Source organism: Phacochoerus africanus, chromosome 3 (genome assembly GCF_016906955.1).
Source record: "Phacochoerus africanus isolate WHEZ1 chromosome 3, ROS_Pafr_v1, whole genome shotgun sequence".
Taxonomy (NCBI): domain Eukaryota; kingdom Metazoa; phylum Chordata; class Mammalia; order Artiodactyla; family Suidae; genus Phacochoerus; species Phacochoerus africanus.
The window spans coordinates 61,985,222-62,231,925 of NC_062546.1; the positions used below are offsets into that span (position 1 = coordinate 61,985,222).

General features: G+C 36.3%; 1 protein-coding gene across 4 annotated transcripts; it reads left to right on the forward strand.

Annotated features, from left to right (window-relative positions):
* Positions 1–33,586: 33,586 nt before the first annotated feature.
* Positions 33,587–225,717, forward strand: LOC125122936 (rho GTPase-activating protein 7-like). Of its 4 annotated transcripts, none has more exons than XM_047771899.1 (5): positions 33,587–33,964; positions 46,387–47,534; positions 135,510–135,659; positions 141,838–141,978; positions 225,013–225,717. In XM_047771899.1, the coding sequence occupies exons 2-5, from the start codon at positions 46,512–46,514 to the stop codon at positions 225,091–225,093; spliced, it is 1,395 nt and encodes a 464-aa protein (XP_047627855.1). In that variant the 5' UTR covers positions 33,587–33,964; positions 46,387–46,511; the 3' UTR covers positions 225,094–225,717. The 4 variants fall into 4 exon arrangements, with proteins under 4 accessions (XP_047627855.1, XP_047627854.1, XP_047627857.1 ...); XM_047771898.1 differs by lacking the exon at positions 33,587–33,964 and adding an exon at positions 34,378–34,684; XM_047771901.1 differs by lacking the exons at positions 33,587–33,964; positions 225,013–225,717 and adding exons at positions 34,384–34,684; positions 166,550–166,836.
* Positions 225,718–246,704: the final 20,987 nt, after the last annotated feature.

The following is a 246,704-nucleotide window of genomic DNA, read 5'->3' on the forward strand; positions in this document are numbered from 1 at the left end:
ACTTAATGCACCTGTCTTCAAGTTGCCTTTGCAAGCTCTAGACTCTTCTCACATTCTTCACTCCCTTTCTTGCTCTCTTCTCCTCCAAATCCTTTCTAAATAACTATCCACACTGCAACCACAATGAGGCACAGCTCAGACTCTGACCCTCCCCCTCAGCTTCTTATTCCTTCTCTTCATTTTCTCTTACCTTAAACCACTGGTTTCAAGTTACTTCCTCCAACATGGACTGGCTTTTTCAGATTGCAAAAAAAGCAAAAACAAAACAAGAAAACAGTGAAGCATTCAGGATAACACAATTACCAAAGAGTTACTGTAAAAACACTTGAGGAAGAAAGAGAAAGGAAATTGTTTAAGCAGCTGAAAATGCTCTTGAGAACTAGAATAAGACTGCGTTCAGCAGCAGCTCCCCCTGTCTCCTACCCAGGTCTCCTAACAGGACCACTCACCCTTCAGGCCTCAGTTTATCTATCTCCTCTTCAGATAAGCCTTTCCCTCAGCCCCTACCCCTCATGATTTCAGTACCCAGAGTGTGTATAGAACATTTACCATGTTATCAATAAATGTGTGATTGGGTAATAAGTTCTTTACTGTTATTCTTAACTAATAACCTGTAAGCCCTACCAGGCCTGGGAAAAGTCTGTCTTCTCCATCATTAAATCATTTATTTTGTACATATTTGATCATCAATATATTTGGAAAATAATAAATGAATAAAATTATTAAATTGTTGATTTTATAGTATAGCAACAGTTCTGGCAAGTCAGCAGCATCTCTCGTAGTTTTCTTCTCATAAGTAAGCATATGTCTTCCCTACTGTTGCATTGTATAAAAGGTAATTCAGGTTCTTGAAATAATTGACCAGCCAGTCCTCATTCAGGAAAAAAACACGCCTGTCAGATGTTCAGCCTAGGTCTCCACTTGTGCCCTCATCCCTGGCACATGGCCTGAAAGGGGCAGCAGCATCAATTCATACAGTCAAGTGACATCTGCCAGAAGATAGCAAGAAGTAGGCATCTCGAAGGAGTCCTCACAAGAGGCAATAGACCAGGAAGGCACCTGGTCTAGACCCCATGCAATGGCTCTCAAATTCTGATGCACTGTAAAATCATTTCTTAGATTATCAGGTGGTAATTAGCCCACACCCAACACCAATTAAATCAAAGTCTTATGGGTTGGACCCAGACATCAGTATTTTCTACAACTCTCCAGGGGATTCCAGTGTGTGGCCAAGGTAGCGATCCCACATTAAAGGACGCTGTCACCAGTGCCCTAGGATCTGGAACCTGGGTATCACATGGAAGTCTTTCAGGGGTTGGAACCACACCTCCTTCCAGAGCAACTGAATTGGAATTTGTGTCTTAAATCCCTCTGTGATTCCTCTGCAGGTTGAGGTTTGAGAAGAACTGCTCTATGATGTTTGTTCTAAATATCCCTTCATAAAATAGCCACACTAAGTACCACTGTTAACTCCTTTATACTTGGCCAGTGTCTTTCTTGTCTCTCCTTTTGCCCTCTGACCCTCTCCCTCTCTCATGCTCCAGCCACGCAGAACTACCATTGCCTGACGTGCCACCTTCCTTTCTCAGTAAACTCTTTTTTAACATTATAAAAGATTTTAAACATTCAGAAATTTCAGAGGAAAAACACAGCCAAAACCCTTGCATCCATCACTAATATGTTATGAGAATAAACTCTTACCATAATAGATTTTGTTTTGTTTTGTTTCATTTTTCTTTTGTTCTTTGCTTTTTAGGGCCACACCCATAGCATATGGAGGTTCCCAGGCTAGGGGTCAAATTGGAGCTTGCAGCTGCCAGCCTACACCCCTGCCACAGCACCATGGGATCTGGGTCACGTCTGAGACCTATACCACAGCTCATAGGAATGCCGGATCCTTAACCCACTGAGTGAAGCCAGGGATCAAGTCCGCATCCTAATGGATACTAGTGTTTGGGTTTGTAACCTGCCGAGCCACAATGGGAACTCTAGGTCTTTTATTATTAAAAAAAAAAAAAATAGCATGTTACTAGCACAAGCTCTTGTGGTCTGGCTGGAGCAGATTCATAGACATGGAAGTTAATAGTGGCAAGTTAGTAAGAACCCAGTCATGTAGGGCCTTATAGGCTGTTGTAAACTCTTCAAGCTTTTCTCTGAGTAAGAAGAATAGCCACTAGAATATTTGAGCAGACATTTTAACAGGACATCTCTGGGTGTCATGACAGGCATTGGATAGAGGATGGGAATGAGGGATGGGAGTTCAAGTCCAAAGATAAAAGCAAAAGTCTAAGAAGAGATGATATTTTCTTGAATCAGAATAATAACATAAATGGTAAGAAATCGTCATTTTTGGAGACATTTTGAAGTTTGAGCTTAAAAGATTTCTCAATGGCATTGGGCATGAGGCGTGAGGAAAGAGAGGAAGAGTCAAGGATGAGAAACTTGCAAGACTGAGTTATCACTAATGGAAACATAAAAAAATGCAAGAAAAACAACTGGAGATGGAATAGAAATGGGGTATTTGGAAATTCTAACTCTGAGATGACTTTTTTCCACTTAAGTAGAGCTATCAAGTCCATATCACAGTAGATAAGTCTGGAGATCCAGAGGGAAAACTGGAGATGGCCAGGTTGAAAGTCATGAGCATAGAGATAGGATTTAAAGCTGTGAGGCCAGAGGCAGTCACATGAGTGTTTATGGATAAGAAGAGAAACAGGGAAGCCCTGTGTCCTCTAATATCAGAGTCCGTGAATATCAAGGACCGAGCAAAGGACACTGGGAAGAAGAAGAAAGGGAAATACAAAGAAAACTAGGAGAAAGAGGTGTTCTGGAAGCTCAGTGAAGAAAGTATTTCAAAGAGAAGGAAGTGATCAACCATAGTAAAGGCCCTCAATTAAGGCAAGGGCTGAGAGTGAACCATTATATTTATTAATGTGGAAGACAGAGATGATCTTGACAAGAGTCTCTTTGACATGATGGAGATCATAGACACAAGACATTAGTTTTTAGAGAATTGGAAGAGAGAAAATAGAAACAATGAGTATAGATAACTCCTGAAATTCATTGCTATAGAGGGGAACAGGAAAAGGAGAAAGAGCTGGAGGAGCAAGTGGAATCAAGGAGGGATTGTTTTTAATATGAGAGAAAATTAGTATGTGTGTATGCTGAAGAGACATGCAATCAAATGGGAAAATATACAGATACAAGAGACAGAGAAAGGCTTCTGTGATACCTACAGCAGGTGCGAAAGGAGAGAGTTTATTACACATATGGAAAGATAGGTCTCAGAGGCATACAGAATTCATCTAAAATAATAGGAAGAAGGGTGATGTACACATACAAAAAAGTCAATGGGGTATTGAATGTTCAATATAATGATTTATACAGGTTATTTTGTTGATCGTTAACAGTCCACGACACATTAGTGGCTAATGCTAACAAAATTTAAATATGTTAACGTTCTGTGGGTGTTGTTAATGATTGCATTAATGAGACCAATACTGTGTAAGCAGAGGTAGCAAAATTTTAGTTTACTATTCCTGTTTCTAATTCTATGGTTAACCAATGACAGCTAGGTAAATTCCATTAAAACATACTGCTTTTCTATAAAGGTAAGTTGTTTTGCCCACTGTATCAAATAAAAAGAAGGCTACCATGAAAGCGGATGTAGGAAAGGTAAGAGCAACCTGCTCCATGATCAACCTATAGACTTGTTCTTAGACAAATCTATATGAAGATATTGATTTGTCTAAGAACAAATATGGAACTAGATTCCCTTAAAACTGCCTGTGCCTACATGTGCCTGGAAATTATGTGTTCCTCAAGATATATGTATGCAAACTGAAGACTCTGATTTAAAAGAATGAGTGCTAATTGAAAATATAAATGCTGGATACTTAGTCTTGGCTCATTATAACTGATTTTTGACTGTGTAAGTCACTTTACCCACTGCATCTTAATTCTGTCTTTGCAAAGTAAAGGAAGTGGGTAAAGGCAATAATTTCTAAAGGCAATATTTCATGGAGAATATTGCCATGAAGTGTTTTTGGAAAGATAGATAGATAGATAGATAGATAGATAGATAGATAGATAGATAGATAGATAGAGTGAGTCAAAGTAGTTTGGGAAATGCTATAAACTAAGCTGTCTATTTGTGGGAAAAAAAAATACACATTGGTAGACCAAAATCACTGAAACTTATTGCAGGAGAAATACCCATTTAACTTCATTTAGCTCATTGGTTTCTAGACTATTTCATGATAAAACAATTTTATTTTGTATTATAGAACACACTTCAAGAATCTCTGAACTAGGGTTGTCCTTGATTCTTTCTAGCTTATGATTCCATGATCAAACTGAAAACATGTAGCTAGATTTGATTCACAACTGCAGTCACCCATCTGATTACATGGTTCATGTATTCAATAGAGTTTAAGCTGATTTTTAAGAGAATTGAAGCTGCTTTAGAAATAGGTAAAAGAATGTACATAATGATATTTTAAGATTCTATTACATCACTTATTTTCTGCTTCTCCAAATTGCTTCTGCAGAAAACCACGTCTCTATATGTATTTCATCACCATTGGATGAGAAGGAGGATTATCCTCATCTTGAATTTTAAAATTCATATTGCCCTGAAACATCTCAAGCAGATCATGCAAAACCTGTCTGAGTTAGAGTCTGTCTATCATGTGGTCAGTATAGTTGCCCGGCTCTTGAACCAGATTCTGGAGTCTCAAGGATGAGGATACATCACTTGTTTCTCTAATCTCAGTACCAGCCTGGCACATAGGCACAATAAATATTTCCTAAATGAATATAAATGTTTCTGTCTATTCACACTGATCTCTGTAACAAGCCAGATCACCATCTTTGAAAGCAATGGAAAGGATAAAATAAAGGATAACACATTGACATACTGACTCTTTAAGCTCCAGTGTTTTTATATGATCCCTGAAAATCCACATGTATTATATCCTTGAACTGCCTTTGTCTATTTTGGCAGCAATACTCTCAAAGTCCTTTTGGAGATTAGTTTAATACAGTATTCTATTCCTAAAACCATGCAGGCCTATTTCAATCAACCTGTTCTTTTCCAGATGTTTTTTTCTACCCCATCCTTTAACATGGTTTAAAATTTTAATTCCTCTGCTGTTTAGTGTATCTGCCTTTTTAGTCTAGTTGTGTCACATACATGAGTTATGTTATGTGAGTTAGCTATGTAGCAATGTTTCTGTGTGATTTCACTGGGAGAATTTGTGGAAATGTGGAAGCACAGAGGGTGGAAATGCAGTCGTAGGGTAAAGCAGTTAAATTTGCTTACCTTGCCTAGTGCTTTGTAGAGAGTTTTTAAAACAATTTTTAGCTCAGATGGAAGTGCTTTCTAATACAGTCTGTAATTTTCTTCAAGATAATGAATTCCTAAAGAAAAGACTTTTAAAAAAGCTATTGAGTCTCTTGTAATACAATCGTTTACCTGCCCTTCAGTGTTTTGTCCTATTACTCATAGAACTATCGCGTCACTGAGACTGATTATTGAACATAACTGACTTTAGAAAGCTTGACTTAAAGCAGTTTCTACTTGAGACATTTATTTTTCTCCTTTGTTTTTTCTGCTAATTTTTGCCAGCCCTGGAATAAGAAAATATCTTTTAAACTCATTTCTTATTTATTTATTTATTTTTTTTAGGGCCTCACCCATAGCATGTGGAGGTTCCCAGGCTAGGGGTTGAATCGGAGCTGCAGCTGCTAGCCTATGCCACGGCCACAGCAACACAGGATCCAAGCCATGTCTTCAACCTACACCACAGCTCACGGCAATGCAAGGATCCTTAACCCACTGAGCAAGGCCAGGGATGGAACCTGTAACCTCATGGATACCAGTCAGATTCCTTTCTGCTGCACCATGACAGGAACTCCTTAACTCATTTCTCGATTTTTAACAAAATTGGTCAATTATCACTAAATTTAACAGAAGGGGAAAAGTCCCAAGATAGGACATATTTCTTATATTTTATAAATTGAGGGAATAGAGTGTAAAAGAGAGAGGAATCTTTACACTAAAATTCAGTAATTATAATTGTCCTCTAACTCGATATATTTCAGTATTTTTCTAGATCCCCTAAAAGTATTTTATAAAGAGAGAAATTCTGTTTTCAAAACAATAATGAGAGGTTCCCTATGATTCAGCTAAAAAAGTAACCAATAATAATAACAATCCATAGAAACTAGATTGTATTGATTACTGGCCATCTTGTTTATTGACATGTTGTCATAGAAATAGATTATATTTCTACACTAACAAGAGGTGGTGTGCTCTTAAGATATGAGGGCAAATAAAGCCATCATATCACTAAGTTCATATCGGAGCTGACCAGGATAAGAATAGTTTCCAAAACCTTCATTATGATTTTTATATCAAACTTCTTTTTCCAGAAGTGATAATATTTGTGCATATTTTTAAAGTTATATTTTTGTTCTTAAGGCAAATACTTGACACTCTTTGTTAAGATACTATTATATGCCAAGTAATGACAATAAAAAGAATTACCCCAGCTTTGAAAGTTTTTTCCTTGAAGAAGATGTAAACAAGGAACAAGACATATTAACTTTGAAAAAGATGTCTTGGCAATTGATGTTAGGCAGTTGAATATCTCTAGTGGAACTAGAGTAAAAAGAGAGGGTAAACTCATTAATTTAAAAATTCTCTGCATTTTCAGATGAATAACACCCTTGAGGGAATCTAAGAAAATGCCTCAAATGCCCCTTCTTTTAATTTCATAAATATTTATTTTATATTCCTCATAGTTTTTAAAATTTCTTTAAAAAATCCAGTAGTATTATCTACTGTCTCTACATCTACCTCTCTATATTCCAGACCCTCATATATCTCTGCAAATCTCATCTCTTATTTTCCCTCTGAAAACTAATTTGTTAATTCAGTTTAATCCTAGATGCTTGGTTTACATTATTAAATGAGATACATGGAAAGACAAATATTAGTTGAGTGTGTAAGTGTTAAAAATGACCAAAATGGGAGTACAGAATGCTATGAAAACATAATAGTGTTAGCTAATCTAGTGTGGTGGGAGGTGAGATGAGGGTAAGGGGAGGAAAATTAAACTTAACAAATATATGTAGAAGCCTATATATATACATGTACATGGTTTTGTATGTATATATGTTTTATTTTGTATACATCTATCTATTTATAAAACCCTATACATATAAACCCTAATATTTTAGGACTTAATATTAGCACTTAATATTAGTATTTCATATTTTAAGTGTTATTTTAGATCAATCTATGTTGAAGTATGGGGTGCTCGAGAAAATTTCAAAAAGGTTTTAACACTTAAATAGAATCTTAAAGATGAAAGAATTTCATCCAGAAGACAAAGAAGCAAGGAAGATTCTAAGAAAGGGAATAACCAGGGTAAAATGAGTGAGAAATAAGGGTGTTTTTAGAAATGGCAGGTGTTTCAGAATACCCAGATAAAGTGTTTAGAGAAAAGAAATTAGGAAGAAAGGAGGAGTCAGATATGTGAGGGTAGAAATTGAGGCCGACAAGAGTTCATATAGAGGCTAAAACTTTAACTTATAAGTCAAGGTAACAAACACTTACATAAAGTATGTTGTATTTTGCAACCTTGACAAATATGCCTTCTTAAAGCATGAGCCAGGTCTGTCTCTGCTGCCAGCAGAGGCAAAACCCATAAACCTTTCCAATACTCAGAGCAATAGCATGTACCTACCTTTCCTTTTCAGACAGAGAAGAAATGGAGAGTATTTCCCTGGAGCCTAAAGAGCATCAGTCAAGAGAGTGGTATCTATGGTTACAGTTGTGCTATGTCAAAGACAGGTGTACCCATAATCTTCTTCAATAAATTTCATAAATGTGACTTGTCAGGAAAGGTCAATAACTGATCAATAATAATTATCGAGAATCTCCAGAAGGTTATAAAAATTTGACTAATTGTTTATCATAGGTTCTGAATTGAAAATACTATTATTGCCGAATTAAACTGCTTTTGATACAAGGTAATACTGTACTTTCATTATATCATCAGCTTTCTATGAGATAATGTGAAATTTTCCTCATTATTTCCTAAAACAGTCTAATGCCATAAAAGTGGTTGATTCATCAAAGGATTTTAGGAATTATTTGTCATATATACTTAATATATGATTATTATTGTGTATTTTTATATACAATTTAATTCAAGAAGAAATAACTTCTAAGATTTCTTCACCCTGGGACACACAGAATGTCTATTTTGGGAAATGTAGGATTGTTTTAACAATATACAGCATTCTAGAGACTCTTGCCAAGTTTTGACAGAAACCATGATTGATGAATAAAGTATGGAAGATGGAAAGTAGCCTAAACTTGGGATATAATATTCCAGAGTAATTAGAACCAATTACTAAGATGTTGACCCCATTGGAAGCATGGCCTATCTTCTAATGCTGGCTTTCATTATCAAAAGGCAGTACAGATTGAGTGAATCCTATAATAAAAGCCCCAAGAGAACAGAGAGCTCTGGTATTTCTTTAGTTTGCATGAAACTTCAATGCAGAAGCAGAATGACATGCTGGTGATTCTTGGATGAACTGGTCATATTCTATAAATGAGACATCTGGAAGGTGATTTCAAGTTGCACCTTGAATCTTAAAACTTTGCAACTAAATATGGCTTTTTAAAAAGTTCCTCTGTTGATTCCAATATAAAGGATGAAATTCAATCCTGTTACGGCTTTTTAAAGTGTTCCAAAGTATTTCATCATATTAAAATACTTTTTCAAGATTGAGATTCCTAAACATTTTACATTGCAACTGATTAAAAGAAAACAAATTCTTGAATTCTTGGTCTATTTTTAATGCTCAGGCATTAAATTGGAGAATAATTTTGGGCCATGAAATTCCATGAGTATTTAGAATTTATGGTGGTCTGTGATCACTGCTGAAATAAAGATTAATGACCAATATGAGAAAACCATTACATCTAACTGACCATGGACCCTATAAATAGCATATCCTTTATAGGACTTTCAAAACTATTTTTGACTTTATAATAGATAAGCATTCCAAGATGCCATAAAAAACATTTCCTTAATCTTCTCTCCTGTTCTCTTCAACATATCTTTAAAGCCAATGCACACATCTAATGACTATATATGAACTCTTGTGAGTGGCGGATCTCCCAAGGTCCCTTTAAAAAAAATCAGTAAACTTAAAGTTGCAAAAATGTTTTAATTTTTAATATGTTTAATATGATTATAGCATTTTATTCATCATTAAAAATGGAAACATTGGATTCCAAATTGCTTAATTGCTAGCCATAACAGTATAATACTGCTGAAGTTTTACTAACTTTGTAGACAAACGAAAGATATCAGGGAAGAACAAAGTTGTTGGTTTTTTTTTTCAAATGTGATATCCCTTATCTTAGCAGAAATGATTCAGCCAGATGTAGAATTTTAATCTCCAGATTCTAAATTCAATATGTTGTCATCATTAGTATCATCATCTGGCTAAATGCTTTCTACATATGGTATGAAACTAGAACTGACAAAGTAAATCAGACTCCAACACCACCACAGAATTAATTTACAATAGACTGAGGTTTTAAGAGCAGAGAATAAGAAGTTAAACCCTGTCCATACCATGCAGCATGATATAATGCTAGGAAGCCACCTTGGGCCACACTCTTGGCCAGGAAAGACAGGGAAACATTGGCAGGCAAAGGTGACTTAGAGGAAAACCTGAATTTTTCTCCAAGACATTCATGAAGCTGAAGGTTTTCCAGTTCTTTCCTTTCCTTTTGAGACACTTCCTTATTATCTTTCAATCGTATGTTCTGCTCTTCTTTAAATAGGATGTCCTGGATATTTTTGTCATTTAATAAATGGGCATTTAATGAAGAATACTAATTTCTTCTGATAATTAGTTCTTCACATATTCTGTTTGTACATGTTATAGTTTAAATTTAGTTGTGTTTTCATTCGTTCATAATTAATTGTTTTAAATTCTATTAAGTACCTACTATGGGTCAGGCATGGTGTCCTAGCACTGAGGTTGCTGACAAAGAACAAAACACAAATGTAAAAATCCCAGCCCCTGTTGACAGGGCTGCAATACCGCACAATTCCGGAGGGGGCGAGCTAGTAAGCTTGAACCCTATGTGAAGAGCGCCCCCTTAGGTTGACAGTGTATCGGACTGTGCGACATGGTGGTGACTGCTCCTGAATATATCAAATTCCTCATTTAAGCAGCATTACTGAACAAAAGGATGCTGAGGTGTTTTGTCCTAGTAAATTTCCCCAAAGAAGTAAAGCTTACTCCAAAAAGGTGCCAAAATATTTTTAACTATTTTAACGGACAGTTTTTAAAATGGACTGTACACTTCCATGCCTTGTTAAACAGAATATACTGATCAGACTTAACTTATTCTTAATGACTCCATTTCATCATCTTGAACATAAGCTATTAGACTGTGCTAAAGTTCTGTGATTATCCTCAGGGGCATGAGTCATGCACAATAGTATGCAATCACTGAGGAGCCCCAGCTGCTTCACTTTTCAGTTCTTTTGTCTGCTTTTTGTAATCTCCCTTTACGCTGTCGGCTCTCAGATCCTCCCTTCTCTGCACCTATTACTAAATTTCATTTTCTCATGCTAAAGTACTGTGTTTAACCTAGTATGTAAGGATTAGCCACATAGCCAAACTTGCTCCAAACAATTATACCTTCTACATTCTCTCTCTCTCTCTCTGAAAGCTTTGGCCTCTGGATTGCAAGTTACTGGGTTTGTCATTTAAGCGACTGATGTATTAAGTTACTTCCTATTTGCCCATATGTGTGTGTCTATGTGTATGTGTTTGTGTCTGTGACAGAAAGAGAGACAAAGAGAAAGAGAGAATGTCAGAGCTGAAAGACAAATTGATTTATGTGTGTATGTATAATTTACATATGTATCTGCTATACATGGGATGCAAATTATATAAAATAATTGTCTTTGTCATTCCATATTCATTCGATAACTGCATTGGCTATTTAGTCTAAATTATCTATTTCTGAGTTTAAGGACACTACAACACAAAAGACCACAATTCTATAACAAAGTACTACCTCAGGAAAGCCTGCAAAGTTATATTTTCTTTCAGTCTAAACTTTTAAAATTTTCTTTCCTACTTTTCATTTAATTTTTAATGGACTCTATTTGAACTAAATATTTACTAAACATAAATCATACACAAGGTATAATAGTCATTAGAACAAGCAATATTACCTTCTTATCTTCAATTTATCACATTTTTCCCAATTAGTGTTTATTCACATGCAAAGCTGGTTTATGATTAGAAAATCAATCAATGTAATTTATGACATCAACAGAAAGAAAAACTGTATCAATATTACAATAAATTATAATAAAGACAAGTGTATATTTGTCATATAAACATTTGAAAAACTTCTTTTGACATTAATAGCAATAACTTACAATATATAACAAGTATATATTTGTCAAATTAACATTTGACAAACATATAATCGACATGTGGCAAATATATATTGAATAAAACTGAAAAGAAGTCAGATCCAAAAGAAAATATAATGTATGATTTCACTTACATGAAAGGTAGAAAAAGAAACCTATAGTGTCATAAGGAGCAGAGGTTTCCATAGCCAGGGGTTAAGACAAAGGAATAGTTGCAAAAGTTACCAGGGAACTTTACGGTGTGACTGTGATGTTCTATTGCATGGTTTTGGTGATGATTACAGGACATGATATATTTATCAAAGCTTAAACTGTACACTTGAAATTGGTGACTTTTATTGTATGTAAGTTGTAACTCAATGAAGCTTAATAATAATAATAATAATAATAATAAAGAAGTATTCCATTAAAGTGTTTATTTGATAGGACAGTAACAGGGAGTATAATTCCATGTTTCTAAGAGAATTGTGATAGTTCTAAACAGTTAACATCCTGTGTTTATTGTATAAAAACTAATAACACGGATTTTGCTAAATTCTGAGAGGATATTCTGAACTCTCTTGTCCTGGTTTTCTTCTGGGATCAGGGTCTAGTCTGATATTCAAAGCCATGTTTGTAGATTGCTATTTGAACAAATCCCCAGATGAGTGATGGTCGTGTCCTGAGGCTTCATTAACTAACTGTTTGGGGTTTCTTATCTTGTCTTAACAGCCTCATTACTAACCTCAGGAATAATTAATTTTTTACTTGTGTCTAACACGCATTTTGATAACAAAAATTGATTGAGCCAAATGCATGCTTTTTGAACAATACTTATAAAGAAAGCATGTGACACAACAAACACCAAAGTTTGTCCAGACACCATATTGTAAGGGAGAGAGCTTATCTGGTATATCCAGTTCAAGAATCAGAATGCTGAGTAGGATTTTCTGTTTAGTACCAGACCTTAATCACCTAACTTTAATCATATCTAAGGAGGCTCATTAAATCTGGGATTTAATAAAGACCACAAAAGTCATGCACTAAGAAATACTGAAATTCTGCTGTGGAGTAGAATATATGGTTGGTTTAAATTGAGACCTATTTTTAATCATGGCAGTACTTTCTCAAGGTGGTAATGAAATGCTTATCTGGGATGCTGGAACCCAGCAAAGTAAATTTTGACCAGATCTTCTACAGCTCTTGTTTCTAAACTATCTGTTCACTTATTTTTGATGTCTGTGTTTTTCAGTATCCCATATTTGCCATTCCATTATATCTTCTTTTTATCAGGACTGATATACTGAGGTCACCACATTCTCAGAATCTGTGTGATTACCTAATATTCAAAGTCCTCCACGACCAGGTTTATAAAGCTCTATTCACTGTTATTTGACTTTGCACACATCTCTGTAAACTGTGTCTCCTCTCAAGTTTTTTAAAATACGCCTGTGGGAGTTCCCTGCTGGTTCAGTGGGTTAAGGATACGGCATTGTCACTGCTGTGTCTTAAATCAGATCCCTGGCCAAGGAACTCCTGCATGCCATGGGCAGAAAAAAAATAAAAATAAAAATATGCCTGTGGCCATTGTTATAAAACACCTTCCTTCTCCTCACTGCTACATCAGAAAAAAATTTTAAAATTTATCCTAGCTTTGGTCAAGAAAATAAAAACGATCATCTAAATCAGTACAACCTGGAATCTTTTTTTCTTTCCTATCACCGCATCCTTCCACACTACTTAGAAATCATTTACTCTACAGATTCTGCCAATGTAACTATAAAATGCAATTCCCCTTCCCACTCCTTAATGCTTCATCTCCCAGAACATAAAGAATAAAACCATCATATTGCTGACCTGAAGAGGTTTCGATATTTAACCTGAAAGACATATCCTGAGCACCCACTTTGCATCAGCCACTGCCTAAAGGCAGAGGCATCCAGCCTCAAGGAGTAAATTGGAGGGAGGTCATTAAACGTGCATGTCTTAAAGTAGCTCTTAGCTTCTTGATCTCATCTGAATTTTCACCAAAATGCATTTAGTAGATCTAGTGAGCAAAAGCAGAATTAAATGTCACTAATACTCCACATAAATAATGATCATGACCAAATGTGATAGTAGGATGTGCAATTATTCAAAAGAATATTATTTTACAAAGATTTAAGAATTAAGACTTTTCTCTGAAAAATAAAAGGATGTAGGAGTTCCCATCATAGCTCAGTGGTTAACAAATCTGACTAGGAACCATGAGGTTGCAGGTTCGATCCCTGGCCTTGCTCATTGGGTTGAGGATCCAGCGTTGCCATGAGCCATGGTGTAGGTCACAGACGTGGCTCAGATCCCATGTTGCTGCGTCTCTGGTGTAGGCCAGCGGCTACAGCTCTGATTAGACCCCTAGCCTGAGAACCTCCGTATGCCACAGGTACAGCCCTAAAAAGGACAAAAGACAAAAAAAAAAGAAAAGAAAAGAAAAAGAAAAGGATATAAATGACTAAATAGAAAAAAAATGACAAGTGTTTAATTGGCCATGTATTTTAAGAGTGAGAGGAAAATGCAAAAATAGGAAAAAAAATTTATGTGATGAAACTATGTTTTGTGGACAAAAGGAAAAGATGTCAATAATATTGTTATCCACTTAACAGGGGAAGGGACCATTTCTTCAACTAGTACTTCATTCATACAAGTGAGGTGAAATAAATGAAGAGTTAGCTACTCTGAGTTTGAAACCTGCCTCTACCACTTATTACCTGAATGACTTTGGACAAGATACAGAGTGACACTAAGTCTCTGATACTCCATCTGTAAAATGGGGCTACGCTGTGTCAGGAGAGGTACTGACTGGAGAGAAGACAACATGTTGTCACACGCATCAATACACCACACACAGAAGCAGTTGGAGTAAGCACCTCATTTAAATGGCCAAGGACCCACTCAAAACATCTCTGAAGAAAAATGGCCACACAGCATGAGAGGAGATGCAACTTAGTATCATATCCGGCTGACTTCAATAGCCCTGATGAGGGCACACAACTGCTTATGACATTATTTGCAAAAGTAGGGTCTCACCAGATATGGTAACCCTAATTCTTGATGTGCTGCTATCGTTTCATACTCAAATGTCTGCAGCACAACTCCTTCTAGAATGTCCTGTATAAAATGAATGTGTTCCCATTTACAAGAATGTTTACAGGAGTTCCTGTTGTGCCTCAGTGGTTAATGAATCCGACTAGAACCACGGGGTTGCGGGTTTGATCCCTGGCCTTGCTCAGTGGGTTAAGGATCCAGCGTTGCTGTGAGCTGTGGTGTAGGTTGCAGGTGCGGCGCGGCTTGGATCCCACATTGCTGTGGCTCTGGCATAAGCCGGCAGCTACAGCTCTAATTCGACCCCTAGCCTGGAAACTTCCATGTGCCATGAGTGTGGCCCTATAAAGCAAAAAAAAAAAAAAAGAATGTTTACAAATATTGGTTTTCTCTTAGTTGTTGATCCACATTTAATCTCAGCAATTCCCCTTCCTCACCTGGAGGGAGAAGGTGGTATTGCTCAAGGGACCCTAATAATTATCTGTGCTTCCACTTGCCAGCACTTGAGACAATAGCTAACTGTACTGTATTGCATATTTGAAGGTTGTTAAGTGAGTAAATCATGAAAGTTCTCATCACACACAAAAAATTTCTGCAATTAGGCTTATTGTGGCAATCATTTCACAATGTATACAAATATGAAATCATTATGTTGTACAACTGAAACTAATATAAGGTTATATGTCAGCTATACCTTGATTTTTTTAAAGAAGCCTATTTCCCCAAAGAACTTTGGAGAAATTTGTGAGAATTAAGTGAGATAATCCTATAAAGTTTTAAACACATAGTGAGCACTCAACTATTTAATAATTATTTCAAAAATAATATCCTATAAAGTTTTAAACACATACTGAGCACTCAATTATTTAATAATTATTTAAATTATTTCAAAAATAATATCAAGTATTTTTATTATACTTCATAGAGCCTTTAAATGTGGTGAACTAGGTGTCATATGCCTAGTTCATAGGCTGGGACATACTAAGCTTTCAAGAGTCAGCTGTTACTGCTGTTAGACATCATGAATTCTTGCTGCTGTTGCTATTATTGTTATCATCATCCATAGTCGCCCTCCCTCTGCACTAATCTTTTGCCTAGATGGGATTCAGTCCCATAGCTTGTGGGACTGTGGTTTGTTGTTTTTTTTTTTCCACTAACATCTTGACTCAAGACTTGATACCATTTCACAGCATAAACAACTTGTACTATTTTTGATAAAGTAACAGAATGGGATCTTCAGCTTTGCAAACATTTTCAGTGTTTAATTATGCCCCAGGTGACAAAAGGACAAACAATGAAATTCAGTGTTGCCATTCACACTATCTGACAACAGTGTGTGTTAGAATGATTAAGCCTACCAAACATTAAATGAACCATGTGGTCACAGTTTATTGTGGAGGATATAAATAACAGAACTAGAATGCAACTACAGACAGTGATTCTTGGTGGGTTATTGGAAAGAGAGAGATTTTACCGTCTGATTTTGTTTTCTTGATCTAATATCAAGTGAGATCTTTTTTAGCTTGAATTTGTGCTAATTTATAATAGACTAGTATCTGTTTAGTTACTGTTATGATTTTTGACTAAATATTTAATGTGCTTAAAACAGAAAGTCAAGATTCAGCGATATACCACCTTATCAACTGCACCACTCCTATTTTTTATAGATCCTATATGTATAATGACTGCTTTACAAGAGATGTTAATAACTTTGGAATTCGAACATAAAATTCTCTTACATCTTTTAATATGTAATAATTCTGTGTTTTCCAAAAATTTGATAACTTTGGAACAGATTCTTGGGTGCACTGAGATGATTTTTGAAGTGCAGATGGCCTAATGCTTCATATTTAACAAACGAGCAAAGTGAAGAAGATTGAAAATTCTCTAAATCATGACTTACTTCATTATCTAATATGGATATGCAATATCCCTTCTTCAAAAGTCATCATTGGCTTGCAGCTAGAGGTTGTTGTTTAAGGCTGGCCTGTTTGTTATTTTGAAATCAAGAGGCAACCTGGGACGTGTGAGGAAACTGTGACCATAGATAAATGTAACCTGGGTTAGGCCTGCCCTGTGACTCACAAAGCACCTGCCAGGGAGCAAGGCACTTCATTTCTCGGAGCCTCACTGCGATTTTTTGTAAAACAGAGCATGGATGTATTTGCTTTGCTGCTCTCAGTAGTTAGTGTAAAGTGCCGGTTGAGTGTTGAATATGAAGAAGTTCGTTCCTTAAGACTTTCATTTCTCCTTCACTGGTCCACTCCTAAAAATACACACACCTCTTACCTATCACTCTGAGCTATATTAAACCAAAACTTTGAATTCTGTAATTCTCAGTGATTTTAACCCTTAGAATCTTCTCTCCCTCCAAGTTCACCTTGTCCTCTCTGGATGGAAACCCTTAACTTCATTTGCCTCTCTGTGGAATCAGATCCGCTTCTCCTACAAGTTATAAATAAAGTGCACCTCTTATTCTTCACTAATCCTCGAGTGCAACTTGCTTGGTTGGACATTATTGGTGTCTAAGGAGGGAGGGGCTGTTTACCATCCTTTTCTCTTACTGTCATTGGTGGTAAAAGAAATCTCCTTTCCCAGATTAATTTATAAGCTACCGGAGCCAGGATCACATTTGTTACCTCTATACAACATTTGATATTGGTAGAGTATCCTGGATGAGTTAAGGGCCAGAAAGTCCTTGCTAATAGTGATGTGGGTCTACACCTCACCCTGCCTGTAAATATACGGCTGGTTCTGTTGGGCTGAGAAGGAATATATAAAATGTTGGGTTGTCAAAATCTATTAACTAGATAAATAAGTTAAATATATGAGCTGATTTTAGAAATGTTAATCATATTCTTCAAAATATAGCACACTTTTATATAATAGTCCTCATTTTTTTTTTGGTTTGTTTTTTAGGGCTGCACCTGCAGCATATGGAAGTTCCCAGGCTAGGGGTCTAATTGGAGCTACAGCTGCTGGCTACAGCCACAGCAACTCAGGAAATGAGCCGCATCTGCAAACTGTGCCACAGCTCACGGCACCACTGTATCCTTAACCCACTGAGTGAGGCCAGGGATAGAATCCATATCCTAGTTGGCTTCATAACCCAATGAGCTGCAACAAGAACTCCCAATAGTTCCCAATATTTAAATCACCATGTATAAGTTTTTGTTTTGGTGGGGGTGGGTTGTTTGTTTATGAGCAATCATACCCACCACCTCATTTAAATCTTGCTATAACCATTTTGATAGTTTCAAGGGACAAATGGGTCTTTCCAACAGCTATGTCCCTGGGGCTCACTTTATACAAATGATTGTTTAGACATATCATGTATTTTTAAATGTTGAAATGTGCCCTTATAAACATTTTCTTGAGATAGCTTATTCCATTTCTTTATAAACCAGGAAACAATGTGCAGCAGAAGACACAGTTTTTGCCTAATATGTGTCCACCCTGAGCTGCAGGGAAATCCATTTACTCCTGCTATGACATTTATGTTTGCTTCTTCCTTAAATGAAACTCCTTTCCCCATACTTCCATTCAATTGCCACTTCTCATAGAGAGCTTCCTTCCTAATGCCCAGTCTAAACTAGTCACATGCAGGCACACAGACACACACAAACACACACACACACACACACACACACACACACACACACGTACAAACAGACCCATTATATTTAGTCCTTTGTTCTGATTTTTTTTAGTAGCAGCTATTATTACAATTAATATATACTCACTTGTTCAGTGTCTGTGTTCCTCTTTAGAATATAAGCTTCAAAGGGGGGAAGGGACTTTGTCTTATTCTTGATCTGTGACCAAAATGACGGTTAGTGCCTGGCACATAATGAACTTTCAATAATTATGTGTTGATTAATTGAATGAATGATTATAAAGAGATAAGGCATCTCCTATAACTTATCAAAAAGTTAGTGAGAGTCAGAGGGACTAGATTAGCAATGGGAATGTGGTCCAGTTTTGCAGGGAGAAACGTGGTATTTGTTCGGTGTAAGGTCACTTAGATTTTTCTTCCATTTATAATCCTCCCCAATTCAGGAAGAGATGCAATAGCAAAATAATTTTAATAAAAACTAAACTCTGTATAATTCTAAGACATAAAAAATAATATAGCATTGGTCCTACAGGTTTTGCACCAAGAGAGAAAAAGCAGTGGCTTAAGGGTTGCCAATGACTGGCTCTGGCTATGACAGTGACAGATAAACATCTCCACGAGCATATTCCATTCCTTGTCAGCAGGACTGATGGCGTTTTTCCTAGAGGTCAGTACCTTAACTTCCACTTAGGACTTGTAGGGCAAAGAGCCACTTTCTCCATCATTTGGAGCAGAAAATGAGGGAGATGGTGCCTGCCACGTAGGCACGGGGAGTTTGCAGAACACACAGGCTACTTTCTTGGGACTTCCACAATAGTTTGTTGCAGTTGTAACCCCCCCCCCCAAGTTTATACAATCTGCAAAACTCCAGTTACACCATACTGACCCACATAGTGATTTACAATTCATGAAGAGTGTGTGTGTTTAAAGGTAGAATACAGTATCAGCAGAAGATATGATCCTTATTATTAATGAAGTTAGAGCAGGCACAACCATGTAAAGGGTTAACATCCTCATTGTGTGTGAGTCAAAAATGGTGAGGAGGTAGTCAGCTAGGCTGATCAAGGAATGGTTTTTGGAGAAATAGGTAAGATATTCTGGAATTGCTAGTATAAATGGAAAATAATCAATTGAAAAAGACCCCAAAACTTGCAGGGAATTTGGAGGTGATAGTCAAATTAATGATGTGAAGAAAGGAGGTTATAGGTAATAAGAAATATATGAACATAGTATATAAAATAAAATAATTGTGATGGAGGAGATTTTGAATTTGCAAATACATGGTACTGACTCTTGATCCTCACTATCTATTGTTTATTTCTTGAGTGTTCAGAAACTCAATTTCCTCATCCAGAAAAAGCTGGCTAATATTTTCTACTTTTCATGATTATATGCAAATTCAAAACACTAATGTAAGTGAAAGTTACAAGATGATATAGGAGAGTTATAATTAATATTTAGTCCTTTGTGCTACTTTTACAGTGTGGAAACTGAGATCCAGAGAAGTTATTTACCTGAAACCACACAGATATTTGTTGACTAAGACTTCATGATTTCTCAGCTCTTCTACATATACTATTTCTACTACATTTCAAATGTGCTTTATCCTTCCACTACTGAAATATTTTGGGCTCACTACGGAAACCTTGGAAACTACTAAAAATTTGGGAACATGGAAATATCTCATTAAGATGTTATTGCTCAAAGACAATCAGTGTTTTGTTATTTTTTAGTGTTTATCTCCATGGATGGATTTCTGCGAGTTCTTGTTTTTTGCTTCATAATGGTTTTATTGCATCCAGTTTAATTAATCAGTGTTCTAATGTAAGTATTATTAATGGCACACAGCATTTCAACTAATGCTTACTCCAAGCTTATCAACATTTACTGACACTTATTCAACAGGATATTTACACATTTTTACATGGAATTATGCTGTCATAACAAATCTGAACATAGTTTTAAAATAGTTGGCATTTAAAGTATTTAATCTTTCTATTCATCTATTATGCTTTGCAATGTATACAACTAGAAGATTTCAGGCCAATATTGAGAGGAACTTTCTAAATGGACAAGTACAGTAGTTTAGAAATGGAAGGATAAAGGTTAACAGGGTGAGAAAGTGTAATGAGCAGTGTTAACACATACACGGTTAGGCAGGAGTTAAAGAGTGCGTGCTTTGAAGTTCAACACGTTCCAATGTGAGAACTTTGACAAGTTAGTTAAGCACCTCAGCCTCAGTTACCTTATCTATGCAAGGAGCATATTAATAGATCCTAGCTTCTAGAATTGTTGTCAGGTTTAAAGAGCAATCTGGTATAGCCCTGAGAATACAGTCTGACAATTAGTGAACACTCAATGACTATCTATTATGATTCCCAAAGCTTTAGTAACAAAAAGCAGAGTAAGGAATTATAGTTCCAAGTGCAGACAAAATTGAATGATGGCTTCCTTATTTTAGGAGAACTTGCAGTGTATGTAAGTATAGAAAGAAAGAAACAGATGGAGAGGGACGCTAAGAAATAAGTCATCCCTAAATTATCCCTTAGATAGTTTAGGAGAATCATATTCAGAAAAACCTTCTCTCATTCATTTTCGTATTCCCATTCCACTCCGTGGTAGGTGGTTCAGAGGTGGTTCAGAGATAGTTCAGTGCCTATTGCCTTATGGGAAGAAGTAGAAGAAAGCAGGAAAAGAATGCCTCTTCTGGCTTTTGAATGAAGTCCTCAACTCTTTTTAATGTATTTATCTTCTACCTCTTTTAGCTCTAAGCAGGTCTTCATAAATTCAGAGCTAGACAAAATATTTCAAAAAAAATATCACAGGCTAGAGTCAGACTTCTGCTCTGAAACTAAAAAAAAACTTTCCTTGGGCTGGGAGGAGGGAGCTTTGTCAATAATTGGCTGAGTGACAGGTAGCAGAAATATAATGTATTAGAAATATGTAGTGTAGGAGTTCCCATCATGGTTCAGTGGTTAACAAACACCACTAGCAACCATGAGGACATGGGCTCAATCCCTAGCCTCTCTCATTGGGTTAAGGATCCAGCATTGCTGAAAGCTGTGGTGTAGGAGACAGATGTGGTTCGGATCTTGCGTTGTTGTGGCTGTGGTGTAGGCCAGCAACTACAGCTCCAATTGGACACCTAGCCTGGGAAACTCCATACGCCATGGGTACAGCCTTAAAAAGACAAAAGAAAAAGAAATATGTAGTGTTATTTTCCCTTTGTAATATTTAACTCTTTTTAAAAATGAGGGCACAAAATATCGTAATTTATCTTAAAGACAGCAGAGCTCAGAATGGTGCATGTGCTCAATGTACCTAGCACCAATATTGACTTAGAAGGAATTATAAAATTTCAGCAGACATGTATTTCTCATAGTTCTAGAAGTTGGGAAATCTAAGATAAAGGTGCTAGACAATTTAGTTCTTGCTGAGAGTCCTGTGCATCATCAGGTGTGCAAATGACCTGTATGCCCTGTGTCCTCACATGGCAGAGAGAGAACTCTTACAAGGTTTTTAATTCCATCATTATGCCCATTGGTGGTCCCACCTTCATGATTTCATTTAAATCTAATTATCTCCTAAAGGCCTCCAACTCCAAATACCATCATACTGCATGCAGGATTAGGGCTTCAAAATATTAATTTGGAATGGGAGAGGGGACACAATTAAGTTCATAGCAAATGCTAAAAAAACATATAAAGTTTAAAAATAAAAAAAGCAAACTGCATTTGGTGTCCAATATTAAATTCTGTAATACTTTGGATCTGAAACTGGATTTTGTTTTGTATTTAAAATCTTGATAGAACACATTCTTCCTTTCTTTATTAAAATATGAGTACTAATGTAAAATTGGAACAATATGTCATCTGATTTACTATATTTTGGGTCAAGTGGTGAAAGAACTATTCAGACAACCTGCCAGGTTCTGTTAGGTTACACCCAGAGCTTCACGGTTTAAGACAAATGCAGGCTGAAATTTTGACTCATAGGCATGTGGTCTGGCCCAAGAATACACTTCATGTTTCTGGAAACACACACACACAGACACACATACACACACATACACATGCAGAGCCAAGAAACACAGAAATGTCTTCAGAGAATGAAAGCAAAAACCAGAAACCGAGTATCTTGTCCTACCAATTTCCGCCATCCCTTAGAGAAGCAACTAAGTATTTCCTTTGTGGTCTGCATTTCAAGGAATTTTTAAAACTCAGCAGTAACTAAGTTTCTTTTTGTATTATCTCATAATTCTATTTCTCTCAAGAAATAGATGTATTAACCTTGTGATGCCAGTAGGTCGATAGGTAAGCACAAAAACGTAGAAAAATTATTCAAACATGATATAGGAAAAGAAAAGGAACACACTGGTCAGCTCCCAATAAAGTTGCAAAACAGCCTTTCTCTATTTTTTTGCCTTTAATTCAATCCCTCATGTGCCATCATGTTTCACTCCAGTTTCCCATAAGCCCCAAAGTGTCATTACAGACCAACTGTCAATCCCAGTATGCACAGACTTGCCTCTTGTTCTAGATAACCTCCCTTAGTTCTTCTCCAACCCTCCTCCCCACAGTCCACACTGATCAAAATTCCTGTTTCTATGGATAGGAAGAAAAGCCTCTAATGAAACTCATGCTCAAGGGTGATTTCTGGATAACTTTCCATCTCTTCTTTCCCTAGGTCTTAACTGTATAGTGCTAGGATTAGAATTATAAGTCATGACCTTGAACTCAGTAGGAGAGTCAGATGTGATTCATCTTACTATGTAGGACAGTAACATATATTTACAATACAGGAAAAACTAAGCCTTTGGCAGTGACATCCCATTAATTTCTAGAATTTTGTTGTTTCATCTTCCTGGCAGGATAGATGTTCCCTTTTTTCTTATTTATTTGCCTTCCACCCAGAAAGTTTTCTTTCAGTTATGAGGAATGACCTTCCTAAATGAAAGAGATAAGTCTTTAAGTTAGGGTATTACTTTAGCAAATCTCCCTTATAAAGATCCCCAAATAAAAGACATGTTTGAAAAGAGGTATAAATAAAGTGTTAAGACAAAACAGAGAAGAGAGTAGCTACATGTAATTTTGGAGTCATCTAGGAAGGCATTTACAGACATTAGAATTAGATCTTAGGAAAACAAAAATTTAAAGAGAACTATTAAAATGGCTTTCACTTAAAATGGAAAATAAAACAGCACCAAATGCTTACAGAGTACATGTTTCCAAATATTTATTATCAGATTATAAATAATTGTTTCAATTTTCTTTAAATTGTCACATTTACGACTGAACCCCTAGCCTGGGAACCTCCATATGCCACAGGAGTGGCCCTAGAAAAGGTAAAAAGACAAAAAGACAAAAAAAATGTCACATTTACCTTTAAAAACATTAAGAACACTAAGCCTTGCTGTAGGTGTCAAAAACATCTGTTGAGTTTAATTGATCTTTTTTTTCCCTAATTACCACTTGTTATATTAATGCTAACAAAACTACTTGATCAATTTATTTGAAAAACTATTACTTCTAATTCTCTTATTCTATTTGCTTATATATCCTATATATTCTGTGGTTTCTATCCAATTGGTTTTTAGCAGTAATTATCATTATAATCATCATTTTCCCTTTAGAAGAGGAGCAAATATAATCATCTTGGCATAGCTATTCAAACCTAAGGTAAAATAATATTTCTTACATGCAAATGTTTGAGTGTGTGGGCTAGTGATTAAAAAAAAAAAAAAAAAAAAAAACTCTTATCCCATGAGCTTCAGTATCATCAGACTGGTTTCCTTGATGCATAGCCCAAAGAAAACAGTCCTGGATCTTATCACTCAGGGAATTCTGTCTCCAAGTTCAGTGTATCTGTTGCTCAAGATGAGTTTGCATGTGGAGTTGTTTTTATCCTAAATTTTAAAGTCAAATGTCTGTGTTTTTGATAGTTCACACACTTTGGCCTCAAAGCCCAAAGTATTATTTTAACTCATTAAAAAGCTTGCAGCTCAGCAAGGCCCCAAATAAAATAGCTACTGTTTTTCTGTGATTCATTTGTCTACATAGGAACTTGGCAACTATAATTGACACTTGATTTTGGCCCATGAATAACGAATATAAGGAGAGAAAACTCTTCTATATTTTATTCCACAATAGGATGACTTTAGCTGTGAAATTTAACCTTCCAACATTAGGGTGGAAGAAACCTATTATGATACATGTTTACAAACTCTTTCAAATTGTTTTTATAACATTTGAATTTTGGCAAAGTTATTGCTCCATTCTGTCCAACATACATTTCAGCAAATTAAAACAAAATATACAATTTCATGAAAACATTAATTTTAAAGTTTTCAAAATTTTTTCTTTTCTCATACAAAATAAGAACCTGGTCACTGAAATTCATGAAAGAAAACACTGTCAGGTGTTACTTTATCCAAGAAAATAATTAAGACCAGGCTGTAGAAGTGATACTATATAAATGTGAATATATCCTATTGGATACTGAAAAAAAAATCAATATTTTTCAAGAATTCGAGAAAGAATTACATCCTTTCAGTACTAATTGTTCTTTATTTTTAATGGATTACATACCATTTCTATCAAGGCTGATAACCATAAGCAAAATTGTGATTTCCACTGGGTACGCAAACAGGCACATGTATTGATATGTTTGCACTATAAAATTGGCTGGATTCAATTGTCAAAGCTTTGGCTAATACCCAGCTAATACTCATTTCAAGTATAAATGACTACCCTAATAATGCTTAAAAACTCCAGGAGCAGAATAACCTCTGTTCTAAAAACATATTAGGTTGCTCAGTGAGAATTCATTGAAACTAAGGGCTCTCTAAAAATATACCTCCAGTTTATATATAATGGATGCTATTTATTTCTTGCTAAAAAGAAGAGTGGTGAAATTTTTTCAGTTCTCTGAATTGATATCAGATACTTCATCTCTAAAAACTTCACCAAAAATATTAGAAACCACACATTTTTTTCAAATGTGTCTACCAAAAGGCAAAAATCTAGAAGAGATAATTGAAAAATAAAAATAAGGAAATTAGCAAAAGGACTCAACTAGTAAACAACAGCAAAAATGTACTACCTAAAGATGAGAGGAAACACAGAAGCAATTAAAATATGGAAACTGGACTGCACAGAGGCAGGGGAAGAAGTCCCCCTGCACCTGCTGTTGCATCAGAGGTTGCATCCGAGAAAAACAGGAGTTGGGAATATACAAAGACCCACAAGGACAGGCGTATTTGAAAAATTTTTGGTTTTGTTTTAGATATCATCAGTTTAGGCAATTACCTATTATAAGTTTTATGTGACTTAGAACAATAAAAATTAATTTCATATTGAATAGAATGAAAACCAAAATAGTGACTAGCTATTTGCTGAATGACTAACTGAATCATGACATCCACAAAAGTTTCAAAATGTGTCATACTCCTACTTAAAATCAGTCTCTCTACTCTAAATTCCAAATAGTCCTCCTCATCAAAAATTCACTCTGACATTTCTCCACTCTCTTCCCTACTTCATCTTTCCTCTCCCTTTGGGAAGATGCTATGCCAACTGAAAAAAAAAAAATTGCAAACATACTGTCATTCTTCCATCCTAATAGAACCTTCTTCTGGATCCAGACAGTTATCATACTATGTATTTGCTTCCCTTTGCTGTAAAATTTCAAGAGTTGACACTACTTGTGTTTTAAGTTCTTTTCTTCAAATTCTCTTTTCAACCATGCTAATCAGGCTTTTGTCCATATGATTCTCTGAACTTATCCCTGTCATAATCAACAGTGGGTTCTACACCATTAAATCCAATGTCCTGTTAGTTCTTTCTCCTCTTACTTTCTCCATTTAGTCAGTCTAATAGTGAGCTCATTTTGGTCTTTGGCTTTAAGTTCCAACTATGTATTTAAGACTCCCAAATTTATTTCTCCGTCTCAAATTTCCCTTCCAAATTTGAATTCATATATCCAACTGACTCCTTGACCTTTATTTTAGAAGTATTTATCAGACATCTCAAATGTAGTATGTCCCAAACTAAAATTCTATTCTCTACCATGCAAAATTTGCTTCAACTCTAGGCTTCTCATTTTCAACTGATAGTAACTCCATCCTTGAGTTGCTCAAGAAACTATCTGACTCTCTTTTCTTCCTACATAACAAATCTAAATTCTTCAGGAAAGACTCTGATGTCAAATACTAAAAAAAAAAGTCCACCATCTCATCACATGCATCTCACCTGGATTCCATAGTAACCTCCTAACTGGTCTTCTTGCTTTGGCCCTTAATTCCTTCTAGCATATTCACACAGCAGCCAGAGTAACCTCGTTAGAAGGTAAAGCAGAACTTGTCACTCCTCTGTTCAAAACCTTGCAGGGCTCTGCTTTTCTTTCTTTCTTTCTTTTTTTTTTTTAATTTTCCCACTGTACAGCAAGGGGATCAAGTTATCCTTACATGTATACATTACAATTACATTTTTTCCCCACCCTTTGTTCTGTTGCAATATGAGTATCTAGACAAAGTTCTCAATGCTATTCAGCAGGATCTCCTTGTAAATCTATTCTAAGTTGTGTCTGATAAGCCCAAGCTCCCGATCCCTCCCACTCCCTCCCCCTCCCATCAGGCAGCCACAAGTCTCTTCTCCAAGTCCATGATTTTCTTTTCTGAGGAGATGTTCATTTGTGCTGGATATTAGATTCCAGTTATAAGGGATATCATATGGTATTTGTCTTTGTCTTTCTGGCTCATTTCACTCAGTATGAGAGTCTCTAGTTCCATCCATGTTGCTGCAAATGGCATTATGTCATTCTTTTTTATGGCTGAGTAGTATTCCATGGTGTATATATACCACATCTTTCGAATCCAATCTGTTAATGGACATTTGGGTTGTTTCCATGTCCTGGCTATTGTGAATAGTGCTGCAATGAACACGCGGGTGCATGTGTCTCTTTTAAGTAGAGTTTTGTCTGGATAGATGCCCAAGAGTGGGATTGTGGGGTCATATGGAAGTTCTATGTATAGATTTCTAAGGTACCTCCAAACTGTTCTCCATAGTGGTTGTACCAGTTTACATTCCCACCAACAGTGCAGGAGGGTTCCCTTTTCTCCATAGCCCCTCCAGCACTTGTTATTTGTGGATTTATTAATGATGGCCATTCTGACTGGTGTGAGGTGGTATCTCATGGTAGTTTTGATTTGCATTTCTCTTATAATCAACGATGTTGAGCATTTTTTCATGTGTTTGCTGGCCATCTGTATATCTTCTTTGGAGAAATGTCTATTCAGGTCTTTTGCCCATTTTTCCATTGGTTGATTGGCTTTTTTGCTGTTGGGTTGTATAAGTTGTTTATATATTCTAGAGATTAAGCCCTTGTCGGTTGCATCATTTGAAACTATTTTCTCCTATTCTGTAAGTTGTCTTTTTGTTTTCTTTTGGGTTTCCTTTGCTGTGCAAAAGCTTTTCAGTTTGATGAGGTCCCATGGGTTTATTTTTGCTCTAATTTCTATTGCTTTGGGAGACTTTTCACTCAGAACCAAACCCAAAGTCCTTACAAGGCACCACTAATGCACTCTTCCTTATCTCCCTGAGTTCATCTTCTCCTTCTCTATCCCTTTCTCCTTCCATCCCAGCTCACTGGTTCTCTTGCTGTTTTTGGAACCTGCAAGGCCCACTCTTTTTTAGGACCTGGTTTATTCTGCCTGGAACTCTGTGACCCCCATATATCTATATGACCATCCCTCTCCCCGTTTTAAATTTTTTTACTGAAAAGTCCCTTGGAGAGACTTCTGCTGATACCTCTTATTTAATTTGGTAACATGATTGCCCCTCACTCCTCATATTCTTTGTCATGCTCTGCCATTTTCTGTTTTCCATAGTAATTATCCATATACTAGATAATTTACATATTCTTGTGTGTGTTGTGGATTACCAACCTTCTACCACCACCACCCCCATTTAAGCTCCATGAAGGCAAAGTTCTTTCATTTTTGTCTGGTTGTGTGAAATGCTGTGTCCCAAATGTGTAGTACCATGAATACAGTGAATACATATTATTTGAATGTATTATTTGAATTTGTGGATATTATTTGAATGTGTGGATGGATATTAAGTATGTCACTTGGTATAAACACTGAGGCTTTGCAGTTCTTCCATTTTAAAGGAAAAAAGATGAAGTGAATAAGTATAGGCTAAGAAGTCAGGTGGAATTACTCTCAAAGAGTAGAGATTTTTTAATTGAATTTTATTTTTTTCCATTATACTTGGTTTACAGTGTTCTGTCCATTTTTACTATATAGCAAAGTGACCCAGTCACACATATATATACATTCTTTTTCTCACATTATCCTCCATCATGTTCCATCATAAGTGACTAGATATAGTTCCCTGTGCTATACAGCAGATGTCATTGCTTATCCATGCCAAATGCAATAGTTAGCATCTATTAACCCCAGACTCACAGTCTATCCTACTCCCTCCCCATCCCCCTTGGTAACCACAAGTCTTTTCTCCAAGTCCTTGAGTTTCTCAAAAGGTAGAGATTTAATTGGAGCAGAGATTTTACCGAGGAAAAGGAATCTGGACACAGGTAGTTTCACGTCTTTTCCCAGATAAACAGGGACTGCAAACGACAGTATGGAAGAACATTTGAGAGGACAATAGGAGAAACTAGGGGGAGCATGAGCTCTCAGTCACAAGTGAAGAAAAAATATTTTTTTGAATATACTGAAGATACAGAGAAATGAGAATTTCAGAGAAAATTATGGTAACATTAACAAGGATGCTGAAGAGTACCACATGGCAATGTTAGCTTAAGTTTTCATATAGAACAAATATTTGTGTGACATAGAATGAAACTCAGCCTCCAATAGCTGGGCTCACCTAGACCACTCTAAAACATCTTTCTTTGCTTGGAATCTTCATGCTTCTGAGAGTGTCCTGGCCCTTTGGAACATACAGGGAAATTCCTCCATTTCTAAGACCATATACACTCTAATGTCTGTGCCAATATATTTTTTTTAATACTTACAAAGTTTGTTTTCATTTCTATTTGAAATTTACCAATACTTTTTTCATAATTATTCTTGAGCTGTAATCATTTTTAGCGAAGGGGAGCAATGGACATAATAATCCAAGAAGCAGGTATAATCGATTTTGGAGAATTTCTATGATTTTTATCTTTTGGTTAAACGTTAAACTTTATTTTGTTCCTTTAATAAATTCTTCTGGATGAATACTCAATATTTATCGAAAGTGAGGTGTCAAAAGCATGACAAAGTTGATCAAAAAGCTAATCCTGCACATGCAAATTATTAAATAAAAGGTATAAATTACATTTTTGTCCTAAGTATGTATGTGTCTATCAAAATGAACCTGTTGGAAGTACATATAAATATTACTGAAAAAATAACTAGAAATCTGTCAATTACATTCTGTTTTTATCATTTTGACACACATGGGTAACCGGTACATTGCATGCAAAGTACTAAACAAATTTTTAAAGGATCAGTTTTCATTGACAAAGTACTCCTGCATTTGTTATGCTAACTGTACTTGTGTGGACACTTCTAAAAGACTTTAAAGGCATTCAGTTTCTCTATATATTACTTTTAGGTTCATTACTATTAGGACACTTTTATTTCACTGAAACAGAAAGAATGGAGTTCTCTCGTGGTGCAGCAGGTTAAGGATCCAGTATTTTCACTGCCGCAGCTTGTCTTGCTGTTGTAGCACAGGTTCAATCCCTGACCAGGGAATTTACACATGCCATGGGCATGGCCCCAAAAATACAGAAAGAATAAAAGCCTACTTATACCCACAATATCAAAAATGTTCAATATGAGTGCTGATTTATCGATATCTACTACCCAATTTATTTATTTATTTGTCTTTCTGCCTTTTCTAGGGCTGCTTCCCGCGGCATATGGAGGTTTCCAGGCTAGGGATCGAATCAGAGCTGTAGTCACCGGCCTACACCAGAGCCACAGCAACGCGGGATCCGAGCTGCATCTGCAATCTACACGACAGCTCTCAGCTCACGGCAACGCCAGAACCCACTGAGCAAGGCCAGGGATCGAACTCGCAACCTCATGGTTCCTATTTGGATTCGTTAACCACTGCGCCACGACAGGAACTCCTATACTACCCAATTTAAAGAGTAAAACATTCTTTTCAAAGAATAGGTCCCACAAGCAAAAGGTTGTCGGAGTATCTTAGAGTCATCAAACAATTCTGTGAAATTCTAGATTCAAATTTCCTAAAGATGGCTAGGGATGCACTAGTCAATTATAGCCAATTTAGATCATAGCATATGGGGAGAAAGTTGATCTTCACAATAGCTTCTAATCCTCATTCTGCTACTTCTTTTTTTTTAAAAAATTGTTATAGTTGATTTACAATGTTCTGTCCATTTCTGCTGTACAGCAAAGTGACACAGTTATACATTTACATACATTTTTTTTTCACATTATCCTCCATCATGTTCCTTCACAAGTGATTAGATATAGTTCCCTGTGCTATACAGCAGGATCTCATTGCTTACCCACGCCAAATACAATAGTTAGCATCTACTAACCCCAAACTCCCAGTCCATCCCACTCCCTCCCCCTTCCCTTTGGCAACCACAAGTCTGTTCTCCATGTCCACGAGTTTGTTTCTTTTATGTAGATAGATTCATTTGTGCCATACTTTAGATTCCAGATATAAGTGATATCAGATGGTATTTACCTTTCTCTTTCTGACTTCTCTAGTTCCAACCATGTTGGGGCAAATGGCATTATTTTGTTCTTTTTTATGGATGAGTTGTATTCCACTGTGTATATGTATAACATCTTCTTAATCCATTCACCTGTCACGGACATTTAGTTTGTTTCCATGTCTTGACTATTGTGAATAGCGCTGAAATGAACATAGGGGTGCATGTACTTCTTCTTATTAAAAAAAATAGTCCTTAGTTGCTCCACCAGTAAAATTGTTCCAAATGCATACATTTAACTGAGCTCAATAGAAGCTAGATTCTTCAGAAAAACAATCATGGAAGAAAGATATAAACATTAAAAGGGCAGTGATTAAAATGGTAAAAAATAATTTCAGTTAACAGTGAATACAACACCAGCCATGAAGTTTAATGGCTTGGACTATTATCTCTAAATTTGAAAAACCCTTAGATCCAAAGGCTAAATCTGAGGTTTATGCAGGTTAAGTAACTTGCATGGGGTCATCATGATTGTTAATTTTGGAGCCAGACTGGTATACTGACACTTTGTCTTCAACTTTTTAACTGCCTCTATACCATATTTTATTAGCTGATTTAGTATAGAGTAATAGGCAAACATTTGAGGGGGAGTTAGGTGTTGAGATTTACAAGTGGAAAGGAGAAGAGAACAAATATTTTGGACCCCTCCTATGGTCCTGACACCATGTTAAATATTTAGCAAACGATCTCATTAGTTAACTTTTTACTCATATTTGGTAAAGCCTTTATGAGAATATAAGTTCTGGGGTTTGTTTGGAGTGAGGCAACTGAAGGACAAAAAATAAATAAAAATGATTAAAGATTTGGGAAGTAATCCTCCTAATAATAGAATTAATCAAGAAGTCTTATTTATTTGGAGAAGAGAAATGTTAAGGAGAAAATTACTAATAAGGGTGTCTAGATATCTAAAAAAGCATTTATAAATCCATGTGAATAGGGTTTTGTTGTTTCCCCAGGCCAATCTAAACAGAAACAAGGCTAAATTTACAAGGGGGGAATTACAGTATTCATAAGGAGTATCTGGCTAAGAAGAATTAGCAGAGTGCAAATGTTTATTGAGTGCCCTATATATACTTGAAGCAGAGCTAGAGGCAGATAGAGATAGAGATATACAAGTTATTTTAGGAAAGAAGTTACATCAATTTTCATTCCATTCTGCTCCAGTGTTTTCCTAAGGGAAAGAGATACAAATTTATAAATATATCTGTATATAAAGTTAATCCTGCTTTCCAATCTGTGAGTTAAGTGGAATTGCCCTTTTTTATAAGGAGGATTTGAAACTCAGAAAATTTAAGAAGTCCATCTAATTTCACACAGCAATGAAGTGAGAGACAATTGAGTTCATATTAGGAGTAAGAGTTAGAAAATTTGGGTTCTAATATAGACTTGGCCACTCTCCATCATTTGATTGTGAAAAATTACTTCCATAAATTTCTAATACTTTATCTGTAAAATAAAAATAAGAGAACACACAAAGATGGTTGGGAAGATTAAATGAACAATGGTTTCAGTGGAAGTATTTTGCATATGAACATAAATAACTCTTTGAAGAATTTATGAAATTATAGACTTCCTTCTTGCCATATGGTTGAAGGTTAATTTAAAGGAATCTAAATGCTCATCTTTTAATCAGTAATGTTATGAAACAAACTTCTAAAACTTGCTCTGCCTCCATGTTTTTATTCAAATGCTTCTCATATGAAAACCATGTGTAATATGTTATTCTCGCCATTTTACGTTAACCATATTTAACATATAAATTAGATATGAAACATAAGGTTTAATACTTCTAATAGTTCATGCTTTGCACTAACTTTGAGATATTTTAGTTATCCAATAGGAGAAGAAATAATAGCTATAATACTTCTCTGAGTTATCACCTACTTCACATTCTCAGGAAGTACTTAAAAGGTGACCTTTGTGATATTTAAGTGTCTGTCAGCCTGTCCGTCTTTATAAAAACTAGAGTCAACTGAGAATAAGTGTGAATATGTAAAAACTGCTTACTGTTTCAGAGATGTACAGCATAGATCTTAGGGCTAGCAGGTTTAATATTTCTTGTACCTCTTCATAGGTTACTCATTTATATTGAAATTGGAATTGTTCTTGTACCTCCTATTATTGGAGATCTCTGGATATCTGCAAGCCCCACTTAGACCCAATAATCAGACTTAATCTGATCACTAATCATTGAAACAGTGCCTAAGTCATAAACAGCAAAAGAATCCATTGATCCATTGTAAGTAAAGTAGAAGGGAGACATTACTGAGTAATTTCAACCAAGCAAGGTAATTAAACACAGAGAAGCTGTTTCCTGTCTCTCTGCTATAAACAACCATGTTGCTCCACTGGCCTCTCACAACCTGGATGTCCCAAGGCCACATCTCTCTTCTCTCCTTCCACTTTCCCTAAAGAGAATTATGGGTCATAAAGGAAGGAGAATTGGTGCAACTTCTTTCTTGAAGGGAATTGAGCTTCCTCTGCGTTTATATTTGTGTCATCTTATTATAAGACGAGCTAACATCTATTATTAATTGATGCACTAATTAAAGCCATACTTGCAGTTTCCATTAGCTTATTCCCTAAATTCTCCAGAGTTGGCTGTCTGGTTTTAATCAAAACCAAATGGTAGTCCAAGTTCCCAGCCTAGAGCAGCTAGGAGGAAGTCATCCAGTGGAGGCACAAGAAAGCAGAAAAGATAAACAGATGAGAGTTCACAACATTTGAGTCGGAAGAAGTATGCAGATATTGTGAGCTGCTTTAGAGATGTGATTCAGGGACCCTGTCCTGCTGGATGGAAGCAGTTGCAAATGGTTAATGTCAGCAAGACTGTAATAGGATCAAGATGGAGTCTGTCTTCTGCTTTTCCAGCACTGATGTGTCTAACTGGAGGATTCTGACTAGAGGTAATGCTGCCTATGCCATGACACAAACTGCTTTAGTTCCGTGAAGGATTCCTGGGATCGGCGAGCTCTTGAAGAAAACGTTCCATTTGCTGGATTCCTGGGATTTTACTTACAGATCTTCTCAGGTACGGTATAGCCAGCTGCAGCACTTTAAATGACAGAACTTTAAAAAGGTTTTCAAGTTTAGAAGAATTACAGCATTAAAACTCTAAATGCATCTTGCTCTCTTAAATGATCTTTGGAAAGGAGCACTGCAAAGGTATTTTGATTACATTGCTTTTATACATTGAATATAGTGGAAAAGTTGTGGAGGAAGGCGGGAACTATGTTTTCTTTCTTTCTTTCTTTTTTCCATAAGCAGTGTGGGATAGAAAAAGCTCTACGGCTTTATGACTCTCTGGCTAATCACCTCAAGGGTTTTGACAAACTCACTTCAGTTCTGTGTAAAATCAGAACTCCTAAAACGCCTGGGCGGCCTCTGCTCCCCCCTCCCCTCCTCTCCGTCCAGTCTTTCTCACTTGCACACCACTCAGAGGCAGGAAATGCTTCCCAGGCAATCTGGGCCTGGTTGTGGAGGCCCCTTTTGCAAAACATCAGTCTGAATTTACTAGACAGAAGTCACTAGGAACGCCTTGACAGACTCCTGCTCCAGCTAAGGCTCCCTCCAGCTGCCGAGGGTGTTTTTGTTAGAATCACACACTGCGTAGAACTGCTTAGAATAGAGCCATGATCTCAACCACGAAATGGGAACTTATATTTTGGAGAAACTAACGGGGACGGACTCCTTTCCTAGCCTGAGTGTTGAACCAGGTCATGCCTTGGCGTTTCAGCAACTCCTTGTCTAGGTAAGACGCTGTGGACTATCTATCTTTATGCTCTGAGGCAATCTTGGAAGAGGCAGAAAGATTGAGAGAAATGTTAGCATCTTGCACGGAGTGGTGATTTCCTAGGTTTAGAGCTGAGCCATGAAATCAGAAGTAGAAGAAGTTTAGCAAGTAGAAAACTGGGAGTCGAATTGTTTTAGCAAAATGTCATTTCTAAAATAGATTCCATGGAGATTTTACTCTTTTTGTCCATAAACTAAGATCTTGTTTTCCTCCCTTTTCAATCCTTAATTTATTTATGAATGGTGCCAGAAGACCGGTTTTCTTATTACATGTCTTATATGAAACAAATACCTATTCTCACACATAAGTTTGAGGTGTAAATGATTTTTTTCCTTTCCTAGTCTTTTGCCAACAGAAAGAGTCGATTCCATTAGAGTGACTTTTCTTAATAATGAATCTCCAAAGAAAATTTTGTGTCTCATTTAAAATATGAAGATTGGATTCCTCAATATTTCCCCACCCAGTTTCTACCACGTCAAACTGCCAACATTTTTTTAAAAGAGTAAACGCATGACATTTTACAAATTATTTCTCACCTACATAGTATCTAATCTGATTCTTTAAAATTTAAATATCAGAATTGGATTTAATTTATATTAACTTTCCTAAATTCACTATTACTGCTCAGACAATATGTTGCATGAATATTTTTAATAAAGTAAATCTCAATGACAATGACATTCATTATTACTCTTTTAAGGCAAGTGGAAATCACTACAATCATGTGAAAAGCTGATCTGTGCTTATAATTCATGTAATCATAAAATTATATTTTCACTGGGCTGTAGTGTCTATAGGTTATCTTAAATGTTTACATGTACAATATATTAGGAAAGAAATTTATAATGACTAAAATAGCATAGACTGTTAATTCATAACATACTGTTATATTTATATTTCTGAATATCTAGAATGAAAATCATTATTTTATAGCAATAATATGGAATGGTATGTGAGGAGAATAAATATCCATGCAAATTTCCAAATCTATTAGATTAACACAAAATATGCCAAATGAAATATGAAAGCTGTTTAACAGTTGGATCATAAGAAATCAGTGTTTTAATCATAAGCTTTTACATAGTATAAGGTGACAAATTGCTGTATTAGCTAATTACCCTTAGATTTAATGCTGGAATAACTTATATGGACAAATTTTAACTAACTCACTAACAATTTAAGTCATGATAAGACTTTTAAAATGATCTAAAAAGAATCGTTTTTAAGTATGTTAAAAATTAAATACTTGACTTATCTAAATTATGAGTTAATAAAATCCTTCAATAAAATTTTAAGGAAGGAAAGAATATGAGGTCGCCTCTTCTAACACAGTTCTAAAGTTGCCAAAAAGGGAGCTGAAGAATGGCATTCAAAAATGACCTGTCCAAGGTCACAATGCTAGTTAGAAGAGGAGGTGATAGTGGAACCACAACACCGTGTATCATAATTCAAATAACTTTATATTGCATCACCTTGTTCTCAAATAATAATTATGCGTAATAATGTATGAACATATCAATATCTGGCAGAAGGCTACCTTTAAACAGAAAATTGGAATGCTTCTTTAAAAAAAAGGCTCACAGCTGCCACCAGTGTTATAGCATGGAAAAAAAATCATGATTTTAGAAAAGAATCAAATTTACAAAGTAATGAAATTTTCTCAAATGCAAAAGTTTTCTTATGCCTTCAACAAACACTTTAAAGTAGGTAACTTGTTTGTGACTGTTTTGTTACTTTCCATGTTTATGCCAAGGAAATTAATCCATTTGCTAATAATTATATTAATATTTAGCTGACGTTTCTTAAAAACAGAGCTAAAAAGGAGATTTTTGATTCATAGCCTTGTATCCAAATGGTATCATTATAAAAAACCTAAGAAGTGATGCTCAGAAAAGATTTTACTGCCCGCCATTGGAATGGGTTTTAAAATCTTATGTGCACAGACATTCTTTTATTTGTCCAACCTAAATCTCTACTGCTGCAGCCTATTTCCAGTTCTATGGGTTTCTACCTCAGTGGAAATGTAAAAACCCAAAATGGACATATGAAAGCGTAAGTGTACATTTCTAAGCCAAATACACCCACTTCCTTTTATCTTCCTCTCTACAACTTATTTTCAGTGCTTTAATTGGTTCGTATACCTTCTCTGAGCTTTTCTTAAAGTCCTTTAGTTGTAGAGAATGCAGAACTGGTTACAGTATATAAATAAATGGCTGACCAGTCCAGAGTAAAATGGAAGAGTTGGCTATTTCATCCGTGCCATTCTTCATATATGACAATATATGTTTCTGTGCATGTTGAAACAGTGCACTCTCCACACAAGAGCCTTTCTAATGAAACTAATATATGTCATTTCTAGTACATCCCGTTTCTTTAGAGAAAATGTGACTCATGATGCTTTTTTCTTCCATTTTTATGAACCTGATCGGATTTCCTGATGCTACTCCCACTTAAAAGATATGCTATTCAACACTCCCTATGTCTCCACACTTTGTTATTGGTATGAGGAATAAATGCTGTAAAGCCATAGCCTATATAAAGTGGTCACCTAATTACTAGAAGGCCCAATAAAAGAGAATAAATCCTTTCATTTACTTTTTCTTGAGAACATCACAGTAAAAGAATTTTTCTGGACCTATCCAAACCTGCCTATATTATACACCTCACTACAAATACTTAAAACGTGGTTTAATCTTAATTATGGAGGGTGGGCCTTATAGTATTAAAATAATATAAATTGAAATAATATAATAGTATTATTATACTATTATAGTATTAAAATAATATAGTATTAAAATAATATAAATATTTTATATTAAAATAATATAAATTTTATTTTATTTTGTTTTTAATCTTTTTAGGGCCGTACCCGTGGCATATGGAGGTTCCCAGGCTAGGGGTCAAATCAGAGCTGTATCCGCTGGCCTACACCACAGCCACAGCAATGCAGGATCTGAGCCACATCTGTGATCTACACCACAGCTCACAGCAATGCCGGATCCTTAGCCCAGTGAGTGAGGCCAGGAATCGAATCTTCATCTTCATGGATGCTAGTCAGCTTCATTTCTGCTGAGCCACAACAGGAACTCCAAGGGACATTTTAAATGTGTCTTTTGTTTTTATTTTATCTGTTTCCTCTTGGAGAATGAATGAATTGGTGTCAGTATCATCTTACAACAAGAATTCTCTCTGTAGAAATCACTGTTGATGGCAAAGTTCCAAATGAGAGATGATTTAGATCTGGATCAGAAAATTTTATCATCACAATAGAGAAATGTCAAGAATTGTACATGAGAATTTAAAGAGGATGAGGGAAAATTCCTCCAGATTAGAAGGAAGTAGCATAAATATTGTACCTTCTTCCCCCACATAAATGATAAACCACATGAATGATACGCAGAATTAAATCAAACAGGTTTACAGAGAAGCTCAAATCCAGATTGACTTTAGTGTGGATATAGAAATGCAATATTTACCTCTGCGGTCCTAGTTTGGCATTAAACTGCTAGTCAGTTCATAGAGTTTTGAGAAGTAGATGAGTTCAGGTTTTGAGGAAGTTAAATAATATAAAGGTGAAGTGTAGATCTAGAGACCTAGTTTAAAAGAGACTGTTGTTTTTGATTCAGTAGATTATAGAGTATTCGAATGAACTTCAAAAGATTGAATAGGAACTCCATGCCAAAAAAAAGTTGAAGGCAATGTAAACAACATGCACATGAACTTACTCATGAATTAAGATAAAGGACTAAAAAAAGCAGTTGTAGCTGCTTGTATGTGTGAAAAATTTCACATTTCAAGTTACATATTGAAATAGCAGAATCATTTAGCAACACAACTCAGATAATCCAGAGGAAATCAGTCCTTTAACAGAAATGAGAAAGAAAGGAAGGAAGAAGATCAGAAAGCAAGTTTAGAAATTCAATGCGTATTTCTTTTTATTCCCAGCAATTGGCAAAAATACCTAACATGGCAGGTATTGTCAATACCTGTTTGTCAATAAATATTTGTGGAGTAAATAGGAGGGAAAGAGCAAAGAAAGGAAAGTAAAACCATAGTTAAAGAGTGGGCATTGTGAGACTTTAGAAAAAATTTCCAGACATCCTGTAAAGATAGAATAATACTTTTTAAAGGAGAAGGAAAATAAGAGGTTGGCAAGAGTCATTAGAGCCTGAGGCCAGAGGTTAACAACACTCTCATAAGATGACATTACAAGTTCATTAAGAACCAGAAGGAAGTGTAAGTATCCAAAAATAGTTCAAAATTAAAAGTTACACAAGGCCAGTGAGAGCAGAGCCCTAGCGAATTTTCCACAATTTAAACAGGGCGGTGTACTAGAAAGCTCATGGACAGAGACAGAAAGCTAGCTCTGATTTGCATCTTTACCATTGGATGCTCTGTGGTTTTAAGCATGCCCCATACCTACTTTGAGCTTCTGTTTTTCATTGGTAAAATTGGGAAGGTAATGCAAATATTTATATCTCCATGTCATTTTGAGCATCAGATGAGATTTTTGTACATGTAAATTGTGTTGCAGACAGTATAACAAACAAATCCTTGTTTTTTTTAAAAAAAAAAAAGTTTAGCTCAAATCAAGAAAAAGAATCATGATATTTCTCATTGTGGTCAAATCACTCATCTGTATTGAAGTAACATGGGCTTCTAAAGGACAGACCCTATAGCTCTTACTCAGCCATGGATTCTGTAGCTAAGATCTGCCACAAACTAAAGGAGTCATTGCCATCATCATGCTCATCATCAACGTCATTGTCATTATCATTTAACACCTAGTGAGTTCTTGCAACATGTCATGGATTAGAGTTCTACATATATTATCAGCTCACTATTAATATAGCTAAATATTATTCTCTATGTATATTTTTAATTATTCCCATTATAGAAGCGAAAAAAACTATGGAACACAAAATCTAAGCAACTAATGCAAATCAGCAGGAAGAAAAAAAGATTCTTTAACAGACATCTTGCCTTCACTAAAAACAGAGATAATAATCACTGCTCACCAATAGGTGTTAGAGATTGGGCTGGTTACTTAGTCCTGCCAAAATTTATCCCTATTAAATTAGGACAATGATAGTACCCACTTCATAAAGTATTTGTGATAATTATTATTGAAGGAGATGATGTAAGTACAACAGCAAATACATGGCCTGATCCATAGTAAATGCCAAATAAATGGGAGCTTTTTTGTTTTTACTATTACTGTAACCATGGTCATCAAAAGTTTCTAATGTACTACTATTACTTGGGTATAGAGGACACTTGGTAGTAAAAAGAAACTCAAATTTACATAGGCAGATGACAAAATAAGATGGGAATTACAGATGTTAAATACAGAAGACAAAAGTTGATATGAGAGGTATCAATCCCTGATAGGATACTAACCTAACAAAAGTAGCTAAATTCTCAATGAATTCATGTTCCTGATTTCAGTGAAAGTTGTACTTATTGAATGACTGAAATCTCTGTAACCTGTTGTCACCTAGCTGTCTGAGCACCTGTGCTGGTGTAGACCTATCTCTTATTTACATTTAGTGATTACTGTGTCTACTGCTAGAGTATTCTTAGAAATGATAGCAAAGCTAAAAATAGAAAGACACTTAAAGCTAAACCACATTTTACCACACTGACGATAAAGCTTTATAATTCATGTCCCTTGTGGAATAGAAGTATCTTTCTGTAATAAGGCTATTGCTTTGCTACAGGAGAAAAAAAAAGACAACAAAATTTTTGACATCAAATTTAACTCTAAGGTATTTACTATTGCATGAAAAATTCCAAGTGAAACAAATTTGGGGCAAAAACAATACTTTTCTTTGGTTATAAGGGAATTTGCTGGAAAAAGCTATCAAATCAAAAACCCAAATGATTAATTATTCATTAATGAATTTATTTACAGAAATATCTAAGATACAAGGTAGCTCTAGATGCTCAAAGAGTTCTGCAAAGGATGGAACACTGTTATTGAGAAGACTGTGTATTTAAGAAACATAAAACATGAGAGCCCAACAGAAATAGAGAAATCTAGAAATTACCACATCCATGATTCACTATTGTTCCCTAAGATTGTGTTAACTTTGTGATCTCTTAGAAAATTATCCCCAGGAAGGTCTTAGTTTTCAGGCAAATATCATAACGTGTTTTCAAGATTTCTTCAAATTACATATTATTTAAGAAAATGTTCCAAGAATTTACAAACCTGGTTGACCTGAACTATGAAGTAGTGATAAATCAAACACTGCCAGTATCTGGGTTTCTCCCTGCAAGGGCGTTAGAAACTACTGAGGCTACATTAAAAAGCGTGAAGCTGGAGGTAAAAACAAGACACCTCAGAAATAATAACTTGCAATTTTGTAACACCTTACTCTTTCCTGATGAGCTGACTTTTAGTGGATTGACAGAGTTAATGTTCAGATTTACTTAATTTCAGGAACATATTTGACTCTTGAGAGCTAAGAAGGAGAAAAAATTTTCTAAGCTCAGTAAAACTAATATATCTGCATAAAAATAGGTAAACATTTAAAGAATATTTTCATTGGGTACCTACTTCTATATTCTTCTTCTAAAGACCAAAAATGATGAAAGCTTGGATGCGTCTTTTGGAAAAAATGATGTACTACTTACTCCACTGACTCAGTCCATTATAGATGGGGTTTTTTTTTTTCTGTAATTGACTGAGCCTTTTGATAATTTCCAGACAGCCTAAAGACCTGGAAGCTTTTTCATATATCATATTTTAAGCTTCGTTAAGCAATTTACCAGTAAAGGATTTTAGCAGGAGTTTGTTTTTCTCCACAGACAGCTAATGGGGCATAATGAGTAAATTCCAACCTTTGACAAAGTATGTAAAAGTAGATGGATAATGATTTTGTGAAGGATTAAGACACAGATTGCCACTAAAGAAAGGAAGTCTGCATGAAATCATGCAGAGATAGATTCTTGCATCATGTTATTAAAGGTTTCTCTCTCCTACTCCCTAATTCTAGCCCTGTTGAATTTGAATTAAGTAGCACTAACATGTTAAAGAAAAAGTGCTAATTGTTTTTTACTAAAAGTTGGCTACCTTGATTAGACTCATAAAAATGCTTTTTAAAGTGTATTATCTTTTTTTATTTTTTATTTTTTGCTATTTGTCCATGCATGTACATAAAGTGATCAAGAATAACCATATCAATCCTAGGCTTTATTGATGATTCTAAGAATCTTGAATATGTGACATCAATTTTGCATTGAAAAGCATTCCTCTCATGTTATAATTGAAGAGTCGGTGCTGGTGGAAGATGCCCAAATGTGCACAATTTATTTGGTTAGACAATTTGTTCTTTGACAGCTCCATCAAGAAAATGAATTTAATTTTGACTTCCACAAATGCTCACTGTTAGGAAATATAATTTGCCATTAGCGAATACACATTTGAGAGACTCTATTAAGCTGTGATCATGTCTATTTATATGTTATTGATTCTGTTCTAATTGTCCAATTCAGTAAGTGAGTGGCAATTAATATATGCAAAGGTGACTCCCTGAGCATAGTCCAAAATACATTATAATATCAAATCCCCCTAGGAAGCTGAAGCTCCCCATCTCTCCATCTCACCAACTTGACCCTTATCATGTTGGTAACAAAGTGGGCCAATGAAGAAATGTCCTTTTCTTTGTTCAGCTGGATTCTCTGTTACTGCAAGAGTGCATGTTAGAGAGTTTAACCCAGTTTAATTAAAAGGAGATTATTTCCCTTATTCTTCTCTTCCTTCTCCCAGTGACTGAGTACATGCTTTGTGGTAGCTATTACACATAGGTAAGCATTAAATCAGTAGTAGAAGAAGAACATGACCTAGAAATTTAATATGGGATGGGCAGTTAAGAAGAAAGACATGAAGGGAAGAGTTTCTGTTGTTGATCAATGATAATGAGTCTGACTAGTATCCATGAGGATGCAGGTTCGATCCCTGGCTTTGCTCAGTGGGTTAAGGATCTGGCATTGCTGTGAGCTGTGGTGCAGGTTGCATATGCAGCTCAGATCTGGCGTTGCAGTGGCTGTGGCATAGGGCTGTAGCTGCACCTCCCATTCGACCCCTAGCCAGTGTGACCCTAAAAAGAAAAAAAAAATGCCAATGAAAGGAAATCAGAAATAACTCCAGCCACCTAAGAAGAAATTAGGAAAATAAAGAGAAACAGGCAGTACAATTATTATGGCTTCATTTTCTCTTCTATTAAATATGCAGCATCTGTGAGAAGGTGTTGAAAAATAACTCAGGAGTCAGTCATGTGTGAGTGTGTGTATGTGTGTGTGTTTAGTTATACATATGTATATATATATGTGCACATATCTATATATATCATCTGTGTTCTGAAAAGATAAAACGAGATGATACATACTTAGGTTTATATTCCCCATGTTTAGCAGAGTGTCTGCATCTCATTTAGCACTAAACAAATACTTGTTGAGTAAATGATTATGAGTGGGCAGTGTTGCTCTCAGTTCTAAGGTACCGCCCACTTGATTTCAGCCACAAGTACTTCGTTTGCTATAGAAATATTCTCCCAAGCTATAGAATCAGCAACAATGATTACCATCAGGCTCTTCTTCCCTTAGGACAAGTGTAAGGTCAAAATACAAGGTGCATGTTCAGGAGCAAGTGCAAAGGAGAGCATTATCACTTGATATAAGAAATAGGTCAGGAATTGCCACACTAGAAGATCTTCAATTGTTTTTTTTTTAGTACAATAATATCAATTTTGATTAATTTTAAAATATACACTGTATGCCACAAAATGTTTATGTTAAAGAATTGTGTTACAAAATTAACCCAAACAATAAATTTTAAATCACTCTGTGTATAAACGTCCTATGCACTAATATCACAATAAGCAAATGTAGACATTTCACAAATATTTTTCAGAATCATTCTGTAATTGGAGGTACATAGAGTGTCTTGTAATATTGACGCAGTAGTGTTTCAACACATGCATTTAAGAAGTGAAAAATCCCCATGGAAATTCACTTCATAAAATCAACACCCTGGAATGACCTACACTTTTCCAGGTCCTTCATCCAAATCCTCAGCAGTTGAGCTCATTCTGAATGAAACTGCATAAAAATGATTACAAAAAAAGTAATAGAAGTTTGCAAAATAAGTAGTAAATAGTTAGAAATACAATTTTCAATAAGGCAGCCTGGTGAGAAGGCTCAAAAAAAGTCAAGTCTTTTACAAAGACTTGTCAATCTTACAGGACAAATTCTAGTTAATTCAGATGACAGAAAATGAGGGCAATATACTCAGATGCTCAGATGTGATGAACAATAATTCAATGCTTCTTTTAACTTGATCCTGAAGGAAGATTTCAACCATAAATCTTACAGAGTTTAAGTAGTAAGTATGAAAAGGAAATCTTGTTGAGATAATTTTTTTTCAATCTATCAGACCACAAGATGTGAAATGAGCATTCAAACTGTAATGGCGACGGTCACAATGAGAGTTAGGAAATTTTAAATCTTCAAAATAAAGACAGTATAAATTCATGGGAATGATTTGGAAATGTCCAAAGAACCTAGATTAGAAGTAAGAACAGAAGAGTTGTGTCTGTTGAATCTACCTAATTTACAATCTCTCTGTGCGGCTAGATTGTCTCAGACCTTATTGAATTGTTTTCCTTTGACCTTATAAAAATACATACCTACTTGCCAAAGTTTGAGTGCAATAGGTTAATTAATATTATGGTAAAGACTTAAAGGGAAAAATCTTATGTAATCTGTTCCCCAAGTGATTAATAAAACTCTTTCTCCTTCTTCATAAAAGAAATAAAACCAGAATTCAATCTCAGCTTAAATGTAAATGTGGCTTAGGAATTACACAGTAATACCACGTGGCATTTCTTAAGTTAGCCTGGTCTTTCTACACTGGATAAAAATAAAGAAAGCATCTAAAACAGAACCACCCTATTACAACCCAAATTTGCCCATGAAAGCAGAAATTTTCTGGCCTGCATCTATGCGTTTTTTCCACTTTCCGTAGCCTCCCACATTATAATGACTTATGCATGGAATTCAGGGACTTTATATTTTCTTTTGAATGCAAAATGAATACCAATATGGAAAATGTGAAAGCTGACCATTTTCAAAGATACTCACAGACCTTTAAGGAAACCAAACAGTATCCAGAATGATAATCCGTCAGCATTAGGTACCAAAATTCTAGTGCATTCCTTAATTTCACTGTTTTTTACAGGATTGGGAATATTTAACTTCCTGACATATGTTCAGTCAGAATCCTCTGAAATTTGGGGTGGGGAGTCAGAGTTCTTTTCAATAGACTGAAGTGACCCAAAGCCAGCGTAGTAGTTAATTTCGTTTATAGCTGAAATCAGTAAGCCAGTCCATGGTATGTGTTGATAGTTCTTGTGTTAAAACTAGAAATGTTGCTCTTGAATGGGATTTTTCTTTTGCAGTACAGTCATTTAGTTTCATTATAGGGCAACATCAGGGCTAGTAATTTTTATGGGGTTGAGTTTACATGAGTATAATTTTTTGCCTCTAACTAAGGCTTTGAATAATTCAAGGAAAATGATGGATACCTGGAATGTGTTTATATTCTGACCTTATCTTATATCCGGTTTTCTTGTTTACCTAAAATTTTATGACTAAATTCTAACAGAAGTATGCAAACTAAACGCCTTAGAAGCCAAAAAGAATGAGATTGAAATTTCTGAAGAATTTTTTAATTTGTCTTCTCATGCTCATATCTTTTTTGGTGCACCTGAATTCCTGACTGAAGAGTTTAGATTTTATACCTACTAGAGATACGTGGAGGGAAGAAGTGGAAGTGGAATATCATTCCATAGAGAGAAGGACATTTGTTGGCTATTTGAGCCTGGGTCTTAGAACCAGGGAACACTTTGAATCCAGGCTTGCATCCTAGGTGCATAAAACGTTGGGCAATTTATCTAATTTCTCTAAGCTTCAACAACACTAGCTTGCTGGCTGGTAGAAGCAGCAGTTAGATATATGAAAATGTATTTATCCTAAGGCATTGTAAATGGTGTGTGTTATGCTTTCTTATCCATGACTTATGTGTTAATATGAGCTAAACTGGATTACTCCATGTTTCTTAGTCACTCCCTGGTGTATATACACCCTGGTAGTTTGGGATCTGTATTAGCTCTTTCACACACTAATACCTTACATGTGCTGTCTGTATAGCTCAAGTTTTGCATGAACAGTTCCCTGGTGGTCTTCAGCGCAATTCAAACCAAATAGCCATTGGATTTCTATAACAATTTGTGTCCACAAAAGTAAATCTGGAAAGCATGTAAGCTAGAACATCTAGTTTCTTCCAATGAATTTTATTAGGTATAGCAATCCAAATATTTTCCTAACAGAATTTTAAATGTGTAATAGATATATCTTTACTCATTAACAGATCAATCAATCCAGATGCATTTAAAAGTATTGTCAATTTTTGACCAGAAATATTAAATATGAAATTTTGTTCTAATATTAGGCTGCTTCTTAAAGAAATAACCCTATTAAGCTTTATAAAATTCTTACTTAATTTTTCATAGCACAAATTAAGTACTTTTTTCCAAGATATAGATTGACTTTAGAATTATATCCTGAACTATATATTTTTAAAAATTTTTTAATAGGTGCAGAAATGACAAAACTTACTCTCATCTTCAATCAGTGGTTGTGAAGTAAACTTTCATCAAGTTTCATCTCCTTTAGTCTCATATGGAATGTATCTCTCTATCTGTAGTTAAACTATGATGACATGTCTGTAGCTATCAGAAAGAGAAGCTGGGAAGAACATGTGACCCAATGGATGGGACAGCCTTTTAATTCTGATGATTATAACATAGCATGTCATCATGGACTAGTGGCTGACAGCTTGAAGGCAAGTATGGAAAAAGATGCAACTCCAAATGTGGACCGCAAAGAGAGGTGTGTTTCCCTACCAGACTGCTGTCATGGCTCAGAGCTGAGAGATATTCCTGGGAGGCCAATGGGTCACATTTCAAAGGAGGTGGGTGAACATGACAGCCATGAAGTTGAAGATCAATTTCTTTCCCTGGAGGCCAGCACAGAAACACTTGTGCATGTTTCTGATGAGGATACCAACTCTGATCTATACCTTACAGATGACAAACAGATACTAACCACTCAAGGGCCTAAAACATCAGACCAACAGAGCATCAAAGGAACAGGCTCCTTAGTAAAGACACTTCCCATCATGGAGAGTAATCAAGATTCTTATGACTCTTGGGAAATGGCTGGTAGAGCTGATTTAGTGTTGGAAGAAGAAAAGGGGGAGAGGAAAGTTGGTGACATGGTGAGTAAAAGCCTGGAGCTTTGTAATGATATAAGCTTAAGTGAAATAAAAGATGCATCCAAAATAAATGAATGCAATTCTTTGAATGTGAAAGATATTGTGCCAGAAAAGCAATTGCTTAGTTCTGCTGTAATTGCTCAGCATCGAAGGAAATCTGACTTCCCTAAAGATGAACATGAAAGAAACACCTGCAATACAGTACAAGATGAATTCTTGGCTATTCCTTCTACGGACACAGGACTACCATTATTAAAAACAGATTCTGGAAGCTGCCTTCTGCAGCCTCCTTCTTGTGCTGGTGGAATGTCAGCTGAAAATGGCCTGGAGAAGAGTGGTTTCTCAGAAAATCAAAACAAAAGTCTTCCAAAGGTCAGCTCAGGAGATGGCATGCAGTGTTTACACTTAAAGGAGACTCTGGCCACCCAGGAACCTGCAGAGAATCAAGTCAGACTTCGTAAAAAGAAGGTAAGACACATGCACCAATTATCTGGCTTTTGGAATTTTATAAATAGCCTTATTTCCATCACTTATTATTTTGCTAGGCTTAAAAAGACATGTAGGTGTTTCTTTTGTCCAGGAGTATAGCCATGTGACTCAAAGAGCATCTTCTTTGGGAAATCATCGAAATCTGTAAAAATTAAAGAAGGATAACCTGTCCATTTCACTAATGATATTTATAATGGATCATGAACATTCTACTTTAGAATTGTTGAAGATAGAACTGATTTCACTTTCTTCAGTTGGAATTAAAAAGCCTGCAAATAGCTTATAGTTCAAGGCCTATCTTCTGAAGAATAATCTCTAATTGGAAAGAATGTCATGGTATTTTTAAGTAAAATTAATGACTTTTTAAATTAAAACCATTTATTTCAGCTTATTATTCCCTTTAAAAAGTATATTTGATGATAATTAAGATGATGTAAATCACATATTTAAAATGAGGCTTTTGCATACACCAAAGCAATAGTACCCCCTCTGCTTAAATATGCTGATGCAATTCAAAGGATACCCTGCACATTCGCTATCAGTAGTTATACCGACTTTTTTTTTAAACTCTTGACTGAAAAGGAATAATAACTGAAATAAATTTTTATGCTGAGTCACCTTTGACTAATCCTGTAGAAGCCATGCTCCCTAAGAACTTTCCAAGTGAGAGACAGGACTGGAGTGGAATTACATGAAGCATATGCAATGAAGCATGAAGCATAGTTAGGCAACTCCTGGCCAAACTTTGTCATCTCTTTAAGATTTCCCCAATATTCTTCCAACCATGTAGTACTCTATAATCCTGATATAAATACAATTTCTTTTTATAAATGCAACATGCCCATTGGCGTTGGAAAAAAAAACCTGCAGATTGGACACTTTAGTGTAATATCTCTGCCCTTCTCTTGATATAATATTAATCCGCTATTCAAATTCTCCTAAGACAAAACTAAGGTTCTTAGTTCTGTTCAACTGGGGCTATCTACATTGAGGAAAAAACCTCCAACTCTCTTTGTGGTGGAGAAATCTGGTTTCCATAAACTATGGTTTTGCTAGCAAACTAGATCAGTAACATGTCATAAGTTAGTTTAAGTGAAGTCAAAGACCTTACAGCAAAGATCAATGTGCTCAAACTACACACCAATGGAGCATTTCTATGCTTCTGGCAAACTCTTCCTTCCTTACATAAATTGTATTAAAATGTTAATGCTCCATAAAGTTGTTATGATTGGAATGCTCAGGTCACTTTTCCAGAACTGTCCATATATTCTATCAAATCTATTGGAGGAAATGCAATAACGACATAAGAAAGTATTAACTGACCTATGACATAGCTTCCCTAAAATAAGACAAACCCTGACCAACTGCCAATAGAATCGTTAAACATTCCAGAAACATATGCTCACCACTTGGACATTTATATCAATACTAAGAATGCTGGAAAGAATTTGTTCTTGGACATGTCACTATAGCATGGTTGCATTACAAGAGCTGTAATTATATCTCATTTACAAGTTCTAACTTAAAAATTCTATTTTAAGCATTTCATCATTCTAAAGTGTTATGGTATTGTCTGGCAGAGTATTTGTTTTGACTCTACAACTCATTTGGGATGCTTTGGGATAAAGAGATTAAATGCAAATTTTCAGGGTTGGGATTTACTTTGGAAAAGTACCATTATGGGAAAAGCCACTAGAATCAAAATGTGTAGGAATTTTTGTTCTATTTGATATTGAACAAGTGTTAAAATACCTTTGAATGGCCCACTAGCCATTTTAGAATGTTACCAAAAGAAATAATAAAACAAATGCATAAAAATATATGTACATGATGTATGTATTGTATGTTATTGACAAAAAAAGAGATACAACCCAAATTTCTATCAAGAAATAATGTACAATTGTTTATCTATGGTTGGAGTGATATACAGCTGTTAAAAAGATGGAATGAGATCCATGTGCTTTAAATGAATAGTGGTTATGATATAGCAAAACACAGTGGCAGACTAATATTATAGCACGTCCCAACTGTGTATGATGAATATAATTTTAGTGAGAGAACTTTAATCAGCTCAATATCTGATGGTCACGGAACGAACCAACTCCTTCACTGAATTTATGAACATGAATTTTTTTGGGGAAGGGGTCAGAATATAATCATGTTCTAAAACAAAAACAGAGTTTTGTTTTGTTTCGTTCTTGAAAAAAACAAAAACAGAGTTTATAAGGTTAATCCTCAGAATGCACTGAAATACTACTCTAGAGATAGCATTGTACTTTAGAAAAAATCATCATTCCTTGAAGCCTATAAATATTGGCAGACATTTGTTGTTTAGCATGATTTTTTTTTCTTACTTTCCAATGATATTTCTGGCCATCAAGGATAGCCACACATACTTATTAGGAGTCTCAATTGGAGATGACTGCATTTGTAGTATATGAAAATATTGACTTTTTAAGCTAATAGCTCCCTTAAATATGATGAAATATATCATTAAATTTAAGCCACTGAAATCAAAGGATAACCAAATAGATCATGAGCAGACATTAGTAAATGAGCCAAGAAAGCCAAGTGGCATATGACCAGAGCTTACAGGGCGTGGGTGGGTCTTTGGGGTAGGGCAGCTGGTTAAGAGCAATTCTCAGAGATAAATTCCAAAGAAATGTGGAGGAAGGAGACAGTCTAAGAAGTGGTCTCTTCAAACCAAATGAGATGTGAAGATGGAAAATATGAAGCGAAAGACTTGAGGTTAGACATTTTTTTTTTAAAGAATGAGTGTATCTGTTTTTGATGGTGGTTTACTAATTAAAGAGTCCAAAACTCAGTCTTTTCTACAGACAATTTAAATAGTTCTCAAATTTTTGAATAGCCATAATCATTGTATAAATATATAAAAATATCTCATATGGCTCTCATAAGACATACTCCATATTACCAAGCAAATAAACCACAAAAGATAATGCAAAAAAATGATCTGAAGTTTGAGATAACACCTAATTTCACATTTTAACCAAAAAACCTCACATCTCAGTGGTAAACTAAACATTATCATTTTTGCTTCAGATGGACTTCTATCACAGAAAGCCAGTATAAAAGTGGCTTAACCATTGCCTTTCTCTCACACATACATAATGATTGGGTATAAGCCAATGCATAGGCCCTATGTTTTCAAAAACCTTAGATCCACTTATCCAACCACTCTGCCACCATGAGCCAGTTTTCATATTCAAATCAGAAAGAAGAAGAAAGGGTGTAGGGATGGCCACTCTCCTGAGTAAAGACAGGACCCATAAGAAACACACTTCTTTTGTCCTTATGTTTCAAGAACTTAGTTGTATGGCTACACAACTATTGTATGGCTAGCAATAAGTGCTGATAAAAGGAGCCTGGGTCCTGAGCAAGCAGATGCCTGGTAAAAAATTCTATTATCAAAGAAGAAGGAAAAAATTATATTGAAGGATAACTCATAACATGACTATGTTGAGGTACAACACCTAATGTAAATATATTTCAGTATATCATGGTATGTTGTGAATGAAATAAACAGGCTGAGTATATGTTCTGCGGTAGTCTACATAAATCCCTGGAGTTCCCATCGCGTCTCAGTGGTTAACGAATCCGACTAGGAACCATGAGGTTGTGGGTGTGATCCCTGGCCTCGCTCAGTGGGTTAAGGATCCGGCATTGCAGTGAGCTGTGGTGTAAGTTGCAGACACGGCTAGGATCTGGCGTTGCTGTGGCTCTGGCATAGGCTGGCGGCTACAGCTCTGATTAGACCCCTAGCCTGGGAACCTCCATGTGCCATGGGTGTGGCCCTAGAAAAGACAAAAAGACCAAAAAAAAATACATATATATATATATTTATAAATCTCTGCTGCTTAAACTTCACACTACATAATATCTTTCCATGTTAGGAAACTATTTTATATGTTGTAGGGCTGTTGATCAAATGCAATACTCTTTCTTACGGAAAAATTGTCCAGGACCAAAACATTATTCTGTACACATGGGACTTTATCTCTGTGCAAATGTGATACATTAATTAGCAGTGACTGAAGAAATCAAATATTTTCTCTTACCCTATCTTTAAAATATGTATAGATTTGGTAAAAGCACACCTGTACCTAAAATGACTTTCTCATTTCTTTCTATGACCTTCTTGATCCTTTTTAGCTCCTGAATGACTATATGGGAGCCTTGTAGCATGGGAGAGCTAACATTGACCAATGTGGTGACTTGAAGAACAGTAAATTATGCAGAGGATAAAATGGACCAATATAGGAAGCCGACTGGAAGAATATTAAAAGGGCAGGTGGAAATTGTCTAAGAATAAAAACCAAAAATATGGTTATGCTGTGGCCCCAAGATATATTGATTGAAAGCAAGAACTAGTAAAAGAATTAGAGTTTGTTCAGGAGCTTAGTGTCAGTCGATAAAGAGGGAAGGAGTGGGAAGCGGAGTTAAGTATATACAGATCTGCAGGTAGAGTCATAATGACAGTATGATTTTATATGAAGGTCTCACTGGCTTTAATGACACAAGATTATGGAACAGACTTTATTGTTTTGCAACCTTTTCCTCTAGCTTTAGCATTGGCCCTGGCAGAGAAAAGTTGCTACCACGTGGCAAGTTGATGTGTCCCAGGTAAATCTTGTAGCTTTGTGCATAGCTCATTTTGTGTGTTAGGCTACCAAAAACCATCAAATTATTTCATGCCATTTAAACTGGGTTTTATCTCATAAACAACTGGGAAACCAAAAACATATTTGCAGGTATTTGGGGCTCAGATATTTTGCTTCATAGTATACATGATTCCCCTAAATCCAACCAGACATGCAAAAACACTCAGTTGTATGATAAAAGATAACACTAGAAATAGCATCTGGTAAAAAGAATCAGTAATTAATATTGAACATCTTCCATATCCCAGGTACACCATGAGCCAGACACTAGAGTTCCTCGCTCTGTGAAGCATATAGTCCCTGAAATACTGCTGGAATCCTCAGATAAGGCTTCTATTGGACTAAGACATAAGGCAAGCACTGAGGAAGGGAACAGTAGTGAGAGAGAAAGAGGGAAGGGGAGCCAGGGCACAGGTAGTATATGGTTGGGGAGAAGAAGGCAAACAGGAAGAGAGAGGGACAGAGAGACAGAGAGGGACACACAGAGGGAGAGGATGGGCTAAAGTAAGGTACCAAGGGAAGTACCTATCAATTGTAAGAAAAAGCAATGGTACAATTCCTTGACAAAAAGCTGATTTGTGGTAGGCTGGAAACAGATTCTATTTCAACATGGTAGAGTTACCGTTATCACCAGCATAAGCTTAGCAAGGAGGCAAGGAATATGATTTCGATTCCAGTGATTACAGAAAAGGTGGAGACAATAGTTCCTGCCATTTCACAGGAGGAACTCTGCCAACTAGGCTAGTCCTCCTGGGCTTGTGTCTCCACTAGGCTGAATCCCTGATAAATTCATCATTCTAGATCCTCAAAGTCCCTAGGAGGGACTTTCTTCAATTTCCTTGGCCGAGTTAGTTGCTTGATTCTCTCTTCATCCATAGAGGACTTACTCCTATCAGAATGTTTACTGCAAATTCATGATCATGCCACTTATTTGGGGACAGTTTTGTGTCTGTAGCAGTTCAATTTTGTGCCTGTAGCATCTAGCTCAGTGCTTTTAATCCTGTTCATAAGTGTTTAAATCAATGAATAGCCATGTCATGATAAAGGATTTATTTTCAGAGGACACTATCAGGTGTCAAGAACCCAAGTCATAAGGATGCAGAATAAATGAAGTCATACAACCAAAATCAGTGACCAGTTATCCCATACTTTATATCGTAATCTCCTGTCTGTTCTCCCTGCTAGTTCCATGCTATAACAGGGCATGATGGGACAAGAGGGAACAAGGAATTATATAAATTCTGGGTCTTGGAGGAAACCTTCAAATTTAATATGATTATTAACCTTTGCTACAAAACAATTAATTGTTGCCAAATAGTTACACAGCAATCTGAGCAGTAAATATTACTTAGAAACTATTCAGTTGTCTCCAGAAAGGAGGGGGCAAGGGTGCGCATAAAGAAGAAAACATTAGAATATCCAATGTGTTTATTTGTAAATAACCCTTTAATTTTGGATGTATTTTATAAGATAAATGATACATTAATACAAAATTCTGTTATAATTTATAAATAAATAATATGCTACTGAAAAAAGTACATAATCCAAAATGTTAGGAGCCCACTAGTTTAGAAATCTCTAGCTTTTCTGGTTAATTTCATTGTGAGGAAGTTGGGAGTGGACAAGAGATGACAGGAATAATGGAGTAAGAAATTAAAAGACAAATGAGTCAGGGAGGTTGAAGGATTTTTGTTTAGGAAGTGTCAGACAATAAAATAAAATTTCTTTTTTATTTCTATTGTGGGAACTACATAAAGTAGGGAGGTTTGATGCCAGGTGCCTTTAAGGCAGAAAAATATATTCTGAATGAGAGTAATTAGATCTGAAACATTTCTTGTTCCAGATATTTTTGGGAAAAAAAAGTAGTTATGATGTGTGATGGGCCTCTGATCCAAGCAGTGACTTGGACCAAAACTGCAAACTTATATTATTAGTAACAAGATCATTAATAAGTTTACATTAACCCAACATCAGCTTTCATAGGAGCAAGAATTAATATATTTTATGGTGTTATTTAAATAATTAATGGGTATTTCAGAGCCAGTTGCACATTAGAGGCTATTGTAATAGTGAAACTGATTTAGTTTCTTCCTGATGGATTTCTGTTACCATAAACCAGGATCAACTTATTAATCTTTTAATACCAACAAAACTACCATAGGTTTTGGCTGCTTCCTGTGAAGAAATGCCAGTGTCCACAAAAGTTGGGATAACTAACAAAACCTACATAACAGAGCCCTGCCTCTGTTATCTGGGCACTAAACAAACCATGCTGCCAATGGAATCTGTTCATTTTCTGGCTCATGTTCTTAGAAATAAAGTACTTATGCCTGCTGCCAACAAGATCTCTAGTCCACAAATAATTTTCTGTCAAGAAAATTACAGCACTACTTTAGAGATAACCCCACAAATTTCGAAGGAAATATAAACAAATAGGAAAGTCCATTTTTTTTTCAGTTCTATTTCTACATTGGCATAGGAATAAAACTAGTGGTTAATGAACCTCTTCCATTTGGGGGTTCTATTTTTGAACCAGTTAAATTTCAAAAGGACATAATGCTTTTTATATACATTAAAAGTTAACCAAGAGGTTTTTTTTTTTTTTTAAGTTGAAATAGCATTATTATTTGGTCTAGGAAATGAAAGCTTAGTCTGAATATGATTTTCTAGCTGAGAAATTAAGCTGTAAGGAGCATTATCTAAATCGAGGAGTGCTATTTAATCTGTCTGAGCCTTATACATCCCTGAAAACTGGAGACAATGATCCCTACATCACAAGGTTGTTAGGGATGTTAAATGAGATAGAAGATGTGGTTCAATGCCACATACAAAAACCACTAGAACAATCCATTATTTAACCAAAATTCAAGGTGAAATTTCAATAGATAAATAACTGAACAATTGCAGAATAAGATCTGGAAATTGGTCAAATTCTAGTGGAACCTATATTCACTGTATATACAGCAAACCAGGGTATAGTAGCTACTTTAGTTGGAGATTTCTAGAACACTTCACAGACTATGGTAAACCTCCACAGCCTCTGCACTATGGTGCCATACATAGAAAAAAGCCAGTGGGCTCTAAAAGCAAACCACTTTCCTCACTCACAGCTTTATAATCATGTAGGTTACTTATTTTCTCTGCACCTTAATTTTTTTCACCTTTATGATGGGATGCTTCACTTCATTATTGGGAAGATTAGGTAAGTTAATTTATGTAAAATAATCAGAACAGTGCCTGACACATTGTAAACATGTGACTGCAGCTATTAGGAATAAGAGTTGCTATTTTCTGTTTGTTTTGCTAAATTGCCCTGGTTACAGATCTAAGTAAGCTGAACTTTCTGGGAATAATTGTGGGAAAAGAGTGACAACATTTAAGAGAGGATTAACACATGTACACATGTACGTCTTTGCTATCTAATTATTATCATAGAATCTGGAATATGCATTCATTAGCTAAGTAAATATTAAGCACCTTCTCTTCCCCCATGCACTTTGCCATGTAAGATGTAGTATTAGCAGGGGTGATGTAAAATAACAAAATATTCAGATAAACTAACTCTAATAGCTATTACTATTACAATCTAAGGTAACATTATGTTTCAAACCATAAGAACAGTAGCATCCTGGTTCAACCTAATATAATAATATAACCTAGGATATATTAAGATCTCTGGAGCTAGAGTGTTAAAGGCCCTGGCAGGATAGGGATCCCATCCACATGAGATCAGGGACGGCTTCACCAGGGTGGTGGGGGGGCTGAGCTGAGTTTTGAAAGACACCAATGCCTTTCATTTGTGAGAATGAAAGACGGGATGTCCCTGTGCCTGTTTTAACTATTCTTAGTAAACGCAATTTTATTTTTAAATACACAGACTTAAATTTTAGGAAATGAATGAAATAAGCAAATACTTCAAAAAGAGCATTTTGTAAACAGACACTTTTAAATGATGGGGTATTTTTTAACAAAATATTTCATGGTGATATGAAAACCAAAAGATGATGATACTTTATATGTCAGACATTAGCATGGGCAAAGCAGCTTTCTATTTTCCAGCTTAAATTTTTAGCTAAGTAATTTATGGGCTCACTTTACCTAAAATAAATAAATAATCTAGATTTCAACACACTAATGAGTTCTGAAAAAAAAAAAATGTTAGCCATGTTAATTTTCTCCCCAGCTAGTGTCTGGTTAGTTAGCAGAAAAGTAAAGTAAATCATGGGCATTTACTTAACGACTAAAGCATCAACAAAATAGTTCAACTATAAACTAGTGATGAGATAGTAATCCCCACTAACTTTTATACCCTCTTGGATATATAAAAATCATCTATGGAATGCTATTAATTTTTTTATAATCATGGACAGTTGTCTCAAAGTGATTTAACAGCATAACTGATGAAAAGCATGAAAAGCAAAAGAATGCTTTGTGGTTTTCTGAAAATTTAATTCCTTTTTTTTTTTTGGTCTTTATAGGGCCACACTGGCGGCATATGGAGGTTCCCAGGGTAGGGGTCCAATCAGATCTGTGGCCACTGGCCTATGCCACAGCCACAGTAATGTGGGATCCAAACCACATCTGCAATATACACTGCAGCTCATGGCAATGCTAGATCCCAGACCCACTGAGCTAGGCCAGGGATGGAACCCGCAAACTCATGGTTCCTAGTCATATTCATTTCCATGGTGCCATGTACATACTAGTCTAAAGCACAATTGGACATTTTCTTTAGAAAGTCACTTTGAAGAGGTATCCAAAGGTGATTCAGTCAGAATATCTCAGATGAGAAATGTGCTGTATAAATATCTAAAAACAGAAGAAATTTCTATTTTAATCGTACTTGAAGCACAAATCAAGAAATTCTTTAATAACACAATCCCATAGGTTTATGAGTGATGTGAATTCTTGGACAGATGACAATGAATTCAGAGGACAGCATTCAACCACCATGCTGTTCATCTGTTGTTACGTGACAGACACTGAATGGGAAAGACAATTGCTCAGGTTCAGTGTGCTGTGTAATAACCTTCATTTCCAACATTATTACTTAGATGTTATTTAGATTAAATGTCAGTTTATACCACAAAATCCATTTATGAATTTCTAAATGAGTTAAACTTTTTCCTAGTAAAATTGTGAAATGGATAAAGTAGAAAATCTAAGTATAAAATAAGTCCACTTAACCAAAAAAAAATTTTTTTTGGTCTTTTTAGGGCCGCACTCATGACATATAGAGATTCCCAAGCTAGTGGTCGAATCTAAGCTGTAGCTGCCTGCCTACACCACAGCCATAGCAATGCCAGATCTAAGCTACATCTGCGACCTAAACCACAGCTCACAGTAACACCAGATCCTTAACCCACTGAGTAAGGCCAGGAATCGAACCTGCGTCCTCATGGACACCAATCAGATTAGTTTCTGCTGACCCATGACGGGAACTCCATCTTTTTTTCTAGCAAAAATATTTTACATAAAATTAATAATTATATAGTATAGACATATATGATTACACAGATATACATATATATACATTAGTTCTCAATATCTGCAATAATTGAGTACAATCCAAGATGCAGTCTTTGGCTGCCTGCTGTAAGTACAGTCTTTACCATAGAAGACAAAACACACAGGAACTGAGTGGTTGCTATTGCAGGGAGGTTAGTAAATCAGCTGATGGTGCTCAGTAGCAGGCTAGCTTGGTGAATCTGGTAAATACCACCTTTCAGGCCTATAGACCATTTCTTCACACCCTCACCCCTCAAAGGCAGAGGGAAACTGAATTTGAGTCAATACAGCCAATCAGAGTCAGCATTAAGAAACATACAGCTGACCCCTTGGTGCAAAGTAATTTCTCGTAATATGTATTTACCTTTGTGTAGATGGGACTTTAATTTTCAGTCCATCCCTCAATAACACACCTTTCCTTTTTTCTTCATTTTGCTGTAAAGGGTCAGATGATGTTAAATGTCTTGTCATGTGTTCATTTACCCAACAAGCAAGATGTTGTTCAGATGAGTCAACTGTTGTAGGAAGTATCCTACAAACAGATAAGGGGTGAGAGAATATTTGCTTTGTATAAGTCCATGGAAGCTTCCAACAGGAAGAGACTTTAAATATCCTTGCATTTTACTTTAACTGGAATAATGTGTGCGTCTTGACAAGGCCAAGGAGCTGTAATTTGGAGTGTTAATAGTGGTATGTCCTGTGACCAGTGCAAAGTTTCTGCCCTACAGGAAAGATGCTGACTTGCATATTATGGTGGAAAAGCTGTAATTTAAAAGTAATCAGAAAGAACTGGCCAACACTGAAATGCAACACAAACCTAATATTAAGGGTTTTTTGAACGATGAAAAGAAATGTTTTATCCTCCTATTTCAGACATTTGTGTGCTGAAAAAACACACATACACACACACAGCTTTGAGAATTTAACTACCATTTCAGGTATATGCTGACAAAAATGTACAATAAATTTTAGAAACAGAAAATAGAGCATAAAATGAAGTTTGGTTGTTTTTTCTCAGCTTATCCTGCTTTCTAGTTTAATAATTTAAAAAGTTGCTCTTTCCTGAAGCATGCATTTTCATTTAATTCAGTTATTCTGTATTCTTTCTCTGTATTCAACCTAGTCTTTTATCATAAATATTATCTATGTCCACTTAGAAGTTACAAAGTGCTTTCTCTCACACGTCCACAGTGTTTGGTTTGAGGCATGATAAATTTTAAACAAGCTGAAAAGTAATTCAAACAACTTCCATACTGTGAGCAATTCTTAAGGAGGCCAGAGAGGAAAAGAAGCTTGCCAGCAATTTCAGTATCCTCTTCATTGCAAATTTTCCCTAAACATATTAGTAATCATGTAAAGCACTACATTTTTATATTTAAAATTCTATCTAGACTAGAAACAAAACAGCATGCTAAATTATACCTCAGCCTATCCTGGGAAACTTACAATAGAAATAAATCTATTTTTCCACATGCAATACCTTTTAGTTATTGTAATCCAGTTTCCAAACCTGACCACTGAGAAAATGTGTTTTTGATAGAGAATGAATGGGCAATCATCGTATTGCTTACATGAAAACAGTTGATGAGGACATTTGGTTTCTAACTTTCACATAAATCTTTTCCTTCTTAAGAGGACCACATTCACTCAGGATGTAAGATAAGTCAGAGCACTGATAGAATGAGTGGTACCTTTGAGCTGCTGCTCAATGTGTGTGCCCTCAGCATTCCCTGCTGAGGTCAGAGGACTATATAAAGCTGAGCTGGAGCTCTGTTTATTGTGCAGGTTATCACAGCAAAAATTTGTGCGCAACACATTATTTGAGGTGGGGAAGAATGGGTAGGGATGGTATATAAGAACAAGGAGGGTGCAGGCTCAATGAGGGAAGGAACATTTTCAGGCTCCTCATCAATCCTCTTTATCAATCTACATTGAAGTCATTTTAAATCTACAGTTTATGCTGAAAGACTAACACAGAATATTGTGACTAATCAAAATGGCCACACAATGGTTTCCTACACAATGTGGGAAAAAATAAAGTTCAGTCTCTCCTAAGGAGGACATAGTTGATGTGTATTAATGGAATCCAGGACCCCTCTTACTGGAAGGGAATATAAAGCAGCCACAAAGTCATGCTTAAAATACCAGAGAGCTGTAGCCAACACAGTTAGGGTGAATCATAACCTTGTCTAAGGGTTTTTGATGCTGTTATTCTACATTTCAAATCCATGGGAATTACATAACACACAACATTTTTAACATTGCTAGCATTTCCACCACTTAACAATAAAATTCTATTCTGGAAGAATTATTAGCAAACTAGCCAATATTTCCTCCTGAGGTTGCTGGCCAGGCCATTTTCCAGATGCCTGGAAATCTCTCCTGCAGGTCAGTTTTTATTCAACCCCTGTCCTGGCCAGTGGGCACCCAGGTGAGAAGGAGCATACAGGCCTTCTTATGTTCCAAGTGACATATTCACCATCCCCCACTTCTGCTGCCTTGGTCCCTGCATCACAGAATTCCATTGTCACCTTGATAATACCCTTCTGCCTTCCTCACTGTCTTCTCATGCAACTTTTTGAAACTAACAGCTAAACAGGTACATCCAATTAAGAGTAAGCCATTGCTTATGAGCAGTATTCACCACCCAAACATACTCCCATCATTTCATATATGCAGAAGTTTAAATTTACTTTGAAGCAAGGTGAATTAAAGTATACCCATAGCCCTAAGAACTACAGAATCAAAGGTGTGTTTCAGAAATTCAAAATGTCTCTTAACGACTGCTGTTGGATGCATATTGTTCCATGTCTATGTATACCTGTTGACTAATCATAGTTCTAGGAAATTCAGGTGAAAATTTAGAGATTTAGAATCCACTTGACTTTAGAAACACTGTAGAAAAGCACCTGTGAGTTCAGCAGTAATGAGCAATTCCTATGGAAATTATAATTCTTTCTCATCCCTATCCCCTTTATCCTCCCATTTCTTGCTCAAATTACAAATACATCATCCTAACAGGTTTCTTTGACTCCAGTTCTAATTTCTGTCAGTCTACCATCTATACCACAAACCAAATTATCTTTATATGATGAAGCTCTGTCACACTCCCACTCATAGCTCTATTTATTTATTTATTTTTGTCTTTTTAGGGCTGCACCCAAGGCATATGGAGGTTCCCAGACTAGGGGTCGAATTGGAGCTGTAGCCATTGGCCTACACCACAGCCACAGCAGCGCTAGATCTGAGCCATGTCTGCAAACTACACCACAGCTCACAGCAATGCCTGATCCTTAACCCACTGAGTAAGGCCAGGGGTCCAACCTGTGTCCTCATGGGTACTAGTCAGATTTGTTTCTGCTGAGCCATGACAGGAACTCCCTCAACCATAGCTTTAAAACCCCAATGTGCTAGGTGAGGTCTTTAACGACAGTCATGCTCTGGGCTCTGCTTACCTACATAGTCTCATTCTGTGCTTCTGCTCATCTCATATTTCATAGTCACATTCAACATCTCCTAGTTACCTAAGCTCACCATACTCTCTCTCCACAGAAAGCTCCCCCCAGCCCTGCTTCCTGCCCTTGCTGTTCTTCAGGTTTTATCTTACATGTTGCTTTACTCACAAAGCCTTCTCTGAACCCGTCAGACTGAACTGGGACCTCCCTCCAGGTGTCCTCTATGCACTGAAACCCCCTATGTACCCTTGTATAGCACTTATCTTGCTGTGCTGGGATTATCTATTCACCTAGCCATCCTGCAATAGTTTAATTATGGCCCATAAAAAGTATGTGCATGTCCTGTAATACTTAGAACCTGTGAATGTGACCTTATTTGGAAAAATGATCTTTGCAGATGTGATTAAGTTAAGGATGTCAAGATAAAATCATCCTGGATTACCTAGGTGAGCCCTAAATTCAATGCCAAGTATTCTATAAGAGACAGAAGAGGAAAAAACACAGACCCAAAGGGGAAGCCATGTGAAGATAGAAGCAGAGTGGAAGAATGTGGCCATCAGCCAGGAAAGACCTATAGCCACCAGAAGCTGGAACAGGCAAGGAAGGAACCTCCCCTAGAGCCTTCTAGGAGCATGGCTCTGCCAACACATTTGTTTTTTTGGCCCCAGGAACTGGGAGAGAAAAAAAAGTCTCTAGTTTAAGACACTGAGTTTTTGGTCCTTCATTACAGCAATTTCAGAAAACTAGAACACATGCCTATACTTCAAACCAAGTTCCTTGAAGGCAGGGTCTAGGATATTCACAATTTATTCACCATTCCCTCATAATGCCTGACATGTGCTTGGCATATAGCATGCACTTATCACATTTCTATAGAATGAGTGATTGAGTGAAGACAAGCACGGTATTTCAAGCATTATCTTAATGCATGGTAATGGTTAATACTATTCTCTTCACTCTCTTCTTTTTCCAATTCAGTCTCTTAATCAATAATACTTCATGTCCTCATCTTTAATACTACCTGCAGAAATTATAATAAAACAACTATAAACTACAGGAAATAGTGTGAGGATTTTCTATATAAAATGTGCCTTATTTTGTTTGATAAACATCATGCTTCCCTAAGCTATAAGCTATATGATGTCAAAATTCCTGAATTAATTTCAAAGCTCTAAATTGTCTCACTGTTTAACTCAAAATAAAGATACTTTCAGTAAAATAACATTGGTCTAGTGATCAACCACCTATGTTTATCTTTTTATTTTATCTTTTTTTTATGTAAGTGATAACATGTACATGGCCAAAAAAAATTATAAGATGAGAAAATAAATTTCCTCTCTAACTAGTCTCAAAAGACTACCATCACCAATATTTTCCAATTTTGCTTCATTACCTAGATAACTATTAATACATGCTTTTACTTATAGTTATTAATTAATGACATTACATAGCATGTGATATCTGTTTGTGAAAGATGAGGTACTTTAAGCATCTCTTTTGTTTTGGTTTGGTTTGGTTTGGTTTGGTTTGGTTTTTTGCCTTTTCTAGGGCCGCTCCTGCAGCACATGGAGAACTCCTAAATGTCTCTTTTACAACTATTCTTTGACTGCTGTATTACTTTGCAAAGGCTACTGTAACAAAGAACCTTAAACAGTGTGCCTAAATAACAGAAATTTATTGTCACTGTTCTGAAGGCTAGAAGTAGAATATCAAAATGTCCGCAGAGTTCGTTCCTTTGGTTTGCTGTGATAGTCTCTCTCCTAGCGTCTGGTGGTTTATCTGCTGTTAATCATCAGCATTCCCTGTCTTACATGAACATTATCTTATTCTCTGCCTTTATGTTCACATGTTAGCGTGTGTGTGCGTGTGTCCAGATTTCCTCTTTTTATAAGGACACATCATATTGGAGGCCCACCCTACTCCAATATGACTTCCTAGATTTTCAGCATATGAATTTGTAGGGTGGAGGGAGATAGAATTCGGTTTATAACAATTGTTTATGTTGTACCAAGCATCATTGAGGTAAGGGGCTAGAACAATCGGCTGACAAATTTTCTGTCACCAAAAACTTACATTTCAATAGAATTTAGCATTTTCTTTTCTTTTCTTTCTGTCTTTTTCTCTCTTTCTTTCTTTCTTTCTCTCTTTCTCTCTTTCCTTCCTTCTTTCTTTTCTTTCTTTCCTTCTTCTTTCTTTCTTTCTTTCTTTCTTTCTTTCTTTCTTTCTTTTTCTTTCTTTCTTTCTCTCTTTCCTTCCTTCCTTCCTTCCTTCCTTCCTTCCTTCTTTTCTTTCTTGTCTTTTGAGGGCATATAGAATTTCCCAGGCTAGAGATTGAATCAAAGCTGTATCTGCCAGCCTATGCCACATCCAAAGCAACGCTGGATCAGAGCCATGTCTGCAGTCTACACCACAGCTCATGGCAATGCCAGATCCTTAACCCACTGAGGGAGGCCAGTGATTGAACCTGCGTCCTCATGGATACTAGTCAGGTTTGTTACCACTGAACCACAACAGGAACTCTGAATTTAGTATTTTCATAGTAGCACAAGGCTTCTCCCCCGCACCTACTAATTTTTATTGTTTATGTTGTTTTGTTTGTTTAATTTTATTTATTCTTATCATTTATGTGTTTATATTCTTCTGGTATTTGCCTTCATGAATATGCTTGCTAAATAAAATACTTGTTTCCTCTATTTGTTGATTTATCTATTTTAATTGTACTTATATTACCATTTCAAAAGTTTAGAAAATTAACCCATATTCATTGATCTGTCTCTTCTTCCCTGCTCTTTTAATTTTTGTTGATAATATTACTTTTATAGTTTCAAGATTTTGCATCTATGTTCTCTCTTATGACTATTATTGTTTCATGCTTCATACACAATTAAATTATGAAAATTCAAAATCTGTAAAAGGCTTTATTATTTGCAAATATCCATTCCAGAACAAAACAGTGAAATTGGACCAATGAGATGCAGATATAACAAATGTCATTAAAAGGGGGATCACCCAGGCCAGGCATCAAGGTGTAAGAGATTTTCTTTTAAATTCCTCCTACTTTGTTTCCATTTTCTATGACATGCAACTTTCTCATATCTATGTTCTTTATTTCTCTTATTTATTTTATGATTGATATATCTTTGAAAAACTTCATCACATAGGGTGCATATTAAGTTTTTTCACATCCATACGAATCATTATTTTGCCAACATTTTAATGATTAAACTGGTTTATAACTCTAAGCTTATTTGAAACCATTTCTAATCTTTCCTGTGACCCTAAATTTAATCTATGACGATCTGTGTTGCACTGATTACTTGTTTTTGGTTTTTGTTTTTAAATCTTGGGTTGTTTTAAATATATCTTCTTTATCCTTGGAGCTATAAAATTTATCAGAATGTAACTAAATCTTAGTTTATCAGGATATAGCTTTGCTTCTTTTGAGTGTAACCTAATGTTTACCAAAATCTTTTAATCTGAAGAGCCATGTTTTTCATCAGTTTAGGAAATACCCCTTCCAATATTTCGTGAGCATTGTCACCTCCCTTTGTTTCTGCTCAGAATTCCTATTAGATGTTTTAAAAATAACCTGTATTAAGTCTCTTAACTTCCATCTATTATTTCACATTTCTTTGTATTTTTTGCTTTATTCACTGTGAGATTTCCTTAACTCACTGGGCCAGATTAGCACCTCGGTCTTCAGTTGTATCAATTTTATCATTCACTTTCTATTAAAATATTTATTGTTTAGATCATGTTTTTAACTTACATAGCTCTCTTTCTGTTTTCATTCAAATACATAGTCAATAAACAGTTATTGAGCACTGACTATATACCAAACACTCTTCTGGACATGAGGGATACAAAATAACATCTTCTCTTTCAAGGACTTACTTTCTAGTGTAAGAAAGCATAAAATAAACCAACAAATGAATAGCAAGCCAATTTAGGATTCAATCGAGCAAATGAAGGGAAAGAATCAGAAAGTAAGACCCTAGAAGCCATGTAAGGAAGCTGTTTCTAAAGAGAGCAGGAAAACCAAACATTTCAAATGCTGTGGGTGGATCATGAAGAAATTCATTTGGCATTGAACAATGTATAGTTCATTGGCCAGCTTGTTCATAGCAGTTTGGGTAGGAACAGATGCATGCTTTCAGTGAGGCTGAGAGAAAAAGGGAGGACAAGAATTGAAGAAAGGAAATACAGCCAACTATTAAATAATGATTTAATATTTGTTATAAAGGAACACGAAGAAATAGGAGGATGTGGAGTCAAGAGAGTTTTTTTTTTTTAATTTATTTTTACTGGGAGATATTTGGACATCATATTTGGAAGCTGATAGAAATGACCCAGAAGAGGAAACATCATTGATAAAAGATAAGAGGCTGCTCTAGGAGTGATGTCCTTGAACTGATGAGAAAGGAAGGGATCCAGCACCCAGTGTAAGGGCTGGGCTTAGACTGAAACTGACCTATATATGACAGAAGGGAAGGTAAAGAATATGAAGTATGTTTTCTTTTTACTCTTTGCTAATAATACATTCATGTTTTATAGATGGGACAGTCTTTCAAATATCTCTGAGAATACCAATTGAACATTTCATGTGAAATTTTGAGGTTTTGGATGTGTTGTTATTATTAGTTGAATTATTCCTATTTGTGCAGCAGTCTGTTTCCATGCCAATGATTTTTCTTACAGATAGAGTCAGTTTGGTTGGCCTTTCAGAGTACGACTAAAGAAAATTAGAAAAATGACCAGTGTTTGATTTCCTGTGATTCTTGGAGGAATATATCATTTACGTGCCTCCACTTCCCATGTGACCACCTTACCCACATGCTCATATCAGCATGGAGAGGGACTATAATAAATTCCTTGCTATCTCCCTGGATCCTGTTTTTTTTTCCCTTATTTTAGCACATTGTACATAATAAAATCAGATTTTTCCTTCCTAAGAAAACATGATCATCAGTTATTTTCCTTCATTAAAACAAGCAAATGAACAACACAATCTCTTCGTTTTTATCAGAAAAAAATCGTACCCCTCAGCATGCATTTTAAAGTCCTCTGTATTTAGTCCCTGTTAAATGTTTAAGCCCTTTCTCACAACTATAATGAGTCCCATAGAAACACTACAGATACATGTTCTTTGGCCACCAAGGGCTCTTAGAGTCTCTTAGTAGTTACTCTGCACAACTACTTGCCTCATTCCAGCGTTTCCACCTAACTGTTCCAAACTCATTCCACTTTCTTTTAATTTCCCAAAACTGTATCTTCCTCCCTCTCTTACTGAGAATGTTTTCAGTGAGAAAGGAAGTAAAATGAAGGAAGATTAACTTCTCATTTATCTTGTTTGAGGATGAATCTAACAGATGCCCTCATTTGGTGCAACTTTATGCTCACTGAGGGCAGAAAATATGTGTTTCCTGTGTAGCCTCAGTTACCAATATGAGATCATGAAAAATAGGAAGTTGTCTAGTGGATGGATGGATGAGTGGGCTGGTGGACAAAGGAATGCATCTGTGCTTCCGCCAACCACAATTGACTGCAGAACTGTCTCTGATTTCAGAAAGGTTGATATAGGAGCAAAATACAGCTTCCCTTACTGTGGAAGAAGGGGAAAAGGATTACTCATCATGCTGTCTGCTCACATCCTTGATTCTGATATTTTCATCATCTTTGATTTCACATACAGGAAGGAATGTATCCCACAATAAAATTATAATTGTTTGCATGAACATATAACTTTTGTTAATTCATTCAACCACTAATTTATTCATTTAGGATTTTTTTTTACCATTTAGCATTTGAGCATTGTATTACTCAATGACAATAATGTATCATTCAATGACAATAACTTATCTTAACAAGATGAATGTTATAATTAATAATGTTATAATTAATTAACTTATAACAAATAAGTTATTATCATTATCCTTAAGAAAACTAAAAAGATGAAGAAAAAACATTCATTAACTCCAATTCTTATGGTACATGTTCCATTAGCTTGGTGACCATTCATCCTTGTTTGGCCAGGCACTCTGGTTATGACGTTGTCTCCACATCCTGCCAGCTAAGCTCCCACTTTGACTTACTGAAATGTTCCATTTAGGTGACAGATTACATAGTTGACTTATGAACTAGCCATACTAAAAAGAATTGTGGCATGAATGTGTATATGAAAAAGTTCCTTATCTCCTCTTCTAAATTTAAACTTTTCATATGCATAAGAAAATTCTGTTGAAATGATTAGACTAAATTTGCTTATGTTTTTAATTTTCCTAATATTTTGAAACTTCAATCCAGTGTTTTTTTGGTTTTTTTTTTGACAAAGATTCAGCTTTGGATAACTGGTATACTGTTTTTAAAACATCATAAAAATAAAGCTCTTACAGCTGGATGTTCACAATAAGCCATGGAAGAGCCAATATTCACAAAGCAATAAATGATTTGCAAAACAATTAGGTTGCTGAAGTAATACTAAAATAATTTATCATTCTATTTAAATTTCAAAAAGTATAACTGCTTGTTGCTTTTAAATGGATACATTTCCTTTATCACAATTGACTCCTACAGCTTCTTTTTGTTCCAAGAGGCAAACTACTCACTTTTCTGATTCACTGAGAAATGGTAAATGTACTGAGAATGGACTCTTGCAGAAGTTTCTGCATCACCCGTTTGTAATTCAAAGGAAACCTGATTATGAAATAACAGCTGAAGCGTGTGGGAACTAAATGGCTTGAAGGAAATAATGAGTTTAGGTTCATTCTCTTTTTAGAGTCCACATCATTTCACTCTTGCTAATTAGTTTTCCAAGATTACATCCTGGTCTCTTTCACATGACAAACTTAATTCCTAATGCCACGTACCCAACACTTGTCAATCACAGTCCTCAGTTCTTACTATGTTCTTCTAAGGATTTGAATAGCAGCCTCAAGGTTTGTATTTCTTCCAGTTTACCTCAGGGCTTAAATACACCCAGGAGTCTCCCTTCTCTGGAAAAGATTTTGTGGTTACAGTTATGTCTTTCTTTTCATTGTAAAACTACTACTGTTTATAATCTTTATTTTCTATGGTTGCTATCCATAATGGAGCCTTTTATTCACTTTCTTTCTTTAATTCACTAAGTATGTCCAAAAATCTCCCTGGCTTCTGGGCACATGCTAAGAATAACAGGAAATTCATTATTTGAGCCGCTATTTTTTAACCAAAGAGCTGATAGGAAAGATGCCCTTTTTCTGGGCCGTCTAAAGCCAGAAGACTCATGTCTTTTTGAATCAAAGTGGAAAATCTAGTTTTTGTTTTTTTGTTTTTTTCCAAAGTGAAGACTTTCATAAAAACTTTAATTATTCAGATGTACTGTACTATCAAAACATTTTTTTAAAGGCTGTTTTAAACAAATTCAACCCTGATGCAACCTGTTCAAGTCAAAAAAAGAAAACTGGCTGCAAATATTAAGAAATTTGCTTCTTTTTAAAACTGAAATCATAGTTTGCTCCTTTTTTGTCTAGAAAAAATGCTAGTATATCATTCTAAAAATATGTTTTCATTCAATTGCGCTTCAATTTAGTATAAAATCACAGGAAACTTAGTGATCTAATGAAAGAAAACAGAAAAAATTGGAGAATTAATCTCAGAGGTATTTTATTCTCAGGAAGCCAGATTCACATATTTTTGAATACCTACTACAGAACAGCAACACAGAATCTGTCATTGCTTCTTAGGTTAGAATGGAGGGGACACAGAGTTAGCAAGAATATTGACAACACCTCTGAGCAAACTGTTCCCACTAGGCTTGAGGCCTCATTATTCAAGGGAAGGTGTTGAATTAAGAGCTTTCCCATTCTTCCCAGCTCCCCACTTCTAAATCCTCACATATTTTTTTGTTAGTAAATTGTGTTTCTGTCTCAACGTAACAATTATTTGATACCCTCAAGCATTAGAATTTATCTCATACACAGAGACCCAAAGTTGCAACTGAAGAGTTTTTACAGAGTCATAAAAAAAGGACTTAAAATTTTCTTTTGGGAGTTCCCGTAGTGGCGCAGTGGTTAACGAATCTGACTAGGAACCATGAGGTTGCGGGTTCGGTCCCTGCCCTTGCTCAGTGGGTTAAGGATCCGCCGTTGCCGTGAGCTGTGGTGTAGGTTGCAGATGCAGAGTGGATCCCGTGTGGCTCTGGCGTAGGCCAGTGGCTACAGCTCTGATTAGACCCCTAGCCTGGGAACCTCCATATGCTGCGGGAGCGGCCCAAGAAATAGCAACAACAACAACAACAACAACAAAGACAAAAAAAAAATTTTCTTTTGGTGTTCCCACTGTGGCTCATCAAGTTAAGAATCCAACATAGTGTCTGCGAGGATGTGGGTTCCATCCCTAGCCAGGCTCAGCGGATTAAGAATCTGGCATTGCCACGAGATGCAGTGTAGGTTGCAGATACATCTCAGATCTGGTGTTGCTGTGCCTGTGGTGTAGGCCGGCAGCTGCAGCTCTGATTTGGCCTCTAGCCTGGGAACTTCCATATGCCACAGATACGGCCCTAAAAAGAAAAAAAAAAAACATCTTTCTGTTTCATCTGGATGTTTACTCATAGATTCCACCTGAGCATAGAGTATCTGTCTTAGTCTACTCAGGTGCTAACCAAATTACAATAGGTTGGGTCCTTAAACAATAGACATTTATTTTCTCACAGTTCTGGAGGCAAGAAGATCATGTGGCACTATGACCAAGTTCTGGTGAAGGCTCTTTTCTAGGCCTTCAGGTGGCCACCTGCTCATCATGTGTTTATACGGTGGAGAGAGGAAGCCCTGGTGTCTCTTCCTCTTCTATGAAGTTACCAATCCTTTTGTGGGGGCTCCAGCCTTGTTAATACTATCTAAACCTAATTATATGATTCCCTGCTATAGGAAAATAGAGCATCTCTATGAAAACTTTGTGAAGATAAAACAGCATACAGCTAAGAAGCAATTACCTTAGGACACATCTTGCTAGTGGAATCACAAAATAAGTCAAGATGAAGCACAGAGGTTCACCAACACAGTTCAGAGCTATGGGGCTTGATGCTGAGTGTAGTTCCTGGGGAAGGAGCTTGGCAGTGCCATCCCACTGCTCTGGGTTCCTCTATAATTGTTGCAAAACCAGGAGTAAAAACTATTTTCACTTTTTTCATAAAAGCAAAAATCTCTTTCCAATTTCTTTCAGTTAGTGAAAACAAGTACTAATATAGGTCTTCCTTAAAAGCAAAGTTGGGTAAATCAAATTTTCAAAAAGCCAGGGCTACCTATACTTCCCCTAGGTCCTCCTCCTAATGCCATCATATTGGGAGTTAGGACTTAAGCACATGAATTAGGAGTGAGGGGCATTCATTTATCAGGTGGGCATATTACACTGTGCTCCACACTGTTCACCATCACATGGTCTGGCCTCTGATGGTTCCTTGGAGATACTGCAGGTTTGGTTCCAGAGAACTGCGATAAAGCAAATATTGCAATGAAGCAAATCACATGAATTTTTTGGTTTCCCAGTGCATGTAAATGTTATGTTTACGCTGTAGAGTAGTCTATTATGTGTGGGATAACATTTAGTCTTTAAAAAAAAATGTACATACCTTCATTTAAAAATGTTTTACTGCTTAAAAATGTCAAAACAATTACAAGAGTAATGTAAAAGATCACTGATCACAGATCCGCATAACAAATACAATAATAAAAAAGCATAGTATCACGAGAATGACAGAAATGTGACAGAGGCAGGAAGTAAGCAGATGCTGTTGGCACAATGGCGCCCATAGGCTTTCTCCACACAGCATTTCCACAGACCTTCAATTTGTTAAAAAACTGCAATATCTGCAAAGAACAAAAAGGCAAAGCACAGTGAAACGAAGTACGCCTGTATTTGTCTTTTCGACTAAAACCTCTTTAAGGTAAAGACAGGTTTTTCTTTTTTCCTTACTCCTACAGTGACTAGTATACAGGCACTCTGTTAATATGTACTTATAGATCGGTAGACTCTTTGTGGTGCTGAGTGAAAGGTTTTACCAAAAAGAAAAAATAAACTTAATGAAAAGGGCTATATGTTAGCAGAGTGCTATAATATCTGCATTAAAACCATCAGTGTGTTACAAGATAATTTAATTTTTTAATAGTCAGTCTTTGTGTTTGTTCTGAATAGGGAATCTCTGTTACTGCAAGAAATGTTTGAATCACCCTTTAGCAAGTGGCATAGTTTTGTTTAACATGCATGCAATCGCTGCCAATTGCTGCCCAGGGATGGCTCTCCCCAATGAAGCATGACCCAGCAAACCCGTAGGGGGTTTCAACTATGTCCTCAGAGACAAATGCTAAAGATTTCTGGGGACAGGCCAAGCCTAACAGTGGGTGAAGAATTCCAAAGAATTAATGGCCATGAATTCAAGATAGTTAATTAATTCCTACACAAGGATATGAGTTAATTTCATACTGTTTGGAGTAAGTTATAGAAAACTAAACATTGAATGAAAACATAAATATTTCTGAAATTCTCCATCTTCTCCCTCCCTCCCTCATTCTCCTCCTCTAAGAAAATGAACAACTACCCCCTTCACTCAGTGTATGTATACATACATGTAAGTCTGTAGTGAGAACAGCTATCGTTTCTTCTGGAAGGAGACTCAGATTCCTAAGGTGAAGGACACTGCTCCCGGCCTCCCAACCATTCCCTGGGAAAGTTAAAAATAAGTTCCGCTGAAAAAAATAAGTTGGCACTTGTTATTTGAGAAAATTACTTTATTCCAGGAACTGCCTCATGTAGCAGAAATTTATTTACCATCTGTGTGGACTTTAAAAATTTTCCATCTTAACTGATACACAACTGAAATAGAAACAGACTTTCCGTGCGTAGGTTTTCCACAGGCCTCAATTTTTTAAAGGGTGTTAGCTAAGAAACTTTGGGGATTTTTGTGGTCCCAGAGTGGGAGAGCTTCATGACTGCCCCTCAGCCCTGAGATCTCCTTCTGGGGAAAGGCCTCGTGCTGATGTCACCCAAGGAAGTGGATGGGAGTAGATGGGGTGAGGGAATCTGCAAGGAGCCTTCCAGGGACTTTGCTGAAAGCCATTCTTTATACTAAATGGCCATTAGCACATAATGCTCAAATAATAAAATAAAAATAAAAGTCCCTTGGGTAATAAATTACCTTTTTCTGACTCACTTTTAAGTGATATCAGATAAAGCAAATGTGCTTTCCTTTTATTCAGCTGTATCAAGGAATTGTTTTATTCAAATATTGCATTAAATTCTTCTACAAGTAGAATTAGCTTTGTTCACTAAGGAAAAAAAATGAAGCTGGATGGATGACTGAACACAAGCTGATTTATCGTTAGGCAGTGCTTTATATAAATGAGAGAAAAATCAAGGGAAATCCAATTGCCACTTTTTATACAAAATAAGCTGCCCTGTCCGGATGTTATCCTAGAATACTGAGCTATTATACCACTATTCTGGTGGATAAAAACTAGAGTCACCTATATATTTAATTCCTTTCACAATTTATGCTTTCCCTTCAGAAAAACTCAAGAGCATTAGATAATTTAAAGATCTGCATAGATTTTAGCAAAGCAATATCATACTTCCATAGACATGCAACTTGAACAACTAAAGTTGTTTAGAAGGTCAAAATCATGTCAAATTAGGAAGGTTATATATTTCAGTAATATTTATCATTATTTCTTATTGAAATATTTCATGTTAATCTTAACATGAAATACAAATTTCATGTTAACAATACAATAACAAATACAAACTTCAATAAAAAGTTTAGGATATTGCAAATCACACTATCTATACTTTATCTTTGAAATTCCTATAATTTCTGCTATTTGAGCATTAGCTATCTGCCGGCACCAGATCCAGACTCTTTATGTGTATTATCTCATTTAATCATCATTAGCAACTTACACATTACATAGAAAGTGGTAGATGAAAAAACTAAGGCATTGACAAATAAGGAACATAATTCCAGGTCACAGAGCAATTAAATATCAGAGCTTTTGTTCAGAACTTGGTGAGTTAGGGCTCCAAATCTCATTATTCTGGACATGGTGTGGGCACTAGGACCAGGCATTAATGTGAAAACCCAATTCTAATGGAATACATAGGATCTTTTAGAAGAGCTATATTGATCTCACTTTTTAAGGCTTTATTTAAAATATAGATGACTTCCAGAACTTCCAAGACTGTGGTTTATTTATAAAATCGAAAAAAAAAAGAAAAAGGAACTTTTACTCTTTGACCTATGCATTGGAATGTGGGCCTATGGAAATCTTACAGACAGCGCTACTCTTCAGAGTATAATCACTGTGCAGTTCTTTCTCACTCCTAGAAAGCTGGGCTGCTGCACAAAATTCATAAAAGATAGAAAGGGTAAGAAAGTGGATTCTGGAAAGAGACAAAATTCAGTTTGATTCTTGGATCTCAGCACATATTAGATTGTGACACTGAGGAAGTTATTTCATCTGCAGTTGCATCTATTGGCAGAGTTAGGGTAACAGTGAGTCCTAAGCATGGAAAATTATTATCACAAAATCTGTCACAAGGGAGACAAATAAATGAATTCCTATGCAAGAACATGCATTAATTTTATACTGTTTAGAGTAAGTTGATGATGATGATCTGACTCATGGGAATTGATAGTGAAAAGAGTTGGTGTTACTAGGAAAATATGAGAAGTAGTATACATGTAACTGAATTCCACATATTCTTTAAAAACAATTGCTTCTGCGAGAACAAAAACTCTGATCACATCCTTATTCTACCTCCCCTCAGCATCAGTGTGTTATTGCTTTGCACAATCATTTTTTATTTTTTTTTTGTTTTACAATCAAAAAGAATATGGGATTGAAGTGAAAAAGCAAAGTTGAGAGGCTAATCTCTTAAACTGCTGCTGTGTCTTGTGTAAGTTGGCCTCTCTGTGTCAAAACTTCTTCAAGGTAAAGATGTAATAATAATTTTTACTTTACTGTATTATTAAAATGGTTGAAAAGGAGACTTCCCTTTAAGCAGGGTGGCCCAAAAGGAACTTCCTGTTTCAGTCCACCTAAACCCTGGAAAGGACTTTTTTAGATGCCATGGGTTTCACGAAGGGTAGGGAAGACCACCAGTGAGCATCTCTTCATGAGCTATGGGCAAAAGAAAGACCTGGAACTTTGATGGGAGCCTGAGTAGTGGGCAGCAGGGAAGAATAGGGTTGCCTGAGGACATGTACTAGGAGCAGCATTGCAGCTGGGAAACTGAGTCTTGAGCCAGCTTTAGGATAGGAAGGGGAGCCCAAGCTAAGCTAAGCCCCTCAAGTTTGTTAGTATCTCCTAGCCCCTGGCATAAGCAAAGCCTCTCCAGCCAAAAAAAACAAATCCCCAGCTCTCAAATTATGAGCACAGAATTCACATCTACTAAGATCAAGAATGATATTCAATTACAAATTATAAAACAGAGAAGACAGCTTCTACAACTGAGGATATATCAGAAGAGGGGAGTTCAGAGTTAAAAAGCTCAAAGTTTCTTGTACGTCTCAGGAAAGTAGGGGTTAAATTAAGATTTTTTTCACCTTTAGATTTTATAACATAAATTTGCCATACTAAAAATAAATGGTAAGATTTCAAGAATGATTACTGAAGGACTGGACTTGGGTGAATAAATTGCAGAGAACAAAATGGGATACAAATAAGTTAAAAAATTCAATCAGTACCCAAATAAATGCAGAATATATTAAATATGGAATAAATAAAATAGAAAAATGTTAAATGTTAACATGGTATGACAGAATCTAATTATTGATTATGTAAGGATGTAGAATAAGGACGTGATATCAATTATATCAATAATCACAATACATGTCAATGGATTTCAATATTCAATTAAAAGTTTATTATATGGGAAAAAATATTCCTACCAAATGCTGTAAAACTAAGTACTTGGAAAGGAAAAGGAAAATATAAAAGATAAATAAAAGAAATAAAGATATTTAAGGCAAAGAAATTATTATAATCACCACACAAAATTGTAAATCACTAATATTGATAAAAGTTTCAGTTCACCCTGAAAATGTAATGGTTGTAAACTACAAAACAAATAAATAGACTAAAAATATGTAAAGAAAACATTAACATAACTAGGTAGAAATTTTGAAAAATCTATAGTTTGGATATTAAGCTATTAGATCTCTTGAATATTGAGAGTGCAAGTAAAAAATTAGTAAAGAATAGGTGATTTAAGCAACACAATAATCAAGCTTAATTTCATGCACATGTAGAACTCTGCACACAATAATTAAAACATACATAATTTTGAAAATTGATATTTGTAGACCATGAAGTATGTTTCAATAAATTTCAAAAAAAATGCTATCACATTTTTATCACACTTTTATCACATTAACAAGTAGGTTAGAATTTAGTAATAGAAATATCCTCGCATTTGTAAATTAAAAGATATTTACATTAATCTTTCAAGAAACAGACTCATAATTAAAATTTTAAAAATAATAACTCAGTGATAATAAGAACAATAATTTACATCTAATCATATGGAATGCAATAAAGAGAAGTGCTTATAGGGAACTATAAAGCATTAAGTGCTTATATTATAAAAGGAGAAAAAAGTTGAAAGGGAATGAAGCAGATGTTTTAAGCAGTAAAAAATGAATGATATAAACCCAATTAAAGAAAAGGGAATAACTAAAATTAAAAACAAAGATCAAGGAAAAAGCAAATACAAAATTGCAAGAACAAAAAAAGTTGATTCTTTGGAAAATCTAAAAATAAATATACCAACTTCTATCAAACCAAGAAGGAGAGAATGCACAAATAGTATTAGAAATAGAAAATAGAATCTAATGATTGGTAAAGATTAATTAGAGAATACAATACAAAACTTTGTCAATAAACTTTAAAAATTAGATAAAATGGATAATTACTAGAAAAACATAACAACTCAACTGAGAAAAAATAAAATTTTATAGCACTTTTTAAAATAAAAAGTCTTAAATTCTCCTCCAAAGAAAACACTAGACCCAGATGGTTTTATAAGCAAATTCTACTCAGCTCTGAAAAAATAAATCATTTCAATCTTTTGTAAACTCTTCAGAAGAATAGGAAAGAGTGAACCTCACTCATGAATATAGATGCAAAACATGAACAAAATATCAGCAAATAGAATCCAATAGCATAAAACAAGATAAAACATCTTAGACATATTGGGTTCATCCCAGAAATAAAGGGGTGGTTTAACACTGGAAAATCTATATATGTCATTTAAATATTCATTTATGGGTTAAAGGAGAAAAAAAAATGTATGATATTCTCAAGAGTTGCAAAGAAAATATTTGGCAAAATCCAACATCCATTTATTTTTTTTAAATTATGAAGATAGGAACAGCCTAGAATTATCTTAAACTAACAAAGTGATATCTATCAAAAAGAAAAAAAAAAAGCCTACAGCAAACAGTATTTCTAATGGAAACACATTTTCATGGCCTCTCTTCAACTTTATGTTGGAGATCCAAACCAATAGAGAAAGGCAACAGAGATAAAAGTCTAGGAATCAGAATTTTTGCAGATGATATCATTGCCTACTCAGAAAATCCCAGAAAAATAGACAAATTATTAAAAATAAGAAAAGGGTTTAGCAAACCCACAAAAATCTAGATAATGTATATTTTAAAATTTGCCCTTTATGGAAGCAAAGCAATAAGTGTACATTACAAAGAAGTAAATATTTAAGTGTTATAATTTTTTATGTTAGATCTTATATAGGAAATTATAAAACAATTGAAAATTTTTATTTTTTTTCTTTTTTTATCATTTATTTATATACATATTTTTTTCTACTGTACAGCATGGTGACTCAGTTACACTTACATGTATACATTCTTTTTTCTCAGATTACATGTTCCATCATAAGTGACTAGACAGAGTTCCCAGTGCTACACAGCAGGATCCCATTACTAATCCATTTTAAAGATGAGCTAAATAAGTAGAGGTAGATCATACAAATAGAAAAACTCAATAAAGATATCAATGTTTCCAAAATTGGTCCATTGTTTCTACGCAATTAAAATCAATTTCAACAGAGTTTTTTAAGAAACTTCGCAAGCTGATTCCAAAAGGTATATGGAAATACAGTGGACAGAGTACAGGCAAGAGGTTATTGAAGAAATAGTACAATGTGAAAGGAATGCCCCACCAAATGTCAAAAAAAAAAAGGGTAAAAGCATTGAATTAACATAATATAATACTTCTGAAGGAATAGATAAATTAACTAATGGAACAGCAGAGGAAGCCCAAAAGAACCCCATGTATACAGAAATTTAATACAGGGTAGACATGTTTTGGGGGGAAAGGATGATGATATCTGGAAAATTGAGTATATATATAGAAAAATTAAATCCATCTCCATTCTCTCTCTCTCTCTCTCTCTCTCTCTCTCACACACACACACACACACACACCCCACAGAGAATTACAGATGATTTAAATGTGAAAAGAGACCTTGCAATATATTAGATGAACGCAAAAAAGATAAATTTATGACCTTGACATAATATAATAAGAAGTTAATTAATGATATAGAAGGAACACTGAGTGGATGGCTATATTTAATATGTAACAATTTAGAAATTCTATTTTCCAAGAAACAGTATAAAGGAAGCATTTTAAAAAGTGCTTTCAAATCAAAGAAATGACAAAATCAGTGATGTAGCATTTTACTCCCTGTAGATTGGCACTAATTAAAAAGCCTAACATACTAAGTGTAAAGAGTTGTTTAGGCTCAATGGAAACTCCTACACATTCTGAGTATCAATATAATTGATATAAAAAGTTTGGAAAACAACTTGGCATTATATTTTAAACATTCACACACTCTAGAAGTAACTAGTCTTACTCCCAGATAGATATCCTTAGAAAAATTCTTGAATTTGTCCTCCAAGAAATGTGCACAAGAATATGCATTATGTTAATGTTCATAATAGCAAAAAGCTAGAAAAATTCAAATATTCACTGATACGAGAATAGATAAATACATTGTAGCTTAGCAACATAATGGCGTATTATACAGATGTAAAATAAATTAAGCATCTCAGCCCACAACATCGGGTGTTTATAAAATAATGTGATGGGAATGAGGAAGTCAAGTTTCAGAAAACTGCATAAAATTCAATACATTTGTAGAGTTTAAAGAAAAACCCTAAATAATATCTTATTTAGTCATACATACCCATGCAATTTAAACTTATGTTTTTTAAAAAGCAAGGAAATGAAAAACAAAAATTTTAGCCAAGTGGAGGAAGGCAAGATAAGATGGAAGAGAAGCATATAAGTGGATTTAAGTCGTTGGTAATGTTCCAGGTCTAGAGTGAGATGGCGGATTCAGAGGGAGTCGTTGTAATACCATGCTTCACGATTTACATGCACCATGTATGTTTCATATATAAATTGATGTATTAATATACAACACAAAGAAATGCTTAAAGATGAAACACCTGTGAGTGTGCTTTAACCATACAGATTTAGAGGGACTTTTATTGCCACGTTTTAAACCCTGTGTTTGAGATCTACTTTCCCTAGTTAAGTTGTAAACTGCTCAAAGGCAAAGATTATGTCTAATTCCAAGTAAGATTTAGTAAAATATGATGCATGAGTTCCTTGAGTTGGTGAAGAATAAAGAGTGTCTACTTTTGCCTTCGGTTTTTATGTTTTGCTTTTGCTTGTGGGAGTCTAGATTACATTGGACCCTGTGCACTTGGTCTTAACACATCTATCCCCAGAATAAGGTTATAACTGTCCCTCTTCCCAAGGTACTCATGGCTTTAGGAAGCTTTATTCTCTGTATCCTCCAGTACCAACTCTACAGGTTGCCCCAAGGCCTCAGTCCCACATCAGTAAGGCTGCAGTTTTTACTCACTTTTAGTTTTAAACATGAGTCTTTCTTTACTGTGGGGGAAAACTTTTCACTGTATTCGAATTTCATCATTTTTCTCTTTTATTATAGTTTATCTCTTTGATTTATTTCATCCCTTGTTCTGCAGAGAAGGAAGCTTTTGAGCTGTCATTTTTCTCCTTCTAGCTCTTCTGAGCTCTTTCATGTCCCCACAAATAGAACTGCAACTCTAATCCCAGATGGCCCTCTTTCCCTAACAGACATCTCTCTGGGGAAGAGTGATAATCCCAGTCTTTAAAGACATAGGTCCTGGGAATCAAGCAAAATGTCAGGCTTCTGTTTCCTCATCAGAGAATAATAAGCCAAAAATAATAGCTCTAAACAACTACTAGAACAATGTTTCTTCCTCATGACCGGAAGTAGCCAGTTCCAATTTGCACACAATCCACCACAAAATCAAGATTAAAAAATTTTTATCTAATCTACATAAAATCTTTACCAAATTCACTAGCTTCGATAGGCCCACTCCAAAAATAAATACAATTAAGGCTTTTTCATAAACAAGTATCTGTAAGAAATCAACAGAGAAAACAAAATAGTGAATATCCAGGTACTCTGAAAATGTATTCAAATTAGACTGTTGCTACTTGAATAGATATGAAGAAACTAATCCATGTTTTTCAGATTTTTTTTTTCTTTTTAGGGCCGCACATGCTGCATATGGAGGTTCCCAGGCTAGGGGTCAAATCAGAGCTACAGCTGCAGGCCTACACTACAGCCACAGCCATAGCAAAGCAGGATCTGAGCCATGTCTGTGACCTACACCACAGCTCACAGCAATGCCAGATCCTTAATCCACTGATTTATGCCAGGACTCAAACCAGCATCCTCATGGGTACTAGCTGTGTTTGTTACTGCTGAGCCACGACAGGAACTCCCTATTAGGTCATATTTTAAAAACATTCCCTTTCCATGATTTCTCCCTGCTATCTTATAGGCTAAGAGGTCAGAGTCACAACCAAGCTGTTATTCTTCTTTGCAGCTAATAGAATCTGAAACTTTCAGTCATAATCAAGACCCAAATTCCAGTGATTATTTTCCCACAGAATGGCAAACCTAATACATATTCGGTCACACCAAGTTGTCATGCTAGATAAGTCTTTTGTGAATTTTCTTGAATGTTGGCAACCAGATAAAAAGCATCCCCCATATGCCTTTGCTTGCTTTTTTAAGAATATATAAGAAGCTATCTTGGATAGTTGAGACATTTCTATTCAAAACTTCCAGATATATGTTGTCTGCAATGACAAAGAAAAAGGCCAGTAACTTTTGATTTATTTTTTATTCTTTGCACAAGTGATACCTATGCATCCTAGTGATCAACAATAAAACCACAGGGATGTGAGAGCTCCAGAAGCAGCTGCAACAACTAATAAAACATGTTCAGTGCTCCTAAGAACTATGGGTAAAGCATGAGCTTCAACACATTGTAAAGCTCTTTGATTACAGCCCTGTTCATTCCTTCTGCTTTCAAAGTTGTATTATATCAAAATGTAGAGAACAGATATGTCTGCAATAAGAACAAGAATGGCAAATATATTTTATTCTTCTTGTTCAGCATAGATTGCCAACTCAACTATAAAAGAAAGGTGCCCAGGTGGAGTCAGGGTTTCTCCATTATTCTTGGCACATAGTATTGTTTCAATAGACTACAAGATGAAATGACAACTGAAGATTTGTTAGATTTTTTAATAGAAGTTGTCTTGAAAAGATTTGGGTAGAATTTGTATGAACTAGGTTGAAAACATATTTGCTGAATGATAAGGTCTGTTTACCCCAGGGCTGTGAAGCCACAAATCTGTGCCCTCCTAGGAAGGGGCTAGAGCAGAAGGACACCAAGAGTCTCTTTCTGCTCCACCTGTCTTTTTCATGTGGCTTTCCACCTGCAGTGCAGATTGGGAGCAGGGTGGTAAAAGAACAGTGCTAGAATTGGGCTTTCTCTCTACTATTGCCAAGGTAAAAAAGCACTAGACTTTAGCAGAGATAAATGCTAATGGCTGTTGCTGTTAGACATAGAGAAGCATCACACTGTATGTCTCAGGCAGAATCCATGCACACCATGCATATTGACTTATATATAAATCAGTAGGATACAACAGGGTGACAAAAGAGTACTTACATTGGAGAGAAGAGTTGAGGCTGACTGTAGCTTTACTTCTACCAAGCTCTGTGATCTTGAGTAAGTTGTTGATCCTGCTGCTTAACCTGTAGAAAAAAAGGGGGAGGGTGTTGAATGTAATGTTTTACAAAGGGGATAAGCAGGGTGCTGCCTCTAAAGGACCACATAATACATCAGTGAGAAATATAATTTTCTATTTTGAGAAAGGGACAAACAACTATTGGGTTTTTAAATTTACTATTATTAAAAACTATGGACGATAAATTCTACAAATATCTGACCTAATAGAGAGTGACTAATACATGGTGCTTATCACCCAAAGGCAGAGGCATGCCCTGGGCAGAGAAGGAGTTAAGGGGGAAAGGCAGGAAGAGGCTGAAGATGTAAATGTTTTTTAAAATGGTGGAGGGGGATGACTGTACATGTACTTTTGGACCCGTATGCTGGGTCTTCATGTAAAGAGATGCTGAAATCATTCTGAGACACATTGGTATGAGAAGCTAATTTACTGGCATGGTAGTTTCCATCACCACATTCCTTCCACACATATTTTTACATCCTTAGGCACCTGTTTTTCCCACACACTGTGAAGCATGAACCACCACATTTCCATGGCAGAAAGGAATCTGTCTTCAGCATTAGCCTTCGCAGCAGTGGTGTTCTCTGTATGTGTTCCGATTCCTAAATATGCCTAGCCTTAATATCAGTCAGTCTACTCCTCACATGTGGTAAGCACTTTTACCCTTTGAATAGAAGGAGTGCACTATAAGGAAACACAGAAAGAACATATCTTCTGGTGCCTCCTAATTTGGGTCCGCATCATCACCTCCCCAAGTGTCACCCTAGGTCTTCTTCTGTTCCATGGCAGAACTCTATACTCCAACAGCTAGACTCCCATACCCTTAGATTGACACTCGTGACCTTCAACTGTCAATGTTTATTAACCTTGTCCCGAACCTAGAAGATTAAATCCTCCAAGGTAAAGATCATTTTTATTTGCCTTTGCAATTCCACCCTATAATCAAGTGTAAATGACTGTCATGATGACTAAATGAATAGATGTATAGAACATTTACAATGAATTGGAGGAAAACCATTCTAGAAGTCTTTTAATTAGATAACCAGCATTCACTGGGCTTTAATCATGAACTAGTCAGGCAATTCACAAGGAGCGCTGAGAGATAAAAATTTGCTAAGAGAAGAAACAGCCCTTTAAATGCCATGAGGCAATTAGACAGACCTATTCAGATGTAAATGAGTACAAGGCAACATATTTTAAAAACTTACAAGGGATATAGACAGTATATATCAGGGTAGGGCAACCCCATTGGCTGCTGGATTCATTTGTTCCTGTGCTCAGCAATCCCTATTTAGTGCTCAGTAAATTTCAAGTCCTGCTCTAGATGCTAATCCTTCAGCAGTGAGAAGAACTGTCTGGAGAAGTTTCAGAAGGATCAAGTAATTTCAATTTAATGGAAGGATAGATCTGTTCAGGAATAGGCAGGGAGGAATCAGGACGGCATTCCAGGCACACATTGGGTGAGTGGAGGGGGTATTCCCCAGGCCATCCTCTTACTCATAAACTTATAAAAAAGTGTTGTGTGCAAAAATCTTTTTATAGAATATGTTATGTGGCATTTGTATCTTTCTGCTTTTATTATGCTTATTCACAGGAAGCAGTTTTTCCATAACATTTCTTTTTTCTAAAGGCCACTCTTTAGACCGGATGGGAGAGGGAAATTATAACAGCGAGCCTTCAGAAACTTCACTGTCCTGTGCAAGTAGGTCCACAGTATTAGCATAGGACACACTGATGCCAGGGAGTCAAGGCTGTGGACCAGAGGGCTTGTCACTGTGCACCCCCAGCCCCCACCCCATCCCTGTCAGGGAGACACAGTGCAGTTTCAATGAACAAAGAGATAATATTTATTTCTCTAAGAGACTAGTGGTTAGTTTCAAAGGAGCCTTTTTTTTAATTTTATTTTACAGCTATGGGAAGGGAGGAGGAAAGAAAATATTTAGAACTCATCTATGGACACAATTATCTGAAAAATAAAATCAAGAAGAAATTCATGATCTGGAATATTTTTGAAGAAACCCCCTTCTGACATGGGGAACAATCCAAATGAGATCAACACCCTCAACTTCCAGTGCCAGAGAAAGAGCTTAAAAAAAAAAAAAAGAAAAAGAAAAAAGAGGAGGAGGGAAAGAAGGAAATCTGAAAAACAGAACTTAGAAATCCTCCAGAGATAAAGCAAGGGGAAAAAAAAGAACTTTCAAGAGAACTGCTCTTTAGAAAACTTTTAGAAGATGTGCTACATTTAGAAAATCAAACTGTAGTTTAAAAATCATATTTTATTAGGAAAGAATTCTTATTGACTAGCTAAGCACAAGAAATACATTCATCTGTGATAATGGAATGCATTAAAAGTTTACATTGGGTTGATGAGTTAGCTGGATTTATTCTACAAAAGAATACTCTATTCTTATGTCATATGAGGCTTTATTTTTAATATTCTAGTTTACAAAATCAGTTACCAACTTAACTGCATGTAAAGTTGGGGGAGGGCGTTTTTACTCAAAGTAGTAAGCAAACCAATTTTTCTAAGTGAAGGAAAACTATGGGCTTGATTTTTAGGGTTCATTAGACATGAGACGGGTAGGAGAGTAGTAGAAATATCACCAAAACTGGCCTGCTGGGGGATGGGAGGGATTGTAATTACAGATTGAGCCCATATTTCAAAATGTCATTTGAAGTACATTCAACTTCTGACTTAGGATGTATCAGCAACATCTGCGATTTCAAAAATTGTAGTAGTGACTTAATATCAGATCACTGTTTTCATATGTTGTACAGTGTGAGCTCTGTGGTAACAGAGAACAGAGTATTATTTTGGAGTTTTCTCAAATGTCAACTTAGCATTTCAAATAGCAAGGGAATTCTTTAACGGGTTCACCCCATGTTAGAACATTTTATTGACTACATCTTATCAAGGTTCCAAGAAAATCAAAATTTCAATTAGTAGAAATAGCAGTGGGCTGAGAGTTAGGAGTTCTTTGTGTTACTTCTTACCCAGTTTGACCCTGGAAAATTCACGTTGTCTTTTTGGACATGTCCCTTATTGAAAAAGCAAGAGTGAGACTAGATGATGGTTAAGGTTCCCTCTAAATCCAAAATTATGGATCTTGCCAAAATGGCTCCACTGAAGTTGTGAATCATACCAACACTCAGATTTTGAGTAAAGACTTCCTATTGTGGCCCAGCGGGTTACAAACCCAACTAGAATCCATGAGGACACAGGTTAGATCCCTGACCTTGATCAATTGATTGGGGGGATCGGACATTGCCGTGAGCTGTGGTGTAGGTCACAGATGCAGCTTGGATCCCATGTTGTGGTTGCTATGGCTGTGGTATAGGCTGGAAGCTGTGGCTCTGACTCAACCCCGAGCCTGAGAACCTCCATATGCCATGGGTGTGGCCTTAAAAAGAAAAAAAAAATTGAATATAATTAAATTTTCCACTCTGATAACACTCTATTGTTTTATATTTATGCATAACTTTAACCTTGTTTCTGTAGTTTCTAGAATCACTTTATTTTCTTTTTTTTTAATTTTCTTTTTTAAAGAAAGAAGGTTTTTGCACTAGCCCTTTCCCAGCATTTAGATGATTTTTCTAGTATTCATGTATCACTTTGAGATTTGTACTGAGGCTCAAAGTTCTCATACAATTATGACTTTATTGTCCAACATTGTGATCTATGTTGGTTCTTCTTTAATCTATTCTATAGTTCAATAAAGTATTTTGGCAAAGACAATAAATGATGATAATTTTGAGAAATGACAAATAATTCCTCTTTTCAACTATTCTCATACTGTACCACAAAACAGAGGTAAAAAGTAAAGATTTAAATCCTTCTTGGCAGGGTAGGAGGGGTGAGTGTGACTAAATCTCATCATTAAACTAAACCACAAGATTTCCAAGGAGACTTTGTGTGAACTTTGTTTTTACTTTCATAGTCTCACTTAGCATTATTTGTTTATACACTGGTTTCCTCTAGAAAACTGCTCATATCTTATGTTTTTATATCCTTAGAATTTCTTATAGCATCAAGTTATTTAAATTAACTGCCCTTGCTTTACTCTCTTAAAAAAAAAACTATTATGCAAGTTTTCCCCTTTTTCCCCTCATGACTAATATATTTATAAAAGAGTGTTTGACTTCATTTTATGTATTTTTTAAGGTACATCTTATTTCTAACGTCATCTCTCCTGATTTAACATCTAAAAAACTTCCAGTCATTAGTCTATAATAGGGCAGGAGTACATTTTATAATATGTATCAATTTTTGTTTGACAGGAGAATACTTTAAATAATTAAACAAGATAAACCTAGAGATGGTGGTTTTAAAACTGTTTTTCTTCATTCTTTTATTTAGTAAACATTTGTCAAATAGTTAACATGAGTGAGGCATAGTCCTAGATTCAGGAAAGGAGTTCACAATACTCTGGGAAGGAGAGTCACATTTTAATTTTTTTCTTCCAGTTTTATTGAGATATAATTGACATAGATTTAAGGCACGCAGCATAATGATTTGATTTGCATACATCATGAAGTGAATACCACAAGTTTAGTTTTTATCCATCATTTCATTTAGTCACAAAATTAAAGAAATAGAAAAAAGCTTTTTGCCTTGTGATGAGAACTCTTAGGATTTAGTCTCAACAACTTTCATATGTTACATAAAACAGTGTTAATTCTATCAAGTTGTACATTACATTTCTAGTACTTATTTATCTTATAACTGGTAGTTTGTACTTTTGACCACCTTCTTCTAATTTCCCCTTCTCCAGCCTCCCACTTCTGATAACCTCAATCTGATGTCTTTTTCTATAAGTTTGTCTGTCTGCTTGTTTCTGAAGTGTAATTGACCTACAATACTATACTAATTCCTGTTACACAACATAGTGATTCAATGCTTCTAGACATTTCAAACTGATGATCACAATGAGTCTAGTTATGCTGTGTCACCATACAAGGATATTACATAGGTATTGATTATATTACCCACACTGTACATTTAATACTCATAACTCATTTATTTTATGGAAAAACTCATTCTTAAAATGCTGATTTTAAACAGTCATGCACAAAAATAGAAATGTGCCAAGAACAAAGATTTTGAATCCAGTTTTTGAGTTGAATGCAGATAGTCTAAGCCACAATTAAAGTTGTAATCTAAAAATGGACAGTGTTTTCAATTACGATAACTATAAAATAATGAGTGCAGCCATTCAAACCCATTGATAACATAACAGACTTGGTCATATCATTGTGAGTTGATTTTACACAGCTTGTTATATAGCCAGAACAGTCTGTGTAAGCACTCAGAACAGTGCTATAACACAAGCTCAATCACCATTTGTGGAATCTGTATTTGGACCTGATTCGCGTTTTCAAACCTGAGGGCCACAAAGGCCACCTTAGCTGGGGGATCCAGTACCTGTCAGGTCTCATTTAAAAGAAAAGGAAGCACATAATTCCTGCTTTCAAGGGCAACATAGACAAGAAAACTTTTACATGCGCAACTATTGGCCTACAAATACTACACAGTATGGTGCTGGACCTGAAAGCAAAACTAATTGAGAAGAAAGGGGCAAGGGCAATGTGAATATAAACAGTAGAGGAAGACAACATAAAAAGAATCATCTACAGATGAAAAAGCTGAAAAGTTTGTAAACTACACAGAGATGTTGTGCAATGCTTCTAAAATTTCATTTTGCCCTGGCTGTTCACCTTTTGCATTGTCCTACATACTTACCTGATAGCACTAAAAAACTCAATAAATGTCTTGAGTGTTAGTGGAATATGATTATTGCTGTATTATGAAGATCCTTGGAATTCTTTCTGGAAGAAGCTCATCAGAAAGTATACACATAGAGTGAAAGAACCTTGAACTTAATTTTGAGAAGTAGGTCAAATCACTTCTCTGCAGCATCAGTTTCTTTGCCAGGGAACAAAGGAGAAGCTCCCTACCTTTACAGGTTTCACTGACCTGCTGAGGTGATGAGATTAAGTGACACTCTATAACCCTGAAAACAACCAGGTGAAATGGTTATCACATTTAGGGGGTCATAGTCCACTGTAGGCAATGAATCTTGATATAAGATTTTGATTAAAAATCGACAGGAAAAATTTGTTGCAAAATATGTTATCCTCGGTATATCCCCCAGAAATTCTGGTTTCAGTATGTCTGGAGAGGGTCCCAGGTATATACAGTTTTTATATGCCCCCCAACCCTGGTTATACCAATATAAATGGTAATGAGACCACACTTTTGTAAACATTGTCTTGGAGTATGTGACAAAGGCTATAGTTTATCTTACAAGAAAAATAAGACAAATTAGCCTAAAAATAAACAGTTTCAGTGACTCCTTCTGAAATTGTTAGGGGTCCATGAACCCCAATTTAGGAACCTCTAAATCTAAGATTTTACTTTTGCAGAAACTTGCTACATAAAATCTACAGAGGAACTGATGTTTTCTTCCTTTTTTAAACATAAAGCTTTTTTTTTTCGCTTCTTAATATTTGTCATTTCACTTAATAACTGTCATTTCAATCAGTCTGCATCTTTAAAAAATTTGGAAATGAAGCAAAAATAGATGAGGAAGTCCATTCAGAAAGCCTCAAAATTTTTGTTCATTTGGTTAATTTACTCATTTATTCATTCATTAATTCAATAGATGCTGTCTTTCAAGCAACATTCTAAAGGTTTAAAATACAAAAAATAAACACAACAGCTGCAAAAGAAGAATCTATACCCTCAGGAAGATTACACTGCGGTGAGAAAGATATAACATAAAAAGTGTTTAAGTAAAATGCTTAAGAAGGTGTATAGTCATATGTGAAAATGAAGCAGGAAAAAAGATAGGAAGTGCAGTTTCAGACAGGGGGGCAAGAGAATGCCCTGTTAAGAAGATGACATTGGAGTCAAGACCTAAAGCAGATGAGGAGGTGGTTGAGCCAAATTACAGGTAGGGGATGTAAAGGAGGAAGAAATTGCTTTGCCCGAAGGTCTAGCCAGCACAAAGGGCTTGAAATAGGATTGTGGCTGGAGCAGAGTGAGATGGATGAAATCTGTAAGCAAAAAGGTCCAAGAAGTAAGGATCTTTGAGGACTTTTCACCTTTACCCTGGATATTATGGGAACCTTTGGAAGGTTTCCCAGGAGAGAAGTAAAATGATCTGATACATTTTAACCTCCTAGACAAGTAGTTTTCTGTGTGGCAACACATGTACCATGTGTACATTTGAACATGTATGGTTCTGTTTATACAACTTCCATCTCCCCCCTTTTCTTCACCAAAGGCACATATTTCCACGCTTGTTTATACTTGCTTGTAGTATTTGCTTTTATAAACAAATGAATCATTTTGCATTATTTGTGCTGAATCTGTCCACAGATTCTGATACCAAATCAATTCTCACATCTTTGTCCTACCAGAGGGTTTGCTATTTACTCATTCATTCAGTTGATACCAGGCACTTAACACATGGGGATTCAGTGATGAATGAAACCAACAGGATCCCAGAATCCACAGAAATCACAGCCATATTTGTCTGTGCCCCATAATCTTTACACCTACATATCTCCCCCACCTTGTCCCTACACTGCCCATTCTATAAACATGGTCAAACTTTCATATCCCCTTCTCATTATGCAACCATCAGGCATTTGTTTCTAGCCTAATTCCTCCCTTCTCTGTAAAAATGCTGGAATTTGACCATTGCCTTCTCAGGAACTTCTTAAAAATGATCTTTTTAAAAAATAATGTACTTTGTGAATGTGTTTTGCCTATGAAATACTATTTTAAGAAGACAGTAACTGTTTTTTCCTTAATAAGATGTTAAGAGCAACAGAATCACATTTTTTTCCCCAGCAACTTCTTTGCTTTCTCATATTACATGCTTATGCATTTTACACGATTTTTTTTTATGCTCACAAAACTATGACCTTGTATAAGTTTCCCAGGAGACACAACTCTCAAGATTTTTGGACAAACATTTGTTTTTTTTAACTACATGAACAAGCCAAACTGCACGTAGTCCAAAAAATAATTCTGCCTTTCACCACGCTTTTTTAAAAATGCTATATTCAAAGAATTTTAATATAATGGCAATTAAAACATTTTAATTTTACCACTTAACCATGAAGAGGATTTTAAAACTTGGCACATAAACTAATTTAATATCTGAGAAAGCTTTTGTAGTGTGTTCAATTTTAGGCTATCAGCTGAGTGGACACGAAAAAAAGCAGTCACGATTTTCAAATAAAGAATGTATTTATTTGCTTAAACAATTAGCAGAAATGAGTATCTTTTACATTCTAAAAACTATTTTAGGAAAAAAGGTATATTTGTGATTAAATTTAATCATAAAATAATATTTCCACAATGGTAATAGTACTATTGAGTTTCAAATTACAGGAAGTTGAATAAAAAGAAAACCTAGCCAGGCTAGTGGCATTTATACAAATCCTTTTGAGGATAATCAGCAGATTTCAATGAAATATGCTTTCTTAATCAAGACAAATGAATTGGCTGCTCAGATTCAACTCAGTAAACATATCTTTCTGAAAAAAACAAAAACAAAAATGTCCTGGGCCATGTATTCTGTTAATAACTACATAGAGAATTTCTATCTATTTTCATAATCATAACAAACAAAAATGGGAATATCTATAAATGACAACTGATTTTTTTATCTTTTTTTATAAAAATGAATTTTAGTTATCGTATATATCTAATTATATTCCATTTCTCTTTATTTTTGTAAATAATTATCTATATTTTAAAAATTTAATCTTTTGTTTCTGGCAAAAATGCTGAAGACAGTGTGATGTGGGCTACTAACTTACCTATTTCTCAGTTCTGTAAAATGAGGATTAAATTGCCTGATAGGGTTATTATGAAGATCAAGTGTGAACTCTTTCTGAAAGGAGCAAAGCAAATAACTGTAAGCCATGACTGTTACTTCCCTATTATTACTCATACCATAGCCATTCTCATCTGGAAGCTCCAAGCAGCTCAGCTGTGGAGGTAGCTGAGCAAATACAGCCACGATAGGCTGTTTTGATGTTAGAATGTCCCAGTGAGGAAACCCCGCAGTCCTGGGCCACCACACGTGTATGATTGTGCTTTAACCCTGAGACGCCAGACTTGGCCACGTGATATCAACATGGTTTGTAAAGATCAGATCCATAGCTGAGGCAGCATTCTCAGATCTAGGTTACTACCATGACTACCAGTATTTTAATTCTAAGATCAGTATATTACTCTGAAGCCATTCAAGTTGAAGAACAGAACAGAACAATAATTTCAAGTATCCACTTTATTTTCTTCTGGTGATTATATGATAGTTATTTATATCTAATGCTTCACCTAATGGTTGAAAAGTAAAAACCTTGTGAAATATAGCAATCACATCATCAATTTGACATGAGGATATCTAGATATTTTGATATTAAGCAGAAAATATTTCAGTATATCCACCAGCCATACATGGATAACATGAGTTGAGTAACCCTTTTACTCTCATTTTATGATGTTTAATTTCTGAAACAGATATAACTACTGAGGTCAGTCAAATTATAGGTAGAGGTAGATATAATCTAACAACTTCAAATTAACTAATTTTATGTATTTATAAACAAATATATATTTATGAAGAAAAATATTTAAAAATATTAATTTTTTTCTTTTTTTTTAAACTCTATACATGCAGCATATAGAAATTCCCAGGCTAGGGGTCGAATCAGAGCTTCAGCTGAGGACTATGCCACAGCCATGGCAACACCAGATCCAAGCCACATCTGTGACCTACGCTGCAGCAATACCACATCCTTAACCCACTGAACGAGGCCAGGGATCAAACCTGACTACGTCAGGTCCTTATCCCACTGAGCCACAATGGAAACTCCTAAAAAATTAAATTTACTTTACCTTTTTTCATTAAATAACTCTTAAAATGTTATTGTAGTCAATGCATTTTTATATAAGATTTCTAAAGACTGTCTCTCAAACAAAATTTGATGCTGGATGCAGCTGAGAACAAGTCAGGCTTAAGGGCAGAACAAGTCAGGCTTAAGGGCAAAACAAGTCTGATTAAGAAATAATTAATTAAAAAAAAGAAACAATAAATAGGGAGTTCTCATTGTGGCTCAGCCGGGTAAGGACCCAAACTTTTCTCTCTGATGATGTGAGTTCCATTCCTGGCCTTACTCAGTGGGTTAAGGATCTGGTGCTGTAGCTGCAGCAATGAGGCTCTGATCCAGTGTTGCCATGGATGGCTGTGAAGGAGGCCCCATTTAAAGCTCTGATTCCACCTCTAGCCTGGGAACTTACATATGCCACAGGTGAGACAGTAAGAAGGAAAAAAAAAATAATTAATTAATTAATTCAATGTGACTTAAACTAGGCAAAAGATAATTTTATACCTTTGTTTTCTCAAATATATTTACTATTTTCCTTCATCTTAAAGATATCTTAAGGAAATTTGACACACACACATACACACACATATATATATATATCTTTTATTTTATTGTGATGATGATATTATTTGGAAAAATTTGTTCTATGGCTGTTAATTTCGCAAGATTATTCAGAAAAACTTTTCCGTGTTAAAATACAAACACTTCAAAATATTAAGTTATGTGCTCAAAAAAGAAAAAATGCTCAGAAAAATAAAGTGTATAATTTCAGTTAAAAATAAATTTACTTTTCAAATTCTAATATTAATTTTATTTTTATGCTAAACCTCCTAACTTTCATTACTTCTAATTTTAATATATTTTATTGCAGAATTTCTCCTTGATTCTTTAAATACATATTTTCCTAAGTTAATAAGAAAATGATGTCAAAAGATGAATTATGTATTATGAATAAGATTCAGGACTAAAAACTGAGAATCCCAGTGGCACATATAATTGCTGAAACTTTCACAGAAATATAAATTTGGTGAAGTTTTTGATTGGGTATTGCAGAGTTATAACTGCCACTAAGTTGAAAAGTATTCCTCAGTTAGACAATACCCTATTGTGTTCTTGATAAGATTTAATTTTTCTTCACATCACATCTCAACTTGCCACTAGCATGCAAAGGGACAACGCAGGATTCACTCTTCCCATGTCAGATTCCTAAATCCTGAACTATGTTTGTCAATATGCATACAATATCCAGTAAATAATAAATTTTGAAAATTATACTTCTTGAGTTAATTAAAACAAATACCAATACATTCTCTTCTTTGAAAGAGACAATTATCCCTCATTTGACACTGGAAATATTGATTCACGAATTTCAAAATGACCTTCCTTTGTTCTTTCTCTAGCAAAGGCAAAGCTTACCTCTATCTCTCTCTATTATATCAACTCCATCAGAGCTGAGCTATCTGCCAATCTCCACATCTCCAAAGACTATTATTTACTCAAGTCCAACTGTATACTTAGCTTTCTACATAAAAAGAGTCTTTGTCAAGCCCACTGATCTTTGATTCTAGGTCATTTCACAATACTGGGATGATTTTTCTTAATTGCTTCGTAAGGTTAACCTCTGGAATGATTGTGGCTTGTAAGGTACAAGATGTTCATTAAATTGGTTTTTTCAGTAATCCATGAAGTGCCAGCAAACTGGCCTTAACTGCATGAGTTCATCTGGGTCTCAAAACAAAATGGCTAAAGGACTCAAGCACAAATGCCCAAAAACCTTGGTCAATCCCAGAAATGGTTGAGAAAAAATGGTGTTGCCTTCGTTGTCAAATCCGTTACTGTGCATTTGTAGCAGTATGTTAGAAATGACATCACCTGTGACCCCAAATGTTCTCAACCAAGATAGAGTGTTTCTGATTTAAAATGAACAAGTAAATACTGAACACTAACGAGAAAGGAGAAGGGTGGGATTCATTTTAAGGATAACGTAGACACTACTCCTGAAAGAAATTTTAAGAGGAGAGAAACTATTCTTTCGATCCTGGGAAATCCCATGAATATCACTTGAAAATACACTTCTATTCCAGGACTTCATGATTCATTACCAAGCTTTTTTCCATGTGAGTGTCAGTGGATACCCACAGTGATGAAGCATAGGCTGAGCAATTGCGAAGGAGAGTGAGTCACCTGGTCAGAGGCCTGCCCAGCCATAATCACTGATGTTGAGCAAGTCCACTAGAGTTAGTTTCCAAGAAGAGTTTTATTTCAAAATTTGGGCTCATCAGAATAAAAAAAATTATTAACGTTTTAGTTATCCATAATGCCAATATCCTGGGCCTTGAATCTTTCACATACGTCACCATCCTGGGAATATGGTTTAGGAGGATTTACACATACACGATTCAAAAATATTTCAGAGCCTGACAGAATGCACATATATGTTTTCTTAAAAATATGACTCATGGCTGCCCGATGGGAGAGGGAGGGAGTGGGAGGGATCCGGAGCTTGGGGTTCTCAGATACAACTTGGAATAGATTTACAAGGAGATCCTGTTGAGTAGCATTGAGAACTATGTCTAGATACTCATATTGCAACAGAACAAAGGGTGGGAAAAAAAATGTATACATGTAAGAGTAACTTGTTCCCCATGCTGTACAGCAAGAAAATAAATAAATATAGAATTTAAAAAAAAGAAAAAATATGAAAGCAACAGGGCATTTTGAAGTTTGAGATTAGTTTGCACAGCATGCTCAAAGGATCAGGAAAACCAATTTGGCAGGTCTCATTGAAAAGAAAAAAAGACATAAAATTTAAAAAATAAAAATAAAAGACAAGCAACTGCAACCACATCATCCATTCCAGAATAGCAGTTAACAATAGAAAAAAAATTATTTTATGACTTGTACCTAAATCTTAGCCTATCCTCTGCATAAACGAAAACTGACAAGCTCTAGGAAGATTATTTTATTGTACTATTTATCACCCAGAAGAAGTAAAGGCAGTATCTAACAAGCAACTTTTTTTTTTCTAAAATAGTATTGAGGGGCAGAAAACAGCAAAGGCTCTGAAGTCAGATAACATGGACAGAAATCCCATCTTCCCACATCTGGTCAATAAAGATGAAAAATTTGAAAATATATGAAAGATAAATGCTTTATAACCACACATTCACCTGAACCAAATCTAAAACATGCCAAATAGATAGCACTCAGTGTCACAAAGAGTTAGTCGTATAAATCATGTACTTAATAAGAAAACATTAGAATTACATGAATGCACAAAAATGTTTTCTAAAAATAATGTTGGAGATGAATTGACTTCCAAGGGCATCATTTTATTTCTAGGGCAAACAAATTGTACTCTGATTCTAAAAAAATCAACATTTGAAAAATAGGTTGCTAGTAAGTTGAATTTATAGCATACATGTTACTCAATGCAGTGAAGCCTGGAGCCCTGAACACAGTAAGAGTTTAGGGAACTGTTTTAAAGTCACAAGAAACATGAGAACTGAGGCCTAGTTGTTTCATTGTTGTTGTTTTCTTTTTCTCTGGCTTTTGTTTTGTTCTAATTTACACGGGGCCGAGATTTTTGCCTCAAGTGCATGATGATTTAAAACTTAGTCATGACTAAATGAACAAACCCAGGCCATGGTTTCCAATAACAGTTCTTCCCATTTGGAAGGGTTTGTAGAAATCAAGAGACAAAAACATAAAATGAATGTTATTTTTTCATTCCTCACAATTTGAAAATAACAGAGAAAGAAAACAAGTAAGTATTTAAAATTCCCCAAAGCACTATATTATGTATGAGATTAAATACTATTACAGTGTTGCTGGAATACTTTATATATTTTTTTATCCTGGGGATTGTTGTTTGAATAGCACTATGACAGTAGAGATGAGCAAGGTAGAAATTTCATTGATCTTGAGGGTAACTGTTATTTTCTGTCATCATTTTTCAGGTTTTTCTGTTCTCATTTGTGGAACATTTGTCCATTTCATTGTTTTACTCTTTTTGGAGGCTATCTTATCATTTTTTCACTGAATATCATAAAGCTAACTTAAATCATCCTGTAACTCTTTGCTTTGGATTCTTTAAGACTTCCTTTGAAATGAAGTATACCGAATATGGGCACAAGGGTTTGAAATTGCATTTCTTTGTATTTCTTAGTTGGAAGTAAAATATGCTGAATTAGATTTGGCTCCTTGGAAAAGTCTTAGGTGCTGAGTATGCAGATTCCTCAGGATTTCAACCTAGAAAAAGAAAGATGTCTAGGTTATTTTTGCTATGTTTTGCTTTCTTTTACAGCTGTTGCACCTCAGGGTAGGATGATATCACTCACAAAAAGAGGCCTCCCTACAGTAATGTCAGGTTAAGTCTGTAGTCACCGGCATGTCATAGATACTAATTCTGTCCCTACTCATTACTGTGGCTTTTGTGGAATTAACGAGATGTTCTGATCTTTGGGTTGTTCTAGGTGATAGCTTTAATAATTGGTGGTTCTTTCCTCTGTGCCTATGTTTATACTGTTGGGTTTAGGGCAGTAAGTCAGATATTCCGAGCCCTGCAGCCGATGTTCCATTCCGTGGTTCACAAGCTCAGTGAAGATCTAGACTGTGTGTTTGTGCTTTTATCTCTGAAATACAGGCTTGAGTTTGTTAGTGCCTAGATCTTCCTGCTTCTGTCTTCAGATCACTCACTTATCGTCCTCCCTCAGTCTCCTCCAAAATAATTCTGCTTTCTGTTCCTGGTTAAAGAGATAATGAGTATAACAATCTGTGGCCAACTGCCTACTGTCTTGTGGACAAAAATGGAAACACACCAAGAATGTGCCCTAAGATCAAATCATGAAGCACTTACTCTCTCTCTCTCTTTCCCCACTTCTTCCCTTCTTTTATGCTTCAATCTTTCTCATTTTCCTTCTTCCTGTCTGCTTTATTCCCCTCTTTATCCCTCCCTCCTTCCCTCTCATCCCTCCTTCCTTCCTTCTTCCCTTCTTTCTTTCCTTCTTTCTTGCCCTCTGCCTTCTTTTTTTCCTATCTTTTAAATATGAAGTTTGGAAAATACAGAACTTTGTACATGAATGTCCTAGCCTTTTCCCTTTTATTTTTGGTGGAATTTATAGACTGAGTGACTACTTTAATTTAGGGAGTGTAGTGCATTTGAAAATTTCATAATTATCTATAGAACTAATAGCCTTAAATGGAACTTCTCCCCAAGGTTGCTCTATGTCACATTCAAGACAGGATGTTTTGTACTGCATTTTCATTTGTCAGATCCTAGTACTTTTTTAAGTCAATCAAGTCCCTTATCACGCATCCATCTTGGAGACAGGCTTTGACTTCCACTTAGTTCAAATACTGTAGTTTCTGTCTTTTCCCCCCAATTTACTGATGTTGATCCAACTGAAACCCCATAAAAACTATTCCAAAATAAAAGTACTGAAAATCATCAATTACATGAGTAGTATCTTGGAAAATGTCAACTAAAAATGTTTTTATCTAAATGAAATTCCATATATTTTTCATATTTTGCTTTTGTCCTCCCTGGATCCATAATTTCCTAGTATATTTTTCCCAAAAAGAATATATTTATTTGTGTTTTAAGTCCCTTTACCACACTTTGTTATTTAGTATGTATATGTTTTGTAGAAATGTCAAATTGATACACCTATGAATGCAACAAGGTTCATTCCAACTTTTTCCACAGCTATGACAGAGAGTTTACTTTCCCAGAGTTTCATGGAGTCTATGAGAATCTGTCAATTTAAAATGAAATATGGATTTTTAAAATTATTGTTGACTTAGAGTTTTGTGCCAATTTCTGTTGTGCAGCAAAGTGACCCAGTCATACATATTTGTATGACTCTCTTATATTACCTTTCATCATTGTCTGCTGGATCTTTAACTTCTTGCTATGATAAAATAACACATAGCAAGAAGCCACCAAAAATAATAGTAATTCCCAAAAATAAATTGTTTAAAAACTCTACATATGAAAACATCTAAGAATTATTGAGGTAAATAGGAACTAGTGCCCAAGATATCAGAAAGAAGGAAACTCCACAGTACATAGAGAAACATCTTCACATACTGTGAGGCGCTATTCTTCTCAGAGTATTTCCTCACCCCTCTAAGTATTTTGCAAGGGAAAAGAAACAGAGAATAAGGCAGAGAGCCACTGCTAAAAGCTAAGAAGTAGGGTAGATTTCAATGGTCTCATAGTTAAAGAAAGACAAATACTGGCATTGAGAGCTGTTATCAGATCCAAGACATGAAGGGATATGACCCATGGAGAAAGAGGCTGAGGGAAATGGGGCTGATACTCAAAGGTTTTTACATTAAAGACATTAATAAATTATAAGGTTGCACAGGGCCCGTCAGTGAGAAGCCAAGAAGAGCATTTAGCACTCACATTGCGTTGAGGGAAAAACTGAAGTTCATGTTTAACCAAGAAAAAGTTGCTTAGTAAATCTCTCAGGTTCTCAGCTGGGACTCATGGAGGGCAACACACTTGAAATAGGACTGAACTACAACCTAGACAAAAGTTAACTCAGTTCCTAATCAGATTATGATTGGTTCCCACAATAACTGTTAGCCAGGAAATAGGCTGAACTCTCTCTGAAGGAAGAACATGTTATCCAGAGTCTCTATGTTTCATGCAAAATTCCTAACAGACAATCAAAAATATCCAGATAAACTAAGAAGCAAGAACAAAGAAAAACAGATAATATAAATAGACCCACAAGTAATCTAGATAATAGAGTTATCAGTTATGGATTTTGTTTTGTTTTGTTTTGTTTTAAGGCTGCACCCATAGCATATGGAAGTTCCCAGGCTAGGGGTCGAATCAGAACTGCAGCTACCATCCTACACCACAGCCACAACAATGCCAGATCTGAGCCATGTCTGTGACCTATACCACAGCTCATGGCAATGCCGGATCCCCAACCCACTGAGAGAGGCCAGGGATTGAACATGCAGCCTCATGGATACTAGTTGGGTTCATTACCACTGAGCCAAAACAGGAACTCAGTTACAGATTTTTAAACACTATGATATTCAAGAAAACAAAAAATAAAATAGAGAATTTTAACAAACATATCTGTGAAATTCACTAGAGGAATCAAATAATAATCAAATGGATATTTTATATATAAAAACTACAATGACTGAATTACAATAGTGAGTTATGCAAAAGATTTACCCATCAGGAGAAATGCTCGGTGACCTGGAAAATCAGTAATAGCCAGATTTATACACAGATTACACAGTGAATATTTTCAATGTGAAATCAGTGCAGAGAAAATACTAGCATACATATAATTTTATTTGCAGAGGTGAGTAAATAGAGAAAAAAGGACAGAAAAAATATTTGAAGAGACAACGGCCAAGGATTTTCCAAAGCAGATGAAAGACGATTTCAAAAACTGATACAAAAACAAATGAATGTAACAATATCTGTCTTGATGGACATTACCATTTAAAAAAAACAATCAAAAAGATAATCTTAAAAAGTAGAGAAAGAGCCATTACTGCTTAAAAGTAAGTATAGAAAAACAGCCATATATTTAAAAGGTAACAATAACACCTAAAGGGATAAAAGTCTCAGCAACAAATAAATATGCAGGTTCCTATATTTTATTAGATTATATGAATCATACATTTGAGGAGAAATAAGGAAAAAGGCTAGAACCATGTGTCAGTATTATGACTAGTAGTTTATTAATGCATATTAATGAAGAAAATGGGACTAGATCTTATACAGTCTCCAGTTGGAGAAGAAGGAAAGGTTTCTGTACACACTAATAAGAAATGTAATTAGAGAGAGAGAGCAAAAGCCTAATGACTACTGAAATGAAATGGCTATTTTAAAAATTGCCTTGAAAACTTGAAAACTTCCATGAACCATAACTGTCACTAAATACTGTAGAAAATCACCATGAATATCATCTAACAGTGAATGATTGTTGCTTGTATTCTTATAATTGTAAAAGACAGTGCACTGAAATATTATTTTATACTAAAAAAAATAACTGGACCAAAACAAATCTATGAGAAGAGAAATATTATAGCTTGTATTAATCAAAAACTCAATATCATTATTTGGGTGTTAAGAATATCCATTAAAGCTTTTAACATAGTAATTTTCTTCATTCACTAGAATGAACCTAAGCTTACCAAATCAATCATTGAAATCTGTCACTGATTTGACACAATCGTCTCAAGACTACGAATTTAAAGCCCATTCTCTGAGCTTATAATTCTGAAATATTTTTGCTTTGCTTCATAAGAAGAATTTGTGCATTATGTATTTACTCAGCCACAAAAAAAAAAGAATGAAATGCCATTTGCAGCAACAGGGATGGATCTAGGGACTATCATACTAAGACAGAGAAAGACAAATATCATATGATATCACTTATGTGTGGAATCTAAAAAGAAATGAAAAAAATGAACTTATTTAAAAAACAGAAACAGACTCACAGACTTCAAAAATACACTTAGAGTTACCAAACGAGAAAGGCAGGAGAGCAGGGATGAATTGAGAGTTTGGGATTGGCATATGCATACTATTATATGTGGAATGGATGGGAAACAAGGACTTGCTGTATGACACCAGACACTCTACCCAATATTCTGAGATAATCTATGTGGATATGCATAACTGACTCACTTTGCTGTATAGCAGAAATTAACACAACATTGTAAATCAAATGTACTTCAACAAAAATTTTTAAAATATTAGCAAAAAGTAAGAAAGATAGTCATACTATCGAACAAGTATGAGAATAGAATGAAGACTTTTTTAGACATGCAAGAATTTGACAATGTACTGGACCCTTTCTTAGGAGGTTACTTAAGGATGTACTCTAGAAACCAGAGGAAGTAAGGAAGAACACCACCATCACCCCCCACCATAATATATATATATATATATATATATATATATATATATATATATATGTACACACACACACACACACACACATGTATATACAACATATAATATACACATATCATTAGGAATTTATATATAAATATAATCAAATATAATTAAATTTTAGAAAGAAAAAAAGAAAGAGTAAATCCTAAGTAGAAGGGATAGATAAAAATGCGAAATATTTGACATTAGTTTAAGAAACAGAGGCACTCATTAGCAAAGACATATTATAGAAATGCCATAAAATAGCTTCCTTTTGAAACTTTACAAAGCTCATGATCACCCAAATTCTTGGAGAAGTAGTAAAACTTCTCTGAGAGGATTTGTTTGCCTATATTTAACGTAATGTTCTCATAGTTAGACCCCAGAATCATTTGTTCCCAGGAAATACCTTTTTAAGCTTGTTTTTTTTTTGAAATTAACATTCAATAGAATACTTGATAAAATACTAAGTAGTCTAGAACTTCAGCTGCCCTGGAAGCTTCTGGTAGTCATGAGGGATGATTTTCATATTAGGTCAGCATAATTTACCAGATCATGGAGGACCAATGTATCTAATAGATGACTCCAAGACACTGGAATTGTAACATTTTTATATATTATTTCTCCAGAGTTTTTTTTAATACTAAAAGGACTGTGAATAATGAGTGTTAAGAGGAAAGCAAAGCTGATCTCAGTGATCCTAACATTTCCTTCGTGTTCTCCTTTGGCTTCAACACAAATTGAGCAATGGAACAAAATGGGGATGAAGGGAATATGTACAGAATACCATGTTTCTTCTGGCTTTCAAACCAGACACATCTGTCCATCTGGGGATTTTAAATATGCTGGAGATGAGTGAAATTCTTCATAACAGTAGTTTGGTAGAATTATCCATGGATATATTTCAAGTTTGAAATTTTTGACTATTAATATCACATATCATAATTAGAATTAACTTTCTGACGAGGTTGAAGAAAGCAGTGTTCTTGCAAAATATTTCTAAGCTTATATGTAGATAGTAAGTAGGGAGTACAAGCAATTCAGCACAAAATGCTAGGTAGGAAATTGTAAAGGAAATTACTGCTTAAAAGACGTCCTCACTATTCTTTCTACTTTTTTAAACTGACTTGCTTCCTTCTATTAGTCCATTATATTCCTTTTGTTTACTTTTTCATCAATAGTTCCATAAACATTATTCCCTCATTAATCTTTTATTTTTGAGGGATCACCACCATGACCTACTTTGAATTATTCCTATATTATATGGAAATAGAACTAGATGCTTCATCTCATAAAAAAATGAACAGGATTCCCTTATTGTTCTTATTAAAATTTTACATATATAAAAGCAACATCTTTATTTCTGGATATCATATTGAGGTATGTAGTTAATCAATAAGTGCTGAGATAAGAAATTTGTGATTTTTATGGGCAAACTGTTTCACATATCTATTTATATTTATTAACAGGTTTTCAAATCATCATCATTGTCATCAAAGCAGTTTGTATCAGTAGCGTTTCCAGGGGTTATTAAATAACTTTTAATAAGTTCAGGACTTGTTTTTCTCAAAGTGGATTCTATGAAACCTTAATTCTGCAAAAATCTTCTATGATTAAAAATAATGAGAAACTTGCACATGCTCTAGTTCCTTCTTGAAAATTCATAATAGATGGAAGTATCCATTGATATTTTTATCCAAGATTCTGAAAACCCTGAAATAATAAAAGTAGTATTTGCGGAGTTCCCGTCGTGGCGCAGTGGTTAACGAATCCGACTAGGAACCATGAGGTTGCGGGTTCGGTCCCTGCCCTTGCTCAGTGGGTTAATGATCCGGCGTTGCCGTGAGCTGTGGTGTAGGTTGCAGAAATGGCTCGGATCCCGCGTTGCTGTGGCTCTGGCGTAGGCTGGTGGCTACAGCTCCGATTCGACCCCTAGCCTGGGAACCTCCATATGCTGCAGGAGCGGCCCAAGAAATAGCAAAAAGACAAAAAAAAAATTAGTATTTGCCAGATTTATGTAACCAAAAAATTTTTCCTCCCTAAAAGCTGTTACAACCTTACAAATCCAATGTTAAGTGGAATACATTTTCAGAAACATTGAATTATTTTTATGAACATTCTATCTTCCTGCTGGGAGGACATTCTTAGAATAAGTTACAAAAGCTGATGGTCCAGAAAAAAATAATGTCTATCAAGTGATTTTGTTTAGAGCCATCATAATCTTCCTCATCAAAGATAAACTGTAAAGAGAAGGACATTCTTTCTTATGCTACACAAGTTTGAGAAGGACAGAGACACCGAGGGACGTTCTAGCAGCTGGTTAATAGTGCTCAGAAGGTGATGTATGTCTTCTTTCTGTGAAATCATAAACAACTAGCTGTAGTCTTGATGTCATATCTGCTACAAACCTGCAAAGTACTGGAGAACAAACAGCTAGTTTGGATTTTTTTTTTTATTCAAAAAGAGCATACAAAGTATATTTCCATTAGAATTTTAAAGAATACCCAGATTCCAAATACCAATTACATTTGAAGTTTGCTAATTTACACTTGGGTGCATTAATTTGGAGCTGTTTTTTTTAAAAACGGAGAAGGTTGTATCAGTAACAGAAAACGCAGTACCTAAACCCAGGTTTATGTTACCTTTAGTCAACTGTAGTCTGAAAATATTAAATTGAAAATTCCAGAAGTAAACAATCCTTACGTTTTAGATTGTGTGCCATTCAGAGTATCGTGGAAATCTCATGTGGTCCAGCTCTGCTCACCCAGGACGTGAATTTTCCCTTTGTCCAGTATATCCGTCTATCACTTAGTAGCCACCTTAGTTATCAGATTGACTGTCATGATATCACAGTGCTTGTGTCCAAGTGACCCTAATTTTACTTAATAATGGCTCCAAAGCTCAAGAGGAGTGATGCAATTTGGATGTGCCAAAGAGAAGCCGTAAAGTGCTTCCTTTAAGTGAAAAGATGAAATTTCTTGACTAAGGACAGAAAAAACATTCATATGCTGAGATTGCTAAGATCTACAGTAAGAAAGAATCTTCTATCCCTTAAGTAGTGAAAAAGGAAAAAGTAATTTGTGTGGTTTTGCTGTTTCCCTGCAAATTATGACTGCATAATTTCTGTAAAACTGCAAAGATTATGGCCACTCTACATAAGTGCTTTAGTTAAGGTAGAAAAGGCATCAAATTTGCATAGTGAGATATTTTGAAAGAGAAAAACAATATTTACATAACTCTTATTACAGTATTATTAGGGTTGTTCCATTTTATTATCAGTTATTTTTGTTAATCTCTTACTCTGCCTAATTTATGAATTAAACTTTATCATAGGGATGTATGTATAGGAAAAACATAGTATATGGAGGGTTGGTACTATCATGGTTTCAGACATGTATTGGGGGTCTTGGAAGTATCCCCCACAGATAAGAGGGGGACTGTTTAAAGTTTTATTGGAACATAATCCCATTCATTTGTTTACATCTTGTCTGCAGCTGCTTTTGCACTATAACAGCAGAGTTGAGTAGCTGTGACAGAGACCATGTGATGTGCAAAACCTAACATATTCATTCTCTGGCCCTTTATGGAAAAGTTTGCTGTCCCCTGTCTTAAAGGGTATTGCTGTTTGTATTGATAAGGGTAATGAATCAGGGTTAGTGAACAAGGAGTAATCATGGAAGAGAGGTGGACAGAAAACATCTCTGTGCAGAGATGACATTTGAGCATTGAACGACCTGAAAAAAAAAAATGATCAAGCCAGCCTATGAAAATTGGGGGAAGTGTTTTCTTAGCAGAGGCATTCCACTTGGCATGTTTGAAAACAGCTGGAAATCCAGTGGGGGAAGAGATGCATGAGTCGTACGAGATGTGATCAGAGAAACAGGCAGATCACAACTTTTTACTATTTAACCATAGTAAATTTGGATGCTGAGTGATAAGAAGGCTTTGAATTGTTTTGAGTTAGGTAAGTAACATAAACTTATTTGTTTTCAGACAATTATTCTGGCTGTTTTGTTGAAAACTGAGTCCAGAGAGACAACCCAGAAGGAAATAAGGTTTTTTTCCAAACTAAAACAAAAAAACAGACAAACAATGGTATTTAGTCTACCATCAGGCAACAAAAACATTATTGTTAAACACCTGTCATCAATAAAAGCCACACATTAGAACAGTGGTTTCAACTCTGATGGCACATTAAAATCTCAGCAGCTTTTTTAAATACCAGTGCTAAAATCACAGAGATTCTGATTTAATTTGATCAGAGTGGGGCTTGAGTATCAGTGTTTTGCTTTTTTTGTTGTGGTTGTTTAAAGCACTCCAGATCTTTCTAACATGCAACTAAGAATTGAAAACCACTGCTTTAGAGAAAAATATTGAAGACAAAAAGAAAGTAAGTTTTATAGGATAGCAAAGAGCAGTTCAATATACAACATAAATTATCTATGAGTTCAATTTTCCTGGAGACTTTATGAGAATTTCAAAATTATTCAGTGTCCTGGACAGTTTTAAAATCAGACTGGGGACCCATTTGTCTGAAGCATGCATAACTCTCCTTAGGACCTGTGTCAATGTTAAATGGTCTTTAGAGGTCCAAGGCAGCCTCCTGGTTCTGTTATTTGAATCAATTTGAACTACCTTTATGACCTGATGGTGTTTACTGGCAGGAGATGGCATAGTTTGGGAGTTTTAAACACCGTCATCTGTACCCAGACCATCCCCTAACAGTTAGCAAAGAGGCCTTTGCAGGTCTGCCTACACAGTGGTCCCTAGGAGCTAGTAACCAGAGTAATACAACAATATTATTTGCTATACATAAGCATGTAGACCTTCTAAGCCTCAGGCATAGCCATTACATGAGGTCATGCGTGCTGATGTGATTTGTTGAAAGAAATAAACATAGATTTAATCACCAGAAAGGAAACCTTATTACTTAATGTGAAAATGATTCACTTGGCTTAGATCATATGTAAGATAGAATTCTGTGTTTTGACTGTAAGAAAATAAAAGACATATTTCAATGTTCGAAAGATGTTCAATGGACTAAAATATCCACAAGCATGTCTAGAAATACAAGAAATCAACGTGGACCTAAAACAAAGCCAGCAGCATGTCTAACGAAAATCAGGGAGCACGGCTTAAAATATACTCTCTTGCTTTCATCTCTTGCCCCTTTTTTTTCTTCACCTTGATTAATGTTTTCATTCAAGGGAAAACTGAGTCTGTTTGCTGAAGCCTTCATTTCTCAACTTGTCAACTTGATAAGCAGAAGGAATGGCAAACAGGAGAGGAAATGAGCAAAAAGAGGTGGAAGCTGAGTAAATTCTGAGGACAATGACAAAGTTCCATGGGCCATGAGAGATTTTGGAAAATCTCTGAGAGACACCCGAACACTATCTTAATGTCTTAGGGCATATACCTCAAGATGATCAACTCAAAAACCATGTGCATATAAATTCAAATATTTTCTATCAAAATTTGCCTTTTAATATATATTTTTAGAAATGTAGATTTTTATAGAATATTTTGTACAAGTAACACTCAATCTTTTTTTTTAACTCCAAGCTGAGTCACATAACTCTAGTCCCCCCGCCCAAAGTACAAAGACATAAGGAAAATTCTTTTTTTAAACCTTAAATCTGTGAGAGTCCAGTGACCAAATATATTCTCACATTTCTGATAGTATGTGAATTTTTTTAATATTCTATACATTTGGCAATAAATCAAATAAATAGGCCATTATAGCATCAAGCTGCTTTCACATGGCACTAGATCTTACAAGATAGATCAAGGAAGCAGGACTCTGTGAAAGCAGGGAAATTAAAAAAAATATTAAAAAAATAAAATAAATAGAAAAAAAGAAAGTACAATTTCCTGCATTGCTCATCTGTTATTTGCATTGTCCAGTTGCTGTGTGTTAAAAAGCTGCTTAAAAATAAGTTTTTTGGTTACTCCTAGAGGAGCTTTTAAATTTGAAAAGCCCCAATTGTTCTGTTTTTATGAGAGAGTCTAGGAAAGTAAAAATAATGAATATTGAAAAAGAATCAGTTCTTTGGTGTACCAATACAAGTTCTCATTTCAAGGATTAGTCGTGATAATTGAATACTGGACAGTAAAATCTGATATGATGCTATTTTCAAGAAAACCACAAAATGAACTAATACAGTAAATCCAACATCAAGAACAGAAGTAGTCTCTTTTTCTGCTATATCTCCACAGAACACAACGTGTTTTCTATGCACCTTTGGACAGTATGAGAAAAAAAAAAAAAAAAAAAGGCGTGAAGGAAGATAACCTGGATTCTGGTTCCTGCTTCCCATTAATCAGTTTGGGGGAGGTAATTGTTATCTCAGTAGCCCCAAATGTCCTCATTTACAATTGAGAAAGTTGTATTAAAGCATTATAATTCCTTATATATATCCTATTCTTGGTAAACTTCACATTTTAACCTTTTGGTGGGTTATCAGATAGTATGCATCAGTTTCCTCGGGCTGCATAACAAAATATCACAAACTGGGTGGCTTATAACAACAGAAATTAATAATTTTTGTTTTGTCTTTTTGTCTTTTAGGGCCACACCCATGGTATGTGGGAAGTTCCCAGGCTAGGAGTCCAATCAGAGCTGTAGCCGCCAGCCTATGCCACAGCCACAGCACCAGATCCCAGCCTCATCTGCGACCTATACCACAGCTCACGCAATGCTAGATCCTTAACCCACTGAGCGAGGTCAGGGATCGAACCCCCGTCCTCATGGATGCTAGTCAGGTTTGCTAACTGCTGAGCCACAATGGGAATGCCCATAAATTAATATTCTTCAGTTCTGGAAGCTAGAAGTCTAAAATCAAGGTGTCAGAGAGGCCCATGTTCCCTTTGAAGGTTCTAGGAAGAAGTCCCTTGCCTCTTCCTAGCTTCTGGTGGTTGTCAGCAGTCCTTGGTGTTCCTTGTCTTGCATTACCCATGTCTCTCCCTTTGTCTTTACAAAGTCTTCTTCCCTGTGTGTCTGGGTCTGTATCCAAACATCCTTCATCTATTTTGTAAAAAGAGCAGTGGCTTAGAAGTCATTATTTTATCTCAACAGTATCACTAGCTAGTTATGGGAGCTCTGTCTGTAATATCATCCTCATTTATAAAACTACAGAATTAAATTAGAGTTTGTCATCAAATCCATGGTTCTTCATGAACATCTATTTTTCTTCCTCCCTTCAGTCAACACATTGTAACTGGGAGAAAGTTTATCATTTTGTTGTATTCATTCGAAAAGAGAGAGAGTTGGTTCATTTTTGGGGGGGTGGGTTGGTTTTTTTTTTCTTGTTGTTTTTTGTTTTGTTTGGTTTTCGAGTCAGCAGAGCATGTCTTGCAAAATTTATAGGACCAAAGTACCCTGACATCATACATAATTGAAGATAACAGCCTGTGTATAATTGTGTAATCTCATTTTAGATTGTAAGTTTTAGAGATAAAATAAAAATGTGTTACTAGCCATTTTTGAGGGAAGGAAGTTGAGTCATACAACTTATATACTTGGATTTATCATTTAGATATTTAACAATTAATCAGAAAAACAGACCTGGTTGTTAATAACTCTCCCCACGTGAGACAGGCTTTTGTTATTGGTTGGTGTAAGAATATCCCTTGACTAGTATCTATGAAGACGTGGGTTCGATCCCTCGCCTCGTTCAGTGGGTTAAGGATCCAGCATTGCCATGAGCTGTGGTGTAGTTCACAGACGCAGCTCAGAGCTGGCATTGCTGTGGCTGTGGTGTAGGCTGGCAGCTGCAACTCTGATTTGACCCCTAGCCTGGGAACTTCCATATGCTGCAGGTGTGTCCCTAAAAAGAAAAATATACATTTGAATTCAAGATAAAGCCTTGAGCCCTAGGCAGCCATGTTTGGCATCACACTGAAAAAACTTACCCAGGAGTTCCCGTCGTGGCGCAATGGTTAACGAATCCAACTAGGAACCATGAGATTGCGGGTTCGGTCCCTGCCATTGCTCAGTGGGTTAACAATCCGGCGTTGCCTTGAGCTGTGGTGTAGGTTGCAGACGCGGCTCGGATCCCGCGTTGCTGTGGCTCTGGCGTAGGCCGGTGGCTACAGCTCTGATTGGACCCCTAGCCTGGGAACCTCCATATGCCGCGGGAGTGGCCCAAAGAAATAGCAAAAAGACAAAAAAAAAAAAAAAAAAAACTTACCTGACATGGAACCATCACAGAGACAAGGAAGATAGAGTTATGATAACTTTGGTTGATTCTTAAGTGTACCTGTGCCTGAATCTACCTCCTGGACTTCTCGTTGATATCCCAAAAAAGTTTTCTTTTTCCTCCAATGAGTTTGAATAGTGTTTCTTTGAGGGACAACTAGAAAAACTAATGCCGTAGCCTAATCAACTCTCACTTAACTGACATGGAAGAAGCAATTGTGGGTCTTAGAGAGTATCCTCACTGTGTTGAGGATTTTATAGCTTATCTTCATTTGTTATCTATATATTCTCTTTTATATTATTTATCCATGTCCTTCAGGCAACTAGTTATGATGGCAATTAACCACACATACCATGTTTTAATGCTTTTAAACAACAACATATATCCTGAATTTTTCTATCTCAGTAATTATTTATCCATAATATAACCCATTGTTGGTGATTTAGAGATTACCAAAATACATTTCACAAAAATCTAATGGTTTATAAAATTATGTATTCATAACATTTAGTTTTAAGAGAGAGAATTTATATATTAAGAAATATAAATGCAATTCTTCTCAGCCTTCCCATCATATAGAATTTCGTTTTTGGTTTTGGGGGTTTTGGGGTTTTTTTGTTTTTTGTTTGTTTGTTTGTTTTGGCTTTTTAGGTTCGCACCTACAGCATATGCTAGGGGTCGAATCAGAGCTACAGCTGCTGGCCTATGCCACAGCCATGCCAGATCTGAGCTGTGTCTGTGATCTACACCGCAGCTCAAGGCAACACCAGATCCTTAACCCACTAAGCGAGGCCAGGGATCAAACCCAAATCCTCATGGATCCTAGTCAGGTTCATTAACCGCTGAGCCACAAAGGCAACTGCTGTGTAGAGTTTTTAAAATTAATTACCAAATTACAAATAAGCCAAAATATTTCAGGTAATTTTCCCAATTTTTTTTTCAATGGAGAAAGTACATTTCTGAGTTGAACTTCTACTTTTTACCTTCAACAGTTCAATAAAAAAAAAAAAAAAACACTGAGCAGCACCTCAAAATACAACCTAAAAGTCATTTTTCAAAAGACTGACTTAAGGTGTCTCTGTGGTACACTCTTGCCCACAAGTGTGTCTCTGACCCCACTTTTATAAGTCAGTCACAGGCTTCCTGGATGCAAATGTGTAATTACAGCCTAGGGTCTATCACAGATTAGAGGTCTCCAGTCATGCCCACTGGTAAAGGGTAATTCAATAGCACTGGAACCGTAGATCACATTTTTACTTCTTATGCCAGAATTTGCTTTTAGATTTCTTTTTACAAGTTGTTTGATTTTTTTTTCCCCCATGGGCTTTGGGTTTCTCAAAGACCACTTACAGCACCCTCACATCTAAATTCTCAAATAAACCTATTGTATTAGAATCTCAGTTGTAGGAGAGAGGAGAATTTGCATTTCTAATAAACTCTCTAGCTTACTGTGCAATCTCTAATTTGAGAACTATTAATCAAAGCTAGAACCTTGGCTTCACATTGGAATTCCTTAGAGAGTTTTATAAATTACTGGAGATAGATCTCATCCCCAGAGATTCTTTTTTGGGGGGTGGAGGGGGATGCGCCCATGGCATATGGAAGTTCCCAGGCCAGGGGTCGAATTGGAGCTGCAGCTGCCAGCCTACACCACAGTTCATAGCAACACTGGATCCTTAACTGCCTGAGTGGGGCCAGGGATAGAACCCCTGTACTCATGGATACTAATCAGGTTTCTTACTGCTGAGCCACTACAGGAACTTCACCCCAGAGATTCTTATGCAGTTAGTCAAGAGTGTGGCCTGGGTATCATTAGGCTTTTTTAAAAAAATATACATTTAGTGCAGGTTGAGAATCACTTATATGCTTATGCAAGCATCAGTTAGCATTTAAATAAGATGTATAACTAAAAATGAAAGCTGTCAAATAACAAATAGGAATTTAACCTTTGGGTTTTGTCTTTTTTTTTTTTTTTTTTTGCCTTTTCTAGGGCCTGGAGGTTCCCAGGCTTGGGGTCTAATCGGAGCTGTAGCCACCAACCTACACCACAGCTCACGGCAATGCTGGATCCTTAACCCACTGAACAAGGCCAGGGATCAAACCCGAAACCTCATGGTTCCTAGTCACCACTGCACCACGATGGGAACTCCTAATCTTTGGGGTTTTTATTCCACATAATTAATAAAAGTATTTGGTCATTATTAATACCAGCATAGTTTCCAAGCAAATATTTTGGCATTCTTAGAATTATACTTAGCTGACAGTATTTTCGTGTGCCTTTTTGAGCAAGTAGAATAAATTTTTTAAATCTATAAGTACTACCACCATAATAAGAGGCACCAAAAAAGAAATTAAGAGTACTTCCAGTAAAAAACATATATATACTAAGTGAGTGTTACTTTATACCCTACACTACAATGAGCATAGCAAAAAAATATATAAAGTAAAACTTTCCCTTTTGTTGCTTTAATTACTAGGAAGCTCAAAGTTAAACTTGCAACTATGTACATCTCAAATTTTGGTATTTTACCTCCCTTTATACTGTATCAGTGATTCTCAGAGGTACACAGAAAAGCATTTCTGAAAGTTTTGTAAAAGTGCAGATGCCTGGACCTCATCCCAACTCTATTAAATCAGAACTTATGGTAGTAGTAGCCAAACATTTATATTGTACAAAACTTAGTATTTGATTCTTATATGCAACCAGAGACCCAATAGATAGAGTGAGGTATCTCTATCATCTCCCAGGGAATATCTTTTCTTCTGAACTCAAGTCACCCTGGAGTGGTTAGGCCAGCATTCCTCAAACCAGTGTTCTGTGAAAAACAAACAAATGGGGAAAAGGATGCCATGCTCAAATATGTTTGAGAAATGCTTTGTTAAGTAAAACTAAATAGTTTTTTTTTTTACTTCAGAAGTTATCAAATCTAATGGACATTATAACAATTCAGTAAACAATTATAAGAAATAAAATTCACAGAAAACAAAATTTCAGGATTTTTTTTGATTATTCAAACATTTTTTCTCAAGTCACAGCTATTAACGTCTCAAGTGAAGAATCCCTGCTAAAATCCTCAAATACAAGTTCGGGGAGCATTAAGGTAGGCCCATATGTGTGCTTGAAACACATTTATGATTAAAGCAGCACACACAGCATCTCTTGCCAGTGACATGTTTTCTTATCCCAAAAGTCCAAGAGACCCACTGAACACGTTTCTAACTTCCGTTCCTCTGTTCTCTTTTGCTACATTATCTTTCTACACCAGCATGCACCCACACAAAAACCTAGAAATGGCTGAGATTAAAAGACCAATACAAAAAACTGAATTCCTTTCTTCTTGAGCCCAAAATTTTAACCATATCCCTTCCCTTTTTCCCAAATTCATTTATACAGAGGGAACTCTGCTCTGGAAACTCTGCTACCAGATTTCTGGCAAGATGGTCAAGCAGTCAGTATAAATAGTGACTGTCGTGTGCTCAACATTTTAGTAAGTACTGTGAGGGGTACAGAGACATAAGACATTGTTCCTTCATCTGAAAGCTTTAGTCTCATAAAGTATCAGAGGTTTGTTTCTAGAAAGGGCAGAAATTCTACAAGGCTCAAGAGGAAACTATACAGTTTAAAGGAACAAGATTTATTCTTGACCCTAAGGAGCTCACAATTTTTTTCAGAAAAATAGACAAAAATTACCATAAGAGAACAAGGGGCCCAAGAGTGCAGGGCAAAAGTGTTGATTAATTCTGGGGGAAAAGGGAATAGGAAAAGAGTCATAGAGGATGACTAATAAATTACTCCCTGGAGAATGAATAGGATTTTCCACGTGGAGTAGGAAATGAGCTGAATTCTGAGCTGAAGAGTAGCATTTAAAGCTGACAGAGACAGAAACAGGTCAAGAAAGATTTGTTAATCTCTCTCTCTCTCTCTCGCTTGCTCTCTTGTGGGCTCTCTCTCTCTCTCTCTCTCTATATATATATATATATTTATATTTATATTTATATTTATATTTATATTTATATATATACACACACATACATATCCCATTCTGTGCAATCACAAACAACCTAGTGTGAAATTATGACACACTACTAAACTAGTGATACAAGTTCAAAGAAAGAAGAAACGACTGAAGAATAGAGTGATTCTTAGGAGCTGAGCCTGCTGTCCTGTGTGGGAACTTAGAGGCCAGAACAGAACAGACCAGTGTCAGGACAGTGCAAGAGTGTAGAATCAAAGCAAAGGCAGGAAGTCCCAAAACACAGATTAAAGTTTGGGCCACATCTGCATCAGAAAAGGCCCTTAGAGGTAGCAAGTTGTAGACTAACGCTGGACCAAGTCAAGAAAAGCCCTATAGCAAAAAACTTTTCAGTAGGGTTTCATTGTAAGTTGTCTTGAGATAAGTTCTAATGACAGCAGGGAGAATTGGAGGAAATCCTAGCAGGAGAGATAAATGTAGGCAATTTTTAAAGAAAAGAAAAAATACATGTAGAGTTAGGCAGTGACACTTTATAGTCAGGAATCCCTCTGAGAAATGAAGTACATAGCGGAATAGTGGTACGCACCTGGATCAATCTTGTCCTGACTAAGCCTCTCCTTGGCTTCAGTTGTCATATGTTTTTAAAGATAAAGATAATCTGAATGGTCTTAAGTTCTCCTTAGAGCTTTAAACTCTATGATCCTCAGAACAAAGATGGTGCAGAGCAAGAAAATGAAGCAGAGACTAAGAACAAGGGTTGCTTGACTATAGACAGTGTGTCAGAAGAATCATATCTGAGATACAAAAAGAATATTTATTGCAATATAGAAGTAAGTATGCAGATAACTGAAAATATTAGTATGTAATTACCACTGAAATTGTTGCTAATATTATGGAAAAAATTCCGTCACATTTTAAGATCAGATATAATTTAGAAAATGCTACTGAAGCTCAGAAAAGAAGGAAAAAGCAATTTGTCAAGTGTATATTACTTGCCAGCTTTATATTAGAAGTTTATATACATAATGCCTGCAAGTTCTTTATGGAAAAAAAATAACTGTTACTTAAAAATTATTTGCTATAGGAGTTCTCTTGTGGCTCAATGGGTTAAGGATCTGACATTGCCACTGCAGCAGCTTGGGTCACTGCTGTGGCACATGTTCCTTTACTGGCCCGGGAACTTCCACATACTGCAGGTGCAGTCAAAAAAGAAAAAAAAAATTGCTTGGAATATTAAGCATAGACAGCTATTCAAATTGCATGCAGTAAGATAGATCCATTCAAAAAACGAGGGGAGACAGTTTTTACGTGATTGAGGGAGCATGGAGATAGGTTGTTTTTTTTGCTTTATATGCATTAAACTAAAATTCAATTTGTTTGACCATGCCAATGTGACATATTTTTGCTACAACACAGTGTAATAATGATATGGACCAAGTACTTCAAAAATTTCCACAAAATACAATTTCTTGATCACCAGGAGGACTTTGTAATACTCCATGTCACCTTCTGCTGAAAAGAGCCCATCTTCCTAACAGGGACTGCATAAATGAGAGGCTGAGATAGTGAACTACCTTCTCACTATACATTAATCTATGGTGAAACCGTTAGTGCTTCTGGTACCACTCCCACTGCTGTTTGTTTGTTTTCTGAGTTTTTCTCTTTGGCTAAATAAAAATACTCCATCCTGTGAACTCTTGACAGCAAGATGTGCCACTCTCTTGACCCCCGCCCCAACATGACTCCATCAATATTGATTTGAAACAAACCCTCTAGGGCTGTCTGTGTTCCTGGCAATGTTTCAACACTAACATGTGGTTAGTTTTTTAGAGGATTTTTCTTTCCCTTCCTGTGCACAAGAGGAGCGGTGGAGTGTGTGGGAAAGAGCAGCTTGATTCGTGCATCTGTGGCGCTTGCATATTTCCCGTAGAGATAGTGACCCTTTCCGCCTAACCTTTCTTCCTTCACTGCAGGCTGTGTTGTAGGAACTCAGAAAAAGATACATATCCTAAATGCTTGGAGGGCTTTCAATACAATATGCTTAATGACATGGTATGTAAGAGTTTACAGAATTCTTAGTACGTCCTTCCTCACAAAATATAGCAATTAATGCATATTATCATATTTATAATCATTTATAGTCAATATGCATTGGTGCATTTGGTTACTTAAATGCAGTGATTGCTATAAATACTTGCTCAAAGGAAAACAGTTCTATTAAATAGCTAATTTCTGACCAAGAGCACAAGAAACATTTTAAGGTAAATAATGGAGATCTTTTTTTTTTTTTTTACCATTATTGTTATCTTTTCCAGGTAGGACAATGAGTTTGTGTTGTTTTCATTTGCAAAGTTCATGAGAACTGCCGCCAGAAAAGTATTGCTGTGTTTCTATTTTCAATGTGAGGAAATACCCGCCTTAAAACCCTAGTATATAAAATAAAGATGTTTCTTAAGATTTTTTAAGAAAGAAATCCTATTGTCCTATTTTTATAGACATACTAAAATTCATATTTGGGTTATATTTTGCTTAGCAAATAAAAGAATCTTAAAAATGAGATCATAATTGTTATTTTCCCTTGGTTAGATTTCTAAGTCTGTAATGGATCAATGCTTTCAATCCAGAAGGAGGCATTTAGAATAAAAACATCCAGTCTTTTTTTAACTTGCTCACAGTAGAAGAATATGTACTTCGAATTATTTTATCAGTAATGGTGCCAGGTTCTACCAAAAGATCTATACTTTCTCATGTATTTCACCTTTTAGTCATCAGCAAACATCTGTGGTTAAATTTTGAAATAATTTGAATAGAATTTTATCAAATTGAATAATGGCACACATCAAAGCAGAAATCCAGTGGAAATGCCATTTTTTATTAAATAGCCACAGAATGTATAAGAAATGCTAGCAATTTGATGAATGTCAAAATATATTATCCCTAATATTTATTCTAGGACTGAACTGTTACCAAAAGAACAGTGAACTGAAACTTTACTCATCTAGCTGAGGACCCTCCTTACCAGCTTATAAAACAAGTCTACTTCTGAATTTAGGTTCACCTTGAAACAAAAAGGGGAAATGTTGTGCCACTAGAGACCCCAGACAGAGGTGACACTACAAGGCAGTGGGGATTTCAGAGAGAGCAGAAAGGGATCATTTGCCTCTTGTACTTTCACATAAATTTACAAAAATACAGTTATTTGCCTTGTGAAAATGCCATAATGAAGACCTGGAAAAGGGAACTTGGTGGAAGAAGATAAGATAATAGAAAGACGTGTGTATGGTAACCATGGGGGACAGGACAGACCTGTGGAGTTCAATTCAAGTCAGCTGCTTCCCATGTGTTTAGTTATCTTTCACTGTGCTTTGCACAAGCCTTTAGCTAGAGCGAGTCTCGCCTCACCCCTCAACTCAATCAATGAAACATGTTTCATGTCCTAAAATGTTCCCAGCACCCCTTGCATTTCCATGTTGTCCATCCTTCTCAGTCTTAGTCAATTGTCAAGGCTCAGTTTACCCAAACAAAGCAAAATATCTCTCTCTCCCCGTCTCCGTCCCTCTACATCCCCCCCCCCCACCGCCCCCATGTTAATAGTTTGCTCTAGCACCAGACTCATACTCATTCCATTTTGTTTTGGCTGCTTTTATGCATAACAATCTGCTAGGTGTAACATAAACTTCTTACACAAAGAGAGGATTTATTTTGTCTTTTGTGTACCATGCAGTGTTATTGATCTAGTTCAATAAATAAGGAGAAAAAAATTACATAGTCCCCTCTCTGAAACCAGGACTAAAGAAAGAGATGGGCCAAATTTGCTCCAAGATTAACATAAGTATCAATCATGCATAGTTTTCCATGGTATAATTTTAACCTTCTCTCCAGATATCCTCCCTTGCAGTCGAAACCTAGCAAGCCATTTTTTTCTTGATTTACTTATCTTAGACAGTTTTTTTCATTGGTAAAAAAGTTGCAAACATCTAAAATAAGTCCTTACCACTCTGTGGTCTGTTTCATAATTTCACCATGAAAATAACAGCTTTTTATCACTAAGTACTATGCCATCTCCCTTGGGCTTCTGAGAAGAGTGATATACTCTGTTGTCTTAAACCTCAAGTTGTGAAAACACAGAAAGTTACTTTATTCATTGGTTCAACCATCATTACCTATGTCTACTATATCATACTTCAAACCATAATATTCTAAGCAAACCCAAATCCCATTTTCAAATGCTATTTAACATTTTTCTTAGGCTAACTCACAAGCCTTATCAGTCATATTTTACTTTGTGCTTATTTATTTTTATACAATTAGTAGCTAAATAATTACTGCTCATTATAGGAAGTAGGTGCAAGTTAACTCCACAGGAGACTCATTATTGAATCTGACCATTTGAATTAAAAATCATAGAAACTTATGGGTCCCTTTCATGGTCACATGGTTTATATGGAGAACAGCAAGATTTGTAGACAAAAATCCCCTTTAGTATGCTGGAGAGATTCCCTAGGCAGAAATTTGGATTAAGAGTTATGGTCATATTGGGAAAGAATGCATTGTTTGGTTTCCTTATGCACAAGAGGAAAGCAATCAAACAGGTCTTAATGATCTTAGGGAATTGGAGGATGAGTAACCTCAATATTTTGGAAGAAAAGGGCTATTTTTCAAATGTCTCTTTCCCTCAGAAAAATTATACCACAAAGACGTTTTTGAATTTTCATAAAGTCTTGTTAGGACACAAACAATGAACCACTCTACTGCCAACACATGTTCTAATCAGTGCATCTGAAAAGTTCACTTCAATTAAAAAGGAAAGGTCTTGTGGTAGCTGTTTATGCTTCGTTTCTGTAGAAACTTTGACTTTTAGAGATTGATAATATTATGTGGATGTTCATTAAAATTGGGACTTAGTAAATAACTAATTGTTACTTAGTCAAAACATACTTTGAGTCATACTATGATCAGTTCCTCTGCTAGGTCCTTCGCTGGTTACAGAGAAGGATGAGGCCCCATCTCTTCTTACACAGGCTTTAAAAATTGATTGAGGAGTTTTTGTTTACATGAAGTATTTGATGATATTAGGGGGCTACTACTGACTTGCTATCCTTTTTTGAAGTAGTAATCGTCACAGCAATCAATGAAAGTAATACCTATGTTAAAGTAAGTGATTATACACCCTGGATTTTTTTCAAGTTTACTGAAGAACAATTGACAAATACGTTTGTATATATTTGATGTATAGAATGTGATGATATGATATTCTTATACATTGTGGAATGATTACCAAGATCAATATAATTAACACATCCATTACCCTACATAGTTAACTCTTATGCATGTGCATGTGTGTGTGTGTGTTGTGAGAAAGCATAAGATGTACTCTGAACAACTTTCAAGTATACAATACCATATTATTAACTATAGTCACCATGTTGTATATTAGATTCTGAGGACTTACTCTTCTTATAACTGAAATTTTATGTACTTTCATTTCCCCCATCTTCTCCTCCCCACAGCCCCTGGGCACCACCATTCTACTCTCTGTTTCTATGAAATCAGCTATTTTTTTTTTTTAAGTTTCCACATCTAAGTGATACTATGCAGTATTTGTCTTTCTCTGGTTTATTGAACTCAGCATAATGCCCTCCAGCTTCATCCTTGCTGTAATAAATGGCAGGATTTCTTTCTATTTGTGGCTGAATAATATTCCATATATATGTAATGTTTTCTTTAGGGATGATCCACCCATCTCGTGATGAATGTTTACATTATTTCCATTATTATGATAATGCTGCTGTGAACATGGGAGAGCAGATATCTCTTCTAGATACTGATTTTCTTCGGATATATTCCCAGAAGTAGGATTGCTGGATCATATATTATTATATTATTTATATTATTTATTTTTTCTTTTTCTTTTTTCTTTATATTATTATTTTTATTATTGTTATTAAAGTATAGGTGATTTACAATGTTTCTTCAAGTTCTGTTGTACAGCAAAGTGACCTAATCAGACAGATTTCCCTGTGCCACTGCCTATCCATCTAAATATAGCAGTTTGCATCCAAAAACCCCCCAAAATGCCCATCCATCCCTCTCCTTCCCCTTTCCCACATGGGAACCCCAAATCTGCTCTCCTTGGCCATGATCTGTTTCTGCTTTTTTTTTTTTTTAGATAGGATCATCTCTTCCATATTTTAGAATCCACAAATAAGTGATACCATACGATATTTGTCCTTTTCTTTCTGGCTTACTTCACTTAATATGAAAATCTCTAGTTCTATCCATGTTGCTGCAAATGGCATTAATTTCTTTGTATATATGTATGTTTGTATACATATATACAAAATAATATTCCATTGCATATGTGTAATCTATACCACATCTTCTTAATCCATTCATCTGCGATGGACACATAGGTTGTTTCCATGCCTTGGATATTGTGAATAGTGCTGCAATGAACATAGGGATACATGTACCTTTTTCAATGAAAGTTTTGTCCAGGAGTTCCCATTGTGGTGCAGCAGCAATGAACCAGACTAGTATCCATGAGGATGTGAGTTTGATCCATGGTCTCACTGAGTGGGTTAAGGATCCAGCATTGCTGTGAGCTGTGGTGTACGCTGGCAGCTACAGCTCTGATTCAACCCCTAGCCTGGGAATTTCCATATACCATGAGTAAGGCCCTAAAAAGACAAAAAAGAAAAAAAAAAAAAGAAAAAGCTTTATCCATATGTATGCCCAGAAATGGGATTTCTGGATCATTATGGTAGTTCTATATTTAGTTTTCTGGATTACCTCCATACTGTTTTCCACAGTGGTTGTACCATTTACATTTTCACCAATGGTGAAAGAGGGTACCTTTTTCTCCACACCCTCTCCGGCATTTTTTATTCGTTGACTTGTTAATGATGGCCATTCTGGCTGTTGTGAGGTGGTACCTCATTGTAGTTGTTGTTGTTTTTTTTTCTCATTGTAGTTTTGATTTGCATTTTTCTAATAATTGGTGATGTTGAGCATTTTTTCATATGTTGGCCATCCATATGTCTTCTTTGGAGAAATGTCTATTTAGGTCTGCTGCCCATTTTTCAATTTGTTTGTTTGTTTGTTTGTTTTTAAATGTTTTGGGGGAACTGTCATACTCTTCTCCATAGTAGCCACATCATTTTACCTTCCCACCAGCAGTGTATAAGCATTCCCTTTTTTCCACATCCTTACCAACATCTGTTAATCTCTGTATAACAATACCCACCTTAACAGGTATGAAGTAATATTTCATTGTGGCTTGATTTGCACTTCCCTGATCATTAGTAATTTTGAGCACCTTTTTTTGTACCTATTGGCTGTTTCAATGTCTTCTTGGAAAAATGTCTATTCAGGTCTTTTGCTCACATTTTAATCAGATTATTTGCTTTTTTGCTAATGAGTTGCATGAGATCTTTATATAGTTTGCATATTAACCCCTGATCAAATATATGGTTTGTAAATATTTTCTCCCATTATGTAAGTTGCCTTTTGAATTTATTGATAGTTTTCTTTCTGGTGCAGCTCTTTGATTTGCTGTAGTCTCACTTGTTTATTTCAGCTTTCATTGCCTCTGCCTTTGACATCATATCTGAGAAATCATTGCCAAGACTGATATCAAGGAGGTTTTCTTATGTTTTCTTCCAGGAATTTTATGGATTTAGGTCTTATAGTTAATTCTTTAATCCACTTTGAGTTAATTTTTGTGAATAATGCAAGATAGGGGTCCAGTTTCATTCTTTTTCATTCTTTTGTATGTATATATATACACAATTTTACCAACACTCTTTATTGAAAAGGTTGTCTTTTCCCCATTGTGTGACCTTGTCAAATATTCAACCCCTAGCCTGGATTTATTTCTGGACTCTCTATTCTGTTACACTGGTTTCTGTGCCTATTTTTATGTTAGTACCACACTGTTACGATTGCTCTAGCTTTGAAATCAGGAAACATGTTTTGTTCTTCTTTCTCAAGATTGCTTTCGCTATTCAGGGTCTTTTGTGCTTCCATATGAATGTTAGGGTTATTTGTTCTATTTCTGTAAGAAACACCCTTGGAGTTTTGACAGAAATTGCACAGAATCTGTAGATCATTTTAAGTAGCATAGACATTTTTACAAAACTAATTCTTCCAATCCAAAGTATTGGATATTTTTTCATTTATTTGTACCTTCAATTACTTTCATCAGTTTTTCATCAGTTTTTCATCAGTTTTTCAGTTGACAGTTTTTCATCCCCTTGGCTAAATTTATTTCTAAGTATTTTATTGTTTTTAATGCTATTGTAAATAAGATTGCTTTCTTAATTTCTCTTTTGGATAGTTCATTGTTAGTGTATAGAAACACAACTGATTTTGTATGTTGATTTTATATCCTGCAGCTTTACTGAATTCATTTATTAGTCCTAACAGTTTTTTGGTGGTGTCTTTAGGGTTTTCTATGTATAAGATTATATCATTTGCAAAGAGTAATAATTTTACTTCTTCCTTTCTGATTTGGATTGTTTTTATTTCTTTTTCTTGCCTAATTTCTGTGGCTAGGATATCCAATACTGTGTTGAATAGAAGTGGTGAGAGTGGGCATCCTTGTCTTGTTCCTGATCTTAGACAAAAAGATTTTAACTTTTGACCATCAAATATGATGTTAGCTGTGGACTTGTCATATACGGCTTTTATTATTTACAATCCTTCAAAACCTATTTTGTCGAGAGTTTTTATTATTGAAAGAATGTTGAATTTTGTCAAATGCTTTTCTGCATCTATTGAAATGATGCTATAACTTTTATCCTTCATTCTGTCAATGTAGTATATCACATTTATTGATTTTCATATGTTAAACTATCCTTGCATCACAGAGACAAATACCACTTGACCAAGGTATAAGACCCTTTTAATGTGAATTCAGTTTACTAATATTTTGCTGAGGATTTTTGCATCTATGTTCATTAAAGATATTGGACTATAATTTTCTTTTCTTAGAGGTTTTTTTTGGGGTCTTTTGTTGTTTTTTTGTTGTTTATTTGCTTGCTTCTTTAGGGCCACACCTGTGGCATATGGAAGTTCCCAGGCTAGGGGTTGAATCAGAACTGCAGCTGCTAGCCTACAGCACAGCTCTAGCAACATGGATCCGAGCTGCGTAATGACAGTGACAGATCCTTAACCTACTGAGCAAGACCAGGGGTCAAACCCCAACCTCAGGGATATGAGTCAGATTCATTTCTGCTGAACTCCTGGAGTGTCCTGTTTTGATGTTGATATTAGTGTAATGCCAGTCTTGTAAAATGTCTTTGGAATTGTTCCTTCCTCTTCATTCTTTGGAAGTGTTTGAGATGAGTTGGTATTAATTCTTTTTTAAATTTTTGGTAGAATTCACCAGTGAAACCATCTTGTCCCGGGCTTTTATTTATTTGTAGAAATTTGATTACTGATCCCATCTCCTTGCTCTTTGTTTTGTTCATATTTTCTATTCATGATTTTGTCTAGGTAAATTGTATGTTTCTAGGAATTTACCATTTATTCTAAGCTATCTAATCTGTTGACATGTAATTACTTATAGTAGTCTCTTATAAACCTGTGTATTTATAATTTTATTAATCTGCATGATCTCTCTTTTTCTTAGTCTAGCCAAAGGTTTGTCACTTTGTTTATCTTTTCAAAAAAACAAGTCATATTTTTGTTGATCTTTTCGATTGGCTTTCTGGTATCTATTTCATTTACTTCTGCTCTAATCTGTATCACTTCTATTTTTCTGCTAACTTTGGGCTTAATCTGTTCTTATTTTGCCTCAATGTGTAAATTTAGATTGCTTTTTGAGATCTTTCTTTTTTTCCTAATATAGGTGTTAATTGTTATAATCTTCCCTCTTGGAATTGCTCTTGATGCATTCCATAAGTTTTGGTATATTGTGTTTCCATTTACATCTGTCTCAAAATACCTTTTTATTTATCCCTTTGCCCCCTCCCAGCTCTACCCCATTCCACCGGAGGGGTACTTCCCAGATATTTTTTTTTTAGCCTTAGGCATGGTCTTTATTCACTTGGACACTGTACAAATATTACAATTTCCTTTTGCTGCAAAAAGTATAAAAATAATCTTTATATAGGAATCCATTTGTTATTGCAAATCTTTCTAAATCTCTGCAAATGGCTCTAACAGGATAAATAAATAAACAAGAGGGTGGCTGGGGGCAGATGGAGATTCAGCCAATCCTCAGGGACTCACTCGCCCAGATTCTGATAGAGCTCTCCACTCCTTCCTGTTAGCAGCCCCACCACCACCTACAGGTCCTCAGGGCCAGGGGCCCAGCAGAAAGGGGCACACAAGAGGACCAGGAGGAGCAGTATGACCCTTTTTTGTACATCTATATGTACGCATATAGAGATACAGAAGTTTGCTTCGAGTGTGTGTATGTGTCTGTGTGTGTCAGCATGTTCATTTGGCACATCAAGGGTTTCATACTATAGATTGTTGTTCTTTACCTTTCTTTCTCTACTTAACAAACCCTCTTGGAGCACTTTTCCAAAGAGCAGCAGGGCCCTAAGTTCAGTTGTGTAAGTCATACACTGAACGAGGACACTACACTAAAGCACTTGTTGGGGCTAATGGACAATTTGAGTTTTACTCATTAAGCAGTGAAACTTGGCGGGAGGCTGCATCCCTCCAAGGGGCACAGTTTTCTAACTCAAACTGAAGTGCTGGACAGGTTATTGGGGCTATGTCAGTGCAAACGAACCTACTCATATTTGCAACTACTGGGTAATGATCTAAGGAATTATGGTACCAAAATGTAATAAATTAAAGTTTTCTATGGATGGCCACATAGGATATTTTCAGTTCTTTGACCATTAGAAAAAAAAAAAAATCTCCATGCCAGGAGTTCCCGTCATGGCGCAGTAGAAATGAATCCCACTGAGTGAGGCCAGGGATCAAACCCTCATCTTCATGGATACTAGTCAGATTCGTTTCTGCTGCACCACAATGGTAGCTCCCTTTGATCATTTTTACCAGGTTTTTAAAATATATATAATTTCTTAGCTCTTCATTATACATGCTCCAAATATTTTTGCTCGGCTTGTCAGTTGTCTTTTAACTTTTATGTCTTGTCATTTGCATATTCTTGTATAGTGTCATGTTTCATAGAATATTTGGATTGTTTTGTTTTGTTTTGATGGTCGTTACGATTAATACTCCTTTCCCCTTGCAAGAAAACTTTCAAATCAATTTGTTGTATGTGAACATTTATGGGTGAAACGTTTTTTTTTTAAGTAGAGAGATAAGGAAAATTGACAATAGACTGACAAATTTTAAGCTGATAGGTACACAGAATTTCTTATATTATCTTTCTCTATTTTCATATATGTTTAAAGATACTCATACTAAAAAAAGGTTTTTTTGTCTATTTCCTTTTGGGTTTTTCCTTATCTTTATTTTTGCTGTTTGAGAATCAGCTTTCCAAGTTTCATTAAAAATCCCATAGGAGTTTTGGGTTAGACTGCTTTGGATTTATAAATTAATTGAAAGACAATTAACATTTCATTCATTCATTCATTCATTCATTCAACAAACCCTCATTGTGTGACGATAATATGCCAACCATTGCTCTAGATTCTTGGGTTACATCAGTGCACCAAACAGTCAGTGATTGTTGCATTCCAGTGGGGAAACAGATAATATATACAACAAATTAGCTGGGAAGCATGTGAGAAAGAATTTTCCTATTCAGAACAATTCTATATCTCCTCATTTATTCAGTATTCTTTTACATCTTTTGGTAACATTTTTGGTTTTCTCCATAAAAGATCTTTATTATTTCTCATTCAGTTACTTCTAGATATTATATAGTCTTTCTTTTACTATGATTTTTTTATTTCATTTTTAAGTGGTCAATGACAGTCGACAAGTATATGCCCCTATGTTCTTTGCTTGGCCAATTCCTTTTTTTTTTTTTTTTTTTGGTTCTAATAGATTATCAGATCATTCCCTGAAATTTTCAAGGCACAAATTCTCATCAATTGTAATATAATCCTCACTCTTTCCTCACTCTTTTGTTTTTGCTGTTGTTGTTTTGCTGTATCAGACAGAACCTCAAGCATAATGTTGAATAGAGTATGTGATAACTAGCATTCTTTATCTTAATATTGTTTCTCGTTTCGTCATTATCCACAGTACTTACTCTAATTTTCTGATACTTTCAATCAAGTAATAATGTTGCCTTCTAAATACTTGCTACCTGAGAGAGTTTTTGTTGTTGTTGTTGTTGTTGTTGTTGTATTTATTAAATCATTAACAAATGGTTTAATATAGGTTTTCAATGTTGTGAATTCCTTTGACATTTTTTTGTTGTATATTTTCCATTAATCTATTACTATAGGGAATTAGTGGATTTCTTATTATGGAATTTCTCTGGGTGAGAACCTAATTTTTATTGTCCTAATATTTGTCTGAATCTATGAAATGGCTTTCTCTGTAATATATTTCAGTGTGCCTCAACATTCATTATGCTTTGAATACATCTGTAGAATTTTTTAAAAAACATACTAGCTTGGTCCTGTGCTACACCAGCTGAATCCAAATTTGATGGATGAAGCCTTAGCATGTAGCAGTTTTCAAAGCAATACAAACGTACTTATAATTAGCCACTGTTGAGAACTGCTGCTCTATCCTGTGTGTGTTCAGAGGTTATCAAAGTGTGGCTTCCAGCAGAAGCATTACCTAGGGACTTGCTAAAAATATGATGCTCCATCTCTATCCCCATTCACACCTACTAAGTCAGCAGCTCGCTGTGTTTAATAAGTTCTTCAGAGATTCTGACATGCACTAATATTTGAGAACCACTGATAGAGTTTGTTGTTGACACACAGAAAGAAGGAAGGGAGGAGTGAAAAGGGAGGACTGGAGGGAATGAGAAAGAAAAGAAAGGGACAGAGAAAGAAAAAGGAAGGAGGGACAGAGGGAGAAAGGGAAGAAAGGAAAAAATCATTAATAAGATAGTTTATCTTCTAAATTTATAGATTAATAAATGTCAGTTGTGTGTGACTAAATCTATTTTTTTAATCTACATGTAGTCAGCCCAGATCTCTCAATGTATGTAAATTTGTATGGGAAATATAAACTTCTGAGTCACTATAGAGTTGAAGAAGGCACCTTTTAGGACTAAAAGTGTTAGTGCCTACCTGGGTAACAGGAAGCAAAGCTGAGTTGAATCAGAAGACTCAGATTTTCCAGTTCTTCCATTAAATAAGTCTGTAGCCTTGGGAAAGTCTTAACTTGCCAAGATTATTATCCCATCAGGAAAAAATAGAGTATTGGGCTAGATAAATCATTCCCATACTTTTTCAGTGTGAGGACTCTTCAGTAACGTCAAAAAAGCCACAAACATCGCATGACGGTAGTTAGAAAATATACAATGGAAAAAAAATTAACTCACTCATGGAAGATTAGTGCAAAATATTAACAATTTAAGTAAATTTGTAATTCTAAAAATATCACTAGTAGCCTTACGCACTTCACATTTAATTTTTCTTTTAAAGGAAAACCAAAGTGTCAAGTCTTTGATTTACTTAGGATTATTATAACACTGAATAAGACACTGAGAAAAAATTTATTAGTTGATTTACAGTGTTTCATCAAGTTCTATTGCAGAACAAAGTGACCTAATCACACAGATTTCCCTGTGCTATACAGTAGGATCCCACTGCCCATCCTTCTAAATATAACAGTTTGCATTCAAAAACCCCCCAAAATGCACATCCATATCACTCCCTTCATTTTCCCACCTGGGAACCCCAAGTCTGCTCTTCTTGGCCATGATCTGTTTCTGTTTTTTCTTTGTTGGTTTATGTGTTTGTTATTTTTAGATAGGATCATCCGTTCCATATTTTAGATTCCACAAATAAGTGATATCATATGATATTTGTCTTTTTCTTTCTGGCTTACTTCACTTAGTATGAGAGTCTCTAGGTCCATCCATGTTGCTGCAAATTGCATTAGTTTGTCTTTTTGTGGCTAATATTCCATTGTATATATGTACCATATCATCTTAATCCATTCATTGGTTGATGGACATTTAGGTTGTTTCCAAAAAATTTCCAGCCTTTGAAGTTGTATAACTAAACTTAAGAGGCAGTTAATGTTTATTATATTCAAGGAAAGAACCTTGTGAAAGACCTCTCCTCTACTCTTTAAGCAACTTTCAAATATACAATAAAATATTATTAACTACATCCACAATGTTGTAATTATATTCCAGGACCTTATTAACTGAAAGTTTGTACCTTTTGATCCCCTTCATATATTTTGCCCACCACAACCAACCTGCCTCTGTCAAGTACCTGTCTGTATTCCGTACCTATGAGTTCAATTTTTGTTTTTATTTTTTCAGATTCCACACTTAAGTAGATCATTTGGTATTTTTATTTGTCTTATTCACTTATCATAATACCACCAAGGTCCATCATGTTGTCACAAATGGCAAGATTCCATTCTTTTTATGGCTGAATAATATCCCATTCTGTATATACCACATTCTCTTTAGTCATCCATCCATCAGTGGACACTAAGCTTGCTTCCATGTCTTGGATGTAAATAATGCTGCAATAAACATGGGATACATTTATCTTTTCCAGTTAGTGATTTTGTTTTCTTCAGATAAAGACCTACAAGTAGAATGGCAGATCATATGGTAATTCAATTTTTTATTTTTTAAGGAACCTCCATACTCTTTTCCACAGTGGTCCTAACAACTGAAATTTCCACCAGCAGTGCACAAATGTTTCCTTTTCTCCATATCCTCACCAACACTTGTTAACTCTTGTATTTTTTATAGTGGCCATTCTGACAGGTGTGAAGCAATATCTGATTGCTGTTTTGATTTGCATTTCTCTTTTCACATACCCGTTGGCCATCTGTATGTCTTATTTGAAAAAAAAAAGTCTGTTCAAATCCTTAAAATACATATTTTGATTGCAAAAAAGTCAGTTAAAGAAAAATATTAAGAAACTTATAGTTGTCCCCAGAATTATTGAATTTGAGGAACACTGGTCAGGATCAAGGAGAGTGATAAGTGATGAAACAGGAAAAGTAGACAAAATCTATGTCAATATAGAGCTTTTTTCCTAAATTAAGTCATATATTTCTGTGGAAAAGGAGTAAATTTTTATTTATGTCTTTCTATATTATCCACACCTAAGGAAAGACCATCCTATTCCCAAAAAAAGGTTATGGAATTTTAATAGTAAATAGTTATTTTTTTTATGTTTTCAAACCAAAAAAAAGCTCTGTCTTCTTAATACCTGAGTCCAAGCAAAGAATTAGTGAGAATTATTTTTTTAAAAAATAAAGAAAGAAAAAGAAGAGGAAAAAACGGCAAGGATTTGCAGGTATCACATGTTGACACATGTGATACAGATGTGTCATGATGACACAGAACAAATAATCAACCCAGAAAAGTTGACTTTGTGTCTATAAATATATTAAGTAACTTTGAATGTCCATCTACAACAGTAGCTCTTGAAGTGAAGACTGGTTTCAGAATGCTTACCAAATTATTTAGGTAGAAATTATGTCCCAGTTAAAAAAGAGCCTTTAAAGCCAGTGGATACAAACTGTTATTTTTGGAATGAATGGGCAATGGGGCCCTACCGCACAGCACAGAGAAATGTGTATGATTGGGTCATTTTGCTGTACAAGAGAACTTGAAGAAACACTGTAAAGCAACTGTACTTTAATAAATAAATAAATATTTTAAAATAAAGGAGTTCCCATTGTGGCACAGCGGAAAGGAATCTGACTAGTGTCCATGAGAATTCAGGTTCAATCCCTGGCCTCACTCAGTGGTTTGGGGATCCGGTGTTGCCATGAGCTGTGGTGTAGGTCACAGACATGGCCCAGATCCTGAGTTGCTATGGCGTAGGCTGGCAGCTGTAACTCCGACTCGACCCCTAGCCTGAGAACTTTCATATTCCGTGGGTGTAGCCCTAAAAAGCAAATAAATAAATAATAAAAAATAAAAATAAAGCCAGTGGAGGAAGTCATCCTCACATTCCCCTGGGATAGAGGAATTGCTGCCCACACAGCTTTCTTCCCATTCACACCTGCCACTTCTAAGCACTCCTTAGGATCAGCTGCATAAATGTCTGAAACCATTCAGGAGACTGTGTAAACAGTTTATAAAGCCCAGCTAAGAAATGCTCCATTTGAAGTCTCACTGGAGTTTAAAAATTGAGCAAAGGTGAGACCAATTTTCTTCACTTGCCTTTTAAATGGAAGGAGACAAGTGGGGGTGAATATTACATTTAAAGTAAAGCCACAATTTGCACATCATTAAAAGATCCCTTATAGCAATTTTAAATGAGGATAATACTTATCTCTCTCCACCATCTAATATTAAAATGATATTGTCATGGGTTATTATTAATTGAAGATAATATTACAAAGGTTTTGTGATTGAACAGACTATATCTAGCAAGTAGGAGATAATTGCTGGGTTTTTTTAAAAAAAAATTACCTCCCAGTCTACATAAATTTCATCTTAAAATGCACTCAAATAAAAGTCAAGACTGACTTATTTAAGTTGCCTAGAAATTCTGACATAAGAATTATTTTTAGTTTCTGTCGGTCAACTCAGATGAAAATCTTCACTGCTTCTGAAGAAACAAAGATTTTAAGTTTCTGTTTCCTTAAGCAGGATATTATATCAAGAAAGGAGATCTAAAATGAAGAATTTATTGTCAAATGAAATTTATAACACTAATATGAGATTTCATACTAGTCCAGCTGGTTGTAGATCAAATAATTCAGAGTGAATTTGAGCCAAGTCTTTTACTAAATAGGTCCCTTTCTTTTAGGGGTGAGTAAGGAGTATTACCAGCCCAGAATAGCCAGTAAGATGCATATGGAATCAAAGACAGTGTAGAACCTTGTATTATGAATCAGAAAGTCTTAGTTCTATTCCTGGGCTGGGCTTTAATTTATTGTGGCTGTCTCTGTGATGCCATAGCCCATTGACAAGCAGAACATTCAGGCCATCCTGTATTTGCTGAGCCAAATATCTACCATTTGGAAGCATCCAAGTATTTCACTGAGTGTTTTGATTCTCTTCCCATGCTTGGCATAAGAAAAACAAACTGTGTGTCTCTAGGGGAAGCATCCTTTCCTCTGGACCTCACATTTGCCCAGTCTGTGAAATGTTCAGTAACTTACACTTCCTCTCCACTCCCTGCATGTGTGCTATGTTCTATGTTGTTCAGTAAAGAGCATCTGGGGAAAGAAGAGGGTCAGAATTATCTTCTTCAGATGGAAAGAAAGAAGGGTCATGGAGGCCTCTGTTCAAAGATTTTCAGTTTATGTCCCTGGAGCAAATGGGACCCCCTAAAAATTATCTTTCTCTGTACCGGATACCATTGTGATCAAAGTGACTTCACTGCCCAGGGACTTAGTAGGTCTTGGGAATGAAGAAGGAGATCTTTCAGATGGCCCAATTAACACCATGTGGCTTGGCCATATTAGGTTTTTGAGAACAAGTCAAATTGTAAACAAGTTTCTCTCCTAATCTGCCTAAGTATCCACTGACTTGTGTCTGAAAAAGATACAACTGGACCTTTCTTTCACAGCAGCCACATATATTATCTATACCTTGACAACAGCTGGTTATGGTCTCAAGACAACAGGATGTTTTATTCTTAGCATGACACAAACACATACTAGGGAAAAGAGCATATATCACACTGTTGACTCAAGGTCAGCTCACAGTCAACGAAATAACCTTTCCTCATTAAAAAAGCAAATTATGCATATGCCATTAAGAATAGCCTGTTCATTTTCTAAACAGGCACTTAATTCTTAGATTGCATTAATAGGGCATACAGAACATGGGGGAATACTTGCCTTCTCTGTCTTCATGGTCAGAGAACATATAGAGTAGTGTATTTAAACCTGAGCACCAACCATTAATTGGGTCATTGACAGAATTATGTCAGATCCAGAGAAGAGTGAACAGAACTAAAAGGATTTGAAAACATGTCATATGAGAATAATTAAAGGAACTAAAGGTGATTTTCCCAGAAAAGGAAGAAAATGGACACAACATACTTTTCCAACTATTTGAAAGGCTGTTTCATGGAATAGACAATACCTATGCTGTCTAGTTCTGGAGGGAGAAACTGTAGCATTAAAGGTAAGCAGAATTTGACTCCATAATATTTCTAAAAATTATAACTGTACAAATATTAAATTGGTTGCTTCCTTGGAAATAATATATAGCACATAGTAGATGGTCAGTAAACATACTCTGAATGATTGTTAAATATAAGTGTAAATAATTGGACAAGATACATCAAGGGATTCTTGCAATAAATTGTGGTCATTGGTGTTCTTCCAAAATGTAGTTTCTGTATGTTGAAGAGAATGGAAACCAGGTTGTGGCAGTTGAAGAAAGAATATATATGCTAAAGTAAGTATTAAATTAGAAATTATACCCATGAAAGGAAATAAATATGAAGCATTAGAAAGAGACTAGGAGCCAGGCTCTAGTCTACTCGGTTTACAAATGGAGGTGAGATCTGAACTTAAAACTCCCTGGAATTCGCTTTCCTCACCTGTAAGGTCTGGACATTGGAACCAGTAACCATTGTCCTATACTTCTAGGCTTCTGAAGCCCAAGTGTTGAACGAAGTAGCCAAGTCACATAATTATTAACTCAAAAGAAATGGGTTTTGACTTATTTAAGTAAAAATACAAACAGATGTGTTCATGATAGTAAATTTTAAAGAATTTTACAAATATAAATAATGGATAGTACCAGGAAGGCAGATAAAGGAGTTGGCAGCTTGAAATAAGCCATGGGAGTATGTACACTACAGGAAAATTGGCATGCACTACAAATTAACTTTATTTTTATTTGGAGATCCAGTTGCTAGACATATACCAACATATCACTGCCTATCCACCCCCTACTTCAAAAAAATGAGTTCTCCAAACAGTTCCTTCTTTTTCACTTTGATGTCAAAATAAGTAGGGTCTTGTCATAAAAGTTTCTGTTATTTCTTTACAATCACTGTAATGTGGGTCCAATTCACTCCTCAGCCAAAAAAGGATTATGGCTAGAACTAGAATAAATTTAGAATAAATTGAATCATTTAGCCTGTATTTGTCGTGTGGCATTGCTAGACATAAAATACTATGAAGTTCCAAAAATATTTGGCTGTCAATAAATGGTAAGCATTCTAAAATTTTTAAAAACACAGCAAATCACTTATCTGCTTACAACCTGCCCATGGCCTCACTGCACAAAGAATAAAGTGACCTCTTTATGTTGACCTTTACAATGGAATATAATTTGGCTCCTATTTACATTCAACCTCATTTTACCCTAGCACCCGCACACACTCCCTCTCACTTTCCCTTTCCAGCTTCCCTAACATTTTTTCAGTTCCTCTTGTTCACCCAACCGGTTCTCACCTCAGACTGGAATCCTGCTTTCCTAGTTCTACTAGCTCCCCCATCTGCCTCCTTCCTGTCCCCACACCTGCCCACATGCCTCTCTTTCTCTTTCACCTCCGTTTCTATCTCAAGTCTATCTCCATCTCCATCCCTAGCTTTCTCTCCTCTACCTTATTTTTTTCATCTCATCATGATTTACTCTCACTTCCACAGAAAGCTCTTCTCTGAGTACCCTCTACAAAGTGGAACACCCCCCCTTCAGTTACTGTTCACTTTGTTATTTATTTTCTTCTTACATATGTTCCTATCTGAAACCATCTCATGTATACATTTGTTAACTTTCATTATGTCTTCGCATGGTTGACTGTCATATTCAGGACAACAAAGATTTTCTCTTATTCACTGATGAACATTTTGCGCCTTTAATAGCGCCTTGGCCCAGAATAGCTGTGACTGCAGGAAAGAAGAAAAGAAAGATGGAAGGGGAGAGAATGTCAAATCTTGGCTTTGATTTAAGTTGCTGAAATACCTAGAACTAAGGCAGCTTTGCTTATTAAGAAGTTCCTCTGCATGGCCTATAGTGACAGCATGAAATGAAAGCACCACTGTAGGATTCGACCTTGCCAGAATCTGCAAATACATAGCTCTGTTTTCAGGCATGAGCTATTTGCTGGAGTTTAGCCATGGATATAGGAACGGTTAGAACTTTGTGAACTAGTCATGCTTAGGCTTTAACGACAAGGACAAAAGATTTATCCAAAGCATCTGATTTGTAGCCAACTCTATTTTGTGATGTTTAATGAATGTGTAGCATACAATACCAGTCTGTGTACTTGACACTTCAAGCCGAATGTTGTAATGGATGGTGAATAAGGAAGCGTCCATGAAGGAAAGGGAAAAGCAAATATTTCTTATTTCTCTAAAGAGATATCTTTTACCAAGGCTGTTTGGTTTTATTCTTTTTGGCAGATAGTTTGCAATAATCTGATGCTCAGCCCACGGATTTGAAACTGTTTTTAAAGCACAGTCTCAGCATCCAGTTAATTCAAGACAAATTGTTTCTGAGGCTACTGCCGACAGGTCTAGGATAGCTGCAGGATATACTGTTTTTATCCAACATTAACTTAGTAGCTGGAAAAATATCAAGACATATTTTCTAGGGCTTTAGGAACTGTTCTTTCACTGGATCCTATTGATTTCATTATTATTATTCCTGACAACATACTGTGTATGAGGTGTAGAACTTGACTCTATGTCTGCCAGGTGGAAAAACTTCATCTTTGTTCTTGAGGATGTTGTTACGAAGGAATGAAAGACAATCACAAAAAACATACGTGGATATATAGGGAGATGCAAAGAACATTATCTTGCCAAACACAACTCTGGTTTAAAAGAGAAGGAAATGATATAAGCAGACACATTACATTAAAGGAGCAATCAAGGCGACTTTGTGTTTTCTGTTCAGTCAAATTCTTCCATTTTATGGATTATTTAGAAGACAATTAAAATGAATAACCTCAAATATTTCTAGGACTCTATTTTAAAGTATAAACAGAGTTTTACTATACATAACATTCTTTTGAATATAACAAAGTTATTTCTGAAGTACTGAGGGATGTGATGTAGAGTAGGGTTCTGCCCTGCTTATTTGCAAATATCCTGGCCCTTCTTCAGTATGGTAAAAGCTTATAATGACAAAAGTTCTATAATTCTCTTTCAGAGCCGCATTAAGTGTTTTAGACAGCAGGGACAATAGAAGAAAATTGAAGAAATAATTACAGCATAGTACTCTACATGAATTAACACAATTCAAATAAACTCTCAAATTATTCTCAGAATTATTGTTTTTGTGCAAACAGGACTATTATTTCAATTTGACATTATTCTTTAAACCACACATAAGCTTAGCTTACCCAAATAACTTATCAGTGTTAGCTGAATTAATGATTTTGACCACCTTAATCCAATAAACCAACTCTTTGACATGTGAAAGATAATTATGATTAATATTAACAGTCTTCTTTAACTGTTTGAGGTACAGAGGCTCCTATGGAATTAGATGTATCCACAAAATTACTCTAATCCTTATTCTTTGGGGTAGCTACTAATGATGAGTAGGGGGATGGGACGGCCTGGGAGTTTGGGGTTAGCAGATTCAAACTATTGCATTTGGAGTGGGTAAGCAATGAGATCCTGCTGTATAGCACAGGGAACTATATCAGGTCACTGTGCTGGAACATGATGGAGGATAAAGTGAGGAAAAGAATGTATATATATAATGTACATGAATGATACAAATGAATGTATAAAATATATAAAATGACTGAGTCATTTTGCTGTACAGCAGAAACTGACAGACAATTATAAAGCAATTATAATAGAAAAAGTAAAAATATAAAGAAAAGAAAAAAAGAAAAAGGCCAAAAACAAAATAAAAGATCTGATTCAGGCAGTCACCTCACTCATGCCACTATTAATCCCATCACCTCATAAAAACCTCCAAATTACCCCCTTGTACTCACTTCCTGAAGGCTTCTGTTGTGATATAGTTCCCTTTAAGATCCCCACTGATGATCCTTTCAAAGGTGATTTCACCCAGGTAAACATCAGACAGATGATAAGGTGGTAGCATGAGTCACAAATGGTGATTTACCACAAAAGCGCTGGTTCTCAGTCCATGAAATCCCTCAGTAAAGAATTTTACAATGTTTTCCATGTTTTGCTATGTTTTTTATTTTACCAAATGCTCTGCTCATCCTTGATACCCTGCACATTACAGAAAATGTAGAAGTTTCTTAATACTAATAGACTAGTTTGACACATACAAACAGTAAACCTGCATGAGAAGATTTAGCTATTTTTATAAGTGAAACTATTTTCATAAATATGTCTATATTATAGAGAATTCAGAGTAAGAAATCATGTCTATGGCCATTCCACACTGAACACACCCAGTCTCATTAGAATAAGTAACCATGGAGTTCCATCATGGCTCAGTGGAAACAAATCTGACTGGAATCCATGAGGACGCAGGTTCGATCCCTGGCCTCACTCAGTGGATTAAGGATCCAGCATTGCCATAACGCTGTGGTGTAGGTCGCAGATGTGGCTCGGATCTGACGTTGCTGTGGCTGTGGCATAAGCTGGCGGCTACAGCTCCAATTCGACCCCTAGACTGGGAACCTCCATATGCCACACATGTGGCCCTAAAAAAAAAAAAGAAAAAACCTGTCATGTTTGATTCTTTTCCTATTTTTTGCTGTACTCAGAAATATTCATCCAAAAATATTATCTTATATGCTTCCTTAAATGTTTAACCCACAAATAATTATTAGTATGCTACAGTTGACTTGTGCTATGACCAAAGGAGAGTAAATATACAACTTTTTCTCAGAATAATCAGTAAGTAGTAAATATGTATCAGTACTCTTTGCTATTACCCTTATTTTTCATTGTGCTTTGCTCTAGAAGATATATATTTAATATTCATGTAAAATGCTTTCTTGGCAGGAGGTCGCTATCTTCCCAATGAAGAGCCCATTGATGGTACAGAATAGAACTTCCCCTCCCCCTTGAATAGAAAATTGCCTATTATTCAGTGTCCTTTTTGTCACATTGAAGAACAGGGAACTTTTTATTCTTTCCAAGAAATGGCCTTTCAGATTGAGTAACAACATGTTCTGTTCCTCAGGAAATAAGAGAAGACCGAGATAGGGCGAGGCTAGACTCAATGGTGTTGCTAATCATGAAACTGGACCAGCTTGATCAGGACATTGAGAACGCTCTCAGCACCAGCTCTTCACCATCCAGCACACCAACCAACCTGCGGCGGCAAGTTCCTGTGAGCTTCCCACTTCTTTGTATATGAGCATGATGTCACTTTATATAGTCCTTCTTGCAGATGAAACATTGTTGATGACACCATCTACCCTCAAGTGACCCTTATAGTTTTCCATAAAGATCACTCACATAATTCTTGGCTTCAAGCAGAGCCCATAAGAGAAGTGCATGATTCATGAGCAAGTGGTTATTAGACAGGAAAGAGGGTCACTTTGGGAAATTATTTTGCTTCCTCGTGATCAAATTCTCTTCATTGCAGTTATTTGCCCAATTGTCAGCATTCTCTGATATGCTGTAAATGCCATTAGTAAAGCTTATTTATCTCAGTTGCTATTTTATTTCCAGGGACCCACAAATTTACATTGCACATAGATGACTAATAAATATCTGGTGGATGGATGGATGGACGGATGGATGGTTGGATGGATGAATGGATGGGTGGATGAGTGTGTGGCTGCTGGTTGAACTAACTCAGAATATTTCCAAGATTAAATCAGTTTGAGAACATCTAAAATTCACTCAGTGAAATATAATAATAGTGGACAGAGGTGAGAATTTTATTTTACTGCATGTTAATTTCATATGACACATTCCTCTGAGATTCTAACACTCAAAGTAGAATTTAGAAGACATAGACTCCAAGATGACTATACATTCTGCATATTTAATAGCTTGGTTTTTGAATATCTAGCAAATATGGTGGTATAACTTACTTATTATTGCCATGCATCTCTTTTCAATTAATTTTATTACTTTTGCTATGCAATAATTGATGTATTAAATTAAGAAATTTCGTAATTACCTAAGATCAAAGGGGTGGACGTGTATGGAAGCTTCGTACTTATTTTCATCAACACTTTTAAAGTCCTACTTTTGAATCAGAGATGCTTCCCAGTACCTTTTTGCCATTAATTTTGGTATGGGATATATCTTCTCTTTTAAAACTTTCTGGTGTGAATTGCTCATCTCTCCTACCTCTTTAATCACTCCCCTTTCCCTCTGTATTGACCGTTCCTCAATCCCATGTATTTAGGAAAAAAATCACAGCCCAGATTTCTGCTAAATACAACTCTCATTGTTGTCTTCATCTCAGAGAACAAAATAGCCATTATATACTAGACATGGTTCTTTGTTAACTAGCAAAGACAGTACAAATAAGAGCTAAGGTGGGTGATGATTTTAGGATTTGCCTACATTTACATCTCTGCCTCCATTTAAAGTATAATCTGGGTATAATCTGGGAGTTCCTTGATAGTCTAGTGGTTAGGATTTGTTGCTTTCACTGCTGCAGCCTGGGTTCAATCCCTGGTCTGGGAACTGAGATTTCACATGAAGCTGCTGCATGCCATGACGAAAGACAAGAGAAAATAAATTAAAAGAAAATAAAATGAAGTGTAAACTGGATTTTGTATTACATGCATTTTCTCTTGGACAATAACCATCCTTGCCAAACAATGGTTGATTCTGTAATTAAAGATCTATTTCTGAGTTGTCAGTTCAAGAGATACTTGAAATAGGCAAAATAATACAGTAGAAACATAAACTTTGGAGCCTGCAGACCTGGGTTCACATGCCAGCTCTACAACTGAATATCTGAGAATGTAAGAAAATTATTTAATTTCTCAACTTCGGGTTCATGTTTAAAAAAAGGAACTATTGTCTCCTACTTAATAGCTTATTGTCAAAAGCAAATAAAAGAACGTGTGTAAGATATGCATTGCAAAGATTTGGCACAGAGTACATATTTAGTATTTGTTAACTCCTTTTCCTTCTCCCATATATTCACTCCTACCAGACATTGGACTAAAGATGAATAAGACATAGCCTGCATGTCTCAAAATTTCTTTTCTAGGTCATCCCTTTTTTTCTAGGTCATCCCTTTTTCTTTATTTCTGTTCTTTGGTATTTAAAGCTACTTAACATTCTCTGTCATCAACATTTTTCCACATTCAGCTTCCATTCCTTTTGATAATTGTGCCATAGAATAAATGGATTATAACATATGATTATAACCTGATTGTCCACCACAGAGCCCTGTCCCAGATTCAGAGGAGAAACTCCCTCTGCCACACCCTCATACTCAACCTCAACCGTGAACATACTGGGCAGTGTGGGCAAGACATACAATGAAACAGTGACCTCAGTATGAGATCATTTGTGAGAAAAGGCTGGAGTGAGTTCTACATGCAATAAAGGGGGTTAATAATAGAAGCTGGAATCTTTAAGAATGGCTTTAAGGTGAAAAAAATATTGGAATGAGGGAAGAGGTCAAAATTTACAGAAAGCTGCCCTGATAGAGACTGACAAGTTAGAGTCAGACAGACGACATTGAGTTTTAAAGCCCCCCCTGCCACAGAATGTGAATTTGGTCAAGTTATTTGCCTTGGGCTTTGGCTTCATCATCTATCAAGTGATGAAAATGATATCTTCCATGTAGAGTTTGTGCACATGGAAGCAGAGAAAAGCTGTACAGAATTGTCTTTAAATGGTAAAAACACAATTAATGGTAGATTTTTTTAATATTTATTATTTTACCGCATAATGATTGTATTGTTAGAAAGATGCTGTTATTTACCTACTCAAATCATAAACAGGAAGGCAAAATTAATGCAAATGATTTCTGATAAACATAAATGTCATATATAAATGGCTTAAAAAGAATAGATGATCACTGATCCGAAATCACACAGGGCAAGAAAAATTGGTTAGTGTTTTACACACACACATACTTAATGAATGTAGTATTAATTTAGTATTGTAATTGTCCCATATGTTTTTTGTAACCTCTCGTTTTTAATCTTTGTTTTTCACTTTTTTCTTTTCTTTTTTCCAACTTCCTTGAGATATGATCAACATATAATGTTAAGTTAAAGATGTATAATGTGATGATGTGACACAGTTATATACTGCAAAATAAGTTTAGTTACATCCATCAACTAATGCAACAGCAATTGTGTGTGTGTGTGTGTGTGTGTGTGTGTGTGCGCACGCACGTGGTGAGAGTATATAATATAATGTTGTTAACTATACACACCAAAGTCAAGTTTAGATCCCCATAATTTACAAAATTTTGCAACTGGAAGTTTGTACCCTCTGACCAAAATCTCCCTATTTCCCCACACCCCTACCCCCACCCCAGACCCAGGCAACCACCATTCAACTCTATTTCCATGAGCTTGGCTTTTTTTTTTAATTCTACATGTAAGTAAGATTGTACAGTATTTGTGTTTCTCTGTCTGTTCATTGATTGATAGACATTTTAGTGGTTTCCATGTCTTGCCTATTGTGAATAATGCAATAGTGAACACAAGAGTGCAGGTATCTTTTCAAGACAGTGATTTCCTTTCCTTTGGATATATATACCCAGAAGAGGAATTACTGGATCATATAGTAGTTCTATTTTTAACTTTCTGAGGAACCTTCTTCATACCTTTCCCTGTGGTGCCTGTACTAATTTACATTCCTACCAACAATGCACTAGGATTCCCTTTTATCCACGTTTTTGTCAACATTTACTATCTCTTGTCTCTTTTATAATAGCCATTCCACAGGTGTAAGATTATATCCCATTGTAGTTTTAACTTTAATTTCCCTGATAACTGGTGATGTTAGGCATCTTTTAATGCATATATTAGCCATTTGTATGTCTTCTTTGGAAAGATATCTGTTCAAGTACTATGCCCATTTTTCAATCAGATTATTTGAATTTTTGCTATTGAGTTGTATAAGTTCCTTACATATTTTGAATATTAATCCCTTGTGTGATATATTGTTTGCAAATATTTTCTCCCAATTCTACAGGCTTCCTCTTCATTCTGTTTATTGTTTCCTTTGCTGTGCTAAAGCCATTTAGTTTGATATAATCCCGCTTATTTATTTTTATTTTATTACTTGTGTTTTTGGTGTCATATCCAAAAAATTGTGGCCAAGATCAATATCAAGAAGTATTCTCTGTGTTTTCTCCTAGGAGTTTTACAGTTTCAGGTTTTAAATTTACATCTTTAGTTCATTTTGGGTTAATTTTCATGAGTGGTGCAATTTCATTCATTAAAGTGTGAATATTCAATTTTCCCAACACCGTTCATTTAAAAGGCTCTTTTTCCACTTTGAGTATTCTTGGCTCCCATGTCAAATGTTAGTTGACCATATATGCATGCCTTTATTTCTGGGCTCTCTGTTCTTTTCCATTGGTCTGTGTGTCTGTTTTTATATGCCAGTACCATACTGTTTTGATTAGTATAGCATAATAATTTGAAATAAGGGAGTGTGAAGCCTCCAGCTTTGTTCTTCTTTCTCAAGATTGCTTTGGCTATCCAGGGACTTTTGTGGTTTCATACACATTTTAGATTTTTTTTTTCCTATTTCTGTGAAAAAAAATGCCTTTGGAATTTTGACAGAGGTTTCACTGATTTTATAGATCACTTTGGGTAGCATGGACATTTTCACCATTTTAATTCTTCCAATTCATGCATATGTGATATCTTTCCATTTATTTGTCTTCTTCAGTTTCTTTCACCAATGTCTTATAGTTTTTAGTGTACAGCTCTTGCATCTCCTCAGGTAATATTAATATTCCTCAGTCTGGTTCTTCTTTCATAAAACAATACTTAGTGAGCATCTTATATGTTCCAGGCACTATTCTTAGCCTTTGGGGATGTATCAATGAATGAGACAAGAAAAGCCCTTGCTCTTATGACACATAGATTCCAACAGAGGGAGACTAATAAGAATTAGAAAAAGAATGAATTGTAGATTTGCATACCTACATGTGCATGTATACCTACATATTTATCTGAAGATAGATAAAGATAATTAGATACATACCTATATAGAGATGATAAATGGGTATATTTCTATTCTACAAATATAGAAGATAATTGTAGAAGATAAATAAGGTAATCAGTTTGTACAATACAGAATGATATGCTGTAGAGGTTGAAGAAAAGAAATTAAAATGTCAAAAGATGCTTCTCTGAGTGATAGTCAAACTGAGAGTTGAGTAACAAGAAAACATCAATGAAGGGAAATACTTGGGCAAGGGACATTGAAGGACATAGCCTTTGCTGTAGAAACCAGCTTGATATACTAGAAGAACTGGCAAATTGCAAGTATGGAGGGAGCACACAGAAATAAGAGAATGGTAAAATGTAAGGCAGAGAGTCAGGGTACAAGGTAGGTAATTTTTAATCATGTGGGCCATGGTGAAGTGGAGGTATAGAAAGACTGGATATAAAGATATTTAACTCATAATTTTCTCAGGTTAAAATTATAGAGTGATGTGTGCCTCTACTGCCTCCACTTTGTGTTCTCCTCACCCTCCTCTGTTTTTGCAGGCCATCGTATCACACTAAGACACCATTTGGTAAATTAAATGCACAGTCTTTGTAGGGATTACTAAGTAATTGCATTCATTCATCAGACATGTCTTATCCAAATATTGTGCGCCAGTTGCTAAGAAGATGTGATAATATTAAAATTAATACTATTTACAGCAGTGCCTAACATTTAATGAAAATAATTATGTGCCTATTATATGCACTTTGTGTATGTCTTGCTTAATCCTCATAAAACTATGATTACGTGCTATTATTATAATTCTCATTTTCAAATGAGGGAATTCAGTCACACATGCAAACATAATTCCTGCCCTCAAATAGCTTATACTTAATTAGATAGACTTGAGCTAAATGATTCCAGGCCGTTATGGTAGGTGTCACCATGGAGAGCTGATGAAAGATCTCAGGTCATAGAAGAAAATGAGGAAAGTAGAAATGAGAACTGTCTTTTCATTTGACATCCATGACCCTGTTGCATGAGGGATGTGAAGTGAGTCACTCAAGGTCACACAACAAGCAAGGGTTGTCTATGGGCTTCTACCTCCTGACTTGTTGCAGTGCCCTAGTTAGCTCCCATTACTACCCCCTTCCAATGTACAATAAGCTGTTAAATTATCAAAGTAGTATACTACCTCTTTGTCAGTATTTGCATTCCCAAATCATTCTCTCTCTAAGGAGTACCATTGTTAATACAAAATAATGTGTGATTATGGATGACATGTCATGACTCTTTGATGTATCCGTGTGTGTTGGGAGAAGGAGAAGGTGGAAAGGTGTTGGAGGCAAGGAGAAAGGCACATACAGAGTGGACATGCCCTTCATATCGATGCATTTGTTTTATAGGATCTGGAATCAGGATCTGAGAGTGGAGCAGATACCACTTCTATAAATCAGACACAAATAAATTTGCCTTCTAACACCGAGTCTACTGACCTACCATTTTCCACCCCAGTAACCAGTTCTGGAACCAAGCCCAAGTCTACGGTAAGTTGTAAATGATAACAGTCAGTTTCAACCTAAAATGTTGATGATTGTCAGGTAAGAGTTGATATCTTATCCATTCAACATAGAAGAAATACTCTTGGATTCTTAGTTGCAGTGACTTTATGGTATTTAATTAAGTACACCTAACATATGCTTTTGTTTTGTAAATGATTATATAATTACTAAAATAGTCACAGTTCCAGAATTATGCTGGAAATATGGCATTAAATTTTGTTCCTGGATACTCAGAACTTTAAAGAACCAGGAATGCAAAATCTTAAGATGATTCTTCTTGTATTATTATCCTGACTACACTTTCCAATTGAAAATTAATGGATGGATGGATAGTTTAAAATGGTATAGATAGGTATATAAGATCACATACATGATAAGTTTTATATGAGTATTAAATGACATAGCACATATCAAGTGCTTAGTGAAATTTTTGGCACAGAAAAAATACTGAACAAATGTAAGCTACTAGCATAATTGTTATGATGTTTCATGGACTTTACAATGCTACAAAAACCAGTGAAAAAGAAAATTACCACATATAATAGTATAGCACAGTGAAGTGTGAATAAAAGACATCTTCCTTTAAGTAAAAAGTTGAACTGCAACAAGAAAGCAATATTTGACTCTAAGGGTAACATTTATGGAGGAAGTAATTACTACTTCAAATATCTAAAGTCCTAGCAGCTCTAAAATAACCTTTCCTAGTTTAGTGAAAATCGTAGTGTCATGTTATTTTTCTAAATGCCCATGTTAGCTTAACACAGAGAAACAATTTTGGACTGCTTTTTTGCCTGCCTTTAAAATAAACAGTAAATCTGAAATAAAATTCAAAAGACAACACTTGAATTTAAAAACAGAGTAGAGAAGTTCCCATCGTGGCTCAATGTTTAACGAATCTGACTAGGAACCGTGAGGTTGTGGGTTCGATCCCTGGCCTTGCTCAGTGGGTTAAGGATCCAGCGTTGCCATGAGCTGTGGTATAGGTTGCAGACACGGCTCAGATCCTTCATTGCTGTGGCTCTGGTGTAGGCCAGCGGCTACAGCTCCAATTTGACCGGGAACCTCCATATGCCTATGCTGTAGGAGCAGCCCAAGAAATGGCAAAAAGACAAAAAAACAAACAAACAAACAAACAAAAAAACAGTAGATACATTCCATTGCAGAATGTCTTGATGGAAAAAAATATTTATTAAACATCTATGACATGCCATGTGCTATGCTAGATGCAAAAGGCTTGGAGAGCAATAAAAAATATATTCTCTGTCTTTAAATATCTCACAGTCTAGCACTGAGGGGGAGGAGGCATGTAAACAGTTAAATGCAAAGACGTGCTCTATGTATTGGAAATAGGAGGAGCCAATGACATACTACTCAATGCTATTTTGTGACACACTAGAAAAATAGGCTCAAAAATAATGTGCACCAGCAGGCAAACTGCAGTGATTTGGTGCTCTTTTTTTTTCCACAATGGGTATAGAAGGTTGAAATGCAAAACTCAAATATGAAATCCAACAATCTCATTTCACCATATCCTTATTAAGAAAAAAGATAAAAGCCTCTTAACAGTTTTAGCTTGACGGTTTAGGAAACTTTGGAGCATTGGTTTTCAGAACACTGGAGACAAGTGTGGGGCTGATATATAAGAAGGCAGTAGAAAGGAAGATGCATTCCTTTTTAAAGGTATTTATGCTAAATTTGCTTTTTTAAGCATCTTCTATTGTCCTAAGGAGTGATATTTTTACTCTAATATTTATTCCATGTTCATCTTTTACTTTAGTTACCTTTGGTATCCACTAGTTTTCCCTTGAAACATACATATTTTGGTATGTGGTCCCCTTATTATTGGTAACAATCACTACAGCTCTGTGTGCAGTTCCTTAGCCTTTCTTCAATACTCCCATGCTTGTACATGTGATCAATATATTTCCATTAAGGCATGTGCATATTTTTATGGTAACCAACTTTAGTAGAATTTTAGAATAAGAACCATAAAGCTATCAGTTTTCCTAGGACTTTAATCCTTTAGAGTACTTTGTGATGGGTTTTTTTCAAATTTTCTCCTCATGTTGCCATATTGACCAAACTCTTCATCCTACAGGCAAAATAAAAACTTAAAATCAATTATTGAACAGAAACATATTTTTGATGCACCACAATCAAGCATCAACTGCAAAGTAAAACTGGATATGAAGACATATCCACTTGTTCAGGTGTGATCCCTTACCTAGATACAAGATCACAGCTTTGTAGTGAGGCCACAGCCCCACTAGTCAGTGAGCAGTGAGAATCATTATGCAATTGACTCAGCCTTAAAACACAGTATTCCACTTCAAAACACCCAAAACCTGCATAATGCAGCCTGACCAAAGCCATAGGTAGAATTAGATAACTGGACACACAACTCTGTTCGGCTACCAAACGGTAATTTAAGTCAAATTCTCTAGCCAGCCATGAGAAGTACTCAGGAGGAGCAGAAAACACTCCATTGGCAAAGGCAGCTGACTTTTAGGAAATTTCTTAAAGAAAACATCGAATAAAAAAATATAACTTGAGAGTTCTCATTGTGGCACAGCGAAAGCGAATCCGACTAGGAACCATGAGGTTGCGGGTTTGATCCCTGGCCTCACTCAGTGGGCTAAGGATACGGTGTTGCCATGAGCTGTGGTGTAAGTCGCAGACGTGGCTCAGATCTGCTGTTGTCTCAGCTCTGGCATAGGCCCGCAGCTGTAGCTCTGATTAGACCCCCTAGCCTGGGAACCTCCATATGCCGTGGGTGCGGCCCTAAAAAAAAGACAAACAAAAATGTAGCTTGAAGAAACAGGCTTTTGTTTTGGAGGAAGGGCTGTTTTAATGTGGGCATATGTATTTTATTTGTTGCTGTTTTTATTATTTTGAGTATTCCCTTTTTACTAACGTTAGAAAATGTCTTGCGTCATGGATTAATTTTGTGTTTTTAGTTTTTCCTGGGTAAAAATATTAAAAGAAAGAATTCTACCTATTTTCATGAGAGATTGAACAGTTACTTCTCCCTTTAATTTGGATCTTAGGGAAGAAATGATGTGCACTGGTGATCTGGTTACCTTGTGAAAAAAGAGAAAACTCTAGTATCCTACAAAGCTGGTCTTTTCACCATGACCTAAAATTCAATTTTACTAAGTAGAAACATTAAATTCAAAGAACATCTACTTTTAACATCCATCTAAAATGAATTAACCTTCTGCTGCATAATGTCACATTTTTACAGAATGCTTACTTTCATTTCAAAATTATTTAATGTTACATTTGATTTGCTGCTGTGAAGTCTATTTATAATGGTGACTAACTACCACAAATATTTGGCTTCCCTTTTGTATGTAAGGTCTCTGGATTTCTGAATACTTATTTTTTCAATAAGATTTCTACTTTTATGTCTATTATTAGAAGATGACCAGTGAACAATCTTCAGGTTTTTCATAAATACCATGTATATGTGATGCTGAAAGTTGATCGTTAATGTAGATTCCTGAGAAGTATTTGACACAAAAAAAATAAAAGGTAGGATATCCACTACCAAAACAAACAAACAAACAAAAAACCACCTAGGACAAACAGGATCTGGAGCTTCATGACAAAAATCTCATTGATTTCTTTTCTTTTCTTTTTTTTTTTTTTTTTTTTTTGATCGTTTTATGTCTCTACCCACAGCATATGGAGATTCCCAGGCTAGGAGTCGAATCCAAGCTGTAGCTGCCTGCCTACACCAGGGCCATAGCACGTGGGATCCGAGCCACATCTGAGACCAACACCACAGCTCACGGCAGCGCCAGATCCTTACCCCACTGATTGAGGCCAGGGATCAAACCTGCATCCTCATAGATACTACTCAGATTCATTTCTGCTGAACCATGATGGGAACTCCTGATTTCTCTCTTAAATTCTTTGTTTTGTCCCTTTTAATCAGTCTCATAATGCCCTTCACACTAGACCCCTCTGAAATAACCCCTGTGTTGTCATCTTTATATAGTGCTTTCATTCACTGTAGAACAACATTCTGACATCCTTCTCACCAGGGTTTTCAGTTGCTTGAGTTGTTCCTGCATTAATTAATAAAATTGTTGTTACATTGTTACAAGAAATATTTTAAAGCTGGGCACTAAAACCTCAGAGGTGTTATATTTGTTGTTTTTCTTATGGATACTGATTATAGAGTTCCCGTTGTGACTCAGCAGGTTAAGATCTCAACTAGCTAGTACTCATGAGGATGTGGGTTTGATCCCTGGCCTCACTCAGTGGGTTAAGGATCCAGCACTGCCACAAACTGTGGTATAGGTTGCAGATGCATCTCCGATTCGACCCCTAGCTTCAGGAACTTCCATATGCCACAGGTGCAGCCCTAAAAAGAAAAAAATAGAAGATACTGATTAGTGTTGGTGATCATTAAATCACTATTAATCATACATATATTAAGAAAGAGACCAAGCCTGAGATAAGTAAACAACATATTTCATTTGTAAAGTAATTACTGGAGGACAAGGGAGGATACTCTGCCATGTAGAGTAACATCAGTTTCATGGAGAAGACAACACCAATTGTCGCCATATGATAGAATTCTGACCACAAGGATGAAATCTTCATAATTTGGCATGTTGCAACCCCAGCTAGACAAAGAAGCTTTAAGGTCATCCTAAAATAGCCAAAGGAATGTTGGAAGATGTTGGCATTCATATCAGAATGTATTGAACACTGGAGTTATTAAAAAAAAAAACCCTCCTTTGAAGATATCAAAACACCAGAAATTATTAACATTTTTTGTTTGTCTCGCCTTTTTAGGGCTACACCCTCGGCATATTGAAGTTCCCAGGCTAGGAGTCAAATAGGATCTGTTGGAGCTGGCCTACACCACAGCCCTAACAACACAGGATCTGAGCCGTGTCCATGACCTACACCACAGCTCACAGCAATGCTGAATCCTTAACCCACTGAGTGAGGCCAGGGATTGAACCCACATCTTCATGGATACTAGTCAGGACTAGTCAGACTGAGCCATGATGAGAACTCCCTAACGTTCATTATTGTAATTGCTACAGGGTAAAAAAAAAAAAGCAGGTATGTCTTATTGCTCAAGTCGGCAGCAGTAGTTCTAATTCCACAGACCAAATACACCCCTAATCTTTCATCATTACCACTAAGATAGCGATGAGCTAGATGAGATGGTGGGGAGCATCAGCTCCTGGAGAGGGTGAGAGCTAAGGGGAGGCAGAATGCCACCCAATCAGAGACCCCCAATTCCTCTCAAGGGTGGTTCAGAATAAATTCTACCTAAACACTGCTGGAGGATGACCGGAATAAAGCTTCAAGGGTATGCCCTGAATTCAAGTTCATGATCATTTCTAGATGACTTTAAAAAAAGAAAGGACTGCAGTGCCACAGTCAGCCTGATATTTTAGCCAGTTTTACCAACAATTCCAAAAATTGCTTGATCAGCGCAATATAGTGAAGAAAAATAAATCTCAATAGAACTCCAAAATACAACTATTTATATTATGGTCAACTTAGTGAGGCATTTTCATATAATCTACCATTTTTCTCCCTTCTGGCATGATGGAAGCAAACTATAATTTTCAGCTCTGACATTCACTTGTCAGTAGTGTTGTCCTCACTAAAAAAGCATAAATGTTTTGAAGTAGAGGTTAAAGGAGGGTAATGATGTTGTGTGTGAATTTTTACATTGTTATTTTTAAATAATGCTAGTTTTCCTTTTATTCATCCAATGAGATGTGGTCTAATTTACATCCTTCTTAAAATTATCAATTTATATTTTGACCATTATGCACATAATAACTGTAAATTATCACTCATAATATTTCTATGAGTCTATTCCTAAACCTGGTAAAAGCAGAGACTATAGGAACATGAACTTTAGGAAATATCCAGAAGCTTAATCAGGATAATAATTATGGAGAAAAAGTATTCTCTGTCCATTTAGTAAAATATCAAAAATAAAAAGAACAAGCAGTTTGGAGTGCATACAATATAGCAAAAACTATATTATGGACTAGTAAGGAATCCTCATCACAGTCTTTGAGGTCAATGTTGTTATTACCTTGAGTTCATAGGTGAGGAAACTGGAACTTGTAATGGCCAATAAAGTTTCCTGTGGTCTCCCTGCTAGTCAGGGCCAGGGTCAGGAGGACACCCAGAACTTCCATGATCCTAAACACTGCTTTATACAGAGATTCACATGCTAACAACCTGGCTTCAGAACCAATATAAATTGATTTAGGACTAGTTATTATGTCAGAAAAAAAATCACTAATGTTTCAATTTTCAAAGTGCAAAAGAACAACTTCATTGAACAATAAGGAATTAGTTCATCAGAGCGTGGTAGCAGTTACATTGTTCTAACATAATTTTCAATTCATCTATCCACCACAGATTATTACATGTGTGTATGTGTATAAATATATATATATATATATATTTGTGTATGTGTGTATCAGATTATGTATACATATGTGGGTAGATGTATATGTGTGTGTGTGTGTGTGTGTGTGTGTGTGTGTGTGTGTGTGTGTATCCATTCCCTGATATTATTTTCCAAAACACTGTGTTGAATACTTCTTAACCATATGGTTAAATTTTAATGAAACCAATTAGTAATTATGAGGTTCATATATACTCATATTATCATTCAGTATGAATTTTAATGACATATTTATTACTTTTGTATAAAACTCTTAACTCAGGATAAACATATAAACCACAAATGCAGACTTAGTCATTGTTACCAGGGTTTGGAGTGTGGTGGCATATGCATCTGGGATAGGAAACTTGAGGTTTGAACAGAGCTGAGAAAGAGTTTCAAAAAGAAATGCTCACCAGGTAGAAGGACAGAGGTTAATGAGCTCCTTTAATAACCAATATCAACTTGTTAAATGGTGCGTGCGTAAAAGGAGAACTTCCATGTAAGACTGCTAAAGAATAAAACATAAATTCCATAACATATTGTTTTGATGGAGAGTTATTTGTAAAGATATCATAGACAATCTGATTAGGGGTCTGCATTAACCCATGATGAATTAGCCACACTCAATTAGAAAAAGAATTCCTAACCTACAATTTATGGATGGATTTAGGACAGCGCCTAAACCCCACAAATTTGTATTTGACATTATGTGTACACATTACCATTTACACACAGGAAGGCTGTCAATATCTTCATCAGATTCTCAGAAGACCCTACAAGGCCCCCATAAAGAAATGCTTATTCAAGTTTTGGTGACTCAATCAGTTATCCAGTGAAGAGAAAGATGAATATGTCAACATATTTATTACAAATAATACACTTCAGTCACTTTCTTGTCAAAGGATCTGAAGCTCCGGTTTATTTCCTAGTGGAAAATTCCACATATCACCTTTGCAATAAATTAGGCCATGTTTCATGGATATGTGAAAACTGATTCTGCTATGAAACTATAACATATTTTTGGCAATTGTCCCCATTATACAGTGTATTAATGAAATTAAAACTGATCCAACAAAAAGAAGAAAAACCATCAGAGGTTTCCCACAATACTTCCAGTGTAAATCAATTTTATCTCTAAATGTAATCGCATACTCATATATATGATCATTAATCTAAAGTTATGTTTGTGACATATTAAATAGTAGGCACTAAAATTGAAAAAAAGCAACATGTAAATTTGGGGGTCCAAATCACATCATTTTCAAGTATCATTTAAAACCCAACTCATATGCAGATTTTAGTGGGTCTCTATTTTGTTTTACCCAGATATTTTGTATTTTTTCTTAAGTGATTATCAGATATTGATTTTTAACAAAGCTAGTAATTTTCTCTAATGATGTCCACTATTTAAAACAAAATACAGGGATAAAGCATTGTCTTTTTTTACAAATAGGAAATACAAATATTCCTTTTTACTGAACTCTTAGGGAAAATGTAAAGTAATACATAAACTGGACTAGAATTTTATGACTATTTGTATTTTGTAATGTCACATATGATAAGTAAAGAAAACACCATACTAAAAGGAAAAGCTATACACATAGAATTCTTTAAAAGGTCAGCTTCTTCTGAAACATCAACAAATTTGAATTAATACAGTTTACCACTAATAAATGCAAACAAAAGTGTAATGGTCTTAGAAAAATGCCTTTAACTGTAATGCTTATGAATGTGGCAATTTAATTTTGACATAGCCAAGCAATAACATTAAAGTATGTAGATTTTTAAAGAAATGTTTTTCTTTGTTCACTAAAATCCTCATTGTTTATGAGAAAGAAAATAAGGCTAGATTCACAGCTTTTTTTTTAAGGAAAACTGAGCTATGGGAGAGCTGGAAGGAATATATCCTAAAAGTAAATCATTCTGTGATTATTATAATATTTCTTAGCATTCTAATTCTAAAGCATAAAAGATTCCATTCACATATTATGGATTTTGAAATAATAAATATGTTGTTCATTAACTGTGGGCTTTGAAAAAGAGAAACATTTTCCATAACCATTTGCTTTTATATTTAAAATAATTCAAAATTCCCTCATTTCTTGTGTGTGAAGATAGGGACATCAGTTTCCAATCCATTCACACCTCAATTTATGACAGTCTTGTTTGAGATGTGTTATTTGGTCTCCACAATGACCTCCTGATGTAAGACTTTTCACTTTGAATCTAGGAGTTTCATTGTGCCGAGAATAAGTATAACTTGCATCCAGATAAACTGATCCTGATCCTTAATGCTAAAGTCTGAACTTATGGTATTCAGGTAATGTTTTGAGTTGGAAAATTGTTTCTCTGTCTTGTTTATGTTTCATTTATAATAACCTGGTTAATTAGACATCTGAAGCAAAATTTCTACAACCAAAAGAAAGATGGGGAAATGATGGGGCAGTTAGAACTGAATAGATTCCATTAGGGCAAGAAATAGTAAAAAAAAAAAAAAAAAAAACTCTGCAACCTAAGATTTGGTCATATGAATAGTAGTTTTGTATGTTATCATCATTACAATGAGAAAAATTTAGTTTTTCCATGTGCTGATGTTACTTCTCAAATCCAGCTCATATTTTCATCCAAGAGAAATAACAACTTCCAGTTATTTCTGAGCAATGTAAAATGGCAAGCCAACAGCATGCCACATCACAGCAACCAAGAATATAATTCACAGTACTGAGCAGAAATAATAACCCGTAAGCCACTTTCACAGAGCTTTCTTCATTTCAAACCAAGTTCTCCCAAAGTTCTAATTACATCTTCAATGTCTCCATTTTTTCTAATTCCCTACTTTGATTTTTTGATTGATAATTAATTCCACCTCTGGCATCTGAATGGCCTCCATACTCACTTTTCCCCCCCTTTCCATTATGGCTGCTTAGAAGACATTGAATGTAGTTCCCTGTGCTATACAGTAGGACCTTGTTGTTCATCCATTCTATATATAATAGTTTGCATCTGCTAGTCCTAAACTCCCAATCCAAACCTCCTCTGGCCCCTCCTCCTTGGCAATCACAAGTCTGTTCTCTGTGTCCATGAGTATGTTTCTGTTTCATAGATAAGTTCATTTGTGTGTGTCACATTTTAGATTCTGCATATAAGTGATATACAGTATTTGTCTTTCTCTTTCTGACTTACTTCACTTTGTATGATAATCTATGTCCATCCACGTTGCTGCAAATGACATCATTTCATTCTTTTTGTGGCTGAATAGTATTCCATTGTGTATACGTACTACATCTTCTTTATCCATTCATCCATTGATGGACATGTAGGTTGTTTCTATGTCTTCGCTATTGTGAATAGTTCTGCTATGAACATAGGGGTACATGTATCTTTTTGAATTATAGTTTTGTCCAGATATATGCCCAGGAGTGGGATTGCTGGACCATATGTCGATTCTAATTTTAGTTTTTTAAGGAACCTCCATACTGTTATCCATTGTGGCTGCATTACCTTACATTCCACCAACAGTGCACTCACTTCTTAAAGACTGTTAAAGTCAGGTGAAGTGTTTAACTGGGGATTCCATATGACTATTCTATAGCTGTTTTACAAAGTTTTCATGGAGGGCTTTTGTGACTATAGTTTTGATCTGTCTACTGCATACCAGATTTCTAAATGAAAAAGTAAAAACAGTAACCAAGCATTTGAGGATTCTGAGTATCACACATCTAAACAATTGGAGTAATATAACAAAAATATGAAAATAAAGGAATCATTTATTCTTTATCTTCATGGTGTCTTAAAACACAATCACTCGGGAGTTCCCGTCGTGGCGCAGAGGTTGACGGGTCCAACTAGGAACCATGAGGTTGCGGTTTCGGTCCCTGCCCTTGCTCGGTGGGTTGGGGATCTGGCGTTGCTGTGGGCTGTGGTGTGGGTTGCCGACACGGCTCGGATCCGGCGTTGCTGTGGCTCTGGCATAGGCTGGCGGCTACAGCTCCGATTGGACCCCTAGCCGGGGAACCTCCATGTGCTGCGGAAACAGACCAAAGAAATAGCAAAAAGCCAAAAGGCCAAAAAATAAAATAAAAAAAATAAAAAAAAGACACAATCACTTGAAAATACCAATATTCTTGATATTTTGGTTATTTAATAAGTATTTTATATGCCAGTTTCTTTTTTATTTTTGAATGAATGAATGAATGAATGAATAATTCATATTCCTTAGATTATTGTTGCCACTGTCACTTTTTAATGATTCTCTACTCTTTCCCCTGTGATAGCTTGGTATAATCAATCCAGTCAACTTTTTTTTTATTACTCAATGAATTTATTACATTTATAGTTGTACAATGATCATAACAATCCAATTTTATAGGATTTCCATCCCACAACCCCAGTGCATCCCCCCACTCCCAAAACTGTTTCCTTTGGAAACCATAAGTTTTTCAAAGTCTGTGAGTCAGTATCTGCTCTGCAAAGAAGTTCATTCTGTCCTTTTTTAAGATTCCACATGTCAGTGATAGCATATGATGTTGGTGTCTTATTGTATGGCTGACTTCACTTAGCATGATAATTTCTAGGTTCATCCATGTTGCTAAAAATGCTGATATTTTGTTCCTTTTAATGGCTGAGTAATATTCCATTGTGTATATGTACCACATCTTCTTGATCCACTCCTGTCGATGGACATTTAGGTTGTTTCCATGTCTTGGCTATTGCAAATAGTGCTGCAATGAACATTGGAGTACATGTGTCTTTTCAAGTCATGGTTTTCTCTGGATAGATGCCCAGGAGTGGGATTACTGGATCAAATGGTGCTGGGAAAACTGGACAGCCACATGTAGAAGAATGAAATTAGAATACTCCCTAACATCGTACACAAAAATAAACTCAGAATGGATTAAAAACCTAGATATAAGACCAGATACTATAAAACTCTTAGAGGAAAACATAGGCCAACACTCTCCAACATAAAGGACAGCTACATGTTCTCAGATCCACCTCTTAGAGTAATGACAGTAAAGTCAAAAATAAACAAATGGGACTTAATTAAACTTAAAAGTTTCTGCACAGCAAAGGAAATCCAGTCAACTTCTTGATTAGTAAATTCCTTCAAAGGAAAATCGATCCATGCTCATGAAAACAACTCCAATTGTTTCCTTTTTACCATAGATTGCTTCATCCATTTTATTTTGTTGTTATGTTGATTCATTTTGAAAATTCTACCTTTGTGTATATACTACAGTAATTTACTGAATGGGTATTTACCAAGTCATTCATACTGTGAAATGCAGAGAATCATACACACAGGAAATAATAACAATCAGTCAGTGCTGTTCAGACTGTGTGTTCTGGGCGTCCCCATAACTGCCTTCCCCCATTTACCCCAGTCAGACTTATTTACTTTAATCCCTTTTATATATTAGCCTTCTGATTAAGATCTTCTTTGATCAATCCATAGGATTAAATTTCTTTAAATCCTTAAACAAATTATGTGGGTGAGAAAAATATTGGGAAATTTTTTCTTGGGTCCAGACAGCCTCTTATTATATATGTCTGCTACATTTCCAAAAGCATCCTGGTGAAACTGCCCCTAGAACTTCTCTGCTGCCGGAGGGGCACGTTCACTGCTAAAGTTTCATCATCACTAAGTCATGAGCTCTGAGTACCAATAAGAAACAAAAACAGGAGTTCCTGTAGTGGTGCAGCGGAAACGAATCCGACTAGGAACCATGAGGTTACTGGTTTGAACCCTGGCCTTGCTCCATGGGTTAAGGATCCAGCGTTGCCATGAGTTGTGGTGTAGGTTGCAGATGTGGCTTGGATCTGGCATTGCTGTGGCTGCAGTGTAGGCCGGCAGCTATGGCTCCGATTAGACTCCTAGCCTGGGAACCTCCATATGCCACAGGTGCAGCCCTACAAAGACAAAAAAAAAAAAAAAAAAAAGAAAGAAAAAGAAAGAAAAGAAAAGAAACAAACACATTTATTTGGGAGAGAGCAGACTCGAGATCAGAGCAACTTGACTTAGCCTGTATCTGGAATTTCTGCTGGTCCAGATCATTACATTCTATAATTCAGACATCAGACTGTAGATAGATAGTTTTACTTTTTTTTTTTTTTACTGTCTACTGGGGAGTCAAATCAGAATTTTAAATAACTTTAGATAGATAAAAACATTTAGAATTCAGAGCTAATTGAATTTCCACTTAAATGTATTTCCTACACAAATATTTACTAACTATTAAATTTTACATTTTGAGCTTCATGAATATATCAAGATTGGGCAATCTTCTCCCTACTTATAGCAAATTTATAGATTTTTCTGTATTAAATGGAATATTATTAACACTATGATGTTAATATATTAACATTATTATTAACAATACTATTAACAATATTATTAATACCATGATGTCTACGTATATTTTTGTCAGCATTTTTAATATTCTCTTATATAGTTACATTGACCAAAAAGGACTTGTATATTTGTTAGAGAGAATTTTTTCATTTCTAGTAAATATGAATTTTTAAAATATGTATTAGACATTTGAACAACTTACCTTAATCAGAATGTAAAGAACATTATTAGCCATGTGTAATATATCTAACAGATATATTCATGTCCTTATGAAATTATTCTACATTTTATTAAACAAAGCCTTTCTAATTTATAATGTAGCTGAACTCTAATTCTTTTAAAGTTATGAACATTAATGTTATGAAACAATTCTTTTTTTTTCAAAATAAAATTAAACTGTAAGAACTCAATATGGCCACTGTGCTAGGCACTAGGATAAAATTTAAGGGAAAAAGATGGGGAAATTACATGATTGGAATCTTTGGAATCAGACTCTGGGGCCAAAAATTGCCCAGAGTAGCTTTTTTGGTGAGTGTTCTTGGGAGATGGACATGCTTGGAAGTGAGGAAGGCAGAGGGCGGAGTTGGTTGAGCTACAATGCAGTAACAATTACAGCCTCAGCTGATTCTCTGGAGCTCTCTGGAGCTTGCGTGGCCCTTCAGGGTTGTCCCAGATTGAGGCAAGGAGGTTGGATCCCTGCACCAGTCAACTTATGCTGCCCCTAGAAAGTGATGTCATATTGAATGAGGCAGTCCTGGCTGTGAAGGGCATTTCTCAGGGGAAACAGCTGCCACCATTGGCAGCCACTTTTCCCAGCAGTAGGGGAATTGATGCATTAGCCCTAGGAGCAGCTGCTTAGACCACACATGTCATGGCCTTCACCTTCACGGGGAGCACTCTGTGATGAAAGAAACAGAGACCCAAATATGTGGTTATGAAAATATGTACTTAGTACCATATTAAAGTTATTAGCAAATCTAAGGTTTGAATGTTAAAAAAAAATGTATTATTTCTTTCAGAGAAGTTGGGAACCCTTAGGTAAGACTACCCAGAGGCATTGACAATGGAATGTGGTCTTTAATAATGACTGGGAGTTTCCCAGATGACCAAAAAGGAAGAGAAATAACATGTAACGAGCATCAGAAAACAAAAATATTAGTCCACTCAGGGTATATTGAGCAATCTAGCTTGAGAAAAGAATGGGATACATAACTACACCTAGCAGAAAAGGCAGCTAGAATAGCCTTTGGACAAATTTGTGGATAACTTTCAATACCCTGACCAAAACATATACCTTAAGAGAAATGTGGGGATGGCTTTTAAACGAGAAAATAAAGTCATTTGATTTATATTTTAAAGAACAAGAATCCCACAAATGCAGGAAAAAAAGCAGAATCAGAGTGTGGGGTTTTAGGAGACATCAGAAGGAGCTGGGAAGAGCAGATAAGCTTTTGTGATAATGATTTAGACCCAGGAGAGTGGTGGCCTGAAGAGAACAGTGATAAGGAGCAGAGAAGATACCCTAGTGGAGGTAGAACTGATAGTGTTTTGCAAAGGAGGAGAGAAGGAAGGATTAAAGGTGGATTCAAAATTTATATCTTGGAAAAGCAAGTAAATGGCAGGGTCACTAAGAGAATAAAGAAGCAGAAGTAGGTATGAGGAGAAAAATCAGTGCTTTTTTAAATAAATCAACCTTATTAAGATATAATTTACATGTAATAAAATGTACCCATTTAAGTATACATGCTTCCAGGATGTTTTTGGCAATAATGGAAGGAAGGAATAACAGAGGTTAGTGGAAGACGTTTTATTGAGGGAAGATTTATTATCTTTTTCTGTATCTTTTTTTTAGGGATGTGATAATGTGTTAAATATGTACCTCCTATTGGAATGAAATCACAAAACAAATTAATTTTTTCTTACCCTTTCCACAACAAGCACCCATAGCAGCTGCTTTTCTCCCTCCCTGCTAAGACAAAAACTCAGGGACTCCCAGAGCTCTTTCTAGATACTGTTAAGTAATGCAGTCATTTTAAATTCCATAATATAGCAGGCTTGAATCAGAAATGAAAAAGTTTGATCCCTTTAATAATCAACATTTCAGTCTTCCTTTATCTGTAAGTCTTCTCCCCATTCCACTAGTCCATCCTGTGAAATGCAGGTGTCTGCCTGCAGCCAGGAAAGATTAGAGATAGAGAGTCAGCTTCCTTTTCCTTTCTAGCTTACCGTATACATCACTTGCTAGCAGCTATGTCATGGGATGTGAAAGGAAGAGGAGAACAGAAAACTCCTACTGCAGAGCATAAGGCTCTGTGGGTCTAGAAGATGTTCAAGAATCTCTCACCCACTGTATCAGTTCTCTTTTGCAATACAAACTTTAGGGTTTAGATCAGAACTTCATTTTAACATGCTATCACAGGGGTCTGTGTCCTGAGATGTGATTAGGACTGCCGGGGAACACACTTCTTCTCTAAAGCTGTCTGAGAAATAAGCATACTGAGCAAGATAAAACCACAAATTCAAGGTTATTGTGGAACTTTTTGGTCATTGACTGAAACTATATTCAGACAGGACTAAAGATAGGTACATACAACCCAAAACTGGATGAGTACCACCCTTCAGTTCCTTGATTGGCCCAACTAAAGGTAGGACTTATATCCCCCTTATGAGGGGAAAATATTTAAAAGTAAGTTTTTTTAAATACATTAAGTCAGAACACATGCTGATTAGGTGACATGTTAAAGTATTACAAAATAGCCTATACGTTGACTTCAGTTGAGCTCTAAATAAACAAATTTGAACACAATAAAAAGAACTGATGATGATAGATGTTTAAAATGAATAATTACATTCTTGCAGAGAGAATTAAAAAAAATGTAAGTGTTTAGAAGTTTGCCTAGACTTTCTTTTTTTGTATTTTGGGGGGTGTACATGACATAAGTTTTTGTCATCATTGGCTTGATTTCTTTCTTCCTCAGTTCCAACAAGTACTGAAGAAACATCCTTCTGTATGAGTCCATTTCTTGGGAATTGTGATGGGGAAGAGGTTTAATGCAGTGACCAGGGATGGATTCTGCCTGGCCAGGGGTTCTGGACATTCAGTTTGGTGCTGAGCTCTAGAAGCTTCAGTAGCTTCTTGGCAGAAAGAAGGAAGATATCAAGAGTTCCCATTTTGGCTCAGCGGGTTACTAACCCGATTAGTATCCATGAGGATGTGGGTTCGATCCATGGCCTTTTTCAGTGGGTTAAGGATCTGGCATTGTCATGAGCTGTGGTGTAGGTCTCAGACTTGGCTCGGATCCCACATTGCTGTGGCTGTGGTGTAGGCTGGCAGCTGCAGCTCTGATTCAACCCCTAGCCTGGGAAGCTCCACATGCCTCAGGTGCAACCCTAAAAAAGCAAAAAAAGAAAGAAGAAGAAGAGGAAGAAGAAGGATGGATTTCAGGGATAAGTACACCTATTGGATCTCAAATGGTCAGATCAAGCGTGGATGAAGGGAATTAAATCAGACTGACTCCAGGGGACTAAAGAGATACATTCTGACTTAGGAGCTGCTTGGGCAGCAGGAAGAGGCCCCATGGGTAACTGCATCAGATTCAGACTAAAATATTATTGTTCTTAAGCTTTTTGAAATAATTGGATACTGAGTGTAAATTTTTTCTTATGAAATACCTGAAAACTTTTATTTAAAAATTGCCATCCAAGCAGAAAATAATTATGTGGCAAAAACTACATGATGACATTTAAAAGCAGGACGCAAAATATAAATTGTTTCAATGTTTTTCATGAGTTACAATCATATATTTATTATTTTTCGCAATTACTCTAGTTATCTCTGAGTTACACAGATAAACCACATTACTCATTAACTGGTTTGAAGAAGATTGTTGTCATGGATTATTCATAATCCCCTTTGCTGTATAAATTGGAAGGGTCATTGCAAGAACATGAGCTATCTGCTCCCCGTGCATCTTTCAGTTCAATTTAATTCAAGTTGTTAGCAAATTAGACACATAAGGGAAGTTCTTTTATGCTTTTAGGCTGATATAGGACCTTTTCCTTTTTTTTAAAGATTTATAAACAAATAAAATTATAACTAGATAGATAGGTATTTTTTTATTTACTTTTTTTAAGGGCCGCACCTGCGGCATATGGAGGTTCCCAAGCTAGGGGTCAAATCAGAGCTGTAGCCACCGGCCTACGCCACAGCCACAGCAATGCCAGATCCAAGCCATGTCTGTAACCTACACCACAGCTCATGGCAACACCAGATCCTTTAACCCACTGAGCAAGTCCAGATATCAAATCTGCATCCTCATGGATGCTAGTCAGATTCATTTCTGCTGAGTCACAATGGGAACTCCATATTTTTTAAATTGTATTTCTATATAATGCATTTTACAATGCACCAAAACATTCCTCCATCCCAAACAGGTATTTTGGAGAAAAATTCTAACACACTTAATATCTTTCTGGATCATAAGTTTGAGTACCACATGCATTTTTTAATATTATTTTTTACTCCAAGAGAAGTTTAATATACTACTGACTTAAAATTCTATCTAATTATTGGGTCTTTCAAAGGACTTTGTTTTTTGATGCAAAAATAGTACAGGTAGGCTCTTACAATTACTCAAGTTATTTTCCTTGGAAAAAGGAAATCTTACACCTTGAAAAGAATAGTATACAAAAAAATTAACACTAATAATATAGTGTCATCATTAAAACCTTGAACAATAAAAAGCGTGGTAATTGCTATATCTTTTTGTTTTCATGTTTGCTTTCTTGTTTTCTTTTTTTTTCCTTCAGAATGCTGCCATCTTCTGGTCAAATTGTATATTGCTTCATACACAAAGTAAGAGATCACATTATGAGGCAATTTAGGTTATATAAATCCACCTTTTATAATTAAGAGTCACCCATTTCAGATTTGTGCCTCCAATCCTCCAAAGCCAGAAAACATTAAGTGACTTTTCAGGAACTTTAAAAATTTAAATACACAGAGGATATTTGAGGACTTCCAATGTTATCAAAACATGTATCGCACAATAGATGCCTATGGAAGTACATATAAGGCAGAGTATCTCTAGGGAATATCTTGCTTTGATGTATTTCTGCAAGAATCTATGGCTTAGAATAATTAATAAATTTTGATATATATTTCCTATTTCTATGCTACAAACGTTTGATGTTCAAAATCCTTCCCTTAGAATATTTTATGGTATGTATCAAACACTTAATAAATGTCCTCATTAAAACAAAGAGGATTTTTGTGGATGAGAAGGCAATCCTTCCTACTTCCACTAGATTTTATTCCTTTTCATTGACTCCTTGAACAAAAAGTGGAGTTTTTACCACATGCCGATCTCTAATAGGCACTGAAAATTGAAGGGGAGGCAAGATGCTATCCCTAGACTTAAAAGCATTCATTTTAATGAGTTCTTTTTAACCAAGTCCTAAGCATCTTTATTGTACCACACTGTCCTTAATTTATCCACTAAAAATGTCTTAATCTAACAAAACCAAAAACCAGTATATCATAGTACAACAGTTTGCAATAACTAAAAGACTCATTAGCTACTGTTTTTTTCACTGATAGTTTCTACCAGTTTTCCTTTTTTCTCCCCTCCCACGGTATTTATAATCTGCTGACACACATAATCCACACCAAATAGCCATGAAATCAGCCACAGTAATCAATATTTGACAGGTGGGGAATCCTGACACGGTGAGACCCACTGTCTTCCTGAGTCACTCAACAGGAACTATGATTAAATATCAGCTAAAAAGAGCAGTCTTGTCTTACTTCCATCATTCAGAAGACTTTTGTAGGTAAAAGTAGGCAGTTACTTTGTCAGAGCTTTGGAATGATATCATGAGACAGAATCCTCAAGAAAGATGAAAAGTTTACTGACAACACTTAATTTCCACTCTCCCTGTGCTCGTCATGAATCCATAAAACAAAGCACTCCTCCTCTCTCCCACATACCTACCTGCCTTATTTCTTAACATTTCTAACTCTGTTATCCCCAAATCACATCTTCTATGCTAACTATATTGTCTTTCCCATTTTCCAAAATTGCCTGAACATAGGGCTGGTTGTGAGCAGGGAAGGGGAAGAAGAGGTGCTAGGTTTCAGAGCTGAGTGTGACCTGGGAGTCACCCTGTGGCCACTCAGGCCAGGTCCCAGGGAGGGCTGCCCTATGAAAGGGACCTTGGAGATGGGAGGAACGCACATCCTTAGCTAATCCTCCCAGCCTCACTGGCAATACCCCGCTGTTCTCTCCTTATTAAAAGAAAACAGGGAAATGATCACATGCATTGTTGAATGGTGTTTACCAGGTGGTGTGAAATCTCGCCCCATATTCTCTGTAAGAGAAAACAGGAGCCAGGGCACAGTCAGTCAGCATGAGAATTCACATGATCGGTTGGTCCTCACAGCCAAACCATCTCTTCATGGGAAGACACAGCTTAGACCACATAGAAACATCTTTCTTCTTTGTGATGCCTTTTCTTGAAACAGTGGCTAGAATACACTGTAAACTTTTTCAGGTTTCATGCTGGTGAAAATATTAGGAGGGAATTAGAAAATCTACAAGACACTCTAACAAGAATCCTAGAGATCAATATTTCCTTATGTCTTTGAGTTGACAATATACATATAACACATAATAATATATTATATATTATAATGTATAATAATACATATTATTTTACATATATACATATATATACATGTGTGTGTGTGTGTGTGTGTGTGTGTGTATTCTCCAAGGTTTTTTAACCCAAGTTTAATACGTGACTCACAGTTACATGTATTTTATACTCTTCTTTGAATTAGAATGGTAGTCAAGCTTTGAAGTATATATTTTTGAAATTTTCATTACACCCTGAAAAAATAGCTGTTGAAGTTTCCAAATTAGATAGTAGATTTAAAGAATTAAGGATTGAATCAGCTTGCCCTTTGGCTTTTGGGGTCAGAAGTTAAGTTGAAGCTTGGATTTGAAGTGCTCACTGTGGAGGTTCTAAATCCATAACAAACTACATGACCACTAACATGGCATTTCTATTCCACTGAGATCTACTTCAAGAGACAAAATTTCAAATATTAAAAATCCAACTTATAAGAAGATATAGTTATTTCATTTACAGCATTTCCACACAAACCTCTTAAGCAGATAGGTAATGTCACATCATAGGGGCATACAATTTGGCCTTCATTAATGTTTTTCTATTTTTTAATTTTTTTAGAACATTATTAGATTTAGGTTAAATTTTGATAAAGCACTTTAATATGGTAAATATTTTCATGAAACAGATTTATTACTTTTAAATACAGATTCATAAAATTATTCTATAGTGATAATTTACACTATTATTATATTAAAACACAGTAATTTAAACATTATGCATGTCATCTTTTTCTTTTTTGTTATGTCGAATAAGCCAGTTTTAAAATATTTTTATTTTAATTAAATAATTTAATGAAACCCTTTAAAAGGTTATTCATGAAGATCAGTGATGTATGGAAGTAAATTTCTTAGCAGAGTGCTCGATGCAGAGTAAGCCCTCTACCAATGACAGCTATTATTAACTGCAATTTATACAATAGATTAAAAATTAGTATACAAAATTATTTTGAAAATAAATTAATATTTTAAATAGCATGATTGCATTTTGCTTAAATTCTGTGGCAAATTATTCTTTGAGTTGAATCAAATTCTGGTATTTTCTGTACTAGGGTGAATTAAAGGAGACACACAAGTGTAACTTAGAAAGAGGCCAAGACAATTGGGTTAAATGAAGCAGATCAACAGCACCATAAAGAACATCCTTGTCCTTCATGTCCTAGCATCAGATGAGAAGCAATTTACAGAGTCAAGTTCCCAGAAAGATTGGAATACCCCAATTCAGGGAAACGTGAAGGAGGAAGGAGCCCCTTTATCATCCGGGGAAGCCCCACAGCGCACTTTTGTATTCAGAATGACACTAATGAATGTGGTCGTTATCTGGGAAGCTGAGGATGATGAGAAAGATTAATAATTCAGTCACCCCTCTCTGCATCCATCTTAATAGTTGTCATTTGGGTTTCAGTTATAGCCATCTTTGCTGCTTTCTCTAGCTATGCTTCTTTGTTGCTGTTCTCTGAGCCAAATCATGGCGAATGCTCGGTCATGGTATTGATGGCGTCTTAACCATCTTACTTCATTGAGAATATTTTAAAGTATATATGTTATAAATTAGGCATACTAATATCCCTGCAAAATTTATCTGGCTTCTTAATAGCTTAACAAATAAGCCCCTTTCTATAAGATCAAAAATCTTGGATGAACAAAATATTGAGAAGTTCTATGTCTTTTAAAGTGAAGCATCTTGTGTCCTGGATGCTTTTAACTGTCCCTTTTCTATTGATGGCATCTTCCTTTGCACTGAAGAACATGAGAAAGTACTTTAGCCTTTGGTCAAAATATGACACAAAGTTCATGAACCTTATTTGTCTTATAATTGTAATAATTCAAATTCCAGCAAGTAAGCATCCACTTTTATCAGTGATGAATACAAACACTTAAAAAAAGAGATTTCTGCCTTTTGTTAGCGCCTCTGAAGAAATGATGTTCTTGCCACATCACCATAGAAGAATTTGTTTGGACATTTTCTTGGAATGCTAGTAAACTGAGTACCAATCTTAGAACAATACTGCTATTTGTGTACAAAATGGTTGTAATCAGGGTACCCATGGAAACAATGATTTATATGGATTACAGTTCTCTCTATAAATGTTTGATATTTATTAGCAATTACTAAGGAAAGCATGACATTGAAACTTTGAACTTGGAATTTTCTGCGACTTTTAAAGTAATCCCTGGTAAAGGTCAATTACATTTATCCCCATATTTTCAGACATTTAATATCCTATTTGCCATTAGCACATGTTTTAAAATGAAGTAATACATGAAATGTAAATAGTAAGGTATTACAATTTCCCAAAAAGTACAATCTCAAATCACAAGTCAAATAAATCATCTTTCAGTCTATGTTAATGTAGCTATTACCTTCCTCCATCACTCTCTGATGAATGATTACAAGAGGATTTTTCTCTTGAAAAGGAATCATTATAGGACCATAGCTCTTATTTGATCTTTTTATAATATACTTGCTCAATAGTGAAGATGATTTTAAATACCAAATTTACCTTTTGTTTATTTACATTTTATTTCTTTATTTGGTAATAATTTATTGAGTACTTAATATGTGTCAAACATGTGCTAGTACTAGAGATAAAATGGACTTCCTCAAGGAGCTCACAGTTAAACAAAAACACACTGATAAACAACCAACTCTAACTTAGGGGTGGGACACCTCAGCTAATTCTGAGGGTGTCAGGGAAAGATGATATGCAGTGAGTGTTCAAAAATATTTCTGAAGTATTAAGGACAGATGGCTCTACCTTGTTGGAGGTGTCAAGAGCCAAAGGAAGGACTTTCCAGGTAGAATGGTCAGTGTGAACAAAGGTGTGGAGGTGAGAAAGCCCATAGCACATCCAGGGAACAGCAGGTGAGTTGGTCTGACTTAAGTGCAAGTGCTTTGAGCTCAGAGGGGGAGCTGCAGAGGCCGGTTACAGTCAGATCCAAATGTGTCCTGCCCCATGACAATGATGAGGGGCTCCATCAAAGGACACTGGAAGGGAGGGTGCCCCTGCAAACTATATGTGCATTTGGGGAAAAATCTTTTTTGAACTGGGAGAAAACACATTGGAATAACTCTAGGGAAGGATGTTATTTTGAAGACTTTTATAGCAATCCAGGCACACAAAAAAATAACTGAAACCTAAACTGAGATAACAGGAATGTGGAGGAGGAAGCCTAGTGGAGCCAAGATATTAATATTATAGGAATTGTAATCTATATAGTGAATAGTATAGATTACAATAATAATATAGTAATTGTATATTATAATAATAATATAGGAATTGTAATCTATATAATAAAGTAACATATTGGATGTAAGGAGTAAAAAAAGGGAGGAAACAAGACCTCTTAAGGACGGAGCAACTAGGAAGGTGATGATACTCAGGCAGGTAATGTCTTTGGCATCCATTTCCCCTTCTGCAAACCACCCCTGATTCTCATTTGAGGATCCCTCTGCAACATCCAGCTTGTATGGCAAGGCTACCCCCAAGAGTACATCATCATATAACTCAGACCAGATCACTAAACATCCTGCAGTTCTCCTGGCCCCAATCATGGGTGAGTGTGTATGTTCCTGCTGCTGATGGCTGAATGAGGGGGCTAGACTACACCCACCCTAAACCAGTTCCATGAAAGACTGAATATCAGGAATTTTGTGGAACCTACTAGAAAAGAGGCTCACTCCTCAGCAATGGATTGAGAGTCACACAAAGATGAGGCTAGGGCTGCTGTAACCATCTTGCCACCCCAGAAGTAGAATTAAGAAGATAGCCCATATAGAAAAGGAGAGCTGAGTGAAGGGACAAGAACAGGCAGGTTTGGTTGATTATTGAGCCCTGCTCTCAGCCACACCTGAACCTAGCCCACAACTGGACTTTTCAATTGTACCTGCCAGTGTGCTTAAGTCATTTGCAAGAGGAAAAGTCCTGTCAAATACAAGTCAAGGACAATGCCTGGGAATTTAAATATACAGGTCTGGAGCTCCAAGGAGGAATATGCCATGGAATTTAATCTTCAGATAGGTGAATTTAAAGATGAGATAATCACCCAAATGACATGAGAAAGGACTGAGAGAAAATTATGGGAAACACCAACAGCAGGTCAATTAGTCACTCAACAAACATTCATTGAACACTGTGTTGGCAAACTATGTCAGAGAAAAAAGGGACAAAATAACAATAATTATTATGAGTCCCTTCTCTTTTTGAGCTGATAGTACATTGGATGAAAAAGCAATAAAATGGCAAATTATATTAGTGTCTTTAATAACAATATATTCTAAGGAGAAAGCAAGGAAGAATGCCTGAGTCATGGGCTTTCAGACAGTGATTAGGGTGGGCCTCACTAAGTTAAAGTTGGTTTTTGGAGTAAAGATTGGAAGGAAGGAGAAAGCAAACTATATAGATTTCTGAGGAAGAGCACCCCAGGTGGGGGTTCAGCAAGTGTGGAAGGCTGGAAGCAGGAGGGAAGCAGGTGTGCTGAGAAACCAAGAAGAGGCAGTGAGCTAGAGATGGGTGAGCAGGAGGGAGGGAGCAGAACATCAAAAGCCTCATGGACCCCTGTGAGGATTTGGGCTTTGATTCTCAGTGAAGTGAAAAGCCTGAGGAAGGTTCTGAGTGAAGATGTTACATGATCCATCTTAGGCTTTATCTCTGCTGTGTTGAGAATACCCTATTGGGGAGTTTCCCTTGTGGCTCAGCAGGTTATAAACCTGACTAGGATCTATGAGGACACAGGTTCAATCCCTGGCCTTGCTCAGTGGGTTGAGGATCCAGCACCACCGTGAGCTGTGGTGTAGGCTGCAGACATGGCTCCAATCGCACATTGCTGTGGCTGTGGTGTAGGCCTGCAGCTGTAGCTCCGATTAGACCCCTATCCTAGGAACTTCCATACGCCACAAGTGCAGCCCTAAAAAGAAAAAAATAAAGAAAGAGAGAGAGAAAATACCCAATTGGCACAGGGAATAATCAGGGAGGCCAGTTAGGAGGCAAGTGTAACAGTCCAGGCAAGAGAGGATAAAGCTGGTCCACGGTGGTAGCAGCAGTGGTAACAAAAACATTCATATTCCAGATATATGTTTAAGGGACAAAAAACATATTCTGATGGATTGAAGGTCATCTGGAAGAGAAAGAAGGAAATCAAGGACATCTTCATAATTTCTGCCTGAGCTACTGCAAGAATCAGAGAAGTCCCCAGAAGAAAGTGAATTGAGGTATGCAAAAAGTTAAAAAAGCACGGTCACAGAATGCAAAAGAGCATTGTTTTAAGAAGGAGGGCAAAATGGTGAAGCATATTAGTGTGAAACCTAAACTGAGATAACAGGAATGTGGAGGAGGAAGCATAGTGGAGCCAAGATATTAATAATATAGGAATTGTAATCTATATAGTGAAGCAACACATCAGATGTAAGGAATAAAGAAGATGGAGGAGACAAGACCGCTTAAGGATGGAGCAACTAGGAAGATGATGATACCTAGATGATGCTTATAATGGTAAAGTATATTAGTGCCAATAATTTTCAATGCCTAAGAAAGGGAAATAAGATAAAGGAAATAATATAAAGAGTAAAAATCACCTATTTGATTAACAACAACAGAAAAAGCAGGTCTTTGTTGACTTTGGTAAGAAAAATCATCTTTTTTTGGCTAAAGTCAGTAATACAAAATTTATTAGGCTATGAAAGGAGTTGTATCTACAGATTGAAAAGAAAGAATGAACCCATTTGACGCTCAAACAAATTCAACACGTCTACTCTATGTACAGCAGGCTGGGAGATGGAAGGAAGTTGAAGACATGGTGCCCACTTTCTGGACATTGAGACCACAGGCTACACCTGTGAATGTGATCAAGGCAGTCATAACCAGCACGGCCCTGCCCTGCAAGCCCCCTTTCTCTAAACACTGTCGGAGAGGAGTTGAGCAGAAGGAGCCTTGCTAACACAAGTACTGCTTATCTTTACTCAGAAAAAAAATCTGTTTGTTCTAAAAACTGTGAACCATTTATATCCAACCCTCACCTGCCCTTCTGTGAGGGCTGTTTAGCCTGAGTTCATGTGTTCACACCAGATCGTCCAGATCCATCTCCCAGGAATCTACTCAGTACGCACATAAGAACAGCTTGCATAGAAGGTGTCCCCACTGGTAAACATTAATATTTTGTAAGAATTTTTTTCCATGTTGGGAAAAATTGTCTTGTATTTTTTTGTTGGATAATATCCCTCTATCTCGTCCTCAGATCCTTTGTGATTTCCCTGCAGCAAATAAGAACTTGACCTTATGACTGTTTTGCTGCATGAAGGATAAAGGCAATGCTTCAATCAGCCAGAGATGCCCTGATCTTGAAGGAGAAGGGGTCAGGGCTCTCTGGCAAGAAATATGGGGAGTTAGGAAGGGAAGAAAGAAAGGGACAGCACGTGAATTTGGCTTTGGTGTCATGGAAAATGTACTTCCTGAGGACATAGATGATGTGGTGTTTAAGGGCACTTTATCACTGTGGGACATTCATCGCTTACTGCTGATGTGGAGATCAATACTTTATCTGTTTGAAAACTCTCTATCATTGCTCCCAACAAAACAGCTCTGAGTCTCTTCCTCTCTGAGTTACTGGGAAAAAAATTCAGCCATTTAAAACACCATGTTCACTTGAGGCCAGGGTCAAAGATTTGGTCTTTGACTGGACTTATCAGCTTTACTCAACAGAAAACCATCCTAAAGCCACAGATACAATTTAAACCCCACAAAATGATTGCTAATTGGGGCGAGAAGACAACATATGTTTATTTCTATAAAATCACTCTCCCAGTTGAAAACCTTCCCAAGCTCTTGTCCTAATAATATCATATCATCCTCCTTTGCAAATGCAACTCAAAAAATCTCTCAACTCAAAACTCAATTCTGTCCTGTCTTCTTTGCACTGGTGTTGGCAGGTAGGTCAAGCACCAAATTCATCCTCAAATAGTTGAATTCAGATGAAGGAATACACAGAAGATAAAAATAAACCATAGAATGTTTCACTTCCACAAAGGATGTTAATTAGATTGTGGAGATTCTGATTTTAGGATTTCAAATGGTACAGGAAAGTCCATGTGCTCCATGTGCTGAACTGTATAAAGAAAACAATCTCTTCTCAAAAACAAACAGGCACTGCTTTGTTTTGTTTTGCACTATAATAAACAACGTTGTACAAAGAAATAATTCATGGGACACTCTTTGGTAGGTAGAAGTTGCTTTTCCCATTCCTTCCATCCTGTATCATGCCCCTAATGAGGACTGAGCTATGGGGACTAACCTGTAAGCAGCTCCCAAGAACAGGAGATGAATGTATTACAGGATCTTTAAGGACAGCATAAGATCAATGCCAGCAATTCTCTGAGTCGTGCGTTTCAGGAGGTCAAGGTCTGGACAGACTGAGTAAGGAACATTCCACATCCTGAATCATAAACACTGTAAGTTGCCCTTTTTCATGTAAAAGCCTGATCAGATGTCACCTTGCCAGAGACAGGACTGAAGATATTTACAGATGCGAAGGGGAAAGAGGCACCACAGGCAGGACCAGTGCTCAGGACTAAAGTTGAAACACAGCATTTTAAAGAGTGAGGGCAAGAGTTCCCATTGTGGCTCAGTGAGTTAAGGATCCAACTTGTATCCAAGGGGATGCAGGTCTGATCTCTGGCCTACCTCAGTGGTGGGGGATCCAGTGTTACCATGAGCTGTGGTGCAGGTCACAGATATGGCTCCGATCCGGCATTGCTGTGGCTGTGGCTGTGGCCGGCAGCTGCAGCTCTGATTAGACCCCTAGCCTGGGAATTTCCATATGCCACAGTGCAGCCGTTAAAAAAGCAAAAGAAAAGAAAGAGTGAGGGCTTTTAAGCAAACATGGAGAAAACAAGGCAGAAGCTCAGAATCAAAAGGAAAACACATTGAATTCTATCCCACCACATCCTGGTTTTCAGCAGTATAAAAGTACAGCAACAGAGCCTCAAGGGAAACAGAGAGAGGAAAGGGAAAGAGGCAAAGGTCATGGCTGGGAGAGTGAACAGCAGCAGGAATGGGGGTTGGAGAGAAAGTATTCCCAGTGCCTACAAGAAAGGAAGGAAGGAAGTGATGCAGGGCAGCAAAGAATGCGAGAGAGCCCCAAGGTTTCCACAGAGAGCTGGCTGTGCAGAAAGGGCTGCTTGAATGGAGAAGGACTGAGGCAAAAGCTTCTGAAACTAACAGCAGGCAGATGACCTCTGATCAAATGCAAGTTGGAGACACCGGTCTGGAAGGAAAAAGGCCCATGTACCTGATCTTCTCCATGTCCAAGAATGGGTGAAGAGCTTTGATTCTATCTTGAGAGAGCACTTGAATGAACAGAAATAGAGATAAGATGTAGTCATGGACCGAAATTCACATCCCCTAGAGTTGAGCAGATTTCTAAGATTTTTTTATGCCTTTTCTTCCTGTCCTAGCTCTGAACATAGGAGGAATAACACTAAAGTCTAAGTCACGGCATCCAGATTCTGTTTCCCAACTTTGCAGTTAATCCTTTGGGGGATTCTGTCAGGACCTCAGTTTATTCATCTTCAATATGAGCATTCTGGAACCCCATTCATGATGTTCACACTCATACCTCCCAACAGCCCACAGGGAACTTTGCAGAGCCTACAGCCTTCACTAGGCCAAGGCCACATCTATCTTGATCACTATCACCTGATCACACTTGAAATAGTACCAGCAGTTTATAGCAGATGCTCAGTGAATGTGCAGTAAGTGAATTTAAGTAGACAACAACCCATGAAGCAGCTCAAAGCAGAGCTGTCCAGCTCCAGCGGTGCAGCACCTACTACTTCAGCTGCCCTCTGCACCCAGGGTCATGGTGGACATACCAAACTGTACGAGACCCCGTGTGCCCACTGCTGGACAGGACCAAGAGGCATCTCCTTACAAATCATGACTCTATAGTCTCTATGCAGCCCATGTTGAATTGAAATGTAGAAATTAATCTGGTTTGGCCCAAATTCACCTGACCGGAGGATCACTTTTCCCATTTCACCCTCCACTTCAAAGTTTTGGTCTTTAAACCTTCTTGCTGGTACAATTCCTCCTCCCTTCACAGAAGATGAAAGCATTTTTCCAGACAGCCCTGCTGTGAGTGACTTCATGGAAATGAATATCTTGTGTCCCTAATGTGTCTCTCACATGAGGAACTCCTTGTATTTATTTATTTTTAAGAATAGGGCTGGGAGGTTGACGTTTCCATTAGCAGTTGAGTGATTTTTTTTTTTTGAAATATAAAAACCCTCCTCCTCAGTGAGACATGCCTCACATTCCCGTCTCCCCACTTCAGGCAGTTATGTGCTACTAAATATGCAGTGGAAATGACACATGTCTGGAAACCCAGAAGCAACACCGTCTCGAGGCTGCTTGCTCAGTGGTATACAATGAAAGTGTTGTAGGAGGTTAATTGAGGAAGGCAGACTCCTGGATTCTCAAAAGTGAAATCTGTGGCACCTTTTGCATTTGGATCTGATGTGCTCGTAGGCACCTTGTGTTTGCAGGCTGATTCCACAGGACAAAGGCACGGATTCACTGATCTTCCAGAGAATCCTGGAAATATCAGAGTGTCTTGAGGGGAGCTGAGACCACTAAGTTCTCCTACAATGAAGGAGAATAGACCACAAAAAAGGATGGATCTGCTCCTCCCACATAACCTTGGGTATCAGCAAGCCACATAGGGCACTGGACTGATTGGATTCTATACCCAGTGTGCTTCTAATTCTAAAGGACAGAGGTAATCAATTTAACTCAAAGTAAATTTTTCTCAGTTTATGTCAACAAATGTATTTCTACAGGGTTCTCTCTTGACCTACTGTGAAAGCTAGTAATAGGATAGAGGTTGAGAAATGGAAATTAAAAATGGAATTGGATGGCTAAGGATTATACTAATGGAATGCAGATTGGATTAAATGTAAATTAATTATCAGAACAGGAGGACATTTGTCCCAATTGAAGAAAGTGTTGAAAGTCTTTGGGCACCAGCTTATCATCCCATCTCAAGCATACTAAGTTTAATCCTTGGCAAAATATGAGGTTAATTAAATAGGAGGGGGAAACTTTTCAATTGCCTTTTAAGAGACTCTAAAGAGATTCTTTGACAACAATTAGTTCTTACTGTTTTGATGGTTTATAGGCCAATGAATTAGAAATATGAGACACATATTCTTAAAATATATATTTTTTATTTAATTAGGGGAAAGATGTTTAGTTTCGATTGATATTTGAAAGGTTTAGAAAGAAGTCTTTAGTATGCGGTAAATTTAAAAATCACGTAACCCTATTCCACAAAGGGAATCTACATAAGCCTAGAGACTTCTGTGCCAGTACTTCGGGCCACCAAACACAAGGGGAGCTAGGAATGGCATTACCCAGAGACCTGGAAACGGGAAAACAATGTTCGCCTTGTGAGGAGGGAAGCAAGCTGGGGGGAACAAATCTGAAGATAAAGCTGGTGGGCTGGCGTCCCACACAAAGTTCAAGGAGTCATCTGAAAATCTAATCAGAAACCACTTTATTAGTGTTTTCTGGCTTCCCCTGAGCTCTTCTTTTCTCTGAAGCTGGAGTCTAGCCCTATATTATCCAAGTTCTGAAAGGAGAGATCTCAGGGGAAAGGGAGGATATAAAAGCAAGTTTGTAAGCAAAATACACACATGCACACACACGCACACATAAACACACACACACACACATGCTTCTCCCTGCTAACACTCAATTCATAATTAACAAACTGTAGGAATTTCTTTCCAATTTCAGAGAACTTAGAGCACAGAAAGAGTTAAGTGAGCATGTACCTTTGTACCTAGTTTCCTTTAGCCAAGTCAAGCAAATACCACAAACGCACACAGCTTTGTTCTTTACAGTTCAAGTTGTCGTTTTGGTGCCAGACATAAAGAGATCCAAATGAAATCCAATTTTGCAATCACCAAACACTAGAAATATTCCAGCCTGCTTGACGAGGTTAGAGTTTGTTGGTCCTGCAGTACTATTGGAAAATAAAGTTGTAGGATTCTTTTGCAAAGGAGTAGGCTTGTTTTTTGGTTTGTTTTGGTTTTTTGCCTTTGATGTTATATGGAGAACCCATGAAAATAATGTAACTGATGAGCTTAGGTTCTACAGTAATTACAGTGAACTTAGGTAATAAAGTAATTTTCGATCATTTATTCTTTGCCTCTCCCATGCCTTTTGTGGAATAGAAAGAAAAATGACTTGGAATAAGAACTAGGTTCAATTTCTGGTTCTGTCACCAGTTTCGTGACCTCAAACTAATTTCTTATCTGAGCTTCAATGCTGTTAATCCATAAAATAGCAATAGTTGTACATGGTTCTCATGGTTACCATGAAGTTTAATCGAAAGAGTTAATGTAAAAGTTTAACATTCATTTATTCAGTGACATCTATTAAATCCCCACAATGTGCATGCTGTGGGACTGCAGTGCAGAACCAGACAAAAAGCATACTCTGCCCTTAGGGAGCACATATTCAAGTAAGAGATAGACAACAAACTACAAAGAAATCCAAAGTCCAATACTTGCAGGTTAGTTCCACAGGCTGTCATTCGTAGATCTTTACAGAATTAGGATTTTGCAATGACTTATGAGATTATATGATGCATGTTTATATCTCCCTCTAAAGTGTAGGCTCCTGGAGGTAAAGGAGCAATTATCATGCACAGAGTAGGCAACTATGCATAATTCCAGAATAAATGAATGACTACATTGCGATAAGGAAAAGAATGGAAAAAAGTAGAGATAAAAGGGAGTTAATCTTTTGGTAGGATAACCTAGAAAGGCCTCTCTAGGATGCTGTAATACTTGCCATCCATGTGGATGAAGAGAGTCAGAAGAGAAGAATTCTAGGTAGGAAATATCCAGGGCAAAGGCACTGAGACGGGAAAGCATGTGGAATGCTAAGGGAAGGGGCCAACACACGAGGTCACAGTGGGCCCGAAGACTGTGGTAAATTTGAGTTTTATTCTAAACATAATGTAAGTTCCCTTTCCCTCTTTTACACCTCTCTTTGTTTATAGTAACAAGATTAATATACACTTAAAAATTAGGCAACAATGCTAGAGGACAGCTAATTAATCACAGATTAGGAGGAATGGATGTCCCTGTTCCAAAATGGAGGAGTGGTGAGCTCATGCCACCAGGAAAGGTGAGCCTGCACAAGTTTATCTCTCAACTTCAGGTTCATCTTTTTTTTTTTTGTCTTTTTTTTTTTTTTTTTTTTTTGTCTTTTTGCCATTTCTCCGGCTGCTCCAGCAGCATATGGAGGTTCCCAGGCTAGGGGTCGAATTGGAGCTGTAGCCGCTGGCCTATGCCAGAGCCACAGCAACACGGGATCCGAGCCGCATCTGCAACCTACACCACAGCTCACGGCAATGCCGGATCCTTAACCCACTGAGCCAGGCCAGGGATCAAACCCGCCACCTCATGGTTCCTAGTTGGATTCGTTATTCACTGTGCCATGACGGGAACTCCCAGGTTCATCCTTGAAATGATTACATTGCCCAGTGCTTGGCCCCCACTTTAGGGAGTGCCAGAAATTTGATGGCACAAAAACAAGTGTTCTAATTTCGTACTTTGTTGCCTCCACTCTGGAAGATCTCAGGGAAATCTTTCCAAGCCAGACCATTTACAATGCCCCCAAACACAGACTCTTTCTCCAATTTTACTGGTTAACTTCTAGCCAACCACTGAAGCTTCATTGTTGGGCTTCCTGTATTCTTTAGTGTTCTGGAGTTCACCTTCCTGCAGATTTTGTCTACAGCTTCTAGACTGACTCCATAGGATTTCCGTGGTGATTCAGTAGGTTAAGGATCCAGCCTTGTTACTGCTATAGCTCGGGTTGCTGCTATGGCATGGGTTCAGTCACTAGCCCAGGAATTTCCACATGTTGCAGACACAGTAAAAAAATAAATAAATAAAATAAAAAAAAAAATTTGACTGAGTCCATAGAGTAGATGAAGTTATTATTAGTTTGTTGTAATTCATCTTTGCCCTATAAGCAGATTCAACTTAAGCCATTACTCAAGATTTTTCTCCTTCAGGACAGGAAACTGGGAAGTTTTGCTGATTTCTCAAAAGCTAAGTGGTTGGCATCTATTGTGACCAGTGACTCTGGCTCTGAGTTTTGATGTATGTCTTTGGTTTTAAAGCATTCTCTGTTCATCTCTTTTCTTCCTGCCTTGACTGTCGGAGGTCTGTCTTAGCTTGGCCCTGCATCCAAGGCCATGGCTTCCTCATGGAAGATTACTGATAAATATGGTTGATGAGGAGGACTTGGGCAGCAATACCGACTGTCAGCGTCTTGAGTTCTGCCTTGAGCAAGAAGCTTGAGGCTACTCCTTCCTCAGGGACATTTGATTTTGGTAGGAGAAGTTTGCCAAAAGCTCCTAGATAATTTGGAATGTTCTTTGAAATATACAAAATAATAAAATGTAATTGAGACTTTTTAAAGATAGTTTACTTTTTAAAAATGATACCTGATATGTATAATAAATGACATTGAAAAATACTGTGTTGTCATGTAAAATAAAAAAAGAGAAGGAATATAATATTTGTTTCACAGCATAAACCCAACCAAGTGAGAAACAAACCAAGAGGGAAACAAAGCAAACTGTTGCCATGTTTATATCCAGGCAGTGAGATTATGGGTTTTTTTAATTATTATTTTCTTCACAGTTTTCTTTTTTTTTACTTAGTAACTTTTTTTTCTATTTAAAATATTATTTTCTTTTTTTAATTTTTTTATTTCCCCAATACATTATTTTTTTTCTACTGTAGAGCATGGTGACCCAGTTACACATACATGTACACATTCTTTTTTCTCACATTATCATGCTCCATCATATGTGACTAGACATAGCTCCCAGCGCTACACAGCAGGATCTCATTGCTAATCCATTACAAAGGCAATAGTCTGCATCTATTTTCTGTTTTTTGAGACATGGGCTACTTGTATAACCAGAAAAACTACACTATTTATGAAAGAAAAAAAATATTATGCAACCAGAATATACAGGATGTGTTATCTTCCTAAGTCTCTGTGGTCCTCAACCTGGGGCACATTAGAATTAACCGGGGAAAAAAATAAAAATAAATAAAGGAGGTGAAGGAAACTCTTGGAGCTGATAGATATGTGTGTGGCCTGGATTATGGTGATGGTGTCAGAGGTGTATACTCATCTCCAAACTCATCAGTTGTGCACATTAACTGGGTACAGCTCTTGTATGTCAATCTTACTTCAGTAAAGTGAGATTTTAAAAAAATAATTAACTAAGGGACTTTTAACACTTACAATTCCCAAGTTGAACCATGTACAAATTAAATCAGAAACAGAAACCCAGGCATTAGTATTTTTAAGTTTCCAGGTGGTTTCAGTGTGCAGCCACTGTTAGACTAATTAGATAGCTCAGATCAGTGATTTGCAACCCTGACTACAATTAGAATCTCCTAGGAAGTTTTCCTAATACCAATGTATGGATGGTCCCTAACCCCAGGTTATGATTTTAATTGGTTTGTAGTGGGGCCCTGGTACTGGTATGTTCTAAATTTTCCCAGGTGATTCTGATGTACAGACAGGGTTCACACATACACACCCATAGGTAAACCAACATGCATTGGGTATTTAATCTGGGCAAGACCCTGTGCTGAGTGTTTCATGTGGGTTAAATTCTCAAAATAATGCAACGAGGTGGGCTTAATACCCTTATTTTACAGAGAGGAAACTAGGGCTCAGAGACATGAAATAAATTGCTCAAGGCAACCTGGTTCCTTTGAACTGAGGTTGTAGCTCCTGAGGGGATAGGCAAAGACTGTTCTCCCAGTTCTGGGACAATGCTAAGTAACCTAACAGAGAATCCGGCAACATAAAATGTCCATGCAGTAGCTCTTCATAAGTTTTTCAGTCAGCAATTGTCACATTCTTGTCAAATTCCATCAAGTATAAACATGTCTGCAGTTTGCTAGGCGTTTCGGTTTATTCTTTCCAAGATGATCTAAATAGCATTAAAATTCATGTATGTTTTGGTACATACAGTAAGGCTTTAGAACTTAAAACCTCCTACTTGTTACAAGCTATAGTGATATCTCCCTTAACTTTATGTCACTGTCCATCTTCTCTCCTGAAATAGTGCCATGATTGATATTTTTATTTTATTTTGTATCATTTTACGGTGGTAAATAGGTAAGAACATTTTAAGAATTCCTTAAAGATTTTTGCAAAACTCTTTAGATCATTGAAAGCACTTTTGGATGTCACAAAACCAGTTTTTGGATTGCTGCTCCACAAAAATTTTGACGTCACTGAATTTGCTGAGATTTCCTCTCCAGTGTTTTATTTAGAATGAGTTGTATTTTGCTAAACTGGCTGAAAATAAACCTCAGCTCTTCCAAAAGTAGCAATTCCCCCTGAGCTCAAGTGGAGTTGTAAGAGCACATAACCAGCAGAAGTGGGCCTTTTTCATTTATAATCTGAGTCCCAGGTCTTTAAAGTAAAACGAATTTGCCCAGATTTATATAGCATTATCTGAGCATAACATAACCTAGTAAAGCCAAATCGATGGGTTAAGCCTACAAAATAAGCCATTTCAATTGCTAGTAATTCTGGATCAGCTTATGGGGCAAGGTTTCATGAGACAGAAAGGAGGAGGACAGAGAACAAATAATGATTTAAAAGATCATTTGCTTTTACGTAATAAAATAGGTATCACCTTTCAAAGAATTTTGCAAACAAAAATCTTCCACAAATTTGCAATGTAACAATCTTATTTTGGGTAACTTAGCCAGTAAATATCTACAATAAGAGAAAAGAAAGTAAATTTAAAAGAAATGGCCATTTGGGGAATCTTTTCTACTCACCACCTCTTTTTCATTTCTCTTCTCTGTTAGATTTTTGTCTGGCTCCTTCCTTAGGAAGAACTTTACGTTGTACTTTCACCATAAAAAAGTGTTTTGTGATTATTGGGGAAAGAGAAACTATAGTAAATAAAATGGAAAGATATTTTAATGTTTATTTCTTAAAAGAAAAAAAAAAGTCTTATTACATTTTTTTCACCTGCCATAGGTTCCTGGAAGATAATGTAAGAGGTAAATCGATACTAGCCTATTCTGCTAAGGAAATACGTAAGAAAGAATACTTACCAGAGAAGTCAAGCACTTTTTGGAGTAAATGCAAATCAAAGGCTCTTCCCCTTTTTTCTGTAGAGACAGCTCACATCCTTTGCAGTCTCACTAAGCTGGAGGGAACAAAACTGACATTTTGAGATCAAAATCTTATTAGAACTTTAACGAAGTTCCTTAGGCTATTTTATTATTTATAAATCAAACCATTTATGTATGTGTATTTCCCTATATTCTGTACCTTATATATTGGAACAAAGGCTTGTTCTGATAATATCAATTGCAGGTGGGAATCTAATTAGGAAGTTATACTCTTCTGACTTACAGATATTAGTCCCAGAAAAACTTAAGGTGGATAGGAGAATGTTTGTTGTAAAGCAAAATAGTATACCAACAATAGTTTTCAAGATTTATCTGGGGGTTTTCTAAAACTTATTTTTTTGAAGATACTACCTGAATTATGAGATTATACACCAGTATTTTTATAAAATGTGTACCCTAAGTGGAATTTATTATTTTTTATTATCATGTAGCCCTCTTCTAATTTTTCCAAACATTTTTACATGTTTAAGGAATGGCAAAATTTCTAATATCTTATTAATTCTGGATAGCCATACAACATTTTTTAAAATATGGGGTTTTTTTTTTTTTTGGTCCATCTCAATTTTCATAAGAATTCAACATATCTGTTGCAAAATATCTCAACTATTATGATTCTCTCAGGAAAGAACATTTTGAAGATGAAAAGAACTGGAATTTCAGTCATGAAAGAGGAATCAACCTGTCTTCTTGTAACTTTATTCAGAATTTCACAATCCCTGCTAAACATTAAGGGAAGGGCCAAAAGCAATAAAAAGGCAGAAACCCAGTAAGAATGTGCCAGAGTTCAGAGAACAATTGCCCCAGGCTTAACTTCATGACCTTTAATCTCTTTGGGGCATCAGTGATTTTTCTATATGGCATCTCACAACGTGACCATGCTCAGTTCCTGCATGATTCTTTCAGTTCTTCCAAAAGCCAGAGTCATAGAAGGAAAATTCAAACTTGGCTTTTGGTGCTGAATTCTCGTGGTAAATTTGCCCCCTGAGAAATATCAGTTTTCTTTGTCATGGTATTTTTGAAACATAGGCATCAGGCAGTGAATTAGGATGTCATATATAACTTGGGAAAGGACTTTTCTGAGGCTTCTCTAACATTTAAAAGCGCTTTGCCTAGAAAAGCATCCAGAACTCTAAAACTAGCATTTGAGGAATGAAGAGTGATCTAGGAGTAAAAATAATACTAATCATGAAGTCAGAAGATCCAGATTTCAGTTATTGATGTATCATTTATGAGCCACATGACTTCCATAAATGATGCTTGGAAATCATTTATTAAGGTCCTATACATAGGTTAGGACTGGCGAATATAAATAGAACCCAACTGCTGACTTCAGTAAGCTCATAATTTAATGAAGAATGTAAATTAACACAAATTTCTTTTACATAATTCAAGAAGTGCTATACAAGCATTTGGGGAAATTCTAGAGAGAGAAGTGGATAATTAATTCTGCCTGGGCAGTGCAGGCAGAATTGTCCCTGGAAAGATTTCAGTCAGGACTTTGAAAATAATGGCCAAGTAATCTGGTATGGTGAAAATATACAGTGCAGGAGAAAGAAGGACAATTTAGATATAAGGTAAATTGAAACAAATCATGAAAGACTTTGACGAACTTGCTAAGGAATTTGGGCAATTCAGGCTCTTTGACCTAAATTTCTTCATCTTAAAATAAAGGAGTTGGACAGAGCGATTTCTGAGTTCACGACCGGGTCTAAAAGTCTAAATAAGATTACATTAAAAAGTTCAAGAGGAAATGCTTTGTATGATATCTGGCAAGATGATATCAATTCCTGTAAGGATAATGCCAAGTCAGTAACTATTATTCCAAACTCCAGAAAAATAACCTCTCTTGCATCATCGTAATAGTGCCTAATTGAAAAAAAAAAGGAATTATTTTTTTTTTAATGAATCAGTACTACTTTGTGTAATACACGCCAAAAGAATTCTTTCCAGGACTTCAGGTTGACTTATTTAAAAAGTCATTCTAGAATAATAAAGCTAAGAACTGAACTGGGTTCCCCCAAAATTCTTATCTAGAAGCCCTAACTCTAGTGTGACTGTATTTAGAATATTGAAGTAATTAAGTGGTTGCCAAGGGGGAGGGGAAGGGAGTGGGATGGATTAGGAGCTTGGGCTAATAGATGCAGACTATTGCCTTGGGAATGGATTAGCAATGAGATCCTGCTGTGTAGCACTGTCTAGTCACTTATGACAGAGTCTGATAATGTGAGAACAAAAGAATGTATACATTTATGTGTAACTGGGTCACTATGCTGTACAGTAGAAAAAAAATTTTAAGTAATTAAATTTATTTGAAATCATAAGGCCAGGGCCCCAATTAGATAGGGTTAATGTCTCAATAGTAGGAAACACAAGAGAGCTTGTTCCCTCTCTTTCCTCCTGTCCTCAGAGGAAAGCCCATGTGAGGATAGGCAAAGTGGCCATCTGTGAACCAAGAAGAGGGTCCTCACCAGAAATCAAATCTGCTGGACCTTGATCTTGGATTACTAGCCTCCAGAACGTGAGAAGTAGACTTCCATTGTTTAAACCACCCAGTCTGTGGTATTTTGTTATGGGAGCCTGTGCTAATACAGATAACCAATAAATGCTTATGTACTGTGGGATAGGTTTTTTTGTTTGTTTGTTTCAGTTCAGATATTAAAGTCTGTTTTTAAAATGTGATTGCAATATTTAGAATAGTTGAATTATTTGTTCTTTATGATAATGTCTGAGCTCTAGAATATAATATATTTTAACTGATTTTGCAACAATGTGGTTATAAATACAAACCTCCCAATTGCCTTATTTCATTTGAAATGAGAACAGTCATTGATTTTTAAACTTCTCGTTTTTTATATATCTGAACTTGTTCAGTGAGCTAAATATTAGCAGTGTTAAAAAATCCAATGGGCTAATGAACTTGGTGCATAAATGAATTTCAAAGCAAATATATTCAATTTTGTTTACTTTTTTCTACTTTTAAGGGAGTTGTAGTTATCTGCATACCTATAGTAATAGTTCTGCTAATTATCTTGGCATTCAACTCAATAAAAATCTTTTCACCAAAGGCAAGAAGACAAAAAAAAAAAAAAAAAGGAGTTCCCATCATGGCTCAGTGGTTAACGAATCCGGACTAGGAACCGTGAGGTTGCAGGTTCGGTCCCTGGCCTTGTTCAGTGGGTTAAGGATCCGTCATTTTCGAGAGCTGTGGTGTAGGTCGCAGACGCGGCTCGGATCCCACGTTGCTGTGGCTCTGGCGTAGGCCAGCGGCTACAGCTCAGATTCGACCCCTAGCCTGGGAATCTCCATGTGCCGCAGGAGCGGCTCAAGAAAAGGCAAAAAGACAGAAAAAAAAAATCTTTTCACAACTGCTTGATGCCAGAGGCTATGTTGGGCCCTGGGAACAGACTAAGGTGAAGATGATAAACCCATTCTCTATTCTCACTAAGCTAACAGTCAAACCCATAACACAATGAAACCGGCAGGAACAGACAATATAAAGTATGTTAAGGGCTATGATAGAAGTAGAGGTTGCTGTGGGAGCATGTAGCAAGAACATCTAATTAGCCAGAAGGGCTAGGAAAGCCCTCCTAGAAAAAGTTTTATTTAAGCAAAGCCTGAAAGGAGGTTGGCATGTGTAAGGTGGCAGAACTATGTCAAATGAAGAAAGTTGAACTTGTAGGAATTAGCAAAGCGAAGAAGCAGAGTATGAGTTTTTAGGCAGAGTAAACATCATATTCAAAGGTCTGAAGTGAAAGAACAATGCCAATTACAATCAAAAGAGGAAGTTCAATGTGGCTGGAGGGCAGAATCCCAAAAGGCTGAAGCATGGAGAAGCAGGTGTCCATGGACAAATCCGTTAGCCTGTTTCACTCTTGACCATCACTGAGTAAACTGAGAGCTGTACCTCTGACTACATAGCATAAAACATTAGAGTTGGAGGGACTTTCAGAAAATAAGCTTTTGTTGTTTTAAGTAAACAAGCAGTAAAATGTTGTGAATATATGAATTCAAACATACTTTTTCCATCTGACTGAAAAAAATGCCACATAAGTCAGTTGAGGAAAGAAATTCTTTAGATGGTCTGAAACCCCTGACCAGAATGCCCATCTCCACCTCCTTTCCCTGGGAGTTCCTCCTCAAGAACTACACAGGGCAAGCCTCCCCTTGGCTTAACTCCTGTAGCCTGTCTGGGTTGCAGCCTCAAAGGGCAAAGCCACCCTGGCCATCATTTAGGGTGCAGGTATCTATGTTAACACAGACAGCTTAGAAGGCAGAGTGATATTGTCTGGGACATGAAAATTTTACAGTATCTTTGAAAAAAGACTGTTTAGTTTTCTAGTAAAATCGATTTGCTATGGGGCTCTGTTTGTTGTTGTTTTGCTAAGATAGATTTTTCTTTAAGTAGATGTCTGTGCATTTCGGCTTTTGTTTATCCTCCTCAGAAAGAGAGGATTACTTTGGTGAGTTAGAATACTGGTATTGCTGATAGGTGTGAGGTCAGTGTTGTAAATGTTCTGGCCACAAGTTTAATTTATTTTTTTAAATCATAGTTATCACAACTGGCTGATGATTCTTCTTCCCCAACAGGCAATATACCATATACATATGAATGACAAAATAATAACTCTTTTGGTTAAAGTTAATTCACATAGGAAGCTTCCTGGACAAAAGAATCCCTTACACTTTCTTTTCCATCTGATGACTTTCTAGGTATGTGTGTGTGTGAATATAAGCCTGTGTCCACAGCATGCCTGTCATGTGAGCACACCTGTGAGTGCACACACACATACACACTATTCAGCAGCCAACACAGATAACAGTGATCTGCCTTTTAATTGAAAAGCTTTTTTAAACAATTGTTTTAACCCAACTACCTCAAGAAGCTGAAGGTTAAAAATATATCGATTGTTTAACAGGGGACATAAACTTTATCTTAAATGAAGGCTCGTGAATATTTTCTCATATAGTATCTTGTTGGTAGTCTAGTAAAAGACTATAAATATTTCAAATTATGACTTTATTAAAATAATTATTTTCACATCACCATCCTATTAATACAATAAATGTTAAAAGTCTAGATGAAAACTGTGTACCCAAGAAAACCTATTATTCATCTCTACCTATCTCTAAATGAATTATGTTTTGAATTGGAGATTAAAGGAGGACTTTCCAACTATTTTGATTTGATAAAAAAATTACTCAGCTTTAACTATAGTTCTGAGCAAGTTGTTTAGGCATTAAACTTATTTCTACTATTATATATTCATCACTTGACTTTGAAAAACGAAAGGACTGATATGCTTATCCACACATGAATGAAGATTCTACTTTTTAAAGGAGGACAAAATAATTCATCTAATAGTAAAAAGCAACAGTTAATGTTTAGCCAGTGGTAAATACTTACTTGACCTTATTCTGATTTCCTTGGTATCTCACATCACACCAAACAATGTCTCTTAATGGAAATATTAAAAATCAAAAACCATCATACCTGTTCATAAAATCCTTGAGACATTACAGATCCTTTCATATCTACAGAAGAGGAAACTGAAGCCAGGGAGAGAGAGTGATCTCCCACCTAAGTGCTTCCTGGTGTAACTTGAATAGGAAGTAGCCCAGCAGAATTTGAAGGCAGGCAGTCTGGCTCCAAGACCTGCCTTCAGCTGCAGTGCTCCATTGCCTCTTTATAGTTCTGTTAATGTTCTACACTTTTTTTCATCATAAAATTGTCTGTATATAATTTCCTTTTATCTCTTCATATGCTTCTGGAGTCATTCAACACATAATGGGAAACACATTCTATGTATAAAAGCAACAAAATTAATTACTAATAAAGATTTACTGATCTCTCAACAGTGTGCAAAGCAGTCTGTAGGTGTTTGTGGGACCATAAGTACTGACAGTAAAATAATGATACTAAATTTTATTTTGTTCCTTTTACTTTCCTGTGTTTTCCAGAAGTAATATCTGGCATATATGAATTAAATATTTGTTGAATGAATGGATATATTTTATATGGCATGAAAATGAATTTAGTCAAAAATAAGGGAAGTCAAACTCACTATCACTACTAAAACAATTTTCTATTGAAATTTCTTTTGAGAAATGTGTTAGAACATAGACATTCACACAATTATTTTTCTAAGTCATGGGTTAGCAAACTTTTTCTATAAAGTGTCAAATAGTAAATACTTTAGGCTTTGCAGATGACTACTCAATTCTGCTATTATATCGCAAAAGTAGCATGGACAATATGAAAACCAACATCTGTGGATGTGTTCCAATAACATTTTATTTATGGACACTAAAATTTCAATTTAATGTAGTTTTTCAGGTGCCAAAATATATTCTTTTGTTGTTTTTTAAACATCAAAAACTATAGTTTACAAGGCTGTAGAAAAACCAAGGGAGGATGGATTTGACTCAAAGGCAGAATCATACAACTGCTTTCTTAGTGAATATGTTGAAAAAATTAACATTGCCATGATAGTATAGCACATTATCAGTGGTACAATAGCTGGATTTGGGCCTGAATCCCAGCTCTATTTCCTAGACTGTGACATTAGTTTTTTAAATTATTTGTGCTTTAATATCTTCATCTATAAAATGAGTATAATAATAATACCTTCCTCATTAGTTTATTGTGGGGATAAATGAGTTAATACATGCAAAGGACTTAGAACAATGCTCTATTCATGTTTACTGAAGAAACAACTTCATTGTTTAAATGCATTTGGGACTTGTCAGAAAGACAGTCAAAGACAATTTACAAATCATGGAAGAAAACATCATTACATTATAGTAAGCTGAAAACATGAAAACTGTCCTTGAATGTGTTCATTTCAAAAATAGACATCAAAATCAAACATCTGCATAAAAAAAATATACTTCAAAAATTCTACTTCATGAAACCGGTGATTGATTTGACTGTTTAAAAATGCAGTTATCTTGAAAAGGACAAATATTTCAAAAGAAGATATCAAAAAATCCAGAACAACCTAGTGGTTACCAGTGGGGAGAAGAAGTGAGGAGAAATGTAGGAGTGGGGGACTGGGAGGCACAAACTATTAGGTGTAAGATAGGCTCAAAGATGTATTACACAACACAAGGAATAAAGCCAATGTCTTATAGTAACTATAAAAGCAAAGTAACCTTTAAAAATTGTATAATCTTTTTAAAATTATCTTAAAAGAATGAGTAGTAAGTTCGAAAACAAATACCAAGGGGGCCTTCTAGATAAGGGGTGAATAGTGGAATCATTAAAATCTTCCAACTTCCCAGTTTACTATTGGACGATTCATTCAGATAAAAACCTTCCAGTGTTTTTCTTTATAGTTACATTTTCCATTTTCATACAGGGAGCTTAAAATCTTAGAGAGGAGATATACACACATGTAAAAATCCAACTAAGTGCAATAAATGATAAAGGATATAAAGGTAATAAAATAAATGGGTGCTGTGAAGGAAAACTAAATGAATTCAAGTTGAAGTGGTTACAACGTCTATCATTAGGGTAGCTTTGGAGGTGGGATTTGAAAGAACGGAATATAATTTTTAAGAAAAGTTATTGATGTGTTGTGTAGTATTTTTCTCTTCTACACATTCTCCTAGTAACAGATCCAGCCTCTGGCCACAGAGGGGAGCATGTCATCCAGCTTGGATTGAGTAATATCTCCAGAAATTTTCAGACATGTTCGACAAGACTATATACTTTAGTTACTGGTCACAAACTGAAGGATGTAATTCCCAAAACACTTACAGCCATATCGCCTCCTGCATGGAGAAGTTGTTTTCAAAGATTAAGATCAGCAAACAAAGCAAGCAAAGAGAAAAGCCAGAGTCCTGAAAGTTAGATCAAATCACCCTGAGACCACATCCACCTTCAAACTCAGGATATCTAAAATGCAACTAATCTCTTTTTCTTCCTCATAGCTCTTGTCCCCAGAACCCTGCTCCTTCCCTAAAATCAGCTTCACACTGCCTCATCTAATAATTCACCTGGAATAATCTGTTTTTGTCACCACCTACCCAGCCAACATCAAATCCAGATAAATTTCCCTCTGTTCCTTTTTGTGATCTTTACTTTTTATTTGTGTGTTCACATTTTAATGGTCAAAGTAGAATGACTATATGTACCACAAAAATTAACAAGTTCCCTACTCCATCTCTCCCAGTCCTGATTTCTGCTCCCAGAAGCAATCATTTTCAAATATGTTTTTTTATATTGATATTTGCTTCTATATTTTTAAATAACATACTGAACTGAGTTTCTTGATTTTTACCTTTTAATTATTTATCTGTGTAAGATAAGACTCTCTCTCTCCTCTACCCACCCCCACACACATACTTCATCTCATATTATAATAAGATTATATTCCCTCATTTAAAACAAAATTTTCCTGCTTAATTAACTCCTTTGAGAGAAACAGGGCTCATTCTCTTCACTCTCCTCAATTATTCATATCCAAACTCTCTGCCAGAGCTGTAAAACTTATTTCAATATGCTGGTGTTATTGATCTAGGAATCTGTCTGGTTTCTTTTGTTTATTTTTTCTTGAATATATTTCTCATGGAGCTTTATATTTTTCTGCTTTCCTGTGGATTATCTGTTATCTATCCCTCTTCCCAGCTGTCAACATGTCAGCAACCTCTGGGGGATTCTCTTTGGCTCATCCTGGGCTGCATCGCCTCTTTCCTGGAATTCATTTACATTCCCCTTTTTGTTTTATTTTCTTGTTATGGTGGTGCTGATTCTCTTATGTCTTGCTGAGGAGTAGTGCATGTAACGTCACTTTTGAAATTAATTTCTATGTCTGAAAAATGCTTTTAATCTGCCCTGACACTTGATTGATAGTTTAGATAGGTATAGAATTATAGGGTGGAAATCATTTTCCTTTAAATTATTACTTGATTGTCTTCTAGCTTGCAGTTTTGCTCTTGAGAAGTCCAATGACACTCTGATTCCCAATTCTATATGTGAACAGTTTTCATCTTCTCTATCAATAATGTATATTCTATATTTATCTCTAATGGAGTGAGAATTTACAGTGATATGCCTTAATGTTAGTCTATTTTTTCTTTTTTTTTCTAGGCAGCTTTTTGTCCCTTTATATCTGAAAAGTCATGTCATTCTTACATTTCTGTGACATCCTTGTATTTTTTAGGGGCTCTCCTGTGGCACAGTGGATCAAAGATATGGTTTGTCATTTTAGCAGCTTGGGTCACTGCTGTGCTGCGGGTTCTATCCCTGGCCTGGGGACTTCCACATGTCACAAGCAGAGAAAAAGAAAGAAAGAAAAGAAAGAAAGAAAGAAAGAAAGAAAGAAAGAAGAAGAAAGAAAAAGAAAGAAAGAAAGAAAGAAAGAAAGAAAGAAAGAAAGAAAGAAAGAAAGGAAAGGGAGGGAAGAAGGAAGGAAAAGAAAGAAGAAAGAAAGGGAAAGGGAGGGAGGAAGGAAGGAAAAGAAAGAAAGAAAGAAAGAAAGAAAGAAAGAAAGAAAGAAAGAAAGAAAGAAGAAAGAAGAGAGAGAGAAAGAGAGAAAGAGAGAGAGAAAGAGAGAAAGAGAGAAAGAAAGAGAAAGAAAGAAAGAGAGAGAAAGAAAGAAAGAAAGAACGAGAGAAAGAAAGAGAAAGAAAGAAAGAAAGAGAGAAAGAAAGAAAGAAAGAAAGAGAAAGAGAGAAAGAAAGAGAGAGAAAGAGAGAAAGAAAGAAAGAAAGAGAGAGAAAGAAAGAAAGAAAGAAAGAGAGAGAGAGAAAGAGAGAAAGAAAGAAAGAGAGAAAGAAAGAAAGAAAGAGAGAAAGAAAGAAAGAAAGAAAGGGAAAGGGAGGGAGGAAGGAAGAGAAAGAAAGAAAGAAAAGAAAAGAAAGAAAGAGAAAGAGAGAAAGAGAGAGAGAGAAAGAAAGAGAAAAGGAGGGAGGAAGGAAAAGAAAGAGAGAGAGAGAAAGAAAGAAAGAAAGAAAGAAAGAAAGAAAGAAAGAAAGAAAGAAAGAAAGAAAGAAAGAAAGAAAGAGAGAGAGAGAGAAAGAAAGGGACCCTTGTATTTTTTAAAAATAATTTCTTCCTCTTGGTTTTCTGTGTTCTCTTTCGGTGATTTAGATATTGGACATCTTTGGCTTATCTTCTACTTTTTAAAATCTTTGTCTTCCATTTTTTTCTCTGCCTTTTTCATTTTTATCTTGTTTCTTAGAAATTTTTTGCTAATTTATTTTCCAAAACTTATACTGAATTTTTAAATTTTTGTTTTAAAAAATAGGTAAGACTATTTGCGTTCTTGCATGGTCCTTTTCTGTGGCATCTTATTCTTATTGTGGTATTTTTTAATCATTTACTTTTTCTTTGATTCTAATTATCGTTTTCTTTGCAGTTTTCTTTCCCTCCTTGCATACCTCTGTTTTCTCCAAATTTCATTTTTTAATTTTTTTGTCTTTTTTTTTTTTTGGTCTTTTTAGAGCCATACCCACAGCATATGGAAGTTCCCATGCTAGGGGACCAATCAGAGCCATAGCTGCCAGCCTACACCACAGCCACAGCCATGCAGGATCTGAGCTGCATCTGTAACCTACAGCACAGCTCATGGCAATACTGGATTCCTAACCCACTGAACAAGGCCAGGGATTGCACCTGCATCCTCATGGATACTAGTCCTGTTTGTTAACCACTGAGCCATGACGGGAGTGCTCAAATTCATTTTTTCATTCATGTTCTTTTGTTGTTGTTGTTGTTCTACCTTTCATGTTATCAGCCTTCCTTATATATCTGGTGAGCATTAGCTATATGTTTATATAAGAAAATAAGACACTAAAAGTTAATGGACTATTCTGCGATGGAATGGAGATGGGAGGGTCCACTCTAGGACCTGCTTATTGTTGAGGAGTGATCTGTGTGAGACTCAGCTCTCTCTGGGAAGTTTGTTAAATGTTTCTCCTCTATTGGTCTTTTCTCTGGCTGACAAGTTAGTTTCTCCAGAAAGAAATTCTCCAATGCTTCCTAGGTGATATCTGATTGTCAAAATCTAAGGGGCTGAGCAGAAGGGACGGTCTGCCTTTCGGTTACTCTCCAAAACCTGTCTACAGAGAGCAAACTTCCTGTCTCCCGTTGAAGTGACAGATGGGCAGTTAACTGGCTGTGCATCATGGGCTTGTGGATCTGGGACTCAACTGCTGCATGTAAGGTGATTCCTCCTGTTTTCATCCCCTCAGTCCCATTCCTAATAAATGGTACTCCATTCCTTGAGCAAGTTCACATTTTTTAAATTCAAGGAATCTGCTTCCTTCTTAGTGACTTCCCCCAAGAAGGCTGAGAATAAAGCTCTCTGTAGCCTCTAAGTAGCTACCATCTACTTTCCAGAATAAAAATGTTTACTGATACGGCTTGCATTGTCTCTGTGTCCTCCTGTCACCTTCAATTCCATTTTTTTCTTTATTTCTCTGTCTCTCTTTTATTACAGTGTGTTTAGGAGAGAAATTCTATCTGAGTGCATGTATTTTGTTCAGTCATATTTGCCCAGAAGTATCTGAATATTTTTTGAATCAAACACAATACCTTCCATTCCTACTATCAACATTCTAACGATGGCCCTCCTAAATCTCTATCATCTTTCTTATAGCCTCCTGCAACAGCCTCCTAACTGGTATACCTTCCAATCTGTTACCCTTAGGTCCAACATTTTGCCAGTTCATTCATCCAAAATGAAAGTCTTTTGGTGTCACTTCTGCTAAACTTTGGTAGCGTCCCATGCACTAAAGAATAATCCAGTCTCCTTAGTGTAGCATGCAGGCCAGAGTGACCCTCTCTCCAACTTGTTTTGCACCCCCTGCCACATAGTGGATCTTAAGCTCCAGTGACACAGAACTGCTTATGCTTAACCATCAGGCACATACACACCACCCTGATGGACACCATGCTCTCTCCCACCTCCTTCCCTTCAGACACACCTTCTCTCTCTCTCTCTCTTTCTCTCTCTCTCTCTCTCTCTCTCTCTCTCTCTCTCTCACCATTTATATAATATTTCTGTAAGTGAGATCTCCAGGAAGCTTTAAAAAAAACAAAACAAAACTTCTCCCTTGAGGATTAGGAACCCCTATTCTATCTTCTTATAGAAAGTAACTTTCCCATACATACTTCATATACTAAAATGAGCTTCTCATGCTTCTGTGCCCATAGGAAAGAGTGTTGCTTATCCATCATTCCTGATTTGCTTGTGACCCAGCCCTCCTGGAAGTAGACAGGGAGATACCAGCCGCCTCTCTTCTCTTTTCCCTCCCCTCTCTGCCATCTCTAACCTTCAAACTGGTTTAACTAAGGGTTCAATTTGCACAGAGAGGGTAGTCCTGAATGAGTGTATATTGCAGAAGAAAGGTTAAATTCCCAGATCTGCACCTTTCTTGTGCCCCTGCCCCCAACACTGCTGCTCCAGCTCTGTCCAGTCCTGCTGCTCTTGGCCTCAGAGTACCTGCACATCCTCAAGCTCCAGTGAGGACACGCTTGGGACTATCTGTATCTGACTTTCCTCAAAAATATAGGTAAAGCTTTCTTCACTATTATTACCGAAATGTGATGTTATTTTTTCGTAAAAAGATTGATTTAATGGACATTTATCTCTTTCTCCTATTGTTTTCTAAAATACTCACAAAATATCAAAAGCAGTATATTCTGGTTCTAGGTATGTTTCCTCTTGTTCTGTACCCAAGAAGAGAGAAAACCCTGTCAGGAATATCTGCTGTGCCTGGAAAGAGAAGCAAGAGAACCAACCATAGGGGCTGTGAACTAAAAAGGAGCATGTGTGCCAGGGAGTTACACTGGCAAGACCAGCCAGACCCTCTGTCACTTCCCTCCTAGACACATCCCCAGGCTGGACAAGGGGAAAATTAGTGAGTTCATACGTTAGAGAAAGTATGCTCTCTGCCATTAAGTTCTTGTATCTGTGGCTTATGTTACAAGGAACAAGAAAAACGGTTAAACTTTAGGTACTGGTGATCTAAAGGGATTTATTGAGCAGACTTGACAATCAGGACTACCTTGTCAGGTTTTGTTTTTTGTCTTTTGAGGTTTTTTTTTTTTTTGGTCTGTAAGAAAATGATTTCAGAACTCCAAACAGCAGACTTAAAAGTGAACATTTAGACCACAATTAGTTTTCAAATTCAAATTAGCCTACATTTCATTCCTGCTGCCCACTGAAAAATCTTAAACTATGATTATGAAAAATTTTTTTCTCTCAAACCCCATAGACTTGAAATATGGTTCAAAATGCTGGCTGAAGTGAAAGAGCCTCTTTTGTTTAATACAATCATGAATCTCTTCACATAAAAAAGTACACTCAAAATTTAGCCAAGTCACACTCAAAATTTTGGCCAAGATGGGTGACAAATTTTCCAAAGGTAATGCTATATAATCCCAAAGTAAAATTCAGGACATATTTTCAGGATAGTTTATCATGTGTCAGATTCCTGTGAAATCTATTCATGATGTGGTAGAAGGTACCTACCTTGTATGACACAATATGACAGGTGCACAGTACAAAATTTCCCAATAACAAATTTGAATGGACTTATGGTATTTATGAATATCTTAAGCAATACTGCCAGAGGTTTTTAAGAAGTGGTCCTCTTCTAAGTTGAAATGAATACTTTATCTTTTTACCCTAATTCATTGCTGAGTTTGAAAGTATGAATGAGAAGCATACTTCAGCTAACCCTCAACCACTTAAGTGGATTATCTTTTCCAAGAAGTCCTACCTCTGAACTCTGGCTCCTTCCCTTCCTCACTCTCAATCCCAAGGTAGCCTTTAACCACTGCTTCAAGGAGATTCATTTCCTTTACTTTCTCTGCAATCATTACTTTCTGTTTTCTCTGTAGGAGGATTAAAATCAACAGTCTTTTTAATCCTCAATTTGCTTATAATTGCAGCAACTCATGACACTTTAGGCACAATACCTGGCAGATGGCTATTGTTGGAGTGGGGACATGTTTACAAGATCCATCCCCAATGTTTCACCCTCAAGCCTTATCCCAAGTTCTTCCCCTGGTTTGTCTATCACACAAAGCATGCGTGTTTTCCATAAGATTATTCTCCTTGTGTGCAAAATTAGGAGGAGGGAAGGTTATAAATTCCTGTCCCACTTCACTGTTCTAGAAATATAAATAGTATTTACATTTTCAGTCTATTAGAATCACTTTTTTTTTCCTTTTGGGGTCTGCACCTGTGGCATAAGGAGTTCCAAAGCTAGGAGTCAAATTGGAGCTACAGCTGCCAGCCTACAGCACAGCCATAGCCACTCAGAATCCCCGATCTACTGAGCGAGGCCAGGGATCAAACCCATATTCTCATGGATACTAGTCGGGTTATTTTCCACTTCGCCACTACAGGAACTCTTAGAATCACTTTTTTACCATTTCTCATTACCCACCTATTATCCAGTTTGGCTAAATAATTAGTTGGAAGTTGGCTAAACTTACTACGTTAGATGTGTGCACATAATTAGACTTTCTTCCTTTCACAACACTTGCAAACTATGCCTAGTTACAAAGTGAAATCCACTTTTATAGTTATTACTTTCTTCTCCACTCATTTACTAGAACTTCTCCTGTAGATTGAAAGTACCTGTAAAAGGAGAACCTGTGGCTTATTCATCTTTTTTTTGAGCCACAAGGGAAAAAAATAATCCAACCAAAGTATTTGTATCTATACTTGTTGTCCTAGCAGATCAATCTGACTTGATTATTATGATCATGGTCTTCAACATGACAGCTCTAGGAGAATAGCACCTATCCTCATGCATTATTTCATCTGTAATCAGTTGCACCACCATTTTACAAGAACTGTTCTGCTGGCAGTGCTGTGGGGCTGACATCAAAAACCACCTGTCTTTTTTATGGCTCAGTAGTATTCCACTGGTTTAATGGAAATATTTTAATTGACATGAATAATTTTTATAAACATAAAAATAAATGCAAAGCATTTTTAAATTAAAAAAAACCCTTGTCACTCTGTGCTCTGTCCTCCACTCATTTACTAGAACTTCTCCTGTAGATTGAAAGTACCTGTAAAAGGAGAACCTGTGGCTTATTCATCTTTGTACTCTCCTAAGTATAAAATACAGAATTTTGGTGTAATAAGTACTCAGCAGTATAGAGTGAAAGAATAAATGAGTAAATTAATGACTGGTTTAGAGGATGCTAATACAGATTTAGAAAATATGAAAGCAAAATAAACCCCAAGATTCTGAGAAACCCTCATCACATTCCCAAAGAAAATGATACTAAATAAATATCTTGATGGCTTGAGCCATCTTGTGCTGTCATTTTGGAGCCTTGAAATCAAGTATTTTGAATCTGGGTCCCTATGTGTATCAAAATGATATACAGTGTTGACTTGGATTCACCTGCTGTATTTATTTTTAGACCAATGTCCAGAAGAAGTGCCTCTCTGCAAAAGATCAGACTGGCATATCCATAAATTGAACTAAAAGCATTAAAACTATGCAAAAATGTAACTTTCACCTAGAGGTAATTCAGGGTAGGAAAAGAGTACAGGCTTTGGGATCAGATATGACAAATTAAATTAATTCCCTTCCTTTGCTAACAGCTTGACTATGAGAGGTCACTTATTATCTCTGACCCTATTTTTCTTACCCAGGAAATGAGACCCATCATCATCATGAACAACATTATCTGCTTTACAAACACATTAAAAAAATCAAAAAAGATTATCCATCTAAATTACCTAGCACAGTGCCTTGCAGAGAATAGATAGTATTTCCCATCTTTTAATTTTTGTTTGAGCACATTTTATCTCTAACTGTACAGACATGTAGTTTTAATGTTTTTTCCCATTCAGTGATCATAATTGACTGGGGACACCACATTTCACAATCTCAGGAGTTGTGCAAAAAGAGAAGCCCTGTACGTGATGTTCCTGTCTCAGGCAATGAGCCATCAATTTTTGGTCAGAATAATGACTTGGTGTCCTACACTTAAGGCTGCAAATTACATGAACTAGCTGGAGAAAACAGTGGTGGATGATCCTATCTCAAATTGATTCAAATCACTGAGGAATAATAAATCTATCTCTCTTGACATCTTCCAAGAAATGAAACTATAGAAAGCACAGATGAACCTCTCTCACAAATGTATCATCCATACACAGCAAATAAGTATCTCTGCTTTTTGACGAGTAAAGGGTGGAGACAATGGAATTTTAAGAGGAAGATCAAATCACCGTCAAGTGATCAAAGTAAAAGATTATTGTGGAGTTCACCAAAGTCACATTAAAAACAGTCTGAAGTCCAACAACTCCAGCCTGACTAGTCTTGTCTTTGATATATAATGCATTTGTCAGTGCTTTCCAGAGAAATAGAATCAATAGATTAGATAGCTAGGTAGATAGATACATAGATAGAAATTGAGATAGAGAGAAAGAGACAGACGGACATTGAGATAGACGCAAGCTGAAACAGAGACAGAGAGATGTATTTTACAGAATTGGCTCATGTGTTTCTGGAGGCTGACAAGTCTGAAATCTATGAAGCAGGCTACCAAGTTGGAAATTCAGGAAAAGGTTGATATTAGTCTTAATTTTAAATTCCATAGGGCAGCTGCTTGGAAAATCAGGCAAGGTTTCTGAGTTGCAGTGTTGAGGCAGAATTCCTTCTTTGGGAAACCTTGGCCTTGGTTCTTAAGGCCTTCAACTGATTGGATGAGGCCCACCCATATTATGAAGGGTTATCTGTTTTACTTACTGATTTAATATTAATCACATCTGAAAAATGTCTTTACAAAATACCTGGACTTGTGTTTTACTGAATACCTGGTACTATAGACAAGCCAAGTTGATACATATAAGTCATTTATTCCTTGTCTTGCTTGACCAAAGTGTTTCCTTTTCTTGCTATTTTAATCAATTTTCCTCCAAATTTCCTATGTATTTTTAAACATTTTTTTCCTGAAATATGATGTAATAGTTTCTTAGTATAAGCATTAAATAGTTTGTTAATAGGGTAGTTCCTGTTACCTGTTGTGGATTACTTCACATTTTTTATACTTAGGAAAAGGTAGGGCATTGCTTTCATTTTGGCATAGTTCATCAATTATATATAGATACTTCAGGATCAGAAATGGTTTTTAGTTTGGAATTCACAGAATGAAAGTAAATCAACTCTTTTAATTCATACTGGTTTTATGTATCCTCTTGATCTGATATACTTCAATTTTAAAAGTCTCCTTATTGCTAGAATAACTACTACCTGACTTATAGAATGGTGAAAAATTTAGGTATTTTATTATTTTACTTGTAAGATTGTTCAGCTGATCTTGTATTCATGTGTGACTAGAGAATTTGATGGATGACTTTGGGATCCTCACACTTTGGATATAGATGTAATCAGTCAGCTCCTGGCTGGCCTTGATGGGGCCTATTCTTCCCTGGGGCACCAACCTAAGAGCTGCACTATGTCTGAAAAATGTCTTGCATCTCAGCAGCTGCATACCAGGAAGATGAGCCTGTCTTTTTCACTTCCTGGAGTCACCATCCTGGCTGCTGTGTTTTAAGGCCTTCTGTAAAGGATTCCTTATGACATTCCAACTGCCATGACAACCTCAGCAGGCCTCAGACCTCAGTGGCAAGTCTCCATTCAGCAGCTATCTGGGAAAATCTCTAAGCCAACAGTTCTCAAAATGTGGTCTAGTAGCATCAGCATCACCTAGAACTGCTAGAAGTAAAAACTTGCAGGCCTGGAGACTACACCTGGGGCACAGCAACCTGTGTTTCAAGAAGTCCTCTAGAGGATCCCCATGCATGCTGAAGATCAAGAACCCAAAAAGTTTCAACACCTACTCTAAGCTAAAAGAGCAGCACATGCCCAAAGTGTGAGTGCCACTCATGGCTGCAGTTTCACCAACTTCATTCCTGTCTGCGAGCTGGTCTCAGTTTTGTGGAAGACAGCAGACAATGGACAGTTCCCAGTGATTCTCTTATTACATGATGGCAGGCATCAAGCTGGCCAACGTCTTGAGGGCTTTCTTTTGCTTTTCTTTCTTTTCTGTTTTTTGTTGGTTTCTAGTTCCTTTTGTACAATGCTAGGCTTTTTATTTTTTTTCTAGTTCCTTTTGTACAATTCTAAACTAGAGAAATCAGTTCAACAAGAAAAGCACTACTTTTGCTGAAATATGATCCTCCACCCAGTGTTTCTACTCCAATCCTACCAAACACACATTTTCCCCCGCATGAGTCTCACAGGAGCACTGTTGATTTTAGACATCCTTGGAGCTTGAAGAGAATATGCCTTTGTCCATGCCACAAGGTGGGGAACTTCAGAGAGACTCGGGTGCTGGTAAAACCACCCCATGAAATAGGAATACATCCCCTGCAATTGGATGCAGGCATAGAGCACAGTTGAACTTCCTAGGAAGTACTTTCCTGGAGTTCCTGTTGTGGCTCAGTGGTTAACAAACCCAACTAGTATCCATGAGGGTGTGGGTTCAATCCCTGGCCTCGCCAAGTGGGTTAACAATCCAGTGTTGCTGTGGTGTAGGTAGAAGATTCAACTCAGATCCCACATTGCTGTAGCTGTGGCATAGGCTGGCAGCTACAGCTCTGATTAGACCCCTAGCCTGTGAACTTCCATATGCCTCAGGTGCGGCCCTAAAAAGAAGAAAGAAAAAAAAAAGCAGAAAGTACTGTCCTGTCAGATTAGGCACTTCAGATGCAAGGACATACATTTTACTTCTTTGTGAATCTTTGATAGATGAATTAATTATGGAATATATGGTTTAAGCCAAATTGTCACCAAGTTTGGGCGAATTCTGAAACATGCAAAGTTTAGAACAATACTAAAACGAAACTTGGCGGCACAATATGTTGACATGTTAAGGACCCAATTGGTCAAACATCTTCATTTTACAGGAGAATAAATGGAAAATTGAAATTCACATCCATTGGGCCTTTGAAAAAAGAACAACCAAAAAAAGGAGCAACAAAAAGCAGGACCATCACAAGAGAAGGCAGCATAAAACTCTGAAGATGATTTCTAGTCTAAAAGATTGCCTGGGATACTCTTCATCAGTTACATGAATGGCTTTCTCCTGCCTTTCTCCCACAACTTTGCTCTGAGGACACCTCACCAAAGAGGTTTTCCCTGAGCCCTTGTCTGAGACCCTAAGACCACACTCCACCCATCACGCTCTACTTGTGTCTCTGCTTTTTTTTCTTTCATAACACTTGTTGCTACCTGATTTTATATTATATTTTTTAATTGCTTTTTGTCCATCTCCCCCCTCTAAGATATAAGTTCCATGAGAACAACAGAAATTTGATATGTTTTATTCACTGCTGTATTCCTGCTGCTTTAAGCACACAGTAGACATTCAATCAACGTTTGTTAAAAGAATGGAAAAGGAAAGAGGGAAGAAATGAAAGTGAACCCTTGAGCCACAAATGAAACACATAATAAACTATTTCATTGTTACAGACTTTGTATACCAATAATTCTTACTTTGGAAAAAATCATATAATCCCTGTGTGTATTTAATGAAAGCTGAGAGATTGGATTCTAAAGAAGTAAATTTGGCGTGCAATTTTAGGGGTTCAAAAATGAGGGGCCCAGGTTAAGAAACCTGCTTCATGTACTTTCAGATTTACTTTTGTAGAGGTAGAGTTTTAAATTTAAATCAGCAATAAGTTCTGATTGTTAGGAAAATTTTCTGGAAATGGGAGTCACCTACCCTTTTTATTTCAGAACAATGAAATGACAGGACATTACTACCCTGTATCAAGTCTGAAAGGAAGGGTGATTTTTAAAGCACACGCAAGCATCAACAAAAGATCTAAAATATTAAGCTGTGGTCTACTGTCTGATGTGATCATTCCTAGAGATGTATCCTATAAAAGTAAACATTGTCAGCTGAGACTGGAGAATTGAAGAGATAATACTTACTGTCCTGGACACTTGTTAATTGCCTGGCACCCTGCTCACTACTTCACAGCACCATCTCATTCTTATGAACACCCTAAAAAGTTGTCACCAGAGGCCAGAAAAGTCACACGCTGTGCCATGTCGATGTATAGAGGCCAATTGCTGCATCATTTGAGCCATTTCATCCCTCTGTATAGCTGTTTTCATTTTGAAAATTGTTCTTATATGCATCATCTCATTGTCTTTTAACCTCACAGCAACTCTGTAATAAATGTAATTTAGTCTGTAAAACTCCTAATAAGCAGGAGAATGATTCAGTTAATTAATTCATTATCAGTCATTCTGCAAATATTTACTGAACTCCCGCTCCTATGGAAATTTCCCTGTTTTGTTACCAAACATATGCATGGTTATATATGAAGTGCTTCTGGTTAAAAAAAAAAAAATCCAAATCTATAAATGTGTTTTGGTTTAATCGCTTGGTTAATTTACAGACATTTTGAGTAGAAAAAAAAAAAAAACAATGTATACAAAAGTAGAATTCTAAATGTCTATAGCTATTGCTGATTCTATGGAACGCTTTGATTTCTGCAAACCAACAATAAAGGCTATTTATCGTTACTTCACTGTTTCAAGAATTGAGTAAGCTGAGGCTTACCAGTTGCTAGTCGACTATTAACTCACTTGCAGTGTGGGTGTAGAGCCATGGCATGTTGTAGAAGGGGGTGAGCAAAAGATTGAGACTTAACTTCTTGACACTAAGGGACTCTCACTTGATCCAGTAATTTAGTTAATACCGTATTAGGTTTTCTTCATTGTTGCTAGCCTATCTCTGTTAAGGTCAGTAATGTTATGCTTTCTAGTCTTACTTTTCCAAATTTATGGGAAAAGTGCTTTGTAGGTCCAATTATGTATAAACATATAGTAATATGTACATTATCTTGGAGATGCAGTTTTTTTATTTTGTCTTATCCTCCTAAAAATTCTGATGTATATGCAATAAAGTTGAACAACATGGCAAGACACCAGAATTCACCCCCTATTTTTACATCTATTTACAATTGGTGATACTAATATGATTATCAAATCAAATCAAGGCATTAAAATTAATTACAAAATGCAAATTTCCTAGAATATGTTATTACCCTGCATCATGACCTTTGAAAATATTGGACCAATTATTTTATGTAACTATGAGTGAATTCATTCCTAATTACAAATGAGGTAATCCATTATTCTGAAATGAAGCAGATAATGAGAAATTTAATTTAAAAATAATTCTAATCAGATCAGATGTATCTTTACTTGAATTCAAAACCCCTATTGCTAATATCTAATTGTATTATAGAAATAATATCCATTTACTACATTCTTTCATACAGACCTTTCATATGTTACATAATCAAGATTTTAGGATAGCAAAAACAAAAAGAAATTAAAAGCTTTTGTATTACTCAATTCAGTTCTATACTAAAGATACTGTCAAGCAAGTATTTGAACAAGTATCCATTCTATTTCTATTTTTTCATCCAGGAAGGAGGTTATACTTACCCTTCTGCCTATGGCCAGAGACAATTGATTTTGTCTATCCTTTGTTTTTATTTTCTATTGTATCTCTTTTAACTAGTGATTTAGTAAATCGTTTGCTTCTATTCCATGATTCATATATCTAATGTATATTAGAAAAAATGACAAATTTGACTCTAGCCTTTTTTTTTTTCTGTCTTTTTGCCATTTCTTGGGCCTCTCCAGAGGCATATGGAGGTTCCCAGGCTAGGGGTCGAATCAGAGCTATAGCTACTGGCCTACACCAGAGCCACAGCAACACGGGATCTGAGCCGTGTCTGCAACCTACACCACAGCTCATGGCAACGCCAGATCCTTAACCCACTGAGCAAGGCCAGGGATGGAACCTGCAAACCTCATGGTTCCTCGTCAGATTCGTTAACCACTGCGCCACAACAAGAACTCCAACTCTAGTCTTAATGTTTTGGTTTTGTCTTCTTGAGGTACCAATAATGTCACATAGTAATATTAGTTTATATTTGAGTGCCCACTACACAGTGTTTTCAAAATTTTATATTTTCACAACAATCCTACAAATTCTGTTGTTATTTTTATTTCATATATGAAGAAGTTGAGGTTAAAACTAAGAGCATGTAGCTAGTAAATGACGGAGCTCATATTCAAAACCCAGCCTTCTGATAAATCCAATTCTTTTGGACCACACAGCAGATTCCCACAATAGAACACATAGCTTAGCTGTGTACACCAACACAGTTGCTTAATCTTGACTGCTTTATCTCTCTAAGGCCTCCGTAACTATATATTTCACTTCAAAGCAAAAGCTAATCTCAGGCATTACAGAAAACAGAGCTTCTCTCTTTTAGAGTTAAAAAACTCTGCCTGGAATTTACGTTTCCTAGTCTAAAAATAATTTAGCAAATATCATAAAATATATTGATATCCTATAATTCCTGCATTGTAATTCTACCTCCAATCTCAATAATAAACCATATTATCTTGCAGTTAAGCAACTTCACCTTAGGACTGTATATTTGTTAGAAAAATATACTTTACTGAAGGATCTGTTTCCTTGGATTTTAGCAGATAATAGAATAGACTTCAGAGGTTTAGAAGAATGACCTTTAGCTCCTATTGGAAGTTTCAGAAGGAAAAGAACTCAGTTAAATTTTCAAAAGAAAGATGAACTTTTGGAAATACTCACTCTAAGACCTGTATATCGCATCTTTTCCTTACCCAGCTAAAGTTCAAGTAAAATAAGTAAAATTACCTTCATAAACAAAAATATAAAGTAAAATTATTTTCATAATTTGCAAAACAATTGTAAAAACCTATCCTCATCAAAAAATCAGGTTGTTTGAATTTAAAGTCATAATTATAATATGTCTTAGTATAGAACCAATGAACAATGATTGATTAATTTCCTTCTTTACAGTGTCATGCACTATGGCACACTTTATAGAGTGTGGATAAATGAACTGATGCTATGGTTTTGTGGATCAATAGATTTAGATTTGGCCTGAACATTTCATTTGCTATCAGTGTTTCCTATAAAGGAGAATGTTTGATACATATTATCCTATACTTCTTGAGGCCCATTACTATTAAAAGCAGGGATTTTCATCAACTTGACCAAGGGATAAATTTACCATGAGGGAAACAGGATATTAGTTTCAAATATGCTCTGAGAAATCCAATCAGGGTTCAAACCGCCCTTCCTTAATTATCTTCTGCCCTACCTCAGAAAGTCTCATGACTTGATAGTAAATACAGAGTTAACTGGAAAAGAGTTTCTTGTGTGCTCATAGTGGTTTTTCTAAAAATATTAATGTTCTATAGAGAAAAAGGTTGGACCTAGACTTTCTTGGTTTCTGTAATCTCTGAATATGATACCTTTCTAAAAAGAAGCCTTATATTTGAACTCCAATGAATTTCAGACAGATTCTATATCCATTTGATGGATGTCCCCCAATCACACTAGCTGCTATTTCTCACATTAGTTTGTTCTTCCTTCTTTGAAAGACCTTTCATCTGTTGAAGGCCCCAAGATGTTATTACCAACCATCTTTTTCTCTCCACCTACACTTTTTCTTTGGGAGAGTTCCTTCTGCCCCATGGTTTGTAGGCTGAGGGCTCTAAAATATGTATGTGAAATTTAGATCTCTCCCCTAAGCCCAGATTTTCCTCTCCTCCTTCAGCTCTGCACAGTGTTGACCAGTTAGGGTCCTAAGGCAGGTTTTCTATGGAATAATTCAGACTATACTTAGCGGTCATAATAGTAGTCCCTACCTGCAGCTTTTGCTAGGACTAAATTAGCCATTGTGCCTACAAGGGCTTAAACCGGTATCTGGTGCAGAGCAGACACTGATAAAACATAGCTATAATTATGACCTATCTCCATTTGCATATCTATCAAGCATCTCATGCTTAACATGCCAAAAGCAGGACAATTAGTTTCTTCTCCATACACTCAGGTTTCTAGCCAATACCCAGAAGCAATCTCTGATTCTTCTCTCTCCTTCTAATGACCCATCCAATTCACGCTTCAGGAAGTCCCTCTCACTTCCCCGACCAAAAAAAAAAAAAAAAAAAAACGCTGATATTTTTCCCCTTACCTTATTCTTGGCGAGAGACAACTGATATTTGTCTCTCACAATCCCAGTTCAATTTTCCATTGTTTCCCATGTCTCAACCTGTCCTCTGCCTTCTCTCCTCCCCTCAAGTGGATCCTGGGCACAGAGTAATCTTTCAATGCACTAATCAGATCAAGCTATTCTTTCTGCTTAAAATCTCCCACGTGCTTTCCACAGCAGCCAGCATAAAATTCCTACAAGGCTCACAAGTCTGGCCTGTGCCCTGCTCCCTGACCTTTCCTTCCTCTCTTCCTCCTTATCTTTCACTCTGCTATGACTCTAGCCTCCTCTTTGTGCCACGAGAACACCAGGCTCTCTTCCATCCCAAGGGCTTTGCCCCTGCAGCTCCACTGCTTCCCTGTATCTGTGCAGAGGTTCTCCTCATTGCTCAGCTTGCAATTCTAATGGCACCTTCCCTGACTACCTTGGCCAAAGCCACTTCCCATCCCCTCTCCCAGCCTACATCACTCAAAATCACAAGGCCTTATTTTATCTTCTTCCTCAAATTTATCTGAGTAAGACATTACCTTTTTTGTTTTGATGTTTTTAGTCAGTCTTCCTTACTACAAAGTTAGCTTCCTGAGAGGAGAGGTTTTCCTGGTTCTGTTTGTCTTTGTTTTCCCAGCACTAAAACAGTGCCTGGCACACAGAAAAAAATGCTCAAAAAATGTTTCGTGTCCGACTAACTCTGGGCTTGCTAAGATCTATCATGCATTCCTTACTCTAATGTGGAGGCTAAGAAAATGTTTGTAGATGTCTGACAAGTGAATGTCAGGTAATGAAGGAGGAGGCACTCTGAACCTTTTAGGAACACTCACTTTGAGTTTGGGTTGCTGTGTATTTTGTTTTTTATATTCTAAACAAAGTTGTATTTTAAATTGAAAGATATGAAGGACATTCTTGTATCAAAGTGGAGAGCCATTTCCCCTACAGCTTTAAATTCAGCTTTGAGCAGTTTCAGTCTTAGAAAATACTTATTCTGCATTTCAAAGAAAAACTCATATAGTATTGGTAAGGTAAGATATTTTACAAGTATTCATGTATTTTAATAATGACAGACAACAAAAATTTTAATTATATATGAAGTGAGAAGTCCTACATGAAAAATATTATAATCTTTTTAAAATACAAATTCAATTATTTTACTTAAATAACTTTTGTTACTTAAATTTTACTTAATTGTGATTTTTCTAGAATAACAGTGCTGTAGAAATTCTGGGGAGATGATGTAATCCATTCCTCTGTCTTCAGGGAGGATAAATAGAGATCTCATATTTGTAAACTTCTGGACAAGAGATTCCAGAATCACACTTATACATTCATTTTAGTGGAGACTTAGTATAATTCAGAAAGTATCACATTTAAATATATTGTTGCAAGTAAGCAATCTTAATTCTCAAAAATATCAGCGAACATGGATTAATTGATGGGTTAATTAGGTTACCTACAATTTACTTCTCAGACAAAAGGCAAACCCAAGAAGATCACCTGCAGTGTGTATTTACTATTTTAAACAGCTTCCAGGGTATGCTGTGTGTACCCTGCTTCACTCCCTGACCCTCAAGGGGACTTCTTGAAACTAGAGGGTGGGGCGTGCAGCTCAGATGATTCAAAACTGGAGGTCCTGCAAGCGCCACATTCTTCAAAGAAAGATCACCTTGTGTTCCTTGTGCTTTATTTTTTAGGGCAGAAAAAATCCTGATCCACTTTCCAATGACTCTCAACAATGGTTGAAATAAACTTCTGCTTTTTAAAATTTAAAGTACATTAAGGAAAAAATGCAAAATTTATGTTCCATTTCTAAAATAGTCTGGTCAATCAAGGTTTTACTGCTTGTGGCTTAAAGTTCATTAAAAATACTGAAGCAAATTCTGAAGTATAAAAAAATTTTGTTGTTGTTTTATGGAAGACAAACTTAATAAGGTTGGAGTCTTCATCCTCAGTAGTTTTATACATTGTCCTGTGGTCACATTCTCAGCGCTTCAATGCTTTATGTCAGGGAACAGACTAGCAAAAAGCAATAAGGCAAGAAAAGGAATATTAAAGGCACTTAAAACAAGAAGCAAGACCTGACTTGATGCCAGTATCAATATTTTACTCTTTGGGGTATGTGAAAATATTTATCTTAGAAATTTTAAAAAAATATCACATTTTTCAACAAAAAGTGGAATATCCTGAGTTTTAGGGTTTTGGCTTTGGGGATTTATTTCTTCTCAGATTTTTTTTTTTGCTGTATCATTTCTGAATTAGAATATAGGCATTTTAAATTTGAAGACATTCTAGGGTGAATACAGCTAAATGACAAAACCAGGCATATTGATTTCTTTCTCCTTCTTAACCCTCCACCTCAATAGCTATTTTAACAAAATAATACCTTATCCTCAGAAGTCCTCAAACTGAATGGTTTTTATTCTCAACCTTCTTTGGAGTGTTACCTTTTAAGAAGTCTGACTTATTAAAATACCATTAGGCTCAGAATTTGTTCTTTGTACACCTAGGCCATGGCTTCATAACCTCATCTCTCAGAGCAAAATAGAATCCTAACAGCTGGAATTGCCACCTAAGGAAAGACAACATTTTCTCCTATCCATCATTATTTTCCACAGACAGAGCAAAGAATGTCTTTTTAACAAGGTCACCATCACTCACAAGGCCTCAGTGTGATGTTTGAGAGGACTTACTTTTTTATCACAGAAAAAATTATATTTGCTAAAAATTGTGCTTCAGAATTGGAGTCTCCCCAGAGATGTGATTGACCCTGGGGGTAGTAGCTTCTGTTGTTTTTAAATACTTTAAGCCAAGATTGAAGCATGCCTATAGGACCTAGATCTTGGGCACCTTACTGAGTATTCTGTAAGCTCTCCTCCTATCCCACCCTTGTCACAGTGGCATCACACTGATGGAGAGGAAACTGTAATCAAACAACCAAGGTGGCCAATTTGGTGCAAGCAGACCTCAGAGATAGTGTGTGTTCGATTCCAGACTGATACAGTAAAGCAAAGACCATAATAAAACAAGACAGAATTTATTATTTCCAAGTGCATATAAAATTTATGTTTCCACTACATTATCAGTCTATTGAATGTGCGATAGCATTACATCTGGAAAAAAAAAACTTTAATATAAAATAGTTTATTGCTAAAAAATGCCAAATGATTAGAATAATAACATCAAAGATCACTGATCACAGATGACTATAGCAAATATAGCAATAATGAAAAAATTTGAAATACAGTGAGAATGACCAAACTGTGACACAGAGATACAAAGTGAGTAAATGCTATGGCAAAAATGGTGCCAATAGACTTGCTCAACACAAGGTTACCACAGACCTTCATTTATTTAAAAAAAAAATGCAATGTCTGAGAAGCACAATAAAAAAGAAGCACAGTAAAATGAGGTCTGCCTGTACTTACAAAATAATAAAAATCAAAAATAAGAGTAAAAGTTTGGGCTTATTTACAACCATTGATCCATATAATTTCCCAGCATAAGCAATGCGAGAATTTGTTGCTAGGAATTTGGTATAATAGCAGCCAGGAAACCACCCAAACCCCTGTAAACTTAGGAACCAGCTCAGAGAATCTTAGGTGAATGAGTGAGTTTTTCTACTGCCTCCTGTATCCTTGAGACTTAGTTCAAGCTTGAGGGGCCATATTCTTTGCTTTCTCTTTTTTCCTTTTAATGTATATTCTTTATGTTCATTTTAAACTAATTTCCAGTATGCAAGCATTTTTCAGAAAGGAAACCTAATTATAAGGCTGACCTGTCTGTAGGCTCGTGATACTCTGCTGATGAGGAAAGTCATTTGGAATAGTTGTTTTCAGCCAGTTGTTGCACAAAGGGTCTGGAGAAAAGTTAAACAAGCTGGGGGTTCCCACTGCAGATCAGCAGGTTAAGAAACACACTGGTATCCATGAGAATGCGGGTTCAATCCCTGGCCTCGCTCAGTGGGTTAAGGATCCAGCATTGCCTTGAGCTGTGGGGTAGGTTGCTGATGCAGCTCAGATCCTGAGTTGCTGTGGCTGTGGCGTAGGCCGGCATCTGCAGCTCTGATTCAACCCCTAGCCTGGGAACTTCCATATGCTACAGGTGCAGGCTTAAAAGAAAAAAAAAAAAGTTAAATAAACAAACAAAAATAAAATTTAAAAGATGAGTAGTGAGGAAAGATGAGTAGTGAGGAAAGATAGATGTATGTAATCATAACCCTTGGCTATATAGTCACCTCATAACCTCTCCCCAGGTGTTGTTACACTCCTGGGATGTGGGGGTCTGGGAACTTGATGAGAAGCATCACCGCCACACAAAATGTCTTTTTGGAAAGAAGACTTGGAAAAAGGTAGCTGGTGACCAGACTAATTTTGCTCAGAGCTAATGGAATTTGCAACATAATACTCAAAAAAGGTGGCACAAAGAAAGAGGCATAGATCCTACCTTTATTTTTAGTAACGGAAACATTCGTGTTCAGTCAAAACTTTACAAGTATTGAGTTAAATACCTAATAATCAATTATTTCAAAATATGTGCTTGATCAGGTTTTCACATTTTCATGCTCATCTTCCTTGACCTCAGTAACACTCTTCTTTCAGACTGCCCTTCTCATTTCAAAAATGTTGCTTCTCTCAGCTTCTATGATATCACATTCTTCAGACTTTTCTCTTCCAGTCCTGGTCAGTTCACTCTGCTGGCTCCTTCTCAACTTGGCCCTTAAATACCAGCTTCTTGGTCCACTCCTTTCCCCTTCCTACTCTGAAGCTCCGTCTCCCTAGTTTTAGGTCCCACCAAACTCATATTCAGCCCAGATCTCTCTTTTGACCTCCGCACACCTGTAACCAGTGATTTAAAAGAGTCTAATTGAGCTCAACCGAAACCAAAATCAGCTCCTGCTACCACCCAGCCCACTCTCCCTCTGGTTTCCTCTACCTCCACTAGTCCATCTTCTCAGCCTTTGGACAGAAGGCTGATTGTCTTCTTTGGCATCTACCTCTCTGGTACTCCTGCAATTAATCCATCACCACACATCTGCTGATGATGTGCCCTCCAAAGTGTAAGTGATGTCTGACCACTTCTCCCCTTCTTTATCACCAGCTCCACAGTCCAAGCAGCAGTCAATTCTCTTTCCTCAACTGTCGCCTGTTACTTGTTAATACCACCTCCAGTTCTCTTCTTCCCAAGACATTCTCCTCAGAGATGCTGGCGTGATCTTTGAAAACTGCACATCTCATCACACCACTCATCTACTTAAAACTCAACAAGAGATTCTCAGTGCTTCATGTAAACTACCAGATCTTGTATAACTTATTGTCACCTAATTCTGTGGCGTCATCTCATGCCAACCTTTCCATCACTTACTAGACCTCAGCCATAGATTCTATTTTCAAAACTAGAACCAATCCAGTGTGTACTCCTAGCTCAGCAGTTCTCCATGGTCACTGGAGCAGCAGCAGAGGCATCACCTAAGAAGCTAAAGAAAAGTATAAATTCTGGAGCCCCACCCTAGACCTACTAATTGAATGATAAAACTCTGGAACAGGTGATTCTGATGCACACTTGAGTTTGAGAACCACTGATCCAGCTAATCTGATATGAGAAGGCCTGGAAGTCCCAGTTCTACCTGTTTTATTACCAAGGCATACCTGACTTATCAGGCTCTTTGGGGGGACTTAGTGAAGGAAACATATTGAGGCCTAACACTGTTTGTCCAGCTTAAGAAGTTGGCTCTACTTGGGGTAGAGAAAGCAGTAGATGGCTTTTAAGTTGTGAGCAGCAAGATATATACACAATTATGCATACTCTTTTGTGAGCCTTTGAGTGTTCTACTATAACCACATTCCAAACTAAGTGAAGGTTAGTGATACTCGTACAACTATGGTCTCAGTGCAAGTCTTCCTTAAATAAAGAATTAGACCATCTTACCATCAAACATCACCTCTTAATTTCTTGAATCAGTGTAATTTGCATGTGGATGTCTTTTTCTCTCCCTTAAATCTCAAGTTTACTGACACTAGAAATTGTACTTCATAATTTTTAATATTCTCCTCTTTGCTTTGTAATACTAAGTTTTAGTATGTACTGAGTGAGTGGTTGATAGAGCCATTTTCTTAATTTAATTTGGAATAAACAGTACACCACTGCATGTTTTAAAATGTAACACAGAGTTCCCATTGTGGTGCAGTGGAAACGAATTCATCCAGTGTCCACGAGGATGTGGGTTTGATCTCTGGCCTCACTCAGTGGGTCGGGGAACTGGCATTGCTGTGAGCTGTGAAGTAGGTTGCCTACGAAGCTTGGATCCAGCCTTGCTGTGGCTATGGCGTAGGCCAGCAACTGTAGTTCCAATTTGACCCCTAGCCTGAAAATTTCCATATGCTGCAGGTGCAGCCCTAACAAGCAAAAAAAAAAAAAAAAAGTAATGCAATAAGGCAATCTTCTCCCTTAGTGCCCCCTTTTCCTAGAGATTATTCAGTCTTGGCTTTCATTCTTTACAGTGCCAAAAGTTCTTTTTCTATCAATTCTTAAGTCTCTATAGAATTTTCTAAAAAGTTCCAGCAGCTGTTTGTCGTCACGTGAAAGACCAATTATTTACTGAGAATTGTTCACTCAGCCTGCTTCGTTTATGTCTCTACCTCATGATCAGGACTCAGAAATCACTCACTTCTCAACCTTTCATGTAGAAAAACAACATTTACGGCCATCTGAGATTTTCTGTGTGTGTGTATAAAACTATTGTCAGAGAACATGTTTAAGTGTTTAAGAAGTGTTGTCGACATATTAGGCAAGTTAGTAGGACTGTTGGAAGCAAGAAAAATGTTTTTTCTGTGTATCATATTATCCCTACTTGCCATACGTGAAATAATCCAACAGTGTCCTCAAGGGACTGGCTCTGGTCTGAAAGCCAAAAGCTCATTAGCCTTACTCTTAGTTCCTTTCCAAGCTTTCATGGCTCTCAACAAACTATACAAACAAAACCCAAGACTGACCAACTTCTGAGATTTCTCTCTTCCTGTTTATTTTCTTTTCCAATTGTTTTGTAAAATAATTGCCGTGAGTTACAAGATTCTTAAAAAAAATTCTGTTACAATCCTCACTCCCAGTTGTGTCTGTTTTTGTATAGTTCATTTATATGCCTGTGTAATTTCAAGAAAAGCAAAACTTTTTCTGTCATATAGTATTTAAACAAATCAGTCTCTTGAATTATCCATGGTAAATAATCCTTACATATCATCTCCAAATATCATCAAAAGATGATTTGATACTCTAGTAATTGCCTTAAAAAATATATATGTATATATTTGCATACATATATGCTATGCACACAAACAACACTTTTGATATTTATCAAGGAAAACACAATTATAATTGCATTTTGATTGCTTTAAATTCTAAATTTTCAAGTTTAGCAAAGACTCTACAAATCCTTGATGTGCAATAAGATTCTAGTCTGAAAAAAACTTCTAGTGTTCACTTCATAAGTAAAAGTACACAGTTTGAATTTGGTTTGGAAGCTAAGGGCTTACTCAGATTAACACAGAAAAGAAATCAAAGAAGGATGCTATACCCTATGGATAAAGTTAGAGCTTAAAGTCACTTTTAAGGAATGGCCCTGGAGACATGTCTCCTACAGTTCCTCGATAATACAAGCTGCTAAAAATCTGGTTTGCTTTCAATGGCATTTTAGAGAATTTCCTTAGGAACACATTTGAGAGAGAACAGCAGCAAAAACAACAAAAGTTTTTAAAAACATGACCAGATCTCTCATTGGCATAAGACTCAAAAAAAAAAAAAAAAAACCTCAGACCCTGTAGTCATTGTTTCCAAGTAGCAGACAGTCCCCGCTGATAGGCTCTAATTAAGACTTGGAACCAGATGCATTGAGATGCAGTAGCCATTTCATGTGATTCATAAACCAGGTTGCTGGATTGATTTACACTAGCACTACACTAGAGTATCTATCCATATATATATATATATATATATATATATATATATATATATACATTTTTTTTTGTCTTTTGTCCTTTCACAGGGTGGCACCCACAGCACATGGAGGTCTCCAGGCTAGGGGTCAAATCAGAGCTGTAGTCGCCAGCCTACGCCAGAGCCACAGCAATGCCAGATCTTTGCAATGGCGCATCGCCACAATGCTAGATCCTTAACCCATGAGCAAGGCCAGGAATCAAACCCGCAACTTCATGGTTCCTAGTCGGATTTGTTTCTGTTGCACCATGATGGGAACTCCCCTCTTTTTGTATTTTTAAAGTTCTAAAATATAACTAAAATCAGAAAAAAAATCTATTTTCAAAAAAAAAAACCATCAACTAGTGGAATGCTAACTGCACACCTCATAGGATTATTGCAAGGATTAAGTAAGATACTGTCTCTATATAAGTACTCAGTAATGATAAGGCCTTCACTTTGCTGCATCACCTTAACTCTGTGTATTTGTCAATATGGTATGAACACCACATGCCCGACTGTGTATGCTCACATCACTCTTTGCTGAGATGTCTAAGTTCCTTTACAGCAGAACTAAGAATTTAAGCATAAGATTTATTATGCTGTTCTTATTTTGGTTTAAAATGCATACAGGGGAGCTCAATAAATTAATAAATGATGACAAATTAATAAATGATGACCATCAACCCAAGCAGAATGCTTAATTGCAAAGACGAAAGGGAAAACTAATAAAGAGGCCAGCTGTTCTGCCTATTTCTATCAGGTCTGCCACAAAAGAACATGTTTTTAATTGCAATGGGGAATTTGTGATTCTGTACTTTAAGGGTAAATTAATATATCTGAACATAAAACAATGTTTTAAAGAAGCATTGAAAAATCTAGTTCCCTAGGAAATAAGATGAATTTTAGTTCAGTTATAGTTTTACAGGTATGTAGGGAAGACAGTTATAAGTTTATCATTTAAGTATATAGGTAAATGCATTAGTCATTTATTGCTGCGTAGCAAATTACCCTGAAATTCAACAACTTAAAATAACAATGAATAATCCAGCACAGTTTCTGTGGGTCAGAAATTCAGGAGCAGCTCAGTTGGGTGGTTCCGGCTTAGCATCTGTTCTGAGATTACTGTCAAGATTTCCAAAGGTCTGACTAGGACTGAAGGATCTGTTTCCAACATGGCTCACTCACATGACTGTTGGCAAGAGGTTTTGGTCCCTTGCCATGTGAACCACATAAGGGAAGTTGAGTGTCCTCATGATATGGGAACTAGCTTATCCCAGCTCAAGCCATACAAAAGACAGAGCAAGGGGGATGGTGCAATGCTTCGTATAACATCACGTCAGAAGTCATACTTCACCATGCTTTGTTAGAGAAAGCCAGGAGTCTCCACCTTTTAAAGGGAGGAGGGCCAAAGATTTGTGGATATATATTAAAACCAACACAATAAATTCTATGGGTAATTTCTATCTCTATGCAGTAAAGAAATATTACTTCCTGGGACTCACATGGTTTCAGTTTGGCTAAGATTTTACTGACAGACGTTTCCAAGAGAAACTCTGATGTTTCAGTACAAATTAAGAATTATTTAAAATATAGAACTTTTATGATATAAAATTTTATAACTAAGAAGACTGTGATCTAAAGTGTTTAATTTTCTTGAACCTATAGGACTAAATCTGAGTTTTCTAAATACCCGGTTTAAATCCTTTGGGGATTAATTATATGGTAGAATGTCAGATCTATATGAAATCCAAGGTAATAATCTAAATTCACTGTAAAGTTTGTGTCCATAAAAGTAAGAGAGTTTTATAGGGGATAAAAATAGATAAAAAATACCACAGTCCTTGCCTAAATAGAACAGAAAACTTCCAAACATTTAACTATAACAGTTAAGATTATATTATTTGTTTATATCAGCAACTGATATATGATTGTCTTTCAAAGCAAAAATGATCCAGGATATTGAACAGCAGTGGGTGCTAGTTAAAAGAGCCAGTAGATATTATCTCAAATGTTTTGATGAATAAATTGAAGCATATAATAAAAGAAATTTTGATTTATTTTTATTCTGAATTTTGCCCATCACAAGAGAAAATTTACTAGTTTTTGAAAAAATATATATATTCAAAACCCCGATGTAAATAAAGTATTTAAGTAGAAATATCTTTCAAGCCTACTTTAATAAATCTTTAATGTTTTATTACTCATGGTTCTCAGAGTAGAGAATGTATGGGAAAGTACTGTTTGTTAATTGAATTTTGACCCAAATTGTAAGGAAAATAGTTGCAGGAATTGTAAGTAGGACTACCAGAGAATGTAGTACATTGACTGAATTCCTATAAAAGACATTTAAAATAGGTCATCTCGGAGTTCCCGTCATGGCGCAGTGATTAACGAATCCAACTAGGAACCACAAGGTTGCGGGTTCAGTCCCTGGCCTTGCTCGGTGGGTTAAGGATCCGGCATTGCCGTGAGCTGTGGTGTAGGTTGCAGACGTGGCTCGGATCCCGTGTTGCTGTGGCTCTGACGTAGGCCGGTGGCTACAGCTCCGATTCGACCCCTATCCTGGGAACCTCCATATGCCGCGGGAGCGGCCCAAGAAATGGCAAGAAGACACACACACACACACACACACACACACAAAAATAGGTCATCTCTTTTATCTGGGCCCTGTGGATTTGGTGTGAATCATTATCAGGAAAGTCTGAAAGTAACAGCCACTTTTTAAAGTGTATTCTTTTCTTATCAAAATAAATAAAGACAGAAATTTCAGAAAACTCTGAGAACTGGTTGAATTATGCTCCTGATTCAAGGCTCGTATAATGCTAACTTCCTATAGAAAAGACAGTGGCTCATGGGAAAAAGGAAAAAACATCATTACAAGGGGAAGGTTCTCATTACCCAAATGCACTGAACTGCTTGGATATCTCACTTTGGAATCATTTTAATGTCTCTAGTTCCTTTATTGACTCTTTCCCTACTGAATGCATAGATTAATAAACCTAAATATTCAAATAAGAATTATTCTTTAATAGTACTAGATTTTGTATTTTACATAATTGGGATGATATCAGTTTTGTAGATTTGGGATCTCACTGTATTGTAATCCTTAAGAATGAAAAATATACCATTGTTTCCATATTTTAATTTTAAAACATGCTACCAAATATTTTTTCTGTGAAGTACAAAAAATAGATCATTGGGTGAAGTTGAACATGATACAAAGATTTAGAGTCACCCCCAGAAAAGTCTAAGTTCTCAAAGAGAAGAATTAGTAGAACAAGTTTTTAGCCCATTTCACAAATAGCAGAAGTCACACTGTGGCCCACTACTCCAAATAGAGATCAGAAAGAGATTTAAGACAATAAAACACCATCTTGCTGAGGTTTAGAACAGACATTATTTGATTTAGTGCCAGTGTGTTCATTTAAAACCCAAACCAGGAGTTCCTGTTATGGCGCAGTGGTTAATGAATCCAACTAGGAACCATGAGGTTGTGGGTTCGATCCCTGGCTTTGCTCAGTGGGTTAAGGATCTGGCATTGCCGTGAGCTGTGGTGTAGGTCGCAGACGCACCTCGGATCCCAAGCGTTGCTGGGCTCTGGCGTAGGCAGGTGGCTACAGCTCCAATTCAACCCCTAGCCTGGGAACCTCCATATGCCACAGGAGCAGCCCAAGAAATGGCAAAAGGGCAAAAAATAAATAAAATAAAATAAAATAAAAAAACCCGTACCAGCTTTATGTCAACCTTAATAAGTCACAGAATTGAACAATGTTTGAGGGAGGATCCTGAAAGGAATGGGTTGGAGGAAGCAGACAATCACGCAGTGGTGTGGAGGGCATGATGTCTTACAAGCATTCTTTCCCAATAGGGGAAAAAACAGGATCTCAATTGTAATGCAGCTACTCTCTAGCATCGTGTATCTATTCCATGTGTCCTACATTACTTTTACTTCTATGGGTTGTTTTGTTGTTGTTGATGTGCTTATGGTCACAAACATTTTTATAAACCAAACAACCACTAAACCAATACTTTTGACCTTGATGAAAGGTAGACCCATTCTAAATATAAATCAGCCCATTGGCATCCCAGGTGATTAATGAAAAACTTCAGGTCTGCAGAAGTTAGTTCCATTTGAAGTGCTCCCTGTCAGCACCTGGCTTTGAAACGAACCCCACTCAGTTGTGATCCTTTGGAAGAGAAACATTACATGAGGCTAAACTGTAGGGCATTCAACTGTCTCATGAAAGTGTATAAATATTTTCTAGTATGGCCATAAAAATTATTTCCCGTTTTACTCCAGTACACCATGTACTCTTAGCCAGTAATATCCGATTGTGAAGGAAGAAGGGAAAGGGGCAGCCATCCCAGGACTGTAGAAAAGGAAAATGTACCAGACTTTCTTTGTGTTAAAATTCCCTGATCCTTTCAAATCTGTGGTACCCATCTGTTTATGCACCTAAAGGATGACACATTTTCAATAACTCCCTGAAGCCCACATTCCAAATAGGCTTTTTTCCCAATTACTAAAAATAATGCCAATATCTTTGGTTTCTAACTTTTTTTATTTTCTTTTTCTTTTTTTTTCCTATTGCTATCTATGGTAGAAGGTATTTACAGAAAAAGTAATATGTTCGTCCAGGAGAAGCTATGTAGAGTAGAGGTTAAGAACACAGACTTAATCTGGATTAAAATCCTGAGTTCAGTTCTTGGCTTGACCATTTACAAATGGTGAGGCGTGAAAGTAAGTTACCTTGTCTCTATGTGACTTGATATCCTCCTATGTGAAGTGGAATAGTGATAATTGTTCCTTTGTAGAGTACTTATTAATATTATATGAGTTAATATGTGCCAATGGCTTAGAAAAGTGCCTGGCTAGAGTAGGTGCTGGGTGAGTGTTGTCTCTTACTCCATGCGGCCTCTTCCCTATGGCACTGAAGCATTTTACCATTATTTTGTCAGCTAGTCAGAAAACGCTGACCCCAATGACTACTTAACGTGACTCTCTTGACCAGCTTATCTCTCCAACTTTCCTTTCTCACAGAAGGCTCAGAATTCACTGACCTACTTTGAAATGCAGTTTTCTTGGACTAAGTTGGACATTAAAGATACACCAGTGGTTCTTAAGACTTCTTCATGCATCGTTCCCGTTGTGGCACAGTGGAAACGAATCCAACTAGTATCCGTGAGGATGAGGGCTCAATCCCTGGCCTCAATCAGTGGATTAAGTATCTGGCATTGCTATAAACTGTGGTGTAGGCCCCAGATGCTGCTCGGATCTGGCGTTGCTGTGGTTGTGGTGTAGGTCGGCAGCTGTAGCTCCAATTTGAACCCTAGCTGCAGGTGTGGCCCTAAAAAGCAAAAAGGAAAAGAAAGGAAAGGAAAGGAAAGGAAAGGAAAGGAAAGGAAAGGAAAGGAAAGGAAAGGAAAGGAAAGGAAAGGAAAGGAAAGGAAAGGAAAGGAAAGGAAAGGAAAGGAAAGGAAGTAATTGCTCATGTATTATAACCTATACCCTATATAATGTCCTACACAGAGAAAGGGAGGCAGGAAGAGAAACGGAATTTTCACCCATACTCATAGAAAGAAGAAAGGAATAAAGTGTACCAATCAGAGTTCCAACAGGAAATAGAAGGAATGCTTAAAATAGGATCATATGGGGAAGAGGTCCTCACAAAGGGAACGTTTACAAAAGTGCAAAGGACAAACACAAGGGTTAGTGCCATAACCCGGGGGGCTTAGTCCTAGCTGAGCCATCACCACCTCAAGGCCCCAAAGAGAAGTGAACTGTTAACTGAACCCAGAGGGACAAAGTTTTCAAAATCAGCTGCTTGAGAAGAGCAACAACTTTGGGTAAAAGGACACAACCAGTTCAAGGCAACTATGCCATATGGGATCCAGGGGAATAAATATTCCTTCCTCCTTTGAAGGTGGTCTGGGACCAATATCCAGCATGGGAAAGGGTTTCCTCCACACCACCAAGTAATTCTCCATACACCGCCTGGGTACCCTACCATTCAACTCTATTCTGACACTATCCAATGGGAGAGAGCACCAGATCCCAGGTGTTAAGGGCTCAGTAACAAAGACTGCCCCCTGCCTCCCCACATCAGATGCCAGTTGCAAGCCCAGGTTTTCATCTGTGCTTCAGACCTATCGGTTATAGACTGAGGATTCCCTCCTTGGTTTGGACTAAGTTGAGTGGCTTACAGAACTCAGAGAAACATTTACCAATTATACTACCAGTTTATTATGAAAGACTATAACTCAGAAATAGCCAGATGGAAGACATGCAAAGGGCAAGGGTCAGAGAAAGGACTAGGAGATTCTATGCCCTCTCTGAATGCACCAGTCTCCCCAAATCTCTAGGTGTTCATCAACCCAGAAGCTCTCTGAACCCTGTTCTTTGTTTTTCATTACATAGGCATGGTTGATTAAACCATCGGTCATTGGCAATTGAACTCAATTCCCAGTCCGTCTCCCCTCCTAGGAGGCTGACTGGCATCACTGTTAGCCAGACCTCATCCCTTATCACTTCATTCACATATCAAAAGACACCTTTATCACTGTCCTAACTTAGGAAATTCCAAGGGTTTTAGAAGCTCCATGCAAAGAACAGAATAGAAAACCAAAGATATATACATAGATATATAGATATAGATACAGATATATACATCTTATTATAAATAATAATATCACAGCCTTATATCCCCTACAGGGCTCCCCATAGGCCCGACCGACTCTGAAGCCAGGGATATGGGATGTTAGAATGGAACCCATGCAAAGTGGTCCCATATAAATTATCATCCAAACTAGGACACTTTTAAGGGCTAAAGGAGTTGTTAAAATTAATTGTAATTACTTCAAAAAAAGAAAGAAAAGGGAGTTCCCGTCGTGGCGCAGTGGTTAACGAATCCGACTAGGAACCATGAGGTTGCGGGTTCAATCCCTGCCCTTGCTCAGTGGGTTAAGGACCCGGTGTTGCCTTGAGCTGTGGTGTAGGTCACAGACGCAGCTGGGATCCCGCGTTGCTGTGGCTCTGGCGTAGGCCGGCGTCAACAGCTCCGATTCGACCCCTAGCCTGGGAACCTCCATATGCCGCGGGAGCGGCCCAACAAATGGCAAAAAACAAAAAACAAAAACAAAAAAAAAAGAAAAGAAAGAAAGAAAGAAAAGAAACATGCTGCCCAACAATTACATAACTGTTGTTGATTTTTATACAATTCAATAAATGGCCAGCATCACTATCGCAGGAAAGCCCCTACTACTCTATACATTCTGTGGTAGAACTGCTTCACCTCTGCTTCCCCTCACATCTCATGTATACACATGTCACATATACATAGTCTACATTTCCCTCCTACCACATCAGACTGTGTATCTTGCAGGCTTCAGCAGGCACCAGAGCACAAATGACTGGTAAACAAGGACTAGTAGGGCTGCAACACCTAATTCTTCCATCACCACCTGAAATCCTGAACCACTTGTGTCTGAGTGCACTTTGTTAAACCAGTGAGCAACCTGCATGCTATTCTTAAAAGAGAGCTTTTCGTTAGATTATATCTGGAAAGGGTCAGGGAAAGAGGCCATTGATCACTAGTTGCCTTTCAGATATAACCATACACTAAAGTAAGAATTTTGTTCTCTGCACATGCATCTCACACACTACTTGATAACACAATAGAAGTTGGAAAGGCAAACTCACCTAGACTTGTATTAATATAACTATTCATAATTTTGTGTCATAAAAAAGTGAACCCAAAACATGCTCTTACAGTACAATCCAGCAATTGCACTCTTTGATATTTACCCAGTGGAGGTGAAAACTTAAATTCACACAAAAATTTGCACACAGATATTTATAGGAGCTTTATTCATAATTAATTGCCAAAACCTTAAGCACCCAAGATGTCCTTTAGTAGGTGAATGGATGAAAAAAAAAAGTATATGTATCCACACAATGGAATATTATCCAGTGCTAAGAAAAAAATGAGCTATCAAGCCATGAAAAGAAATGGAGGAACCTTTAAATGGACATTACTTAATGAAAAAAGTCAATCTGAAAAGGCTGTATTTCTATATGATTCCAACTATATGACATTCTGAAAAAGGCAAAACTGGGGCAGTGAAAAATCAGTGGTCACTAGGGTTGGGGAGGAGAAAGGGATGAATAGGCAGAGCATAGAGGATTTTTAGAGCAATGAAGCTGTTCTGTATGATATCATAACAGCAGATACAAGTCTTTATACACTTGTCCCAACCTATAGAGTAGATCACACTAAGAGTAAACCCAATGGAGTGCCTGTTGTGGCTCAGTGGATTACAAATCTGACTAGTATCCATGAGGATGGTGGTTCAATCCCTGGCTTTGATCAGTGGGTTAAGGATCTGCTTGCCATGAGCTGTGGTGCAGGTCACAGATATGGCTTGGATCCCCCTTTGCTATGGCTGTGGCTATGACTTAGCAGCTCCAATTCAACCCCTAGCGTGGGAACTTCCATATGCTGCAAGTGTGGCCCTAAAAAGCAAAAAAAAAAAAAAAGAGTGAATCTGAATATAAACCATGGACTTTGCTAATAATGTGCCCATGTAGTTTCATCAGTTGTAAAAATTGTACCACTCTGGTGGGGGCTGTTGACAACAATGAGGCTATGCATGTATTGGGGCAGGGGATTTAGGGGGAAACTCTATACCTTCCTCTCAGTTTTGTTGTGAACCTAAAACTTCATGAAAAATAAAGTCTATATTTTCAATGAAAGAACGATGACTGTCAAAGCTAGAGAGACACTTGGTAAACCAAAATAGATATCACATTGCCAATCAGACACAGCTTTTCAATGAACTTCTTTGTTCAGATGAAAGCAAACAGAAATCATTGGCTGGTTAACAATATCACAGACTGGAATGATTTCAAAAGAGTCTTTAAATAGACATGGAAACAAATTCATTTTCCAATGTACCTTCTTTACTGTCTTTCATGTCTTCCTGTTGTGCATTGTACCCACAATATGGGCTCTTGTGCTCTCATCTGAAACTGAAGCAGTTCCATCACTGAGGGACATTTTCCTGTAATCTCTAAGACATCATTACCCATTCTGAAATTTCTCTGTAAAATATTTTCTGTGGAAATAAAAGTGAATGTTTTTAAGGGAAAGGAATGATTTACTTTGTCACTGATTCTTCCCATATTAGAAAAGGCAAATAGAGCAAATTCCTTTACAACAAAATATTCCTATAGAACAGAATATTCCAGACATTTCTGTGTGATCATCTCTAATATTTGAAAACATGCAAAAGAAGCACTAGCTATAAAGAGAGAAAACACACAGTAAGTGGTATCACTTTGACACTTCGTGGAACCTACAAGTAGAATCCTTCAGCCTGCCATAGCTATCCATCATGGGAAGGGGTTGGATTTCAAATGGCCTTATTTTTTCTTTATAATATATACCTTCTATATTTTTGTTGAACTTTATAAATGCAATAATGTATAAACCGTGCAAAACCTTGCAGCTTTCATTACATATGTAAATTTCTAAAATTTTGTATTTTTGTGTACAATTGTAAAGCTATGTCTTTATGAGATCTTCATACAGAATCTTTCTCCTTTTAAGAAATATATCCATGGAGTTCCTGTTGTGGTGCAGGGGAAACGAATCCACCTAGTATACATGAGGATGCAGATTCAATCTCTGGCTTCGCTCAATGGGTTGGGGATCCAGCATTGCCGTGATCTATGGTGTATGTCACAGACATGGCTCAGATCCTGCGTTGCTGTGGCTGTGGGGTAGGCTGACAGGTATAACTCCGATTCAACCCCTAGCCTGGGAACCTCCATATGCTGAGGGTGAGGCCCTAAAAAGCAAAGAAAGAAGGAAAGAAAGAAAGAGAAAGATGAAAGAAAGAAAGAAAGAAAGAAAGAAAGAAAGAAAGAAAGAAAGAAAGAAAGAAAGAAAGAAAGAAAGAAAGAAAGAAAGAAAGAAAAAAGATAACTGAAAGGGTTTCTGCTCAACTAGCTTTTTGTAATAACTGGAAATTAGGGGATAAGTACTAACTACATTTTTTAAGGTTATTTACCACTGTAGTTTATTACAAGATATTGAATTTAGTTCACTGTGCTATATGGTAGGGCCTTGTTGTTTATCTCTTTTATATGTAGTAGTGTATATCTGTTAATCTCAGAGGGTCTTCTTTTTTTTTTTTCCCTGTGCTATATACAGTAGGACCTCATTGCTTCTCCTTTCTAAATGTAATAGTTTGCATCTGCTAAACTCAAACTCCCTGTCCAACCTATTTCCTATCCCCTCCCTCTTGGCAACCACAAGTCTGTTCTCTATGTTTGTGAGTCTACTTATGTTTTTAGATGGGTTCATTTGTGTCATATTTTAGGTTCCAGATATAAGTGATAGCATATGGTATTTGTCGTTCTCTTTCTGACTTACTTCATTTAATATGATACTCTTTAGTTGCATCCAAGTTGCTGCAAGTTGCATTATTTCATTCTTTTGAATGGCTGAGTAGTATTCCATTGTATATATGTACCACATCTTCTTAATCTGTTCATCTGTTGATGGATATTTACATTGCTTCCATGTCTTGGTTATTGTGAATAGTGCTGCTGTAAACATACAAGTGCATGTATCTTTTTGAATTATAGTTTTGTCTGGATACATGCCCAGGAGTGACATTGCTGGATCATATGGTAGTTCTATATTTAGTTTTCTGAGGAATCTCCATACTGTTTTCCATACTGGTTGTACCAATTTACATTTACATTCCCACCAACAGTGTAGGAGGGTTCCTCAAAGGGTCCTCTTAATGATAGTATTCTATCATTCTGAGTTCAAAACACTAAGAAAATAATTTACATAGCTGATGTAAATACATTTATATAATATATGTTATATTTATTTATATAAAATTATTTATATGACATGGTATATTAATAAAAATAACATCTTAAGGAGGAAAAATTCTACTCCATTTTCACCTGAAATCACCAAGACGAAAATGGGTCAGTTAGAATGTTTCAATTGTCATTGTATTAAAGTGGATTCAGATACAACATCCATTACTTATGTTACCATTTATGTTAGCAGCTTCTGTGTAGTTGGTGTAAATTCCTAAAAGGTATCCAGCTGAAGTCCTTCTGTAAGTACAGAAAGCCATTCTAGCAACAGACCAAAAAAATCAACATATGTCTACAACATTTCCGCACTGCACGTCAAAATCAGCATTTCCCCAACTAAGTTGCGTATCCAAAAACATAAACAGACACAGAAACAGTCCAAGCTCCCACACACAGCATTAAAAGACCTCATTAAGAGAAAGCAAGTTGTATTCTTCCCTTTTATTAAAAAGTTTTCTCTTTAATTTTTTTAATTCAGTTTTAAAACATCTTAACAAACCAACATTAAGTGAAAATCTGTGCATGTGGAGAACTATTGGAGGGTGAGTACAGCTGTAGAAAAATTTATTATCCTATCATTTGAATATCACATAGAAAAATAACAAAAGACTATGAATATGTCTTCTCTCATTTGGAAATTATTAGCAGATTTCCCTTTGTTCCACTGAGAAATGAGAGAAGAATATATGAAGTTACAGCGAACCCATATGGCCAGCAGGAAAACCCCATTTAATTGCTTTATTGCCAGAAATGTTAAATCACTTCCTGAGGATACAGTTCAAATGAAACATATGGCAGCTATTTAAAAAAATCCCTAATGAATTCAAAAATATGCTTTTTATGGGAGCTTTCTCATAAGCAACAGTCATACATGTTATTTAAACTGTATATACAAGTATGCACTTGGTATTTTAATCCAACAAATGTTTGATGGACACCTACTTTAAACCAGACAATACCAGCAGCTTGCATGAAATGTTTTTTCCCAAGCCCAGGAACATATATTAGACTATAAAACCTCAGGACATGATTCCCAATCTAGCCATGCTACTTCTCAGAAGTCTTCAAGGCAAAAAGAAATCTCCTGAACAGCACTTCCTCCTCATGAATCCACTGCCCAAGAACACATTCCATTTCCAGGGAAGCCCTAATTATTTACTGTCTTCCTACTCCTATTGATGTCACTCTTATTATGTCACACCGGTGCTAATCATTATCAATTAGCAACCACTGCCCAGAATTATTCTTTGTCTTTTCACACATTCTTCAGTTGAATTATGAATTCCATGAAGAAGTAAACTTTGCTAAGGGTTTTTGTATGTAGAATGATGTGAGCTATCTAATTAAGAATCAATAAATACCTTTCATTAATGGAAAAACTAAGTATCAGCATTTTTTAAAAAATTAAATACCTTTTTACCCTGGGAAATGTCACAAATGTAATCAGTGTGAATCAATGTAATTCATGAACCATTTTCTAAAGAGAAAATTCTCCCTCATTTCAAAGATAAATCAGTCAAGGGATATCCAGCTGTCATTACTACGTGGTTTTACTTTAAAAGAGAAGTTGTTAAATGTGGTGTATATTAAAATTTGACCTTCCTTTCTGCATATTATAATATGCCCATTGCAGTTATGTAATGGATTCAGCTTTGGTAGCTTAAAGAATCATGCAGGATATGTAGGTGAGATTCTAAAGTAACTGGCATTGTCTACATGATATATTGTCTTTGGCTATATGGAGGCTAAAATAGATTTGTTTGATAAAGTAACTCGATATCTTTATTAAGTATTTACTTATACATGCTTGGTTATACACTTTGTAATCAAAGAGAACACAATATGGAAAAGGTCGGTCGCTGGTCAATTTGTGATTTGGAGTAAGACATTCAATTTGTCTTAAATGTCTTAGCTATAATGGAGAACTCACTTAGATGATTTCTAAATGCCTCATGCGGATACTCCTGAACAAGTACGTTGGGATCTAAGTGAACGTCTCCTCCTAGGGCCTCTCCAAATCTTTTCTCCTCCTTTGTTTCAAAATTCTCTGATTAGTATTTCAAGATTAGAGTTAATAACCCCAGAGGTCAGTGTGCCAGTGACTGTGTCCTGGCTTTCATTCCACACTGTGACCTCACAAAAGTTACTCTACTTTCTAAGGCTTTGTGGAGTTGGTCTGAGGACTGAGTGAGTTTATGCAGATAAAAGCTTACAACTATACCTTGTGCATACTGAGAACCTAGTAAGTGTTAGCTCTTTGTACACTGAGGAACTTTCTCCATAAACATCCTTTAATTACCTATCACTGATGTTTACATTCTTGTCAATGAAAGAGTTTCTATTTTTGTTTTGTTATAAAAGCCCTGATCTCCAGTAAGGGATCAAATCGTGCTTAAAATATAATATATAGTATGGATTTAATTCCATTTTTAAATACTTTTCCCCAAAAAAACAAATAAAAAGTAATGAAACATTACCAAAACTGTAGGATGACTCTCTTGTCAAGGGAGGAAACTGTTTTACTGAAGTAGAGTATCAGAGAAATACTTCTCGATGCAACGGAAAAATTAAATGACACAGCTACAAAAGAAAGAATGCCAAAGAAGGTGTCTGAAGCCTCTGCAGTCCTTCTGATGCCCCGGTCTCTGGGCATAGTCCTCCGTTCTGCCATTAACCCACTGAGCCACAACAGGAACTCCAAAACTCCTCCTATGTTTTTAATGCATAGAAAGATTTTTCCCTTATTTGAAAAATTGCATTGGAGTTCCCCTCATGGCGCAGTGGAAATGAATCTGACTAGGAACCATGAGGTTGCGGATTCGATCCCTGGCCTTGCTCAGTGGGTTAAGGATCCGGCCTTGCCATGAGCTATGGTGTAGATCACAGACCCGGCTCGGATCTGACGTTGCTGTGGCTGTGCATAGGCCAGCAGCTACAGCTCTGATTAGACCCCTAGCCTGGTAACCTCCGTATGCCACTGGGTATGGCCCTAAAAAGACAAAAAGACAAAAAAAAATTGCATCAATCTCCAATCCTGTAAATTCCAAAAGTGAAGAACTCAACAGTAATCAATATATCACAAAGATATAGGTGTCTTCATCCATGATACTTCCAGAAATGAAGATTTGTGTTATTTCTACAAAAGAGGTGCACATGAGCTTTCCCCCATTCGCTCTCTTTCTCTCTTATAACACACACATACACATTTGCAACAAAATTAATTACCCATTTGAGCCTACTTTTCTTACTTCAACTCTGAAGACTTGTCCCCTAAGAAAGGGAGAGAGACATTGCTTGCAGACATCTTTTGTGGTCAGTAGTTGTGGAGTAGCGGGCATCACATCCCAGTGGGTGCGATAGATTTATAAAAAAAATTCCAATAAAAGTTACTACCTTCATGCTAACTGTACTCTGTACATGAGTAACTGAGGTGAATGGCAACCACAAGTTAACTTCCTTAGTTGGTTTTAGGGTATCCACAAGGAGTAAACTAGACTATTCTACTTTAAAGTCTGTGAAAACAGGTCATTCTGAACTCTATTTTTTAAATAGCAGTGAGAGATAACAGTTCCTGGGAACTGAACTTCTAAACCTCTCATATCAGTAAATCAGCCCAATGGCTCCATAGCCATGGTAACAAAGAGTAAGAGCAGCTCTCTTTTCCTAAGACCTCATATGCTTTACAGAAGCTACTACGTTTAGTCCTTTCAGCAGCCTTGTGAAGTAGCAGTATTTATCCCCCTTTTATAAAGGAGAAATCTGAGCCTTGAGGAGACAGGGCAGAGATGTGAAAGGCCCACACACTGACCAAACAATTTGTTTTTCCTGCCTCCCAAAATAGGACAAAGAAATGGAGCTACAAAAATTTGACCCTAATTCAAAGGTGTTTTTAGTTTCTTCCGTTGCCAGTATCTTTTAAGGGTAAGGCGAGTCTGATTTCAAAGAAAACAATTACATGATTGATTTCTTCATCAATCACACATTGATCATATATGTGATCATACATATGATCAAAGTGTGATTACACAGTGATTATAGCTGGATCCAGTGACTTTGCTGATAGTTCCACAATTTTCTTTTTTTCCAGCTTTATTGGGGTATAATTGTCAAAATTGTAAGACATTTAAAGTGTGCATTGTAGTGATTAGATATATGTATACATTGTGAAAAGATCCCTCCTTTAGTTAATTAATGCATCCATCACCTCACATACTATCTTTTTTTTTTTTTGATGAAAATCTTCGAGTTCTACTCTCCTAGTAAATATCAGTTATATAATATAGTGTTATCAACTGTGATCACCATGCTTTACATTGTGGCTTTTTTTTGTTTGTTTTGTTTTTTTTAGGCTATTCCAGGTATTTCAGAGAAGGAAAAGGCTGGTAAGTTGACATTGGTTGTGTTTTCACTTCTGTCTATTTTAGAATAAAATTCCATCTTCATACAGACATTTCATTAAATATCTAAAATGTATACATCTCGCTGAGTCTCTGGGAAAATGTTATTTTTGAATTCCTAAAAAAAAAAAAAAAGTTTTTCTCAAAATGTAAGAAAAACGGCTTTCTAATGTAACATTACATCCTGTTAGAATAAAATGTGTACTTCTTGTAGCCTTAATTGTAACTGCAGCTACAACTTTTTTTCCTTGAGGAAAAGAATTAAAAGAATTCAGTTTACTGAGAAGTGGTCTTTGGAGATCTGTTGTTAATATTGTTGACCCTCCATATCCAGGGAATCTGAATCCACAGACTAAAACAGAGGTCAAAAATATTTGAAAAATAAACCCCAAAATTCCAGAAAGCTCCAAAAAACAAACCATGAATTAGTCACAAAGGTGACCAATTACATATCTTTTACCTTGTACTAGATATTATAAGTAATCTAGAGATGGCTTTAAAGTATAAGGAGAATGTGTATAGGATGAATGGAGGTACTGTGCCATTTTGTATAAAGGACTCGAGCATCCATGGATTTTGGTACCCACCAGGGAGTCCCAGAGCCAATTCCCTCCAGATACTGAGGGATGAATGTAATTATCAAGATTTTTTTTTAATCTTAGTAGTTTATTTAGTACCACTAGAAAAAAAGATGTACTTGTTTAAATCTGATGCTATACCACCAAAAAATCAAATTGTGAAGAAATACGTAGAGTTGTATTAGAGAAATAATACAATATTTTTCTATGTTCTGTGCTATGATTATTACTATCAACAGTATTATGGGAAATGGATAATTAGACTGGGATTGGTGGAATCATGTGCTTTTTAAAATCCTTTGATCTTCCTCGATATTGTCTTGTGTTTTCTGTGTAAGACTAATCATCTTTTTAGAAAAGTGCTTTACCAAACTTGAAGAACATCACTTAGCTGTTAGACGTGTATGGGTTTTTAAGTTTATAGTATCATCTAAAAGATGTCATGACTTCAAGTAACTTTACACAAAAGCATTAGAGTTTGTCTGATAGGATTTTTATACAAGAGATGTTCTCTTTCAAATTCACTCATCTGAATTTTACTGGTCGTAAACAGATTTCACACACAAGTTTTTGTCCGTCCATGAGCTGAAGTGTTCTCTTTTGTTTCAACTGTGCCTGGCTTCTTCTCTCTAAAATATTGAAAGGTAACCCTTCAGAATAGAATGAAAATATTGAACTGGCATCGTGGGTCAGTTCAAGAGAAAAACTGCTCAATTTATTGATGGAGTGGTATTACAGAAATTAATCATGTACCTTAAATAAATTCAAATGACCATTCCAGAGCTCTAATGCCTTCAATAATAGATGCATTAGCTATCTTCTTAGAAGTCATAAATGGTTAAGAGAGCATTTGAATCACAAAGAAAAAGAAACAGCCAAAATTGTGCTCTATCTTTGCTTGTGACATTCTCCGTGATTTGCAAGATTAGCTGCAATTTAAACAAAGTGTATAACAGAGCAAAGTTGTCATCTTGTTCCAGAAAATCAGCAAATTCTTTCATACCCTAAGGGGAAAATTAGGATGTGAATTCTTGGCTGAAGGGGAAGAGGGAGGAGGGATGGAAAGGCAAAGAGGGACTAGAGAAGCAAAGAGTTCTTTTTTCCTCCTACCTCTCAAATGATGTCCCTTTGATAGGGAGAAGCACTTGGGTTCATACAGCTTCTCTTAAAGATATTTTTATTAAAACAAAGAGCTATTTAAACAGAGAACATAACTATAATGCAACCGCCACTCTTTATTACAATCCTGGAAATTTTCCTCCTCAAGAACAGTAACAACAAAAACATGAAATTGTCGCTATTTAATGATTTCTTTGGGTCATACCTATACTGCTGGGACTCAAAGTTTAAAAGTTGATAAATTCCATTCGCACAAATTCTGCAAGGGGATCTGTGAGAGGTAGGATCCACCAGTTCATGTATAGAACCTCCCCAGGCTCTTGGATGCCTCATCTCAGACAGTTAATCTAGGATGGGCTATTTGAGCAAAACCTGGCTTCTGTTTATTAAAACATTAGAATAATTAGAATTTACTCCAGGATGGATTTTGATTTAGATTTCTTAAGAATGTACTGATTGTTTTAAGAGGAAATACAATTTTGTTTGACAATGTAAATACAAAAAAGAAATGATCTTTTTTAAATCAGAGAATTTATGTGTCAAGGTAAAGGTTTATGCTTGACTGGTTACAGTCAATTGGTTACAGATTTGCCAATTTGAAAGAAAATATAATTTATTTCAAAAAATTTTAAAGGATTGTAACAGTCTAATCAACCTCTTATATTTCCTAAAATTTGTCATGCCACATTTAAAATATTTTGAGTGTTTTATATACAAATGTGAATCTTTTTATTCCTCTTTATGAATCTCTATTTTTAAGCTCTGCTAGACAGAGGAATGGCAAGGAAGGCAGAGGACTCACTCAATCTTCTGGGGGTTAATTGAGCCTTTAAATAGGATTAAGCTTCATTCCCACCCCTCAGGCCTGTCATTTTTTTTCCCTGTCTTGCTAAATGAATGTAGCCTATTGTTTCTTATTAAGAAAGTCTATTTTAATCTGTGTGACCTCTCCTCCAAGCCAACTGGAACCAACTCCACCAGGCTTTGCGAAGCTCTAAACAAAATCATTTTGGGAACATTCCATTAATAATTCTTGAGTTGCAGTTGTACTGTTGTCCCCATGTGTCCTTTAAGTAGCCATCTTCTCTTCCAGTCCTGTTGCTATGTAAATACAGCCTAGTGGTTTCATTCTGCTGTTTGTCTGCCATCTTGGGATGGCAAAACTCTCCAACTCGAGACAGTTTTGAAATAGCATCCCATTGGGTCATTTATTCCACATATGCTTATTGAATAGCAATAAATATTAGGCATCAAATCTAATAGATTTCATTGAGGAAGCAATTATGAACAAAGTATGGTCCTTGCTCAGGAAGAAACTCAAACTACAGTTGAGAATATTCCATTGGGCTAGCATCCTCCTTTTCCTCTCTCAATTGAAAAATTCTTAACCCAGTTTTTTAGAAGGCTTCCCAGGAAAAGAATCAAATTGTTTTAAAAAGTTCTGCATCAGAATGTACAATGTAAGATGTAAAATAGAGCTACTTAATTTGTTTTAAAAAGTCAGAATTAGTCACATAAGTATTAATATGTGTAACTGTATCCAACACATAATTTTCATATAAATTCCCTTATGCTCAAGAATCTGTAAAGAGTGGGCCCAATGCCACGGATATATTTTCCAGCACATCTGCTTCCTATCTGTGGCCTTGAGTGGAAATAAAGAAGCTGCCATATTGTTGTAAGTCAACAATGCTTGGCACAAAGTAGGCTCTAGAGAATGGTAGCTGTTTCTTATGATAAGGAGTTGTGCTTATAACCACCATGTGTACAAGCCAAATAGAAGCTAACTGTGTTACTGCTGCCCATGTCTGCCCTAAGAGTTCTTAAATGATTCCTCAGGGCACCAATTAATAGTTGAGCAGCTGTCCCTGTGGAAGAAAGAGATCACTTTCTCCATAAGCTTCTGAGTGAGTTAATTCAGACAGAGGTCAACATAGAATAGGCAGACTTGGCCATACGTTAGCATCACTTTAGAAATTCTTGGCTCTGTTGAGGTGAAATTCTTTCTAGTGAACAGATAACCTCTAATTTTTACAAAAGATTAGTCCCTGAGAAATGTGTACCCTGAGTCCTGTTTTCCTAGGACTCCATTATCCTTTGCATCCCTATTCCCCGGGGTAATTGGAGCCTGTCTACTCAGCTCCCATCCTCCTTCTCTTACCTCCTGCATACAGTCCTGCCAGCACTGCCCTCTGGTCATCCATTGTCCATTCTCCCTGACATTGTTTTAAAGTAGCCCTCCACTTTGCACTGGATTTCTGAAACAGCATCCCAAACTGGTTTCCCTGCCTTAAATTATCATTACACCAGTTCACACTCTACACTGTCACCAAAGTTATCTTTGAAAAGCATCACCTGAACATATTGATTTTCCACTTTTTTTTCCTTTTTTTCCCCCTTTTTTACTGTTTGCAGAATCAAACTTTCCTGCTTGACATAACTAGCTATTTGTAATTTGGATGCAGTAGGTTATCCTGGATATGCCTGTTTCACCCTCAGATCCTCCCTCCACCCTACATCTCCCCTGGAGGCAGACTAGGGTGAGCAAAATCAATGGGCTGCCCTCCTTCCTGTCTTCCCAGTTGCACCAATGAGGAGCCCCTTCAGGACACTAGAGTTGGGGAGATGATAGGACTGGGAAGCTGAGTAGTTTATTCCCCCATCTACCTCCTGAGCTGCTAGCTCTTTCCATTCAAGTCTCCAGGTTCTGACAATCATTCTCACCTTTTGCCTTGTAGTTTCCCCACACCTTTACCAATTGTTATGTTGCTTAACTCCCCTCAGTTTACCCAGAGTGCCATTTGTTTCCTTTTAGGACTCTCACTGATATACCTTCCAATATTTTCTCTTCGTGTTTGTTGGTTTGTTTGTCCAATTTCAGCCACAACATACAACCACAGAACTCCTTCTTACTCTGGACCTTTTTATTTCTGCCCAAATGTGCAACTGCCTTTTTAAAAATATAGATGATAGGTAGAGATAATGATAGAGGGAGAAAGAGAAAAGATTTATTCAGGAGGAAAAAAGATAAAGACCATGTTTTTATTCATTATAAATGAATATAGTTTCATTTAATTCCATGGGGGAAAAATATCTACCCTGATCATTTAGGCTATGTTTGCTACTGCCTAGAAGCAGATAAATTAGAAAACCAGCATTGCGTCTTAGTCACTAAAATGTGACTCACCGAGAATACTTGAAAAGTAGTAATAGAGAGAAATATGAAATCTCTCACTCTAAAATTAAATCACAGAACACAAATTTTGTCAGGCTACATGGCAGCCCATGGAAAGTAGATTATTATCACTAACCAAAAATGGCATTGTTCTTTTTTTTTTTTTACTTTTTTTGTCTTGAAAATTCTATTTGTTTTCTTAGGTCCAAAAAATATCACTTCCTTAATGAATTATTTCTCAGGCAGGGTTAGACCTTGATTTTTCTCTGCTCCTAGAAAACTCCATGTGTTCTGAACTGAAGTCTTATCATCTTGCTTTGCTATATGTTCTCTTCCCTAGGCTGTAAGCTTTTCTAGATGAAGAATATTGTCTTTGTGCACTCTGTAATCAAAACAGCTGTTAGCACATGGTGGGTATTCCATAAATACGTGTTAATCAATACATAACAATTGCAAAGATGCCTCTAAATCTTAGTCATTTAGACCTAATATGGTTTTAAAACTTTGACTGCCCCCCCACCAGACTCTCTCCATTACTCCTACTAACCCCACAACTGCCAACTATCTCAGCTAGGTAATTAATTAATGATGTTATTTAGGGATCTATCCCCTACAAATGTGTAAAGGGCACCATTGAGAAAGATGACTCAGAATCCAAGTTTGGTTACATTCTGTGGTCATTTTTCTTAGAATGTTTGTTCTCCTGCCTCTAGGTTATTTAGTTGGCCAGAAAATGTAAAAAACCAAGATAATGAATAATTATAGCCTGAATCACTTGTGAAAGATACCTTTCAGAAGCTCATAACAGATTCATAGTCTCTCCAAACTTTGTGTTGTGGCTAGTAAGGCGGAACATGGAAATCAAGCACTTCTTTGTGACACATGTGTGAGGGGAAAAAACAGGGTTTTCATAATTTCATTCCAAGCTCCTTGTAAACATACTAAATAACAAAGCCCAGATGTGGTGCCTTTTGGTATTAATTTTTTGGCTTCCTTTACTGAGGAGGGAAATGCAAATGCCAAAAAAAAAAAAAACAAACCCAAAAGACAAAAAGAAAAAAAACTGAAATGCAAAGATATTCCTCCCTTTCTAGTCTGATTATCACTTCTTTGATTCAGAGAATTACCTAGTGTGATCTATTTCACTCTAAATCATGTTCTAATTGTGACAAAACCAAAAGGATTAAGTGAAAAGACAAAACTAGGACTGCTCCATTTTAGAGTTCTTTGAAAGACTCTGCCCTATTTTATGTCTCCATTTTAGTACAGATCGGGGGGGGGGGGGGGTTGTTTTGTTTTTCTGACAGTGCCCACAACATGCAGCAGCCCCCGCCAGGTCAGGAATTGAACACACACCACAGCAGTAACAATACCAGATCCTTAACCTCTAGGCCACCAGGAAACTCCAGATCAGTTCCCTTTTTTGCTATCTCACTCACTAGACTGTAAGCACCTTGAAAGATGGAATTTTGTTTCATTCAACTCTGTTTCCAGTGCCTTTCATTATTGTGGTTGCTTGATGTTTGGTAAATGAATGAATAAAAGATATTTTAAAAATCAGCAAATATTTTATAGGCACAATACTCCTAAAGCCAAATGCAAACTCTTATTCTATTCTAGGTGAAGCACTTTCTGTATTGCAAAGACCCCCAGCTGTTTTACAGGGTTGGGCAGGATCTAAATTGTCTTTATCAGGCCAGGCTGGCCTTTGGCCAACATTCCAAATTCTTTATTCCCTTTAACTCTCAGAAAATGAATTTCATTATTTCTTACTAATGGCTTATAAATACTCACTTATTTCACTTTTCTTAGTATTATGGTCTCTGCTTGCCTGCTTTTTTATGAGAAAGGAATTTAGGGTATGCCCACACATAACCTCTCAGTTTTTCTGAAACCTAATGTAAACTAACCCATGAAAAGTCGGCTTTGGTTGACTGTGCTGTTGAGAGGAAGCACCTTAGCTTTCAGGTATCAAGGAATTTGTGAAAATATAAGCTATTCTTAAATGCCGGAGATCTTGAATTCATAAAATATTTTCAATACAGATAATTTTCTAAATTTGTTTCTCAATATTCTTTTGGTGTTTCATGTATTACCAAATAGGTAAAACAATGCTACCGTATCACCAGAGCCAAGCAAACATATCCTTCTTATATTGCAAGCAACACAAGTACACAGTAATTTTTCTTTTAAGTCGTGATTCAGATATTACCTCCTGCACTTTGAGTGGTTGTCCAAAGGTGGCTGTATCTTTCCATAGCATTTAGTGATTCCTATGATGTATTTCTGTTCATGAATTCTCTTCCATATCAGGTTGAGAGCTCCTTGAAGGCATTAACCAAACATTTCATCTTTGTCACCTCCTCACCCAGTGTAGGATCTTGCACAGAGCAGATGCTCAAGAGATGATTTTATATCAATCCATTTATGTGACTTACCAAAAAACTCATGCAGGCACTCATTTAATCTCCAGTCTATCAATGATCATAATTTTTCACAATGTATGAAACGCTTGAAATTTCTTCCTCCAAAAAATCTTGACCACATTTTGCTCCCCTGCTTTATCCCTTGAAAGAATGGCTGTCAGCAATGAAGAGATGACTGTGAACTACCAGGCTAATGAGGCAATTCTGCATTTCCGTATTTTAATTGGCAGTGATTTTTTTATAAGTATTAAAATTCATTTGTCATTTTCAGTCTCCATTGAAGAAAGACAATTTATGAAAAGGCTTCTTTCTATCAGTTTGATTTACAAAACAATAAAACTTTCATTCACTTTGAAAATCATATCTGATCATTTCTTAGATGCCTTCAAATATTTACCTTTATAGAGTCCCCAGTTTGCAGTTCATTTACTTTTATTAATAGTTTGAATATATACACAAATATGTACCCACAAGATAATTGTTCATTAGTTTTAATCTCTTTAGAGATGAGCACTTACTTTGGAAAGGTACATATAACAAGGTATTACTATGATCTGTATGAGTATGAAATGACCTAAACTTCTGCTGATGTGACCATATACATGTCTTCTTTTATTGACCCTTTATTGGTTCTATAGGCAAAAGTTTGAGATCATTATCTCTTCCAGATGGATCCATAAACATTTCTGTTTTAGAATTAAAATATGATTTTGAGACATGGTTTATCAAAGTGGGAAATCCTAGGCAATTATTTACAACCATAAGAAATTAACCAATGCCCAAAGAAAGGCTCGTGCCCATCTTGTTGTATTAGGGCTGTCCAGAACAATCTGGCCATTTCAGGAGAGCACATCGCCTAAGAAGTGATTTGTCTTGACTACTGTAATCAAGTAAAATGACCTTATAGAATTCTACAAGTGATGTTTAAGCAAAATGGTCACCAAAAGCCCTCACTTGCCCATCAAACTGTGGGTTTGCTTTTGTTTTTAAAATTTTCTCCATTGAGCTTCCCTAGAAAACACATTCCTGTGACTCCCAATTACTAATGCTATAAACTGCTTTTTTTTCTTCCAATTCTATTGAGATATTGACATACAGCATTGTATAAGTTTAAGATGTACAACATAATGACTGAGATACATACATCATGAAATGATCACCGTAATAAGCTATCATCTCATAACGATACAAAATAAGAAAAAAATACTTTTCTTGTGAGGAGAATTCAGGATTTACTCTCTTAACAACTTTCATATATAACTTACAACAGTATTATATCAACCATGTTGTGTATGACATACCTAGTATTTATTTATTTTATAACTGAAATCTGTACCTTTTGACCACATTTATACAGTCCCCCCCACACTTATCCTTGCCCTTGGTAACACAAACCCGATCTATTTTTCTATGAACTTGTTTGTTTGTTTGTTTTAGAAGTATAATTGACCTACAACACTATGTTAAGTCTTGGTGAAAAACTTCTTAAAATAAAAATTAAATTGATTCTTTCCTATGGATTTAAGGAAATAAATAAATGGAGGAAAACCGTACACTTCATCATTTTTTATCTACATTTTTAAGTCTCTGGTCTTCTACATATTTATCCAAATATTTGCCCTGAAGTACTGTGATTTCCTGAAAGGCAGACATTTTCCCTGCACCTGTGTAGTGCCAGCATCTTAGAAAGTGTTGGACTTAATGTTTATCAAATGAATTGTTGAACAGATACTAACATCAAACCTTTACTCTGTGCCTGAACTTTTCCAAGTACTTTACAGATATGAACTCATTTAACCCTCTAGCAGTCATATAAGGGAGGTGTAATGTTTTCCACATTATGGAGATGAGGAACCTGAGACTCAGAGAGGTTTCCTAAAAGAATCAAAGTCACACTATGCCGGGCAAAATTCAAAGCAAGCAACACAGGCAAGAAGGCATGCCCTTAACCACTATGCTGTACATAGTGGCTAAGTGCCAAGGCTTCTCGGGCTGATGAACAAATTTTTCCTTAATCAGACCTTACCCTTCCTTTCCCACCTTATCTTCTATCTTCCCCTATCATACCCCTTCTGCTATAACAATAGTAGCAACCTCACTTTTCTCCTGAATTTGCTTCTGTATAACTTGACCTTTGTTCCTCCTGTTCCCCTTCCAGAAATTAACTCCCCATGCCCAAAGTTTAATTGGGACTCACCTTCACTATGAAGACTTCTATGACATCTCCTGCTCACGTTAATTTCATACTTTTGGAAATTATACATGTACAGCATATACAGTCTGTACCTGTCACTTTCATTCTTAATCATATGGGGGTTGTCATTATCTATTGAGTGTTTTGTCTCAGCTTTGCCTCTCAATAGTCTTGTAAGCATCCTTTTAGAAAGCACTTAGCATTGTGCTGTTCACCTAGAAGGGGGTTATTGAATTAATAGCCTTTTTTTTTTTTTTGGTATTTTTTTATGGCCACTCCCATGGCATATGGAGGTTCCCAGTCTAGGGATCCAATTGGAGCTATAGCCACTGGCATACGCCACAGCCACAGCAACACCAGATCCAAGCTGCCTCTGCGACCTACACCACAGCTCGCAATGACAATGCCGGATCATTAATTAACCCATTTACTGATGCCAGGGATCGAACTTGCATCCTCATGTATGGTAACCACTGAGCCATGATGGGAACTCCTAATAGACTTTATTTTTTAGAAAAGTTTTCAATTCACAGAAAAACTAAGTGGAGAGTAGAGTTCAAATTTTACGACATTTTTTAAAAGGTGAAGCTATGGACATAGTAAAAAAAAAAAATTAGGAGTAGCCAAATGTTGGGGAAGTGGAGGCATGAATCTATGGAGAACAGAGGATTTTAGGGCAGGGAAACTATACTGTGATGCTTTAATGAAACGACATGTAGATTGGCTTCTTTCACTTACAAATAAAATTTAAGGTTGCTCCGAGTCTTTTCATGACCTGATAGCTTGTTTTAGTGCTGAATAATATTGCACTGTTTGGACATACCATAGTTAAAGGAGCTTATTTAATACCTCTTTAATGTAAAAACCTTGTAAACTTATTGATCATAAAATATATTACACACTCCACTTATAACTTTCATTCTTTCTTCTTCAGGCAGAAGTAACGCTCTTCTCTTAGCCATTGATTGTGATTACTCCATGTCTCTCCTTCAGAATTTCTTCCGAGTTTTCAAAAGAAAAATACTACTACTAAATATATCCTCAATAGCTGTTATTTATTGTGTACCTGCCAAGCAGTCTCTGAGAAGAAACGCTTCCTCTACATTGTCTTTAATACACACTAAACTCACAGTTCATAAGTCTCTTTAGCTCCAAAGCTGATACTTCTATCTCTTCTGCCTAACAGCACCCCTTCTCCCACCTCTAAGCGTTCTAATCAAAGTATGATCCAAATTAGCAAAACAGTAATAATGCATATAGTATATATGATCTACATATTTCTGTCCTTTATGCCTTTGCTCCTGAAGTTTACTGTCATGAGAATACTCCTCTATTATTATTTTCTCCACATCTCCACTTCCTTCAAGGATTCACTTCAGAGCCGCTTTTTGCAAGAAGCCTCCTCAATTGTCCCTCTTCCATGAACTCTTCTTTAGAATTAGACAGATTCCTTGTTCATCTTATATTCTGCCCTTGAAAGGGGCAGCCTATGTGCACTGTGTCCCCCACCCCTACTCCCACCCCGCTAATCCTAACCCATGGCCAGAGTCAACTGGACTGGGAACAGACGGGTGGGATGAGGGGCACATGCCACTCAAGGCCAGAGAATACATTGAGTGACCAGTGGACAATCTCTTTCTCTCTCTTTCTCTTTTCCTCCTCCTCCTCCTTCCTCCTCTGCCTCTCCTTCTCATTTAAATTATGAGCCAGAGACAGTCAACCTGTAAGAAGTGCTTTGGCTGAAAATTCACATGTACTGTTAGGTAGAGTCACAGAGAAAACAGTTCTGTAAAGAGAGCAGGATAATGGGGCAACTGAGCCAAGAAAGAAAAGGTAGAGACAATACAAATTAGAGAAAGAGATGTAAAAAGTAGCTGCTTCTCTCCCGGACGACTCTTAGGTGTCAGCTTCAACTCTCAGGAGGTCCCCGCCCCCTATCTGTAGTATATCGCTTTCAGCTGGACCTGACATGAATGAGTTCTTTGCGCTCATGATAGGACAACCTTCTCCGAATTCCTGTTGAATACAATTAGTATTAAAAATAATCTTAATTTTTTAAGACTTAATCACTTAATTTTACCTGTCTTACATTATCCTTTTTTGAAGGATATATATATCCTTCAAAATATGTTATAAGCAGGCACAGAGAAGAATCATGGCATATTTTGGTCTGCAGTTTAGTTTATTTTACTTCAAAAGATCTGGCAAGAACTACATATACATTGACTGTTTAATAAAATTTTAATTTTTCACAGTTATACTGCCTTTTTAAGCTACAAAACTATATCACTACTTCATAATTACCTTGCAGCCCGTAGAAAGTCTCACCTCTTTCAGCTGCCTTCAATCACATCCGTACCATCAGATCTTGTATTTATGAGACTCATGGATTGGTTTTCCTTTTCCCCTTGACCAAACAAATTTTCTCCTTTAAAATCACTTAACTTCATCCTGACCATTTCATTCAGTTTTTAATTTGCCTTATAATTTGTCGGATGCCCTCAACAATTTTGTATTTTCAATAGACTATATGCACATTCCCTCATTCCGCTAAATATAATTAGTAGATATTAAATAATAAGAGCTAACAGTGTAAAACCAAAAGAGGGAAAAATATAAACAACCAAACAATCAGGAAGTGAAACAGTTGACACATTTTTAAAAATAAACTATCTTTTGGAGTTAGTTCCCTGGTGGCTCAGCAGGTTAAGGATCTTGCGTTGTCACTGCTGTGACTCTGGTTACAGCTGTGGCATGGGTTTGATCCCTCGCCTGGGAACTTCTGCATGCTGAAGGATCAGCCAAAATTTTTTTAAAAATAAAGTATCTTAAAAGAAAAAAATTCGAATTCTACTAGACTTAACCTGTATTTTATGACTTAGTTTTTTTAACGTAAAAAAGCACATATGTTTGTGGGGTATGTGGGGGTATTTCTGTGGCTTTTTTTCCCCTAAGACCACCAATGACTGCACTGCAGCTGCAATGATGAAACCAGAGGCTCTTATCTGTACAAAACAAAGCTCAGCCGGGTGACCAGAAGTGCGACATAAGAGTTTTCTTATTTTGCGACTTTAGTAAATTGGGATACTGGCTTATTTAGTATATAGTGAGACTTTCATTATTTTGTAATGTTTGTAAGCACCAAATTTGGGAACCTTAAAAAAAAGTCTAACTTGAGACCCTTGCGACCCTGACTCTGAGATGGCACTCATCACCTTGCAACTAACCAGGAACCATGCTCCCAGATGGTCCCTGACAGAAGATCATAAACAGAGCAGTGACCCCATCATCCTCACATGCATGCAGCACCCTGGCCTTTCTGTGATGTGAACACAAGGACTGTGACAAAGACACGTTAGAACTGTCTTTCCAAATGGAGATATTCTGACACACAGACAAATACCTTCAGGCATTCCAGAGGTGCTCCCATCTGGAATGGAAGCCAGTTTTCAAAAAAAGTAACTACAGATCACAGATAGCAAGACTTTTTCCTAGAGGAAATAAAATATAAAATTTCAGCAAAGGAGGTTTAGTTAGATTACAGATAGAAGTTAGAAGGAAGCCGTAGTTGCATTTTTCCCCCGCTCTGGTAGAACTTAAATGAGCCAGGCTGACAGCACAGATGCATAGGAAGAATTCCACATCTGGAAAATCTTTGCTCCATCTGTGGTAGGTTTCCAGCCTCTTGCTCTTTCTCTACCATTTCCCATGACTTCAGCTTACCTCCTTTCTGTTTTCTTTAGTGAAATTATTTAACCCTTAGGGGTTTCAGGGCTTTGCTTTATTTTGTTTTGTTTTTAAGAGGAAGGAGAACAAAGGAATACCTCATCATGTTTTTGTGATTCTCTAGAATTTAGCCTGGTTTATATTTCTTTAAGTGTCTACATTAGTGATATAGATGGTAAAAAAATATCTATAAGTATCTGGTCAATTTTATGGAATTATATTTTAGAAATACTTTAGGTAGACAGTGTTTTGATTTTTATTTTAATTGATTTTAATATTGTCTTAATCTTCTGATTTGAGTCTTATTTTTTTTGCCTCTAAGAACAGACATTAATATCATAGAGTACGTAGAAATAAAGTCACATATTCATATCATAGAACCCATTAACATCACACCTAATATAATTAAGAAATAATGTTTACAACTGAATTCCTTCCTAAGCCTTAGAGAAGTTACATGGCATTGATGTTTGGATTTGCTTTTCTTGTCTGTCTTTACACAGATAGGAGTAAGGAGTCTCTTAGGAGTCTCATCCCAATCAAGCTATGCATGCACCATCTCCAGCCCTAGTTTCTCAGCCAATTTGTCCCCTTCCAACCATTGGAGACTCCAACACAGGATGGAGTCCTGAGCCTGCACTCTCCACACTCTCCCATCCTGCACTTTCTGTTTTAGTACCTTTGCTAATACTATTGCCTTTTCCTAAAAGTTCCTCTCATGGTATCTCAAATTCCCATGTATACCTCCTCTCTGAAGGTTTCAAAGATTTCCACTACCCTGAAATCAGTCTTTTTTCCAAGAACTCTCAATGCTCTATTTGAAGTTCTCATAAAGTTTTATCCCTTTATGCTCTTTGTCATGATTATGAAGAGTTATTTTTTCATAGTATGTAATAAATCCATGCCTGATTTACCTTTTAATGACTTGCCCATAAAGAACATTTGATAATTTTTGATTGAAAGAAAAAATGATATTTTTTAATGAAAAATAAAAAGTTTACTTTAGATCAATAAAAGATCACAGCAAAATTTCTTAAAATATGACTCAAATTTTTCTAGAACATTTGCCGAGATTCCTCCAGGCTTCCTGGATCAGAATCTCTTAGGCCCAACATCTTTTTTTTTCTTTTTTTGGAGCTTTAGGCCTGCACCCATGGCATATGGAAGTTCCCAGGCTAGAGGTCAAATCAGAGCTGTAGCTGCTGGCCTATGCCACAGCAACAGCAATGTGGGATCCAAGCCGTGTCTACAACCTACACCACAGCTCATGACCTACACTGTAGCTCCTGGCAACACCAGATCCTTAACCCACTGAGTGAGACCAGGGATCAAACCTGCATCCTCTTGGATACTAGTCAGGTTCATTACCACTGAGCCACAATGGGAACTCACAAGGATCTTAAATGTAATATACATTCCAGGGAATTCTAAGCCACACTAAAGTTTAAGGATCATTGGTTTATGTCAATGAAAGTTTCCCATTTATTCTTCCTCCACACACATATAAATATCAATATGTACTTCAAAGTTTATACCACAAAACAAAATCCTAAGGCTAAAGAAAATTATTATAACACTAAATGGCTAGAGAAAAGTCATATGTTACTATAAATATAACCATAAATGTTTTTGAATATCTGTTTTTTACCAAATAGTGTGCTAGACTCGTAAAACTCTTTAAGACACTACACTCAGAGAGTTTATGATCAAGATGAGAGAAAAGATGCACACATATGGAAAGTTGATTGAACAAGCAGAATCATCAAGATGCTCTAGTGTGTCATATACTTTTGCATATTTGCTATTAACCAGCCTAGTCATTGCTCAATCAAATAAAAAAAAAACATTGCAAAGCAGTGGAAATAATTCCATACAGAGACATGATAGGAGGAGAAAAAAAGAACAGAGATTCTGCAAGAAAGAGCTGGAGGTCTTGGTTGTCCCACCACTCTCATGCAATAAGGATATGTTTATTTTAAACCAGGTTCTTGTTTTAGCTATGGATTTCTCTACAGCCCTGTATCTCCCTCCTCCTCCCCCAGGCCTAATCTTCATCTTGGAATCACCCAGCTAGTATTGTCAAGCACTCCATAACAGGAATTCAGACCTCTGTGAGACAGGGGTATTTGGAGGTGAAGCAGTGAATTCTGCAGTGGTGATTCTGGAGAGTCAGAAGAAAAAGGAAGAGATCTCAGGAGTGAAGGCATTCAAGAGGAAAATAGAGGAAGGATACAAACATACTTTGTTTGCAATTTTGGAATCTGAGGAACAGCCCAAGTGACCCTGAAAAAAATCACTGCCATATATTGCTAAAGACTGATATAAATAAAAATAATTCTTTAGTAAGTCTATGGTCTTTGGCTTCCCCTCAATGGAACTATTATCCCTACTCCAAGTTAATCCAAGTCCAGCCAAATGTCAGCCCATCCTTACCCTCTTTCCCTCTGTTCCCTCCACTGGAAAGCTGAGGGTCAGGGATAAGCAGGGAAGGCTGGGAACAAATGATATGGATATGTGCTGCCTTTCTGGCCTCTTCTATTTAGCTGGCTCAGGATTTCCTTGTTCTAGACCTTGAGGACATATCCTTTAGAAAGCTTCCAGCCTGCTTGTCAAGATAAGTAGCAACAGCCAAGTTGTAAGATATTCTAGACATTGAGCTGAGAGAGGTCACCTGAGCTGAGTGATCCAGAGAGAATCTGCCGAAACAAAAAGCTGTGAAAAACTGAAAAGGAAGATCTGAGACATTTCTAGTCAAGGAAAATGGCGTTGGCAAAGTTCGGCTAGTGGGAATGTAGAAGGCATGATGCAATGGAGCAGCCCAGCCAGCTGGAGCTCAGAGTTTGTGTTTGGAATGAGAGAAAATTGGGAAAATGGAATGAGTCCAAACTCCAACAGGTCTCAGAGAGTGATGATAATTTTCGCTAAGAATAGTAAATCTTTTAAAACTAATCAGTGCTGTTACCCCAACTGACCTCCTTATTCTTTGTGTGTGTGTGTGTGTGTGTGTGTGTGTGTGTGTAATGGTTTTTATTTTTGTCTATTATAGCTGGTTTACAGTGTTCTGTCAATTTTCTACTGTACAGCATGGTGACCCAGTTATACATACATGTATATATCCTTTTTTCTCCCATTATCACACTCCGTCATAAGTGACCAGACATAATTCCCAGCGCTACACAGCAGGATTTCATTGTTAGTCCATTCCAAAGGCAATAGTCAGTATCTGTTAACCCCAAGCACCCCATCCATCCCACTCCCTCCCTCTCCCCCTTGGCAACAACAAGTCTATTCTCCAAGTCCATGATTTTCTTTTCTATGGAAAGGTTCATTTGTGCCTTATATTAGATTCCAATATGTGATATCATATGGTATTTGTCTTTCTCTTTCTGACTTACTTCACTTAATATGAGAGTCTCTAGTTCCATCCATGTTGCTGCAAATGGCATTATTTAGTTCTTTATATGGCTGAGTAGTACTCCATTGTGTATATATACCACATCTTCCTTTACTATTAAGTAGTTTTTGAAAACAGGCAGGAACTGTTTGTTTGTTTGTTTGTTTTAATCATGCATTACAATACCAGAAACCCAGTAGATAAAAATGATAGTTAGCACTGATAGAGGACTTTTAATATGCACACATCACAGAGGATTTAATGATGAGTTTAGGGAAAAAAGTCAAAAGATTTTGAGTTATGTTTTTGTTTTGGTGATACACTTTTAAAACTTCAGTTCCACTTTATTATAATTCAACCACTGCTCGTGATAAACAACTAGTGGCACCATTAAGATAAAGAAGAGATAACATATAAATTTACTGAATGAAAGAAAATAGCTGCTTCTAAAGATTTTAGAGCAAATCATCCTCCTAAGAAATGCTAACCATTTCTTTAAAATTAGCTAGATTAAAAGGAGGCTTATTTTGGAAGTTCTAGTTGTGGCTCAGCAGTAACAAGTCTGACTAGTATGCATGAGGATGTAGGTTCAATCCCTGGCCTCACTCAGTGGGTTAAGGATCCAGCATTGCCATAAGATGTGATGATGTAGGTCAAAGACATGGCTCCAATCCTATGTTGCTGTGGCTATGGCTGTGGCCAGCAGCTGTAGCTCCGATTCAACCCCTGGCCAGGGAACTTCCATATGCTGCAGGTGCAGTCCTAAAAAGTATAAAAAAATCATATTTCACTTAAATGACAGAATCACCTGATCTTTTTCCTGCAACCATCCATCCTTTGTTTTTCTTTAAATATTTCAGTTTTGAGTGTTCTTACATCACCAACGATCTATGGTCCTCATGGCAAACCTCAACCGCTTACTATGCATGAAATTCCAAGGCAAAATAGACTTTCCATTTCCTTAATTGAGAAGGAAGAAAACCAAAATAAATAAATGAACAATTCCAAAGAAACATATTCAAAGTCACTAAAAATAGCTTGAGGAAAGTATATGGCCAATTAATTTGCCAATAGTTAAGATTATTTTGAGGTATTTTTTAGAAGTAGAATGAGACCATCTAGCCCAGTAGAATTATTTATCCTTTCTGTTCTACTTCAACAGGAGAGGGCCCACCCTGTGTGATTCTGATATTCATCACTTCCATCTCCCTCTCTGCACCAGAATCAGCCATCTTGTCAATCCTTTCTTTATCAACTGTGAAAACACTGTCCCAAGATCACAAAACTGTCAAGGGACAGGACTGAAATGAAGCCTGTCTCAACCTTAGTCTTTTGGCTGCTTTAATGGAATACCATAGACTGAGTAGCTCACAAACACAGAAATTTATTTCTCACAGTCTGGAGTCTGAGAAGTCTAAGATCAAGGTGCCAGTAGATTCGGTGTTTGGTGAGGGCTGGCTTCCTGGTTTGTAGACATCACTTGCTTGCCAAGCCCTCATATGGCAGGAAGGACAAGGGAGCTGACTGGGGTCTCTTTTAGAAGGGCACTAATCCCATTCACAAGGGCTCCACTCTTATGACCTCATCACCTCCTGAAAGCTCTACCTCCTAGTACAATCACATTGGGCATTACGTTTCAACATATGAATTTGGGGGGGACACAAATATTCAGTCTACAGCAGCTTCCTTTCTCATAGACAAGGTGACTTTTCTCAACCGCAGTGAACTTTGTTTAGAAAGCATAGGTAGTACTGAGATTCAGTAGTTGAAAAGGAAATAAGGTATCGTTGCATCAGTCAGGAAGAAGAAGGAGTCTCTCTCTTTCCTTATATTTACTTCCTGTTGTTTTTTTTAATGCTTTTTTTCCATTATAGCTGGTTTACAGTGTTCTGTCAATTTTCTACTGTACAGCAAGGTTACCCAGTCACACATAAACATATACATTCCTTTTTCTCATATTATCATGCTACATCACAAGTTTAATTCCTGTTCTATTATACCCTTTCCTCTTACACATTTATTCAACAGTATGCCCCCAACAAGTTGATTTCACTCTGAAAGACAGTGTGATTTCAGTATAGATCAGTATTTGCAGAGAAATAGACCTGAACTTCGTTGATCACTGTCATCAGTAAAACTTTCTGGCCATAGAACCCCAATATATACATTTATTTATAAATTAGATCATAAATCACTATACTTGTGTGCATTTGCACATTTGACAACAATACAAATATTTAAAGAACTGTATCTACATCTATGTATATGCATAGATACATATATACAGAGACACAGATATAGATTCTAAGATTTCCTCCCTGCCTTTCAAGAAGAATCTTGCCTGTCCCCAGATCAGAGATCACCAAATTGAAGAAAATCATCATCAGAGTCTATTGGCCTATTAAGAATCAACAGATACCTAACAGATAGTGTAAACAAAACAACCTTGACTTGAGCTCTTTGAGAGCATTTAACAGAGTTTACCACAAAAGAGATTCTCAGTCAAATTCAGTGTAACCCTTAGTGTTCCGAATGTAGAAGCACATGAAAAGATAAAATTGCCCCTTGCACCAGAGGAATGTACTAAAGATAGTCATATTAAATGAGAAAAATTCAAAACAAAACAGTCATGAGCAGTATGTAATCTACATACTAGATGCCATTCATTGGAGTAAATAGGAACCATTTACACATTTCTCAGAGTTACATGAATTCTCCTTCCTGTGGGCTTTAGGATACCTACATAATGGAAGAGAACTACTTTCATGGAGTTACTGCACTTGAGGCAGACTTGTTTTGCCAAGGTAGACACTGTAATTCCCTAAACCTGCTGTCCTGTTGCAGGGGCTGGATCATTCATAGGGCTTAACCAAATGGAGTTTTAATAATTTCCTTCTTGTACCAAAGACCCAGATCCATACATGGCAGTGACTCTTAATAACATTCCATTTCCTTTCATTACTCACATTATTTTGAAAGAACCCACCAGCTTTTTGGGTAGTCCGAAATGTTCCAGTTGCTCCAAAGGAGGCTTAAACGAGTTGCCTCAGCAAACAAGAATGGCCATAAGATCCAAGTGGATTTCTATTACCTGGGCTTGGAAAAGAAGGTGTCTCTGCCATTAGGTCGAAGCACACGGGACCTAAAAACACTATAAAATTAAAACTTGGGAGGCGCTGGCAGTAATTGTTTAATGAAATAAAGCACTCATTCTAAAGTAAAAAAAAAAAAGTTTGCAGTAAGAAGATGAAATTTATAAATTAGACAAAATTAGATAAAATCTGCAATACATTACCAAAATGGGATGATTTTCTTGGATGGAAAATACTAGGAATGTACTTAAGCTAGAATCTCTAGCTGGTATACTGACAAGGATCTCTAATCTCCAGGGATCTGGAAGAGTTTGCAAAGCTTCCACAGATCCTCCAATGGCTGACACTAGCCCTTTATCACAAAAAGAAGGAGCTGAAAATCAATCAGAGCATAATGTCGCTGTTCTCACTGCACTTTTAATTCCCACTGGGATCTTGAAAAGCACCAAATGACTTCTCATATTCCCACTTCTCCCATCTGCCAAGCTAAGGCCAATGCTAATTGTCACATACTATCTTCACCTCTCACAGTTACAGGAGACTTGGATTATCTCAAATTTTTGGAAATAAAACTTGAAGAATTATTCTATGAATGGTAGATTCTGAAAAGCACCTTTTCTGTGTAAAACATTTCTAATGGCCAATAGATACGGATAGAAAAAAAGAAATAAAAATAACTTAAAATTGCCTGTGTATTAGAAGGGTTTTTATGTCATACCCATGAAATGTGGTTGAGATTCATTAATAAGGACTTAAAATAGCCTCACAGTGAAATTCGGGCTTAATGAGTTTTTAGAAATGAGGGGCCAAGGTAAATGCTTTGAGCTATGGTAAATCAAAAATGAAAGTGTACCTTGCTTGAAAGCATTTGCCTGTGTTCCTCCTCTCCAACAGTCTACCAGTAAAAGTTACATTTCTGTTGGTATATTAACTTAAAAAAAAAACATAAAAATCTCTTAGACAGTATAGGTCATTCTGCCTAAGCTATACCTAGGATAAGTAGATTTTTCTAAGCAGCAAAGTACTAAGTGTATTGTCTTAGAAAAAGAGTGCAGCAGAGAAGGAAAGTCACTTGGGAACACTCTGGAGGTCACACCTGAGTGTGCCATCATTAGACAATATGGGTTGACTAGGTCTTGGTTCCCTTGACTCATTGCCTTTCAATTTCTAAGCTGGCATCACCATCTGAAATGCAGGCATCTTCCACACTGTGGGTCCAGTGGTGATTTTATTTAGCTAAGATTACAGAGCTTTGGCCCCTAGCTTAGTATCAACTGAACCTAGATAGTTCTCATAGGTCATTATCATCACTATCATTTATTTATGAACAATCATACTGATTGGGGGGGCTAATGAGTTTTGGATGCAGAAGGCATCTGCTAATTACTATCTGACGTCCTTCAAAGTTTTTCTCTCTGTGCCTCAGCTTCCTCGTCTCTGAAGAGGAGATAGTAAGCATTGATAGTGGTCTAAATAACAAGTATGGTCTGAACCCAGTGCCAGAAAAATTTGTGGCACATCATAGGTACTCAGTAAGTGCTATTTTCCCTTTACCATTCCCCCTTCCTTTCTGTGTTTGAGTATAGAAAAGCTTTGTGCCATGTAGTCAGTCACTTTTTATGACTCAGACAGTTGTTGATATCCATGCTGGGAATAATTGCATGCCCCTGACTTTGTCATAATTCTTGAAATTTGGATGAAGACAGTACCTAAGAGGAGTTAGGAATCCAGGCTGTCTTTTTCTTCTTTATGCTCCTTTGCACATGCTTTTGTCATAGAATTTATTATACTATTTTGAAATTATTTGTGGTCAATGTGATTTCTCCTCCTCAAAGACAGAACCAAAGTCTCATTCATCCTCAACTTCCCCATGCTTAGCAAAGTGTATGGTTCACTACTCCTGCTATGGTTGTTTCATGCTGCCCCTCTGCAAAGGGGT

Coding starts and splice junctions, on each gene's coding strand:
- LOC125122936 (XM_047771899.1), top strand. CDS start 46,512: ATGTCTGTAGCTATCAGAAAGAGAAGCTGGGAAGAACATGTGACCCAA. Junction 47,535..135,509: donor TCAGACTTCGTAAAAAGAAG/GTAAGACACATG, acceptor TCTGTTCCTCAG/GAAATAAGAGAAGACCGAGA. Junction 135,660..141,837: donor ACCTGCGGCGGCAAGTTCCT/GTGAGCTTCCCA, acceptor TTTGTTTTATAG/GATCTGGAATCAGGATCTGA.